Consider the following 287,599-nt stretch of genomic DNA (forward strand, 5'->3'; position numbering starts at 1 on the left):
AAAACAATTACCAACCTTATATGAAGAATTACAAGCCACGACAGTTTAAGTAGAATGAGAGTGAATTTATCACAGGGTGAAAAATGGATTTTTGGGGGTTTTTAGAATGGGGGTTTAGGAGGCAAGGTGGAGGAATCTGGGCGTGTCCAGCCTTTCTCCTTCTTCTTCTTGGCCTCCATCTCCTGCTGTGGTGGTGGCACTTTTGGATTGGTTTAGAGTAGAAGCTCACTGTCTAACACAGGTGATAGGGATTGGGAAGTAATGGTAAATATTGTACAGTAGTTTTTAGTATAAAAAGATAACACCACCCCAGGGCAGGCAGAGTGCCTCTGTCTGTCCTGCTGAGCAGACCTTGGCTGGACAGGAGAAAGAATTTTATAGATAAGAAACAATGAACAACCTTGAGAATGAGAACTGAAGAGCTCTGACTCCTTCTTCAAGTGCCAGGCTGGGAAAAGAGACTTTGTGACACATCTCGGGGTCACTGTGAGCAGCAGAGACCCCGAGGGTGGATGAAACTGGTGAGTTTTGTCCAGCTCACTGCTCCTTTAGCAGCAAACTCACTGGAGTGCAGAATCCAGAGCCCAGGAGGATCAGATCAGTCCCTTCCTGGGAGACTCTGCTCTTTCCTGCCTTTCCAGGGTGACTCATTCAGACAGCTGCAATGTGGAGGCTTAAAGCAAGTGATGTAAATTCTGCTTCATGAGGAAAGCTAAAAAAAGTTGGAATAAAAGAAAGATAGCAGAGCAAGACAAAAAAAGGAAGCAAGGAGGGTGTGACTTCACCCACAGCATGGACCATGAATTACAATCCCAGCAGGCAAAGGTGCTCTGTACAGGGCAGTAATTCCCAATATCCAGTGCTCATTTTAGAGGAAAGACTACTGGTAAGCCCTGCTCCTAGCTAGAAGCAGAAACCAAAAGAGAGAAATGAAGCATCACTCCAATTTTCCCTACTTTGTGCAGCTTGTAAGGAAACTTGCTGTGGGAGAAAGAACTCCTAGGAGGATCCTTCCATTGTGAGGGAGAGCAGGAGTAGCTTCAGGCAGCTGGGGTAGCCCCTGGGGAGATTTCCTGCAGCATGGAGATCCAAAAAGTTTTCAAAGTGAACATTTTCTAGTAATGTAGCATGTAAGGCATTGACACTGAATTTCTGTGACTGCAGGCCCAGTGTTCCCACAGGGAGGGAGGGATGCCTGGCACCCAAACCCCCAGGGAACTGCAGGGCCATTTCAGCTCAAGGAAGCAAAATAATTAGAAACTATCCTTTAAAAATGTACCTGGTGGTGGTCCAGCAGCTCTGCCCTGCTCTGTGCATTTCACCTTGGCAATATTCAGATTAAACAGGCTCTTCTGTAAGTGATCAGAGAACTGCTGGGCCAGGTTCAGCTCAGCAATTGCAATTCTCTGAGAGCTGTGGCCCAAGCTGCTCTATTCCAAAGGCAAACTACACAGTATCTGCTTCTTTATTTAGTTAAGTATTTAAATGTTATTATAATGCTTAGCTCTTTCTTTTCTGCCAGGCTTAGATGTTTCTGAGGTATTTTTATCCAGTGCTATGAAAATGAACAATGTCTTTATCTGTTGAGCTGCACAAGCAATGCATTTATCTACTCTAGCTGCCTGCTAAAATTTTAAAAAGTAATTTACTAAATTCCTGAGGCACTAAAGCTCCATTGTGAACTGTCTCAGTAAGGATGGGGGTGCTTGCTACAAGTCTCAAGAAAAAATTGGATCAGACCCAGGGGAAACATCCAAAATACCTTCCTCTAATGACAATGACAGATACTGAAGCAATTATTTTGAAAGCATGGAATCTAAATAAGATATTAAAGTGAAAGTAGCTCCATTGTTATAAAAAGGGAGATAATAATAGTAAAAACCTCTCACTAACATCCATGAGCAATAGCAAGCAGCTCAGACTCTGATGCTGAGATTTGATACAAATATAACACAAAGGTCAATAAGCAGTATGTTGTCCTTATTTCATCTGATCAAATGGGTTTTGTCCTCTCCCTTCTTTCATTTTCTTTTTCCAGTGTAGTTTTGGACAGGATTTGGATGAGCACAAATAGTTTATTTGCCTCACTGTTCAGTTTGTCCACAAAAACACCCAGTGAGACAATGTCAAATGCAAGGAAAAGAAGAAGGAGCAAAAGTTACAAAAAATCCATTCAAAATTTTGGGCCAAGGGAAAAAAGAAGACAGAAAAAAAAATAGCCAATAAGAAGTTTGGAAACACAAATTTTGAAAAATCTAACAAGATTTTTTGGACAATATGTCAAAAATTAATTTTTTCCAAATGTAGGAAATTATTTTGAGAATTTTTTTCCCCCCTCAGTGTTGTTTTTCCCATATGGTTTCTAATGTGTAATTACCTATAAATTCACAAAATATCAGGAATTATTTATTATGTCTGTACATCCTGTTTTTCTCCTGACTAGATACAAGACCAGTTCTTCTGGGTGAATCATGAACAGAAGCTCTTCCATTCCCAGGCTGATCCTTCTCTTTTTCTACTCCAATATTTTTTGCCACTGAGAAAAATCAAATGTATAATTTTGAAATGTGCATTAAAGACGTGAACATTCCATTTGCTTTGATTTTTTTTTTAATCTGTTTTATCTCCTTCCTCTGCTATGTGCCATAATCTCTAATCCATAACATCTTGCTGGCTGCTTGCCAGTTGTGCTTTTTTGGGATGTGTCAATGGGCCACTGGGAGCACTGGTGGTTTGCCTTCACGGGAGCTGCTTCCACAGGGAGGCAACTTCATTTCCAGCCCCTGGTACCCCATGATTTAACTCTTTATGAACCTCCACCCTCATCAATTTTCATCTCTCAGCTTGTTCCAGATTGCAAGGCAGGATGTGTTCTGTTCCCATCTGTGTGGCAGCTGTCTGGTGTCAAGTGGGCAATTCTCCTTCTCTCTCCGAGTGATCACACCCACTCCTCCCCCCAGGAGACCCCTGCTGATAACAGGCCATGGAATGTCCCTGCATGGCTGATAAGAACTGCAGCATCCCACTGGGAGATGGGAGCCCAGGGGGAGGAGCCAAGCATTCCTACCCGGATAGAATCTGGAGATCCTGGAACACCAGCACGGCTTCTGCACTGGATTTCCCAGAGGAGCAGCAGCTGCCTCTGCCCCTGGCCCTTCAGAGGCAGAGTGCACCTTTCTCCAGGATCCCTGCTCCAGCAGAACCAGCCCTGGCCCTGCAGGAGGGCTGAGCCACAATTCCAGTGGCACTGCTGCCAGCCCCCTGACCCACAGGGTGTCAGGCTGTGCTCTGCCTCTGCCAGGGTTGGTTCAGTTCACTGCACTGTTCATTTTATCCTTTTATTTGTTTCCTTCACTATTAAAGAACTGTTATTCCTGCTCCCATATTTCTTGCCTGAGAGCCCCTTAATTTAAAATTTATAGCAATTTGGAGGGAGGGGGTTTGCATTCTCCATTTCAGGGGAGGCTCCTGCCTTCCTCAGCAGGCACCTGGCTTTCCAAACTGAGACACAGCTGGATGGGGCTTTGCATAACCTGGTCTGTAGCTTCCAGACTTCCCATCTTTCATCAGGAGATTGGACTGGAGACTTCCAGGGATCTTTCCCAGTTCCTCTGTGATTTTTCTTTCGTTTCCATACAGTGAGAATATTTCAGTCTGACATTTGTGAGAGGACACCTCACTGCCCGTGTGCCTCGTGGCATTGCTGGCACCACCCTGCCCACTGCAGCTCTTCATGGAGAGTTTCATGGGCTGCTTCTTCTCACAGCTTTGGGTATTTGAACTCCTCCCAGCAAAATATGCTAGAAAATAATGGGAGTTGACAGGGGAAAGTGGTTTTTAAATAAAATCCAAGTGTGCTGTGCTCAGTGTTTTCCCTTGTTCTTCTCTTCACACACATTAACTTTATAACAGCCTGTAAGGCAAGGGAAGGATGGCAAAGAACAGCTACACATCTATAGTTTCTAATATAGAAATTTTATATATATATATATTTATATATTTATATATATATTTATATATATATATATATATATAAATTCTAATACAGAAATTCTAATATTTCAAGAATATAAATATTTCTTCAGTAGCCTTCCCATTAATGACCACCTGGAGCAGACAGACATTTCCTCCACAGAGGATTTGCCACAACATCAGAGCTGAATGTCAGCCTAAAATCCAGGGTTCTCAGTGGTTGCATGCAGGGATCACTGCCACAAGAAATAAATGTTGACTCAGTCTGTTTAGAGCCCTTTCCTTACCTCACCTGGGACTGGGGATTTCTTTATGAGACATGACAAAACACCCATGGAGATGTCACACAGGCCCTGGCATCTTCCATAACCCCATCAGTCAACTGAAGGTTGAAGGCACTTAGATCCCCCTTGTCAAAATGAACATGCCAGGTCCTTCAGCCTTCCCTCACCCAATTTCTGGTGGGTTTCTCCAGCCCTGGTGTCACTCTGTGCAGAGAAATGCTCCACTGGGAGAGCAGTGCTGACAGAGAATTCCTCTCTTCTGTGGAAGAAAATTGATGTGTGTGTGTAACAATATTGTTTTGTTTAATGTGTGAGTAAGACCTCATGGAGTTCAGTGAGCACACACAACTTCTTGGAGCTGACTGCCTTTCTCTGCCATCCTCTGCATAAATCAGAGGGTTAAAACAGGCTCGAGGAACTCTGGGGAAAGCAACTCTCAGGTACCGCCACAAGTTACCTCAGGAATCAAAACAGAGGTTCTATATTTTGATTATCTATCAATTTCTGAGCATTTTTCTACTTGGTAGAGAGAAAGGAAAGAGAGGAGCCTTAGAATAAGGAAGCATTGGCTGGGCTCTTGGTTCTGCTCCTTTGTAAGACTGAGAATAAAGCTCTAAAGCCAAAATACACCTTCTGCAGAGAAGCAGTGCCTGAAGAATTCTCCATATGTCAGCATCTAAGTGTGAGGTTTGGAATGTGACAAAAACGTGGAATTCAGAGGAAAATGACTCATGTAGGAAAAAAAGTACTGTGAGTTTCCTCCTTTTTTTGGAATGTCTGGGTCTTTAATTAAGTTTTCAATGATAAAGTAAGGTGACAACAAATATCAAAAAGCAAAGAGGATTCCTGAAGCAAAAAGAGGGACCTCACGTGATGCATCTGTCTTCCTCAGCCAAAGTAAATTTCTGTGACAAGGAGCCAGTACATTTTGTTGCCCCAAAACAGAGTTGGTGGGTAAATCATGAGGGTAAAGCTCAAGGAAGGTCCTGCTGGATGCAGGAGAAATAGATGTAAATTAGCAGTGGGCAAAATTAGACTGAAAACCAGGAGGGTCTTTTGTATTAGTGTCCTCACCACACTTTAATGGTGAGCAAAAGCAGTTTGGAAGTGTTTGCTGTAGTACTCAGGGTGACATCAGCCTCCTCTCCTTCTCTAGCCTGGGCTTGGCAAGATCTACAAAGAGAAAAAGCTTCTCTGTTCACATAAACCATGGATCTGACAGTGCTGCATCCCCAGGAAGCCTTGCTGCTGAGGAAGGAAGGATTTTTACATGAACAGCCATTTTATTGTCATTTTCTGAGTCTGAGGAGGAGCTGTCCAGGTGATGGTTTTCATGAGAATTCCCTGGAATTGCTCAGGGCACTGCCCCTCCCAAATGCTGGACAAGGAGACTGGGACACTTTCCAGCTCTTGGAAAAGCCACAACCAGGGCAGCAAAATTCTGTTCTCAGAGGTTCTGTCTCTACAGTGTAGCCCAGCAGTCTTTTACCAGCAGCAGGTTAATTTGTGCCTCTGCACAGTCCTGCAGAGGCTTTCCTGGCTGATTGTCACCCCTCCTGCCAGCTCAAACAAGTACAAACACTCCTCCAGCCTTTCTGGGAAAGTTAAACAGTTCATCACCATCCTGCTTCCCTGGGGAGTCCCAGCAGGGAAAGCAACATCCCCCCAATGTGTTTGGGGTTTGAATTAGAGCAGAGCAGGGGAGGGCTCACAGCACAGGTTGGGGGCTCACTCTGGGACAGTCTGGACAGCCACCACCCTCGAGAGGAAAAGCATCAGCTCTGTCTCTGATGGCCTTCCAGCCACACCAAGGGGGGAAACTGTCCCCACACTGTGAAAACATCCACTTTTCAGCCTTTCTTCTGCAGCCAGGGAATAAAACCTGAGCCCTGTGAAATCAGACACCACCTTAGAGCAATCAAGTCTGGTCGATATGGTGGGGCTTTCACTCAGGATTCTGAGACAGGTGGTTTGGATGAGCTTTAATTCTCCTTGGATGTGCCTGTAACCCTTAGTGCACCACTCCCCAGCCTGGGGACCAAGGCTCAGCTGCATCAGAACTGGCTCAGGCTGCTGGGGAAATGTTTAAGCTGTGAGAAATTCTGGGAGTCAAACATGATAGGAAACAAAATTAGAGGTAGGACTGCTTAGATGGGCTCAGTTTAAGTAGGAAAAAGGAAATCAGCCTTGTGAAAGTTTAATAAGTGGATCAAAGGAAGAAACTTACTGAAAGCTGGGTATGAAATCCTGATCTTCACCCAAGGCCCTGCCTCAGACAGCACCAAGTGGATGCAGATGTGCCTGAGCTCCAGTGATGTGGAGCACCAGCCTCTCCAATCCCTCACAGGGATCTACAGACTGAGCAGCACCAACAGACTGCTGTGATTCTGCCAGCCTTGCCAATGCAGCTGTGGGTTTGGCTTTTTTAGTGTCAGGCCAAAGAGTAGACTTGTTTCAGACTCCTTTGTCTGTAGATCTGTCTGTCTTACTGGTGCACGTTTGTACCACCTCTGGTCTGTGCACAAATTCTCTCTGTGCACCTGCTCCATCAAAAATGAAGATAATATATCTCAAAAAAGGAGTAGTTGCATTTTTTTTCTAAGCAGGACTTTCAACACAGGATATTAAATACAATAATGATCTTGACCTTGTAAAGCATGAGAGAAAAGTGCTCTTGCTCTTATTAGAGAGTATCTGGAGGATCAAAGTCAGAGGGAGAAGAATTTATTTTTTTAATATCTGAAGACCAGTCTGGACCCTGAAATTTTCTCTGATTTTCCCAGTCAGCCTAAGGAAAGCCACCAGACACTTCCTTTGTCTGCATGGAATTCCTGTTTGTGAAAAATAACTGACATCTGTGAAGTCCTGGCATGGGAGAACAACAACCTTACAGCACCTTTATTCCTTTTTTCCCCCTTCTAGGAGGAATCTATCCTCTGTCTGTGGCACACCAGCTCTCTTCTCCTGACAAGGGACTGCAGGGATCTTGGGGTGACCACAGCCCCCAGACCAGCCTGCACCCTGCTGCAGAGCTCTGCAAGATTCCATGGAGTGTCTCTAGCCCAAGGGCAGAATTTATTCCCCAGTTGGAGATATAAAAGAGCCAACCTCTTTCCTTTCACATTGTATCACATCAAACACATTCCCACCCACAGAACAACACCCACGTTGTTTGGGAGGAAAATAAATGGAGAAGCATCTTCAGACTTTCAGAGAAAACCTATTGTAGCTACTCTTTTCTCAGTGGGAAATTCTGGAGGCTCCAAAGATTCACCATGTGTCCTCTCCCAGCCTGGGAGTGAAGTGATGCTGCAAGGAATTATTATTTTTTGTGTAAGATTCACACCATGTGGCTGCTGTTTAAAAAGCTCGTATTTTCCTCTCAGTCCCAAGTGAGGCTTTAGCTTTTTGATTTATACCATACTCAGCCATCCCAGGTTCAAAACCCTTCTCCATTGCAGTGGAGAACAGGTAAAATGCTGCTGTTCTGGGAGCAGCCAGCTTTTTGAGATGTTGAAGCTGGGACAAAACCCTCCAAGATATTTGGAGGGACAGTGACTTCTTAGAGACCGAGTTGAGGCCAGCTACAGCAGACTTGGGCTCAGGGTTAAAAATCATTTACTGAGACACTGTGGTGGAGAGGGCAGAGCCTGACTATCCACAATATTAAGTGTGCAAAAATCATGAGATTATCTGTATTTTGAAAGTAATCCAATATGTAAATTAGCTGCCAGAGGAAAATGGAGACAGCTGGCAATGGCTAATTTAGAATCTATTTAAGGCCAAATGATGCTGCAAAGGGGCTGTGGCTTAAGCGTTTCTGTTTCAAGACCTTGGAATCTGAATTACTTTTATGTTAAAGTTTTGTTTAGTGTGAACATAGTTGCTGCTTCTTCGGAAAAAAAAAAAAAAAAGGAAAAATAACATTCATTTCTAGTTAGCAAGTAAAACTGGTAAAAATCCACTAACTGCATAGCTTAAAAATGCTGGAATTAGCACTGTCTCTGAGGTTTGGAAGCAGGAGGGCTGTGCTGAGAGGGTGTGCAAGCCCCAGGTCGGAGCTGAGCTGAAGCAGCAGTTGGGTCAAGCCCATCCGGAGGACTCCGAGCCGTTCTCTATCCTTGGCCTCCCCAGCCTCTCTGCTCATCGCCGCTCCCCTGAGTTATCGATCCTCGCATCCACCGGAACAGCACAAGGCTCCCCGAGCCCGCAGCACAGCCCCGCAGCACCGGGGCACGGCCGGGCTGGCCAGCGGGGTCCGGAGCAGGGAACCCCCGGGAGGGGCCGCAGCCGCCCCGCGCAGCCCCGGGCAGCGCTGGCCCCGCTGGGCCGGGGGGACCCTGGCTGGGCAGACCCTCGGGAGGGCAGAGCTCCGAACCCCCGGCTCCGGGCGAGCCCCCGGCTCCGGGCGAGCCGCAGCCGCGCTGGCAGCGGAGCCGAGGGGAGGGGAGCGGAGCAGCGCCGCGGAGCGGGACGCGCAGCGCGGGCGCGACGAGCCCGGCCGGGCCGCCGGTGTTTCGGGGGGACGCTGCCGGAGCCGGGCGAGAACGGGACTGCGGGGACAGCAGGGACGGCAGGGACAGCGGGTGAGTGCTGGGGGCCGGGGCGATGCCGGGGCGCTGCCGACGGGGCGGGCGCTCGGCCCCGGCTGAAGTTGGTGCCTGGGGACAGAGCGCGGGGGCTTCGCCACGGCGGCCCCGGAAAAAGCCCAGGCGGAGGAGGGCGAACGGGAGGAGGGGGTCGGGAGGCCGGGGCCTGCCGCGGCATCGCCCCGGGATCAGCCGGGATCTCCCCGGGATCGGCGGCATCGTCCCGGGATCAGCGGCATCGCCCCGGGATCAGCGGCATCGCCCCGGCTCTGCAGGCGCCGGTGGATGGGGCGGGCAGAGCTCCGGGGCGGCATCGCCCTGCGGAGCCGCGGAGAGCGGGGACCCCGCGGCGCCGGACACGGGCATCACGGAATTGCGGTGTGGTTTGGCTGGAAAGGGACCTTTAGAGGTCACCTAGTCCGTCCTCCCAGCCACCAGATGCATCTTCAATCAAGTCAGGTTGCTCAGAGCCACGTCCAACCTGACCTTGAATGTTTGGAGCCGCAGCCTCTCTGGGCAGCCTGCACTGACCCTGCGTGCCGTGTCTGGGAGGGAAGCTCACAGGTGATTTAGAGCTCTAAATGCTTCTTGCAGGTCTCTTCCTCCAGGTACAGGGTTATACTGGATAAATAAAGTACCACTTTAGAAGTGTAATTTTATGTAAATTGCCCTGGGGAAAGCTTTGGGTTGCTTTATGGGCTGGTCCATTATTATCCCACACCATCCTGGTTTGTATTCCACGAGTGACACAGCTGCAAGGTTTCTCCTTCAGTCCTGCTTTGGGTAGGATGGTGGCCACAGGTCACCTCTGGTTAGGTGCTAGAGCAAAGCCAGGAGCTGCCACTGTGACACTGAACCCTCAGAATCCTCACCTGTCTGTGTCTCTGTACCTGCTTGGATGCAAGCCAGGCTTTTCAGGACAAAATGCTGTTTTCTCACATGGAGCCAGCAGGCCACCTGTCACCTGTTGCATCAATGATGAATCCGAGCCACTTTTGGGATGGGCTTTGGTCCTGCAGCAAAGAGCAGGACCCAGCCAAGCACAAGGACTGCCAGAATTGCAGTCTGGTGCTTCCAGCGTACTGCGGGCAGCAGTGCATGAAACTGGAACATGGGCTTCAAGGAGAATCATGCTTCCCCAGAGAAACAGTCCCTTTCCCACTTGTAAACCCCAGGGAAAAAAAACCAAACTTCCTTTGCAAAATTAAGGGGACAGCTGACTTTAGAGAGGTGGGATTCTATTGCCAGTAATTGCAACTTCCTCCTTCTGTGTTAAACAGATTATTCCAGAAAGCAATGGCTGGGATCTGCGAGGTTTCTCAAGACAAATTTGCTTTTCCTTTTCATATTGTCTTTAAAGTTAAAGCAGCATCATAACAAAGGATTTATGATGTATATCTTACATGCCTCTCAAATATTAAAATTAGCAAATACCAAACAAACAGTCAATTTGTTGTTTTCCACGTCGCTTATAACATTTTCTGGTTTTCACATTTACCCCCAGATCTGGCTGATCTCGGAGTAGCATTCTCACCAATTATCAGTCATTCATTTTCTTCTGATGTATCACACTTCTGATGGGCTGGGAATCAAGCATGTGCAGAGAATAATGAAATTTTTTTAAAAATCAAACCCGTGGTGTGAACTCTGCTGGTTTGCAGCTTACTTAGAAATCTGGAAATGTATTTCTGGAGTTGAGACGTGTCAAAGTGCAGGAAGATGTGAGGGGCCTGGCTGCTTTCAGTGTCTAACCCAGAGTAAGAATGATGGCAGTGTATTGTGCTCACCTAAATGCAGAACTAAACTTAGTGACAAGTATCAGTCACTTCTGGCATGGACACAGCAGGGCAACACTTGTTGTTTGCCTGGATAAAACTGTCCTACATTGAGCTCTGAAGGAAACCATCCAGATATCAAAAGTCAGCACAAAAATTGACTGGATATTCCTCTGTCTTTTGAGTAAAAATTCCTTTTTGTCCCTTGGTGATGCACTCAGAGATACCTGTAAAGGAAGACATCCCTCAGTGTGCACACAAGCCATAATCCACCCTCTGTGATCCCCATGGGTGCAGTGCAGAACTCAGCCAAGATGTCCCAGCCTGCCCATTCCTGACCCTGGATGAGCACAGAGAATTGTGCAGAAGGAATTTGGATATTTTCCCATGTCTGAGCTCCATGAAATTGGGATGGCTAGGGAAGTCGATTCTAAACCACAGGGGGAAAAAACCAACCAAAAAACCAACCAAAAAACCAGCTTCATGGCCATAAAGACTGGGGTCAGAGCAACAACTGCTCAGCTTCTTTGCCAGGGCTGCTAGAGCTGAGGGGGAGAGCTGCTTCAAGTGTTCAGGGACCAAAGGAACAAGCATTGTATGTCAGGGAACCCTGTGTCTGCATCCTTGAAAGTGAAGCTGAAGCAGAGGAGTGCACCAAAGATCAGAGTGCAGCAAGAGAGGAGGACAGAGAACTGTTAGGGAGCAATGCTTAGAAAGCCAGAGGCACGTGGAAAATGCTCATGGGGCTGATGCCCCACTCTGTCAAGAGGATATTCTGTGCTCTTCCCAGAGTTTGCTCTGATATGAGCCTGGGGGCTCTGCTGCCCCAAGGACATCCAGGGACAGCTGTTACAGGCAGCTGTGTCATCCCTCACCAGACCCTTCTTGAAAGCAATGAAAATTCTCTGTGTTCCTCTGCCCATGTGGAACACCACAGCACCACAATGCTGAATCTTGAGCTAGTTCCAGACCTGAACTGTGATGTTCTGCAAAAACTTTCACTTTCTTCGTTTTTTTGTTCATTTTGAATTGGAGTTCAAAACTGGAGTTCATCAAGTTTAGGCTGAATTGTAGAAAAAAAATCCGGTTTTCACCATTTTACATGGGGTAAACTAATTCACTTTACTTTCCTGGTGCTTCACTGGTTATAGGAAATCACACTCCAAAAAGATTGTGTGACCTGTCCTTGTGACTTTCTGAGCTGGAGATGTCAGTGTCCCTAAGCAATACTTTGTTTCACTACTCTTACTATCTCCAAAGTTTTCCTGAGGGCTCAGTCTTCCTTGCTGTAGTTAAGTCTCTCTCCTTTCAGTGGTATTAGTCACAGCCACAGGGAACAGACTCTTCCTTCCTGTTCTGGAGGCTTTCATGCACAGAAAGACTGTTGAACATCTCAGCTGTGCTCTTTAAACCCCAGCATTCCTGTTTCCATGAAGTTTATTCCCATACATTTTCTTCTCTGATGATTCCTGCTGCTTTCTTCTGATTCCTTGCTGTGTGCTCTGGATCTTCTTGGGAACAGTGCCCAGAGCTGAATGCCAGGCTGCCATTTGGCCTTGTCCAAAGTGAGCAGAACAAGATCTATTCAAGTCCTCACTCCCAGGTACACACTTGCCATGGTGTTTGCTGTTTTGCCCTGGTACAATGTCACTGGCTTTGCTGACAGTGCACACTGAGCCCACACTGAGCTTTTGCTGAGCTGGTTACTCTCCATCACACAGCAGAGGAACTGCTCATTTCTACCTGAACTACCTGCCTTGCACTTGTCCTTAAACTCAACTTCATGGTTGAGAGCTTCCCAGCCCCTGCTCCCTCCAAAGAACTTTGTAACATATTGTAGAGGCTGGTTTTGCAATGTAGCATTTATCAGAATCACTGGTAAATGAAAAAAATCAGCCCAGTAAACCCCAGGCTTTCTCTTTGATAAGTAATATTTAGTTATCATGTGTAACAACAATTGCAACTTGGTAATTATCAGTGGGTTGGATAGCTAATACCTATTGGTAAATAAAGGTAAGAGAGGAAAAATACCAATAATTCTTACAGAAAATACCAATAATTTCTTACAAGCTGAGCAAAAATCAAAGGTGGGGAGGAGAGAGTGAAGGTGTTAAACATTGCTAATATTTGCTTGCCAATTACTACAGTTGCTTATTTAAAATGAGAAATGTTTTGCATGTAGTTTCTCATATAGAATGCTGTTCTCTGCATCAAGTGAACAAACTAGGGACCTGATTTACTTAGAAATGTCGCAATGATCCTGGCAGATTAGGGACCTGATTTACTTGGAAATGTCGCAATGATCCTGGCAGATTAGGGACCTGATTTACTTGGAAATAGTCTCAATGATCCTGGCAGATTAGGGACCTGATTTACTTGGAAATAGTCTCAATGATCCTGGCAGATTAGACATCCAGCCTTGCTGCATGAGCTGTGCTGGAGTGAACACTTGCAGAGTCAGGCACACTTTTCCAGAAACATGAACTCTTCTCTACCAGCTCCCCTCACTGGCAGTGAAGAGAGATGCTCAGCCCTGAAGGGCCCAGCTGCTGCTGAGCTTCACCAGAAATTCTGATGCAAACCTACTTGTGCCTTGGATTTTTCAGTGCAATACATTACAGCATTGTCTGGTTTTCTCCCAGGAGCTGCATCCAGGTTTGGTTATCATCTCTGGAAGGGCACATTCCCAGAGCCAATTCTAAATATATTTCATGTTGTTTGAACAGTGCTTTTGTCTTCAGGTTGGGTTCCATACCTACTCTATGATGCATGCTTGAGTCAATTGTCCCAAAATGCAAGAACTTACTCAAAACTTGCTCCCTTTTTAAAGAAAAGGGCCTTCAGAGGGGTTCCTCTTGGCCAGAGTGCCACCTCCTGTCCTGCCTTCTGGCCACCTGCTGTTGGCTCTCACTGGAAGCAGCCTCACTGCTGATCACACTTTCAGCATGACAGAATAGACCTACTCTCTTTAGTGGACTCTGCATTTAAATGAAAAGTGAAAATTAGCTACAAAATGAATTTTCAGTAGTTTGCTGAACTTCAGCTCTGTTTTCAGCCATCCCTTTGAAATTCTCCAGCTTCAAGAGAAGAAAATTAATTCCCTAATTCCTCTAATTTTAGTGTGAACTTAAAGGAAACATGCAACTTACTAAAGGACATTTTATCTAATTTTCCTTTTTTTTCTGTTCTATTTAGTGAAAGAGTAAATTCTGTAGTTTTATTTCAACATATCTATTTTGTATCTATTATTTATGCCAGCCCAGCACTGCAGAGGTGCATTGAAGCCTTCTTGCAGCCCAGCATCCTCAGCAAGTGTGTCAGCTGCACCATAAAATCACAGTCTGCAGGAATTGCCCCACTCTCCAGTAATGGCTGTGCTCCAGAAGGAACAGAAATGTGTTGGGACTTTGTTTACCCTTGGGACTGAGCACCTCTGGTTATCTGGGCAATCTCTGCAGCTCCATGCCCAGAGCTCACATGATGACACTTGGTCCTGAGGAGCTCCTGGTGGCACCCAGCCTTGGCACACCTGGTGCTCTGCTTTTCCTCAAAGAGACCCTTCCCTGCCACCCTGCCCTTGCTCTCTCACTGCAGAGAGTTAAACGGGCTTGCTGCAGCCTGGCACTGTATGTCAGCGTGCTGTCCTGTGCCAATCTCACTCTGGTTGGCTGGGACATCACCTTCCATTTATTTCAGGGCCTTTGAAGTGAAAAAAATTCCCACAGTCCATGGCCAAGAGTGTGATGGTGTTCACAGGGGTCCCAGGATGAGGGAAGAGATGAAAGTCTTGACTCCATGTTCAGAAGGCTGATTGATTATTTTATGATATTTATTATATTAAAACTACACTAAAAGAATAGAAGGAAGGATTTCAGCAGAAGGAAGCTGAGAATAGAAAAGGAATGAATAACAAAGGTTTGTCTGTGACCCAGACAGTCTGGACAGCTGGGCTGGGATTGGCCATTAATGAGAAACAACCACAGAGACCAATCCCAGATCCACCTGCTGCATCCCACAGCAGCAGAGAATCTTTGTTTGCACTTTGTTCCTGAGGCCTCTCAGCTCCTCAGGAGGGAAAATCCCAAGGAAAGGATTTTTCATAAAACATGTTGGTGACACAAGAGCACAGGTGAAGCCCAAGGACAGATGGACCAAGCACAGCGCTGATGCAGCCAAGGCACCAGAGAGGATTCCCATCCTCTGAAGTGTGACAAAGCTGGGGACAAGCCAGGGTGACAACCCTGCCATGCCCTGCCGGGTGGGGCTGTCGGGCCGGTGCTCTCAGCTGCCTGCAGGCTGCACTGCCACCCCAGGCACCGAGCCAGCCCGAGAGAGGCACACAGGGAGGCAACGATGCTATCTTAACTAGAGGTGATGTTATCTTATCTGGAGGTGATAGCAGCACCAGCAGCAGGGAAACTTCCCTGTCTGACCATCCAGGAGCCACTCTGGCAGACACCCCACACTCACACAGCACCCCTGGGTTCCTCACCAGGTTTCCAGAGGCAGTCCTTGTGTTTCCAACCCAAGGTTTCCTGTGGCAGTCTCAGATGTCTTTTAGGAGCTGCCATCTACAGGAGCATCCCGGGACCTCTCTCTGTCTGAGAGATCCCGGGAAAAATTCGCAAGTCTCTTTTCCCAGCCCGGTGCTTGAAGAAGGAGTCAGGGCTCTTCAGTCCTCGGTCTCAAGGTTGTTTATTGTTCTTTATCTATAAATTTTTTTCTCCTGTCCTGCTGAGGTGCATTCAGCAGGACAGACCAGGACACTCTGCCTGCCCCCAGGGCTGTGTTATCTCTTTATACTAAAAACTACATGTACAATGTTTACCATTACTTCCCAATCCCTATCACCTGTGTTAGACAGTGAGCTTCTACTCTAAACCAATCCAAAAGTGCCACCATCACAGCAGAAGATGGAGGCAGAGAAGAAGAAGAAGAAAGGCTGGACACGCCCAGATCCCTCTATCTTGCCCCCTAGTCCTCCATTCTAGAACCCCCAAAATCTACTTTTTCACCCTGTGATAAATTCACTATCATTCCACTTAAATTTTTGTGTCTTGCAGATCTTCATCTAAGGTTGGTAACTTGCTCCACCAGTCATAATCAAAACCACAGGCATTTTGGGCTCTGTGCCAGGGTCTCTGAGACCCCTGGGCAGGGGTCTTGGCTGCTCAGGACAGCCAGAGGGATGTCCTGGGTCTTGCCACAGGAGCTCAACCTGCAGCTGGCACTGCTGAGCACAGCTGGCACTAAATGTGTTCCTCAACATCCAGGTTCTGCCCAGGGCTCCTCATGCTCCAGAGGTGTGTGCATCCTGCCCAGGCAGCACATCCCTCTGCTCTCAGGAAACATGCTGGATGGCCACTTCCCACTCCTGGGCTCTGCTGTTTCAGGATTTGTAATATCTATGTATTTATTTTCTGCTTTCCTTAACAGGCAGTTATGTGTATGACTTTGTACCTGACATAATTTAATGACTGCTTGTCATTTAATATTATTTTCCTTCAGTATCTGTAGTTTACACAAACTTAATTTCTTTTTCTTTTTAACAGGAAAATAATTTACCTGTATTCATCATTCTTTTGTTGATTAAAAGGTAACTTCATTGAAAGACTAAATTATTTGGAATATGTTCATTTTGTCTAGATGGTAACTCTTCCTGAGTACATGATAAATAATCATGTCCTGACTTTGCTCAGTATCACAAAATGGCCATGAGGAAGGGATTTTCTCTTCCTAGTGAGAAAAAAAAATCAAGAAAGTAGTAGTCTAGTGTGAAATATGAGACTTTTCTATGTCTCCTTCTTAGAAAAGTACACCTCAAGAGAAAAAGCATGTCTGAAAATGTTTGACTGACAGAAGGTGGTTGCACATAAAAAAATCAAACACACCAAAATGAAAAGTGTTGCTCCTTATATTAGGATTTAGGAGTTTAAGAGAGGCTGTTTGAGTTCAAAATGCTGATGTTTCATGTAGAATATTGTGCTCCTCTTGCTCCACAGATTCCCAGCTGAGTGCCTGGATGGATGGCATGAATTGGTACCAGAGATGACTGAGAGAGGCTCTTCTCCTGCAGGGCTGGGAGCAGGCTGGCCTGGTGACTGTCTCCTTGCAGAAGCTGGGTGTTCTCCCTGTAGCCCTCACAGCACTCTTCAAAGCCCTTCCTGACCCACATTCAGGATCTCTTTCAAGAAGGGTTGGGCTGGCATAATACAAGTGACATTCTGGGACTCATGGTGAAGTGAGTGAAATCTGTCTCAGGATGTTTCCTTCAGGTTTGTGAAGACTTCAGGAGATCCAGTCCAGGTGAATGCAAGGAAAAGTATGGAAAGCCTGCAGATTGCAGACTGTGCTGTAATGTGCACCAGTGCATTGGGGTCTGACACCCAGCACCTGACTTCAGCATTTGAAGACTAATTGTGGAAGGGAAAACCTGAATAGTCTGGAGAAATAAATGAAAATGGAGATCTGTACTTGAAGAAGTCTTGATTTGCAAATCTGGGAGGAATTATATTTACAGAAGGAATTCAGAAGTATTGTTTTATATGTTAGGTACTCTACTAATAACGTGTCCCTTGTAAATACCAAAAACATGTCACTCAGCTATTAGAGAGAAAAGGAAAATAATCTTGAGGGGAGCTTTGTCTCCAGCCAACGGGCATCAACTGCATGCCCAGATGTTTCTTTTCCATCTCTTACCCTTCAGTGTTGATTTATGGAACTTTGTAGAAGTTTAGGTCAGAAAGGAGGTGTGAAAAAAAGTCAGCAAAGAATTATTTTGTTTTCTTCAAGATGAAAACCACTTGAATTCTCATTACTTATAGTACTGTTTTCATTGTTGTACACCAGACTTGTGTCTGGATGACATTTTGCTGTAACAATGATGTAATTGATGTGATGTGATGTGATGTGATGTGATGTGATGTAAAATCTTGCACAGGAGAGCACCTTATCTACTGTGTCAGCAGAAGTTTTCAACAAGTTAATAAGTCTTCAGTGTTTGACTAAAGTATGAAAAATTCTATTTTATCAACAAAAGTGAGCATCTTTCTTCATTGTCCCAGAAGGATTGCACTGGAGGGTGAAATCAGAGCAGAGGATGACTCAGTACAACCATTCAGCACAGTTCTCTCTCCAGAGCTCAGCAAATAAATCATTAAATGTCACTGAAACACCTCTGTCTTGGGACGAAAGGACACTCCTAGGGTTGAAGATTTCACTGTCAGTCCTCCTGGCTGTTATAACTTTGGCAACAATCCTGGCAAATGTTTTTGTTGTAATTACAATTCTCCTGACCAGAAAGCTCCACACACCTGCAAATTACCTCATTGGCTCCTTGGCAGTGACTGATCTTTTGGTGTCCGTGCTGGTGATGCCTGTCAGCATTGCTTACACTGTCACCCACACGTGGGCCTTTGGCCAGCTGCTGTGTGACATCTGGCTGTCATCAGACATCACGTGCTGCACAGCCTCCATCCTGCACCTGTGTGTCATTGCCCTGGACAGGTACTGGGCTATCACAGATGCTCTGGAATATTCCAAGCGGCGCACTGCTGGCCGAGCAGCCCTCATGATTGCCGTGGTCTGGATGATTTCTATCAGTATCTCTGTGCCACCTTTCTTCTGGAGGCAAGTGAAAGCTCATGAAGAAATTGCCAAGTGTGCTGTAAACACAGAGCAAATTTCCTACACGATTTATTCAACTTGTGGAGCTTTCTACATCCCAACTGTGCTCCTCCTGATATTGTATGGGAGAATTTATGTAGCAGCTCGATCCAGGATTCTGAAGCCACCCCCATTATATGGGAAACGTTTTACTACTGCACACCTGATCACTGGCTCTGCAGGCTCTTCCCTCTGCTCCATTAATGCTAGCCTCCATGAAGGGCACTCCCATTCAGGTGGATCCCCAATATTTCTGGGTCATGTTAAAATAAAACTTGCAGATAGTGTGCTGGAAAGGAAAAGAATTTCTGCTGCGAGAGAAAGGAAAGCTACCAAAACTTTAGGCATTATTCTGGGAGCTTTCATTTTCTGCTGGCTGCCTTTTTTTGTCATATCCCTAGTCCTACCAATCTGTCAAGATGCCTGTTGGTTTCATCCCATCCTACTGGACTTTTTCACCTGGTTGGGTTACCTAAACTCATTAATCAATCCAGTCATTTATACAGCTTTTAATGAAGAATTTAAACAGGCTTTCCAAAAACTAATACTTTTCAAAAAGTGCTCCTCTTGAGACTCTCCTCGTGTGTAACTGACCCTTGTGCAATCTCACAGCCTACCTGAAACCTTCCATGCTTTTATCCCTAAGGAACTGAGTGGTAATTGCCATCTCTGCTCTACCCTGTCCTGTGCATGTAAATTTCTGGGAATTTCTTGCCAATTTGATACTTTCTGTCTGGGATTGTACATGCCATAACAGAACTTGTCCATGGTCACTGCAGTGATCATGTGTGTATATAAGATCAATGACACATGAAATAAGCTTTGCAATGAGGCAAGGAGTGTGAACCAGGGAGTTTGTCTTGTGTGCTGAGGTGACACATTACCCTGAGGGGAGGAAATTGTGTGTGTATTTACAAGACCTTAGTATTTCTGCTATATGTTATTAACCATTTATGTCAGCTGAGAGAGTTTCTGGAGAGCAGAATCTGATAGTTATATTTTCTATGGCATGTATCTTACCCATGTGAAGCTGATGAAACCTGTAACTCTTTCAGAAGATGTGTGACACAGCCTGGCTATAGTCAGCAGCAGGGCAGAGCAGCATAGCACAGATGTAAGTTATGTGGATATTTCACAAATGCTGCAGTTGAAGTTATGCTTTTGGTGAAGTGTAGAAAGGAGACAATTTAGTTGAATTAATTATTACACATTTTATCATGAATAGGGCAGCCAGTGAAGAAATGTTACAAAATAAATAGCATGAAAATGATTGATCTTATATTTCTGTCATTTAACTTTTTTGCATGCATAAACTGAAACAGGAGAATATCGTTAGTGCCAGTGTGGAATGACTAGGGCCGCATAAAATAGCCAGAAGTTTCACTCCTTGGTGACAAGATATGGGAAGTTAGACAGGGGAGAAGAAAGTGACACACCAAGGAAAACTCTCTTGGTAATTAAGGTTGTTGGGGTGGATGTGGCATCCCTGTCTCTGGAATTCTTTCAGGACTGGTCAAACAAACTGTGGTCAGGAATCACTGTCAGGACCCTCTGCTGGAGTCACAGAGCTGGTCCCTTCTAAGCTGCCCTTCTCTGCCTCTGGGATTATTTCCCTGACTTGCAGGTAGGAAGCTGGCACATGGAGGTCTTGGATGAAGTCAGCACACCAAGTGGTGCAGCCCAAATTTCATGAGATGTTTTAGTCTCTGGGCAGTTTATATCAGAAGTGTTGTGTCTATACTGAATATGAGAGCCTCACATTGCTTTGGAAAAAAAAAAAAAATCACCTCATCATCTTTCTGAGCTCCCTCCCATCTCTCAGCCTGGCCCAGTTCATCTCCCCCATGCACTGCTGTGGCCATCCCAGCACACTCCACCACAGTGCATGTCCACCCCAGCTTTCAGCCCCTCCTTTGCATTTGTAGCACAGCTTTGCAGCTTCTCCCTGTTGCTGGTGCCTCTGCTGAGGATGGGCCATGAAGTGATGCCCCAGCACCACCCACATGCTGCAGAGCCAGACAGAGCAGCTGTGTGGTCACAGAAGGGCAGTGCTTCTCTCACTGAAGGCATTTAAGGCTGCTCTGTCTGGGACATGGCTCCTCCACCCTCCCAAAAGGGCACTGATCCAGTTCTGGCAAGAGATTTGGGGAGTGCCACGACATGGCCATGTCCACACAGTGTCCTCCCACAGCGTGTCCAGAGTGGCACTGCCACATCCTGAGCTCTGCTGCTGCATTGCCTGGGGACATGTGAGCTGCCACAGGCCACAGCCCTCAGGGGAAGGCTTGAACCATAAACCAGTGTGGAAAACTGAACTCCCACCCCTGAGGCCAGTCCATGGAACTGTTCAATTTGCTGTTGTAGCTGCAGTCAACTTTTCATCCTCCTCTGATGATGACAGTCTGAAATGTTCACCTTTGGGCCAGTTTGTGATGACTTCCAGGATCCTGGGTGATTCACTGGCTCAGTATGAAACATAAAATTACAGACCATGGTCCTGGAAGAGCCTTTGAGAGGCTGGTTGGTGCATTCCCTGCCTTATCAACTGTGCTTTTGTTCTCTTCCTGTATTTCCCACCCTTGAAGATTTCCAGCTATGAACAGAAAGGCAAGATATAGCAAAGGAAGATGATCCACCACTCTTCTTTGACACTGTTTAATTCAAGAGTAAGCAAAATAGGCCCTTTCTTTGGTTAGATTATAGGTTCATTTTAAAAGGCACATGGTCTAATATGACACCATTCTTATTGTTAGTGAATATTTGATAGCACGCCTCAGTAATTTATATTGGAAAAAACAATGATATGGAACTGGCAGATAAAAACACTTGCTAGAGATGATCATAAACTAAATAGCACCCACAGCCTCTGAGCTGAAAGGAGGAGGCTCTCATGTCACAGAGATCAATGTCCATATTTACCAGGTTTTACAATGCTCTGAGAATTGCAGTCCAGAGCACACAAATGTATTTCACAGAAGGTACATGAGGGCTGAGTGATATCTCAGTGCCTCTCCCCTGAAGCTCTTGCAATACTGAGCACAAAGATAAGTTAAAACTTGTTATATTTGTATAGAAGTGCATATTGATATGTCCAAGAAGACAGTTATTTCAATGATATTATGCTATCAATATTATCAATTATTTAAATAATATTATAATATCACTCAAGATCATATTTATTGAAAACAGAAGAACTAGCCAAATATATATCAAAGCATGTGTGTTCACAGCAGCACCCTGCATTTAAATTCCAGTGCAGGTTATTCCTACAACCAGGGAAGAGGATGAGTGTCAGCAATGAGGAGTCACCATGGCAGAAGACTGGCAGGACAATGGATGTGGAACATGATCACTCCTCCCAGGACAAACCTGAACTTTCCTACATGAAAGAAATATGGCCATTGAAAGCCTGTGGGGTGAAGCAATCCCACCATGCTCACCAACCTGAAAACAGCTCCTTGTCAGGGGAGTACAAAGGAACAAAATGCACATTAGGAACAAAATGCACAAAAGAACAAAAGAACAATATGTAAAACTACTTAAGTGTATGAAACCTATTGATGAACAGATCACATCTTCACAAACATGCCCAAAAGTCCTTTTCCTGTTTTTATATGTAATCAGTCTATGACATGATGGAAATGTTTTTGCAGAACACACTTTATAACACGCCAGAATGCTTTCATTGACAAGTATGATTTTTTACCACTCTGATATTCTAATGCAAAAGGTACTTTGGTACTGTGAAGATATGATGCTTTGTATTTTCCTGTCTATTCCACAGCACTTAATGATGGATAGACAATTTCAAATCTTGAACTACCATGGCAACTACTCAGTTCCCTGCTTTTCTTTTTTGAGTTCACAACTCCCTCTGCAGTAAACCTTGCCAGTCCTTGAACAAATGTTAAGAGAGACAGCTGTAGCTATGGTTCCAATCTTGAAATTATCTTGGCAAGCACCCTTGGCATCCTTAAATGCACCCCTTCTGGCTCCATGTGTAGACCTAATTTAGCTGACATTTTTAAGATGTCTGCTCCAGGAAGAGGTGAAACATCCCCTCAAACCAACTGACTTTGATGACATTATTTACATTACCTAGGTTGCAAGATTGAAATGGGACTTGTGTAGAAGAATCAGTAGTGAAGATGTCTGATGTATTCAGACCAACCCTACTCATAGTGTGTGTAAATCCTGTTTATTATTCCCAGCAATTGCCACTCCCCATCGTGGTGTTCTCCAGGTGTGTCAGGTTCTGGCTGCTTTTGCAGCTGGTGAAGATGGACATGAAAACCCTTGGTTTGAGGAGATGGTGTTCTCACTGAACTGAATATGCTTTCTGACTGAGAGGAAGATGGGAGCAGTACAAACTAACAAGACATCAACCTGTTTCTTATGTGCTGCAGGCTTCTCAGTGCCTCTGTTACCCCACCTTGACATGGCTGCAGGCTTCTGTGGGGGCTCATGGTGGCACTTAGCTGATTCTAGGAACAAGAAACAGTCATACACACAAAACCCCAAACCCAACAAAACTTACATTGCTATATAGACTGCTGACAATGATGTGAGACTAGCAAGCCATGCAGCACTTCTGTCTACACAAGCATGATTCTGTTTCTTTTTCCCTGCATCCTGTGAATTTAATACTGTTCCTAAGCTCTGTGTGGCTTCTAGCACAACCAAGGCTCCAGCTCAGTCAGGAGCTGTTAGAAATTAATTCAACAAATATCAGGATCTTATAATGACTCTGATCTCCTAAATGCTTTAAAACCAAACACCTGGAATCAGGAAATAACAGGAAAATCTCAATTTCTGGTGTGCAGAGAGAAGCAAGAACCACTGGCTTAGAAAACGTGGGCTAATACAACTCACTAGAGCCAGAGAAGTATTGACTCTGAGTTAGTTGTCTGCCAGTTTGATAAACAGAACAAATGCCAGAACTGGTGCAGAAGAAGCAGCACATACACAAGTAATTTTAGGAGGGACATACAACTGCATGTATTATCATCAGCAGCAAGATCAACTCAGACACCTCACTTAAACTCACCATACAAACAGAGGGAGTACAGAATACCTGAAGAGTCAGTTCAGGGACTTTATGAACTGGAAGTTGATTCAGATAGACATTTTAAATAACCCCAGAGAAATCTGCTCTCTGTAAGCTTGGCTAATCCCTTTTGAATCTCATGCCTCTGGTGTTCATGGCATTCTAGAGCAATCTACTTCTCACGTTATCAAGCTGTGCATAAGATGCACGAGTTCCTTGTATTTGTTTAAAGCTACTACACCCATATGGATCCTCTGTTGTCAGACACACTGACAGCTTCTGCTGCTTCCCCAGATCATTTGTGATTTTATTGTGTTTGTCATCTCTCCTTGCCCATCATCTCTGGTCACACCTGCCCACATTACTTACACCACACTCCCTTGGAACTATGCAGTTTTTCTATCAGTCATTGTGGGGACATCTGGGGGAAGAGTTTTCTACCAGTGGTGCTGGCACCCTACTTTGGGTTTTGGAAACCCAGCACCCACGCTTCCAATCCAAGACATAAGCATTGCAACCATGCTTTGGTGAGTCCTCATCGTGCAGCAGTGCAAACAAGAGCTCACTAAGGACTCAGCCTCCTGTGCCACCAGATGCCAGCAGCACTGGCAAGGTGAACGGAGCTGCAGCTGGAGGGAAAGCACAGGGTGTGAGGTAAAGTCCTGACCTACCCAGCATGAGTGATGGAGGGAGGTGACAGGAAACCAACTGAGCTGAGCTGATAAGGGAGGAGAAAGAAGCCCCTCACCAAGGTGGCAACTGAACCAGCTGCTGGGTGGGGTCTGCAGTGTGAGGAAGAGAGTGAATAGAAACCCAGGAAATGAGAAATGCCAAATCTGTGGATCCAAGTGAGAGACAAGCTGCCTGCTCTGTGTCATGCAGAAGCAGCATAGCTGCGGCTGGTGGTACAGTGCACGTGGCAACAAGGGCTGCCACTGCCCAGGCTGGTATTTTGAAGAAAAAAGCTTAGTGGTGTGAGTTTAGACACTCAGAAATTTCTGTCCAGTGAAAGGAAATGATGTAGAGGAAAACTAAGATACAGCAATTTTTTTCTTTAATATTTTTAATGATGGGGACTTAGTGCAGTCAGTGGAAGGTGCAGACAAAAGTACAGAAAGTGGAATGAGGGCTGTTACAAGGTGAGGAGGCAGCTCTCCTTTTTCCCCCACAGTGGCCAGTGGGCTCCCAGCCTGTCCCAGCCTGGCCGGGAGGCCGGAATTGCTCACCGGCAAGGGCAGCGCGATGCTTGCAGAGCACCGGGCAGCTCCCGGCGTCCTTCTCCGCGCCACCCGCACTCCCGGGGCTCTGCTCCCGCTCAGCGGCACCGGGAGCAACTTCTCCGGTCAATGATGGATGGGGGAGGTCTCTCGTCTCTGATCCCATCTCGGCATCCCCGGGCTGCTGATACCAGAGGTGGAACCAACCACAGCTGGACCGACCACCAAGTCCCACACTCTCCAAGAGATGGCACTAAAGGGGGGATGCGGCGGGAGAGAAGGACAAAACCTCGCTGTGCCACCTGGCACGGGGCTCTGCCCTGCTTTTAACGAGCGGGGACCGGCACCGCCTGCCCCGACACCAAAGCCCCGAGGCAGCGGCAGCCCGGGCCGGGTTAGAAGGGGCTATCCGGCAGGCTCTGCAGCACGAACCCACCGTGAAAGCAGCCACAGCAGCGCCTCCACTGCGCCCATCCGCCACACCAACCGCGCCCAGCTCCGCGCCGGGGCCTTGCGGAAACTTTCCCCTCCCCGCCCCGAGCGCCCTCGGCCCCCCCAAAATGGCGGCCGGGGCCTGCCCGCCCTCTCCAGGGCCGGGGGCGGGCGCCGCGAAGCCGCACGGCGGCCGGGCCGGGCCGCCAGCCCCCGCCCGCTCCCGTGACGTCAAGCACCGCCCGGTACCGCGTCCCTCCCCTCATTGTCAGCGCCCGCACCCGCCGCCCGAGCCCCGGAGCCCCTCGCGGGCTGCGGCTGCCCAAGCCCGGGCTGGGAGGGAGCGAAGCCTGGCCGCTCCTGCTGCCCAGGTAGGCAGAGGTGGGCGATGAAGGGGCGGAGGGCGGGGGGTGCCGCAGACCGGCGGGGCGGGGAGGAATTCGAGGCATCCGCTTTGTCTTTGACCGCCGCCGCCTTTCCCGTCCCTTTCCGTGCGGGCGAGCGGGTGCCTCAAGGCCGGGTCGCCCGCGGTGGCGGCGGCGGCGGGGACCCCCCGCGGGAGACCCGGCCCTGAGGCGCCCGCCGGGGCCTCGGCTCCCGCTCGGAAATGGAGCCGCCGTCGGGCTCCTTCCGACGGGACCGGAACAGCCGCTTTCCTGAGCGGAGATCGGCCCCGTCCCCGCCCGGGAAGGGCACGGTCCCACCGGTCCTCGCTGTAGAGAGCTGCCCGCAAGGAAGTTCCTAACTCCATTGGCTGCGGCTTGGTTGAGATTTCGGAGGTTTCCAGGCGCTTAACGCGTTTTCTGTGGATAACCATTTTTTTTTTCCTTACTGCAGCCACATACTCCCTTTCCTGTTGCTTATTTTTCCTGAATTCCCCCTTCTTTCCCAGCCCGCCCACGTTTATAATATAATTAATAACGTTCTTTTATATGTATGCTTTTCTGATGCTCTGACTTCGTTAATCACTTCAGTCTTCTTTGCTCCCCCGTCGTGAGGGAATTAATTGAGGGAGCACTGTGAAACTTTTTTTTTGCCTCTTTCGGGAATTTCTGAAACTTCCCTCATTTGGCTTTGTCAGGTGTCCCATGTGCTGGCATGTGAAGCCAGTGGCACAGCAAACCTTTGCTTGTTGTCCTTGGTGATTGCGCTTTCATTGCATGTCTGCATTTTTTTCCCCTTTGTAATGCTACATCTGAAGCCTTTAAACCAATTAAACGCGAGTTAAAGTTACCATCCCAACTAATCAGCACATTTGAGTTAGGTGCGGTGGGGTTAGGTTTTTACTGCTGCGTAAATTCTCTTTAAAATGTTCCACAAAAATCGGGGTGAGGAGTGCTCATCGCTGCCGCGTGTGTTGGGGTTGTTGCTTGTCGAGAGCCGCTGGGGAGGGTGAGCGCCTCTCACCGCGGTGATGACAGTGGGAAGGGGGATTTTTACAACCTGGAATCGTCTGTGGCATTCCGTGTTTAGAGGGAAAAAATGCAGTAACTTCCCACATGCCTACAGCCTCATGGCAGAGGTATGCATCTGCTGACCTGCGGGACACTGGGGGGAGGCGTCGTTCCCCAGTGTTACAGTCTGTGCGAGGACGGAACCGGCAGCTCTGCGCTCTGGTCACTTTGTGCAGCCAGTACCAGCTGGCACATTTCGGCAGGGACAGCGTGCTCTGTGGCTGCTTCGCATCTGCGGCACTTGCAGGAGAGTAATTCCTCCATTGGATCCATTGGATCGGCTCTGCAGCAGTAGGGACTGCACAAAGCTGTCAGCAGTGCCTGCCAGGCTGATACCCCAGGAGCCCCAGGGGACCCCTCCTGGGCATGGGACCCCCTCACCGGCATCGTGCCTGGACCCCTGGGGCTGCTCAGAACAGCCAGCCCTCTGTAGCACTGCGAGGAGGACATAGAGAGCTGATTGCTGCGTTTCTTCGGGATCTGTCTGAAAGTTCCTGGGGGAAGGAATGAGTTGGGGTAAAGGGAGTGTGAGAGGGCAGCACAATTCAAGAGTAGTCAGGTCCCCATTAAGTAATGTCTCCTGATATAGGTAGTTCTTCAACTTCAGCTTCCTCATAATACTATGAAATAATAGAGTTTCTGCACTCCAGTACAGGCCAATCTGACCAAGGCTGACTTCCTAAGAAGTAAAAATAAGTTACAAGAGTGCAGACTTTTTGCCTGCCTTCTGGCTGTCTCTGTGTTCGGAAGATTGCCCAACTGAGAGGAAGTTACTGATTTTCTTTATTTAATACGAGGCTAGGAATTGTAGGCAAAAATAACTCATGTTAAAAAAGAGAACTCTCAAATGTGGCTGTTACAAGAAATGATAATATTTAAAAGCCCAGTATTCCTTGCAGTCTAGGCCACATTATTTTGTGTGTTCGAATGGGTTGGTGATTACATCTTTGAGCATGACCTTACCAGAGTGTTGTGCCCAGGGACTCTGGGGCTGGGCATGTCCTCCATGAGACATTTCCTTCCCTCCGTGGGCTGCAGTTGGTGAGGAACCAGAGGCCTCTTTTCTCATGGGAGTTCTTCAGAAAGTATGGCTGGCGTTACTGAGCAAAATGACAAAGAAGGACAATTTTGATACAATTGTTACACTAAAATGAAGCATATAATCTCACTAGGAGGTCGTTTTTATTGGAAGATTCCCACAAGGGTGATGATTCGTAGCAGTAATATGTTTCACACTGAATAGTGAACTGCAGATCATGTGAGCCCTTAAAATCTGTTGAAATGGAGAACCTTTGTTGTGATGGTTATGGCATGGTGACATTCATCTTCACATGTCTAAGGCCTGCTGTACAGACTTTTTGCCTTGGGTAATGCTTGTATTTGCACACGTGAAGTAGAGAGCATGAATGTCTTGGTGGCAGCTGATGAGCAGGTGTTGCTTGCCAGCACTTCTTGCATTCCCAAAGCCCGTAGTTGGCTTCGTCCTTCCATACTGTTATTTTCTCTGCTTTCAATGGGCTGAATCTTTCTAGGGCTTTAGTCTTTTAACTTGATCTCCTCTTCCCTTGGTAGCCACCAAAGGTGTGATTAATCTCCCTGTGTGTTTGCCAGGGTAACAGGGGCTGGCAGCCTTCTCCTGGTGGTGACTGGAACCACTCACTGCACACACTGTGAGCAGTCACATCTCTCTGGATTTGAGGGTTTACAGCTGGTGGCTGAATCAGTTTGGTGGAAAACCCACAAACCATTTGCCCTTTACTGTCCAGATTTAGGAGCCTTCATAACCACCCTGGTTGAGAAGGCATGCCAGGCATGCCATTCCTGTGAAGTCGGTGGGCTTTGGGTTGATTCAGCAGCCTGAAAAACAGTGTTTTTGAAATGATCAAATATAAAGTGTGGCATTGGATGTCAGCCATCAGAATGTGGCAATTTAGGCCTTAATGCTTTTGTGTCTCTGGCGTGTCTTAGGTTTTGGCAGTGATGTTCCCCTGCTGAGGCCCTAATCTGGGCAGATAAGGGTTTGTAAGGATGCTTCAACCCCGTGTGCTTTAACCCTCACCAGGGTGGAGTAAGATATGCAGGTGCAACACATGGCTTTACCTAAGTGTGACAGCAGCATGCACAGAAGTGTGAATGCTGTGCACAGAAGTGTGAATGCTGTTTCCTTTTCTGTAAAAGAGAGCTGAGAATATTTTTGTTGTGCAGAGAATGTAACATTTGTGTTCCCAAACATTTGAATTTCTCATAGAAACACAGTCCAGAAAGGTCAGTGCACCCTGTGAGTGATGGGCTGAAAGGAGAAGGGGGTGTTTAGAAAAAAGAAGAGTTTTAATGTTGTACTTAACACTCAGCCTTGTCTCTTCTCCTAATAAAGCCCCTTAGGATCCACCCCAGTAAGCCCAGGAATGAAATGTATTGCTTCCTTGCTTAGGAACAAAGTTGCCAATACACAGGTATAAAGTACAAGAACACATAAGCTGGTAAGTTTATTTCTGTGTGACTGAGGGCAGATGAGAGTTGGCTGCTTGCTCTTGTCAAGTTGAAGGACAGATGGGTTTTCACATCCTCTCCAGTCATGGATCTGGGAAGAGCTACATCAGTGCAGGTGGGCACTGTGCCTGGAGGAGGTGGGTTTGCCTTTCCCCTTGTCCTAACTGCCTTCTTCTCCAGGTACCCTTTCCAGCCCTACCCCAGCTGACAAAATCTCCATGCAGCTGTGTTCAGAGACTTGATGTGGGTGAAAATTACCCATCAGCCTCCCCCCACTCCCTTTAGCCCTGCCAGATTCCCAGCCTGGCTGCAGGGCTGCTTTACTCTGGCCAAGGGAGGGGAGCATGAGGCTAGAAGGAGGCAGGCACAGTGCAGGGCCACCTGAAAATGACTATAAAACTTAAGTTTGAGGATCTGGTCCAAAGTTTGTGAGGTCACTTGTGCAGTAATAGCATCCCTTGAAACTTTAAGCATTGCTGTCTATGTTTGAGGTCTGTGTCACCACCATGCTTTCACAGTGAGTTTGGATGTGCTACCTTTGCAAAATTCCTGCTCACACAAAGTGCTGCCCAGGTCTGGACAGAGGAGTAGAGACATAATTTTAAGAGGACTTCAGTGGAGAATTTTCTACGTCTAAGTCCTAATCTTTTTGGCCCTGTTTGTCAGAGCTTCGTTGAATTGAGCAAAGCTAAATGTTGTCCTCACAAAGTAACTTCAGAGTCCTATCACCTGGGCTCTGAGCAGCTCTCTTGAACACAGGCCAGCAAAGTGCACCGGTCTCACGTGTGTAAATACTTTGTGTGAGCTGGAAACTTCTGTGTGTCTGCTCCTTGGCCTGCTGCAGTGTGATAGCTGTCATGCTGCCCTGCCCTGTGTGTCAGGGGAGCAGCTGTCCAACCCAGCCATGCTCACTGCCCTCCCTTGGCTGCAGGCACAGGCAGACTGCCTGGTTCCATGTCTGCTTCTGACAGGTGGGCTCCTGAGTGCTCCAGGATGGAGTAATGGGGGACATGCACTGTCAGGTGTGGGTACTTCCTCACCACTCCTCCTTGCTGTCTGCCCTGGTTTGTGGGGAATGTGGTGGTTTAGCTGCTTCAAGTCACAAAGGGGGAAGTGTAGGCTTTAACGATTTTTAATCAGTACTGGGTGGACAAGCCCCTGCATGTAAACATTTATAGTTCTGAATTTACTTAGCTAATTGGTTTTTAAGTCATAGTTTGACCTGCTGTACTGCCCAGGCCATAGTATCAAACCTTACTTAGTATTGAATTAACTCATTAACTCAGCCGGTTTTGAGGTTTGTGATTTCAACTTGCAAACTTGATGCCTGGAGGGGGGGAGGGGGCGTTGAGCTAAATAAGATTTTTTTGCCACAAAACCCCTGTGTTCCTTGCTTGGGTTTGTGATTGTTTGGCTCAGAAGTAGTAGGACTGATTTCATTCAGACCCTTTGCAAATAGTGTTGTGGCTATCCTTGATTGTGCACTGCATGCCTCTGAGAAAGCAGAGCAGCAGGAGATGAGAACCAAGGCTTTCTTAGCCCTGGTAGGATTCAGCTTTGGTGGTTAATATTACAAAACCACTGGAGCTTGGGGCTCATGTGTCAGGCTGTGCAGTAGGAAAGCATCTGTGGCTGTAGGCAGGTGATGTGAGAGGGCTGCCTGACCTGTGCCATGGCACAGCAGTCCTGTGGGGCAGCTGAGGAAGGTGCATTCTGGTGACACACATCACCTCTGCTCCAGAGCAGCTCTCCCACTCTGGGAGCCAGTGGGCAATATGTAGCAGGTCATCCCAGTGGCTGCTCCCATGTCCCCTGAGGGTCCTGGAGCAGGTGACAGCAAGTACCCTGCACTGGAAGTGCAAGTGCCAGGGTAGGTAAAGGTGGTGTGGGAGCAAAAGAGGGAGCATGTTGCTGTGTTCCTGCTTCTCGTGTGAGTGTTGCAGTGTTCTAATTGACCTCTAAAAATGGTAGCTTCATCCTAAGCTGAAAATGTCTTTCTGCATGACTGATCATGATGAACATAAGCTCAAGCAACTCTTTAATTAGCTCAAGAATGTTTCTCTTTACCTTGAATGCTTCCTTTTCACCTTTTCCTCTGTGGCTGCATGCAGAAAGGCAGCTCTGGGCTGTGCAGCAAGGGTGGTACTGACAGGGTGGTTCTGAGGGTTGCTGTCGTCAGCCCTGCCACCCGTGCTGCATGCAGCACAGCTCTGCACAGATGGGAGTGACAGCTTTTGCTGCAGTGCTGCACCCTCCGTACGTGTTGCAGCAAAATCTGTCAGACACTTTCATTCTCAGAATTGCATTAATTAAAATTGCTTCTATAAGCATTATCTAGCTCTTAAGGTTTAGCACTGGCTTGTGTCTTCCCCACTGGATTGATTTGAAAAGCACAGGATATGTTTCCGAGGCTGCAGAGGCTCCAAGGTTGTCTTGATCATCTGATTCCACTGCAGCACTTTCAGCTGCTTTTGCCTTTGAGGTGCCTGTGCCTCACGTGGGAGTGCAGTGGGTTACCTTAAAGGGAAAATCTGATGAAACTTCTTCAAGAACTTGTTGTTACATGTGATATCTTAGTGGAATTTACCGGAATAGAATGGAGATTCCTGACCTAGGATCTGGAACAGAGCTGCAAAAACAGTAATTTCTCAGGTAGTGTGAATCATTTGGAAATATGTCTGTTTTTACTGGAAAACAATAATTCCTGGATGATAATAAATAGCTAGTAGTACTGCTTTGTGGTGAGAACTTGAACTTGAAGCAATTGAGAATTCCTAATGAAGTCTCTCACTCTTCTGTCTGCATCCTCTTCTGTATAGCTGCTGTTCAGGATTGTTTTTAATGTTGTTGAGTATGACTAATGTCCTTGCATAAAGGCATCCTGTGTAACGTGGGTGTTGTTTCTGTATGAGTTTTGGCTGTTAGTATATTGTAAACTGCCTTCATATGCTCTAAAATTCTCTGGATGTTACCTTTTGTGCATTGGGCAGAGCATGGGAACAAGAAGCCCAGTTTGGAATAGATCTTTTCCTGTGTGTAACCACTGTCAGAGGGGCTGTGAAGGGAACAGTGAGTATCAGCAGTGCTTTGGGGAGGCTGTGAAATTGTGTGTGTTTGAAGGTGACTGCAGGAACAATGCTGCAGTGGAGCATTACTAGCTGTGGAAGTGGGGAACCCTTTTCCAGCACTGATGGGAAGATGGGGAGGCTCTTTGGAGTGTACTCCCTGCAGAGCATAGAGCACAAACAGGCTGCTGGTAGCTGTGTGTAAGAGCTGGGCTGAGAGGCTGGCTGGAGGTGTAGGCAGAGAGAAACAGCAACTGCTGAGTGCAGGGAAACAGCTATGCCCTGCTCACTGCCATGATTGCCAGGTGGCACTCCTTGGATCTGGGTCAACTGCCCCTCATTTCCCTCCTGGAGCAGCAGGAGTGGCAAGCCCCATTCTCTAGCTTGCTTTCTCTGGCTGCCTTACGACAGAACATGCTCCCAAGTCCTCACACACAGATCATCTCCATTCACTTTTCCTCAGCTGCCTACGCCTTGAGCTGATTTGGAAAGCAGGGTGGGTTTTTTTTTTCCCTTTTTTTAGTAATCTCTGCTTGTGTGCTTCTATTGACTGCTGCAACTCCTGGGACATGTGGCTGAGAGTTCAGCACAGTCCTTGCTTTGGAGCCCAGCTGTGTGTGAGCAGGTGGGGCACACAGAGCATCTCTCTGCAAAAGCAAGATTGGCAGCAGCAAGCTGGACAGGCTCAGCAAAGCAATGGCAGCATGGCAGTAGCTGCCTGAGGTGCAGATCAAGAGAAAGCTGTTCTTTTCTGCTCAGTACTGGTGAGATGCTGTCATGAGGTTCAGGTGGGTATTTCACTAGACCAGGTTGCCTAAAGCCCCATCCAGCTTGACCTTGGACACTTCCTGGGATGGGGCATCCACAGCTCCTTTGGGTGACTTGTGCCAGTGACTCACCACCTTCACAGGGAAATATTTCTTTCTAATATCCAATCTTAACCTACTCTCTTAGTTTGAAACCAGTGCTCACATCCCATCACCACAGTGCATGGTAAAAAGTCTGTGTCTTTCTTATAAACCCTCTTTATAAGACTATAAGGTCTCCCCAGTCTTCTCTTTTCCAGACTGAGCAATCCCAACTTTCAGCCCTTCTTCATAAAAGTATTAAAGCCTTTGGATCTTCCTTGTGGCCCCTTGTGAACCCACTGTAGTCTTTCTGAGGATGCCAGAACTCCAGATGTAGTGCTCCAGGTAGGGTCTCATGAGAGCAGAGTGGGAGAATCACTTCCCTTGACCTGCTGGCCATAATTTTTTTGATGCAGCCAAGGACCACTGTTGGCTTTCTAGGCTACAAGTACACATTTTGGGGTAATGTCCAATTTTTTGTCCACCAACACCCCCAAGTCTGTCTCTGCAGGGCTGCTCTCCATTCATTCATCCACCAGTCTAAGCTGATGCTGGGAATTGCCCCATCCCAGGTGCAGAAAGTGGCAGTGTGGTAAATTCTGACTGAACTAAAGGAAAATAATTTTCTCCCTGAGATTGTTGTGACAGGAAACAGGGCCTGAGGGGTTGGGGCATTTCTGACCCTGGAGATTTTTACAACTTAATGCAGTCCTGAGCAACCTGCTCCAGCTTTGGACACTAGCCCTGTTTGAAATCAGAGCTGGACTGAGATTAACTTCCTCCCCTTACTGCTAACTAAGATGAGAGAGAAAATGTGAATTTCCTACTCTTTCCCTCCTCTGTAGAAAGAAGCAGCATGGGGTGGGGGGAGCAGTGTGGTCCTGTCTCAGTACAGCCACACCAGTGCTTCCTTCCTATGAAACATCCTTCCTTCCTTCAGCACAAGGAGTACAAGGGGAAAAAACATGTAAATAACAATGCAAGTGAGCACAGTGTCCTGGAGTAGATCCTCTGCTCCCATTTTTGCTTCATGCTCTATTTCTCACTCTCCACTTCTTAAACATGTTGCAAGAAAAGCATATGCCCTCTTGGCTCTGATCTTCATTTAGGATAGGATTCAGATAAATTAATGCTTGGCATTAAGCCTGCAGATTTTGTCATTAGCATCTTGTGTAATGCTTGTACCTGTGCTGCAGGAGCAGGAGGATTTGTCTGTCTGCTGTCCAGTAGTCGACAACCTTGGATAACCAGTGGACTTAAAAGCCAGTGCAGGCTGCCCTGTAGAACTGCCTTGTTTAACACAAGGTAATTCAAGATTGTTGGTTTTCTAGCAGCATGAAATGGAGAATTTGGAACAAAGTTTTCCCATAATAGTCATGAGTGGAGTAACATCTTTAACCCTTTCATGTCCTATTGACAAAAAGCTGGTAGGAGATGGAAGAGCTTTGAAGTTGGCGATGTTATTCAGCCTTGGAAGAAGTATGGCTCAGGACCTTCCTGATGGAAATCCTGTCCCACTTCTGACTCCAAACAGCTTCTTAGCTGCCTACTGAAGGAGGCAGCTGGGTGCTGGGGATGGTCTCTCTGGGAAGTTACAGCTGTTGTGCTTTTTCAGTGTCCTCCCTTGTCAAAGGATGGACACTGGAATTCCCAGAGTAATTCCCCAAGCAAATGGGGAATTTCTCTGGCCCATTTTTGGAAAGAAGGAGCAGAGGCCAGGTATCTCTCTGCTATCTCTCTCCACATTAAGGAGAATCCCAACAGTGACTGCTGAATGCCCCAGCCAGCTACCAGACCTTGGACCTCTGGCTTATGGAGAATATCACGTGCTCTTGCAGCTCTTCCCAGAGCAGAGGGTGTGGTGCAGGGTATGTGGCTGGTCTCTGCCTGCTGGGGCAATGAGGTGCCCTCACCTTTATGTCCTGCTTGCCCAGGTCCTGGTACAATGCTGCATGTCTGTGTGTGAAATGCCTGTGGTCATTTTGAGAGGCTCAGCCTGCAAGTGAATGTATTCCATCCATAAATTCATCAAGGCTTTCAAGTGGGCAGTTTTCAGTGGCAGAGCTGCCCAGTGTCATAACACCATCTTGGCAGCTTGTCTTGGAGTCTCCCCATTGTCCATGGAGTGTTTATTTTAAGGTTTAAGTCCCCACAGCTACAAGCATGCTCTCACAAAGGCAGCATGTTCCTGTTTGTAAATGTTATTTTATTTACTTTTTTGTTACCTGAGGGTATTTTCAGCAATAAATTGAACACAAAGACTACTGTTGGGATCTTCCAATCCACCCAGCTGTCCTCATTGACAAATCATATTTAAGAGTGATTTATAAAACATTTTTAAGTTCCTGAATGCTTCCTTTCATTTGACTTCACACTTGCCATTGAACAAAAAAGCTGCAGGTTGGGACCTCTGAAAGGAAAGAAAAGCTGGTTATTTTAAGGGAGTCCAGGATCACAATTAGTATTTAGTACAGCAAATACTAACAGGAGACAGAGTTACCAACTGTTTGTATTGGGTGGCCTTGAAGGATGTAGAGATTACTCAGGGTGTGTTGGTTAGCCAGCCAGCCTTCACTTAGCTGTGCAAGTGGTTGTGAGACACTGCCTGTGGTCCACCCAGTTCACATGACTGGGGAGAAATCAGCCAGGCCTTGGCTGCCCTGCCTGTGAGTCAGTGCCTGTGTGGGTACCTGGCTGATGGAAGGTGTCCTGCTGCAGCATCATGCTCTGGCTTGCCTGCCTGCTCCTGTCCTGGGTGCTTGCTGGGTTCAGCTGCTGCTCCTGCAGGGTGACCAAGCAGCTCTGGAAGAGACCCTGAGCTGGTGATGGTACCTTGGTTTGGTAACAGCACCCAGTGTCTTGCTTCAGGGCGTGTGGATTTCATGAATTGGGGCCAAAAGGTTTGCCTCAAGCTGGAAGTGATGCTGCTGCTGTAACCCAAGCTGGCCAGCCTTTATGCCAGAGGCTGACAGGTTCCTCCTGGACTTTTCATGACAGCAATGTTTACCCTGAGGCTGCTGAACTGAGGTGTGCTGCTAGTCTCTCCCACATCTCTAACAAATGTTTGCCCAAAAGCTGCAGAGTGGCACAGCTGCAGTGAGCTCCAGCACGTGCTTGAGCTGCTGCAGTGCTGCCCCTGCCAGCGTGCCACATGCCAGGCACTGCAGCTCCCCTGACACACAGCACTCTCACTGGGAGTTTACAGCTCAAGTCTAAACCCTGGTTTGCTCCAAGAGCAGCAGCAGTGGCACCTGTAATCTGAATCAGGTTCCCTGGCTTCCTCAGGGGCCCTTCCATGAGTCTGAATTGCTACTAATTGCAGACTTTGTTCAGCCCTTTGCATTTTGGCTGCAAACACAGGGCAGGCAAGGCTGCTGAGCATGCCTGCAGAAGTGCTGCTGTCCATCTATCCCAGGGCAGGGTCCTGAAAACCTGCCAGCAATTTAATCTTCTGCATCTGCACTAAGCAGGGCAAGTTGTGGATTTGCATGGGGGAGGCTGTGTCGGGTGTTAGCCAGGCCAGGGCAAGCTTCTCACAGCCAAATCAAGGGGAGCAGCAGCGTGCCCTCAAGAGGGATCCCCTCAGCAAGAGCAGCTCTGCAGAGACTTGGGGTAAAACTTCTGATTTGGGAGATTTCTCATGCTCATGTTTCTTTCTATCTGTAGGGCTGTTCTGTTCAATGGGTGGATAGCAATGCTAATGATTTATAAAGTTCACCTACAAGATAGAAGTTAAAACTGGGCTTATGCTTGAATATTGAATTTTATCAGAGTAATTAGTCTTAGATGTCTGCTTAGAATTTTTGAGTTACAGGGCCATTAGTAAAGGTTAATGGAAAATTAAAATTTAGACACTTACTGAAATATGAATGATCATTTTTATTTCAGGTCACATTTTATTTCCTTGTGCTGCCATGCTATCAGTCTGAGGGTCTGTGCAGTGCCTGCTGGACCTGCTTAGAACAAAATTCTGGGTGCACAGAGCAGAAGGAGGTGCAGGGCAAGGTGTGCAGAGAGGACAGGGCACCTTTCTTGAAATGGAGTTCAAGCTCACAGTCTAAGCTGTTCCCAAAAGATCTTCCCTGCTAGTACCAAGGAGTGGGGACAATCCTGATCACATCAGTGCTGCCTTATGTTTGTAGAGTTCTTGGCATGGCTTGGCCTGGATCTTCCCAGACAAGGTCTGTCATGTTTGGAGGCAAAGCAGGTTTAAAAGGGTTGTTCCCTGCCAGTTGTTCCTTAGGTCTGTTCCAGAGGACAGACCTAAGCCAGGCTCAAGTACTGTTGCAGGTGAACCCTAATGCTCTTCTTGGTTACTGATAGTGCAGTCTCCAAGAGGCCATTCATCCACCTGGCCTTACAAACTGGGATCAGCTGGGTGATTATCTGACAGTGCTGCAGACTTTTTTTGTCTCTGGGGAATGCTTGAATATTTTTGTATTGAATGCACAGCTCTAGCAGACTACATTTTGGGTACACAGGTACCACACACAGGCTGGTTGCCTGCCTGTCCTTTAATTTTTGTCCAAGATAGAAAATGGATGGATTTGGAACTGCAGCAGTCCAGGACAGGCAGTAGCTATGGCAGCTCCCCAGGCTGTTCCTGTGGCAGCTGTAAGAGAGCTGAAAATTCCTTTTGGCTCTTACAAACTTAACTGAATGAATTCTTTCAGGGAGAAAGTTGCAGGAGTAGCCAGTTGTCTGTGCTACAGAGTTCATTGGCTGTTTTTTTTTGGGAGGAGACCTTTGGTTCATCCCAGTTTTCTGCAGGGTTTGTAGGGAAAGCTCTGAGTGCCTGATCCGATCTTTTAGCCAGAAAAACTCACAGCAATCAAAGGGGTGTTTCTGCAAAGCCGATTCAGATGTCCTTCTACTCTGTTAGGAGAATGGAATGTGCCCTGTATCAGACAGGGTGCAGAGAAACACACAAGACTCCAAAATTTTAATGCCAACAGGGACATGTTTGTAGCCATGTGGCTCTTGGGTATAGCATTAGGAAGAATGTGAAGGTTAGAGCTGCCTATGCCTAATCAGCAGAATGGTTCAAAGATGGTTATAAATACTTGAAGTTAATCTTATTAAGTGTATTGTACCAGGCAGGCCTTTCCCAGCTCTGTAGATGCTGCTGGATGAAAAATTGTGTGTGCTTTTGGGTGTGTAGCCAGTTTGCAGTGTGGCACTTGTCAGATGTGCAGTGTTAGTCCTGTTTCACTGGACAAGCATTTGTGACAGGATAATAAAGGAGCTCAAGAAGATAATAAGAGCTCTGGTGGATGAGAACAATGGCTGGAAATGGACACCTGGGGAGGAGGGAGAGTGACAGGAGAAATGTGCAACCATGCAGATCAAAGGATTCTTCCAGCCTGCAAGTTTTGTCTCAAGTGGTCTTGCTGAACTAGGAGTGGGTCCCTGTAGGAATGACCTTGAGGGATTTTTCTTCCACAAATGAATCTAATTGCTGCCTTATGAACCCATGAGGACTTCTAGATTCCATAACATCGTGCACCAAGAAGTTCCCTAGTGTACCATTACATGCAAGCAGAAGTAGGGCACTGAACAGAGTGAGCCCAACCAGAAACAAGCAGAAGGTACCAGGATGGGACAAGGGAGTGGAAACACCAGCAGGAGCTGGGATTGATGGTACTGACCCAGTTTTCAGCATAAGCATTCCAGAAGAGGGTGGAGGGGGTAGCATTGTGCTTGGAAGGTAAGATTTATAGTGGCCAGGTGAAGAGGGTAGAAGAGCAAGTTCAAGAGTCAAGTGACAATGTGGAAGAGAAGTCTGAGTGCAGCTTTTACTCTATGCTAAATATCTGGGAATAATGGAAGTTTGAGAAGCACAAAAGATGCAGTGATGCAGGAGAGAAGAAAAGGAACAGAGGAGAAGGCACTGTAGGTCCAGCTGAGGTGCCTGTCTCCTCAGCATCCTAGCTCTACCCATAGCCCAAACCAGATGTTGGGGAGGATCATGAAAATAATGAGTTTGTGTCCCTATTGTCTGCTTCCAGGGATGTCCTGAGTCACAGAACTTTGGGTTCTTCACATTCAATAGCCTTTGACATATAATTTCATTAATTTTTCTAACAATTTTCTTCATCCAGCCCATGGGTGGCTCAGGTACCTTCATGCTGGCACATATTTTGGGGCTGAAGTGATGGTGAGAGCCATGGTCCCTGAAGTCCTTTCAAAGCTGAGCTTGATGAAGGTGGGAGGGAGGGATGGAGGGTGAAGGAGATGGGAGACTTCTGTGTCCAGTAATTATTACAAAAGCACCACTGAGCTGGGGCTGCTTTTCCCATGCCATCTGCAGGATGCTGCCAAGTTTGTGACTCGCTGAAGAGATGCCTGCATAGTGTTTGTGAAATCAAATGTGACAGTAAAATCTGCTTCTGAGGACAGTACAAGTGACAGCATGGGAAGAAATAAAACCTCTTTCTCAGCTTTGATTCCAGTGCAGGATGGCACATAGGAGCAGCATGCTGAGGGGCTTTGGAAGTATCCACCCATTTCTGATCAAGGGCTCCAGAGCATGGGAAACATCTTCCTTGCCTTGGAGCTCCCAGGACAAGGATGCCACTAGCAGCCCTCTCTTTGGCACTTGTGCAGGTCAACACTGTTCTGTATTGCTGAAAGGAAGGTGCTGCACCTGGTCAGCAAATGCTCAGACCTGCTTTCAGTGAGCACTTCCAGTGTGAATCAAGCAGTGATTTCAGGGGGGAGCTGGAAGAGAGTGGCTTTGTAGAGGAAAGCAGAATCTCTGCTGTGCTGTGCACAGTAAGGCACAACTGCTCAAACCCCAGTGCTACTCAAAGCATCTGCTGTGAGCAGCCCTGGGTGGCTTTGTGCTCTGCTGCCTTTGCATTGGCCCTGCCAGCTCCATATAGGGAAATTTATTTTATATTGCAGGGAGAAGCTGAGGAGTTCACTGGGTGATTAGAGTGTTGACGTAGGGTCAGTGTGACTCAGTGATGTTCCAGATCTTCTCTGGCATCTGCAGAGCCTGCTGCAGTGTCTCACATTGCTGTGGGTGCTATTTTGGTGTCATAATTTGAGTTTCCTTGAAGATTGTGGTCACTGTGGTTATTTTTTGACTTCTGTCTCATCATTTCACATCTCTAGTCTCATATTGTATTAGTCAATAGTCAATCCACTTCCAGATTGCTGAGCTTTTTTCTGACTTTTAGAATTTCCTCTCCCACTAGATGCAGCCATTTCTGACACAATTCATCCCCCAAAAGTTACTTTGCCTTTGTGTCCAGTGGGGCCAGGGACCCTCTGTCCCCTTCCTCTGTAAGCATATACATCATCTGCCTCCTCAGCTGTCCCAGGAGGTTGTTAGATGCCTGCAGGTGACATGCAGGGTTAATGTCACATAGGGGACTTTGGCTCTTGTTCAGTCTGTCTTGTTTTGTACCCTTTTTATTTTCTTGAGTGGTTTTTTCTTGTTCTCATGACTGTGTGTCATTGTGTCAAGTCAAGAACCAGGTGTTGGAAGGAACTCTCAAAAGGCAAAATCCTATTAAGAAAAACTTTCCTTCCTTTTCTTTTTAACTGATTGAAGGCTCTGGCCACAGTATTGCCATTTGTGGCATATTGCAATTTGTGACACCTGTGTCCTTTTTCTGTGTAGATGGTAGAGAAATTTTACTTTACAAATGAAGAATGACATGCTGGACTCCTCCCAGCCCATTTCACCCTGGGGCAGGGAAGAGAAGTCCCAGTGATGCTCTCACCACGTTGAGCTGTGTTACAAGCATGATTCATCAGCAGCATTACTGTGTGTGAGCTTGGCATGTTCACACTCCCTTCCATACGTATGCAACACCAGAAACCTTTTAATTAAAACTGCAGGGGTATGTGCACATGGGGCAGAATCCAACCAACACATCTAACCTACACCTCAGGTGGAAAAGTATGCATGAGAACAGGAGGATTGTTTCATCAGCTTCTCCCTGACCTGCTTGGCCATTGGGGACTGCTCAGAGGAACTCCTCTGCTCCCCCAGGTTTTGCTGGTGTGCATCCACAGAGCTGTCCCCATGCCTGAAGTGACTCTCAGCCACCTAATGTAATTTGAACTCATAGTCTGGAGTCATTGCTTAAGGTTCCCTTTCCCCAGATGTGTCCAAACACTCCTAGCACTTTGTTCAATGCAAAAATACAGTTTGCAGGAATATTTTGCGTAATGGTTCAGCAGAAAGTAGAACAGGGAGGATCTAAGTTCACCCCAGCACTTGGGGAAGTGGAGGGAGCAGTACCAGGTATATGCTCCATCCATAAGAGCATGGACAATAGCCCTGCTCTGCTCCTCACCTTAATCTGGGCCACCTGTCAGCTAAGGAATGCAAACCTCAGCCTGAGTGATTTCACAGCACAGAGGATCCCAGGGACTCAAACTCCAGTGGGGCAAATTGCTGTTCTGTTCTGTTCTCTGATTATAGCTGTGCTTGCATCTATTGATTTTCTATTGCCTTTGATGTGTGCTGCTCTCCGGAGTCTATGGGAAACCCTGGCAACTTCAAGAGCAAACAAATAAATTAGAAAAAAGAGATTTCAGACGAAGCCATTAAGAATTCTCATTCATCTGTAGGACTGGGCAAAGCCACATGTGTCATATATGCTGTGATGGGTGCTGTGACACACCAGCAGTGCCATCCATCGCTGGCAGCTCAGGCTCACACAAGCACAGTGAGGGATCTTGCATTTATCAGTATAAAAGTGCAAGCAAAAAGATGAAAAAACCCAAAGATTCAATGCAAAATGTGCTTGTGAGAGATGTCAGTGTTTCCTAGTACTTGACAGATGTGTGGCAGCTGGCTGCATTTCTATCTTGACATAACAGAGGACACAGTAGGAGTCTGTTCCAGCAGTTATTTTCCCACATGAGTGTTTTGGGGACATCCTGAAATCAGGAGCAGTGGGTGCCTGTAGGACTCATCCCAAAACCAAATCAGAGCAAGGAACAGGATGTGTGGAGTAAGATGAATCTGTGCATCTGGAGAGGAGCAGCACTGTGGGCCTAAGGAACTCTGGCAGAGATGATATGAGTAGGTCTCAGGTAGCTCATTTAATTGCTGTTTCTGAAATAGATGATTCTTATCTCCCAATTCATAAAATGTTTGGCTAACACAAATGTTTCTAGCTGGAGGTTTCTTCCCCTCTGTTCACAGCTGTGAACTGACTGTATGTGTTTTGTGCAGGCAAGATAAAGTTATTCTGACAATTCTGCTAAAGAAACATTTTTATAAAATTGTAGATAATGAGCAAAAGTGAGAGTGCAGAAAAAAAATAAATTTAAGAACATGAAGGGTAATTGAGAGTTATGACTCTAGTAAATGTCTTGAACAGTGAATTCTCACAGCTGTTAACAGGATGGTATAGCCAAAACCATGCAGAGTCAGAAGAGCCTTCAAAGGCAGTCTGCCTTAAACTGTGGGAGCAGGCAATTGATAGTGATAAATATGAATTGGTTAGGAGATATGCACATTTGTTGAGGAAGATCAAAAAACCCAATCATAAATCTGTGGGGGAAAGTAGAATCAGAATGAATAATTTAAATAGTGAATCCTGGTGTATTCACTGTTTGGTATTATGTAACTGCTTTGAATTAGTTAAAATTTCCCTGTAGGTACTTACTGGCCCCATATTTTGCCTTGATATTTTATTTGACTAACAGGTAGTTGGAGACTCCCCAGGCTTCCTACCTGTCTCATTTGAGGCATGTTCTTTCAGAACTCAAATCCAAAGGGATGCTATTGTGCCTCTTGGCTTAATGCAGGACTGCCCTTGTTGCTGAGGCAAAATCAGGTCTTTCAGTTTTAAAGAGTCAAGAAGCACACCTGGCTGCTTTTCTGAGCTCTTCACAAACTATCCTAGCGTTCAGTTCATGTTCTTGGCCCTGGAGGAAGAGTGGCATCATTACTGGGGGAGACAGCTGCCATCTAGATACCTGGGCTGCCTTTGTTGTCACTGCGGGAAGAGTTCTCCTCCTGTGCAAAGTCCTGTTTCCCTGGCAAGGTCAGTTGAAGACAGCTGAGCATCTTTTCCTCTTTCAAGCTAGAAGACACTGCAGCTAAGCAAAGTGAGATGCATCAGCCTTGGGTGTGTCAATATACAGTCCAGTCCCACATACAAAATAATGGCATCCTATTGTTGTAGGAGTATTTCTGTTCAGTATTTCCTCTGGTGCAGCCAAAAGGAGCTGTCCTGAGCTGCTGCTGTGGCCACTTGGCCACTGGGCCTTTTCAGTGCCAGTCTTTAATCTGATTTTATTGCTGACTCAGATGGCTCTGTTAAACTGAACTCCCCCTACTACATTTGCCACTGCCACAGTTTACTTGCTGTTTATGAAAGTTATCATCCTCTTTTCTTCCTGTGGTTTTTTTTTGTTTTGGTTGGGGTTTTTGTTTGTTTAGTTTTGGGTGGGGTTTTTTGTTGTTATTGTGGTTTTTTGTGTGTGGGTTTTCAATGGTTTGGGGAGGGTTTTTTTGTTTGGTTGGTTGGTTTTGGGGCTTTGTTTTGGTTTTTTGTTGGTTTGGGTATTTGATGGGGTTTTTTCCCAAAAATTGTAAGATGGAGGTAGGCTGAGAACTGCTTACTTTTCCAAAAGAGAGAAAAATATTAAGTCCATACATGCATATCAGATTGTTCAGTACATTTACAAGCTTTATCAGATTTATTTAACAGCTCCTGTTTAAATATCTACCAACAATATTAATTAGCATTAGTAATAGTCCCAGTGTTTGAATCCTGTACCATTTGTTTTGATACTTTAATATCACTGAGAGACTGGAGAAGGGCAGTCACAAACAGCCAGAGTAGTTTAGGTTTAAAGTCCCCTTGAGTTCTCTGGTCCAAGCCCTAACTCAAATCATGACTTCAAAGCAGTCACTAGGTAAGATAATATTTTATATTGGCCAATTCCCCATAATCTTATAAATGTGCACTCTGTAATACTAATTTGGTCTTGTTCTGTCTCCAAGCACCGAGGTTACATCTGGCTATGCCAGGAAGTTAAAGGGAAGTCTCCAGCTAGGAGACTTCTTGTAGATCCTTTTGTGTGTAGATCTTATTGTTTGTAGGTGTTGCTTTACATCTCCTTCTCCTTATTAAACTAATTAGATTGAGCCTCTTCCTTCTCTGGCAGTAAATAATGTCTGCTGGAGAGCTTCTGGGATGTTCCAGAGCCATCTCTGGTACAGCTCTGAACACCTCTGAATGTCCCACAGCCTGTGTGGACCCTGTGGCAGTGTAGAGCAGTGCCACAGCCAGCAGCAGCCCCCAGCCCTGTGCAGGTCTGCCTGCACGGTGCTCTGGCTGTCTGGAGAGGAGGCTGCTCTCCCTTCCAGCCCAGCTGCTGCTGGGTTAACCATTAACTCCCAGCTCCTGGCCTGGCAGGGACAGGCTTTTGTTTTCAGCCTGCGAGTTTGCTGGCTGTGGCCTTTCCTGTGCTGGTCCAGTGCCATTTCTGGGGTTCTGCTGGGGGCTGAACAGCCTTTGCTGCCTGCAGGCAGCTGCAGTGGCCTCCATGGTGTGGGGACAGCATGAGGGAAGGTGGTCCAGGAGCAGGACGTGGCCATGGTGGCAAGGGAGGGGACAGGCACGTGGCCGAGACTGTGCTCAGGACACCAAGGTTCCTCTCCTGGTACTGTTTGCAGTGCTCCCTTCAGGGGCTGGAAGAGCCTGAGCCCAACCACGTGGGATGGTGATTCCCCCCCAGTCCCCCAGTGGTCCTTCAGGAGATGGGTCCCACAGGGTGCCCAGGGTGCACCAGGAGGGTCCCCGTGGTGGGTGCAGCCTGGGCCCCCTGCCTGCCTGGAGCTGGATCACCTCTAGCCCAAGGGTGTGTCAGGGTGCTGCTGCCTCCCTTACTGGCACTGCCTCCTCCCCACATCCTGCTCATCACTTTTTGACCATGCAGTAGGAAACTCCTGCGTGTTTCCTCTGCAGAGAGGGCCACAAAAATTCTGGAGGTCAAGTCCTGTTCCAAGACAGACTGCCTGAGCAAGGGTGCAGATCAGAGCTGCAGTCATCCTACCCCCACTCAGGTTTGCAGTAGGCTGTGCCTCAGGCCCAGGACAGGCCAGTGCTAATGCTGAGTGCCAGAGGGGGACTTCAAATCCACCCAGGGGCCCCTTCCTGCTCCTCCCTCAAAGCACAGAGGGGTTGTTTAGAAAACACCCTGCCAGCTCTGAGCTGAGCTGGGAAGAGTTCACATTGAGTGTGTCAATGTGCTGATGTGTTCTAATTGCTGCTCATGCTCACCAGCAGCAAGGAGGGGCATGAACAACTGCTCATCTCCTGGGTGGGTGAGTGGGTGGCAGCCGAGGGCAACAACAGCTTTGGAAATGGGAGGGAGAAACTTGAAACTCCACTGGTAGAGTGTCCTTGGGATGTGACTACAGCCCAGGTGAAGATTTCTGCTGAGCAGCCTGAGATGCTGGAGAAACACTGGCAGTGTCAAATGGCAGCAGGTCCCAGTCCCCTCCACCTGCCAGCTAGCATGGGGGGCTTGCCCATCCTCAGTGTTACCATGTGGCTGGGGTTTGCCTTTTTCTGATTCTCCTCATGGTTCCTGAATCCTCCTCACTAAGGTGTCTTCAGGAGGGAGGTGCAGTGCTGGAAGGAGAGGTGTCTGCTGCATGGGCATATCTGTACAGGGACCTGAATGCTGCATGAGTGTGACCCTCCACAGCCTGGGATCTCACACGTGAGCAGCTGCCTGGCCGTGGAGCCCTGGGTGAGGCCCCACTGGGGATGCACAACCCCCTGGGCACACCAGCAGAGGAGGGCAGCTATGGGGAACAGGCTGGTTTTGGAAACCCTCTATAACCAAAGTAAATGGACTGTGGCTCTTCTCTGCTATTTAATTTCACCTAATTTAGTACTCAGAAATGTGTTTAATTAAAAAGTTATTTGTATAAGCATCGATAGCCTAACTTAAACAGTGAATATATTTCTATTCTGAGCTCTTATATTGATTTTGAGCATTTTTTTCTTTCAGGGTGAGATTGCCTCCACTCAAAGGAACAATAACATACTGGAAATACACAAGGTGTATACCATTCACCCAGACTAAGGAAAGCTTTGTTCTAAAAGGAATAAAATAATCATGGCAGAATGTACAGGTTACAAGGAAACCTCAAATCGGCACCTACGTTTCAAATTGCAGAGCCTCAGTCGCCGCCTTGATGAACTGGAGGAAGCAACTAAAAATCTGCAGAAAGCAGAGGATGAACTGCTCGACCTCCAGGACAAAGTTATCCAGGCAGAAGGCAGCAACTCCAGCATGCTGGCTGACATTGAAGCCCTGAGGAAAAGAGTGCTGAAGATTGAAGGCAAGGATGAAGAAATTAGGAAGGCTGAAGAGCTTTGCAGATTAATGAAAGAAAAGCTTGAAGAGGAGGAGAGCCTTACTCGAGATCTGAAGTCAGAAATTGAACTCCTTCAGAGGAGAATGGCAGAGCTGGAGAAGCTGGAGGAGGCCTTCAGCAGGAGCAAGAATGACTGTACACAGCTGTGTCTTAGCCTCAATGAAGAAAAGAACTTGACCAAAAAGATATCTACAGAATTAGAAATACTTAGAGTGAAAGTGAAAGAACTGGAATCATCTGAGGACAGGCTGGATAAAACTGAGCAGACCTTAACAGCTGAGCTAGAAAAGCTGAAATCCTTAGCCCTGAGCTTTATCACGGAAAGAAAACATTTTAACGAAAGAGAAAAGCAAAATGAAAAAATAATCCAGGAGCTAACACAGAAACTAGAACAAAACAATAAACTAAATAGGGCAGATCAAACTAGAAATGCATCCAACTTGCTAGAAAGGTCATCCAACAATCTCCTGGACAGAAATGATATGAGAATTGAAGATGACTTGACTTCTGCACTGCCTTCTAAAGAGACCAGGAGGAAGGGAAGTGTGGATTACCTGAAACACGTAGAAAATGAAACCAGGAATAAATCAGAAAACCAAAAGAATAAAAACCAGGAAGACAACAAAGTGAAAGATCTCACCCAAGAAATTGAGAAACTTAAAATTCAGATAAAACACTTTGAATCTTTAGAAGAAGAACTTAAAAAAATGAGAGCCAAAAATAATGATCTGCAAGACAGTTACTTGAGTGAGCAGAATAAAAACAAACTCTTAACAGGTCAGCTAGAAGAAATAAAAATGCAAATAAAGAAACAGAAAGAGCTGGAGAATGGAGAAGTTGAAAATGAAGATACAGGCTTTTCTAGCAGGGGAAAGCATGATAGACCTAAATACAGAGGTGTCATGACTGATTTGGCAGCTGCTAAGCACAAGCCAAGGGAGCTCTCACCACAGCAGCGCCGGGAAAGAGCACGGAACAGAGACTTCTCTCTCAGCAATGACAGCTACAGCCACAGTGCTAAGAGGGTGCCCAGTCCAAGCTTAATGAACAGAAAAGCAGGGAAAGCTTCTGCTGCATCTGCCCTTTCAGACACTGCTGTCACAGATACAAGAAGAGTGGAAGAGAAATCTTTAGTTTCCACTGTTTCTTCTGGTCAGAAGGAAGGCTGCGTCATGCAGAACGAGGGGAAGAGGTCCAAAGAGCAGCCATCTGTCCTCAGCCGGTATCCTCCTGCTGCACAGGAGCAGAAGTCTTGGAAAGCACCTTCCAAACCTGTTGGTGATACAGGCCTGAGATCCAAGGTTGAAAAGTCATCTCAGGTGTTCCGTGGGAACTGCCAAAACGGTGCTGACACACGGGAGGAAAAGTCCAGCAAAGGAGAATCAACAGGTTCTTTGTCTGAGAAGCTGAAGACAAGTCAGGCTGAAGTCAGTGAGTGCTTGGGGGATACACAGCTCACAAGGGGGAACCACAGCTCTTCCAATGGCACAGTCTCAGCATACAGGTACCACATGTCCTCCAGCGTGTCAGCCTCAGACTCTGCTGGCTCTAAAGTGGAAGCAGTGAGCACTTTTGCTGCATCACACAGACAGCCCTCAGAGGGGAGGGCTAGAAGGGCATTAATCTCCCAGGAAAGAGAAGCTGCAGACCCATCACTTGAAAGTGTGAAGCTTTCGACCCTGACAAAGCGTTCCCATCACTCCAGGAGTCAGGAGGACATTCTGCAGATGCTCACTGGTCTTGATAAAGAAGGCACTGAGCAGTCTTCAAGTTCAGCAACAGATCATGTAAATATGGGTTTAAAAACTGACTCCAAAAGCATCCAGGGTAACCAGGAAAAACTTAATTCTGATGAAGAATCAGGGAGAGGCAAAAAACCGACCACTCAGGCAGATTTTGAGACAAGAAAGAAAGTCGGTTCCAAGCAGTTCTCCAATTCCAGGGGAGTTTTTAGAGCATCACTTTTTGAAAATGACAAAAAAACTGTGAATGATGAAGACTCTACCAAGTGCATAAAACCATTAGATGCTAGCACTGGAGAACTGAAATCCAGAAGATCCTTCAGCCCTAGAGAAGCTCTGAGATCAAAAGCCATCATTAAACCTGCAATTGTTGAGAAGGATATGAAGGCAATCATGGGAGGGACTGTTTCAGAGGCAGAGCCAGAAAAACAGAAGTCTGCTTTTAAAATGGTAACCAATAAAATGACAAGCAGCATCACAATCTTTCCTTCTGAGCCAACAGCTCCAAGGACCACTGCAGATACAGCAGCAAAGGAAAGACATGTTACCACCAGCAACATCAGAGTTGCTTCAAATGAGCCTTCACCATCCATAGCAAACAATGTCCCTTCACCCTTTGAGGTGTCAGTTAACAGAAGTGCTCTGAAGTCATCTGAGGCAGACAGAAGTGGAGAGGCAGTGCCAAGAAGTAAAGCTGAAACAGTGGTCTCGAGAAGCAGCATTATGCTAAAGACTTCTGAACTCACAGAGAGGAACAGTGAGACCCCTTTGGAGACAATCAGCTGGAAGAGCCACGGCTCGGCAGATGCAGGTTCGTCTGAAACAAAGCACGTCACTGTCAGAAGTTCCTGGAGAACAAGGCAAGGCCTGCCTTCCCTGGAGGACTCTCAAACCAAAGTGGAGAAAAGTGCAACTTTCAGTGCCACAAACTTGTGTAGATCCTCAGTGGACCTTTTAGAAGGGGAAGGGAGTAGTTCCCTGGAGCAGACTTCATCAAGGACAAGTGCCACAGCTAATTCTTGGAGTGCCCCTGAGCTGGGGTCCCGAAGGACCAAAAGTAACTTAAGTGCACCTGAGCTGCTGCCACGCAGGAGCTGTGCCACTGACCCTGCAGCAGCTGCTGCTTGGCAGCGCACCACGCCACCTGTGAGTATCCTGTCTTCAACTCTTCCACTTGATGAGCTTTTCCAAGTTTCCTGTTCGTTGTAGGCTGCATAATTTGAGATTTTACAGCTTATTTCCTAAGTGCTGCCTCTCCCAGCTCCTGCTGTCTTCTTTCAGTGAATTCGCCATTCACAGCGCCCACAGCTTTCTCATGTGTGAATTACCAGATTTAGCCTTCTTGAAATGAGATCCATCTGCTTGGGTCTTGTAATGCCACATGAATAACTGCATAGTAGCATCAGAGAAGACAGTCACAGCTTAAGTAGGACGTGGCATGCTTTTCAGAGTAACTTTATGTAGCATTTTAAATTTGGAGTAGCAATGAAAAAATGATGGAAATGAGCAGATTTGAGTGGGGTTGTGCCTGAGGCAGAGTTGTAGCTCTAATGGCAGATACAGAGATGGATAGAGCTCTTTATGGTAAGAGCTTCATGGTTTCCTCATGTGAAACCAGACTTTGGTCTGGAAAAGCTTCCCAGGCATCCCCTAAACAGGTGGATGGTGGTTGGTAACACAAGGCTGCTCCCTCCTTGCTCTGTGTCAATATTGCACCTGAAAAGGAGCAAGAGCCACAAGGACAGCTGTGCTCTGTCCCTGTTCCTTTGACTGGTACCAGTGAGGGGAGTCCCTGGAAGCAGTGACACCTGCAGACATCTGGTTGGTGGCATGTGCTTGCCCCTGGAGCTGCAGGCTCTGGCAGATTTCAGTTGAACTCACTGGCAGCTCTTGCCCTTCTGGCCACTAACCCCACACTGGTTGGTGCTGCAGCTCCTGCCTCTGCTATTCATTAGCACTACTCTGAGCAGCTCCTGCTGTTGCCAGTCTGCAGGAGGAAGCAAGCTGGATAATCTGACAGGGCTGGTGGCACAGGGGATGGGTTCAGAACTGAATGACTTTGGCATTGACAAAGATGAACTGGTGGAGGTAGGCAAGGAGTTTTACATTTTCAAATCTCTTTCCACTTCTCTGGCTATAAGAAGCACAGAAGAATTTGCACTTAGCTTTACAGAGAGTTTGTTGCCTGGTGTTAGAAAGTACAGGGTGGCCTTCCAGCTACATTTGGAAACTGAGAATACATTGTCTCCCTGGCCAGGGTGGGTCGCAGGCAATCTGTTCTGCTTATTCATGAATCCAAGCAGAGCTGATAGGAGTGAAGTTGTTCTTCTGCATAGCAGCTATTTGTGTGCTTGGGAAATGAGAGATCCATTCCTAGGGTGCCCTTTATCCCAGGAGTTTCAATTCACTGAGCTCATGTGTGGTTGGTTGCAGAGCCCTTAGCAGTGGCCACTCAGGGATTTCTTTTCATTTTCCTCCTGGCAGCCCACCCAGGGCTGAGTGTAGCTCTGCAGTGCTTTCTGCAGGTGCTCTCCAGGTTGCTGTCAGATAAATTTGGCAGCTGTGCAGTGTTCCTTCCCAGCAGCTGAGGTGTACCTGACAGAGCAACCTGGTCTCTGCCTGCTCAAGCCAAGTGTATCCAGGATTAGCTGGATTCAGCCTTTCTGTGTCAGGAGAGCAACCACATGGTTGGTTCACACAGAACTGAACTTGGGATCTCTCTCTGTGTCAGCATTTGCAATAAAATCACCCTTGGCACCACATAGTCACAAACCTCTTGGTCATAGATTGTGTGCTGTTAGTTTGTAAATGAGAAGGAAGTTAATCTGAAAGACTGCAGATACTCAGTTGGACTAGATATAGGAAATTGTATGCAACTTAAAATGTTGCATGTGCCCTTGGGAAAAAGCCCTTTGAGGGGAATCTTCAGGCTGGTAATATGCCTCTTACCACAGCAGCTTGTTTCTGCTGGGTGCGTGTTTCAGTTAAAGATGTGGCTTTTTCTCTGGCAGAAGGCTGAGCACTGAGCTGTCCTGTGAAGGTATCACTGTCACCTCTTTCCAGTTCCACTATCCACAGGCTGACATTGCCTTGAGAATCTTATGTGGGAAACATGAGATCTGTGACATTTTTGCCAAAATCTGTCTTCCTCTCTTCCATTGCAACCTTCCCTTTGTGTATTGCTGATTGGGGCAAATGTCTCTAATGCAGCTCCAGGGGATATTGACTCTTTGGAAGGCTGCATTGGGAGCCCCAGGGAGCAGGAGCTGCTGCTGGGTGAGTGGGTGTTGCAGCCTGGGGACCAGCTCCCTCTGGTGCTGGCAGCCACCCTTCTCCAGCTCCCCAAAGACCCGAGGCCATGCAAGACCTGGAGCAGTCATTGAGCTGGGGTTCATGTTTCACAGAGTGGAGTCTGTATTCCTCTGCTGTGATGTTTGATGAACATTAGTGCACGTGTGCTGGAGGCAGGGAGCAGATGAGCAGCAGCAATGTCAGATGAATGCATGGTTTTCTTATGCCTCTGACATTATTCACTGGAGCTGGGCTGTCTGCTGCATAAATTGGCAAAATTCTAAAGGTAGGCTTGTCTTCAGGGGAAGATCACTTCTCTGATGGTAGAAGTGCATCTGCTGGATAAGTCTCCCAGGCATTGTCCAGGGATGTGCTGCCTCTTGCCCTTTCTCTCCCCTGCTTTGGGGACTAATGCACAGGGCATCTGTAGTGGGTTGACTCTGGCTGGGTGCCAGGCTCTCACCAAAGCCTCTCTCTATCACTGGACAGGAGAGAGAAAATGAATCTTTCCTTGGACTCAGTAATTTTGTCAAAGGGATCTGTCTTGTTTTGTCACTGTGCACCCATAACTTGGGTTAAAATTACTGGATGGTTCTTGAGAAAAGATCTTTATTAAATAGCACATAAATGAGGCCATGGCTGAGCTGGCCTGGTGGTTTAAGTCCCTCCTTGCTAAAAGGACTCAAACCCACACCTTACACTGCAAACCTGGCACTAGGACCCCAGTGCTGTTTCAGATCCTTCATAGACCCTGGGTCCCAACCCTTTTTATTTTCCTTTGCACAGGATGAAAGCAAGGATTTTGTGTCCAGTTCCAGAAGGAAGCAGTATGGCTCTTCTGAGTACCTCCTCCAGGCTGACACTCTGGGCAAAAGGACAGCCACCAAGGTGGAGCTGCAGGACCCTGAATCCAGCTCCCCTGCACCACCAGGGCTCCAAGGAGAGGAGCAGGTATGTGAGGGAAGGGAGTTACAAGGCAAGAAGCCAATATCTGAACTGACCTCCCAGTAACCCAATGCAGAGTTGTCCAAAAAGTCTCCAATTTCTCTTGTAGGAGAAATCAAGTTGAAGTTAGCGCTTGCCAGGGGTGGAGTGGCTGCTGTATTTTCTGTTATAAACTTGTTTCAGCAAGCTTTATGGCTAAGAATATTCTCAGATAACTGAGTGGCACTGCATCTAGTCATCCTCTGGTACATGAATCAGTCAGGGATGGAAAAATCCATTTGGAGAAACAAAGGCAGAGTCCCTGCCTCAGCTGGCAGCTTTACTCCTGGAGTGTTTGCTGCTACACCCCTGCTGCTGTGCCACCTAAAGGACTGTGGTCCTGGTGGGATTTGGGATGGTTGCCAAGGGCAATAGCAATCTTGTCAGCAGAGCAGAAATGCTCCAGGGCAGCAGTGGGCAGTCTGTGACCTGGTTTGTCTCCTGCAGGGTGCTGCCCGGGCTGGCCGGACATCTCGGAGATGAGCTGCACCCCCTTCTCAGTGACCATGGTGAAGCAAGAGGCAGGATAGGACCAAGCTCACAGGCACCACCACCCATTTGTAACCTCTCCTGAGGCTTCAACTAGCCTGGAACCAGTTTTGTAATGCGATTTGAAAGGTACAAGAGCTTTACCAGTGAATTCTTTTTCTTCATTGCTGAAGAGGCAGCTGCAGAGACTTTGCTCAGGGGACTCCCACTTCTCATCTCTGTACCTGCAATCTTAATCTTCCCTGTAGGATGATAGGTCTGTCTCAATATGGAAAGTCTGACTACCTAGCCTCTCTGAACAATGGTACTCCTTGCACAAGAGAGAACTTTTTGTTCACTTCATTCACACAAGATCCCAGCAGTGTCCCTGTGATTGCATCCACCAGCCCATCAAGCTGTCCACCACGACTGAAGGTTTCAGTTCCTATGGAGAGTTTGCATTCTCCTAATACACCCTTGCTGGCTGGGGTGGTGGTCACCTCAGCACCTGTGTTTCCAGCACCCTTAGTCTCTAGGCAAGAGGAGACTCTTCCCCACTGGTTACTTTACAAATTGAGAGGGAAGGAGAGCAGAAAATGCTGTTTAGAAGGAGTTGGCTCCCCTATCACTGTCAGTCTCTGCAACAATCTTTGCATGATCTACTCATCACCAGTTGAGATCCTGCACCAAGAAATCATCCAGTGTGCCAGACCAACACAGCAGTGACACCTCCTCCTCCTGGGACCAGGGTGCCATTTTTCTGGAGCTTTGTGTGTTACACTCTGCAGGCAAAAACTCTGTGGCTTGTGCAAGGCAGTTGAGCCCTACGAGAAAAAGAAAAAAGTGCTTTTCCTTACAGACAAGCAGAATGCCCTCGTTCCTTCCCACACAGGTGGAGACAGCTGCATTGGACCCTAAGCTGATCTGTGGTAGCTTTGGCTGTGCCTCAACCCCTGTCTGCCATGCCTGGGCCCCAGGTATGGTCAGAGACTGCTCAAACACAGAGCTGTGTGTCCCCACCAGTGCAGCTGCTGGCACTGTGGGGCAGACACATCCCCACAGCTCCAGGAGGTGCTCAGGTCATCAGCAGCATTGTCCTGAGCAAGGTGAGTGCACCTGGCTCTCACAGCAGGGCTCTGACAGTCCTTCCATCCCATCCCATCCCAGCTGCTGGGCTGGCCCCTACACAAACACCCCCAGTGGTGCCTGTCCCTCTCTGCAGCAGGACAAGGAGAATGCTCCAGCCAGAGAAGGTCCTTGATCTGTTTCAGAGGTGCTGTGGGAAGAGCTGCACCCCAACAGCTCCCCTGTCTGAGCTGCACCCACTCTTGTGCCCATATCCCACCTCTGGAGGGGCAGGTACCAGATTGCCTGTGCTGCACCTCCCTGTGCTGCAGCTCCTCCCTGGCCTGGGAAAGGCACACCTCAATTCTGAGAAGAAAATTAATCAAAAAAAGAAAAAGGAAAAAAACAATAGAGCTGGTTGCAAAATGTCTATGAAAACATTCATATAAAAGGGAAGTGTTTTAGTGACATGATTTTTTTTTTATAAAGATTGTTTGGAGGAAGGGAAAAATTATTTTTGAAAAAAAATAGTTTCTTTTTGGAATTTTAAAGATGTTTTCCCAAGTGTATATTTTTAACCCTTCATTTTATTCTTTTACATATCATGACATATGTGTCAACTTGCATTACAAGACAAAAAGATGCTTTTAAATTAGTACTGAGTGGCAGCTCTAATAATCTTTAAATTATATTAAAATAAATTGTGTTAACTGCTCTCTCTTACCATTGATATGGTAGTGCTAGTAGAATGAGATCATGAGAAAAAAATTTAAACTAAAAATGAAAGTGAAATTCTGAAGCTAAATTCAGACTTCTTAGTGCCTCCCCCTGCCCCGTGTTTATCAGGAAGGATTGGAAATCCTTATGGATTGTGCAATCTGAAACCAGTGGCTGTGACAGTCCTGTGCAGTGGCTGTGTCCTTCCTGAGCCCCCTGCTCTGCTCAGCACTCACTGTGTGCCAGGCTCACTGCCCAGAACCAGCTGGATTGCCTGAGCAGCAGCAGCAGCTTCCCTTCTTCCCTTGCCTCTGGGTGCCCTGCTCCCTGCCCAGCAGTGCCCAGCTCTGCCCTGCCCTGCCCACCACAGGCTGCTGCCTCTGACTCTGCCCCTCCAAACGAAACCTGCTGCCTCAGCTGCCCAAATGCCTCACACTGTACCTGCCTGCTCACCCTGCGAGCAGCTGGAGGCATCTTGGCACATCCCTGCCCTTTCCTATGTCACAGGAATTCCCTCTCTGCTGCTGGGCAGCTCTCCAGCTGCCACCTGGACCAGCCACAGAGGCTGTGGGAGAGGCACTGCTGGGCACTGCTGCTGTGCCCCCAGAACCCTGGAGGGCGTGGGGCTCCCCCTGCCCTCGGTCAGTGCTGCCCAGCTCCTGCAGCCTGCACAAACTGCTGGACAGCAGGATGGACTGAGGAGGACAAGGATCACTCTGGGAAGTGACTGAAGGCCTTCCCTGACAGTCCCAGCCCCATCCTGCTGCAGGACACGGCTCCAGACTCCACAGGACGTCCCTGCACATCCAGCAGCTTCCTCCTCCTCACCTTGGCGTGGATGTGGCTCAGCACGGTGCTCCCAGAGCCTCCCAAGGGAAGTGGTTTCAGCTGTGGCAAGGAAATCTCTGCATCCCTGTGAGTCAACGTGTGGGGTGAGCACAGGCGGTTTCCCTGAGCCTTCCCACAGAACCCTGGCTCACCCATCAGCTTTTCAACCCCACTGCTCACCCCAAGAACTCAGCCCCGTGTCTGAAGAGCAAGGGAAGAACCACCAGCAGCAACAGCTGTTGGGTTTTCTCCTTCTGTCAGCCAGGACCAGGCTTTGCCCAGGCAATGGGAGGGCTTTACCCTGCTGCTCAGCTGGCTTAGCCCCAGCTATTGCCCCAGCAACACAGCGCTGCTGGCACTGTCTTCAGGTGCTCCTCACAGATGATGTCTCTCCTTTCTCCAGCTGCCTCAGTTATTTGTTCAATATTTTACAGCACATACCTTGAACTCCTGCTCTAGACTCAGTTTCACTGCTTGTAAATACTGGACACAGATGTCACTTGGTAACTGCACACTGGTTGTTTTTACCACAGCTGAGATTAAATCTGAGAAAGAAAACCCTACCTAGTATGGAAAGGGGCCATGCCCTCTAGTCAATGAGTGCAATAGGAGCTGATTGTATTATTAATCTTATAGCAATGACTTCAGGAAACACAATGTGTTTACTCGAATTGCACACTTTTTTTGAACAGCTGTAAAATAGAGTATATGTGTAAATATTGCCATCACTGAAGAAGTATTTGTAATTTTAGCATATAAATATAACCGGCTTTCCAGGAGGCTTGATGCTGCACAGGGGCATGCATCGAGCCCTCGGGTAATTCCAAAGTTGTAAATGTATTTGCTGTACAGAGGAAGTGTGTCAGTGCTTGCTGCTCCCAAGGAACCTCAGCTGCTGGTCCCTTTTGGAGAGCCAGTGCTTTCCCCAGAGGGGCTGGCTCCAGTCTGAGGGCCCAGCAGCTCACTGCTTCATGGAACGGCTTCCCTCACGTCTGGGAACACCTCTGCAGCTGCAGAGCTGCCTGTCCAGCTCCTTGGAGGGTCTGGTGACAGCTGGCCACTGCTGCTGTGAGTGCAGCCTCTGGGCAGGGCCCCAGCAAGGGAAAAGGGCAGAAAGCACAGGGCAGAGCCATGTGCCTTGCTGCTTCAAGAGACACTTGACACAAGCAATTTCCCAGCTCCAGGTTGAAGCAATAGTCACGCTGGTGTCACCTCTAAGGTAGCAGACCTCATCTCTGCCACCCTTGCACACGGCTGAAGCAATCAGGGCACTGCTCCAGGCCAGCCCCAGGCTGAGCTGTGACCAGAACATGAAGCCATTGTTAGCAGATGCCTCCCCTGGTCAGAACCCAGGGCCCAAAGGATCCCCCTGGGCTGCCCCACGTGCAGTGCCGGCTCCTGCTTTGGGGAAGCAGCACTCCAGGCTGCATGGAATGTATTTTTAAGAGAATAAATCTATTTTTTTGTATTTGTGAACATATATTTGGGTGGGGCAGCTTAGTTAGAAGACAAATAATGCAAGCAATCTTTTCATAAACACAGGTTCATCCAAGTTAAGCAGATTTTCCAGGGTTGCAGTATTGCCTTTTCCCCTAAAATAAACTTTGTGTCCAATAGAGCTATGAGCAGTGTTCCACCCTTAGAACTTGCCCTGTCTCAGCATGCTGAGTAGAGGAAAGCCAGTACTTTCCTCCCATGCTGCCCATGCAGTGGATCCAGATGGTGCTCACCTCCTTCAGCGACACAGTGCTCTTAGTCTGCATGCCAAATGTAAACACACTCTTATCTGCATGTCTCTTCTGACTCAAACACTGTCAGTGCTACAGTATATAACCAATAAACACTCTTCTCTTTTTACACGGTGTGATGTGGTGTTTACAGCAGTGCCCATTGCTTGGGGGTGCTGCTGCCCTTGGGAGAGGCACTGAGGTAGCAGAGTGTGTGTGTGTTGTGTGTCTGTCTCTGTGTCTGTCTGTGTGTGCTGCAGGGTGGCTCAGTGCTGGAGCCGAGCACCCTGCATTTCTTTTTGTGCCTTGGCTGAGGCAGATCTCACATGCCCATTCCAGGGTGCATTTGAGGCAGGAATGGTGCATAGACAGCACAGCAAGTTGTGCACAGCCATTCTCCCTGGGCTCCCTGAGCTGGATGTGGCACTGCTGAGAATGGCCTATGCTCTGTGAGGGGTTCCAGGAGCAGTGCATGTGTGCCACGAGCCTGGTGGCACAGACAGCAGGCGCACAACGAGCATCCCCACTTCTGCTGCAGGTGAAGGCAGGGGTCACAGCCAGACTGTCACTGCACCAGGAGTCAGCCCTGTGCCAGAGCTTTCCAGGCAGAAAGATACAACCACAACCAAGGCATTATAGCAATGTCCCTACAGACAGCAGCCCCAAAGCAGGGAGTTCCAGGCTGGGGATGTGCCATTGCTCCTCCCATCCCAGCTAGCATTGCCTGTGCTCCTGATCCCTGTTAAGGTTTAAGGACAAGCACTGGCATTCCAGTTACATGCTCTGGGATGATCATTTTCATCTCCTTTGGGATGTTTAACACACCAGGAGCCATTCAGTGGTTCCATGTACTGCAGCAGGAGGTCAGCAGTACAGCACCAGGCTGTACTACACCCAGGGTTCACCTCAGGACACTGGAACACAGTTCAGCACCTTTTGTTGGAAGTATTTAATAAATCAGTATGCTCAGCATACTCAGTGATACCAGGTTACTCTACAGCAGAATGCAGGTGGTGTAGCAGCCAATGGACTACTTTGGAGAGGTGTGATTTGCTACCAGTAGGCAAACAGTTGCCCCAAATTCTTGAATGCCAGACAGGAATAGAATTGGTCAAAAATATTACTCTTCAAAACAAAGCCATAAAAAAACCACAAAGAAATTTACATACATTCTACACTAAGCTAGTATTCATAGCAACCAGCTTCTAGAGGCCCTTGTGCAAGTACCAAATTGTAAATACACACATAGGTAGAAAAAACCCCCAAACACCCTAAAAATCCCTCCAGCTATTTTGACTCCTAAGAAGTATCTGCAGAGTCCAAGCCCCTGACCGGCTTTGCAGTACAGGATTCCATTTCCACTGACTCTTCAAACAGCTCTAAGATTTTGTAAAAGGCTGCCAAGCCAAAGCTCTGGCAAGCTCCTCTAAGGCCATTCTCACACAAGGCTCGTCCAGCGACTCCTCTCAGCAGACACCGCTACAAACGATCCAGTATCTCCAGCGCAGGGTCCATGCGAGCTCCTCCCTCCTCTTCACATGCTGGCAGCCTGCTGGGGGGGCACTCCTGGCGTGGGCTGCCGGGGCAGGGTGTACATGGCCCCCAGGAACTGGTCGGCGATGCGGCCGGCCTCGCGCAGCCCGCTCAGCAGCGCGCCGTGCACCGTGGCCGGGTAGTTGCGGATGGTGTGCTCGCCCGCGAAGAACAGCCGAGGGATGGGCTGAGGGCAGAGAACACAGCAGGGCTCGGTCAGCTCGCAGCAGATTCTGCAGCAAATGGTACTGAGAGGTGTTAAAGGTCCTCTAATCACAGCACAACCCCTGTTCATGTGAGGTGGTGCATACAGGATAGGCCATACTGAACCTGTTTTAAGTTATGTCCAAATTACCAAGAAAATAAAGCTCTATTAGATAAACAGTGCTTGTAACTGTAACTCTACAGCCAGAGGTGTTTAGGAAGAATACTTTCTAATCCTGGAACACAAACTCTAGTTCTTTCCTTTATTCCTAAGCTGAAGCCTGCTATTTCTGGTCACATCTCACAGCAGACACTAAGGACAATGTATTTTCATGGGGGCACTGGCATTGTGCAGTGTCAAACCATGACACACAGTAAGCAAACAAAAACTTCAACAACTCATTTAAATCACAGTTTCTCTTTAAACTTAGACTTTAAACAACTACCCACAGAATCATAAAAAGTGGGAGAAAAATAAATGTTCATATATTATATTCTGCAGGGAATCATTTTAGTCATAGTTGTGTGTATTAATGACTGGTATCATTAGAACAAGAACTCAAATAAAGCCAAAGGCACACAGCCTTTCCTGGCAGTGCTTTCAACAGTGCCTGCTGCTTTCAACCTAAATTCTCTCAATATGATCTGGAGATGACCCCTGCCTTCATTGTGTTGGCCCCCCATTTGGAAGAGATCTTTTGATACCTGTTCTTCTCTCTCTGGCCTTCACCCTCTTTCGAATCACTACAACTCACCTGAATATGGCAATGGCCAATAAAAATATGGAGTACAAAACACAGTATAATATTAAATACTCTGTTCAGACATAACCAAACTGGCTTTCTGAATAAAAATGCTCTTTTTTTAAAGCAAACAAATGACATTAAACCTGTGATGACAGAACTAATGAATGAAAAAATTAATTATTTTACAGGTTTGAATCATCCATCATAAGATGCAAGTTATCTAAACCTTTGTTTAGATATGCATGTAAATTTCTCAGAAAAATAATTCTGTTCTGAGGCTTTTTCTAAAAATAATTTCTCACCTGTGGAGCACCTGGAATGGCAGGTCCTGGAGTGATTGGCTGAGCCATCAAATCATAGTCATTTCCAGAGGATCCAGCAGCTACATAGGAGTAGGAGCCCCGGGCCCAGGGGTCAGCACGCCAGCGGGACACCACGGTCTCTTTAGGCTGAGACAAGACAGGAGCTTCAGTTGTTGGCAAAGTGCAAACTCTGCACTTTGTGACAAATACAAACAATGCAAATTGCTGCAATATAAGGGACCAAGTCCTTGGGCTGACATTGGTGATGAACCCCACATTTATATTCTATGCTAACACATACTAAGGCGAACCTCTGATGGCAATTCCTTAAGTCTTTCCAAAATATTACCAGACCCTGCTGCACGTAGATCCTGAGTTGGAACTCAGACATTTATAGCTGCACACACCTGCTGTGTGTGTGCTGTTCCCTCTGTTCCTTCCCACTGTCCCCATGGTGACAATGCACTCTTCCCTCTACTGACCTGGGGCACAGCACTGCTGCCAAAGATGCCTTTGAGGATGGCCAGGCACCGACCCACAATGACATCATCACTGATGTTCTCCATGATCCCTGCTGCTTCTCCTGCCACCAAGCCAACAAAATCGGGGCTGGAGGGGGGTAGGAGAAAAAAAAGAACAATTAAATTAATGAAATTGAATATTTTGACCAGAAAAGTTGGACTTGGATAGAAACGGATCTGCAGTTAAGGCACAAAGTTGGAGACTAAACAAATTCAACAAAATAGTCCTAAATTTTCCACCATACTTTAATATAACAAAAAGAAAATGTATTTTAATATGCCATGGTACTATTCAGAATTATCAAGAGAACTGATGTATTAATAAGGTAAATAAAAGCATCAGGAATGATGTTTCAATGTTTCACATCTAAGCACATTAACTCAAGTGCTAATTGTTGGTTTTGATTTCAGCCATCTGACTTGTGCTTCAACATGAGGTTTTACTGCATTTCTCTTTCACTTCTACCTGCTCTCCTATCTTCATGAGAAGGAAGGCTTAGAATTTAGCATGTGAATGTAATTTGTACATGACATGATCTTTCCATCTGATCCAAACCCACGACTCTACTTGTGAACAACATAATGGAGCCATCACAAAGCCACAAAAGCCACAGGAACAGCCTTGCTATCCAAGGCTCTTTACTTGTATTTCTCCAGTAAAATCTTACCAAACATTTTAATAGTTCAATAGCCTAGAAAGGTGCTTCCCTTGCGCAGCAGTTTTTTCCAGTTAACAGAGAAACCTGTCCTGCTTATGACAGAATGGAAGAAAACCCACTGGAACTCATTTAATAATGCTCCTTATACACACCTTTGCTTTCAGTCTGGTCAATGGCTGTAACAAAACCAGAACATTTAATACAGAGATCTCCTGACAATCTACTGTGGCAGCAGCAGCTACAGAGAAACCAAAACTACTGATGGCAAAGTCCTGCTGTGGCAGTGATGCAATTTAACAGGCACAGCCTGGGACTGTCTGCAATCAGTGCTGTTCTCTGCTTCCATTGTCCATCTCCTTATCATAGCCACATGAGAACACTAACAGCATTTTAAAAAGTGGTTTTTTCCTAGATCTGAAAGTACAGAAATAAGACACTGGCAAAAGCAGACATGGACCACAGCTACCTTTGTACAGGTTCCAAAAGAGGAAGAGTTCTCCTCTGCTGGCAGTAGTGCTCCCAACATGGCCAAACAAATTGACACTTGGATCCCAGAAGACACGATCAAAACACAACACAACCTGGGAAAAAAGAGAATTAACAGTTAGGAAGAGTGCAGGGAAGAAATAAAAATAAAGCCAATTATACTCATTGATGTTTATCACTGGACAGGTCGTGACAGGGAAATGTGGTGAATATAGAGGGCATACACACAATACACAGAGGTGTGTGCCTTCCCACAGGTCAGTGTGCTCTCCATTTTCTGGTTAAGTTCCGTCAGATCTACTCCTGCAAGCCCCTCAGACAGTTTTCATCACCAAACCCTAGCACAACAGCTGTGGAAAAGGCATTCTTCCTCTCCTCCCCCAGCAGCCACATTCCAGCCACATTCCAGATTCTCTCTCTGACACCCTCTGCTCTGCTGCAGCTCCCCAGGGACAATGTACCTTGTTCAGGTTGCCAAACCCCATCCTCTGCACTGCAGAAGTTTTCCACTCAGGAAGAGGTGGCACAAACTGCACTGCTGGGGGCTGCTGTTTCAGCACTCCCAGGGGCAGAGTGCACAGCACAGCATCACACTTATAAATGAAGGTCTGGCTGGTAGATCTGGTATTTACAGCTATCACTTCACAGCCTGGAAAGAGGAGATAAAACAGTTTGATAGGCCATGAGGCAAAAGCATTGGATTAGAAATGAAATAAATTACCACAACCACATCAGAAATTATTTTGTTTATGGAGACAGCTTTACACTAACAGCACTTACTTGTAGGCAAGTTGTTACTGGCCATTTAATTCTATTCCAGCAAACACAATTAAGGTAGAACTGAGAATGGCCTTGCTGGGATAAGCCTAAAGGTTCATCCAGGTCAGGAAATATTATTTAAATATATCCATAAATAAACAAGCAGAGAGTGTTCCTCTCATTACATTGCTCTCCCAGCTGACAGTTTCCCAAGCCCAATGTTTTGAAGAAAAACAAAGAAATACATTCCTTCCATTACATTCATTCATACTTGTTACTAATATGTTCTATGAAAAATCCTTTCCTTAGGATTTTTCCTCCTGAGAAGCTGAGAGGCCTCAGGAACAAAGTGCAAACAAAGATTCTCTGCTGCTGTGGGATGCAGCAGGTGGGGCTGGGATTGGTCTCTGTGGTTGTTTCTCATTAATGGCCAATCCCAGCCCAGCTGTCCAGACTGTCTGGGTCACAGACAAACCTTTGTTATTCATTCCTTTTCTATTCTCAGCTTCCTTCTGCTGAAATCCTTCTTCTATTCTTTTAGTATAGTTTTAATATAATATATATCATAAAATAATCAATCAGCCTTCTGAACATAAAGTCCACTTTCTTGTGTCTTCCCTCATCCTGGGACCCCTGTGAACATTGTCACACATACTTCTAATACCAGGTCCTGTGGCACCAAGCCTTAGGCAGTCCCAGACCTCTTACTCCAAATGCTTCAATCAATGAAGTAAATAAATAAGAGAATAAATGTGAACAATCAGTAAATACAACTGAAAAAGACTGTGTCAAATAAGTCAGAGAAAGAATCAAAAACCCATTGAAGATTACTAAACCTCTAGGAACTACACAGAGAATTCCAATAAGAAATGTGGCTGTTTATCTAACCCCAGACATATCATGGGAAGGGTTTTACAGTATCAGCTCTCACAGCTGCTTCCAGAAGCACTGGATTCTTTCTATGCCCCCCGTCCCCCAAGGCAGTTTCCTGGAGGTCTCGGGTACCTGAGGCCGTGTAGCGAACCTGTCGAACTGCTGTGTTTAATTTAATGTCCAAGCCTTCTGCCAAGGCTACAGGCACACAGGAATAGCCATTCCTCACAGTCAGGTGACTGCCTGTGAATTCAAAGTCATCATCCTACAATAAGAGGCACAAAAAGCATGCAGTCATAATGAGGTCCTCTAAGTCAATAGAAAATAATCAACAACTCTACACAATGGTAAAAAATATTTCAAAACCTTTTTAAAAGATCCAAACAAATGTGGAATTATTTCTGATTATTTATAAAGTAATAAGTATGAAAACTTTCAGCAGAGAGTACTGTTAGAGATTGTTTTGGCACTAACAAAAAGCTGTCTGGAATTTCATCATCAAATAACCACTGAAGAATTCAGTACCTGCACAAAAGCACGTTAGAAACTCTTAACACTGACAAATTTTCATGAGTATGAAACAAACATAGTTCAAGTTTTAGTGAACTGCTGAGTACTGGCTCCCTACCTGGTCCCAGTGCTTCAGTGACAGTGTGGAAAGGGGTGTAGCATTAGCAAATTCTAGGTTTGCAAAATGCCAGTCAAGTATTTGCCTGTCTCTTGATGACAAATAAACATCACTAGAAAAAACAAATATAACACAAAGACATTTAGTTTGTTAGAACAGGATACTGTAAATGCATTGCTTCTAAAGGTTTCTTCACAAGTCATTTCTGACTCTCTCCTTAGTCCAGAAATAAAAATATTAAAAAACAACACAGATTTTCTTTCAAACATCTCTCATGAAAGCTGAGTATCAAAACCCAGCAAATTCAGGTTTTTAAAGCAGAATTCATGTAAAATACTCAAAGGGAAGCTAAAAACTTCAGAAATAAAAAAGGTTACATAAATAATGGCTTAAGTAGCATGCATAAGGACAACAACAAAAAACCCAGTAAAATTGCACAGGATAATAACATTCTACCAATTTAAGTAGGATTGAATGCTACTGTATGCTATTACTGACAGGAATTTAAAATCTCAAATGCCTTTTGAGATCAGGCACTGATCACTGCCAGGATTTCTACAGAATCACCCTCTCAGAACCACCATTTCTGTTAGAGTCATCTCTAAACATGAGGAAATTGAGTTCTAAAGCTGAGGGAACTCAAACTCCAAGTTTGTGCTTTGTAACCTCTTGAGTTCCCATAATACCAAACCATTTTTGAAACTCATGGAAAAGGCAGTAAAAGAACTGCTTTCCTAAGTGTTTATCCTTTTAGTTTGTTTCTTTACCTTGGTGGATTGGCTTCAAGCTCTTGTAATTTCTCTTCCAGCTTTCCTTGTGTTTCTGCCAATTCATCATACTCCTATTAAGATCAAAAGCTAACATTAAAACCAGTTTACATTTAAAAGGGCTTGAAGACATCCTGTAGCATCAGACTGGACCCGGTCTCAAGAGAAATCACTAGAAAAATCACTTCATGGATTTAGTGGAAGCTAAATCAAGTTTGTTACTTTTTTCAACATTTAATCCAGCATATTTTGCTCTTCTGCTCTTTGGATACAGAGAGCTCTGTGTCACACTGCAGAAAACATTAGTTTGGTGATATTTCAGGAGTTTAAACACTCAGAACTGAAGAACATGAGGGTCCATTACACTCCTGATATTTTAAGGTTTCCCATGGTTCTAAGAGCTTCATATTCCACAAACTACTTCTTCTGTTCTTCTCTCTCTTAAAACTTTATAGCTAATATAGAACATGAAGATTTCCAAAGCAGAATCAATCATACTTAAAAACCAAAGACATGATCTAATTCAAGCTTTTATGGTTTCCTTTTTAAGGCAATCTCTACACCAAGATACTCCCAGAGAGGGGAAGTAACTCTGCCTGTCAAGACAGAGCTCTGTACATGATAATCTTTAGATAGAAAGAAGACTTTTAGTCAAGAAACCACCTTTATTTATCTCAGAGAAAAGTTATCTCTCTTCAAATGCAGATTTTATTTCTGGACTGTTGTGAAATCCAGCTGTATTAAAGACCAAGTCTGAGAAAAATTAATCTCCAAAACATGACATGCTGACATGAGCCAGCAGACTTACCTAAAACTGAGCTTTAGTATTCCCCAGCTAAAGTACTCAATGCAGAGCAGCGTTAGAACCCAGAATTACTGTCAATCACATTCCCTGAAAACACTGGATAGTGAGAGATGTGGAAACATTTACATTGGCTACTTTCATCTCCTGAAAAATGGGGCTAACTGGCTAATTTTGGGCTGCTGAAGTCCTGAGAAAACAGCCTGACACTGCATGTTTGTGATCCTTCACCTTGCAAAGTGCAGTCAGATCTCTGTGCTTGCTTTTCACAAGGAACTCTGCTGTGATATCCCGAGGTGGCTTCACTTCTGATGCCTCCTTATACTGCTGATGAAGTTCTTTAATCTTCTCTTTTAAATTCACCATCTTTGAAGACAGAGCAGGAAAAAGAAGAAAGAAAGAGGGGAAAAAATGACAAAAGGCAGATTTCAGCAAGTTACTGTGTAAAGTGGATATTCCCCTCTAACTATGCCATTATACCAAAGAGATTCCCTGGATTGGCAGGTATCACTTATGCATTCAGTTCTACCTCCAAGAAGCCAGAGTAAACACCACCAACCCTAAACAACATGGCTGAAACCCAACACCACTGATTTCTCACTATGCTGCAAGTAATTTGAGAGCAGTTCACAAGCACTTTTAATTTGAGAAACATAGAATAGAAACATAAAAACATCATTTACCATGAGCAAAAAGAATGGAAGTTGTCCTAAACCACTGTATCAGATGTGTACTGAAGACAGCAAACATTTTTAAATAGTCCCCAAAAGCCTCAGCCAGTATCAGAATCTCCAAAGGAAGCAATCAAACATCACTGTTTATTGTGTCTGTCCTCTTCCTTTCTTTTCCCACATTCTCTTTTATGGTTTTCTGCCTAATCAATTTTTCTCCTCCTCAAGCAGGTGACACCTTTGTCCTATCAGGGCTTCTATACAGGTCTTAAGCAAAGACATATTTTAAGAACAGCATTAATAGCAATTTTCTGATATTTTTCTTTGGACATTTTTGTATATTTCTCCACTTTTCAAGGAACACAATGCTTATCATCTTGTTCTAAATGTCATCATCAGACCTTGTTAAGAAGATCTTTCAATTCCTCCTGTGTTTTCACAATTTTTTTCCAGTGCTCAATCTGCTCATCCTTCACATGCTTCTCCTGTAATCTGGAAAAGGTGAGAAGCAATTGTCAGCTCAACATAAAATCCTTGTGTTAATGAGAAAACTTATTATCAAAATCTAATTAGTGGAATGCAATAAAGCCATGTCATGGGATATTTTAGTAAATACTTGTGTGGCAACTGGAAAATTAATGGAAGTTTCTGTAAATAAGGGATACATGACCAGCTAGAAGGTGAGTGAGAAGTTACCTTCTGCTATTAAAGGCCATTATAATTGCCATTAGCTTTCAAGTAGTGTTGGTGCACTGCATGGACACCAAGCACACTGAGCCACTCCAGCAATGATTTTCAGGAAAGTTTTAAGAAGAGAGGTTTGCTCCTTTAACCATCTGTGACATCAGGTGTTGAGAGGTAATGCTTACATCTAGGAGCACCACAATTGTTTGAGATATCTTGGAAATTCATCCCCAAAATAGGAAAATCTACCAAAAAGAGAAGTCACTTACTGTATGACAACCTCCAGAGCCTGACCTAGGGAGACAGGTTTGTTATTGAGAACATTAAAATCCAGCTGATGGCTGAGATAGGATGTGGCTTCCAGCAGACGATTAAATTCCTGCTCCACCATTTCATCCTTCTCTTTGGGAACCTAGGAGACAAAAGAACAGGCATTGTTCTTAACTCACTCATAAATAATGCAGCTGCTGAAAATAGCCCTTGGAAAAAAAATATTTAATACCCTCAACTGTCTCAAATGGTCAGACACCAAGGTCTGAACAACACAATGTCACACTCTGGCAGGATGGGCACAAGAAGAGCTGTCAAACCACAGTGACAACAGAACTTCTCTGGCAAGAGAAAACCAAACTGCCTTATGGGCTCATAAGATTTCCAAATTGCAAAGGAAGGTGTGCTCATCACAGCTACAGAAATTTGCCAAAAGACTCTGATGGTAGGATGGCTCTACACAATCACAGGACTTTAGAAGGCTTGGCATAGCTCAGTGAAGTAGACAGACAGTAATTTATCTTCTGGAATGGTCACTGTGAGTAAGAACTACAAATCCAGCTTTTCTAGGATGATGGTGGAAACACTGCAGGACACAGATGGAATGGTGGGATTGAACTCAGCTAAATAGTGAGTGCTGCCAGTGTGAAAATACCTGTTACATGATGAGAGCTCAAGTGCTGGAAAGAGCAAAGCTCACATCTGTTAAACCACTCACAGGTTAAACAAAGGTGAGAGAACTTGGCTTCCACAAACCTCTGAAATGCAAAGGTAAAAACTCATGTGGAAAGAGCAGGTTTTAGAAGAATTTGTGCAGGTATGCTACAATATTACTAAAATGCCTAAAAGGGGGGACACAATATTTCCTTCTTCCCTCTCTGGAAGCCATCTCATGCTGGACCAATAGCCTGGTAACAAACATACTTGAGATATTACTTCTTTCTTAAAAGGTTCATGGAAACAGTATCAGACTTACAGCTTGCCCATTTGCTTCATAAAGTGGACATTTTTGTTTGATCTTTGCCAATTCCATATTTACTTGTTTGCTGACCACAGCCATGGGATTTCCTCCTGGAAAAGATTTTATACAGTTAACAGAGACTCCTGTAAAATTTGTCTGCAATTAAACAAAAACTCCACAGTTAAAGCAATTTCAGAGACTGAACAGCAGCTCCAGTGTTTGCATTGCAGTGACCTAGTGTAACCCTGCCAAGGTCTGCATTCACAGGGATTCCTGAAATGAGGACATGGAAAAAACCTGCCCACCACATTTCAACTTCCAGGACCTGAAGGGGTCCTACAGGGCAGCCAGAGAGGGACTCCTTGGCAGCAGCAGCATTGATATGACAAGGGGTAATGGGTACAAACTGAATGAGGAAATATCAGCTGGATTATTAGGGTGGTGAGATACTGGAACAGGCTGCTCAAGGAGGGTGGATACCCCAACCCTGGCAGTGTTCAAGGCCAGGCTGAACAAGGCCTTGAGCAACCTGGTCTAGTGGAAGGTCTCCCTGTCCATGGCAAGGGCAAGTGGGAATAGATGATCTTTAAGGTCCCTCCCAACCTTTAAGAGTCCATGATTCTATGAGATAAACATAAAAATATTACAGCCTTTCAATAGGCAAACTGAAATCTGTTTTTCCACAGCTGTGCAAGTTCAGTTCTTTCTTTGGGACCAGTTTTTTCTGTTTGCAATTTAATAAGACTAATCATGAGACAGATACCAAATTTAGGCTGTCAGTAAAAACAGGGGTTTTATTATGGGTTTCACGGTATTTTATCCTTTCACTACATTGCTGAAGGATATTCCACACTAAACAGTTGCCTATCTTCTCAGCAGAGTAGCCATGTCAATAACTGATGCCATCCCATAAACAGTAATAAATAGGAAGAAATGTGGCTTGTTTGCCATTATTTTTACAACTATTTTTGAAATCACATGGAGAAAGTATTTTTGGGGTTTTAACCCTGAAGAAGGGCTTTCTCTTTAGAATGTTTCTCCATTTCTCCTCCTCCATTATTTTCCCATGTAAACTGAAAGAATACATTCTGTCTCTTTAGGGTCTCTCCCATTACACTCTTTGCTATTTATGAAAATACTAACTGCTAAAACGCTGAATGAGAACACACACTTTGAAAGAGTTAAAAACACCCAACTCTTTTGGCCATGAATTAAAGCAGCAATAAAATTTCAGATTTATAGCATCTTGGCCCCCAGTTTTCCTCCTCTTTTTGATTTTGAAAAACTCACCAAGTCCTGTCACCACCATTGCTCCCAGATCAGCAACATAATTCCCTTTGCGAAATGTAGCAACTCTTCCTCCTACTCGGTCCTTTGGAAAGCACAAGATATTAAACCTCCAGTTACATTCAGTAAGAAATCCACTGAACTATAATAACTGAAACATCTACAAAATATGGTGCAAGAATTCTCTTAACTGAGGGTTCCATAAACAGAATGTTCACTTTTCCAAAAACCTCTGCGAATGAACTCGATCACAATTAATTTGTCCAAGTTAAGGAATAAAATGCTTAAGTAGCATTTAAGAAAGGAGAAGAAAAGAAAAAAGGAAAGAAATAGAAAAAAAAGATGTCTAATCTGATTTGGGCATATTTCACTATTTCTACAGAAGGATCCACTGTGATTCCAAAGCCAATCTCTTCACTGTCCATGCACAAATTTAGTTATGTACTAGGTTTCTTCTCCCCCCCAGTGCCTAAAGATTTTCAGCTTTTTATATATTTTTCACATTTTTGTAACTTTGTAGACTATCAATACGCAGAGTACTTTTCCTGCCTTCTCCCACAGTTTAACAAACTCTTAATAGACTCTTGAAATTCTGTTTAGTCTTCCCTTTAGTCTGGCATTCTGGACTTGCATTGTGCTTTCTGATGAAAAACCAATTTCTAATCATGAAAGAAGGTTGTTCTAAGCACACAACATTAGCACCTGACCTCCAGCCCAGCTCTGAGAAAGCATCAGACAGCTCCCAGCAAGGACAGATCCACTCAGCTCCTTGTGAGACAGGCTCAATGCCTGGAACACCCCCCAGTGACCCAGCCCAGCACGCAGCAAGGACACAGCCCTGTTCTAGACTGAACAGGGTTACTGGTTAAGCTGTAATAGAAGTAAAACAGCACAGAAATTCATACTCTGGCTTCCAGAACTGTGACATCCATTCCAAAACTCTGCAACTGGCGAGCTGCTGCCAATCCAGAGACTCCAGAACCAATAATGATCACCTTTCCTGTCTTCTTGGCTATAGAAAGAGAAAAATCAGCTACAGTAGTCCTTTATATGTGCAGTATTAAACTGCAAACAGTCTTTTAAAAGTTGCATTGAAGAGATACCAAGAACAAAAAGCAGCTTTCTTCTCACGAGTAGTTCTGACAGAAGAAATTCTTTAACAAAAAGAAAGCTGAAGTAATTCTGAATGTAATGCTGAGACAGGGACGAGGAAAATACACTAGCAGTACATCTGGAACAAGGAAGAAACCAGGAGAAAAAATGCTTCCAGACAACTGTCTGAAGAAGAAAGCAATCCATATTAATTATGGGGGACAAAACATCATAGTTTGATTTATTTCTGCCCCAGAAGAATAAAACTTAAAAAGGGCAGAGAAGTTGACTTGCAAAATTCCAGACCCACATAAGCATGTAACAGATCTAAGTACAATATTGTGTTTCTGACTTTAGCTATTCAAATGAGGGACCAAGATAACTCATTAAAGAGTGACAGTCACCAAATTACTACTGAAGATTTGCCAAGAATTTTTCCTCTCAAAGTGATTTACATAAATACATGGCTTCTCTATGCCAAAATAAAACACATTAACATCAATAGCCAGATGGCCTTCCAGCCTTTTTTAAAATTTTCTTAGCACTGCAATTCTAAAAAAGAACACTCAAAAAACTGTCCTAAGAAATCATGGAACAATAAAACAAAACTTCAACTAGAAACAATGTTCAAGCCTCTTACTTGGAAGGGGTTTGACTCTTTTGTAGATGCCAAAGTTGATCAGCCCATGGCGTTCCAGGTAGCTGTGAACCCTGTGAACGAGCACTGTGTCACCTAAAAAATGTAGAAATTTTCAAAGTTATTCTGTATGTTCAGCAGGACATACACACTGAGCAACATTCCCAGCAACCTGGTCAAGTCCCACTAAACACATCCTGCCCTACAGCTCTGCTGCCCTGCTGACCCACTACTGCACTGCTGCACTGCAGTTCTGGATCCTGCCTGCAAAGCTGCACAGGACATTAGGTGCAAAGAACACTTTGTCTGAAACTGACTGCAAAATCCCAAGATCATGACACAGAACTGATGTGATTTGCCAGTATTATGACATGCTCACTGCAGCACTGAATTCTCATTTTTATTTTTAAAAGCACAATAGCTCACTATTTTGCAACCCTTGCCAGGATATTTACATTCATTTCAGCACGATTTTCCTCTTCAATTTTTTTTACGGTTACCCTCCACCTTTTTCCAGTTTATTAGGATTTTGTCTGAGAAGTGTGGAATGGTCTCCATTTGCAAGCATAACTCCTCACTCTTTTACTGCCTTCTTACATCACATCCAGTCTGTTTAAGCCTTAAAAACCCTCCCCAAACCCATATGATTAATAACATTTTACAGCTGAAAAACCACCAAGAAGCTGTGGCAAACCTGAAAAGCTGCACATGAATTAACCCTACTGTAACAATCCATCTTTTTAGCAGCTTTTATGAATCCTGCTAGTGATATTTCTTTACCAGACAATGAACTCTACTAAATCTGAACCAGTATCTCAGTCTGTACATGACCACTCATGGAGCTCCACTAACAAAGGACTGACGCATCTGAAGCAGCTTCTCCTCAAACAACAGTGAAATAAAACAGCAATGATACTTCCATTTTGGCAATTAAAAACTTGACTTACTATTATAAGGTGCTTCTAATTGTTGGATAGTTGCTTCAAATGTCAGCTGAATCTTTGGGTTATCCAACCAGAGCTGCAGCTGTATTTAAACAAACAATACAACAAATCATATTAAGCAATACAAAAGAGGTGTTTTCCAGGTGGTGTTTGCTACCAAATACTGTCAGGAGATGAAACCCCCTTATAAATGAGATGAAACCCCCTAAACTTTGGCAAGACTACCCAAGGCACATTGAACTTCACCTTCCAGTGTTCCTTAAGGTGCAATACAGTATGTTTGAAATTCTCACACCATTTCAAAGAAGTGGAAATGCACCAAAGTAGTACAAAAATGTGTGTGGCTGGCAACATCAGCCAGCATTGTCTTTTTGGCACCAGATCTCATGTTTTCATAAAAGCTACAGCAGTACTTATGTTATAAGGTTTAATTATCTCCAATATTTAGTAATCCAATCCATCTTCACCAATATAAGACACAACCACAGTGGCCACACATACACAAAAAAGCACATTTACTGTTTAAAAACTGAGCAGGAAGAATTGTCTGTGATATGTTAGTAGGTCAGTTCATACTAGAAAAGAACTGTTTCCCCAACAGAACTCCTACTTTGTGAGTAAATTAATAATTTTACTGTTCTATGCCTAGGTCTAGGTCATACACAACATTTCCACTCCATTTTGAATTTTATAATGAGTAATTTATTTAGGTGTTTCTCTAAAGTTGCATTATTGAGCTTCACAGTTCCTCACAGATACCAAATTAAAGTGGAAATCCTACAACTATAATGACGAGGAATGGTTAAAAAATATTTTCCTTAGGATTGGGAGGCTATTTGAGGCAAATGGCTGATTAAGGGGCTGCACACTGCAGTTTGCAGCTCTGCTGAGCACTGGGCTCAGATCAGCTGTTCCACAGTCTCTGCCTTTCTTGCTGGAAGAGTTCCTCTCACAAACCTTCCTCAAACAGGATTCCTGCTCAGGAATATTCCTCTGTAGTAAATAAGGCCCAGCAGTGCTGCTTTTCCCTGCAAATATCTCTCTCCAGTAATTTCTTAGTTTCAGTGGAAGGCTTTTCTGCTTCCACCATGTTTATAAAAGGATTACTCCCTGTTCATTTTGTGCAAATTGTTTTCCAAACTTTTTGGCATGCTCTGGCCTATTTTTACACATCTCATGACTTCCCAGAAGTTACAACTTGAGTGAGAGGAAAACATTACAGGAATAGCAGAAGTCATGCTCTTAGCATGAAGATGTCCACCACACATAAATTTTAAATAACTTCTTAAACTTATTAAGCACTGGGTGTTACCGTGGTCAATGCCTCATGATGTTTCTTGATTATCTTTAGTCTTTGAAAAAACTGAGTGGTGCATAAAGTGTTTTGTCTCTTAACTATGGGAACACAGCAATTCTCAAAATACTTCTTGCTTTCCCACTGTGATTTTTCTAACATTACTTCAGTTTTCCAAAATTCTCTTTTCAAAATACAGGAGAAAGCCTTGTTCCCTGTTTTGGATGTTGTAAATACACCACAGATTCTTTATGCTGCTCACAGCACAGATCAAGAACTGGATTGCACATTTCTTAACTTAAGAGCATGACAGGATGCCAGAAATGAAACCCCACTGTCTCAAAACAAAAAATTCAACTAGACATGCTAACTGCAAAAAACTCTTAGCAAGGTACACACATTTCCTGCCCTTTTTTCACCAATACTTTTACAACAAACTTACAGTGCGGTTCCTGATGTACAGAAACACCTTCTGGGTCTGCTGGGGCCCACTGATTATATCAGGGAAGCAGGCAGCTTCTTGAGATGTCATCCGGTCATGTGGAAGTCTGCTCTGGAAAGCTGCACCCTCCACACCTACAATAAAAAGACAAGTAGTCTACAGGCACTGCAGAGGAACATGCCCTCCCCAGCCAGTGCCTGCAGCCAGGAGATGACACAGTGGCCAATTTCAGGGGATGCTTTCATTTAGTTCTTTTATTTACTTCTGCAAGGTGTACAGGTTTCCAAGTCAATAGTTCCTTGAATTATAGGTATCTAGAGATAATGAAAAAGCTACACTGCAAGGGAGATAAAACAAACAAGCAAACAAACCCCCCCCCCCAAAAAGACTGAAAAATAAATGGGGTGGGGGCACATATCAATACATTATATATAACACACACACACACATATATAGATGTGTGTGTGAACAATAAAACATAACTATTTTAGGTGCTGTCCTTAATTTGTGTGGTTTCCAGCTTCTAACAGAACCAGAAAACTGTTTTAGAACCTGTTCAAAGCCAAAATATCTGTAAGACACAAGCAGAGCATGCATCATCCCCTCTCACCTGCTTCTCAAAGTTTAATTTGCACTGACCTTCTCCAGCTAGAGGAACCCACCCTAAACTCTCATTGATATCTGATATATTTACAAGCAGGCAGTGCAATGAAATACAATCACACCTATGCATTTCCTGTGCTCCCTCCTCAAGAATAACAGATTTCCTACTGTTCTTTTTTAATGCTCCACATGTCAAAGACTGATGCTGAACCCACACAGGAGAGCTTTTCTCTATGGAAAGCCTTCATTCATCCGGGAACCTGCACTTCTGCCAATTCACACACTGGCAGTGATGTAACTGCACTTCTGCACCCTGCTTTCCTCAGTCTCTGTTATGTTGCACTACAGAAAAAGTGACAAACTAAGACACAGCTGCACCAAGTGCTACAGCACAAGTGCAGAAAGCAAATCCTGAAGGCACAGCAAGCAAAACAAAGCACTGAGATGTGAAATACAGCAAGAAAAATATAAATCTCCCATGTCCTAGAAGTGACTTTGATCAGGACAGAGGACAGGGCATTCAATCTAGAAAGACAGAAGCCAATACATCCCAGGGGCAAAAAACCCCACAAGTAACACAGGATGATGAAGATCACTTGCTGAAACTGGAATTGCTGAAAAGATTACAATAAAGAGCAAAGAAAATAAAAGCTTGCAGTGTGTTACACTAACCAAGACTACTGTTTAAGAGTTTGAAGGTCATGTACAGCAGTACATGTCACAAATGCAGGGAGAGGAGTTCCCTGCATTTAATTCTGGTGCCACCACACACCCCTTCAACTTCCAAGCATTTTTACTTCCCAAAGTTGCTGAAAAACAATCGAGGAAGGAGATGGTTGTGAAACTAACAAAAAAAAAAAATCAAAACAAAAACCCCCAAAACAAACCAACCAAAAACAAGCACACAAAAAACCCAACCAAACAAATAAAACCCACAACCCCAAAAAAACCTACAACCAAAAAAAAACAAAACCAAAAATCCCAAACCAACCAAACAACAAAAACCCAACCAAATAGAAAACTAGCCAACCAAAAAAAACGCACAACCTAAAATTCATTCACAAGTAAAGATCAAAATATCTGAGTGATGACTCAAGGTAAAGAAAACTGTAATCATTTACACCAATTTTACAGCAAGAAGAAATTAGTAACAGAAGCTACAGAGCATAGTAAGGAAAATAAAATTAAGCATAGGAGAAGATGACACACCAGCAATGTTTCCTGCACTAATATTCAGCTGTGGAATAGAAACCCATAGCTCTACTATGACTTCAGTTTCTCCAGCAACAACCACTGCCCAGCCCTTCCGCTGTCCTTCCACCTAACACTGGCCCAAGTGTGCCAACACCTGAGCAGGAATGCACATGCTCAACTATGAATTCTGTAAAACTGGCCATGGAAATCAAACCAGTTACCAATTCTGATATTTTATTAATGCTAACAATCTTAATTAAGGCTCTAGATGCCCAAGTGCTACCAAAAAGCTCAGCAGCACAATTTTCACAGACCTAAAATGCTGAACCTGACTCCCTGACTCTTCAGGTTTGTGCTAAAAGAAGTGTGCTTCTCCAGGTACCTGCTAAAAGCCCTGTAGTCATCAAACACCAGCAAACTCTCAGATGTGTGCACTCAAGGCAACTTGGCAGTGTCTTGAAAAGCTTTGGGATTTATTTCTTCAAATTGAGCAGCCAGAGAACATGGTGCAGCTACAGTTTTGAAAAGAACTCCTGAGGTGGGCTGAGTTGGGGGGGCTTTTAAGGCCAAATACCTATCATGGCAATACCCAGACTTTAAAACTAGAATAACACAGTAGCTCCAGATGTGCAAGGTATTCAGGGGGAAAAAACCTAATAAAACAACCCAAAAGAGTGTTTCATACAAGAATTTAGAAAAAGCATAGCTGTTAATAGCAAAGATAGCATTTTTATTTGGCCAACCACTGGAAGATCTTCTGAGAACTAAATGTCCTTGAATTTACTTCTGCAACTACACAGCTCAAACCTAAATGGATTTCAGGCTGACTGAATCCCATTTCACACCCTCACTGCTTGTATTTCATGAAAGCTACACATTACAGGGATTACCAGTTCAAAACAACATGTTTCTCCTTGGAAAGGTTCTGCCTAGACTGGATTATCAGCTCCTCTTCACACACATTTGCACACTCACTCCTGCCAATTTCCTGACATTCAGCACTAGCAACTAATTGGGTGAAGTTTTGAGTATATCCTTGCCCACAGAAGAAATCCTGAGGGATGCTGTCCTTTTAAAGACTTACTAAAACATCTGCAGATGAACACAATGAATGAAAGGATTCTGGCTGTTGAATTGGACAGCTGTTAGAGCATATTCTCAGCATATAATACAAAATATGCAGAATTTCCAATCAGCCAATGCCTACCTAAAAATGAAATAGGCAAGGCATCCTTAAGCCCCACGAGCCATAATAGCCAGGAGCTCCATGCAAGAGGTAACATCCATAACAGTATTTGGCTCCCTTACTTACAGCAGCAAAGGATGCACTCTTGGATGAGTATCTTGAGTATCTATTTGCTTCAAAAAGAGCAACTTGGAGGTATGGAATAGGTTCTGGAGCCTTTGACTCTTGTCTAAAACCCTAATGCTGAAGTGAGAGCAAAAGCAGCGGAGTTGGAGGAAGATTTTAAGTAGCACTCCAAGTACTTAGGAGCAAAGACACCAATCCTGTGAACGAAGCAGAGAGTGAGTACTGCCAGCAGCAGTACCAAGGCCAAATGGCAAATGCAATGCACAATCCAGTCCAGTGAGCAGCAGACTATGAATCTGCCCAGCAGACAATCTCCTGGGCTAAGTGCTGGCACACAGCTCAAACACAAACCCTTTCAAAAGACAAAAAGAAAGGAGCAAAAAGGTACTCTGTGCTATGTTTCTTCAGCAGATTAGAAAAAAGGGTACACTGTTCTAAAGCTCTCTGTGTCAATCTAGGTGGTACAACCTGGCTAGGTAAGAACCAGCTTTCTGCATGTTTAGACTCCTCTGAACATGGAGAGGAGTGGAGGGATGAGAGATCGGCCTGAGGCATTGCAGCACAGGTTAGCTAGCGCCCTTCTCCACAGTTGTTACAGACCTCAACTGAAATCTGAATGCCCCACTCTTTTTAAACAGGTGGGAACACAACTCCTGCACCTCCTGCTAGATTGGGGACAACCACACCCATGCGCACTTGCAAGCATCGATCCCTAACTTGGCGGCTCTTGCTACTCAGTGGCAAGCATCAAACGCCACCCTCACCTGATGCTTGGCCGTCTCCATACCCTCCAGAACTGTCGTCTTGAAGTCCTCCTGCTTGCCCTGTGGAAGGAAAGAGGAGAACTCAGGGACCTTACTCCATAAATTAAACCATACTGGACATAAAGGCCCGGCAGTTGGCGTTTTAGGTATTAAATTTCACCAACTAACTAAACCCGTTTTCTGAGAATCCCATTTTCTGGAACCTAGGTTCAGGGCACCAAAAAATTATGTTCTAAAGTGTTATCCAGGTTACTGGAACGCTTTACATCAGATTTTATGGGAAATAAAGAAGTACACCATATGTAGCATTCCTGGTGGCTAAATACTTATGATCAGGCAGATGGATACCATCAGATTCTACGGATCTCAAACCCTAAGAATTTGATAATCTTGCCTTTGGTGCTCCCAAGTCTCCCCATATCCCAAGGAGATAGTTTAAAGCATTTTGAAAAGCCTCTTATGTTCAGGAGACCCTATTTTTTCCCCATAAACTCTTCCTTTAAGCTTGATGCTAAAACAATTCTTGAAAGGCTCAAGACCACTTATTTGGCTTCACCCTTGATACACCATCAGTGTTCTAACAAACTAAGATTGTCTTTGAAGCCAAATACACATCATGCCATTGATCAGTGATGTGATCTAAACCCAGCACTGAAAGACATCAGTCTTTCAACATTCCCAGCAGTGGAAACATGAGGAGAAGGCTAAGCACACACATCTGAAAGATCTAAAGAAGTCTCAGAATTACCTCAGCCTGCATCGAAGTCCTAAACAGGACTGCAACACAAGCAGGAACAGAGCATGTTGAGAAGAGAGATGAGTACAGCTGCAGTGTCTGCAGGAACAAAGCCATTACACCCCTCACACACTGCTCACTTCACAGGAGGCACTGGCTCTGAGGTGAGCTCATGAGCAACATTCTTCTAGCACCAGAGGAGTCCCATCACCTGCAGAGCTCAGGAAGCCACGGCACACTCCAGAGTGTCCCAGTGCTGTTCAGCTGGCTCCTGCTGTACCAAGGCTCCTCCAAACCACACACTTCAACAGGCATCAAGTCCAAACCAACATGCACTGAAACACACTGCAATGGTCACTGGAATGGAGCAGCTGCTTCCTAGAGCACAACTGCTCAGGTAACATCTCCAAACAGACAAGAGCAAGGTCTGACCTGAGGCTAAACACACAACTGTGAGTACTCTTTAGAGTCTGGGTGGACAATTTTGCCAGAATGTAATCTAAGGCTCTTAGGGGACACACTAACTGACAAGAATTTCATCTGAACTAGAGATTTAACCCCTAAAGCAAGATGCAGAAAGTTAACCAATGTTTCCATACTGTGCTTAACTGGATTAAACTAGAATGGCACAACGTTAAACATCTACAAATAAAACAAAGTAGGAATTGAAACAAGACAGACATTTTCCCTCAGTACAGCAGAGGAGCCATAGTTAGTACTTGTATAAAATGAGTCTGCCAGCAGGGAAACAAAACACCTCACAGAGAGACTGTGACAAATAATTGTATTTTGAAAGGCCTCACAATAGCCAAGTTATGATTCTGTGAATAAACAAACCTGCAACAGCAGGATGTAATTCTTTACTTGATCTAAATTGCAAGTACTTTTATTTTGCAGAGAGCATTTCAAGACTTGCTTCCATTCTGGGAGAGACTAACACAATTGAAACATGAATATTTACAGTCAAGCATAGGCCATTCATTTGCAATAAGAGTTTCACCGGTGCCTTCCATAAGAAATGAAACAGACTCTGACTTCAGTCTCTGGCACTCCTGATCCCTGAATTAACACTGATAATGAGCAGAGGGGTAAAAATTGCTCTCAGTTTACTTACAGAAAGAAATCAGAATCTTCCTCTTCTCATCACTATTACTGATTGCTTGGACACAATTTTAAATGCTACTCAGTCTGAGCAGAGAAGTGTGGAAACAAGGCCTGCCAGTGAAGATTGCCTCTCCTTCCCTGGAAGAAAGGTTCTAGTTGAGAAGGAACTAACAGCAAGCAAACCACTGATCCCTGCTAACACCAAACTCCTGCAGCTCAACAGAACATGTGCCAGAGCAGAATCTGCTCCAAGCCTCAAGGCAACAGAATAACAGACCATGAGCTGAAGAGCAATGAGGAAGAAGGTCCAGAAGGGAATCTACTTCATATAAATATCCACTGTCTCAAAATTAAGAATAGCTGCACATGAGTATCACAGAGTACTGAATTTATTTAGGAAAACAGACAAGTCAGATAAAACAAAGAGACAAAGCATCACTAAGTTTGACCATTCCCTTGATCTTAATTTTGATCATATTCAGTTCCTTGGAAAACAGCACCTAAAAATACCACAAAGTAAGAATACTGACAACACTAGAAGGCCAGGAGCTAGTAAATAAAATCTTCTGTAGTTTGAAAAATGAAAATCCAATTTGGTGAGGAAAAACAAAAACAAAAAACAAAAAAAAAAACAAAAAAAAAAAAAACCACCCAAAAAAAAAAAAACAAAAAAAAAAAAAAAAAAAAAAAAAAAAAAAAAAGAAAAACCAAAAGAAGTGAGCTCCTTGATTCTAAAAGGGATACTGGCAAACAAGGACACAAATGTCATCAGTCAGCACTGAAAGGGAGTTTGGAAACTTTTTGCTATTAGATGATATTCCTCAAGTAAAAAAGGAGAGATACTCTAAGAAAATTCTCTTAACCATGAAATGCTGTCACACCTTTTAAAACTGCTCTGCAATTGCATGCAGTATAGCTTGCAAATCCACCCTGTAATAGCCAGAACACCTGGAATTCCCCACAGCTGAACACATGAATGGAACCCTGTAGTGTGACACCTAACAATCCCCTTCACTGCAAGCTGTCTGTGGGGACAGGCTAATCAAATACCAGGCACTAGCACCAGGACATTTTTTAGTTGCACAATCAGGCTTTTCAGCTCAAAAGCTGTAATGTGACAACTTGATGCTTCTACTGCATTACCTGCATTTTTACAGGCTTTAAACACATAAATTAATGTTTTAAGGTCTGCAATGAGAATAAATTAACAGTAATACTCAGGCTAACTAAAATTTTCCTAGATTTTCAGTATGCAATCCTCCACTAGTATTACAGTCCAATTCAGTATTTCTTATTGAACACTTCAATTTTTCCTTCAAAGTGACAGGGAGAGAGAAAACCTCAGTTATAAACACTGCTTTTATATACAGCAGACTTCATGCTGCCTCCTCCTTCTAAAGGGTGGCTGAATTAGAAGTTTCAAGGCACTTTTAACAGCCAGCATGAGATGACCCGATGTTCCTGACACCTACATTAATAAAGACAAAAATAGAGAGATCCAGAAACATATATAGTCTCAGAAACCTTTAAAATTACAATAAGACTAGCTGTGGAATGACAGCTTGAAATCTGTCTTCTGTCTACTTTATTGCTTCATGCAGATTGACTGAATTTCTGGGAATAGAAAAATGATATGATGACCTGAAATCTACTCATTTCTAGGCAGCTAGATACAGCCTGTTTGAAAATTGATTGTACTTAGATGGCTAAATAGAGTGCTTGCAAAATAACTGTCCAGCAGGCTGCTGTGTGTATAGAACAGCATGACTCATCACTGCCCATCTTCCATGCTTCTTCCTTCATAGGACAAAACCTGTTCCACTGTACCTCACTGATTATGCCTCTAATTGATTTTAATAATCATTCTTAGAGGCACAAAATGGAATCTGAGAGAAATAAAAAAGCATATTAATATTAGGTCTCAAGGATTAAACACAATATCTAAGCTAAATTAAATAGAAAGCTTAAAATATTTGCTTAATTACGCCTATTAAAATTCCATTTTTGCTACATCAGCTACAACTGGGGTGGCAGGATTTTTATCACTGCAAGTACTTCAGTCAAGCATATCAGCTACAGTACTCCTGTACCAAGGCAGGAGCCAACAGCTGCAACAAGGAGAGGTTAGAATGGCAAATCATAAGAGATAAAACACACCCACAGCTTTTAATATTTTTCCTGTGACTGAAGGTAGGTATCCCCAAGCTAACATCAGTCCTTTGTTCTCAAACTTGCCAGCCAGAAAGAAAATTCAGGTAATTGAAAACTAAGAGTGACTCACATCAGTGATGAACCTGCAAAGATTCAACTGCTAGATTTCAGCTCTTGTCTAACACCAACTACTACACACGTTATCTCATGAAATCTCTTGACTCTGAACTTTGCAAAAGCATCACCTTCTAGCAGCTGAGTGACACCAACAGACCTCACTCATGGTGGCAGCTGTGAACACAATGGAGGTAAAGAATAGGGTGCTCCTACTACTACAAACTTCCAAAGCTGCCTCCTGAACAAGACTGACCAAAAAACATCTCAATGTAAAGTGAAGCTCTCTCTAAGCTAATAAGGAAAGCACTGAATACTGAAATTTAATACTGAAATTTAAGCAAACAGTATCCAACCAGAGTTTAAGATCAGTCATAGTTTAAAGCCACAGGAATCACAGTAGTTTACATCTGTTCTTCTGCATCACAAGCCGCCCCCCCCCCCCCCCCCATAAACCCAAGGTCTTTTCTCTCTGAGGAATTAATGAAAATTCATACCCAAGCAGGTGTGGCAGCAGAGAGCCAGAGAGGCTATTCTGGTCAATAAGATTCCAAAGACAAGGCTATAAGGATCATGACAATCTAGCACAAGAGGTTTGGCTTCATTTGGAATGACATTCATGCATATTCCTATCTTTATCAGGCTGTTCTGCATTTCTCCCCTCCTTCCATACATGGGGCCAGCAAATAAAACACAGTAGAACAATTATTCAAAACCAGATTGAAACCAGACATGGGATTCATGATGCCACACCCAGCCCTACCTAATTTCTGTTAACAAATCAGGTAAATAGTTTCAGAGGAGAAGATGTCGCTCTACTCACCAGACGGCTCCTCTGGCTCACTTTCATTCTCTTCTTCTGCAGGAGCTGGTGGAGGTGGTGGGGGCAGTTTCTTCTCTTTCTCAGCTTTAGCATTTCTCTCTTCTTCAGAGTAATACTCATCTTCTGACAGGTTTGCAAGACTCTCATCCATCTCTCTATACTCAACCTGTGAAAAGCACAACAGAGCATAAACACACTGAAGATGCCTGTAAGCCAGGCTACTAACATTAATGCTGCGAGTAACAAAATTGCTTACAGTTTATAGAAAAGGCTTGAGTTACCTTCAGCAGACTCTTATTGCAGATACCATGTTCTAAAATGCAACAAAACTTAAAAAGTTCCAAATGTTTTTGCCTCCACCTACAAAAAAAAAATCTTCAGCACACTGTAGTAAGAGCTCTCATCAAGCCCAGTTAATGTGTGCTATATTATCATTTAACCTCTCTGGTTTTCTACCCTTCCTTCACATCCCTGCCAAGGGATAAAAAGCAGCCTCTGTGTCCACTGCACGTGTTCAAACTTGAATTTCATCTGCTAAGCACAGATGACCAGAAGCACACACAAGATTCCTGCAGAAATCCCACTGTGCCCTGTATGGTCTCCTGCTTGCTGGGAATCTTGTCCTGGTACAGGGGCTCACAGCTGCTTCCTCTCCAGAATGGTCACACTAGTGGCTCAACACAAGAAACACTCCTTCCCCTCATCCCCCCAATCTTTACTGCCATACGTATTGTTCTGTTACTGTTTTCCAGTAAAAATAAATAAAATTACCAGCAAAATAGACTCACTTGAACTTGAAGGAACCCCAAGAACTAGCCTGGGAGGGCTGCATCTCATACTGCTTAGTCAACCCAGCTTAATCCAAAGTAAGAGAGATCTGTATACTGCTAGTGAATTTCCCTGCTGACTGCAAAGGAAAAAAACCACTTCTCAATATGCAGCCATGGGAAAAATAAAAAGAAAGCAGCTGGTGATCCTCCTACATCCAACAGGTCAGATTCCACCAGGAAATGACAAAAATCAATTCTGGATTTCTCACCAAAAGAAAAAATCTTTCATAGTCCAAGTTCAGCTACTAAAAAAGAGCAATAATGGGCACAATTCAAAGTAGCTTTGGGAAGCCTGTGTACAGGGAACCCTGGATTATTTAAAATACTAATTTAATCCATTATCTACTATCTTTTAAATATTTACATTCCACAATGTCCAGCATATTCAGTTTTTCACACTGTTGCACCTCCTGTGAGCTCCCATTCTGAAGCAATTAACAGCGACCCCTCAGCACATCTGTACACCACCAGGGGTATCTGAAGCCACACACAGCTACTTCTGTCCACAGGCCCTGTGAAGTCTCCCATTCCCTTTGAGCTTCCACAACTTTTGAAGAACAATCAAGTTCAATAAAAAACCTTAAGCTCTTCTCTAGATTTATTTTTAACCTAGATACCCTCCCCAACTACAAACTCATGGGAAGGTGACCTCATGCTGGCCAAGTGCTCAAGGGGACAGATGGTGCCACAAGAGACAAACCGCCTTTGCAGATGGGCACTGTCAGTGCAAAGAACACCACCAACACACAGCCCACACAGAGCACTAATTCCTGCTAGTTACCAGAGCACTACAAACAAGGAATGCTGCCTCTGAAGATCACAGAATGGTTTGGACTGGAAGGGACATTCAAACCCATCTCATTCCACCCACCTACGGGCAGGGACACCTTTCACTAGACCAGGGTGCTCCAAGCCCTGTCCAACATTTCCATGAACACTTCCAGGGATGAGGCAGCCACAGCTCCTCTGAGCAACCTCTGTGTCAGGGCCTCAACACCCTCACTGTAAAACTGCCTTCCTTATGTCCAGTCTACACCCATCTTATTTTGATTAAAAAATGCACCAGACTGACCAACCGAACAGCTGCTAAGTGTGAAGGACCAGTTCAGTCCCCACAACACACAATGGCTCCTAAGAGTCACAGGACAAAGCAGTTCCAAAAAGTAATTTCAGCTTCCATGTCAAACACCCTGACACCCGGCATATTCAAGATCTTCATTACCTTCTGAAACAAGGTTTCCAAGAAAAGGCTTCACAAAAAAAAAGGTAATGTTCTTTTATATCCAGAACAACAGATGAGAATTACAAACTACAGACCCAAACTACTGGAGACCTTTCACAGCTGTTGGATTTCATTGCTAAATTTCACCCTTACACAGCCTGGACTCAGGTCTCCGACACCAGGAGAGAAGGTGAGGAACAATGGATTGAGCATGGTCATCACCTTCACAACCCAGCAAAACCAGCATCAACCACCACATGAGCCTGGAGAAAAAGCATGCATATACCACAGCAACAGAAGAATTTGCTGATAAAATGTAAGCTCCGGAGCGCCCCAATGCACTGCCGTGGATTTGGGGTGTTTTTACTGCTCGGTATCCGGTCAGAAACCGCAGAAAGTTCCTAAAAAGCTGCAGGAAGCTCTCCTTTATGACAGGGCACGAGCCATGCCCAGAGCCCACGAAAATGAGCTACAACAGGGGATCCTAATCTTAAACCAGTGTGGCTTCCTGCGCGCTTATCATTCGCACTCACGACACCGGAGCCCTCGGTCCCGGGCATGCCACCCGCCCCCTTCGGCAGCGCCGGGTCCTGCGCTGAGCCCCCCGGCAGGGCCGGGTCCCGGGACGCCCTGAGGAGGGACCGGCCGGGCGGGGCCGGGGCCGGGTCCCGGGACGCCCCGGGGAAGGGCCGGCCGAGCGGGGCCGGGACGCCCCTGCCAGCCCAAGCGCGTCGCGCACAAGGCGCCGGCGGGGCCCTCAACCGGGCCGCCCCACACCTACTTTGGCTCGCTTTCGGCGGCTGGTCCTGCGGCCCTCGGGGGTCTCGGCGATGCCGGTGGTTTCGGCGCCGGGCGCAGGAGCGGCCCCCACGGCCGAGGGCTCAGACACACCGCCCGGCGGCGAGGCCCGCGGCGGCTCCTTCTTGCGGGGCGTGCGCTCCGAAGCCCCGCCGCTATCCGAAGAGGAGCCCAGGGCCCCGGCGGCGGCGGGCGGGGGCACCGGCGCCTCCGGCCCGGCCTCGCCGCCCGCCGCCGCCTCCGCGCCCTTCTTGCCGCCCGCCAGCATCGCCCCCGCCGCACAAAGGAGCCGCGCGGGGCTGCGGCCCCAGCCTCACGTCACATCCGGGCCGCCGCGCGCGCGCGCCGAGGCCGCCCCGCCGGCAGCAGGAGGCGCTGCTGCCCCGCGGGAGGGTCCTGCGCCACAGCGCCCCCTGCAGCTCGCGGGACGGCCTGGCAGCCGCGCCCGGCCCGCGGAGTCTGAGCGGGCACAGCGCTGGCACTGAACGGGCACAGCGCTGGCACTGAACGGGCACAGGGCTGGCACTGAACGGGCACAGAGCTGGCACATCGCTCCGCGGAGCCTGAGCGGGCACAGTGCTGGCACTGAACGGGCACAGAGCTGGCACATCGCTCCGCGGAGCCTGAGCGGGCACAGGGCTGGCACTGAACGGGCAAAGGGCTTGCACATCGCTCTGCGGAGCCTGAGCGGGCACAGGGCTGGCACTGAACGGGCACAGGGCGGCCACTGAACAGGAACAGGGATGGCATATCGCTCCACGAAGCCTGAGCGGGCACAGGGCTGGCACGTTGCTCCCGGGGAGCCTGAGCCGGCACAGGGCTGGCACATCGCTCCCGGGGAGCCTGAGCCGGCACAGGGCTGGCACATCGCTCCCGGGGAGCCTGAGCGGGCACAGGGCTGGCACATCGCTCCCGGGGAGCCTGAGCGGGCACAGGGCTGGCACATCGCTCCCGGGGAGCCTGAACGGGCACAGGGCTGCCACTGAACGGGCGCACGGGTGCCGCCGCTCCCAAGCCTGCACACCTTACCCGCCTTCACAGCAGCGGGAGCTGCTGGTGACCCAGAGCAGGAAGGAGCCCAGTGGCCATAATAGTCCTGTGTGAACAAATGGAGGCCCTAGAAACGCTTTCAAAGACAGAGGTTTGTGCCTATTTCATCACAGAACGGTTTGGATTGGAAGGAACCTTAAAGATCATCTTAAAGCATGGGAAAGGACACCTTCCACTAGACCAGGCTGCTCCAAGCCCTGCCCACCCTGGACACTTTCAGGGATGGCCAGCCTGTGCCAGTTGTCCCTCAGTAAAGAATTTCTTCATAATATCTGATCGAAATCTCCCTTCCTTCAGCTTAAAGCCATCCCTCCCTGTCCCGTCACTCTAAGCTCCTGTCTGAAGCCCTCTCAGCTCCCCTGCGGCCCCTTTATGTCCTGGAAGGGGCTCTAAGGTCTCCCTGGAGCCTTCTCCAGGTGAACATGCCCAGCTCTCCCAGCCCACCTCCAGAGCAGAGGGGCTCCAACATCTGTTTTTCCACACAATTTTTACCTAATGGAAGAGACAAATGATTTTCTCAGAGCACACTTGACACATTTTCCATAGCTTTAACCAGCCAACAGCTCATTCAAAACTTGACACAGTTATTTATTCTTCTGAACTGACAGATTCAAGTTAATGATTTATTTTTGAGGGCCTTTTATTAAATACAGTTCACATGACAAATAGGCTCTCCAGATTTGTAAAACTGTCTCCTAAATCCATATCTATAGCTTAGCTCCATGTTTGCTGGGGTATGAACACAATTAGAATAAGGCATACAAAGGGCTTTCAGCAACATCTTGTTTCACCCAAGACATCATTGTGCCCATCATCTTATAAGGCATTTTCCCCTATGATCAGAAAAACAAATGTCAGCTAACAATAAAATATATGAGAATATTTTGACATGTGAAACAATGACAATTTGCTTTGATGACTCCTCTCTTTGTACAGAGCTGAGCAGACCTTTTTAATTTACTACAGATAGAAAATCTGATTTTTATATGGAGTTTTTATATAATCACACTGGTTAAAACATTTGTATGCACATGCAAACTTATATCTTACTTTTATTTTTACTGCAACAAAAGTAAATATAATCCTATTTTTCATCAGAAAAGTCCGAGATAATCAATGCCATTTCCAGGTTTACCCACTTTCTTCTTCAGTAACTGATGTGGGCAAACTGTTTCCTGGGCTTTTCATATGTAGGAATTTTTATATATAAGAACAATGATGAAGAATAAGTTCAGCTACTATTTCAGCTGGATTCATATTAATGAAAAACTCTCAATGGAATGGAGGATAAGCCCTCTCAGAATCAAAGTGTGGCTTTAATACATTGGCTGAGCAACTACATAAGAAATCTAGGCAAAGTGCAACAGAAAAGGAGGGACTGAGATGTGGAAAAAGGGAGTACAAGAAAGAACTGGCAATTTTCTCAAACGTGTGGGTCCTGTTCTGATTCTCTGTAAATTCTCTCCTCCCTTCCATACCCCCAGCAGCCCTGGGGCAACAGGAGCAGCCTAATCCCACTATAATGCTACTAAATAATAATGCTCATTTTCAAGGAAGACATGGTACATATCCTCAGCTATAATTCATCCTTCTTCCCACACTTCAGAGAAAGGTTTTATTAAGTAGCATTTTTCATTCTGACAGACATTAATGCAGGAGAAAAGCCTGCAGCTGCATTCAGCTTTTTCAAACACACTGGCAAGCACAAGTATCATTATACAGGAAATCAAGTCACCCAAAGCCTCTTCACTGTGAAGAGGGTGAGACTGGGAAGGTTCACAGAATGCTGAGAATAGAAAAAGGATCAAAAGCAATGTTCAAGGCATACACAAACTGAAGAAAAAGGTGCTTTGAAGGCTACACTTGTTTTCCTCCCTTTAAAAGTCTTTACTATGATATGGAAATAAAAGTCAGTGTGGTGGGTGGGGGGAAAGGTCTTCACCCAGCACTTTTTCTAAATTAAGTTCCACAGTTTTGTTTTTGTTAAAAATAACTCATTTATAACTTAATACCTGTTTCAGGATACTCAGATGTGTGGTGCTGTTAACAGCGTGCTTAATTCGCATTATCCATTAAAAAAAAATTAAAAAGCAGCTCTGAACTTTGCTTCTGAGATGGAAGCACTGTCTCTGAACCAGCAATCACTGCTGTCACTCTTGCTTTGCATCTTTCAAGGCCTGAAGTCTTTCTAAAAGGGGTGGGTGGGAGTAATGCCACATTGAAAAGATCCAGTCAGAAACAGGGAATCCTAAATTATCTTTGTTTAGCTTGATCAAAGCAGAATATAAGTCCTTGGCCTTCCCAAGCTCCTTGGCAAACGCATCTGCTTGAAACTCAAATCGTCGGCTTAATACTGTCAAACAAAATGAGAGAACCTGTAGAGAGAAATGCATTAAAATTATTTTAAAACCCAGCTATCTGCACATTCCTTCAGTGCCAGTAAATACCACCAAATCTAGCTTCCCACATCCCACACAGTGCTGTGGCTGCAGACTGATCTCACTAAGCTTCATCCAAGCCACACCTGAAACTGGGAGTGCTGCCCAACATGCAGCACTAAGCCTGATTATCAAAATGAGACACCCAACACAGCCCTTAGAAATTCAAACGTCCCCTAAAAAACCAGAATCATTATTTAAATAGGATGATACTTCAGAGTCTATGTCTTGAAAACAATTTACCTCATTGTAAGGTGAAAAAATGAACTGGAAAATAATCATCAAGCCTATCAGGGTAGGCTGGGTGTCATAGAAACCAAATGCAGCAAAGAGTTCTTTCTGACCAATTAGCACAGCAAACAGGAAGAAGCAAAGAAAGGAATTCATCTGGAGAAAAGAAAAAACATTCTTGATTATGATAAGTCATTGCATGACAGCACATTATAGATTTGCACTTGGATGCCACTGTAAAAAAACCAAGTAGATTATTTTTGAACTAATACACAGAGAGAAACAAACAGTTGGTCTTTACCTGCCTTCTGAAAATGCAACAGTAGAAGCACTGTTTTCTGCCAGTCAGCAAAAAACAAATAATGAAGAGAGATGAAAATGCAAGAAGAGAAGAAAGGAGGGAGTACAGGATAGAACCATCTCTTTGGAATGAAGTACAGGTTCTGAAAAGTTTAAAGCCAAACAAAATGTGTCTGTGCTGTGTTGTACTTCTGCTCCTGGAAACAATCTGTGCTTCCATCCGAGCTGTGCAGTGTCCTGTACAAACACTGTGCTTGCCTGGCTCTTCAGAGCCAAGAGGCAGGACCATGCCTTACCAAGTTTTCTAGAGGGGGTGATTAGCTATCCAAGTGGTTTTTTGGTCTTTTTAGAGTAAAATAGGAAGTGCCAGAATATTGTTTGTTATTGAAACACACAGAAAAGAAAAGAAGGATGGCTGTGATCCAGACAACTTCCAGTCACACAGTGTATCAGGTGAATGTACACTAACAAATCTGGAAGAGGGCATTTGGAAACAGCTGTAATTACAGATGCTCCAGGAAAAAAGAAAACCAGTTTAAAATAACTTACCTGGCTGATGATTATATTTTTGACAGTATGACCTAGTTTCCAGTGACCCAATTCATGACCAAGTACAGCCAGAACTTCTTCATTTTTACATCCTTGTTTCTTATTCTGAGGGAAAAACAAAGCAGTAAAAGGAACACAAATGACACACTAAGAATTAAAAGTATTTCCTTCAAAGGGAAGCTTTGGTATGGTAGTCCCAAGAGAAGATGAGCTAAAACCCTGAACAGGTCCATTATTCAGATCTTGTTTTTACATGCAGGGAACTAATGTTTTGCTAAAGTCCCTGTGGATTTTTACAGTCTCTGCTGCTATCTGCACAACTCACACAGCCCCAGAAATTCCCATTAGCAAACCAGGCATATTTTGGTGTTGAAATCATTAGGGTTTGGGTTTTAGCAACTTACTCAAGAGCTTTAAAATACATTAAAAAAAAAAAGAGAGTATCTCACCAAGAAGTTAATATGAACAACACAATGAAAGGCAAACTCACTTTGGTTTTAGACTTTGTTTCTTCATTCTCACCATCTTCTCCTTCTGCAGGTTCTTTGTTCAAAGCAGAATAGTCTTCCAGGAGTGTGTCAAAGAGTACTATCCGCTTGTTCTTGAAGAACCCATAGAAATAAGCATTGCTGTGGGAAGAACGCTTAGAACCTGATGGGGAAAATTGAAACACCATGATCTGAATAATCCCATGCACTGAAGCCTGCATGAGTATGACAGATCAGATTTTTCCAGAGGCATTCTCAAAATCCCCAAATGAACTGTAGACAAACTCAAGCAGGTCTGTTTGGAAGCTGAAGCATATTCTAAAATCTAAGCAATGATGACTCCAACAGAGAAATGTAGCATGTAATCACTAAAAGCATTAAAACCATAAGAGCAGTCGTGAACATCTAATGTCCAAGGAGAAAAGCTAATCCTATTTCAATTTCAGATTTAGCATGGAAAGAGCATTCTGAATTGACAGTGCTCCAGGCAAAGAATCTGTGCCAAATTATGTAGATTATTTTCAAATGTGCCAGCAAAAGTGAATGGAAACAGCTATTCCCTTTGTTTCACTGTTCTAAAATTATAATCTTGACTACTTTTGTGCTTCCACTGATGACCAAGCTGTGTATTTCCATTCCACAGACTCAGGAAAATGCTTCCAACCAGAAGATGAGTTCAGGTTGTGCACTGAGCTTCAAGAAAATGCTACAGACATTGGCAAGTATTGCAGTATCTGAGCAATACAACCAACTGCCCCACTACAGCATCCACAGTCAATGCTAAAACCCCACAAATTTAAAATTACAAGGCCTTTTTATTTAAAAAAACAACAAAACCTCACCTTCAACAACATACACCTTAGTCAGTGGGAAGTCAATGCTCTTTGCCATTGTTTCAATTTGCTGCTTGAGTTCTCCCTCCGGAAGTGGAATGAATTTATCAAACAAAGGTGCAATATAGTCTGCATAGATTGTAACAAGCACCTGCAACACATGCAGATATTAAGAACAGGGCATGCAAACCTGTTTAGTACTAAAGGTGGAGCAAAAAGTTCAAAAGGAAGGCACAATTTCAGAAAAAACACTTGATAAAGCAGAGTCCTGTATGAAGTGGGATCTATAGGCAGACTCTCTGTCTGGTGGCCAGTCCCCAGCTCAGCAAACTGTGCACAAACCACCTACACACCTGAGCAGAACTGGTGTGAACAGTGCAGAAGACAAAGCCTCTGGGAGCAGGAGGCTCATCAGTAAAAGGCTGTCACTTCCACCAATCCTAGAAAGCTCTGAAGTGTTCATACTCAGCTGAAGAGACGAAGGAACCAAGAGATAGAAAAAGTGGGACTAACTCCTGCTAACTTGCAAAACAATTGTTTAAAAAGTGGCAAGAAATTTTATGTCCCCTGTTTTCTTTCTGTCTCCCAGCTGTCTGCAGGGCCAGGGCAGTTGTCTGCCTGATGCCTCAGGCTCCACAATGACTAATAGCCTTGACCTAAAAACATCACTAGAGTGCACCTGCTTCTCTTCAAACTGGCATCAGCTGCAGCCCAGCTGAGAAAGCCAGAACAAGAATAATGTGATGGAAAGGAAAGCTGAACTCTCTTTCACCTCCCTTCCTCACACCCTCGATCACCACAAAAGCATTTTTATTTATTTGTTTTATAAGTTAAATTGTGGTTAGTGAAAAAGGAACAGGACATGAGAAGTAAATTAAACATTAAATTCAAAATTATCTTGGTATGTTTTATTTCACTGAAAACAAGTACCTGGACTTTTGACAGTGTGTGCACTGCTAAAAAGTCCAATGAAATCGAAAATCAGAAAAACTGACTTTTGCAAAGTCACACCAAGTGAGGGCATCAATATGAAACACCACTAAAATAAGTTTTGTTACTGTAATTTTTAGGGGCTTAAACCTCTGCAGATATTTTGCAGAAGGTTTTGGAGAGTATTTCATAGAGTAGAAATTGGCTTTTCAGTCTAGACTACTCTTTCAGACTTTGCAGTATGTGGGGCCTAATTTTCAGGTTTTATCTCAGATCTTCGTGTCATGCCTTGGTATCAGCAGGCATAACAGACTAGTAGGAGGATGCAACTCTAACTGTGATTACAGAGTTATGGAACTGGAATTTTTCCCAAAACCAGACTCCAAAGGGTAAATCTAATACCTCTTGGGATGATTTTGCATGTCAAAGGTTGTTCAAACACATCAAGGCCTGAAACCCTATGAAGTTGCAGTGAGGTGGCAACACACCAATTGTATGCATGCACTTAACCCTCAGGGGTGGAGGGGGCTCAGAAGAGAAGAGTGAGCCAGGAATGTGTTTTTTCAATACAGAAATTTGAAGCTCTGCCAAGATGTTGTATTTTCTAGCTTTTGCAGTATAAAATACAGACCAACCCCTGTTATATCAGGTTCTAAAGAATCTGTAGATCTTCAGAACAAAATCTACGTGGACAGCTCAATGGAAAGGTACAGGCAGAGCAAAAATAAAATACCACTTTGTGATAGGAAAGTGAGAGAGAGGAATGTGGCTTCAGGTGCATATGTTCTGGTTCTCACCTCTACATTCAGGGAAAGGAAAACAGATCACCACTGTTGTGGTGCTGTATTTCCTGTACCTATTCTAAAGCTTTATAAGTGCTTCTCTTTCAGTTGATGAAGACACTCCAGTATTAAATAGATTAGATAGATATGACATTAATGTGGACAACTAATATGAGCTATTACTCCTGAACAAGTACATAGAGAGCAAGACACTCTGGTAAAGTTTGTAGACATTAAAATTCACAGGAGATTTAGATTTTTCTTCATTTCCTTTCAGCTGCATTCAGCATGCTGAGCCATGCCAGTAAGCTGGAGTCTGGAAGAAACCCAAACATCCTCTCATACTCACCAAGGAAACAACCAATGTGAAGAGCCAGGCATAGATAAAAAAGTAGTCTCCCCCTATTTTAATAATGTAAAGCAGAAGGGATGTCACTGGCAACAGAATACACTGAGTCACAACAAACTTCTTGATAGCATCCTTAAAAAAGAATCCCAGTGTCTGCAAAGAAAGGATAAATTGGATCAGTGACATCAATGTAAATATTAATATGCCACTCTGGTTAGTGAACTGATCCCTTCAGTTAAGACAAATGGTAAAACAGCAATGCCAGTGTCATAAAAAAAATCTGAGTCAGCAAAACGGAGCTCTCCCAGTAGCTCCTTGCATTTACATGGGCTCAAGCCCATGCACATGAACTCTTCCTCAGTAAGGCCTGACCCAAACCATTATTTTGTGTTGCACATTCACTAAAGGACCAGTCTCTGTAACCAGTCTGAACCAATCTGGTCAGCACAAGTGCTCTCTGCAATACCTGTTGATTGAAGCCATGTTTCTCTTCTATGACAAATGTATTATATAAACTCCATGGGAGACCAGTCACTGCACTGAAGAGTGTTGCAAGCAGCAGGAACACCAATGACTGAACAATCTAAAAAACAAAACAAAACCACCTGATATTTACTGACCCATACTAACAAACATTCTGGGTGTTAAAAATGGTTTTTAGGTCGGTGGTTTAACTGAAACCAGTTAGAAGATGATGCTAGATAAATTCACAGAATTAACTTGTTCATGGTGACTAATTATTGCTCACTGTAATGGCTTACTAAGGATTTGGAGCACAAATTTGGATATATGCCTCATCCACAGCACAAAGGTAACATAAGCAGTAGACTCAAACTTCTTACCCTTTTAGTGTGCAGGTAGGTCAATTCTAGGATTAGTAAAAGAGAAAACACCCAAATAAAGAGCTCCCTAAAACCCAGCCCACCACCTCAGTTGACTCAAGCAGATACCAGACTTTGCTTTTAACACATAAGGCTGTTTTAATTAGTAAGCTAACTGAAAAGCAAGCTAATTTACTGTTACCAGTTCTCAGAATCACAGAGTCATTGTGTGCACCAGAAAATATCTGTTATTGTTACTCTATTACAGGTTAGCTAAATCTCACTCTTGTCTAAAAACCAATTTAAAAATAATTATTGCAGTAGAGACCAAATACTTTCACAGGAATTTAAAGCCTACTTACCTCATATTCTGGTCCAAACCCAGCACGACCCGAGATCTGACCAGACAGTCTCCATAGAAAAGGAATTCCTCCACAGAGGAGAATCATCTTAAAAACAAAACCACATACCACAGAGGCAGTATGAAACACACTGTCATCTTAGTCTACTAACATTTCAGCATGATAAAAACCTTTTAAGAGAGAATAAGACAGGTTTTATAATTAGCTTTTTGCCACCCCTCTGATCTTAACAGTGATAAAACAAGCCTGGAATATCTGGCATTAATTAATTTTTACTTTACAGAAGTAGAGAGCAGGTAATTAATTTTTTCCTGTGAAATACTAGCATATTTCCAAGTCTATTTTCTGGCTACTTTGCCACTGTACTGGCTTAGACATAAGGTCTATCTTCAGAAGACCTTAAAGCCCTGTGGCTGTATAACCACACACATATATTCATATTGCAGCCTCTCCTCTTGAAGAGGAGCTGCTCTCCTCTCCTAGAGATTCACCTGAGTTCCCTGCCCAGAGAAAAGCCCCAGTTTCACTTTCAGTACTGGAGTTGCTACAGCCATGTTGAAGAAGGCTTCATGGTCTCCTCCTTGTGCCTGCTCCCAAGGTCTCCTGATCTACAGCTGCCAAGGAACAGGGAGTGAACATCTGGGGTACACCCCATCAAAGAAATGCCCAAGCTACAGCTATGTGCTCACTGCAGCTCACAGCCAGGCCTGGCAGCATTTCTCCAACAGCTCAACTTGTAAATATTTCATGTTTGCTTTCTTAGCAAGTGATGCATCACTATATATAAAATCAGTTTTCAAGCAAGCAGCCTTCCAATACTGATGACACCAGGGGTTTATCTATTTCTTTATTTTGAAAAGGCTTACTCTTACAACCTAACACTCAGGGTGCATTTTCAGTGTCAGAAGGAAAGGATGAAAGCAGGTGTGGTGGTTTTAAAAGCTTAATGGAGAAATGAAAGCCACTTCAACTGCACCTTTTCTTTTTTCTCTTTTTACTTTCTACTTTAATTAAAAACGAAAGTAGTTGCTTTCCTCTATACACAGGGAAAGGTCTGTATTTTAACAATTTAAAATAACTCTCATGCTGCTTAATTATTTTGCAATGGAAACTACTATAGAACATAATTAAAATGTAAGCTAACACAGTAGTTGTGCAGTATGACTCAGCACTGCAGAAAGAAATTACATGCTTTCTGAACAATTACTTCTTTTTGTGTAGCAAATACAGCCACAATCAAAACCAGAATATAAATGTCAGTGTTTGCTGTATGACACCAGAATGCCAGTGGTGCAGCTGCATGGGTTCACTAAGAACCAAAGTACTTAATAGTTTGAGTACATAAAAAATATCATGTGAAAGGTACTTACAGTGCCCTCAACCTCTGAATAGAGGCCTGACCAAAAGCTGAAAGTACTTTTGTCCAACTGATAGAGGCGAGATTTTTCAAACGTTTCTGAGTCCATGATCTGTCCCAGCTCCTGTGGTACATGTGTCGTTGTTCTATACACCCGCCTCTGAAACATTGAACACAAAATTTAAAGTCTACACCTAATATTTTAAAGGAGATAAATAAGATTTAAAAATAACATATAAAATGATCCCATGGGCCACCACAGAAAATTTAAAAGAAAAAAACAACACACAAAGGAACAATTATTCCTAAATTCCAGTTTCTTATGAGGTTCTAAATATAAAACTGAAGCATAATTATTATGTTGCAACCAGGAACTGAACTGCTGGCTTAATAACTTATCTATGTGTGATCAAATACAGATCACACAAACTGATTTTTCCACAGGATGCTACTTACCACACCACAGTTAACAACTAAGCTAATTTTGAAACCAAACACCAGATCCTCCTGTGCAAACTGACTGTTCCGGTTCTCACTTCACCGGAACACAGAGCTACGGCATGGCTGCACAAACGAGGTGCTATTTCCTTTTCAGTAAAGAACTTGCTACTTGAATTTTTTTTAAGACTAAAAGTCTTTTCCCTCAGCTTGTCTTGTCTTGTTCCAGTATACCTACCCATTCTCTAAGGAAAAGCTCCTACCCTTCGTCATTCAAAACACATTCTCCCCTGTCCGGGGCATCAGGCTGCATGTCCCCGACCCCAGGGCTCAAACACCCCGGTGTGCGGCTGCTGCTAAACCTGCCAGGTGGGCAGGCTGGGGATGGACATGTGGCTGGCAGGCGACAGGGACCCGACCAAAGGGACGCTCCGTCCTCTATGTCGTGTTCTGCAACAAGAAGCGGGGCTGGGATGTGCCTTCCAGGGCGGCCATCGCTCGGAAGCTACCAGGCATCACCTGCTCGGGGACGTGCTGCACGACGGCCTGTGCAGCGCTTCCTTCCTCTTTCCTTCATTTTCCTTTCCTTAATTTTCCGGTTAAACTGTCGCTATTTCAACTCCTGCGTTTCCTCATTTTTGCTCATACTGCTCTCAGCTGTCCCAGGAAGGAGCTGCTGGGGGTGCCGAGCCGCCGTGACCCTACCGCACTCACTCCACTCGCTGCTGGGAGTGTTCCCAGCATCCGCTGCAGCGCGCTGAGGCCGAGCCCCGGGACAGGGCCGAGCCTTCCACAGGCAGGTGACAGTCCCCGCGTTCCCCGGCTCCGGCCCCGGCCCTGGACATCCTCCACGTGAGGCCGGGCCGGGCCCGGCACAGCCCCAACCCCGCCAACGACCGTTCCCGCCAGAGCCCCACCGACCTGCCGGTGCGCCAGGAAAGCCTCCCAGAGGTAGACGGCCCACGAGAAGAGCAGGACGGAGCAGAAGATGCGGCGCTCAGCCGGCAGCTCTGCCCACAGGTCGCCGGCCAGCGCCATGGCCGCTCCACCCGCCGCACGCTGCGGCGCCGCCTGGCGGCCGGAGGAACCGGGGGCGGGGCGGCCGCGAGGGGCGGCCGCGGCGGGCTCCGGTCTGGGCTCCGTGAGGGGTTCCATGGTAGGCTGTGGGCTGGGCTCCGTGAGGGGCTCCATGGCGAGGTCCGGGCTGGGCTCCGTGAGGTGCAGCCGCGGCGAGCTCCGGGCTGTGTTCCGTGAGGGGCTCTATGGTGGGCTCCGTGCTGGGCTCCGTGAGGGGCTTCATGGTGGGCTGCGGACTGGGTTCCGTGAGGGGCTCCATGGTGGGCTCCGGGCTGGGCTCCGTGAGGGGCTCCATGGTGGGCTGCGGGCTGGGTTCCGTGAGGGGCTCTATGGGGGGCTCCGGGCTGGGTTCCGTGAGGGGCTCCATGGTGGGCTCCGGGCTGGGCTCCGTGAGGGGCGGCCGCGGCGGGCTCCGGGCTGGGCTCCGTGAGGGGCTCCATGGTGGGCTCCGGGCTGTTTTCCGTGAGGGGCTCCATGGTGGGCTGCGGGCTGTTTTCCGTGAGGGGGTCCATGGTGGGCTCCGGGCTGTTTTCCGTGAGGGGGTCCATGATGGGCTGCGGGCTGTTTTCCGTGAGGGGGTCCATGATGGGCTGCGGGCTGGGCTCCGTGAGGGCACCGTGGCCGGTGCGGTGGGCTCGGGCTCAGCTCTGCCCGGCACGGCTCGGTCACCCCAGGGAAGCGCGTGTGCCGAGGATCTCGGCAGGTGTTTAAATTACTATTTCTTCAGCATAAGTTACTTAGACCGTGCACAATAACGCATATAAAGCCTCGTTAGTATTTGTCCAAAACCATTTAGAGATTTGGAGTATTTTAGAGTATATACAGGTTTTTACAACCCATGGGAACACGGCAGGGCAGCCCACAACATGTCCTATAAAATCCACCACACAAGACAACAATTTTAAAAATGGAAGCATCATTCCCTATGAACTGTGTTTTCTGAAGTGCCTACTCTTCACATTAAGAATTTTTTTTGAAAGTCAATGCAATGGTGTTCCTTTACTGCAAAACAAAATGTTTCTCCTCTATGCTTGAAAGCAAGAAGCTGGAAATGTTACCTCATCGGTAAGACAAATTCTGGTAGCACTTGGGAGGGAAAATGATGGCCTACTTCATGGCACGAAAACAGAAATGAGACAGTAAAAACTCTTCCAACCTTTACCCTTTTGTGGCTTCCTTCTCTGATACCCACGTGTGCTAGGCAATTAGATAAAAAAGCCCAAGAAGAAATTGGGATAAAGATGTAGGTTCAAGCTGTACATTTTTGGTGGTGTGACACCTATTACCTCATGGAGACAGTAGTGCATTTTGTAGATGGAGTTCAAAGACTGAAACACACTGACAGTCTCTGAAATGGGCAAGATGTAATTTTTGTAATGGGGAAGAAGCTGACCAGTGCTGTACTGGTATCTTTCAGCTGAAGTATGAACACCCTATGAGCCCACATTACTAAAAGTCCAGGCAGTGCATGGAGCAAAATGCCTTCAAACTGCTTTTGTGCTGCCCAAAGCAACTCAACCATTTTCTTAATGCAGCTTTTGGACTAAGGAATGTTGCAGGACTTGTCTCCATACCTGGCAGACAGAAATGATGTCTCTGTCTTGTCCTGTGGTATATCCCAGCCTATGGAAAGCACAGCAACTGAACAGAAGGTCCCTACTCAACAGGCTCTGTGACACCAGAGGTGCAGTGAGTGCCAGTGAGTACAGTGTGCACTGTGCAGTCTGCACTGTGTGTGCTTTGCAGGCACACAGGAACTCATCTGGCAAAAGGAGAATTGCATCTGAGGAAGTGAGTTTCACATGCAACTTGTTTTGTGGAAATACAGCTGCTTGACTTGAAACTGAAGTCTCCAAATCTCAACAAATTTACTGTTGATGCTGACCACAAAGGGACAGGTTCTTCTCTGGGATACTCAAACCATGAGAGGGTAATGGGGTCATTCTGGCCCAATACCTGAAGCAGCCATCCCAAGTCTATTAAGTTTGCTGTTCAACTCTTCTCCTGTTTTGAGATCTTGAAGATTCAAGTATGTTAAAACATGACTCAAACTTTAAATTAAAAGGTACTTCATTATTACTTTGGTACATATTGAAGGCTGTCTGATGATGTTGCAGTATCTAACCTTCTGACACAGCTTACTTCCATTTTTAGAACTTTGTGAGAAGATTGATGCACCATATTTCTTTCATTAAAAGAAGGTTAGAGCTTAGAGAGGAAATTACATGAAAGGCTAGGCAGTAAGCTACACTTCTCTTGATTGGTGTATGATTTTTAACTTAACTTTTAAGGATGCCCAAATAACTTTATTTTCCTAAATGCAGTACGAAGATGCCATTTCTGCCTCATTTTGGTCATACCACAGTTTACTAGACAGTTTGATAGCTGCCATCATTCTTACACCCAAACAATACTCATGCTCTGCTTTAAACATTTCCTGAAGTATTTTCCATTTCCTTTCCACTGCTGCTTTTCAGATCACAGTATAAAACCCCAGAAGCCCCAACACCACCCAAGGCCTCAGTCAGAAGCTGTGATTGCTGCTTGCTCATTAGAATCCCCATGGATGGGGAAATACCCCCTGTAGGGGACAGTGATTCTGGGCCTTGTGATGTAGCCATGTGTGGTGAGAAAAGTGATACAGAACAAGAAACAGAGCTTAAAATATTAGCTGACTCTTCTGGTGAATCTTCCAGCCAGGTTTCATTCATTGTCCAAAAAGCTAACCAGGGAACTCTAGATGTACACTAGTACTTTCATGTGACACAACCTGCTTGGAAGTCTGGCAACAACACTCATCACACACTCAGGTGGTGCCAGACAGTCTCAGAAAACACCTTCTGCCTTCAAAGGAACAAGGACTTTCTCATGCAGAAGTGTAATTAGTAAGCCTGTACTAATTATAGTTCTTTCGAGTCTGAAAAAAGCACAGAGAATGTTGTAAAATAAAATGTAATACTTTACTTTTCTGTATCTATTTGATCAGTCTGATAAATTATCTACAAATGCATAAAACTTAAGCAACACTGTCCAATGCACTCAGAATGGTCCCAAACTCAATTACAAGTAAAGCACATTAAAGATTTACTGTACAGTAAACAAATGGGTGAAAAACTGTAATTTATTGAAACTCATAACTCAAAAAATATAAGATGCTGTAGTGTACAATATGTTACACAAAGCACCCTGAGGTGCACATTCAAGTCAAGTAATAACTCCATCGCCCCCCAAACCCTGGTACCCCAGTACTTTTTCCATATACAATCATGCACATTTACTCTTCAAGAGGAAGCCCCCAGTATTCTGATGTGTTAAATAGCACCAAAATCAGCATTGTTCATTGAAAAAAATGGGGAGCTAAATTAACTTGGCCATTACTTTTGACAGATATCATACATTCATGGAATTAAACAGTCAAAACTAACCTAAAAAGTGTGTACTGTAACAATTACTGTTCTAATTTGAAGTTCTCCCCGTACAGCAGTAGTGGAGGCTATCTGCTCTAAGCAAAGCTACTTATGTACTTCCTACACACAGCTCATCTGCCTTTTTTGTTGGAAATAAATCTATGAGAGGTGTGGAAAACTTGGATCTTTCAAGAACCACTACTGGTCGTAAGTAATGCAGCTGTTTTAAGGCAAGGTCTCCACAGTCCGTTAGGGCCTTGTCCAAGATTGCCCTCAGATTTTCTAAAGAAGGGGCAGATGAGGACTCTGACAGCAAGGGCTGGATCTCTGTTAGCTGCCCAGGATTATTTGGGGTTATGATTACATTTTCATCACTTACAAAGTTGTTTACTGGTGTATCCCCTTGACTGTCTCCCTCTTTTTGCAACATTTCATCTACTGGCAACTGCTCAGGAGACTCCCATTCTACGACCTCATCACAATCATCATCATCATCATCATCATCTTTTCCCTCACTCTCCTGAATAAATTTTAAAAATGAAGACTCAAATCCCATTGGTTTATATGTCTTTAAATCAAATGGTTTGGACACAGGAGGCTTTTGAAATTTGTCCTTTGTAGCACAAAGTACATTTCTTTTTGCATTCTGATTAACAGCATTATGTTGACATCCTTCTGGGTCTTTCTCTCTTGGCAACTCTAATTGTAAACTGGACAAAGCAGAGCTATTCTCTCTTTCACTGCTTTCAGAAAGATCCTCAGTTTTACACACAGTTGTCTCCCTGGTGTTAGGCTCTTCAAAACAGGTGTTCTTTGAACTGTGGTTATATTTTAAAGTGCCTGAATACACAAAGGCACTGGCATCACAATTCACACTACTTGGTGAACATTGTTTTTGGTCTTCATTACTCTCATCTGGAGGATCACAGGCAGGGTTTGGAACAAGGGCTTTGTCACTTTCCTGCACAGGCTCAGAATTAGCTGATTTATCCTCGTTAACTTCTCCCGCTTTTTTATCCAAGTCTGAAGCTGTGTCAGAGCAAGACTGCTTTTCAATCATGATGCCACATTTGACACAAAGAACGAGTTTCTGCAGGCGCTGCTCGATGTACATGTTGGTCATCTGGTGTGTGCGCTTGTAGTGCCTCACTATGCTGCTCTCCAGTTTGACAACAGACAGACACCCCTGCACCATGCAGGGGTACTGGGTCTGGTTAGACTTCTCTTTGCACATTTCTAGGGCTTCCTCTTTTGTTTTGAAATTTAGCAAATGTTTTTCCCTGCTTCTGCTAATTCTTTTAGCTTTTTCTTTTAATTGCTTCCCATTCTGCTTGCTTGTGCCAAAGCTGTCTTTCAAACAATTTTGCTCATTTTTATCTTTATCTTCATCATCTTCCTCCTCTTTGTGATTTCCAAAGAGACTATCATAATATTCGCTGTGTCTGAAATATACATGTTGAGAATAGTGACTATAATTTGTGAAAATTCGATTGCAGCCATTAAGGTCACAATGGATTTCAAAATCTTTGTTTAGTTTTTCTTCATTGGCATGTTCTTCTATTAGGTGCTGTTTAAGCTTATTAAAGGTATAAAATACAGCATGGCAGTGCGCTTGGTTACAAGCAAATCTGGCAGACTCAGCTTCAGAGAGCAGTTTTTGATCCTCTAAGATTTCATTGTGGAAGTCACTACAATGTTTAGCAAGAGCTTTAGAACACAGAAAACGCTTACCACACTCTTTATGTTTGCATGCAAATATTTTTTTACATTTGACAAGTTCCCTTTTTGTTCTTGCTTTGTCTTTTTCTAAGCAGAGCTGTTCCTTATTATACTGGTGAACAGTTCTGTAATGGCGAATCAAACCTTTCTGGTTTGTGAATGCTGAGTTGCAGCTTTTATGTATACAATGAAATGGTTTGTGGTACTTATGCAATATGTAACATAAGTTTCCTTTAGCAACTGTTCTTTTGCTTCCTCTTCCCTGTCGTGCTTCCAGTTCTTCCTTATGACTGTCCAGAGAAGTTATGTTAGATGCTTTTCTTGTTACATCATTGTCTGTCTCTTCATTGGACTCCAAATCAGTCTCAGAACAGCAGTCTTCCTTTTTTGGGTGACACAGCTGTTCAGAGTCCGAATGTCCAGAGAACCCAACGCTGTTTGCACAGGCGGGCACTGGAGCAGTGCTATTCTTATGCATGTCCTCTGTACATAAACCTACATGATCAAATTTTTCACTAGGACACACCTTGTGAGCCACCCTCTGACAGCCAATTTGATGTTTGTTTCTATAGTGAATTCGAAGATGTGTTTTTCTTGTAAAAGATCTTTGGCAAATATGACACTTGAATGGTGAATACCGATGCTGGAACATATTTAGCTGAAGAACCATTTCCTTTGAATAGTTATGCTTTTTAACATAATGCATTAAGAGAGCTTCTCTGGTCACAAACTCACATGTACATCCATGACATTCACAAAAAAATGGTTTAGCTGCCAGCTGAGTAAGGTACTGGCTGGGTAAATTATCTTCTTGCTCTTGAAGGTGAAATTTTGAGGTAGCTTCATCAACTGACTCAGGGCACTTGGCATCCCTAGATGAATAGCCCAGAAAAGATTTCTGTCTTGAAGAATTCTGAATGTTATTTTTTAAGCTTAGATGTTTCAAGCCTAACATTAGTTCCAACATGTTATCTTCAATATCTAGCTCTTTAGAGCTGTCATAAAAAGATGTTTCTGGGGAAGAAGGACAAGTTTCTTCCCTCAAGCTACTGCTTCCTTTAGCATCTACAGCACAACACACACTTTCTGGAGAGTCAGCATTTGTATCAGAATTATGGCCTAACTCTGGACTCATATCTGTAGGGGATTTACTGTCCTGAGCATCATTCAACAGATCGAGAAAGTATTTAGTTTTCATTTCCATATTTCTTTTACCTTTAAAGTTGTATGGATGGACCCTTCGAAGGTGTTTTTGCATACTTCTGGAATTTTTGTGGGTGGAACAGCAGCCTTCAAAACCACAGGAAAGATTTTTTTCATCAAAGCAAACTGCCACATTGGAACATTGTTGTTTCATATTTGCTGGATGGAAGACTCCTTCCTGGGACACGACAAAACCTGGAACTGACTGGTTGTGAGCCACTGTTCCAAGCAGCTGTGGAGATGTCTGACCTTGGCTTGCTGCAGCATCTGCTCTGTGCTTCCCACAATGCAGGCTGCAATTACTTTCACTGTCAGAGAGAGATTCTTCCTTCACCTGTGGAATTTCCTGAGAGCCTGAGGGATCCAAGCTATCGTTCAGATTGGAATTTTCAGATTGTTCAAGCAGCTGAGACTCTGGAAGATAACTGGATTTTTCTTCTGAAACTAACCCTTCAAGGTTCAGCGTTTGTTTCCCTTCCCCATTTGACACTTTAATATCATGTGCTGCAAGGTGATTTTGAAATTCAGTCTTTGAATAATAAAACTTCTTGCAACCAAAGTAGTTGCAAGTGTACGACGCATCCCTGAAGTGCTGCGCCTCGTGATGGTAGAGCTGCCCTAAGTCACTGAAAACAATATTACAGCCATTGAGCTCACATTTATAGCGAAGATCATCGTGGGTTTGTTTGTGGTTGAGCAGCTCATTGACCGAGCCAAACCTGGCGTAGCAGTCCATGGACACACACATGTAGGGCTGGGGCCCGCAGTGCACGCGCTCGTGCTCCCGCAGGTGGAAGGAGGTCATGAAGTGGCGGCGGCAGAACGCGCACTTCTCCCTCCTGTTCTTCATGTCCAAGTAGTGTTTTGCGTTCTCGTCGTTGTTTTGATGTTCAGCTTTCAGATGTACACTTAAATACTTAAACTGCTTAAATACTCTAGAACAATCTGTCCCAGGACAGGGGTAGATGTCTCTGTCTTGCAGCTGGCAATTTTCCAGTTGGCTGAATGTGACATATTCCTCTGTGTCATCATCAAAGCTTTCAGGGAGCTGTGTCTGGTGTGACCTTTCTGGAAACACTGGGGGTGGGCTGCTGGAAGCTGTTGCCTTCGGTGGTGATCTCTCTTTTTTCAGAATGATTTTCTTTTTAGGTCTGTGTGTTCTACTAGGTGGCATTTTAACATGTTCCATTACATGTGGTACAAAAAATTCCTTTCTCTTGAATTTTTTTGTGCAAACAGGACATGTATAAATACCATCTTCCATGTGCATCTTAGAATGGTGCAGAATTCTGGCCTCTATACACTCCCTTTTGCAGAGCACACAAAAAAACTTATATTGAAGCCATCTCTGATATCTTTCTGAAGAACCAATTGGTTTTTTTACTCTTGCTTTTTCCTTAGGATGGCTCATTGTGTCTTTCCCATCATAATATTTGTGTTCTTTTGTCTCATCATAGTCACTAAAGAAAGTTTCTAACATGTCAGTTTCATTGAGTGACATATGACAACCTGCATCATCCTCGGAATCAGAAGCTACCTTCCCTAATAGTTTAAGACAATGCCTCTTCAAAGTCTTCCAGTCCCAAAATTCAGGATCAAATGGCCAATATGCTTTCAAAGCTAACAGCAGTTCACAGCGGAGTGAATTTGGAACCAGTGCGTTTTCTTCATCAAATTTTTGGTCTGGCTGCATATAGAGCTCTTCCAAGGCATTAAATCCACTCAAAGTTGGCTCAAGTAAGAATTCTGTGAGCTGACAGGCTCTCCTAACTTCAAGGTCTTCTGGTAAAAGGCAAGCAATTGTTTTGCACACTGATGTCTTCATTTCATCACTTCCATTGGACCTGATCTGAAGGGCTCTCACACACAACAACACAGACACAGCAAGTCCTGCTTCCTCTGCCTGTTTAAAGAAAACAGAAGGTTTTTATTAGTATGTTCTTAGACATAATCAGAAAGTATGAATAATGAAATAAGCTCTATTTTTTTTTCAGTTCAACAGAATTATTAAGAAAACAATAAATTCATATAGACAGCTCTAGCGGTGTCCAAAGACTCAGGACTGTTACTTACTTCAGACTGTATGACTCTTATCAAGAAAAACAGATGCTGTAGTGTCTTGGCAATGATGCCAAACTGACGACATCTCTCCAAAAAGGAATCTAAGGAAGGATCTATTCTTCTCTGCAGTTTGCTCCAGAAAAGTGTCAGTTCCCTGTGAAGAGTTGAAAGCAGAATGTAAGAACATTGCAAATACACACAATCTGTGCAGTCACAGTGTGTCAGTTCAGAGCCGATGCCAAGAAAAATGTAAGTGTTATTGAAGGACAGCACACACTTCAATTAGGTCCTGATCTCCAAGTGACCCTGCAGAGAACTGTTCCTGTCCCCACTCCAGCTTCAGATCAAACCTCAGTGTAACTCCTGATCCTTACAGGGGAAAGACACTGGCACTGGGATTCATCTCAATGCACACATCTACAGCTGCAGACTTCCTTTCTAGACAAAAAAAACCCCCTGTCCCACACTTCCAGAGCCTTTACCTCTCACACAGAAATTTAAAATGGGTAAGATGAATCATAACACAAAGTTGCCACTTCTCTTCCAATAAGCAAGCAGCTGTACAAGGACTGCTAGGTACACTACTAGAACTTCAATTTATACATCTCTACAATGTCAGCATCACCATTAGACAGAAGACTTCATTCTCCTATCTCATCTCCAGGGAAGGTAGCTGGAACTTGAAAATTCTTGGAGTTACAGAAATTATAAAAATATAAAAAGGCTCTTGGAGGGGAAGGGGAGAGAAGTGTTGGCTCTTGGAAGAGAAGTGGAGAGAAGCAACAGAGTGTTGCTTGTGCTCATTCCTAATACTGACATATCTCTGTGGAACAGGTCAAAAAAAATGCACCAGACTTTCATGGGGCCAAGAATTCCCAAGGGAAGTACAGACTGACAACATACTTTGTGGAAGCACAAAGCCAGGGGTTTAACAGCAACCCTGAGAGCACTGACCCACCACCACTCACAGATCAATCAGCCCACAGAAGTACTGCTGTTCATGCCAATAGTGTGAGTGCTGTTTCAGTTTTAAATTGTTTAAACATTACTTTTGCCTAACTGCTCTATTAGCATAACAACTTGTGATAAAATAACTAATCATCTAGGAAGAGCTTCAGTCTGATGCCCTTCTCAAGTAAAAGATAAATCCACCTTCTCTAGATATTTTTGTACTATATTCACTCAGTTCTAGCTAGAGAGGAACAGTTAGCAGAAGCAGCTTATACTTACCAAGAGCAATACACATTTGCTGTTTGAAGCTGATGGGTAAGATATGTTGTACAAAGAATAAATGCAGTATTTTCTTGTCCCTCAGATTCCAGATTACATATGATGTCTAGTACCTCTTTGCAATCCACCTTTGCAATCTTAAAGAAAAAGAAAATTAAAAAGAAAAGGCACTTTATTCTTAGTATGTTTACAAAAGAAATGCATATTTACTATATCAAAGTCTCACAAACAAACATTACATCTCCTATATCCAGAGATCATGCCACACATTTCAGCTACAAAATGGTGTGAGAAGTTCACCTGTTAGTTCTGAGCCCTTCTCAATATCAGTTTTATTTGGGACAACCTTCCACTTTGGGCAGCTTAGCTAAATACTTGCATGCAGGCAACCATCTATCTAAAACTTCCCATTCTGTGTCTCTGCACTCACAGGGATTCTTGTGCTACTTTTGAAAATTAGAACACAGCTCCAAAAAGATCAAGAGTTGTGAAAAAGCCAGGCTCTTGCTCTCCTCATCCCTAGGTGCTGATTCTGAACAGCCACATTTCAAAGCATGATGACAGAAACAGAAGTGTTTAGAGTACTGTGCTGATTTTGGCTGGGGTAGAGAGAATTTTCTTCCTGGCTGGTATGGGGCTGTGTTTGGGATTTCTGATAACACAGAGATGTTTCTGTTATTGCTGAGCAGTGCTCACACGGAGCAAAGGAGGCTGGAAGGAGACACAGCCAGGACAGGTGACCCCAGCTGACCAAAGGATATTCCAGACCATGACACCATGCTCATTCCATACAGTGAGGGGAAGGAGGAGGAAGGGGAGTGGGTTGAGAGATGGAATTTGTCCTTTCAAATCTCCACTATGCACAATTGTGCCTTGCTCTCCTGGAGGTGCCTGCCCATGGCTAGCAGTGAATTAATTCCTGGTTTTGCTTTGCTTTTCTGCATGGCTTTTTCTTCACCTATTCGATTGTCTTTACCTCTACCCACAAGTTCTCTCTTTTTACCCTTCCACTTCTGTCCCTGGTACTGCTGGTAGGGGAGTTGAGCAAGCAGCTGTGAGGGACCTGGGTCCAGCTAGGGTCTGTTCCCTTAAACAGCAAAGCAGTGTCACCTAAATCATTTTCTGAGGTTTCTCTCTTGCCAGGGGTGAATTAGTGACAACTCCCTCCTTCCATCCCCCTCCAAAATCTGCTGTATTTTACTTTATCAAATACAAAACTGACACATCTGCAAGGCCTTGCAGCTTGTGAATTGTTCTGGAAATGTCTGCTGCAAGAGGTCAGTTCTGGGTCTCAAGCTGAACACCACAGTCAGTGGACCCTAGAAAATGCTGGCATAGCTGAATGAACTCCAGTGTCAAGCCTGAGTGGGAAACTGGGTTAATATCTCTGCTTCTACTCTTCCTGATGAATGAGATGTCTGCAAAAATCAGCTAAACTTCCTGTTGTTTGTTCTCTGTCATTGTTATTCATGATGAGCAAGAAGTTTGAAATGTTTATAATATCAACAGCTGTTTAAAGTACATATTGCTAGAACACAGTCTGTTCTGTGATGCAGAATAGATCCAGTGAAAAAATCTATTAAAACCTAATGTTGTCTTAGTAGTAAATGCTCTTCCCAATTACTGTTTGTGGCTTATATCCAAGCTGATACCCTGGTTTGATCCACAGATATGTACTACCTTAAGTGGATATTCCAGAACTTCCTTGGGATTTGTCTCCTTGTCATGGTTTAACCCTAGCTGGACCCAGGTCCCTCACAGCTGCTTGCTCAACTCCCCTACCAGCAGTACCAGGGACAGAAGTGGAAGGGTAAAAAGAGAGAACTTGTGGGTAGAGGTAAAGACAATCGAATAGGTGAAGCAAAAGCCATGCAGAAAAGCAAAGCAAAACCAGGAATTAATTCACTGCTAGCCATGGGCAGGCACCTCCAGGAGAGCAAGGCACAATTGTGCATAGTGGAGATTTGAAAGGACAAATTCCATCTCTCAACCCACTCCCCTTCCTCCTCCTTCCCCTCACTGTATGGAATGAGCATGGTGTCATGGTCTGGAATATCCTTTGGTCAGCTGGGGTCACCTGTCCTGGCTGTGTCTCCTTCCAGCCTCCTTTGCTCCGTGTGAGCACTGCTCAGCAATAACAGAAACATCTCTGTGTTATCAACCCTGTGTATCAAACCAGGGTGTCAGCTTGGATGCAAGACACAAACAGTAATTATGAAAAGCACAAGAGTTAGACATTCACATAATATATATGTATTTACATACCTCTATAGAAGTATGCACATACAGATGCATATATACACTTTTGTGTATGTATGTATATATATATATATATATATATATATATATGCTATCACTTATAGATAGAAGTAGTTTAATTTGTAGGAGCTCAGCAATTTAACTTCCACACCTGACTTAGCCAGCCCAATCACATCCAATTCCTGGAAAGGGATGACCACACATTGTCTAATCCTTCAAAATCATCTTTCAAAATTTCCTCCTATGGAACTCTGCTCCAACAGTTTCACTCTTCAGCTTCAGTTCTTAGTACTACATCAATAAATTCTAAAATGCTTCATAAATACATATTAAAAAGGAACTGTAGGTTACTAACCTCCTTAATGGAGTCTTCATTAGGCAGCATTGAACACACACATGTGATGTAGGCTTGGCGAAAAGATGAAACATTTGCAATTTCTGGAGAATCTGCACACAATTTTGACAAGAAAGTGGCTTGGGGGATGCAGTTTGACTTCATCAAATGTTTGATTCGCATCTGCAGAAAGGAAGGCCCTTCTCGTGTAATCAATTTATTAGCTAGGAAAAGAAAAAATCCTTTGAGAACAGACCAATTTACAGATGACACTTCCATGAAATTGTCTCACTGCATTCACAATTCCTCACAAATTTGTGCAGTGACTGTGTTTTTAGGAAACTCTGGGCATGGTGACAAGTGACAGCAATGCACTCTCTTCTCCCAAGCTCTGCAGGAAGAGAATGCTGAGCTACAGAAAACAGACCCCCCACAACCAGCCACCCCCCAAAAGACAGCACCACTAGAGATGTAAATCCTTTAGCAATGGCTAAAGGACACTGACCATACCAGACAGACACCAGCAGTTTAAATGAGGCTCAGATTTATCACCTTTAAACTGTAGTTTTATATTCCAAAAATCAAAAAATTTAAGTTATTCATTACATGCTTTTCAACTGCAGAGTTTTCCACCCAAGCTGTTAAAACCCCATGTAATGCCAAAATATATAAAATGAAGTTGAGGGTGAAAATATTATCTTTGTGGGACTTTTGAAGAATTGTGTTAAAAACATTCTAGGTTTATGATGTTAAACAAGCAGGACTACGAGTCATTATGAGACTTGGTGAACTAATTCAAGGTAAAAATTCAGATTATTTTCATAAATAGCAAGCAAAATTTACTTAATTAGATTAAATATCTCACAGATTTAGTTTCATTCTCTTCCCAGGTGTTTATCACAGAAACAGAATTCAGTTGGAAGGGACCCACAAGTCCTGCTCCTCAAAGGACTACCTCAAATTAAACTGTATGACTAAGAGCACTGGCCAAATGCTCCCTGAACTCTGGCAGGTTTGGTGCTGTGACCACTTTTCTGGGGAGCTTGTTCCAGTACCCAACCACCCTCAGGGTAAAGAACATTTTCCTCACGTCTAACCTGTGCTTACCCTGACACAGCTTCATTCCATGTCCTCCTGCCCTGCTGCTGCTCACCAGCCACAGGAGACAGCCTCTCCCTCACAGCCTTCTCGAGGAAGGTGCAGGCAGGGATGGGGTCACCCTTGGGCATTCTCTTCTCCAGGCTCAACAAGCCAAGAGACCTCAGCTGCTCCTCATAAGGAGGAGCCCCGAGGCCTCCCCCCACCTTGGTCACAATCCTGATGTCCTTTCTGCATTGAAGCACCCAAAACTGCTCAGCCCAAAGCAGGACTCAAGGTGAAGCCACCTCAGCACAGAAAAGAGCTGGACAGTCACCTCCCCCTTGCCTGGCTGTGCCTGATGCACCCCAGGACACATAACTCATATTCAAGTTGCCATCAACCCAAACCCTCCAGATCTCTTTCCACAGGACTGCTCTCCATCTCCTAGTTTGTCCATGGAACCAGGATTACTGTGTCCCAGGTGGAGAATTCATGACTTACTCTTGGTAAAGTTCATATGGTTGGTGACTGTCCAGCTCTCTGGATCTCTCTGTAAGGCCTCTGCTCTCAAAGGAGATCACAGATCCTAACACAGCATCATCAGCAAATTTATTTCATGTACATTCAACTTCCACACCAACATAACTTATGAAGACATTAAGGAAACCCCACCACAGACTGCTCATCAGCCTGACAATCTCATTTACTATAACTCTGCATCTGACTCCTGTCACCTCACTTCTCACCCAACCTACTATGGACTCATCAAGCTGTGTCCTGGACATTTAATCCAGGGATGCTGTGAGAGACAGCATCAAAAGCTTTGATAAAGTAAATGCAGGTGATAAAGCCTTCGTTTGACACTGGCCAAATGCCAGGCACCCACAAAAGTCACTCACTCTCACTCCCTGGCTACAGCTGGGCAGAAGAGAGAAAAATTTAATGAAGGCTTACATGAGTTAAGAACCAGGAGAAAATACTCCATGGGCAAAACAAGCCCAACGTAGCAGTACAAAGTGAGTTTATTACTAACAAAATCAGAGGAGCATAATGAGAAGTAAAAGAAGCCCTTAAAACCATCTGTTCTCCCTCCAACCCCTCCCTCCTTCCCACTGACAGTGCAGGGAGACAGGGTGTGGGGGTTTTGGTCAGTTCATCAGGGATGAAAGGATTTTCTTCTGCTGCTCAGGGAGAGGAGTCCTTCCCCTGTGAGACTGTGGGGTCCCTCCCACAGGAGACAGTTCTCCATTAACTTCTCCAGCGTGGGTCCAATTGTTGCAGTGAGTTTTTCTAATATTCAAATAAGAATAGCGAAATTATGTATTAGACATAATTATGCTACGGATTGTAACCCAAGCAGGCCCTTGGCACAATGTATGTGAACTAAGAACCAGTGTTGCAAGAAATCAGTAGAGCATGATTATCTAAAGAATGTGCAGTAGAAGAAGAAATTGTCATCTACATGATGTATGTCCCTAAGGAATGTTCTGTTAGAGATACAATGTAACCGTTAATCAAGGAGTAGCTTAGAGATGTCACCTAGAACAAATGAAGCAAAGAGATCAAAGGATGAAGTAATCGTATAAACAAAAAGCATATAAATCCTGTGATTTTGTCTAGAGCTGGGACTCTGACTTTGGGACGATAGTCCTCAGAGACCCCAGGGCCCTCAATAAAGCACCGCATAAAACAACTTTGTTGTTTTGTGTTTTACTCTCTTTGGATACGGGCAGCACAATCTCATGACCAGCAGTCCTGCCAAAGCTGCTGCAATGTGAGTCCCTCCCACAACTGCTGCAGTGTGGGTCACTCTGCCTCGAGCTGCAGTCCTGCAAGGACAGGCTGCTCCAGTCTGCAAGCAGGGCCCCCTCTCTCCATGGGGGCTCCCACTGGATCACAGCCTCCTCCAGGCATCCACCTGCTCCGGCATGGGCACCTCCCCCAGGGGCTGGGGGTAGATCTCTGCATCCCCTGTGCATCCATGGGCTGTGCCCTGGATCTCTGCAACCCCTGTGCATCCATGGGCTGTGGGTGGATCACTGCAACCCCTGTGCATTCATGGGCTGTGCCTGGATCTCTGCATCCCCTCTGCATTCATGGGCTGGGGGTGGATCTCTGCATCCCCTGTGGATCCCCACGGGCTGAGCGTGGATCTCTGCATCCCCTGTGGATCACTGCATTCCTCATGGATCCCCAGGGGCTGTGGGTGGATCTCTGCATCCTCTGTGGATCTCTGCATCCCCTGTGGGTCCCCAGGGGCTGAGGGTGGATCTCTGCATCCCCCATGGCTTTCATGGATTACAGGGACACAGTTGCTTCACCATGGTCTCACCAGAGCCTGCAGAAGAATCTCAGCTCCAGCACCTGGAGCACCTCCTCCCTCTCCTTCTCCACTGCCCTTGGTGTTTTCATGTTGTTTCCCTCACATGTTCTCACCTCCTCCTCTTCTCTAGCTGGAATTCAAATTGCCCCCACATTGTTTTGATTTTCTTCTTAAATCTGTTATCACAGAGTTCTTACCATCATTTCTAATTGGCCCAGCCTTGGCCAGCAGCACATCCACCTTCAGAGCCATCAGGGACTGGCTCTGCTGGACAGGGTGGAAGCTTCCAGCAGCTTCTAACAGAAGCCACCTCCATGCCCCCACCCCCACTACCAAAAATCAGGCTGTGCAAAATCAACATGATGAAATCATATGCTTCAAAATATCTGTGGTGCTATTTCCAGCTTAACATAAATATCTTCACAAAGCCTTGATACGAGTCTCCAGATCTGCACATCATTCAAAAAGCTCTTGTGAATTAAGAGAGATGGTTCAACACATGCTTACACTACATGCAGTAATGCATATGGACCAAGGGACAAACTGGCTGATGAACTGAACGAGAAATCATGGAAATGCAGGAGACATTCTGATAAAACACAAACTAGAATGGTGTTCTGCAGCAACTGTAGTCAACTTGTTACCTCTGGTGTTTGCAAGAGACTCTGGCTTAGTCCAAAAAGAATGCTGGCTTTAGACTAATAACTTGAGAAAATATTTCTACTCAATGGCTCTTCCACTATGTTAGCATCTTATCATTACTGTGCAAGATGAGAAATTAAGAAACCAATGGTATGTACATTTCTAAAAGAGAGGATGGCACAGAACAAGAAAGTTTTCATGCTTTCTGCACTTAAAATATTGCCCAACAAGCAAAATGTGTTCTAACAGACACTACACTAGTTGGCAGAAAACTCACAGCCTGTGCACCTGAACAGAAAACTCATTTCAGGTGCCAGGTGCATACCACACCTGTAGTTCACCTGTAGTGAACCCTACTTGTATTCTGCAGGAGTCAGCTTAGTGGTCCATTAGAAAATCATTTTAAGATTTAAATCTATGGTAATGGTTTCTGTTATTCACAGGAAAAACCTCTGAGCATTAAACTCTTGATCCAGCTGACACTTCACATGAAAGGAACTTCAATGGATAAAGCAAAAAGAACTGCCTGACCAAGAGGCAGCCTGCAGTAAGATCTCCAGTTGCTAGGAAACAAACCTCCTCTCTTCCTTCAAAATTGCATCTGTATGACACTGCTTGAATACTCATCGAGGAAAGCTAACAGTGCTTCAGTATGGATATTTGATGTTATTTGATGCTACCACAACAGATGGCCAGGAGATCACTGTTGACGGAAAACTCCCACAAAGCTGGCTCACCCACCATCAGATCAGCCCCCTCTTCAAGTGGAGCTGCTGTTCATGGGCCTAGCAGGAATGGGCTTTAGTGCCCACAAGCAATTCAAAGCAATTCTCTGAGTCCCTGTTTCTACACCTCTTGGCTCACAGAATACTTTTTTTTTTCAGATCCATAAGAGGAATAAAGGACATACTAGAAAAAAAAGTACTCTTTTTACCTCCTCTAAGAATTCTTTAGATTCCTTTTGTTTACACAGCTAGACATGCACTTGGCAGCTGCTTAAATGAAGTTTTACTAAAGTGTCAGAGCCAGCTAGTCAAGACATGGGAAATATTTTAAGACTACTTGCAGTCAGTGAAATGAAACTCTTTCAGTTTAACAGTTACACTTTTATCTTGCAGCACAAATGAGAGAAGCTTTGATGGAGGTGGATGCTCTGCCAGAATGCACAAGAGGGTCTCGATTCGCTGCAGTCTTTGAGAGCAGTCAGTAAGCACATGCTCCCCCCACAAAGGGTGGCAGGTCTGTACCCTCAGGCCAATTCTTTCACACCCAAACGAGTGTGTGGTGAACTTTGCAAAGGAGACAAATGACAAACTGAGCTCCTCTGTCATGCAGATGTAAGTGATGATGGTAGGAGCAAAATGCAGAAATGAGTCACTAGTCAGACATCTGTCCTAGCACTTAGCTTTACTCTAAAGTGGAAAGTTTCCTCTTTTCCTGAAAAAGGAACAAAAACTGAGGAATAGACAGCAAAATGAGAAAAGTTGTTTTCCTTCAGAGAACCTAATTTTGTACTCAGTCCTAAATCTGTTACATTTCCATACATGTCCATGAACAGACTTCCTTGTTCCTTCTCTCCCAGCTCTCCTGCTGTTATGTGTTCTGTCACAGTGTTCTATCAAACTTCTCAAGACTAAAACAGCTTGCTATAAAAATCAGCACAGACACCCTGCAACCCTTCCCTCTCCAAACCCTTCAGCCAAAAGGGCAGTGCAGTTCCCAACTCTACACACATCTTAAGAGCTCTCTTAAGCCAGGACCAAAAAGGAACAATAAGAGATTCCTCTCTCACCCAAAACACTTGCAGTGAAAGATAATTTAAGTTACACCACCATATTATGAATACAATCTTTATAAAGGATGGATGGCACTAGAGCATGAAAAGGCTCTGTGGTCACTATGATGAACATGTCAGGGAAACAGCATTTTGGGTGAGCATTTCTGCTGAAAGTCCCAGTGGAACAGGACAAAAGGACAGGTGCTGATGTGCAGTAAGATGTGTTAAGTATGCACAGCTGGGGTCTGTGTATTATACAGGAGCAGTTGTTGCATGGTTATCCCAGCTGTCCTACAAACCAGCTCTCACCAAGACAGACATTCCAAATTGTTGGCATTCATCTGCTGCACTCAGCAACAAGCTGACCCCAAGCTCTTTGGTTCAGGGTTTGTTAAGACAAAAGTGGGGGGAAGTTTTGGAATCAGTACTAAAGCTAACTGCCTGAGGCACACAACCACAGGGGATGTCACAACTGTTGAACAGCATCAGCTATGGTCCCATCAGGATGCTGGTATTGTTTAGTCACCTAAAAGGCTTAAGCTGAAATTATTTTTTTAAAGCCCTTTCCTCAAGCAAATATTAATGCCCCAACAAACCATCCTCAGCCAGCTGACAGCAAAAATTAGGAACCATCAGCCTAGCACATGGCAGTGCAATTTATTAACAGCCACAGAAGCAGCAGAACCCACTGCAATGCTGCTATGAAACTTTGCTGGAAAAAATTTGGCAAACCACATTTATATTTTATGTCAGTTCCTTTTCCAGGCCAGTGCATTAAAAACCAGAATTAAAATGAAGAACTCTAACAAGAAAGGCAGGAACCTGACACACCTTCAGGACTGTTCACTCAAGTAGGCACCTGATGACCATTAACATGAACTACCAGCTCACAAAACACAGCTTCAGCTAGGCACACTGAGCTACTCTCACATCTGGCTCACAGCAGCAAAAACTAGGCATGTTTTTCAGGTACTCATCACAAAACCCCCAAAAGCATAAAATCCAAACTATTCAAAGAAATTAAGCTTCAGATGACTGAAAAAGACACTTTGTGAAGCTGCTGCTGTCCTGAAGGTTAAAATGGCAGTTGGACTAAGGCAACTGAAAATCCATTGCACTGGAGCTCCTTCTGCAGCCCCTACTCCCAAGCCTAAAAGCAGAACTGCCATCCCTTGTGGGACCTGCAGGAAATTCATTTTGATTCCTCCTATTTCTATCAAATGGAGCCTGCTAGCACAGAACATCATACAGATCAAAGTGACACAAGTGAAAGAACAAAGACAAACCTTGGAACTCATCAGTGACATGTAATCTATTACAGAAACTAGCATTTACTTGATATGATTCTGAAAGTAACAAATGATTAAGTTAATTTAGTGGACATCTAGAGATAGTTGCTTAATACCAACTCCAACCATGTCCTACACAAGGCCAAGAGACTAATTCCAGCTGCTCAGACAGAGCAAGGAGAAAAACAAACCAAGGTTTCCAAGATTGCCACAAATGCCAGACACATGGTAGAAGCAATATTTTAGGCAGATATTCAACTTCTCAGAAGTACCCTTTACTTAAAATGTCTAACACTTTACTTGAGAAATGTGCTTTTGCCAGATTTGTCCAATACAGGATTCCCCCGTCACGTTCAGACCGTTTAGCTGTGCCTGTGGAGTATTCCAGACTACCTAGAAATGCACCTGTGCAAAAGAGCTCCAATGAATGTCACAAACCCACAGAATTAACTATATTGGAAAAGACATTTGAGAGCATCAAATCCAACCTATGACCTAACATCTCCTCATCAACTAAACCATGGCACTGAGTGCCACATCCAGTCTGGTTTTAAACACCTCCAGGACTGTGACTCCAATCCCTCCTGTGCAGACCATCCCAGTGCCCAATCACTCTTTCAGTGAAGAATTTTTTCCAAATGTCCAGCCTACAATTCCCCTGATGCAGCTTAAAACTGTGGCCTCTTGGCCTGTCACTGCTTGCCTGGGAGGAGAGGCCAACCCCTCCCTGACTGCACCCCCTTTCAGGAAGCTGTGGAGAGTGAAAAGGTCCCCCCAGAGCCCCCTTTTCTCCAGGTTACACAACCCCAGCTCCATCAGGCACTCCTCCTTCACCAGCCTTGTTGCCCTTCTCTGGACACGTCTGAAGATCACAATGAGGGCCCAGAACTGGACACAGCAGTCCAGGTGCAGCCCAGCCACTGCTGAGGACAGGGGCAGGAGCAATTCCCTGCTCCTGCCGGCCAGGCCAGTGCCAGTGGCCTCCTTGGCCACATGGACCCACTCTGGCTCGTGTCCAGCTGCTGTCCTGCAGCACCCCCAGGTCACTCTCTGCCCAGCCACTGTCCCCAGCCTGTAGTGCTGCAGGGGGTTGCTGTGGCCAAAGTGTAGAGTTTCTCAGAGTGTTTTTGAATATAATCACTTCTTTTATCAACTGTTGTTATTGGTATTGTTGCTGTCACTGTTCATTTTCTTATCTCACTGCTGTTTACAAATAAATTGTTCTTCTCTCAACTCAGCCCTCTCTTCCTCTCACCAGAGGGGGTGGGGGAAAAGGGAGCAGCTAAGTTTAAACCACAACTCAGCTTCCAGCTGAGTTTAAACCACAACAGTTCAAATGTTTCTGCCATGCTATTAATACCTGACATGAAGGCTAGTGAAGACTGCAGTCCAAACAGGCTGCTCTTTTTTTAGCACAAGGAGCAACATATTGTCTCAATAACTGTAACATGTTTCTATTTATTTATTAACATACTGACATACTTCAACTCAGAGAGGCTACCCAAAGCCAGAACAAAGGATTCTGCTACAGAAGAAAACTTAAAATACCTTTTTTTCCTCCTTAATTTTTAAGATTTTATTTTAAACTTTTCCTCCCTTCTGTATTATTTTTAACTTTAGACTACCAGAGGTAAACTGCAGTCTAGTGCGCTGTTAATGAAACAGATAAAATACCTACAAGTACTTAATGGTACCACTAATGGGAAAAAATCCAGAGTAAAGGAAGAATTTACTAGAAGACATTAGAAAGACTGTATTACATAAAGTGACACTAGCACCTCCTGTTCCTCACCTCTCAGCAGTTTCTGAATCAAGATCTTTTTTCCATTGTCTAAACACAAAGTGCCTCCCAACCTAGAGTTAGTAACACTCCACACTGCCCCTCCACATGAATCTTTTATGCCTCTGAAGGGTATGGACATACTCAATTCCTCCCCATGAAGAGTTCAGGAAAACATTTAAAAGCACAGAGTTATGAGAAACAAAGCATCTCAGGAAGAAAAATTTCTGTATTTTTATGAGCGAAAAAGAAATAATTCTTTTTAAAAATGGAATTTCAAAATATTCAAACTGATGGATAGTACAGTCCAAGCAGAGATGCACTGGCTGTACAATTGGAAACATTATTCAAAATGCCAGTGAGACAGTTTCATAATAAATATTATTTAGCAACATATGAACACTACCCCACAAGACAATTTAAAATGCAACTCTTCTGTCTTCAAGTCACTGCTTACCCACCAAAACTGCCCCAAGTAATTTCTGAACAACCACACATCATCTCTAAAAACACACTCTTACCTTCCTCAGTTTCTACTGGTTGCTGGGATAGAATTTTAAGAAGAACTGGATTTTTCCATACCCCTTCCCTTGTGATATCCACCAATATTTGGAGGTTGTTATTCCCAAATTCCAGTAAAGCATCATGTGAATCCTATAAAATGTAAAAAAAAGTCATTAAGAGTCTTAGCTAAAAATTAAGCCAATGTAATTTTACAGTATCTATCCTAATATTTCACCACATGCTAATACTTTCACACTATCCCTCTCATTACTGCTTTGACAAGTTTGCACTGGGATTTTAGTAGTCCAATGTCCTTTCACTTCTCTAATCCTACTGCTAAACGTTCCAATTTCAGACTACTGAGCTGACTGAAATGGCTTTATTCAAAAAACCTATTCTGCAGTTGTAACTCTTCTGCAATTTTCATGATTCTCCATGTACATGTGTATATACATAAAAAAACCAGGAATTGTATAAAAGACAAAGGATGATTTTGTATCAAAGCATATAATGCTATTGTAAAAAAAAAATTTTCAAAATGAGTAACACAATGGTAAGAATCTAAAATTGGCTATTTAGTGTTTACACTAAAGATGAGCCAGGCAATTCACTTTGAGAGTCATGAGAGCCAGCAGTGACTAGCTGAAGAATGCCATGGGATATTTTCATCATTAAGATGAAAACTTTCTTCTACTGGAAATGAAGATGCAAATTTCTTAGAAACTAATCTATGTCCAGTGCATTTACTTTAAGACCAGGGATATCTGATCCCAGCAGATTTGATGCTGTGAAGCCTGACCCAGAGACTCTCCAGGACCAGCTGAGGTTCACCCACAAAACCTCTAAACACAGCTCATTGCCCAGAGTGATCAGGGCCCTGCTGCTTTGAATTCTGGAAATCTGAAGAGTAAAGGAGGAATTAAAAAAAGACATCACACATGGGAAGAATCTAGTCTAACAGAGAAAGAAAGCAGCTTGAAACAAATTCCAGGCATTTCATGTCCCTATTAGAGAAACAGATGTAGGGTGACTTGAACTGAAAGGATGAAATACCATCTTTCAGAATTTCCTAATGCTGATAAACAAAGCCAACTAACCAAGCAATCTGTGGCTACACCTTCAGTAGAAATGCTTCTCACAGCAGACCTTAAGTTCAATATGTGGCTTCTGCTGAGCTGTGTGTCAAGTTGCTCGTATTTTTAACACAGTCTTTAACCTCAGGCTTGCTTTTGATAGCCTCTGTTGTACTCTTAACTGGAGAAAGGTTTCTAGTGACTTGAAGAAATCACCAAGAGTAAGAAACCCTGGGGAACTACAGGCCAGTCAGCATAGCCTGACCCCAAAAAGAACATGGGACAAACTCTCCTGGGAACTACATCCAGTAATCTGACTACTGTGATAAGCTACAGATGACATTAGTCATACTTGGCAAGGCTTCTGACAATCTCCCACAGAATCTTGAAAACAAAATTCTTAAAATAAGGAAAAGTGGACAAAATACAGGTAAAAAAACCAGCTCAATAGCCAGACTTAGAAGGCTTGTGACAAACTGTACAAACCCAACTGGCAGCTGTCTCCCAGTATCACTTCTCAGGGTCAACAGTGAGCTGGTATTTTTAACCCATTTATTGTCTGAATAATGGACAGAGCACATTCATTATCTGCCAGCCCACAGATCCTACAGACCGAGGAGTGCAGCTGACCCTGCTGGGCAGGCAGCCATTGGGCATCCAACAGAACATCCCTGACAGGGACTCACTGAGGCTCAATGCAGGCAAATGGAAGGGCTGCACATGGTACAGCCCCAACTACCAGAACAGGTTGGTCACTGTCACAAAGTGACAACCAGAACAGGTTGGTCACTGTCACAAAGTGACAACAAATGTTGGCCACAAAGGCCCAACCCTTGGCCAATAGCCAAGCTGGCTAGGTTCCAGTTTGGCACCACAGGTCTCTAGGGTCTGTAATTTAAGTGCAGGTCAGCAGTGAGACCTTACTGCAAACAATTCTAGCTATGCTGAACAGTCTCACACAGAGCATAACAAAGAGATTCCTGAAGTGTTTATTCCTGTTTGGCACTTCTGAAATTCCACTGCAGTACAACACCTGGCTTGCAACTGTCCTGTACAATTCATTTGCCACAGTAATCCACATCCAGCAAAGACCACCAAGTGCAGAAGAGAGGATGAAAAGGAAAATCTTAGAGCTGTCTTAATCTTCATTATATTGCCAGAAGGTAGCTGGAGCTGTTTAGGGAGGGAGTCACAGGAAAGGAAATTCTCTAAGTGTGTGTGCAGGAAGTGTTTCCATATGTGAACACTCATTTTGAAAGGACTAATGAAAGTTTGTGCATTTTCCATTGCTTAAAGACAACATGTGGTGGGGCAGGACCCTAAGCAACCTGACTGCAGAAAGCCCCTTACTCTGAGTGAAGAGGTGGATCAGGTAACTGAGCTTTCTTCCAGCACACTCATGCCTCTGCCACAACAGAAACCTTCAGAGAGCTGCAGATTGAACACACTGAAATTTCAAACTATGTCTGAAGGCACACTTTGTGGAAGTCAGTGTTTCTGCCCTATATCAGTATTTTTCCAACTGCAAGGAAAAAACCAAACCAACACCAGTGAGCAAAACAACCACACATCAGGAGTTCTTTCCAAATGCAGAACTATAGTGCAGACTTCCACCTTCTAAGGACCATAAAATTAGAAGTCTCATAGGTGAATGCAACAATCAAGCAGTTTTGGTAACTTTTCCTTAGCAGTACCAAAGATTTTCTGTAGATATTGCCCTAAAGTTAATTTCAGTTTTAGATAACTGTTGTAACTGTGTTCCAACTGTTAGCTCATAGCAACCAGCTAACTGAAATCATTAAAGACCACACTACTTCTAAAAGTGATTATAAAGGAAGTAAAACAGTGAGTGAGTTATTGGTTAAGACCACCTCAAAAATCAGGTGTTGGTGTTGGTGTGCAGATAGAGGAGTTGGTGTTAATGGGCAGATGCACAGCTAGCCAAGCAGGATGCTTGCAAAGACTGATTTCTGGTCTTGAGCCTGAAATGCTACTCACAAGGCCAAAAGTAATTTTGGAGAGTCACACCTGGACCTAAAGACACAAGGGACTTGACTTGCTCTTGACCAGAGCTCAGACTGCTCTTAGCAATCAGCACTGAGAGACTGACACACAAAGGTTTCAGGCTTTGAATTTGAAGTGAATTTTCCTTTGAATTGAAGGATTTCAGAATATCACTTAAGCAATCCTTAAGCTGTTCTTCCTCTCAAGTCTTTACTTCCACTGCATGCTGGAACAGTGCACAAAACTCACCACAAAGACCCTCAGGGAAGAAGTGGGATTTTTTGTTTTGCTTTTTAAATCTAAAACATGATCAATTCCCCTCTTTACACGGAGCTAAATGAGGTGCCAATAGAACCAGCCAGGTGAATGACACACAATGCTAAACACAATGCTACTGCCAAAAGATGCTCAAGTTGAAGCCTCAGGACAGCTTTAAAAACAGCAAACTGATCAAAAATTGCATCCATGAAACACCTAACCACAGCCCACTTTCTGTAACTGTAGTTACTGCCTATGGGAAGTTCATGTATATTATCTTCAGTCTTGAGGATGATTAAGAAAAGAGCTACAGGTGTGCAGATAAACAAGATACTGGATCTTACCTAAAAAATCAATAGAAGCCCATTTCAACAACCTCTACTTCAGGCCCTTCCCAGCTACATGCCACACAGCATTAAGTCTTTTCACCACAACAGGTTGCAGAGCATCCATGGTAAATTCTCTTCCCTCACACTAAAGTTACAGCATTAATCTCCCTCAGTCTCAACTAGAGATCAGGTCAAAGACTAATTCCAAAAAACCATCAGAATTTAAGATCCTATACTTCACCTGGAAGACTGAACTCGATGAACTTTAATCAGCTTTATTCAGCACCAGTGTTATGCCCTAGAAAGGTGTGGAACTACCAATAAAAGCACTGAGGAGCTCAGAAGAGCAGAGCAGCCCATTCATCTGCCATCACTACTGCAATCACATGGCTGACAGAAAAAATTTAAAAATCATACAACCTGGACACAGGTTAGGTACTGAAAATGCCACTGTCCCTCAGATTATGACATTCAATGATCCAGATATCCAGCATAAACAATGTCCTCCCAAGAGCAACTGTTCCCTAACTGAGGGCTTCAGGATGCACCACAGTGCCAGCAGAGCCCAGCCCAGCTATGGGGATCCATCACATTTCAGCACCTCTGTATTGAGGGCTGAAAGGACCTGACAAGGTGAGAAAGAAAAGGCTTTTGATACAAGCAAGCTGATTTGCTGAGTCACAGTGTTTGAGATTCAGGGTATCAATATCAAAACACCAAACATAAAATTCACCAACATATGCAGCATAAATATTTAACTACTGTCAGTACACTCCCCTTCCACTACAGTGCTGAGCTGAACCATATAAATCTAATATTAATGGGAATATATGCAAAAATCTATTATGAATACATCAAAAGTCCTTGAAGAAACTTAATGCAACATTTACATATGCAGCTCTCTTTAAGTTATGACAACACCATAAACAGGTTCTAAAAAGCAGGACATAAAACATTTCATTCTAGATGAAGTCAGGAAAGAATAATACAGTAAGAGCCTTTGGACAAAGTTCAAAAGAAAAGACAAGCCTTGAAACAGTTTACTGAAGACATCAGGATTTTTCAGTCCTGGCAGTTTAGAGTAATCAGCATCTACTACAGCCTCACAGAAGATTTTGGCTAATGCTCTCCCTCAACTCACAGTTTTTCTAAATAAAGCATTAATGGTCTTTGTAAGGCTTGAAGGGAACCCTGTTCCACAATCCATATTTAATACTCAGAACAACACATCTCTGCTCCCACTGAAAATGGTTTTGAATGCATGGCTTTACCTTCTTCACCCGACTAGATTATATCAATCCACACAGTACTTCTGCACTGAGCTCCTCCCCCAGAGTAATAGAGTTTACTTGAATCAAGTCCTGTTGTAATTCTGCCCAAATCCTTTCACTTATCTTTTACAGCATTCCCCCACTCATCCCTGCATCTTCTTGCTTGCTGCCACTAAATAAATCCATGCTGAGACTCCTGCCATACAATCTCACATCTTGTTTTCATTTTGCCCAAGCTGCCTCTGATCTTGCTTAGGGCTGAGGAAAACTGGACTCATGGGTGACTGCAGAACATAACAGCAGTTTATTCAGGACACCAGAACAAACAGGTTCAGACACCAAATAAAGATTTTGACAGCATTTTGTGTGTCCACTATAAGCTGGACATCTGTGACACTCCACTTTCAGGTCTAGGACAGTCCTCACACCTTGATGCTTTGAAATGCAAGCCCTCACTCATCTTTCACATTCGTGGGATGAAAATTTATTTGAAGTTTCACTGACTCCCATTACCTGTGCAGATTGTTATAGAGCAACAATTACTGCAGGCAGATCCAAAAAGTACCTCCCATATTAGGAGTTCCAGTCCTCTGAAGCCATGCTTGTGTGTTTTCTTAGGAAAGCAATAAGCACATTTACATCCATGAGTCTTGGGCATGTGTTAACACACCACTCTGCATGTTTTCATACTGGATTTGCCTGGAGATCTGCACATCACAGTCACACACAGGCTTTAAACCTACAAGACAGCCTACAAGTGATTCCTGTCCCTACTGCCCTTCATATGACTCACATACTCCTTCTGTGGTGACAACTGGGCTCCTACTGTACCCTGAGGCAGGGTACAAGTGTTGTCATTCTCACACTCGGCCAGAGAGCTACTTCCACATCTTATTAGAAACACCTGTTTGTAAAACTCCACAAACTTCTTCAGCAAGTTTTCAGAACATTACCATGTTTAATCAGTTCACGATCTGAGCTATGGGGAGCATTAGGTGAGTGCTAAACTTGGAAGCCATAGCTTCAAAAAGTCACTAAAAAAAGCCAAGTATATATTACTATTCCTGGCAGCAGCATATCTTGAATTTTTCCTTTAGTTCTAAAAGCTGACAAGAGAGATCTGAGCTTGTGCCACCCTTTGTAGAACCCCAGAAGGTAAGGGCTCACATGTGTGTCTCAAACACCAAGAGTGAGATGCTGAGGACCCAACCAAGGATTGCTGGTAATAACACACAAAGATTGATGCTAATAACACATTGTGAAAAAGAATAAAATGTGGCTGGAGAAGTTACCTTAACCCTTTATCCAACCCCCCTGCTGTGTACCTACACAGTAGGTAAAGCACTAATACACCAATTTCCATGCCAAGCATGTAATTTACGAATAAAATTTTGGTTTTGTGCATCCTCTGACTTCTGCAGATTCTTAAGGTCACAAGGGTTTACAAATCTTGGATGCTCTGTCCCTCTTTGGAGCAGGACATCACACCCTTCTACCACTGGAATTTAACAGCTCTCTTCTAAAATATTCAGCCTAAATAGAGCCATCTCATCAGACTAAAAATCTGCTCTCTACTGACAGACATATCAAAGTCCAATTGCTCATTTCAAAATCCTAGAAATGCACAGATCTGTTACACCATAGAAATCACTAAACTTGGTAACAAGAATTCTCCTTGCAGATCCCTCCAGTTAAAAGCTAGCAACTTCTAGAGCTACACTGTAACTCTGCTATAATGAAAAAAAGTCAGTCTATGCCCTCCTGTATTCCAAACATCTTGTTTCAGGTCTAGGCCATCTCAGTCACAAACATATTTGCCTTTTAGTGTAAGATAAGAACACAAGGTTTAGGGGAGACCTTATCACCATCTTCCAGTATTTAGCGGGTAGCCACAAAAATCCATGGATATTCCCTTTTTACAAGAACTCACGTGGAAAAGACATGGGGTAATGGGTACAAGTTATTCCTAGGGAAATTCTGATTGGGCAAACAAGGAAATTTTTTCATAATAAGATTCAGCCACTGGAATAATCTCCCCAGGGAAGAGGTGTACTCTCCAACTTTTGAGAATTTAAAGATTTAGCGGGACAGGGTGATGGGCTATCTTGTATAGACCCTGCCTTTGTCCAAGAAAGGTTGGACCAGATGATCCTTGAGGTACTTTCAACCTGGTCCTCTGTGATTCTGATTCACTCCTCTTTACCCTAAATGACTGTGTAAGTAAATTAAAGAAGAATTATTTTGGAAACACTAAGTTTCAATGTCTTGCATCAGCCCTATCATAAAAGATGAAACTGTGGCTGACCACCCTTATCTGTGGCATCCCCACAAAAGGGTTGGGAGCACAGGCCCAGCCTTTGGCCAACAGCCAAACAGACACTGGCAAAATGAGCTGCTACACCCTCAACCCTGGCTCTGGAGTGCTGCAGTGCCCATTGTGCTCTGTTACAGTCACTAAGGGAGTCACAGGAGCTATGCACTCAAAAGAAATGACAGATCCTTGTCACCACTAAGGCAATAGGATTTAAACTATTCAAACTGCATTTCTTTCTATTACCAAATACATGCCAACACAACTGTTTCTAGGTTCCCATGATAATAAATATTCCATGATATTTAAGGAAAAGGAGGTTTCTCCACACCTTGGCTCACTCAAGCACAGACCATCTCTGTCCCTTCTGCTACTAGCAGGACTACAAAGCTCTGTTAGACTGCTTCTCTCAGTTTAAAGTGACAGGTTTATTCATCTTCAGTCTACTGAAAAGTTTTCACACCTCTCGTTTCCTTGACTGCAGGGAAAACAAAAATAGAAGCTCAGTACTAGCATCTTCAGAGCTAATGCAGCAGTAGCCAAGCCTCAGGGACTGAGAAAATCCCCAGTCAAAGGGGTATAAGGTCATGCAGTAAAGACAGCTGCAAGGTCTAAGTCACTTCCAATTATCTCCTGCCAGAATCCTCACTTCAGTAACTTATAACTGAGATTAGCTTCCAACTTCAGCAGAAGAGGCAACAGCAGAAACAGAGCAGTCCCTGGTCCTGAAGGCCCATCAATATGGATACAGCAATGCCACTCCTGTCTTTCAGCTCCATGAGGAGGAACACAGTTCCTGCAGACAGCTAGCTACTACCTCCAGACTCAAACCCAGAACACATCTCTTCTTCCTACACAGTCCACATCAGCCATCTTGATTCGAGTGCAGGAGTGCTGTAGTATGAGCTTATTTCAGCACCACCCATAAAGAAACACTTCTAAAAACCAGCTGGACTAAAGACCTGCCCTACCATTTCCATCTCTCTCAAATCAGGTACAGACACTAACCTGCCACTCAGGCCTCCACAAAAGCTCTTTTATCATCAAAGCAATGCTTCAGAGCTGTAAAATCACTTCATTTAACTCAGTCTGTCTCTCATACAAATCATTCAATCAAGACTTCCTAAGGTTCTCTTGCTCAAGCTGCCATCACTGTGTGGTTATAAATATGCTCTCGGGCATTAAGACTCCCAATATGGTTGCTGCAGTCAGACTTTTGCTGCTCAGAAATTCTTGCTGCCTAGGTAACAGCAAAGCAGGACAAGTGGAACTCAGGGGAAGGGTAGAAGAGAAGGAATACAACTGCAGCCTTTCTTTTTTTTTTTTTTTAATATTTAAATTGCAAAAAAGAAATTCAGAACACTTACCTGAATGGATTGATGGAATCCTAACCACACCTCATGTGGCAATTCACTTTCAGGAATTGAAAGCAGTAGCTCAAAACAACTCCTGGAAAAGCAAAAGGCAAGTAAACAAGCTACCTGAACAAATTCTCTTGTTACATTAAATAACATTTCTGGCACATACTACTTGGTATTCAGCTAAGCAATGACAGTAACACTGAAACATGTTAGATTGTGCAAATCAGTTAAAGGCCTGAAACAGCCTGTAAATCAGGCATGATTCATCATATGGAAACAGTGCTCCTTTTACTACATGCAAACTCTCTAATTTAAGATTGCAGCTACTCTCATCATAAAGATAGTCCATTAAATATAGCTTAGGAACATTGCATCACAGAATTCTATTCTTTCTTCTCAAAGGAAACCTAATAATCATTCTAAATAAAGCTCACTGGAGTCCAGCATGGCCTCTGCTAGAGAGAGAATGAAAGCCAGCTTCACCTAACTCAACATTTCAGCACTGACATAGATAAGAAAAAAATCCCTAAGAAACAGCTTGACAGAAGACACATGCATCAGCACCAAAATGGAACTGGACAAGATATGTCAAGAGAGCATCAGCACCTAGAAACACCTTCTGAGACATTGGTACCAACAGGGGGAGCATTCTAATACCTACAGCACAAACTGCAACCTGCCAGGGCAGGACTGCTGCCTGTCTTGTTCTCAAACAGGAGCTATCCAGCCTTGTACAGGACACCTGGATTGCCTAAAACCCCACTGAACCATTAGACCTAGTCAAACTGAAAGTGTTCACCATGACACTCTGCCTAGAGATCCACAAGACTTACACACAGCAGAAGCATTTTCATAAATTGTGACAATATAAGGAAAGAAAACTAATCTAGGATATCACCTATAAAAAAGCACTATAAGCTTTTTTATAAGCTAGATCTACACTGTTAGATAGTGTCAACTCTTGCTACTTTTTCTTCAAAACATCCTCTCTCAAATATTAAATAGAAGAATGATAGGGCAACACATTCAGTCTTATGACAGATACACAGAAGAACTGAGCCTGGGGAAGTGGAAAAGATGACCATGGAGCAAACATGAGTTCCAGACTTGCTTAGTACTCAAGAAGAATGTCCACCTTCCTCCTGACTCCTGATAAATGCATTCAACAGTCACCTACGATATGCCTACTCAGATTCAGCAGCCATACACATCAACAAGACCAAATAGATGAATATTGAATAAGTATCTGACCATTCTTTTCACATTTTATACATTTCAGTTCACTCCCAATCCTGGTTCCTTGAAATAGAGGTTGCTGCAAAAAGCTCTAAGCACTTTTATTAGATTGGCAGAAAATACAACAGCCTCCACCACTGTCATTCCATCATTATTCACACCATCAGGCACAACACTTTAGTGATGATGAAAAAGCTGGCAACAGGACCACCAGATATTCCCACTGTCACAGGTCTCAATAAAATAACCAGGACTTTGTTGTGCCTTCTAGTCCAACTTGGCAGAACAAGTTAATTCACCAGCCCAAATGTTTAGACCCAAGTGGCTGCTAACAGACTATCAAAACCAACCTTATGAAACACCAGAACTCTATTTTAACATAAAACCCACTAAAACTTAAAAAACCCAACAAAACAACAACAAGAAAACCAACAAAAACCTCCAAACAAAAAACCAACAACAAACCAACCAGCCAAGAAAATCCCTGTGTGTGTGCTCTGTTTTCATCCACCTCACACAGACTCTACAGCCAGTAACACATCTGCAAACTTCATGGTCAATGTGCTTTTGTAAAGTCTTTTGATGCACACCTCACTTTCAGACTTAATCAATCCTGCCTATGTTCACTTTCAACTCCTAGAATTACATTTTCTAGAACATTTCTTTTCATATGTAGGATAGTGGTTATGTAATATAACAGACTTGAACAAAATGTCAAAGTGAGCTTTTAAACATCATTTTTCTAAACTTAATGCTTAAGTTGCTACTTGGACAGTGAAAAAATCTGCAATTACATTTTGAAAGCATTGTGTACACAGAGTGAGACAGTCTAGGAAGACAAGAGGATTTAATTTATGCCTCCAGAGTTACTGTCTGTACAGGACTGATCAGAACCAAAAGGAAAAAGTTCTTTTGCTGCAAGTCTTCAAGTTCTCAGGATCCCACCACAGAGAACTCTGGTCTGGAAGTCACTCTGTAAGAAATCTGGAGCTCCAGATTATAAACTACTACGTAAAACAACTTACAGCACAATTGTAAAAGCAATATCCAGGATATTCCAATCACAACTTCCTTGGCAGAAGAATAATTAGAATTCTATGACCATTAATTAAGTTTTTTGTAAGAACTGATTGAAACACACAGGTGCATAAAAACTTCCCACTGCCAAGGGGAACAACACACTATTTAGCTTAATTCTTTCTTTTAGTCCTTATTACACAATACTTTAAAACACACCTCTGCCCCTGGAATCCCACTGCCCTCTTTATTGCAATGCAGCTATAAATGGAGTTTACATGTCATGGCTAGGCCACAGATCAAAATTCCAGGATCGTGCCATGAGGTCAAGCCTTTCTAACCCTACTCCACCAGTACCACCACAATGCCTGCCTATACAAAACTCAGTTCTACACTTCAATAACAGTTTTTGCAAATAAACTGTAGTGGGTGCTTGAACATTTACATTATTAGAAAAAAAATATTATCCATCTGAAATACTTAAAATATCTTTAAGAAAAGGTGTCTTAAATATAAATTAATTTAACTTCAAAATATCTTTTAAGAAAAGGTGTCTTAGATATAAATTTCTTTATTTTGGAACAAATAACTCTATGCAAAACTCAACATATTATTTGCATATAATTTTTCAGTAATTCCTCATTTCAGTTATATCTCATTCACAGAAACTTTTTAATTAAATTTTAAAACCCTTCAGAACTGTGTTCATCTTTAGATTGTATTAGAACACTTTTCTATGCTAATCTTCTCAGAGACAAAAAGTTGACTCATTATACACTGGATTATCAGCCTGCATTGTGCACTTGCTGCCAGGAATTATCCTGTGCTTATTAAGAGTTGAATTAGCTCCTAATGATAGACAGCAGAGTGGTAAATGCAAGCTAGTGAATCAACGTGCAGCAGTGGATTAGGCTGATTATGACACAAACAGCTCACTGTCACCTGAGCTTCTCACTGAGTGCTGAGGGAAGCAAGCACACTCTTCCTGAAACAACAATCTGCCAGATATTATTATTATTATTATTATTATTATTATTATTATTATTATTATTATTATTATTATTATTATTATTATTATTATTATTATTATTATTATATAGATGAGCTAGAGCTCCAAGCTTGAGGCAGACTGGTCAGATTGGTTCAATACAGTTTTGTTTCTGAAATCTGATGTCATTCAAATCTCCTTTCACTTTTTATGGTTGGAAAAAACCATACTAACACCTTCTCAAAGCTGTAGAAGTGGTAAATTCCCTTTCAGTTCAGTGCTGTCACAGCACACAGGAGAAAGTGGAAAGCAGTTAAAATTTAGTTACTGGCAAATACCATGTGACTTATGACCAAATATTTCTTCTTTTTTAATCTATTCATCTTATAATCAAATAAACCATTTTCAGACAGAAGTAAAATTTTCATACTGATGGTAACATGACACCTTCCCCCTCACAGCAGCCTCAGAAATAAAGCACTCACAGAAGCTTGAGAGAATAACCAGCTTCAAGGGTCTCCTGAGATTCACAAGGACAGCCAGCTAAGTGTCAGTGAAAGACATCTCTGATATGGCTCTTTATTAATTCCTCTAGAGAGAATTACCTTTGAAATAGTAATGCTGGGGGAGAGGGGAATGTAAGGTAAAACACTTTATGGCCATGGCCAAAAAGAACATTCCTTTTTCCCACCCCACATCCCCCCAATTGTTTGTCACACCTGCAATCTACAAGAGCACCACCCCAAGCTTTCCTTTTGTTTCCCGAGGTTGGAAACAGTGGACCAACAACAGCTCACCTTGCATGAGCATCACATTTCTCATGGGGGGCACAGTCCCCACACCATGGCAGCTGCACTGTGAGCACAAACAGGAGCCCAGCAGGGGAAACCACAGCACAGAGTTTTGCTGTTACTGGCTCACCCTGCTGAGAAGGAAGTTCTTTTCCTCTTCTCCAGGAGGAATGATGGAAGGGAAGGAGGATTTCAATAGGAAGTAGAGCACTTCTGCTTTCAAGTTTGCTCATTTCACTTCCAGTCTGAAGACCCAGTGTGTATCACAGCTGTGGGTAACCCAACTGGCTCCTCAAAAATCACAATTACATGGGAACAGAACATTTCCATGTCCCTAACTAGGTAACAGTCTTCCTTCCTCATGGAACCTCAACTTTTATCTTTAATTCCCTGCTCTAACTTCTCTCACACTCCCTTGGAAACTTATGAAAAACTGTGGGAGAGTGAATTCGGGTATGCCATTATCCTCCTTATCTTCCACCTCACTCTTTGTCTTCCTCATTCTTTAGATTCCTTTCAAATATAATCGTTATTAGAAAGAGAAGATTTCAGCAAGTCAGCTTTTCTACTGTCCTTTAACAAAAAGTTTTCTGAATATACAGGCTACAACAAAATCCTCCCCCTGAAAGCTAGAAAACAAGATACTAGCAAAAGCAGAATATTCTGATATTTCCCAACAAGAGAAAAGCAATTTCGATACAGAACTGGGATTTACACCCCAAGATATCTAACAGTGGCAAAATATACAGAAAATAGTCCAAGTAGAGATGCCCTGCAAGCAAACCCTAAATGACAAACTTTTAAAATTACTTAAGTAGGAAACAAACAAATGCACAGGCTAATTCGTGATAGTATGATGAAGACAATAATTCTCTATCCTTAAGGGGACAGTCTGAAAAAGCAATGTAATTGTTTTGCCAGGTTTCCATTGTAAGAACCTAAGACACACTTCTCCAGATTTTACACATTTTCAAAAAACCCAAACCACTCCTAGTTCACATATTTCTCAAAATTAAAAAGAAGATAATTCAAGGCATCATTTGGAGATAATCTGGTTCTAAGCTGTTCATTTTTCTTTCAAGTCAGTCCAATACAAAATAAAGCATTTGCCCAAGGAGTTCACTGCTAAAGTCCATCTTAAAGAGAGTACCTGAGTTCAGACCACAAAACAAGTAGGAGACTGATAACAAAAAACACCCAAAACCTGTCACAGAATCACTTTTATTCTATGATGATCTTCATATTGAAGGTTCTAGATCTTCACCCTCCCTCTTCAGATGAAACCTCACCAGGCAAGGAACAAGCAGCACATCACCACATCACTCTCAGGTTATACTGATTATACCCCAGTGCACATAAAAGCTTCACTCTACACTCTTCAATTACAAAAACTGCTTTGCACTTAGGACAGACTTTGAGGAACTACAACTTATCCCAATTCAGCTGATGGACTGTAAAATGTTCTCTATTCTGTTCCAGGAATTGCTGTGCTTTAAGTCATGTCTAGTCTGCTTTGCAGTCTTACAGCACAACTCGCACTGCCATCAACACAAATCAGCTTGTCCTTTTTAACAAGGGACACATTCAGAATGTCCCAGCACTACAGGGGACAGGACACACAGAGCTGCAACTGCAGAGCAAGGGACAAGGTTTATTAACCCATGTGTGAAATCTCATATTGAAGCTTCTGTTTAATGAGAACTACACTAAGCCCCTTCTACAGAAAATAATACTTGCAGAATGTTTTAAGAAAGAACAGAACCCTCCTAATACCTACATGATTATCCAAATACAGAAGAATAAAGAACTTGTCCATGTTAATTAATTAAATGATCAAATACATTTTTGTGGTGTAATTAAAAATGTACTAAATGTACTAGATAAATTGCAAACACAGTTGTCAAATTAAGCAATAAACAATTTCAACAGCTTGCCCTTTAATTTATAAAGTTCAGTTCTTTTAAAAAAATAAAATAATATACCAACTCAAAACTTACAGCACTAGCCTGCCAAGTACCAAAAGAACATCTTCACATTCTGTAGTCAAGTAAGGTCTTGCATTAGCAAAGCTTTGGATGGAGATTCGATACACTTCCAAAAAAGGTAAAATATGTTCCGATGCACCCCGACTGCCAGCATACTGGAGCAGTGTCTGAAACAAAAGGAGTTAGCATTAGCAGTTCTTGTAACACACTTTTGCTCAAAACCAAATACCAATACACCATATCACACACATGCAGTGGAATCATTCTGGAAGTGAGACATTTTTACCCTGAAGAAGAATTTAAAGTAGCAGCTTTTAACTGGAACAGAAATTCTCATTTTTATTGAAAGATATTTTTATTTAGCTTGAAATATATTTTTATTTAGCTTATTATCTTGAAAAGGTTATCAGAATTTCTACTGGGGAGAAAGCTAGATGCAATTGGCAGAAATGTGAGCTATTAAATAGAAAATTCAAGAAGTCCTTCACTTAGTTCCTTTTGTACAACTACCATAGAGACAGACCATGTATGTAACACACTTTTGCTTAAAAACAAATATCAATACACCATATCACACACATACAGTGGAATCATTCTGGACATGAGACATTTTTACCCTGAAGAAGAATTTAAAGTAGTAGCTTTTCACCTCAACAGAAATTCTCCTTTTTATTGAAATATATTTTTGTAGCTTATTATTTTGATAAAGTTATCAGAATTTCTGCTGGGGAGAAAGCTAGATGCAATTGGCAGAAATGTGAGCTATTAAGTAGAAAATTCAGGGAGAAGTCCTACACTTGGCTCCTTTTGTACAACTACCATGGAGACAGAACCATGTATGTAACACTGGTATCTTTATTATTAGCGAGAATGCACAAAAATTAGGCAGAAACTCAAGATTAAGAACATTACTACAGGTGTAGTGTTTTAAACATCCATGCATTACCCACCCAGCAAACATGAAGCCACCAGAAATGGATCCAAAACCCAGATCAGATCACTGTGTAGGCATTTTCAAACACAAAATTACCCCAGCTTTTACTCCTTGGCCACAGCAATCCCACATTACCTGGGCACAGTACTAAAGCAGCAATGTGAAATGCAGCCAGTTTTAACAGAAATCACATCAACACAGGGACAACACCGGTACATCCCAAAGTACAAAAGGTCCCTACACTACCATGCCATGCTAGGAAGTACAATTTGAGAGCAAGTGAGGCACTGAGCTGAGGACACCTTAGCTCTGCTGACTGCTTGCCCTTCCCTGAACACCCTCGTACACCTGCAGAGCAGTGATGCTTGTGCACTCCCAGCTCCCTCTACTCCCCCTAGACTAAACAAGGGAACAATCTCGGTTAAAGCCAGCTGCAAAGAAAACAAAACCAATGAAATAGGCTGTGCTTTTTGGAATCCTTAGGGCCAAGACTTGGCCTGCCCAGGGAGGTGATGGAGTCACCATCCCTGGATGTGGTATTGTTATAGGACACCAAACAACACGAGCACACACTGCTGCTCTCAAGGTGAAGAAAAGGGAAGTTTATTTTCTGACTCCAACATTTAAAGTTTTCTAAAAGTGACAGTGGATTGGAGGGTGAAAGTGCCACCTCTCCAATGACACTGGACAAACCAACAGTCCATCAAATTTCTATTCCTCTATAAAAGAATGTAAAGCAATAAGTTATTTACAGAAAGTGTGTGAGAAAGTTTGCTACAAGAATGTAAACATCAGAAGGCTTAGAAAACCTTAAAAAATCAGGGTGACAATGTGGCACTCGATGCCATGGTTTAGTTGAGGTGTTAGGGCATGGGCTGGACTCAATGATCTTTAAAGGTCTCTTCCAACCCAGTGATTTTGTGAGTTCTGTGAAGACTGCATGGGGGAAAAAAAAGTTCAGAGTGCTTCACCCTACCATTCAAACCGAGTCAAATTGTCCTTACAAGGATGGTGAGGCCATATCAGTTTTCAAATCACTTACAGCTGTCATTCTGACACAACAAACTTATTTTAACACCTTAAAAAAAGGCCACATGATCTTATCAGATGGTGAATGGAAACAGCACACTATGGAACAACCCCTTCTACAACCTGCTAAAACCACAGGCAGTCATAATAATGACCAAAACCTACCCTCCATCACAGCAGGAAATAAGGGGCCAGTACCCAATGTTACATCAGTGTTATAGCTGTACTATATTAGTCCTAACCTAAAACCAATGCAGACTAGCAGAATCATGTGTCTCACTTAGGAAATCTATTAAAAAATACCAGCTAAGAATCAGTAATCTGCTCTTTAGTGGATTGTTCTCCAACAATTAATGAATAGAACTTCTGGGTGAATGGAAGTTACAAACTTTCCCAAAAACCCCACATAATATTAATAGTTATAAAGACTTAAGCTGGGGGTAGGGAATTGGAAGTTTGCAGAAATCATCCTTAAGCACAGCACAAATATCATGAGCTGCAGCAGGTAATGGAAATACCAGTCTTCAAGTTTATTTAACAGATTAATGGATTTGATGACATAACTCAAATCATACATTGCTTTGTAGCATTAAATCACATTCAAGGACTGTCAAGCTGCAATCCCCAGAGAGTCAAGTGATGACTATCATAAATCAGCTGTTTAGTAAAGCAGCAGTAACACTACCATCACAGTGACTGGAGAAACAGATCAAACACACCAATTCCTGCACTTTTCTAAAAATATATCCATTAAACCAATCTGTCTTAACAGCCAAATTTAGTACTCAATTATTTTGACAGACACTTTGATCATAAACTACCTGGTCTATGTAAACCATAAAACACAGCAGAATACTTTCTAAGATTAAATAAATTTTCTAGTAAACACTGTAGCCTTGCTCAAGTGCAATCTGAGCACTGGGATCCAAGTCTTAAAGCTAGCATTAGGAATTCACTGAGTAGCTCTTTCTGAGAAACTTCTTGTCAAATACATAAACAATGGTTTCAGTGTAAAAAACAGATTCAAGGTGACAGATTTATTAACAGCTCAGACTTCAAGGATCTAGTTTGGAACATTATGATGCTGTTAGTATTAGCACACTGACAAATAAGCCAAATGTGGTGACTGCATTAGAGAAGTTCTTCAAAGCCCTTGTGCTGTTTCACAAGCAATAGTTCTTTAGTTGTCCACTATGGATTTCTCCTGACAGTCTTTACAAAAACTGTTATGGAAAAATGATTAATTTGACAGAATGAGATAACCTGCATATTTAAAGGATTCTCAAGTAACAATTTAGAAGCAATGACTACCTTACAGTATAATTACCTGAGAGAGTATCCACGCCATTTAAAGTCTTGCTAACACACACCCATTTACACTTCATCCCACCCTCCTCTTCCATTCCAGTAACATCTCTGACGGGTGAATGGGGTGAGAAGTGCAGAGCCCACATCCCCCTGATGTGTAGCACACGGGCCAGCCCAGGCTCTCCACACTGCTCAGGTTTTCACTCTGCAATGCCAGAACACCAGCTTAGCTGCACTTTTGAGGGAGTGTAATGCTTTTGCTCAGACCCAATTTAAAGATGAAGATCTCAAAGTCTCCTGACCTGTTGGTACAGCTTTGAGACTTTTTAAGAAAAAGACTTTCTCATCTTCTTAACCATATCTGATTGCACTCAACATGTCACCTTCAAAAATTTCAGAAAGCCAACAGCTGCTGGGCACTGGCAGACGGGATGCTTTGACATCCTACAACCTCCACCTTCACTGGAAACTGTTATTCCTATTTATGACAGCACAGCCTCAAACACTCCCCTTAGTTGTTCTATCTGGCTGTTTGGGTACATACTGCTTCTCCACAAAAAAAAAAAAAAAAAAAAAAAATTCCCAAGGTGAATGTGCAAAGCATTAATGCCTATACAATATAAAGCTGCAGAGTCAACCCATTATTTAGGCTTCAGCAGTTTCTTTGTTATCCTGGACAACAGTACCCTGCTTGAAAACAGGGATCTTCAAGGAAATTGTGACATCCAGCATCACTCCCTGTATGAGCTACTGGAAAGCTGCACACAGCAGCAGAAGTTTATCAGTAGTAAAACAGCATTCAGACAGCTCAAAGCAAAGGAAATTCCCTAATTTGGTTCAGTTTGCCTGACAGCAATGGTAATTTTCACAGCAAAACAGAGCAACTTCCAGGCCCCTGCCTCAGCTGTACTCACAGGATGGCAAACATAAAACATTTCAGCTCTCCTAATGTCAGCTACTTCCCAAAACCAAACCTAAGTCCAGATAAATTCAGCTTCTTTCTAGGCACATTTTGCTGTAGCTTAATAACTTTGTGACAAAGTTTCAGTGGTACCTTCCAAGTAAATAATACAAAATTGAGCTCCCTAAACTTCATTTATGGGCAGACCTTAAGTTATTTAAGTTATCACAAATACCCCCTGCCAGGAGAAACCCAGACATAAAATTCCACCCCACCCACAGTGGTGTGACTGCACAAAGACATCACAAGTTTATCCTCTATGAAGGATGGAGCTGCCTCAGGATGGACCAGCAGCTCCATGTCCCCCATGGCATCCCCTGGAGTCCAGGCATGACAATCCAGAAAGTCCCAGACTGGTGGCAAGTCAAAACCAACCTTTTCCATTCTTATCTGTGCTATCACAACATTTTAAACCCAGGCTACAATAATAGCACAAGGACCCAGAGGGCTACATTATTTGTGGGGCATGGTTTGGGGTCTTATTTTGTTGTTGTTGGTTACTTTTGGTTTATTTTAGGTAGCAGAACTGTCTTTCACAACACTGCACTGATCAAGCATCTTTAAAGCTTCTTCTGTACCCAACTAATCTGGGAAACCGGACATGTTCTCACACAGTCATCCTGACAACCACTGTTAAGGGTCAGCTGAATATTTGTCTCAATGTTCTGACACAATGTACACCACTGGAAACAATTTCAGCAGATCCTGAACTTGGGCAGGGTGACGCTTTGTAGCAGGCTCCATGTCAGTGCAAGGTCACATATACTGAATTTGAGGCAAACACAGCAGGATGCAGCTGCACCCTGCAGTTTGAAAGAGCTCTGAAACCTAGAAAATACACTTATTCTCTTGTTTCAGTAAGTGATGAGCTAAACATCCTCCCAGAATGGTATGGCAAAGCTCACAACCTGTGGATGCAAAATGGAAGACTGTGAAGGGTAACACCACTTATACATAATTTGTGACAACCCAACAAGCTTTTTTCTCTGATTTTACCATTCATCAAACACTACAGCTTTATCAGCTGAGGCGTTGTAAACTAGCTTAAAAAAGAGGTTTTTTCTTTCTTACTTTAAAACCCACAGTCTCTCTAGACCCAACAGGGACAACTCTCCAACCAATATTGTAACAACAATTTTTCAACCTCAGAGCTCACAGTAAATGATGTTGTGAAGGTGGCAAAAACTAACAACTGGAAGAGGTTACTATAGAACTAGGTATCTCCAGCACTGTGGCTTTAACCAAGTTCAGCTCTTCTTCTGGAACTCAGGGCCTCGATTCAGAAATTGGTGATCTCCCTCTGGGTTGCAATATGCAAGTATTCGAGACAAGATATCCAAACCACAGCTCATTCAGAGACTGAAGAGCCCTGTAGGCCCTTACAGGCCAGCAAGCACTCCTTGCACCCCACGGCTCATCTCAAACAAGGCGAATACGCAGATTTGATCCCGAGACAAGTGAAACAGACAACCGGAGATCTCGGAACCGAGCCAGGACTGCTCGTGCCCCGGAGACCCAGCCGAGCCCCGCTCCGCAGCGATGCCAAAGCCCAAAGCCGAGCAGTCCCCCCTGCTCCGGGCTGGCGGCGCAGAGCCCGCGGGGCGCCCTCGGCAGGGCGAGCACAGCCCCGCTGGGCAGCCGGGCACGGAGCGCCGAGCCCTGCGCGCCGCCAGCCCCGGCAGAGCGAGGGCAGCGCGGTGCCTGCCCGGCCGCATCCCCCTGCGCGCAGCCGGCCTGCCGCCCGCGCCGCGGCCCGCCCCGCCCGCCTCCTACCTGGCAGAAGCCTCGGCAGTAGGCTCGGGACGAGGCCTCCGACACCTCCTGCTCGCGCAGCTCCGTCTGCAGCTGCCAGAGGCGGGCGCGGAGCGCCGGCACCACCCGCGGCACCTCCGGCCGCGCCGCCGCCTCGGCCTCCGCGTCCGCCATCTGCACCCGGCCCCACTGCGCGTAGGCACCGGTCACGTGAGCCGCCGCTGACCTCATCGGCCAGGGACGGCGTCACGTGACGCGCGCACGTGACGCGGCGGCGCGCCCGCGCGGGGCGGGGCGGGGCTGGGCTGGGCCGGGAGCGGGCGCGCGCCCGCGCGGGGCACCCCACGTGATGAGGGGGCGGTGCGCGCGGCCCTCAGCGCCGAGGGGCGGGGCTGCAGCTCCCGCCGGCCCCGCCCCCTCGGCCGTGAGGGCTCTGGCGGGCTCCGGGAGAGGGGCAGCGGCACAGCCCGGGAGTGACAGCCCCTCTGCCATAAAGGTGACTGACTGCAGGGCTAAGGGACATGAAATATGATAATGCACACCAGCCAGAGCCAGTTTTTTAACCCAGATTGCTGTTACTCTAATCTCCCGTTAACAGCCCGGGGTCGGTAGCAGAACTGGAGAGTCTGTTGCCCAGACACGGGAACGGGGAAGTTGGTAAATAGCTTTTACCAAGAATTTGTAGTGTGTCTGATGATATGAGGTGCTGTACCCATGGATTGGAGCAGACCTCTCTCTGTCCTTATCTCAATTAATGAAATACTCATTTTCTCCCCACTTCACATTCATGAGGGGACTGACAGGCTTTGGTGGAGCCTGGCATCCAGCCAGGGTCATTCCACTACGGGAATGGGAAGACAAGGCCAGAGAGGGGTAAATAAAGTCAAGACAGTTCAAGGGAGGGGTAGGCAAGGTATGGCAAGGAAGCGTTTGGCAAGGCAGGGAAAGGAAGGTGTAGGCGTGGCTTGAAAAGTCAATGAAGTTCTAGGCAAGGCAACAGTTCTTCTGTACTGCAATAGTTCTACTTGTTCTTCCTCAGTTTAGATGGTGTTGGGGGTGTTATTCGATGAAGGCTCAGGGTCTTCCTCACATCTGAACTTCTCAACTTTGTCTTCAGAGCATGCACTGTTATGGTGTTCCTTGGTCTTGCTGGATGCAACCCGTTTAAATTCTCCATTTTGCTGCTATTTGGCTTTACATTTGCCAATTTCTCATTAGCGCATCCTGCTGGTTCCTAGTATAGTTATACTTGTCTATTTTTGAGATTATTCACTTGGCGAGTTTCTATTTATTTAATCATTAAGCAACCAGTGAACCATAATACTAGACAGAAAGTTATGATTCAGGTTATGTTGATAGAACCCAAGCTGGATGAGCATCTTGTAAAGATGTTACAGAGGTTACAGAGGTATCAGCTGTCCCCATGTGCCGTGGCTGGCATTGCCGCGTTTCCCGCCGCGGGTTCCGTTCGAGCTCCGTGACCGGACGGTCCCGCCCTGGGGGGGCCCTTGGGCGGGCACGCAGCGCCCCCTGCTGGAACTCCTGAGCGGCGGCGGGGGCAGGGGCCACGAGGTGGCGCTGTGCGCTCAGAGAGAGGGCACCGTCCCCTTTCGGGGGCTCTGGGTGAGGTGAGAGAGTGCTAAAGGGGAGCTGTAGCTGGCTAAAATGGCTTCGGGTGATGTTGAGAGGGTTTGAAGGCGGATTGGGAGATCTGGGATGGTCTGGCTGTGAGGGGATTCAGTGAGGGGTTTGATGGTTCTGAGGGATGTGCTCTCAGCAGTTCCTCTAGAGTACCCCTAGGCCCGGGGAGGTGGACACCTCAGCATTTGGGGGCGCTCTGGGAGTCACCCCAAGTGGTTCATGGTTATCACCCTCCTTTCCCTTGCATTTCTCACCCCTTCTCCCTTAACATAAGGATGTTTCCTGCTCTTTTCCCCTCATGCTTCCCACCATTTACCCCCTTAATTTAAGGCCTTTAAATAGTATCAAAGGAGGGTTTTTCGATGACTTAATCCTTAAAGGAAGAGAAAAGGAGGTTTTCTCAATTTGAAGCCCTTTGTTGCAGAATCGCCTCCTTTTCCTGTGGTCACTGGGATGCACTGGGAGGGACTGAGGAGAGACTGAGGGCACTGGGAAAAAACAGACTCAGATTTTAAGAAAGTTTTTATTTAATTCCAGAATTCTCTGGTTTTGGGTTTCCCCTCCAATTTGGTATGCTCCATCCAAATCCCCCAATTTAGAGGAGACGCCCCTCATTAGCAGCCCCCATTAATGAGGCTGGGGGGGAAGGCAGGGGGGAGCTGGACCCCTTCCGTGCTCCTCCCCCCACCAAACCAATGTGGTTCAGACTCATTTCACAGAAATTTGGGGGGCAATTTCATTGAAATCAGGAAAAGTTAACATGGGGAAATCCCCCAATATGGGGGTGTGTCCCCATCTGATCCCGGGGAGACCCCGCCCCTCTGACGTCACTCGGCGGTGTGTGGGGGGCGATGGGACCCCCGGCGGCTCCTCAGGAGGAGGCGGAGCTGTGGGAGAGGGAAGGTTCAGGGGAGTCCCCAAAACACGGGGTTCTACCCCAGACTATGGGGATGTCACCCAAAGGTCCTGGGACAGGACCCCACGGTTTGGGGGGGGGTTGTGAAAATGAGGGGATAAATCAACAGGGTTTGGGGGTAAAGCAGCAGAACTTTTGGACATAGCAGAAGGGATCTGAGGCAAAGCAGTAGGAGTTTGGGGTTCCAGAAGCAATTCCAGGCATTTCCCCGCATCAGCAGGAAGTTTTAGGGCGCAATGGGGTGCAGGGGATAGTGCTGGGTGTGAGGGTGATCTGGGGTCTCACCTGGTCTCCGAGGGCCCCCGGGGGCAGCAGGCTCTGGGGCAGGTCGTGCTCCAGGTTGCGGGCGCTGGGGTCGGCACCCCAGGCCAGGAGCAGCCTCACAAGGGGCTCCTGGCTGGGGGTCCCAGGTAGTGCTGCTGCCATGTGCAGGGGGGTGTTCCCATGGGCCTGAGGGATGTGAGGGGGCTCAGGGTACCCACAAGTCACCCTCCAGCCCCCTCAGAGACCATTGAGATCTGATTCTGATACCTCCAGCCTCCCCAGACACCCCAAACCCCCCAGTGCCCTTTGGATCCCTCTGAGCCTACCAAAAACCCTTCATGCCATGCAAGCCACTAGGGGAACACTTCAGACCTCCACAGACCCCTCCAATCAGCCCCAAGAGCCCCACAGAGGTTCCCCAGCCCCAAGTGGCCCTTGCAAGCCATAGGGGGAACCCAGAGCCCCTCAGAGCTCCCCCCAGCCCCCCAAGTCCCTCAAACCTTCATGTTGACAAGGCGGGGGGCCATGCCAGGCTGGCGCAGCAATAGGTGGGCCAGGGCGAAGTTGCCTCCCCGCACGGCCAGGTGCAGTGCTGTCAGGCTGCTTTTGGTGTCCTGGGGGCAACACAGGGGTCAGGGGGGGCCCACAGGAGGTCCCACCCCCCTTACAACCTCTTCAACCTCCCCAAAGAGACCCCAAGAAATCCCAGTGCCTGGGAGCACAGATCTGTCCAGCCCATGGGGACCCTGAAGGGAGACACAGGGGTCTTTGGGGGACACACAGGTGTTGTGGGGGTCTCACACCCCTCCCCAGCCCTCCCAAGGTACTCCAACGAACCCCAAAGGCCAGGAGCTCAGATCTGCCCAGCACACAGGGACCTTGAGGTGGGACACAGTCATCTTTGAGGGGCACAGGGCTCTGTGCGGGGAGCCCAGGGGACCTGAGGGACACCTGGAGAGTTGTGGGGTACCTGGGGATCTTTGGGGGTCTGTACCTGGCTGCTGCTGTCTGCCCCCATCTGCAGGAGCAGCTCAACACAGCGGAATCGGTCCTGGGGAGTGGGGGACCCCCCTCCAGAGCCCCCCACGGGGCTGTGCCCTCCATGCAGTGAGGCATTGTGGGCCAGGACAGCACAGTGCAGAGGGGTCTGGCCTGGGGGAGAACCAAGAGGGGTCAGGAAGGGCCCCTCTCCCAAACAGGCCCCCCCTGGAATTGGGAATCCTCCTAGGGAACCCCCTTAAAGTACAGACACACCCCCTGGGACCCTCCCACCATCACCCAGGACACCTAGACTGGACATCCCCCATCCCCCCAAAACAGTGATGCATCCCACCAAGAGCTACGAAAAAATGGGGATCCCCAGCATCCCCTTCTGTATTGAGTACCCCTCAAGTGGGACTCTGCCAAGACACCCTGAAATAGGGGACTTGTGAGATACCCCAAATCAGGGACCCCTGAGTCCCCCCCCTCCCACTGGGGACCCACCAACAGAACTCTCCCCAGTCCCACCCAAACAAGGACTCCCCAAGAATCACTCCCATCCCAAAACCAGGCGCCCACCCCAAACCCCTCCACCACCCTTGCCCCCCCTCAAATTTGCTGACCCTCAAAATTTCTGGCCTCCACGTTGACAGGAACCCCCGAGGACATCATGGCCTGGGAAGGCAAGGGCAAAGATTTGGGGTCCCCCACTAGGGATTTGGGGAACCCTACTAGGCCGGTTCCCTAGTCTCCCCAGACAACTGTGTCCCTTCTGGAGCCACTTTGGGGTCCCCTTTGGGAGGGTTTTGTGGTCCCCATGGGGTTGGGGTCTCACCTGGAGGATTTCAGGGTGCCCATAGGCTGCGGCCAGGTGCAGGGCCGTGCGGCCCCTGTGGTCAGCGGCATCAGGATTGGCCCCCAGGACAAGCAGGTCCCGCACAATCTCTGGGGCTGCAGCTGCTGCTGCCACCAGCAGTGGAGTCTGGGGGCATCAAATGGGGGGGTCAGGGGTGCTTCAGTCACTCCTGGGGGGAGTTAGATGTCTAGGGTGTAAAGGGGGCCTGGGGGCTCTTGCAGGGAAAAAAGGAATGTCAGTGGGATCTGGGGGAGTCAGGAGTGGTTGGGGGGCATCAAGCACCCCTGAACCCTCAAATTATAACCCTGGTATTCTGCTACTGCTCTGCCCCCCCTTATCATTCCTTTAACATCCCCTCATTAATTATTTGTTATTTATTACCCCTTCATAGCCCTTTATTACACCATCACTAATCACCCGTTATTACCCCCCAGTATTAATTGCTCCTTTATTCTTCAGCACTCCCTCTATTATTAGGCTGCAACAGAACCCTGTGATTAATTGTCCCAGAATTAACTACCCCACTCCCATTATTAATTACCCCATCACCCCCTGATCCTTTATTGTCTTTTTACCTCCATCACCCCCTTCTTGCCCCAATAAGACCCACTAATTACCCCTTCTTTACTTATTACCCTTTCTTTACCCCCAATATCCTCAACTTTCCCAGGCTGAGGAAACTTACACTTCTTGCACTTGTAGTTTCCCCACCCCCCTGCCCCCGCCCCAACTTGCCTAAGTGCTCCTACATCTTTCTCTCCTCCAGATGCCCCCTCAGGCCCCCCAGGTGTGTCCCCCCCTCACCTTGCCCAGGTGCTCCCGCACCTCAAGTCCCCCCAGGTCCCGCAGAGCCTCGGCTGCAGCCCGGGCGAGCGCCCACTGCCCCCCGGCACAGAGCACGTGCAGCAGCCTGGGGGTGGAGCGGGGTTAGAGGGGACCCCCTTGCCCCTCTACCCGCCCCCCAAGTTCCACCCAGAACACAGACCCCACAAAAGGACTTGTCACCTCATAGCTCCTCCCAGTGCCTCACAACTGCCCCTGGGGGCTTCCCAGCACTGCCTTGTCCCACTGACTCGCCCAGTGCCTCCCCGCTGACCTCCACATTGACTGACCCGTTTACCCCACACTGATCTCACCCACAGACCCCACTTCGTCCCATTGCCTCCCACTGAGCACCACACTGACCCCACTCACCCCATTGCCCTCCCACTGCACTGCTACTGACTGTCCTTCACACCAGTGACCCCCTAAACTGCCCCCCATTGACGCCCCCCATTTGCTGCAATTAAGCCCACTGACCCATCATGAACCCCTTAGGACCCCTGTACCCCCTTAGAACCCTTGTACCCCATTATAACCCCTGTACCCCCCAGTGCCCTCCCATGGCCCCCCCTGCTCACGTGTCCCCCTCCTCGTCCTGCCGCAGCAGCTCCCGGGGGTCTCGGCCCCCCAGTGCAGCGCGGGCGGCTGCCAGCTCCTGGGGTTCGGGATACGGGTCTTGGATCTCCCTTCCCAGCAGGGAGGCCCCACATTCTCCCCACGGCACTGTGGAATGGGGCCAGGCAGGGCCAGGGATGGCAGCAGCCTTGGTGGGGGCAGCAGTCAAGGTGGAGGAGGGTTTGGTACCAGTTACCCCTGCCCCAATGACCCCCCTCCTTTTCCTCCCCTTGCCACCCCATTGCCCCCATCTACATCATCTCCCCCCACTGCTGCCACCATTGCCCCTCCACTGCCCCCAATTGCTTCCTTCATTCCTTCTCACTGCCTCCCTTAACCATCCCATTACCCCCATGTCACTCTGCATTGCCCCACCATTCCCCTCCCAGTTGTCTGCCCCCTTCTCCCCCCCATTTCCCTTCCTTTGCCTCCCATTCCCCCCCATTGTCCCCCCTCTGCCCTCTCATTTTCCCCCATTGACCTCCATTTACCACACTGTCCCCTCTTTAACCTCCCAGTTCATGCCCCATTTCTCCACTGTCCCCTCCAACCAGCTCACCTGAAACCCCCTGGGAGCGGAGGCCCTTCCCCCATGGGCCCCCCCCGGGCTGCCATGGGACACATGTGGGACCGCACAGAGACCGGGAGTCACTGCGGGGACAACGGGCCAGGGAGCACCTGAGGGGAGAACAGGTAATGGGGGGGACATGGGGAGGGAGTGGGAAGGTTTGGGGGAAGGGACGTGGAGGGGAACGGGGGAACGTAGGGATGGGGGGGAGGGCATGGAGAATATTTACGGGGCACAGGGGGTGTGGGGGGGATCTGGGAGGAACTAGGGCATCGGAGGTCACTCACCATCCGAGGGGCGCGGGGAGGGCAGAGCCAAAACCTGAGGGGAGAGCGGGGGGTTCAGGGAGGAGAGTGGGGGTGTCCCCAGGGAAGGTGTCACCTGGGAGAGGGGGTCACCCACCGGGGATCTCGCCCCTTCCCTGCTCTTCTGCTGCCGTAGCTCCTTCAGCAGCTGCTTCACCGTCTGGGGCGGAGCGGCGCGGGGGGGACCTGGGGGTGTGCAAGGGAGGGTTCGGGGGTCCCCAGGATGCCGGGGAACCCTGAAAACTCCTAAAACCCCGCCAAATGCCTAGGCGTCCCCCAGATCCCCGTGTCTCATCCAGACCCTGTTCGGGGGTCCCCCCTGAACTCCTAAGACCCATCAAACCGCCGTGTCATAACCGGGCCCCCCGGGACCCCCAAACCCCTGGGCACTTCCCCAGCGAGGCAGGAATCCCCCTGTCGTGACGTCACGGGGATTCCCATGCGTCACCGCCCTCCCCCGCCGTCACCGCCCTCCTCCCCGGGGAACCCCCTCCTCCCCCGCGGGGAGAATCCAGCGGGGAGGCCCCGGGAATCCCCCCGCTCCTTGAAGGCCAGTGTCCCCCCTTCTGCCCCAGGTCTCCTAAAGGGTCAGCAGACCCTTCTTGGCTCTCTTAAAGGGCCAGTGTCCCCTAAAAAGCAAGACTTAAAGGGCCAGTGTCTCCTGCAAGCAGCTCTTAAAGGGCCAGTATCTCCTAAAAGCAGCTGTTAAAGAGCCAGTGTCCCCTAAAAGAGCGTCTTGAAAGGCCAGCTCCCTCTCCCAGGTGTTTTAAAGGGCCAGTACCTTGTCCCAGAACGCTTAAAAGGCCAGTGTCCCCTCAAAGGGCCCGCGACACCACCCCCCCAAACCGCCCCCATCCCCCTTTTCCCCCCATACCTCTCTGGGGCCGCATCCCCGCGGGATCCGGGGGCAAATGGGGCCGGGACGGGCGCGGAGACCGTTTTGGGGGGACTTGGGCGAGGAAACCCCGCCCCGGAGGGAAATGCCACCAAAACGCCAACGCTGTCACTGTTGCGACGGGTGACAAGGCAGGGGGGCGGAGCTTCGGAGGGGCCCAGGGGACCCAGAGGATGAGTGGAGGTGGCGGGGTCACTCGGGGGCCGGGGTTCTTTGAGGGGGTGTCGGGAAGGGTCATAAGTCCTGAGTTGTTCCCTTGTGACGTCATCAGCAGCGATTTGGGGTGACAATCGAGGGTCCCTCTCACTCCCCATCATTTTGTGTGGGTCTTTGCCCCATTTGGGGTCTCTCTTCCCCATTCTAGGAGGGGGCTCTGTCTCTCCAACCCCAGAAGATCACGACACCCACGAAGACCATGAAGACTGTGGAAGGCACCAGGGCTGGTGTCTTTATTGGGGGAGGGACCGGGCTGTCCCCCACCCACAATTTGCAAGGTGTCACTGCTCCCCTCCATACCCCCCACTTGGGGGGTGTGGGGTCTGTCTTACCCATTTGGGGGCATCTCTGCCCCGTTTGAGGGAGGTTTCTCATCCACTTGGGGGTGGCATTTAGGATGGAGGGGCTCAGCCCGATTTTGGTGGGAGTCTCTGACAAATGGGAAGGAAATCATGAGACCCACTGAGACCATGAAGACTCCTGAGGCCACCAAGGCTGGTTGATTTATTTTGGGGGATGTCACGCAGCAGGGGGGTCCCTCCAGGATCCTGACTGGGGGTTTGGGTGTCACGAGTGTACTTTCTACTACATAGGCTGCTGAACCTTCACTGGTCCTGAAGCCTTGCTCAGACAGGCAGCTCCATTCTCTGAATGCCAGGACACACCTGCCCAAAGAGCTGAAACAGCCTAGGAGCTGAAGCAGCTGGAGGAACAGCAAAACACCCTGACCAGAGGCTGTGGTTTATATACCCCAGCCTCAGTGGCTGCACATTTGCTGCCCCAGCCCATCCCTTCCTGCAGCCTATCTTAATCCATGGCTCAGCCACTTTCACACCTCCTGAGTACAACCTAGATGCTGCAGCTCCCAGGTAATCCCATCTCCCTTCCCCTGGCCCCAACCACAGACACTGACCCTGAGCCCAGCAGATGGATACAGAACAGACAGGAAAGAAGAAAAAAAAATAGAGAGGGAGCCTGATGAAGTAGACATGGAAACTTGAAAATGCAAAGAGGAGCAAGGTCAGGAGAGAACTAAAAGCACACACAGAAAGCTACAGTGCCAGTGTATATGCATAAATAAAATTTTACAGCTAAGGGATTAAGAGAGGAAAACAGACAGCAAGCTATATAAAAGTATACAGAACATACAAATTTTTAAAGCTAAGGAACTAAGAGAGAAGTTAATTTAAAACTATCAACAGTGAACTAAAATAAAGACAGATACTGTAAAACAAACCCCTTAAGCTTTCTGATATAGGCCTGGGCATCTTCAGAAATTTTGCTTGTGAAAGTGAAAATATAAATGTGCACCTACTGATTTGCATGTGTATCTTAGCAATAAGGAGTGAATCTATAAGGTACTTACTGATTTGCATGTGTATCTTAGCAATAAGGAGTGAATCTATAAGGCAGCACAGAAAAGACAGTAATTTGGAGAGTATGTGCTTCAGTCTTCATATGGCAATCTCTGGTCTGCCTTCAAACACAGTACTGCTGAATTTGGTGATCCTAAAGACAACACTGAGTAGTAGAGTTGTCCAAATTTCTCATGGTTGCAGTTTATAATTTGTGTTTCCCCTTCACTTCTGAAAGAAAACTATGGGAGTGAGCTCATGTTAGCCTGAAAACATGCAGGACACATCACTGATGTTTGGGCCTCTGCTTATCTAGCTGTCCATTGTGGGTCAGACAGATAACAGCAGAAAATAAAAATCAATTGTACACATAAAGTGCACCTTATTGATGTATAGAAATGAAAAGGCCTCGATCTTCAGAGACTATTTCATGATTGGAGGATTACTGTGACGCTTGACCCTAAGCTAAGAAAAATCAATATAGTCATAAAAATGTAGAGAATGTTTTGCAGTGGATAAAAAGCCAGTGAGGTAGCTTCTAGACCTGGTAGAAAAATTAATAGCCTCTCCATACAACACTAAATTATTAAATTCTGAATGTTGATATAAACAGTTTATGTAAATAGTCAGAGTTGCAAGCTGTCTAAACTAAGGTAAAAAGCAGCATCAACACTATAAAATTATTGTTGGCACTTGAATTTATTTTCCCTCGTGAGCTGTCAAGTTGTCGTTTAACTGTAGTACCATTTTAAAAGAGATAATGCATCCTGGAACACTGTGGATTGTTACATGGTTTGGGTTTTTTTTAATATTTAGGTTTTACTGAGCAAGTAAATCTCCAACCATGGCAGCTCAGTCTCACCAAACACTTCAGGTTTTCAAACAAATCTTCAGCATCTCTGCACAAGCTGGCAGGGAGTGTGTGTGTGTCTGTGGATCCCTTCAGCAGACTTAGAGGGTTTTATTAATAACAGAAAACTATTTAGAGACCTACTTTAAGTACTCAGTAGAAGACACAGGTTTAGAATCCTGCTTTAAGTACTTCACAGAGATGGCTGGCTGGAGACTGCTAGCTTGCCAAAATGATTGAGTACTTTCAGGCAAGCTGTCAAGTGTGAAATTGGACATGACCTATTGACTGATCTTCAGCACCAAAATTAAAAGATAATGATTAGCTTTTTAGAGTTCTCAGCAGAGGAAGTTTATTCATCCTTTATAGGACATTTGAACCAGAACTACACTTTTGCAGAGTGCTGATGAGGATCACCTAAAAGAACATTTAGTGCTAGATATTCTTCTTCACTCATATTGGTCCTAGCAGTGGACTTGCACATGAATACCAGGCATGGCTTATGAGGGTGTGCCCTTGGCCACTGCACTGCTTATGCTGGCTCCAGAAAGCATTTTTGTACACAAAATAGACAGATTTATTTCTTTTTTCCTTTTGTTAAAATAAGGTATTTTCCCCTGCCCAACATTTCTTAGTATTTAGAGTTTTTGAAAGGGTTTCCCCAGCTTACCATCAGTACTCAAAATGTTCTTTGAGACCAGACAGTTTGTGCACTCTTTTATGACAGAAAATATTTCAGCCTGTTCTCCCTATTTTTCCTGTTGAGGTAATGCAGATGGGTTGCTTAAGGTTTGGATTAAAAATGGAACTTGTGTCACCTAGTCAGTTTTTATAGGCTAGACATAAGTCTCACTCTCAAGACGAGTGACATCTTTAGTATGTCTGACATTTAAGACAGGAATTATAATTATCTGCTCCCAAAAAGAAATACTGAATTATATGGATGGGGAAAATAGAGTAAAACCATTGTCAAGTTCAGGAGTCTTTTTAAGATGTCAGTATGACAGGTAATGTGGTCTCAGGAGAATGAAAGAGAAGTGCAGAATCACAGAATAGAAGAGATGCTGTCTGTGAGCAGGGAGTGAGTTTGGAATGGCCAAAAGTACATCCACTGATGTTTTTACGTCAGGAGTGTGGTGCTAAGCTGTTGCAGGAGAACAGACTGTCTGCAGGAATTTACAAAGAGAGTGTTTGGGAAGATTTACCTTCTTCTGCACAGACAAGCTGAATGTCTGCTGCTAGTCAGGTATGTAAACTAAAACATAGTCTGAAAGTTCTGTTTTATTCTATGTTTTATTTATTTCTGAGGCTGAGATTGTTCCTAGAACTTAAAAGGGACTATTGAGGCAAAAGAGAAGATAATCTCAAAGAACTTAAAGCAGCAGATTTTTTATTTCTAGCTTTTTAAAATGAGAGTCTTTTACTGTTCATAGTTAAATTATGCTTGGAGCAGTAGTAGATTGAACAATAGATCGATTTTCTCCTCCCTTCAGCCCCAGCAAATATAAATTCCATGTGCAAAGCTCACACTCTATTTGCTACTGTAGCAAAATAAACTGCTTATAATGTGTCAATTTACTCACACAGCTGGAAGATGGCAGGGGTTGTAATTTTTTATTGGACGTCGCAGATGTTTAGTTTTACATATTTTTGTAAAGAAAGGTATGTTTTATTTTTAATTTACCATTTATTTTTCATTTGTGTCTCTTTACAAAATGTCTAACTTGCCAATTTGTATACTGATTTGCAAAAGTATTTTTATATTTAGAAGGCTTAACATAAAGACATCAATATTGCAACCATAAGATTCCAGTTTCTGTTGACTTGTTAGCACTCCTGTTCTATAGGGTGAAGATTAATCCCATTTGAAGAGAAAATGCTATGCTAAAGCACCTTTATCCTAAAAAATACAAAAGTATGATACTATTCTGTTGAATTGTGCTGTACATACAATGAAAAGGTGTTTAGCTACAAGTGTTTTGCTTGTCCCCACACATAAGAAAAATGGTGTTACAATTGGATATGTATACAATAAGATAAATATTGAAAAGGAATTTAAAATTTTGACCACAATGTAGTATCCTGTTAATGGAGAAACAAACATATGATAGAAAGGCGAGATGTACAATTACACACATATGTTACCAGTTTATCTGTATTCATATGGCAGCCATTTAGGAAAGTGCTTGTAAAGAATTCTTGTGTAAATAATTTATTTTTCAAAGAGTTGTGGCCAAAAATAGTAATGCTTGACACTTTGGCACTCTATTCACTATTTCAAATGCAGGTATCATTGATCAGAGGAAGCCAACCAATTACAGCAATTCTATTTATTTATTGTTGACATCCATAAACAAAAAGCAAAAAGCAATTGTCTGCACAAAATGATATGATTAAACATGTCTTTTTAATTAATATTGACATTTCCATGAGATGATTTATTCCCTCTGGAGCTTCTTTATATAACCAATTTTCTCTGTGAAACAGTAATTGGACTGCCATAATTACAGCTGTGACACGGGGCTTGGAACATCCAAAAATGAGGACAAGCAAATATTCCTGTACCTGGATAAGTGACCTAAATATAAATGTACTGCTCTCACATTGTTGCTGGATGATGTTCAGATGGATCACATAATGCTCTTGAAATCCTGCTACAAGTCAGGCACTCCAGTTTCTACTGATCTGATGCAGACTGAGGGTGTTTAATATCTTGTAGTGATGTGCTTATCAGGATGTTAATAATAAAGCAGGCACAGGCAGATGATGCAGTTCTCCATCTCATAGGTGAAAGAAAATAATACCTAATTATCAATGAGCAACTGGTCATGTTCCCATGGATACAATGGTTTTCATAATACATTAAGGAAGGAATGCACCTTTTACAGTGTTTGATACTTGTTTCTCTCATACATTTCAGTGTTAATATGGCAGAATAACCATGGGAGACTGGAATTTCCTTGGAGGCATTTTAGAGGAGGTCCACATTCATTCCACTATCATTGGAAAGATTTGGCTAACGATCCTCTTCATATTTCGAATGCTTGTCCTTGGAGTGGCAACCGAGGATGTTTGGAATGATGAACAATCAGAATTTATATGCAATACTGAGCAGCCTGGTTGCAGAAATGTGTGCTATGACGAGGCCTTTCCCATCTCTCTCATAAGATACTGGGTCTTGCAAGTTATATTTGTGTCTTCCCCTTCCTTGGTGTATATGGGTCATGCCTTATACCGACTAAGAGCCTTGGAAAAAGAAAGGCAAAAAAAGAAAGCTCAGGTAAGGGTGGAACTTGAAAGCACTGAATTAGAAATGACTGAAAATCGTAAAAGACTGGAGAGAGAGCTCCGACAACTGGATCAAAGAAAGCTGAACAAAGCACCCCTGAGAGGCTCTCTGCTCTGCACTTATGTGATACATATTTTCACAAGATCTGCAGTGGAAGTTGGCTTTATGATTGGGCAGTATCTTCTTTATGGTTTTCATTTAGATCCCCTTTATAAATGTCAGAGAGACCCATGTCCAAACACAGTTGACTGCTTTGTATCTAGACCAACAGAAAAGACAGTGTTTATATTATTTATGCAATCAATAGCAACTGTATCATTGCTTTTAAATATTCTAGAAATTATCCACTTAGGATTCCGAAAAATTAAAATGGGACTCTGTGAGCAGAATAAAACCAAAGATGACTTCGAGAATTTCTACATAAACAAATCTAAGAAATACTCTGTGATACCCCACTCTTCTTTGGGAATATCCACCACCCCTCAGAAAACACTTCCTTGTGCTCTTAGCAGCTATACCTTTTTGATGGAAAAGCAAGCTGACACTATGCTCTACCCAGTTTTAAATTCTCCTTCTGTGTTTCAGTCTGTGCAAAATAACCGTACAGAAAGCAGCAGCAATTTCACCCATTGCAATCAGGAAAAGAAATCTCCAAAGAAGAGGCCAACTACAAATGCTTTGGACAGTCAGACTCAAAATGCTTGCACAAATAATAGTGAAGGCTTTCTTGGTGAGCTTTGGACTGAGATGCATGATGCTCAAGAAGAGGCTGAAAAGAAACATTTTCTTATTGATACTCAGAATGCAGATAATGCTGCAAACATGTACTTGAGAAGCTTTGCTGAGATGCCATCTCAAACTTCATTGCAACCTGGTACAACTTTTCCTAGTACCAGTTCTAGACAACAGGCAATGGTTGAGAGCACAGGAGCACCAACAACTTCTCTTCCAAAGAACGGTGACAGAAGACAAAGCAGTTTCAGTGCAAACAAAGCCCAAATTCCTTACAATGCTGATGGAAAAAATTCCAGCCGACCAGACACTTCTGATTCTATGGGGGTGGTGAGCTCAGAATCTACACAAAGCAGAAACTGGAACAGTCCTAAGCTTTTCTCTCTGTCTAGGCAACAGTCACTGTCAAGTAATGCCAGCAGCAGGCGTGCCCCCACCGATCTTCAGATATAACGAGTTAACTCATTAGCTGCACTAACCAATGCTGGGATAATTCCTGAACAGAGACATAACCCAGACCCGTGTTAAATAATTCAACTTTAACCAGCTCTTTACTTAAGTAGAAAAGTTGTGTAACGCTTTGAATAGTAGCTAAGTAATTTTAAAGTTTCTTTACTTCCTTTGTAATGCAAATGTGGCATAGACCTCCACACTCCAGCTAAAAAGGAAAACATACATCCCTCAACCACATATTAGGAAAAAGCCAGGCATAAAATCACAGCTGATACTATTTAAAGTGAATAAAAGTAGAAAACAAAATTAACAGTCTAACAATATTTTTTACAAAGTCCAGTAAATGAAATTAGGCTAAGATGCTCTCAGAAGCATATATTGGTAAACATGTCTCTGCCTAATCAGTCTGAGATTTCAAACAGACATGGGGTAGCTGACCAAAAGCAGAATGTCAAACTTATTCCACTGTTCAGACTGTTGTAAATACAAAGAGAAAAGCATTTACAAAACAGATAATTAATTCTTTGGCTCCATGGTACAGGTTTTTTTCAGTGTATCGCCACTGACTTCCTCTGCAGAAAAATCAAAGTGAATTCCTTATAGTATACTATCAGAATTCAATACACCACTAATTTTTTTAAACATCATGAATTACAGATGTGAGCTTTACTTTTGACATTTTTCATAACTAATAAGATAGCAAAATCAGAAACCAAGTTACTGAAATTTACTAATCAGACATTTTGAATTTCACAAACCAGAAGGCTTACTATGGAAAACAGAAAAAAACAAAACCAAAACCAGAGAACAAAAAGCAAATATGGTAATACCTTCCTGATTTCAGTTACAATGTCAAAAGACATATAAAAGGTTTATCAAACACTAAAACTATTCCTTTTCTGTTTGTCTCTCCCCTGAATTCTGATAAACTTCTAAATCAAGCAAAGCTTCTACCTGTTTAGGAGGAGCATTTGTGTTTATGCTTATTATGGGGATAACAAAACATTAGGACATTTATCCACTTGCTGTTCAGGTCCATATGGTGTACAGGAAGTTCCATGAAACATCTTTTAATAATAAAGGAGGCAAAGATGAACAAAATACTATGGTATATTTGTAATCAAGCTTTCTATGTGTGAAATACATTTATTTGAGTTGCACAGCACTGAAACAGTAGATGCTTGGTGAGGTGGTCCCAGCTGTAATGCATTAATATTTTTGTGTGTATTTTTTACTAGCAGATTTGACACACTGTTCATGTACTGAAAAAATAATTTGTGAGATATAGGATAATGATGTTACAGCACAATTAAATTCTTAAGGTGCACTGTCATTATGCTTACCAGACAGCCATGACTGACTGAAAACTATACAATACTGGCAAAGGAGCCAGAAAACCTAAAAGGCTCTTTTGCTTGTAGCAGCAACATTAACCTGGTCCTGTCAATGTAAGAAATACACACTAGAACTATTAAAACTATTCGCTGTAGATTTCTCTCCACAAGTATCCTTTTCACTTCTATGTGTATAAATAAATACAGCCCTACATAATCGTGTTTACCCTGAAAAATTGAAGGTTGTGTAATATACTGGAATGTGCATTACTGTATAATGTGACTTAGGCAAGTTAATGCTGCAGCTGTGGCTTTTATTCTTGCATTTCTTGATGCATAAAATTCTGTGGGCAATAACTGCTAATGCTTGTTTTGCATTTAATCTCTCCATAATAAAAAGCCTCATATTTAATGCACTCTGTTCCTGCTATCTAGTAATAAAAGGTTAGCATTTAGATGTTCACATATGGGATATGACATTTGTATTTTTGTTGTTCAAGACAAGTTAAAAATAATTTATCTGCTGCTGTGAAATTTTATAAACTTTTTTATGTCTGGAAATGAGTTAAGCATTCTGTTTCATCACAGCACCTTGCCAAATGAAGAGTAACTACTGAAAAATAAAAACATTGCGGAAGAGCATGGAGAAAAAGCATGAAAACTCCCTAAGATCATATGTGCAAGATCATTTGGTTGGTCTTTTTTTATTGTTTTTTTTTTATTTCTACAATAAAAAGATTGACCGCGTTTCAGAAAAATAAACAGGTATAACTGCTTCCTTTTTTTTTTTTTTTTTTTTAAACAGGCTAAGGCAAAAGACTTTCCTGTAGATGCGAAGATTTCACCACGTATCACTCTTCAGAGCCTCTTGGGTAGGCACCTCTGTAGCTGCGGCTTACTGCAACTTTCTCCTGTGATTTCAGTCAGCTGCAGCTACAGAAATTTATTAATCAGACACTTTGAATTTCACAAACCAGAGGGCTTACTATGGAAAACAGAAAGAACTCCAGCGACTCGCAGGACAGCTCGCCGCTCGGTCCCTGCTCACAGCCGGCCGCGCTCCGGACGATTGCCGCTGTCACAGCTCGCCTTCTCCGCGGGAAGCGCCGGGACCGCGTGTGGCAGCGTCCGGCCAGCGGGCAGCACAGCCCCCGAAGGCTGAGCAGAGCCCCGGGACCGTGCCCGGCGGGGAGAGCAGGGCAGAGCCGCGCAAGGAAGGGGGCACAGCGCCGGCCTCGCTTCCTCGTGCGCGGCGAGCGAGCCGCCAGGCCACCCCGAGGGGAGCGAGGCCGCCCCCAGGGGAGCGAGGGCGGCGCGCGGGGCCCGGCGAGCGGGGCGCGGCCCCGGCCGTTGCCGCGGCGCCGTCGCCGTGGTAACCGCGGGGAAGCGCTCGCGCCGTTAAAGCGCAGGGCGCAGGCGCGCGGCTGGGGCAGGCGCCGTGCGGGTCAGATGGCGCACCACAAGGTAGGGGGGAGCGCGCCGGCGTGGGCGCGGTGCCGCTCTCTGTGCCGGCTGCGCGGAGCGGCGGGCCGCCGACCGACACCGGTTCGGCCCTTCGTGCCGCCTCCGCGGCGGAGAGCGGGACCGGCCCGTGCCAAAGGGCCGCCTCCGCAGTCGAGGCGGGGCGCGCCGCCGATCTGACCGTGTGGGCGTCCTCCCTCAGGCCGCGGACTCTAAGCGGGAGCAGTTCCGCCAGTACTTGGAGAAGTCGGGAGTGCTGGACATGCTCACCAAGGGTAAGTCTCCGCCTCGCGTCGTGCCGCCCGAGGGGCCGGCGGGCGCTCTTCGGGGGCGTTGCGGGCGGGTGCCGTTCCTCTCAGGGTGTCCCGCTCCCACGGAGCAGCTGCCGCCCCGCACGGCGGTGCCGCGGTCGTCCCTCGGGCTGCCTTGCCGCTCTCCATTGGCTTCCCGCCTCGCCTCGCCGATCGCTTTTTCTCCTCAGTCCGGCGAGGCGGCCGGCAGAAGAACTCGCCTGGAAAACTTGGTGCGGCGTGGCCTGGAAATGGAGCCCGAGGTGCGCGGCTCGGCGGTGCACGCCGGGAGAGGGCAGCGGGCCGCTGGAAAGGCGCCCCGGGAGCTGCAGAGCGCTCCCGCCCCGCACGCTCACCGTGTGGGGGGCGAGTGCCGGAGGTGCGTGCAGAACGGCAAGGCGGGTGCCTTCCCCGAGCGGGCTGTGTCTGAGACATCTCTTCATCTCTTCTTCGGCCAACGTGCTGCTTTCAATGCTTCGTTTATTTTCTTTCAATGGGTGCTTTTCGTGAAGTTCTTCTGCAGGGGGAAGTCAGTGCTTGAGATGAAATAACAGCAAATGTTATCTTTAGAAAACTTTGTTTCATACGCTTAATTGGATGGAACTTAGTTTCATTCATTCTAGAAAAAAACACTAAGTTCTGGATTAATGACTCTCCCTATCAGACTGGGGGAAATTATTATGCTAAACTTGACACATGTGGCTTGGTATCTTTGAAATCCTTCTAAAATCTTTTTGAGAACCTTCCAACAGTATATGGCAAAAATGTATTAATACTGAAAAAAATTAATATTCTGCTAATATTGAAAATATGCTGTTTAAAGAGGGAGCAGCAGATCTAGGATGTCAAGCGAATAGCTGCTGCACTAAGACTCTTGGCCTGGTGTGTGAGTACCATTTGATTTTTCAATCGCAGTACCATCCTACGGGATGGCAGAACAAGTCTCCCAATTTTGCAGCCTAATTTTGCTTTTAACTTAGGAAGTACTTAGCTGAAATCCAGTTTGGCTGTGTAGTACAGACATCTGAAAACTGGCACGTGGCCCCTTGTGGGGAGCAGGGAGTGGTTATGTTTGGGAACTTCCTGGGTATTCATGTGACAGTCTCCTATCATGGTGCTGTGTATCTGGATATTTTTATTTAAATTGTCGGGGTATTGCTGCTTTTGTCTGGCGGTTTTAGCCATTAGAGCCCCCATCCCTAAAGATTATCAATGTCAGCCATTTAGCAGCTATTTAGTTTTGTAGCCTTAGATGCTCAGGAGAGGTTTGCTGTTCTGCTGTGGTTGAAAGATGTAGCTTAAGTAGCAGTTCTGTGTTAGAATAGCCAGAGACTGTGTGGGGTTAGGGATCAAGAAAATTCTCTTCAGCTGTTACTAGGTGGATGTCCCCTCTCATACAGCAGACCTGTTGCTTACATCAAAGTGTACAGGAGAAAATCTTGTTAAATGGAAAAATGCAACATGTATGCTTTCTGACTGCTGGTATGCGTTTGAAAAACTTAGAGTTGCGTGAACTTCTTGCAATTGTTGAATATTTTCTATTTGCAGTGTTGGTAGCCTTATATGAAGAGCCAGAGAAACCAGATAGTGCACTGGAGTATCCTTTTTCTTTGCTCTGACTTATTTATTGAGACTTCATGCACAGAACTGCTTCTGACTCATGGCTGAACTGGATAGGCTCATTTCGAAGCTTTGCACTGAGAACGTGACTTTTAGCAATGTATTTTACCTGGTGATTGCATTTTCACAAGCTGGCAGAGTCTGACAGATGCAGGAGAGCTGGGTATTTCAGTATGCCAGCAGTTATGGTGCTAAGTTAGAGGCCATTTCAGTGTTGTGACCTGCAGCATTAGGTTTGAGTACCTGCAGTGGCAGTGGGTTCTGAAGTTTGCTTCTTCACACTTCCTTTTTCTGTTGTTTTTTGTTTGTTTGTTGTTAAATACATAAAGAAGGGGGGAACTAGCATATTTTGTTTCTTGCTGTTTTTAAGCAGCTTCCATTTTTGGGTATTGCTTCTTTTTTTGTTATTTATTTTAATTCTTCAAAACATCTGCCATTGAGAAAAGAAGGGGGTAGTAGCACATAAGGATTTGTACTGATAACTTGGTTTTGTTTGTTTATTTTTAAGGAATATAGCTATGAATTTGAAAAGCTCTCTTATTTTGGTAACTTCTTTTCCTGTAGTAATCTCAATGGTTTACTGCAATTTTGACCACGTGTACTGCAGTGTTAACTTCAACACGGGTGTTAAAACTAAAATTTAGTTATACAAGTGAACAAATACTTAACATCTAAATATCAGTTTTCTGAAGCATCATCTGGGAGCTTCAGCTCCTGAGAATCCGGAAATAGAGGCACTTCGCTTGGAAGTGGCAGAGATGAAAGAAAAATATGAAGCTGTGCTGGAAGAAAATAAAAAACTGAAAACCAAGGTAAAAGTCTACTTGGTTTTACTCTACAGTTCCATATTATGCAAAAAAAATATTTTAATTACTTAGAATAGAGAACATTCTTCCATTAGAGTAACTGATAGATGTTGTTGCATTGTTTAGTCTCACAAATGAGAAATGCTGATAGAACTTATTGTAGTAAAGATTATTATTTTTTATGGAACACTTCTTCTGGAATGTAACATAAAATATTGCTAAACAAGGGATTTTATTTATTTAGGGAAAGTGTATTATCATGTCCAGTACGTTGTATTGAGTCTTGTCTGGATGTGTTTGAGTTGTCTGATATTATGTAGATCATTCTTTCAGGGCAGTTTTGAAAAACAAGTAAGGTACTGTATCCAGTATAAAGACTTTCAAAAGGCAGATTGAAGGAGGAATATTATGTATTACTTTGTGTCACTTGGCACAGACTTTCACATGGCAGGATCTTACACAGGCACTTAGATCCATGTGGAACAATAATTTGTGCTTTTTACTTAAAGTGACCTTGGTATTTATCTGAAACAACAATGAATCTGAAGTGCTAGCTGGGGTAGAGCTGTTCTTTAATGGGTCTGCAGGCTGGCTGAGAGAGCTCTGAGATGTGAACAGCTTTCTGACAACACTGAAGAAGGAAACCTGTGAGATCCTTAATGTGCTAGTAGCTTATGTGCCACTACAGGTTTCCATGCATTTGTTAAAAGAGGACGGTGGCTGTTATTTGTGAATACCCCCTGGGAGACAACCACCTCACTTTAGTTCTGTGAGAAAGGATTCTTGGGCATTACCCTTTGTATTTCTTATCCAGAGTGCCATCTTGCTGTCCTAGTAATTCTCCTTCTTCCCTGTTACCCATTATGAGTCCTCAGCTACATTTGTTATTTCTGACTAGGAAATATGGCAAAGAACAGAGTTTTAGGCAGAGTAGCAATAGACCAGCCACTTGTTTTAGCAGACTTAAAAATGCAGCTGATAATAAATAGATAAGAGTAGAGTAATCTGGGTCATTGTTTAAAGCAGTCTTTTCAAGAAGTCAAAACTTGTTGCAGGAAAGTAAGCCTTTTGGAATCATGGGTTCATTGGTGCTTTCCTATAACTCCTTTACATATTTCCCAGTATTAGTGTGTTTTGTTTTTTCCTGTTTTTTCCTCTACAATGCCATGCCCATCATTCTGACAGACTGTAGAAGCTCACACAGCATGCAGGTCATTCTCTTGTAGCAGTCCTCTAACATAAAATACATGTCTTTAACTGTGCTTTTATTGGTAATTACTGTTGCATTCATCACACGAATGCCAGATATTCATGTGTGTTGGAAAACCAACAGTTAGGTCCTTGGTAGAAAAGAAAACTGACTTTGGGTTCTTTACTAGTCATCTGTTGTAGTAAAATCTACAACAATAAAAAAATAAAAATTTAGTGGTTCTTGTTAGCAGCAGAGTGCTGCAATTTACTGTTGCTGGTAGGAAGGAACACATGTCTATATTTTTGTTTATTATTTTAAATTTTTATTTATGGTTTAAAATTTTATTTATATGTACTTTGGTTATTTTTAACCCACTCTGCAGTTTGCAGAGGGAAGGACTCTTAATTGAGTAAACTGAAGCAGCATATTTCAGAGAGATGGCCATAATAATTGAACTGTTTTTGAAGCTTGAACTAATCCTTAATGCCACTGAGGTCATGTGAACAACTTTGTATCTTTCTTTGGCAGTAACTTTCCCAGTAAAGGTCATATTTAAGTGTGTAGTTGCCCAGGCTATACTCTCCAGAAAGCATCATGGAAGTTAGAATGATTACAAGAAATGTTAGGTTGGATACTATTGCAATGAGAATCACTGAAACATGATTAAATGAACCAGTCAAAGCTGATAGGACCCCAGTCACTATCCACTGCTCTTTAAGATGAAAGTACTGAAAGACTGCTAGAGTTGGAAACAGGGAAAAGTTAAGGGCAAGACCTCTGTGCTTCAAAGTGCATTTAAAAATCTCCTTGTTATGGCTGCATGGTTATACAGTGTGAGAAATGGATGTTTTGGGAGAAGGGTTATTTTATTGCCTGACTTTAAAATGGACTTGCATAAGGATGAGTGAGTTAAAATGCACAAAAATTGAACAAGTCCAGACCATACATTTTCTTTCACTTCTTTAATATAGAGTGTTACATGAAATATTGCTACTAACTAAATTCCTTTCTTTAAATCCACAGCTGGCTCAGTATGAACCACCTCAAGATGAGAAGCATGGTGAATAACAGTAGTTTTTTCTTTATTGCCTTGACTTAATAAAGGGCTTCCTGAGAAATGCTGTCTTGTGTGTGAACTCTGCATTGTCTACTTTGTTACTTCATCATCTTAAAGAAAGAATTCATTACCATGAGCACGCAGATGCCTTGGCAACTGCTGAGTTAAGCATGCTGGCCAATGTTCTTGCTTTCTGTGTCTAAGAAAAGATGATAATTATGGTTTAACTTTTAGATAACTGTGCTTGCCAGCTTCATGTAATTTTCACATCAGTGGTCCTGTTGAACTATGGATCTGTCTTTGTTTTCAGTTAACTGAAAGGAGTGACATGGCACTGATGGACCAACTGTAAATTAAAGCAGGACCTTCAAACGACTTTGTGTTTGTACTCAGCACTGGGGTGAGACTTCTGCTGAAGCTGCTGGGGAACACTCTACTCAGAAGGGCATAAAATGAGCAAGTGCAGTTAAGTGATGGATCTAGCACAGTGTTGAAATGCAGTTCCTACTGAACTTACACTTTAATCTGCATGAGGTTATAACTCTTTCCATGCAGTTCGTGTCTCTGCCCCCATCTCAGAAACTGGGCTTTGGAGAGTTGATTCAGATACTGCCTGTGCAGTTCTGAACATAGCACAAAATCCTTACTTGTGATGGAAGTTCTGTGTAATTAGAGTGGCACATGTAAGACTACAGTGTGGAGAGTTCTTCTTTCTGATTCATCTAACAGGGAAAACAAAATCCCAGTGGGGTGGGATGAGAGTGTGACTTTTGATTATTAATTTTGCCTATTTTCCCTCTCCCCTTCCCTGAATTGGTTTTATGACTCTTCTAAAATGCTAAGTAGTAATTTATAAAAAAACCCTAAAAATTAGTGATGATATTGTAAAGAGCTGTATTAGTTTCCTGCCCTAAAATTAAGTACTTACAGGCAGCTGATGATAGCAAAAATAAAGGGGGAAATGAAATGCAGTAGTTGTCTTATACATAAGATTTATTGGCTGCAAAACCCATCCTAGAAATAAGGAAGTTAAGCTATCTTGAAAATGCGATAGGATGGATCAGAACTTCTGTTAGTCATTGTAATCAAGGGCTAGTGAATGTAATAATGGCTTACCTTACTGTTGTATCTATTGACCTAAATAAACCAGAAGAGGTAAAATGAAGGGAAAATACTGTTTTATGTCTGTAAAGCATTTATTAGGAAAAAACCTGCCCTGAACCAACAAACCAAAGCCAAACAAGGAAAAAAAAAAAATTCCCCACCCTCTGGAACAAAGGACAGAAGTTCCCTTGAATGTAAGCTAGAACATGCAGCATTAAGTTGCACCATGTGGAAGTAGGGAGAGGCTAATGCTGTGGGAAAGGTGTTGTACAGCTGAGGGTGTTTCTGAGTAATGTGAGTGGAATGTCTTGCTAAAGAAGCAGCAAGGCAGGTAAAGGTGTCAGCCAAGCCATACCAGGGCATGGACAGCTGGCTTGAGCTGCCGGTGCCTGGGAAGTAACACAAACTTACAGTTTTCATAACTGTATTTGCTTCCCTCTGAAAGCACTTGGATGTCACAAACCTTAAATGAGGATTGTGATGAAATAACAAAGACTTGTTAAAACCAGCTCAGTGCCGGCTTGCACCACGGCTGCTAGAAGAAAATTAAGGACTGTTTAATGAAGACGATTGCTTCGCAAGGTAACATTTTCTTACGCGGCCGCTTCCGCGAAAGCTCCCCTGCCACGGCTGGGGAAGCGGGAGGGGCGGCACGGGCGGCGTCTCTGCGGAGCAGGGCCGGGGCACGGGCGCGCCGCGTTCCGGCCGCACCGAGCGCTGCGCGCCCCCGCTGCCCGGTGCCTCCGCTCCGCCCGGCCCCACCGAGCTCTGCGCACCTCTGGTGCCTCCGCTCCGCCCGGCCCCACCGAGCTCTGCGCGCCCCCGCTGCCCGGTGCCTCCGCTCCGCCCGGCCGCACCGAGCGCTGCGCGCCCCCGCTGCCCGGTGCCTCCGCTCCGCCCGGCCCCACCGAGCTCTGCGCGCCCCCGCTGCCCGGTGCCTCCGCTCCGCCCGGCCCCACCGAGCTCTGCGCGCCCCCGCTGCCCGGTGCCTCCGCTCCGCCCGGCCCCACCGAGCTCTGCGCGCCCCCGGTACCGCCGCTCCGCCCGGCCCCACCGAGCTCTGCGCGCCCCCGCTGCCCGGTACCGCCGCTCCGCCCGGCCCCACCGAGCTCTGCGCGCCCCCGCTGCCCGGTACCGCCGCTCCGCCCGGCCGCGCGCCCCGCCCCGCCCCGCCGCTCACGTGCGGCAGCGCCGTCAGGTGACTCGGGTCGTCTGACCGGAGCCTTCCCAGCTCGCTCCCGCCCGAGCCAATCGGCGGCGCGCAGCCTGACAGCGGCCAATCGGGGCCGGGCTGGGCCGTGCCGGGCTGGGCCGGGCCAGCAGAAGGAGGCCCCGGGACGGGCGCTGGCGGCTGCGGGGCGGCGGGCTCGGGCGGACATGGCGCTGCAGTTCGGCGGGGCGGGCGCGCCAGGCACAGCCGAGGAGCCGGCGTTGGTGGGGGGGAGCTTCGGGGCTGCGGACTCGTTTCCCAAGGACTTCGGCTACGGGGAGGAGGAGGAGGAGGCGGAGCTGGAGGGAGGCCCGGGGCCCGGTGGGCCCGGGGGCGGCGCGGGCGGGCCTGGCGGCGGCGCGGGCGGGGCGGACTCCAAGCCGCGGATTCTGCTCATGGGGCTGCGGCGCAGCGGGAAGTCTTCCATCCAGAAGGTGAGGGGCAGCCGGCGGCTCCCCGCCTCTGCCTGCCGCGCTGCCTCTCCGGCGCCGAGCTGGTTCTCCCTGCCGTGCTGCTGTTCGGGCCATTGCTACTTTTTGTTGTGGGCCCGTGCGGCGAAGTTGGAGCGACGGGAGCCTCCTCCTTACAGACGTTTACTTTCCAGAATGGACTCTGATCATCTGCCCTAGAGAGGAAGGTTGTGTAGCATAGGTTGTAGCCTTTGTATTTCTTCACTTTTAAGGCGTAAAAAGTGAAGGCGCTGGTGTGAAATTTATCCTGAGGTGTTTTCTTACATGGTATAGGTGTGTGGTGTTTAGCTAGTGCTTCCACTTGGAAGACTTGAGCCGTTGTTTTGCCCTTTGATGCTTTGAGAGAGACTTCTGCTTTTGTGTGAGCAGAAAGAGCCTCTGGTTTCCTCTAGACCGAGTAAACGAGAGTCTCTTGTCAAGGAGGAAATACAGCAGTTCCGGTGCCTTAGGTTTGTTGGTAGCTTTGTGAAGTCACTAGTGTTTCTTAATAAAAATAAGACAAAACTGACTTTTCATTTGCCAGGTAGCTCGCTAGAATTGTAGCACTCAGAACAATCCTTGTCCCTCAGTGCAAATTTTGTTTGCAGTCCCTCCTGTGAACTTTTCAGGTGATATTTTTATGGGAAGATGTTACTAGTGAAATGCCTAAGTCTCAGCTCTAGACTTAAGGGTCTCAAATTTATTTCAGATGCAAGTGTGAAAACCTGCAGAGATTTCTATAAAGTTTTTGTGCAGAGAAGCCTTTTTGGCCATTGCAGTACAGAAGGTATGCATCTGCTTCTTTTAGCAATCTTATGCAGACTGCTTGGTGATCCAAGACTGCAGCAAACCAATGAGTTCTAAGCTGACTTCAGCCTCTGTTAGTGAGAAATCTTTTCCATGGTGCTATGCTGAAATCCAGTGGCAGGCTGGACTGTTGTTGCTTTTTACCCTTATCAGTTACTCCCCATTATTTAGGTTAAATGCTCCCACTGTATGTGCAAATGTACTGCTTTCACTGAAAGCCTTTTTCTAACTCTTTTAGTCATGTGAATGGTATTGGTTGTAGACTCTTATTAGAGCTCTGATTGTGTTATCCACTTTTGGAAAAACTGAGCCCTAAAAGCTAGAGGAAGACAGGAACTCCAGATTCCAGACAGATTTCAAGACATTACAAGTCTCTTTATAGATGTAGCTTTTGGACTTTTTTATGGTGGTCTTCAATTCTTTGAGAGCCTATTCCAGTAGTGATATAGGAAAGGATTAGTGTCATATTGAATATGCAGTAAGAGGACATAGAATTTATCTTTTGCCAGTTACCAATCTTACTTAGGAATTAGAAGCTGTGATTCTGGTACCTAGGAGCTCATTGTGATGCTGCCTGAGCAAACTCTAATATCAAGAAATTTCTTATTAACAGTGTACCTGCTCTTAAATCTGTCTAGTTCAACAATGGGCATAACCAGACCCAGCCCTTCTGTCTGGTCACTAGCTGTTGATCCCCTTGCCAGAAAACAGGGATATATGCAAGATAAACACTTGGGGAAGCATTGGCTTTGTGATTATCTAGAAGCATTCCCCAAGTATTGGGGGAAGCATTGGCTTTGTATTATCTAAAAATTTCTGTGAAAAATATGATTATTAAATCATTTCATGCTTCTGCTGAAGCAGTATTGACAGGAGATCTCTCACAAAAGAAAAAAAAAACACTGTCCTGGGGAGGGACTCTTTTCTTCTCCTTTGGTTAATTGGGTTTTCCATACTGGTCTAACCTATTAATATTCAGTAGCAAGTTGTAGGTAGATTTTGGGAATGCAGTGACTGCTTCAGTTCATAAGCAAATTCCTGTGCAGACTTGCATAACTGGACTTACTGTACTGTACTGATGTAATAGGAAACTGGAAAGAGTTCAGGTGGAGAACATCAGTCTGATGAAATGTGCTATTTTGAGAAAAAAAGGAGGTGACAGTATTGCTTCCCAGAGACTTATCAGCTTTAAACTGAATTTACTAATTCTGTCCTGCTCTTGTGGGAGATGCTGAGTTCCAAAAGAAATGTTGATTTCAGAGTCCTTTAAAACTATGCTGCAAACCTTGAAGAATGCAGTACAGCTGCTGTTTTTCTAGAAGTGTTCTTACTTCTCCCTACAAATGTCCTGCAGTTTAAAACCTTGTTTAGACCCTGGCCTCCTAAGATGTTTGTCCCAAGGAAATAAATTCTTTCCCTTGCCTTAAAAATCTAGGCTGAAGTGTTACTTTGAACCTCAGTGAACTGTACTGGGTGTGGAGGTGTTTGACTTGCAGGTTTTTTGACAGTTTGTTGCATCAGGTTTCTAAAGGATGACTCCTGTAGCTGTATGAAACATCTAAAGAAACTAAAATTATCAAGTTTGCAGTCCCTATTGTGAAGGTTTTAGATTTACCACGTGCTGTATATGAAACTGCTTTAATTTTTGCAGTCCTGGTGTATGACTGCATCGTTTGGAGTAACTTTCATGTTGTCTGCTTGAGTTGCATTAGCACGGAGTTCTCTGTTGACACTGGCTGGTTTTGCTACAGACTGCTTTTGCTGCTTCTCTACAAGGAAGGGCTAAAATCCCAGTGGGGTTTTTGAGTTCTGGCAATGAGTGTGTTTATCATCCTGCAGCTAAACTGTTTTTGCCAACCAGTGTGAAATCCTTCCTCCTTTCTTTAGTGAGCTTTCACAGGAAGTTCCACCTACATATGAGGAATTACTTCTTTGCTGTGTGGATGCCTGAGCCCTGGAACAGGCTCCCCAGAGAGGCTGTGGAGTCTCCCTCTCTGGAGCTGCTCAGGAGCTGTCTGGATGCAATCCTGTGTCATGTGCTCTGGAATGGCCCTGCCTGAGCAGGGAGCTTGGATCAGAGAACCCCACTGTGCTGCCTTCCAACCTCACCCATTCTGTGATTCTCTACTCAGAATGAATTAATAGATGGCAAACTACCTAACTCTTTGGATCTCTAAAACTGAGCTGTTATTTTTGTAGTCTTCTGTTGTAGCTTAGGAACCATCTGATTATGTTGTGTTTTAACACTTGACACCAGACTAAAAACAAAGTTTCCTTTAGGAATTTCTAAGACTGGAAAGGAGAATACTTAAAAGCTTGCAGTTATTTAATTAACTGGCTTTATGCCAGATCTGAATAGAAGAGAATTTGAAAACACTGTGCTAGCCTTGCAGGGAAAAGAGTATCTTGGATGTCTGTGTCTTCAGCCAGCAGGGTTATTTGTGAAAATGTTTCACTGGGTTCAGTTGCTTGGTTCTTCCAAGGGGTAGGCAATTTCCTTAGCTGATACAGGAAGCTGTCTATTTACCTAAAGCTCTACATTTTAGAATGCTGTAGATTTAGAAGCTATACATTTTAGAATGGGTAAACCTGTTTGTAGAATTCGAGTCACAAATCTTTCACTGATTTCTTCTAATAAGGTAAAATCTAGACTATGATTTGTGTTCTTTTCACAGGTGGTGTTTCACAAAATGTCACCCAATGAGACTCTGTTCTTGGAAAGTACCAACAAAATCTACAAGGATGATATTTCCAACAGCTCATTTGTGAACTTCCAAATATGGGATTTTCCTGGACAGATGGACTTTTTTGATCCAACATTTGATTATGAGATGATCTTCAGAGGAACAGGTGCTCTAATATATGTTATTGATGCCCAGGTAAATACAAATCTCAAGGAAGTTTTATTTTTACTTTTTGTGTGAAAGAAATGATTGAGAGGCAAGTAATTTATATTTTGAGATAAGTTCATAAGGCTTCTGCTGTGTATGAAGAGATGCATTGGCAGTCTGAGTTCTGGTGGGTGGTTTTGTTTTGGTGAAGTGACTGGGTATATGCTGCTGGTGGAGAGAGTGGAAAAGGGCTCCTACTCTGAACTTACCTGTTCTGTAATAATAGGGAGAACCTGCTTGGTTAGGTGGTCTGAATTGTCCTTTTTTTCTGCTCTGGAGTTCAATTAATAACACACAGTTCAATTAATAACAGCACACTTCTGACCTCAGTTTCTGGTACTGGTATCCTGGGTATCTGGTAGCTTCTAAGAACCCTAGGACTTGCACCCTGGGAGGTTTCCTGGTTGTTAGGGGCATCTTGGGGATCTCTGCTGCCTTGTGCTGAAGTGTAACCCACCTTTTGCTCTGGAGTCTGGTTTTGTGTAGTTGAGCCTTGTATAGCTAATGAAACTTAATTGACATAAAGAATCTAAGCTGCTTGGATTTGTGGCACATCAAGGTGTTCTCTTGTCCCATCCTTCTATTTAGTTACAGAAGTGAAGTTCTTGCACTGAAATATTTTGTCTTTGTGCAGAATGGAATAGTTATCAGGCAGAAACTTTGTCATTCATTCCTGCCAAAACTGATTTACAGGATGACTACATGGAAGCTTTAACAAGACTCCACATTACAGTTTCAAAAGCCTACAAGGTCAACCCAGAAATGAACTTTGAAGTTTTTATTCATAAAGTTGATGGTCTATCAGATGACCATAAAATAGAAACTCAGAGGGATATTCATCAGAGGGCTAATGATGATCTTACAGATGCTGGGCTTGAAAAACTTCACCTTAGGTGAGTTAAAGATTCTGGCATATGTGATTCATGCTGTTGCTGATTTGCATACAGATTAAAGGCTTTTAGATGTAATACTGGAGCAAGGTCTGGGTAGTTTCTTATTGAACCAACTTGTATAAATAAGATACACTGCTGAATTTATGCATAGGCCTCAGCTGTTAGGCTGACTAAAAAAGAGGCAGGCTAGTGTATCAGATTCCAATCAAAAGATTTATCCCTGCTCAGTGATAATTGAAAGTTTCTCTTTCAGTGTAACAGATTTGTAACAGATTTGTTCATGTGGGCTGGAGGGGCAGGGAAAGAGAGGGGAACCTCTCTGCCTTCTAGTCCTGGCTTGCACTGACTTTTCCCTGTGATTAGTGTGACTGGTTCTAAAAGCTCAGTCTGTTGTTTGAGATTTGGCTCACTTTTAAGGTGTCTTCTACAGAGATCTTTAAAACAAGTTATCTTTTCTGTGGTTTTGTTGTTCTTTTGATTCTTGTGGAGCCAGTATCTCTCAGTGTTAATGTGAAAAAAGTGGAAGGCCAGGATTGGGACTGGAAGAAATCTGATTAAACATTTTTACACCTCTGTGCTAAGCATTGTGTGGGCAAAGTGTGTTCTAACGATGTTCCAATTTTTATCTTTGGTCTCCCATCTCTCAAGGATGGGGAAAATCTGTTTCACATGTATTCCAGCTGCTCAGAACTTTGGTTCTTTGTGCAATGTCCAGACATATTTGTGATGAAAGCATCCCAGGCAAAAGTAGCAGGCCTGAATGTTAGAAAATGTAACTTCAACATTTCTATTACAATTCTGAAACACTCCTGAATCTTCTTTTTTCTTTCTTTGTCCTCCCTCCTCATCTCAGCTTTTATTTGACCAGTATCTATGACCATTCAATATTTGAAGCCTTCAGTAAAGTGGTACAGAAGCTCATTCCACAGCTGCCAACCCTGGAAAATCTACTTAATATCTTCATATCAGTAAGTGTTCATCAAACAGAACTTTGAATGAAATACCCAGAATTGTAAAGCAAGTCCTTCTGCTAAAGATTGCTGGCTAGATCTGCCCTTGAGAGACTGGGGTGGCACTCATGCAGATGTACTCTGGTAACCTGGTTTTCTATATTAAGAGCTCTTTACCACAGCTGAATTGTACTGGTGTGTGCTTTGTGGCCTTTCTCTAAATATTGACAAAGAGTATTTTGCCTGGTTTTAACAGCTGAGGGAGGTTTCCTGCCAGCAGGGTGTACTGATTACTTTGTTCAGGCAATTAGTAATCTAATGTAGCTGTACTGGCCAGATAATATGAACTTGGCCTCACACTTAGCTGTCTATTTCATATGACCTGTGAGACTTTCCCCCTTATTCTTTTAGTGTTTGTGTTTCTTATGGAATTAGAAATTTGCTGCTCTGTACTTTCAGTCAAATAAAATATCACCCTAGAGATATTTCATTTAGGTTGTCTGTGAGGCAGTTGCAGGCATTTGGACAACAAAGAAAAGAACATTTCTATCCAGGAGGAGCTGGACACCCCTTGCTACCACATAATTGTTTGGTAGAGGACTGTTTGTAAGACCCTGGCCCAGTGGATAAAGGGTGTGTTGACCTTGCCCAGTGCCATGAGGATGTGGAGTGTAACCTTGATGGCAGAAAGATTGTCTGGATGTCCTCAGCACACTGTCCTGGCTATTCAGACTAGCTAGGACGAGATAAGGAGTGCATTTGGTGCATAAATAGAAAAGAAGCTTTGCCAGTAGAGTATGTATGGTAAATTGAACCATGGAAGGCTTCTGAACTTTGTATGAGCACATGCACTTTACCAGAGTGCTCAGTTACAGATGGCTTTGTGCTTTTCCATTGTCATAATGGGGTACTTTTCATGGATTTTCAACTTCAGAACTTCAGCTGACTTAGTTGCTCTGCATGTTAAACTGCATGGCAAATGCTTCATGCAGAAACTGAACTGCCAAGATACTACAAGCATAAAATTTAAGAGTCAGCATACTGCTATGAAATATCTCATCTCTGGGCCCAGTCCCTTAGGAGGATGTGAATGATGGCTCTTCTGGAGTTAATAGAAACACAGAAAAGGTAAATTGCTGAATATGGGTTCTGGAAGCATAGTGAAATGTAACCTTAATAGTGATTAGTTAAATAATCAACTAAAAAGAATTGTAACAGCTTATTTTTATCAGCTATGTGATGTTGATATGTACTATGGCAACAAGGGTATTGTATTTATAAAGTAAATGCTCTAAATCTTGAATCTGTCTTAAGCCTCTAAATTGCTTATATTTAAACCATCTGCTGCTACTAAGAATGTGAAAATGTATTAATTCTAGCTGAGATTTTAAAAATGCAATTATTTTAAAAATTCACCCAAATTCTTTCTCTTTCTGAAGAATTCAGGCATTGAAAAAGCTTTTCTCTTCGATGTAGTCAGCAAAATCTACATTGCAACAGACAGTTCTCCTGTGGACATGCAGTCATATGAGCTGTGCTGTGACATGATTGATGTAGTGATAGATGTCTCCTGTATATATGGGTAAGTGATGAATACTCTTAAGAAAAAAAGTCCTCAGAAGGTGTAGAAACCTGTAGAAATAGGTTGCAAATTGTGCAATTGCTGCTGGCTTTGTCATGCAGCAAAGTGCTATCAGTTGGTCTTTAGAGCACATTGGTTCTGTGAGTAACTAAAATAAATCCAAATTATTTGGCAGCATTTATACTTGGTTTGTTTCCCTCCATTCATGGCTCTAGACAGATGTCTGACATTTGTGGAAATCGTGTTTCATGTAAAATCTGAACAGTGCTGTGTCTTGTTTGGCATGGTGGAGCAAGTACATAAATACCTGCAAATAACTGGGGTCAGTGGCATGCCCTAAATGTAACTTGCAGTGACATTGCTTTGAGACTTGCTGCACTCTGAACAGAGTAACATTTGCCAGATCAACTCATCTCTGCTAACTTTCTATGAGGGATGCATACAGTGCTGATATCTCACAATTTACAGCAGAATTATACTTCCCACTGGGCTTGAGAAATGGTTCTGAAGAAGTGGTAATTTACCTTAGAGCTGTGGTTGTAGCCTGGAAAATACCACAGCATTCCATGGTGTGTCTCCTGATGGGTTGATCCAGGGCTGTGTAACTGTTTGATTTGGGTTTTTTTTCGGGAGTTCTTAGAAGTAACTTGCAATCCATCATTTGCTTCTATAGTAATTTAACTAACACTAATAACCTGAAGATAGAAAACAGCATGCTCGTCTCTTCTTGTAAATGTATGCTGGTTTAGCTTAAGACCAAAAGTGTCCTGCTCCATGTTGCATCCTCTGCCCCAGCCTCACAAAGGAAGCCTTTGTATTCAATTACCAAAAGTCATTTCACTGAGATGTCACTCCAAACATCAAAAGAATGCATGCTGGTAGCTTGCTCTGAACTGCTCATCTGTGATAGACAATATCAAATGAAGGCCTCTGCCCTGTTCAGATCTGGCTCTCCTGAGAAACTGGAGGTGTGATAATGCTCTTAGTCCCTGGTAGTATTGAGACCTGCATTGCAGGTTCTCCATTTGCTTAGTTCAGTATGAGTAATATTCTTGTAACTGCATTTAACAGCTGTTTGTCTTGGAAGTTACATGTGCATGCCTATTAGATTATGCCTTGGGTTAACTTGTTCTTTTTTAGGTTAAAAGAAGATGGTACTGGAAGTGCTTATGATAAAGAGTCAATGGCAATTATCAAGCTCAATAACACAACAGTCCTGTACTTAAAGGAAGTAACAAAGTTTTTGGCATTAGTTTGCATTCTTAGAGAAGAGAGTTTTGAGCGCAAAGGTAAGAACTTCCCTGCCATTGAACAACCTTTATCTAATATTTTTTATCAGCTGGAAAATATCAATATGACTTTGCAAGTCACCTTGATTTTTGTGTGAGTAAATTAATGTAGTTTTTTATGGGGGGAAATTTTTATTTTTTGGAGATAGATATAATGAGGTTGTATTTTTAAATTTGGGAATAATCACTTTAATCACTGTCCTCCTGCCAGAATGACTTGTGTAGCTAACACAGGAGCTCTGTCTCTACCATCTGTTCTAGTGGGATCAGTAGTCTGGAGCAATGGGCCCCTTACCTACTGTTTGATCAGGAATATACACCTTGCATTCCAAATGAGCACCTTTCTTTTCAAAAAACTGAGTCCAAACAAATACTAACATCAGTAAAACTTTGCTAAATCTTCTGAGTCCGCATTTATACTAAAGAAGCAGCAAAACACCTATTGGTTAGATTTCTATTGATTTTGAAGCTCTGTTTACAGAAATATGCCAGTCTGAGCATGGTTTTTCCTCTCCTTGACAGGTTTGATAGACTACAATTTCCATTGCTTCCGCAAAGCCATTCATGAAGTTTTTGAAGTAGGTGTTGCCTCCCACAGGATCTGCAACCATCAATCAAGCACCTCAAATATGAAAGCAGTGACTCACAATGGCACACCTAGGAATGCGGTCTAGAGGAAAGCTAAAGACCTTGGATGGACTTGTCAGCTCTTCACTCCAAAGTTTTGTGGAACAAGAGAAGAGTAGTCTGAAAGCCTGAAGTATGTTTCAGAGAAGAGTGGTCCTAACTGTGGAACAGCAGATTGTAACTCATGCTGGGCAACTGAAACTACTGTGAAAAAACTTGAGGCCAGTGGAGTTAGAAATGCCAGTTTGAAATCAGCTGTATTGCAAATGCAGTAGGTTTTCAGTTTGGAGTCCTCTTTTAACAGTCTGTGTCTGACTGATTGCCTGGTCAAAACTTACAAATAATTGAGTTGGGTTTTGTGTGAAACACTGAACAGTCACTTGCTTAACTTTTTAAATTTTTTTTTAAAGTAATCTGTAGAATATCCTCTTTTGCTTCAGTTTACCTCCTGTCATGCAAAAACAAAATTAAGGCTTGTGAAACTCAAGCTTTTTGCTTGCTGAGGCTGGTCTCAAATCATTCCATTAAGTAGTTCTTGTTCTTGCTGGTGTGCTCATAGTTCTCATGAATTCTGTGCTTGTTAAGTGGATGCAAGATAGAGAGCTCTGATCTAGTGATCATGTGTTTGTTTAGAGAACTGACCTGGAGCTTCATTCTAAGAGATAGTGATAATTTGCTTTCAGACCACACTTCTTGGTATGTCCCCTTTGATGGAAGGGAAGGATTAAAATCAGAAATAAACTACCTGCTCTCTTTTGCAAAAACATGGATGTCATAAATCTGTGTGATTAATCCTATTCATGAAACAACTGCATGGCTAACTAAACTGAAATGTCTGCCATCTGTTGGAATAAAGCAGCCACTTTCAGCTGTTCCCAAGCAAAGAAATTACAAAGTTACTGGCTTTTGATGGTGGATCTTTCTCCACTCTCTGACTGATAATCAAGACAATTCCTAGCAAAATGTCTGAGGGTGTTACCTGTGCATGGCAATTAAGTTCACTGTGCCATAATTTACTAATAGTACTGGACTTTGGAAGTACATTGATTCTGTACTATGACAAACACCTGCTTGTTTGTCTCTGTGCAATCTGACTAAAATAGTGGTTTTTCTGATTTTGTGAATTCTGCTGACTTTCATACTATGGGCAGTATATGTGAATCCTTTAATTTATTGGTATTAGTGCTGCAGATGTCATTCTGTACACCAGCCTTGCTGTGCAGGAGGCTCAGCCACTGGCCCACAAAGACCTTGCCTCCTGTTACCTGTCCTATGTGTGTATAGGTGTTGCAAAGCCATTGGACCAACTATACAAGCCCCACTGTAAAAGTTTCTGCAAGAAGAACTGATTGAAGTGATTTCTGCAGCTGGTGTATTTATGTGGTCAGAAATAACCATGGGACTGCTTCTGTGCTTAAAGAATGAACTTCCATTGATATATGTAAAAATGAATATACATGCATTAACATTGGGGTGTATGCACATACTGTGTAAATGTTTTTTTTTACAGCAGGAAACTGGAATTCAAGTGCTCTAGGTCTGTTCTCTTAAATCTAGGCTGAGCCCCTTTTTGCTAATGGAACTGCAGAGCTGTTTTTGAGGGAGTGCAGCAGGCTCTTAAGATTGGGTTTTGTAGTTTGCAAGCACTGTCAGTTCAGATTCTGAAGGTAAGAGGAGAAGTAATTGGCAAAATAACAGGAAGAAAGAACCCCCATTTGTGCAGTGAGTTTTCCATGTTCTAAGTACACACATATGTTCTCTTTCTTTTCACCCACTACAGGATTTTGTGCTAATAAAATGAAAAAAAAAAAAAAATTCAAACTGTAACACTTGTTTCTGCTTGTCCTTATGGACAGAAGTCTATAAAGGCCTGTGTGGTTAAGCAAAGCTTTAAAAGCCATGTTGTCTTTATGGTATACTTTAAAAAGTTAAATACTACATTCCCATTTAGTCAGCCTTAGCTTTCATTTTAATTAAAAACTGTCTCAGAACTAAGCTCTGAAAGTTGAATTTGTCTCTAGTGAGGAGTACAGTATTTCTTTAGTTTACTGAACTAAGATGCTGTTGTACAAGGAGAGTGTCAATAACCTGTTGCTGCTTTAGTGAGACAGGTTTTTGGCTTCTGAAATTTTTATGGTGCCTGGGAGGAGGAAGGATAGGAATTAGGCTTTATTTTCTTCCTGGGGCAGGAGCTTGTCTCTCCTTCCTGTGCTGACCTGCTGCAGGAGAGATGCTATTAGAGAAAAGGGAAGGCAGTATCATAATATCTCAAATAAAAGCACTGAACTTGCAGAAGAAACCATCAATCAAAGCTTCACTTTTCTGCCTTTTTTCCCCACTTTTTCCTCCTCTGAGCCTGTAGTGGTGTGGATGTTCTGCAGTCTTTATTTGCAAATAACTGAGGCTCTGTGCTTTTAAGGAGGAGAATGGTGCTGACAGGGGAGGGCATGGGCAAAATGGTAACCCATCTGCTGAGAGAAGGAATCAAATTTCTTTCTGTTGAAGAATAAAGCAATCCCTTGCAAGGTACCTTTCAAAGCTTTGCATTGTTGGGCACTGGGGTGTTGCTGATGGCTGGCTGAGTTTCCAGTTGGCAATGATGCCAGCTGTGGCACAGGAGAGGGATGGAGGGAAAGGCCAAGCCCAGGAAGAGGGGCAGAGCAATCAAAGGTGGTATCACTGCTGTTCTGAAGGTGTAATACTCCTACCTTTGGCTGGAACACAGACCCAAAAGCCCTCCTCACTGCATCTCTTGCTCTGTATGTCACGGATAGCTGCTGCCCTGGTGGGGAAGATGAAACAGGAAAGCCTTATAAATATTGCCTGGCAAAAGGTTTTGAGAATATGGAAACTATGAGTGAGATTGAAATGAAAGCAGCTCTGGAATCCCTCAGTTACTGAACAGCTGGAAAACAATGGCATGGCCAGCTGAAGGGAATCCCCTTGGGATCAAACAACACCCTCTGCTTGCAGGCAGCTCCAAGGGGCAGAGCAGACCCTGCTGGCCTGGCAGGAGGGCCCAGAGAGGAGTTTTTGGGGTTTAAAATGGAACACAGCGTGGTAATGTAATGATTCTTATGGGCTGTATGTAAATGCTGTGGGATTTGTATCTTGGACTGGATTGGTCAGTGGGAATGGGAATATTCAGCACAGAAGATTAATGGTATTGGAACGGGAACTTCCATCTCTTCGGGGCAGCTCTTTGGGGCTGCTCTGAGCTGTGTCTGGCAGCTCCCAGCAGGGCCCTGCCCCAGGCCCTTTGCAATAACCCCAAGTTCCAAGCCCTGGCTCCAGAGATCTCCGGTCTCTGTCCATTCCCACCATCCTACCCCCGTCACTCCTACGCTGTCCTGCGCGGGCAATGGGGTCAGCCCCGCTCGGCTGGGAGCGCTCCGGGCAGCTCAGCCCGGCCTGTGCCGCTCTGAGCCGCTCGGGGCGGGCTCGGGGAGGGCTCAGCCCCGGCCACCCTCCCTCGCCGGCGGTGGAACACCCACGGCAGCTGCGGGCAGCCCTGGGAGCTGCCGGACGGACAGACGCCTGTGCCTGCGCGGGTTTTATCATTTAGGAAATATTCTGAGTTCCCTTTCGTGCCGAACAGCGAGACGCCTGTGCGTGCGTGGTCTTTCTCATTTAGGAAATATTTTGAGTTCCCTTCCGCGCCGAATAACGGGACGCCTGTGGATGCGTGTTTTTTCTCATTTAGGGAAGATTTTGTGTTCCCTTCCGTGCCGAATCGCGGGTCTGAGTTTTGGGCTGGAGCGGCCGCTCGCTGTAGACGGCGCTCTGGTAACGCGTCTGCAAGAAGGCTTTAAAAAATGCGGTTCCACTGACCCCTGCTGCTGTGCCTGTGGCATCTTCTCCCTTCCTTTCCTTTTCTTGCTATTCCCTGCCCTCCCAGCACAGTTTTTTACCCTGAAAGGTAAAACCGTAGGAGGAGAGACACAGCCTTTAAAAACGGAGTTCTAGAGGTGCCTTTTTTATGCTGGCTTTTTTTTTTTTTTTTTTTTTTTTTTTTTTAGGTTTCCATTTGGTAAAAATCTCTTGTGCTGTCTGTATAAACAAGCTGGAAGCTGGACTTGAAGAGACACTAATTAAGCTTGCTTATGATACTAAATTTGGAGGAGATGTCAATTCCCTCGAAGGCAGAGGCCCTGCAGCAAGCCCGTGTTTAATACCAGGGTGGGGCAGTCACCGACTGTGTGAAACGCACAAAGTGTTGGATTTTGCAGCTGGGAATGGTAACCCCGGACCTCCGGACAGACTGGGGAACAGGAGCCTGAAGGGTGTAATGGAAAGTGAAAGCTGCTTTCACTTTCCATGACACTTTCCATTTTATGGTTAAATCTGTAATTACCTAACAAAATGTTTTAAAAACTTTTTGCCCCATGACATAACAAAGATTAAGGGAATTATGTTAATTCCCTGCTTTTATTTCACTTGGGAGCAAATAAAAGAGAAGCTATTGCAGCCTGTCCACATTTTGCTTGACTTTGATTTTTACAACAAAGTTTCCATTGTGATGTTGTGCCCATCCCTCTCTCCCACCATCAATCTCTCCACCCTTTGGGGCTGCTAACTGATTATTCTTTATCTAAAATTTGTAAGAGAAAGTCAAAGAAGAAATATGTTGAAATACCAAGGAATATTAAACCGCCTGGTGGATAAAAGTAGTGTGGATCCATTTCATTCTGTTTGGCTTGCAGGGAGTGAACTGGTTATTCAGTGCTCCCCTGTGATCTAAAGACAGTTTATTTTTCATGCCCTCTAGATGGCTGTCTTGTTCTCTTTGAAAGAATATTACACACTCTGATAGAGCTGTAAGGCAGAATGTTTATCTAATTCGTCTCAGTTTTTACACGTTTGTGGATTTGCAATGTACTTTAACGTTTATGAACAAAAGTTATGATATGTGACTTGAAAATCTTCTGTGAACCACTGTCAGCTGATATGTCCTCTGTTTCTGGGCAGGAGGTGGATAAGTACTAACTTATCTCAGAGAATTGAAAGTATTTCCTAATAAAACTTTCATTATATCAAAAAGCTGCTAATTTATTGCACAATAAAACTTATGTAAATGATAATATAATTGCCAAACAACAGCTTAATAAAGCCACATCTTCAATCATCCATCAGCAGTGTGGAGTGAAAATTTTCTGAGTTTTCCAGTTCTTCCTTGTTAAAAAAAACCCTGAAATTTTTGGTTCTTGAAGTCCTTCATTTATATTGTTAAATTTAAATTTTGTCTTCAGATGGTGAGTGCTGATAGTTGGCACCTCTGTACAGGTGTCCTCATCCTGTGTTCATTGGATGTTATTCCATCCAAGTAGGCATTTTAATGCAAACATAACTACTATGTTTAAACTTAATTAACAACAGAAATAAAAACAATATCTTTACAACAAAGTTATGTCACCGACATGGTTCTATGAAAAATCCTTTCCTTGGGATTTTTTCCCTCCTGAGAAGCTGAGAGGCCTCAGGAACAAAGTGCAAACAAAGATTCTCTGCTGCTGTGGGATGCAGCAGGTGGGGCTGGGATTGGTCTCTGTGGTTGTTTCTCATTAATGGCCAATCCCAGCCCAGCTGTCCAGACTGTCTGGGTCACAGACAAACCTTTGATATTCATTCCTTTTCTATTCTTAGCCAGCCTTCTGCTGAAATCCTTTCTTCTGTTCTTTTAGTATAGTTTTAATATAATATATTTAATAAAATAATAAATCAGCCTTCTGAAACATGGAGTCAAGATTCTCATCTCTTCCCTCATCCTGGGACCCCTGCGAACACCATCACAAAGTTACTTTAACACCACACATACAAAATCCATTTTAATATTCGCGAAAAACCAATATTATGTATCTATATTCTAACATCCATATCATATCTATATTATAACATGTATCTATCACAGAAATGATGCTCTCTTGGAGGGGTGGAGCGCGCGTAAGGGGTTCCCCTGAGCCCCGAGCAGACCGTGAGGGTCCCTCCCGGTGGGATCGGTGTTAACGAGCCCCCAGCTCTCGGCTGCTCCGAGCGCAGCCTCAGCCGGGGCAGGGAGGGAGCGGCCACGGACCGAGCTCGGCGGCGGCGGCGGCGAATCCTCGGCTCGGCAGCCCCGGCGCTGCCTCCTCCTGCCCCGGCTGCGAGGGGAGAGAAACGGGGAGCAGAGCCCCGCTGGGCCAGCCTGGGTCCCCCGGGATCCCTGCCCTTCCTAAAATCCCCCGGGATCTCTGCACTTCCCAAAAGCCCTCAGGATCTCTGCCCTTCCTGAAATCCCTCCGGATCTCTGCCCTTCCCGAAATCTTCTCAGGATCTCTGCTCTTCCCTAAATCGCTCGGAATCCCTGTACATCCTATCCAAAATCCCTCGGGATCTCTGCACTTCCCAGCCAGAATCACTTGAGATCTCTGCCCTTCATAAAATCCCCCGGATCTCTGCCCTTCCCTGAATCCCTCAGGATCTCCGCTTTCTAAAATTCCTCAAGGTCTCTGCCCTACCCAGCCTAAATCCCTCCGGATCTCTGCCCTTTCTATCCAAAATCCCTCGGGCTCTCTGCCCTTCCCATCCTAAACCCCTCAGGATTTCTGCCCTTCCCTGAACCCCTCAGGATTTCTGCACTTCCCTGAGTCCCTCAGGATTTCTGCCCTTCCCATCCTAAACCCCTCAGGATGTCTGCCCTTCCCTAAACCCCTCAGGATTTCTGCCCTTCCCTGAGTCCCTCAGGATTTCTGCCCTTCCCTGAACCCCTCAGGATTTCTGCACTTCCCTGAGTCCCTCAGGATTTCTGCCCTTCCCATCCTAAACCCCTCAGGATTTCTGCCCTTCCCTGAGTCCCTCAGGATTTCTGCCCTTCCCTAAACCCCTCAGGATTTCTGCCCTTCCCTAAACCCCTCAGGATTTCTGCCCTCCCCTAAACCCCTCAGGATCTCTGCCCTTCCCTAAACCCCTCAGGATTTCTGCCCTTCCCTAAACCCCTCAGGATTTCTGCCCTCCCCTAAACCCCTCAGGATCTCTGCCCTTCCCTGAATCCCTCAGGATCTCTGCCCTCCCCTAAACCCCTCAGGATCTCTGCCATTCCCTGAGCCCCTCAGGATGTCTGCCCTTCCCTAAACCCCTCAGGATTTCTGCCCTTCCCTAAACCCCTCAGGATGTCTGCCCTTCCCTAAACCCCTCAGGATCTCTGCCCTTCCCTGAGTCCCTCAGGATTTCTGCCCTTCCCTGAGTCCCTCAGGATTTCTGCCCTCCCCTAAACCCCTCAGGATTTCTGCCCTTCCCTGAGTCCCTCAGGATTTCTGCCCTTCCCTAAACCCCTCAGGATTTCTGCCCTTCCCTAAACCCCTCAGGATTTCTGCCCTTCCCTGAGTCCCTCAGGATTTCTGCCCTTCCCATCCTAAACCCCTCAGGATCTCTGCCCTTCCCTAAACCCCTCAGGATTTCTGCCCTTCCCTAAACCCCTCAGGATGTCTGCCCTTCCCTAAACCCCTCAGGATCTCTGCCCTTCCCTGAGTCCCTCAGGATTTCTGCCCTTCCCAAACGCCCCCAGGCTGAGATGCCTCCAGCTGCACCTTCCCCTCACCTCGGCCACTTCTCTCAAGTATCCTCATTTCCATCTCTTAGGTACCAAATGGGAGAAAATTCCCATTGAGAGAAAAAAAGGAAAAAAAAAAAAAGAAAATATCCAAACCTCTAACAGCGATGAAGAAATTTACTTAATTTACTTTCCACTGTGTTCTTTTGTTTCTAAATGTCATTACATATATATTTTTTCCTGCTTCTGAGCTACGTAAAGTGGAATTTTCTCGCTGAACAGGAAGTGCCCTCCTCTTGGCAGCATCGATCTTAGGGCGTCCAGAAACTACTTCTAGTTAATTGCTGTTAAAGACAATTGATAAGGGATGATAACTCACCTGATTGAGCATTGATTAAAATAATTGCTTTCTGGAAAAAAACTCCCTTATAAGCTAATGCTTCTGAAGGGGAGATCATGAGATTATTAAACATCCTTTTGCTGTCACAAAGAATGATGTCAGTTTTCATAAGTGACAATTAGCACAGTGAGAGCAGCTTTAGGTTAGGGAGTGACTGCTTTAATCTGCTTCTCCTGCATACAGAATCACAGAATGGACTAAGTAGGAAAACACAGCTGGTTGGTCAGTTCAGTTAAAAAAAATCAGAAGTCAACTGAGGTTAAGAAAAAAAAAAAATCACAATGATTACATTTGATTTTATTAAATTATTTGTTTTTATAAAATTTTCAAGTCTACCTAATTTAAATATATTTCCAATGGAGTAGATGGCTTGGTAATATTATTTAAAAAGTTTCAAAACCTGCATTGACTTTCAGAAATGCTTGATAATCTGAGCAGTTTATCATAAAAGAAAATAAATCAGAAAACTCAAGGAGCAGGAGAAAGTTCAAGGTTTATTTAAGGTTTATTCTTGGAGCAGTTGTGTTTGTGTGAGAATGATGTGTCACCAGGTGTGGTGGCAGTTAAAGCAGCAGTGTTTGAAGAGAGGGTGATCCCTGAAATGTGTCAAAAGTAAATGAATGTAAGAGTTGTTGGGGGAGGCCTTGTCTTTGGAAAAGATGCTTTCAGCACACACACACGCACAAAAAAAAAATATTTTTTTCTTTTACTTCTGTGTCTGCAGCACAGTCCTTCAGTCAAAAGTTGGGGAATCATTTTCCTCTGTGTTACATTCTTTCTGTTTTTTCTGATAGTGCCTTTTGCAGAATATACTTATTTAAAATGTCAAGACCATATCATTTCCTCAAAACTTAATTGAAAATAGCATAAGGACAGTGTAAATTTAAATGAAGCTCTGAATTTCGTGGTCCAGCTCTGCACCTTTCAGACCAACATTCTCTCACAGCTTTGGGAAGACATACCAAGCTGATCACATCTTTTCCAGCTCTTGCATCATTCCTTCCTTTCAATCCTGTATAGGAACTGCTACGTGTAACTCTTGATAAAATAGGAAAAGTTTGCTGCAGTTTTATTGAAGTTCCCACCTTTTACTCTCTCTGAATTTCCTTTTAAATATCTGATAGTGGAATGATGTGTGAATAGATGGATAGATAGACAGATAGATTAAAATTATATATATATATAATTATGTAGCTCTCTAGAAGATTTATAAACTTTCTGTTTAGCTTTAAACATGTAGATGGCATATCTGTAAGGTAACTTTAGGATTCCTCATGTGATAGTCTGGTCATGTTATCCATTTGCTATCTGCTCTAAAATCACTTCTTATTTCCTGGTTTTGCTTGGGCATTCAGTCAATCAGAACTAAATGTGCATATTCTAAATATTTAATTTTTTAATTGTCAAGCTTCCTCTCTAGAGAAGTAATTATGAAATGTGCTAGCACTCAAGTAAATCTAGATCTTATGTAAAGAACATTAAAATAACAAGAGGTTTCTAATTACATGAAGAATGAATAAAGAGAAAATGGTGTCATCACCACATGACTCTGCATGAAATCCAGAAATGTCCTGAAATAGTGGGGCATTTTATCAAAGTGGCATAGCAGCATGAAATATTTAAAGTCTGGTGTCAATTTTGTCCATGATGTTTGTTGAGTTGGTGCTGCCAAATGATTAATAAATGGAAAGTTGGTAGCACTCTGTGTGTGTGAGATGTAACTGATACAAACATTCACCACATTCCAGAGGAATTGCTGTTCCAGCAGTGCATAAGAAATAGGTGGAGGGGATAAAAATATCTGGTTTTTATTCCAGCTGCTAAAGTGCAACTAAATAAGTGAGACACTTTGCTTGTTTTATTTTGAATCCTGCATAATTCCATTAACAAAAAAGAAATGTGTAAAGTAACAGAGGCTGGAAGGAGGATGTCTACATCTAATTCTTAGGATGTATCTTAACTTATTCTGCCACACAATACTCTGCCTAGAGTTGTGTGACGAGAGGAATTGCTGATCCAGCAGGGCATAAGAAATAGGTAGGGGCATAAAAAGATCTGGTTTTTCAACCTAAATAATCTAAATAAGTGAATCACCTACCCTTCCTTGTTTTATATTGAATCCTGCATAATTCCATTAACAAAAGAGAAGTGTGTAAAGCAACAGAGGCTGGAAGGAGGATCTCTACATTTATATCTTGGGGGGTGCTAGAAGACTGTATCTTAACTTATTCTGTCACACTCTGCCTAGAGTTGTGTGACGAGAGGAATTGCTGTTCCAGCAGGGCATAAGAAAAAGGTAGGGGCATAAAAAGATCTGGTTTTTCATCCTAAATAATCTAAATAAGTGAATCACCTACCCTTCCTTGTTTTATATTGAATCCTGCATAATTCCAATAACAAAAGAGAGATGTGTAGAGTAACAGAGGCTGGAAGGAGGATGTCTACATCTGTTTCTTAGGATGTGCTAGAGACTGTACCTTAACTTATTCTTCCACACAATACTCTGCCTAGAGTTGTGTGACGAGAGGAATTGCTGATCCAGCAGTGCATAAGAAATAGGTAGGGGCATAAAAAGATCTGGGTTTGATCCTAGCTGCTAAGGTGCAGCTAAATCAGTGAGTCACTTTCCTTTGCTTGTTTTATTTTGAATCCTGCATAATTCCATTTTAAAAAAAGAAAGGTGTAAAGTAACAGAGGCTGTAACCTCTGTTGGTTGGAAGGAGGATCTCTACATCTATTTCTTAGGATGTGCTAGAGACTGTATCTTGACTTATTCTGCCTAAAGTTGTGTGAGTGCCTCACAGCAGAAGGTTATTAACCACGAGCATATGGCTTCTGTCCTGGTGGCAGCACTTAGCACTCTCACTGCAATGCAGCAAGCATTGGGAGGCAGGAGCAGGAATACAAAAGAATAAATAAAAATAAATAAAAATAATAATAATAATAAAAAAAGCACTGTAAAATGATAATGAGGGAGTCTGCAGTCCCTCTCAGCAAGCAGCTCAGCAGAGCAGAAGTGTGGCCTCAGTCACGGCGCTGTGAGTCATTATTAGAATCCTTTGCCTCAAGGCTTGGAGCAGTGATGCAGGAGAACTTCACGCTGGGAAGCTGATAGCTCCTTGGAGTGACTGTGAAACTAATCAGGCTGCTGAAGGCTCGCGTTTGTTTCCTGACAGACACATTCAGACTCAAACATTAGGACTATCCCTGCATTTCTGTGAGAGCACAAAGCATCCCTGCTTATTCGCTAGGAAATGTTGTTGTTGTTGTTGTTGCAATAATAAAAATTATTATCATTTTTACCAGCTTCAGTTCTCTGAGGAATAAGAAAATGTCCCCCTGGGACTGCTGCAAATGTGACATTTTATTTTGTAAATTGTTTCTCTGATTTGGACAGGGCAGGATGTTCATTTTCAACATTAGAATAATATTTTTCTATTAGCCTAGGAAAGGCATTACTTGAATGAATATTCTTCTGGTGCTGCTCTCCATCATTATAGTGACAGCACAGGAATTATAATATTTGCCTAATTCTAAAGAATTTCTACCTTGTGCTCATTTCCTATTCCTGATTGTTTCAGCATCTTTACATAATGTGACTGGCACACAACTCTTCTGCAATGATGAAGGTATTCATCCTTGGTACTTAATAATGCTTCAGATTCTTTATTGTAACATCTAAAATCCTCTTGAAGTTTGAAGAGAGTTCCAGTTCCTTTTTGGTCTTTACCATGTTGTACCTTCTTAGCTAGCTATCTGTATTTGTAACTGTTGGTAAAGAGAACAAAATTTGATATTAAATGGAAGCATGGGAGGCCTTCAGGGAAGGGAAGACTGAAGCCTGAGGAAGCCACAAAAGGCAGGTTCACAGCAGGCTGCTATTTCAGCGTTGTAGCTCTCACATCTCATGTTTTGTGGCACAACAAATATCCTGTCCTTTCTGCAGTGATGACTCTGGGAAGCCTTTGCATCTCCCTACACTGACATGGGGAGTGCAATCTCAAATATTTCGAGTTTATTGTGCCATACAAAAAATGCCCAGTGACCAGAACTGTCTCCACAAGGGCCTGTTCACCCCCTTGCTTTAAACAGCACAGAGAAAATACCAGAGCAAACGTTGGGCTTAAGATGCTACTTTGGTAAGGATTTGGATGGCTGACTACATCGAGCAACTGAGGCAGGCCAGTCTTTTTGGGTTTTTGTTTGTTTGTGCAGAATAGAGCAGGGAGAAGGTTCAGGCAGGAGTTCTGGAGCACTGGGAACTCAGCCAGTGGAAATTTGGATACACAGGGAACTCAGAGCTGACTGAGTGGAGCATTTGGGAATTAGGTCCCACTTATAAATTTATTACTAATGGTTCTTCTATGAGTTCTGTGTTTTCCTTTTTCTGAAGATTTGAGAGAGGAACATTTAGTTCTTGCTGCCTGTGTGTGTGACCAAACCAATCAAATGATTGATGCTAGGAACAGCAGTTATAGGTTCCTGCCATTTTTAATTGTCTCAAAACATGAACTGTCAAGGCTGAGTTTAGTGTTTTCTAAACCAAGTGGTCAAGACACATGCTTTTCCTCTCTCATTTTCTCTATGGATTGAATTTGAAAGATGCTGAATCCAGGAATGGTTTGAAGAGCAGCACTGGAAGTTGAAATGTGATTAAACCAGAGACTCTATAAAGGAGAGAGTGCTGGAGACTTTGATTTGCCTCAGCTGGCTGAAATAAATTTGAAATGTAGGATAAACTTTCACCTCATGTTCCTGTGACAGCCTACTTGACATAAACAGCAGTTAGAGAGAGCTATGAATTCAACCTGCTTGTGGCTGGGTTTAAAATCTGAGCAGATTTTAAACCATAAATATAAAGTTTTATGGTTTATAAAAAACATAAACAGCAGTTCTACAGAACTATGAATTTAACCTCCTTGTGGTTGGGTTTAAAATGAGCAAAACAAAGAACTAGATTTGGATGCATTTTTGTGATTTTGCATCGTTGCTTTATAACTCTGTGAAAGCACACGGACTGCAAATGCTGATTCAGATGCATGCAATTTTGAACTTTAAGTATTTAAAATACTATTGGGTAACCCTTTAAATGTTTAGAGCTTGGAAATCATTATTTCTGCATGTGTGTACTTGGTTTCCTCTGAAAATTTTATTGTGCTTTAGAATGGTAACTTACCAGAACACTGCACTTTTCTAGAAAGCATTTCTGTATCTGGATTTACTGAGGGCTCAACAGCAATTTGCAGCTGTATGGCCAGAACACTTGCTAGTGATTTGCGGATTTCAATACACAGACTGAAGAAATTTAGAGAAAACTTTAAATTTGAGAATTTTGGCTTAAAAGGCTTTAAGAAATTGTCTCTGTTTTGGATGCAGTGAAGCTGCTGGTTCAAAAGACATTGATAGCAGCAGATACTGGAGTATTTTGTTCTTCAGTGAATACTTTCAAATAGTGCCTAAGTAATTTAATTAAGGAACATAAATTCAGTTTGAAAATCAGGCTTAATTTTCAAACTTTAAACTTTAAAGGAACTGCAATTCAGTATAACTTAGGAACACAGTATCAAGGGTGGTGTTTCCTAGATGATGCGAGGCTCTTGTCAAATCTTGCATTTCAGTGGCAGCCATCTGATCTAATTTCTGTCTCTTGATAATGTTTTGGTGACTTGGAGGAGTCTGATCACTGCTGACCACAGCAGATAGCACAAGTGACAAATTTTTCCCTTCTTATCTGCACTTTCTTCTTGGGCACATCTTGACTGATTTCTGTTTGTATTGCTCTTAATTCTCTAAACACCAGGACAACAGTATAGGCAATGTAATTATTGTCTGTGCTGCTGATCTTTCATTTTTGGGTTTTTCCATGAAGAATTCCACTGCAGGATTTGTTTGTTCCTTTTGGTTCTGTTTTGTTGCTGGCTCCTCACAGCAGCAGATCATGGTAAATTCTTTATTTCCCACCATCTCTTCACTGTATTCCCTCCCTGAAATTTCTGCTCAGCCTTTCTGAAGAGTTTCTAGTTTCATCTCTTAAAAATAGGTTTATGTAAGATGGTTTAAATGTGTTCACAGTGCATGTCTTAAACATCTAAGTGGCCAAAGCATTAGTTAGGGCTTTTAGACTTTCCTTCTGCTCTACTTACTGCCTTGGGCAAATAATTTGAGGGAAAATATAGATACTTTAGTGAAGGGCAATAAATTGAAAGAACTTTATAAATATATACTGAATCTGGGTAGAATGTGAGGCTTGTTTAACATAATATTCCAGTTTAGTTATTGTATAACAGAGTAGGAAATCCCAAAGGAATTTTTTTAGCAAGGTAAAATAGAATTGCATACACTCCTTATTATTGCAAAAGTTTCCTTAATCACATTGTTTAAAGTCTGCAATACACTGTAATGCTTATTAGTGATTTTTCATTTTCAGCTGTCAAATAATTCCTTTTGCTAACTCTGGATAAAGAGCATTCTCAATACTTTTGGTTTTAGTTATAGATGATGTATATATGACCAGACAGCTGATAAAATAAGGAACTATTGTGTTTTCCACTGTGTTGCATTTAGAGGTTCAGATGCAATTTATTTGATTTGCAATATTTTATAAAAGTTTCTTCAACTCAAATTCTGTTAGGGATTCTTGTTGTCAAAGGTAATGAAAGGAAATTAAATGTTCTTTGACCTGTGATGACAACAGATGGTCTGGGTCCAGAGAGAAATAATCTCATGGTCTCTTTTTGTTCCTATTTCCCAAAGAAAACTCTACATTATCAAAGGTCCCTATAATCAGAGGCACTGAAATGTTTGTTCTCTTCAATGGGCTTGTGTGAGGAAATAAAATTGGAATATAAACCTCCATAAGAATATAATCATATAATATATGGTTTGTTGTGCCATTTCCAATAATGGTTCCCCTTTTCAGATTTTCCTTGCTATTATTCTCTTTGCCAATTTGAAATTTGCTTTGGTTTTCAGTTGGAAGTATTCTGAGAAAAATGGAGAAGGATCTTCAAGAGACCCATCAAGACAGCAATGTGTGTTTAAAAGTAAATAGGTAAATAAGTCTATTTTTTGTTTTTTGCTTGCTGGATTTTGTTGTTGTTTTGGGTTTTGGTTTTGGAGTTTTTTGTATATTTTTTTCTTTTTGTGGGTTTTTTTAATTAGGGTTTTTTTCTTGTTTTTTTTTTGGGGGGGGAGAGAGAGAAGCACTAAACCTGGGGCTGTTTAGGAACTGTATCCTTTAGTATGGAAAAGTCTTTAAAATGTAAACTTTCTTGGTACTTTTTTTAATTAGAAGCAAAGTAAATAAACTGGCATAGCTAATTATTAAGGTATAGTCAGGCTAAGTGATATTGGGTAAAAGAGTTAATAGAATTTAAGATAAAAACAAAATCTTAGCAATTCTGAACTACTTGAATTTTTAAAACCTTTAAGTTTAACATTTTAGGAGACTTCAGGACAGACAACATTGGAAATGGGATACACTAATTCTGTATTCCAACCATTAATGAATTAACCATTCTTGAACCCATTTGTTGTGGTGTGAGCAATATCCTGTCCCTCAGGTGTGCCAACTTCTTCTCCTCCTTTCCCAAGTGATGTCCATCAAGTTCCACATTCCAGCAAGGGCATCGTGTGATTGGCAGAAGTTCCAAAGGTGCTTCTCAGACCTGGGGTCATTGGCCTGTCCAGGTGTCATTGTCCCCTGAGACCCTCCCCTCCCACCTGCTTGGTGGCTCACCTGTCCTCTCCCTCCCCCTCCCTGTGGGTTTAAAGGACACTGAGACCATGTGGTCAGGGTTTGTTGGAGCTGTTACCAAGATTCAGAGCTCTGTCACCCTGGAATGAACTCTGGATTTAACCCTCTGGCAGAATCCTCTCCCTTTCCTCTTCACCATCACCTGAACCCTTTCCACCAGAGGTAAACTGAGTTTCTACCATGCCTGGACTCATTCCCAGTGCCCAACTGCAACCTCCAGCCAGCCCAAGGTGTCTCTGGGGTGAAACACCACAGCTGCCACCTTTGGTCCAGCACCATGGCCAAAAGAGCCCAGGCACATTCCACCCTGCAATATTGGGATTTTATTCCAACACCCATTAACTTTTTAAATGTGCCCTGTACTCAGCTAAATGGGGTTGTCTGGAAACGTTCAAAAGCACCAAGAGACTGTGGACAGTGCTCTGCTGAAAATGGATCCCCTCTACCATTGAAAAGTGCTGGTGCATTTGTGCATTTGTGTTTTTCACCCTGTGTCTAGTTCATACACATGCAGCCCTGTCTCCTTTCTTTTCAGACCAGCATTCCTGCAGGATTTTTGTCATTTTCTTTTCCTTCCATGATGATCCTTGCACATGATGATGAAATTAATTCTCTGAGTCTTTTCATCCTGTGACAATCTGACCTGCTTGGCTTCTAGTTAGATGATTTTTCTTCCCCTTTCTTAAACTGAGGTATTTTTATGCTTCACTAAAGGAATGTGTCCTCTGTCGACAGAGTGACAAAATTCTCCTTTGTCCCCTTAAAAAGGAAAAAAGCCCAGAAGTTTCTCCCCTCGATGAGGTGAAAAGACATCTCATAGGACCTGGGGGACTTCACCTCACACCTAAGGATGGCCAACTGGACAGGAGCCAAAAAGATTCACTTAAGCAATTCACTAGAAAAAGAAGAGAACAAAGAAACTAATTGTTTTTGTGAGGTGTTTTACCAGGGCCAGGAGGGCCTCTTACAACTGGCTCGGTTTTTCTCTGTAAAGAGTAAAATATTACATAATATTATATAGTATTATTTTGTTATTTTGCCTTTTATTAAAACCTTTTTGTTTCCAACACTGCCACAGAAGCCATCCTGCTGATTTTATCCCTTCTAAGGTAGCTGAGCTATCTTAGGTGTGAAATAGATCTCCAAGAGCTGATGGGACCTGGCTTGAGGAGACCCATATTTCACTTGCCCAGCTTCAAAATGTTTCCAGAAGAGGAGTGTGATATATGTTATAAATAATTTGTGCTAAAGGAAATGAAAAACCACAGCATTGTGTGTATTAAAGCCAAGCAGTAACAGGCTGAGTGATAAGGATGGAGATTCAAACACCAGCAGGACATTGTCTCCAGGGATGGAAATTTCAAGGGGATTTTTTTGTCTGACATGACCCCAGCAGGAGGCATTTGATAGGCAGTGTGAAAAACACCAATCACTTGTTTTTAAAATTTTAAAAGTTTAATTGTAATAAAATGGTGATAAAAATAGTAATATAATTAGAATAATAATAATTTGGACAATTTGGATTAGGACAATATGAGACAATAGAAACAAATAGTTATGGATGTCTGGGTACCTCTTTTTGGGTAAAATAAGCCTGAAAAAGGCCCGACGTTAACAGAGGATTAACCCTTAAAAGCAACAGCCTGTTGCATATTCACACACCTCATCCATGGTGCATAAATTCCATTCAAACACAGGATTCTGTCTGGGCAGTGCCAGCTTCTTCCTCTGAATCCTGACGGCGTCTTCAGGGCTGAGCAAGGCAGGAAGAAGTTCGTTTCTACTGATAATGGGACAATAAATTCTCTTTCTTTGAAAGATTCAGGTGTCCTGTGGCTGCTATCTCAGTGCAAGTCCTTTCTTTAGAAAAAAAGTATCTTACATAGAATAGTTTCTATTTTAACATTTTTTATAACCTCAAACTATATTTAACACACTAGTTAAAAGAATTAATACAGCACTACTTTCTAACACAACACATATTCATTTTATATTTGTGAAAGGCCAATCATAAAATACACATTTTTCGCAGGCATCATCAATTAGATATTTTGATGCCAGAAGTTTATCCCAGATTTTCACCTGAAAATATTTTGGCAGTTATTCACCAGTTACAAAAAACACAGCAGCAAGAAAGAAAAAAACTACAATAATGTGCTAAAGAAGGGCCCCTTCCAGAGCCCAAAAGACAAAAATGAGAGGAATGGTGGATTTGTCTTTCCAACCCAGCTGTGGGTCTGCTGGTAGATAAAACCAGCTCTGGAAGGTAAAAGAAACAATGAGAAGGATTGCACTGATTGATGAATGGAAAAAGAGATTTGCTTTTACACATAAACTTTAGGTTTGCTGAGAAATGAAATTAGACAGTGAGAGATGAAAGAAACAATGGGGAAGTAAAACCCCCCATTCTGTAAGAATTCAAAATGAGAAGGGAGGGTTGTACATTAGAGGGGAATCTCTGGGATCAGGTGTTCTGGGAAGTCTGAACCTCTCAGGTACCTCAGAAATGGGGAAAGAGAGAAGGGAAATGCAGCTGGGAAACTGGGATAAAAAGGAGGCTGCGTCCTCCAAAAATTGTAGAGACCCCAGGAGATGTCCCATGGCCTCTGCTTTGATTGGAATAAACTTCCAGGACTCCTCTGTCTCCTTTTGGGACACAAACCTCTGGGGTTTGTGGGTGAATTTTCCTGACAAAAAGAAGATAAAAGAAATCCCTTAGAAATGACATTTGGAGACCCACGAGGACTTTGGTGTAACAGAAGCCAAACCCTGGATTTCCCCAACTCTGATCGCCTGGCTCAGAGTCGAATTGCTCGTGGCTTTTCCCAAATTTATGCTTTGATTGCTTAATAAATTTCCTTAATTATTATTAAACTGGAGTGCTCATTTATAGCAGGAGTGACCAGTGCATTTGAAGGCTGAGCGTGTCCTTGGCCCCAGCTCCTCTCTGCCACGCCGTGAGGCTGCAGCAGAGCTCTGGAGGAGCAGGGAGCCAGGAGGGCTGACCCAGCAGAGCTCAGTGTGTGACACACAATGAAAGGTTGAACTGCCTGTCTCTGAGGTGGCGCAGCAGATCAAATCACAGAGGATCAGGCAGAGATGTGTTGCCTTGCTCTGAGTGACAGAAGTTAATAATTAGTGACAATGATTGACAGATCCACTCCATCTGCAGCCCTGACGCCTAGGAGCAGTTCTTCCCCAGCTGTCTGCAGGCACAATGAACTCCTCTGGGGGAGCAGGGTGGGCTCTGATTGACAGCTGCCTCCAAGAGAGACAGGCCACTGACAGCAAAGTCACTGTCAGCAGAAGTGTTGAAGTCTCCCCCTGTTCCCTGCAAGTTTCACTGGCTGTATACATTTATTCTCTTTCATTTATCATGTCAGGTGGGGTTTTAAATATATTATTAGCCAGGCATTTCTTAACTGCAGGGGTTTTTCTTTTCCAGTGGTAGTGGAAGATCCATGCACAGTGAGATGATTTCACCTATCTGTAGCTGAGTGAAAGTGTAGACCAGCAACTGACATATCTCTAATTAATCTATCTTTCTGTCTGTTGGGAAAGAAGAAATATTGCATTACCTTCTCTCTGTATTGAAATTTTGAATGTTCATGTAACAATGCACTTCTTGTATTTCCAAATGTTGCACTTTTTGTGAAAGAGTGAAAGAGTGTAGACCAGCACACTGACATATCTCTAATTAATCTATCTTTTTGTTGGGAAAGAAGAAATATTGCATTACCTTCTCTCTGCATTGAAAGTTTGAATGTTCATGTAACAATGAACTTTTTGTGTTTCCAAATGTTGCACTTTTGGTATTTCCAAATGCAGAAAAAATATTTGGAGATGTTTTGGGATTTAAGTCTGTTGTATCATCCTTTCTGATTTGCAGTATTATAACAGAAATGTAGGTTGGTTTTGACAGAGATAATAATCTGTGGGAGTTTTTTAACACCATGGACAAAACTAGGATTTGTGATGTAAAATTGTACTAAAAACAACAAAGACAAGGCAGCCAGGTCCTGCATTCTGTAAGGTGGATAGATATAAGGAAATTTATTGCAGCATGCTTAACACATTCATTTCATCACTTTACCTAATTATAGATTATTTGTTCTATGAAAGTAGGTGCAAATAGCATTAATTTAACTTTAGGTCTTATTTCATAATACTAAGAGCCTTCAATGTCTGGGAAGATTTAAGAGTATAATTCTTTTTAGGGTTTTTTTGTTTTATTTTCTTCTAAATGACATTAGTATAAGCAGAATACTTTTATCCAAACCCCATATAAAATTGCAGTTGTGAAACATCAGATGCCAAGGCATTTCCACTGAACAGGAAGCAGGATTTACCCTCCCCTGAATATAAAAAGAAATCCTCTGATCCATTCATAATTGCCTACTTTCTTCCCTCTAGCACATGAGACCACAGAAAAGAATAGAATTGCTGCTCCAAGAAATTCCCACAGATGCTGCAGGAGTTCTTTGAGGATGTTAATTTTGCACTGTTTTGTGAAGCTCTGAGGTGAGGCCTTTCATTAATCAAATATTGTACACTTAGTAGAGGAGATCTGTGTTGAATTTTATTCCTGTTTCATTTTTAATTCGGAGCCCCTCTCCACATTTCTCTAGCTGTACATTTCAGATTGCCTGGCCACACAGAAAGCTATCAAATGCACAGAATGAACAAAACACTGAAAGAAGCTTCATCTTTGATGTCTTCATTACAACCCTCCCTGTTTATGGTGATAAACACAATGCTTTAAATTTGAGTTTGCTGCTTCTTAAAAAATTCAGTCAATTTATGTGGGTTTTTTTAAAGTGATCAGATAATCTTCATGCACAGGTTGTTCATTGTGATAGACAAAGGGGAAATCAGAACAGATTCAGTCATAATAGAGAGTTTGTCTGCAGGAAGTCTTGGTCAGCTTCCACTGTATTTGTGGGGTTCCCCAGATGGAGGAAGGAATGATGAATCTGACTCCATGTTCTCAGAAGGCTGATTTATTATTTTATGATACTGTATTATATTAAAGAATGCTGTACTAAACTGTACTAAAGAATACAGAAAGGATACAGACAGGAGGCTAAAAAGATAATGATGAAAACTCCTGACTCTTTCCAGAGTCTGACACAGCCTGGCCCTGACTGGCCAAAGAGTGAAACAACTCCCAGCAGAATGCAATGGAACAATCACCTGGGGGTGAACAATCTCCAAACACATCCCAAAAGAACACAACGCAGGAGAAGCAAGTCAGATAATTATTGCTTTCCTTTTCTCTGAGGCTCCTCAACTTCCCAGGAGAGGAATCCTGGGCAAAGGGATTTTTCTAGAAAACGTGACACTGACAATCTTCCATCTTTCTCTTACAGTTCTCTTGTTATTTTATGGTGCTAAAATCTCTGCTGCTGCTGCTGCTGCTGCTGCTGTCAGGCCAGGAAGGAAATCCAACCCTACAAGGCTGAGTGGAGCTGTTCCATGTGGAAGAACCCCACCATTGCAATGTTCAAAGTAAAGGCTCCCAGAATCCCTGATTTCCCATTGGGGGGCATTCATTCACTCTGGATTGAAGCATCTTCAAACTGTATTTTGGAATTGCTTCTACACTAAAGCTTCAGGCTTCATGCAGAGTAACATCATCCCACTTCAGCTTCAAGCATCTGCCCTTCCTGTTCTTCAGCTGCTCTCCTGAAGCCTCCTGCTGAGGTCTGGTGTTACTCTGGACAAATGCTTGAAGCCTCCTGAAATTGTGTGGTGTTTCACTTTTTGGGCAAATGCTTGAAGCCTTCTGAAATTGGCTATTACTGGTTTTGGGTGGATGCTTGAAGCCCTCTGATGAGGGCTGGTGTTATTGTGTATGGGTTGAAGCTTTTTGAGTATTCTTTAGTTTTGAGAAGGTCTTGTCAGTCATCAGGCTACAAATATTTTATGTAATGCAAATATCAGTGCACAATCACTGTCATCCTCTTCTGGGAAATAGTCCTGGATTGTCTCCCTGCTTGCCTTCCAAGTAATTATTTAGGTAAATTAACTAGAAAATTCTGGGTTACTGTAGTGAAATGAAGTTCAGCATACAAAGTTATTTCAGCTATTGCAGAGTCTCTCAGAAAAAGCTCTTATGCAAAATAATGGTAAAATATTTCAAAACTAAAGCCAATTTGTTGTTTTATTTTAAGGGGAAAATCAGATTACGCTTCTGTTAAACTATGTTGACTTTCCAGAATGTTTTATTTTGGGCTGCCAATAGTCCACTTGTGTCCTTTTTCCCATTCCCAGCCTTTCCCTGACTCACAATTTGATGACAAGACCCAGAAAGAACAAGGCCAACAGAGAGACCAAGCTGAGGGGGTAGAGACGGCAGCTTGGAGACTGAAGCTTTGGGCTTTTTGGACACATTCTCTCAGTCTGAGGCTTCATTTGCAAAGTTCACTGTCCATGCCTGTTAGCAGTGAAAGTCAAGTCTTGTTGAGTGTCTGTTTGCCAGCACAGCAGGAGGTTCATCATCTGTCTGGGAGCAGGGCTGCTGTCGTTTCAGCTGACATGTACAAGAGGCAGCATGCCTTGCAGAAATGAGTGTGTGATCACTATACAGTGAACAAAATATTCTTAAGGCATCAGGAAACTAAACATATCTCACCGTGTTATACTTCATCTTCACGATTCAAAATGACACGTTTTTAGAAGTTCAACAGTTCTAATGGAGTACATGTGTCTGGCCCTGTGAACCCTTTAAAACCCCTGAAGTTTTGAGCACTGCTTTGCAACACAGACCTCTAGAGAGACAGTTTTTAAAGAGAAGGGGGGGGAAATCCTTCATCTGCTAGAAGTGTGGTTAGAAAGAATCTCCCCCCACTGCTATCCTTGACTCACAGCACTTAAAATACTTAGTGGAATGAGTAAGTATCAGCTGAGACCATTTTTTCCCCCCATTTTCATAATTTTTCTCTCCTTCTCTTTGTGTTTTGTTTACACATCCGTTCCAGTGTGTGCTGCCTCATCATTATTATTACTTCTGAGCAGATGACCTTAGCAGAAAGATGTATCTAACTGTAATCTTTGTCTGATCATTAACAGCCTGCTGTGAATCTGTTCTCCAGCTAATGGCCATTGATCCAGTAATGCACATTTCCTCAGTGATACTTTCCCCTCAGACTGTTACTTTTTCTCCCTCTCCATGTACAGTAATTAACCCTTTTGGCCAGCATGGTGAGATCACCTCAAATGCTACACATAAGCCCTGAAGGGATAGGAGGAAACAGATGCTGCCAGCACTTTATTGTTTAATTACGATTACAGATGTTTTTGCACTCAGGAGACTTGTCTGTCTTGGCAGTACATTTCCCATCCAGTCAGTCAACAGAATGTGAAATAGGTTTCTGGGTTGTTTTTGCAATAAAATATTGAATTACCTCCCAGTAGGAAGAAGCAGACCAGGTACTTTTTTCCCACAGAAGAGTGTTAAATTACCTAGACTTGATTTCAAACCTAAATTATTATTATTATTATTATTGTTAGTGTAGTAGTAGTAGTAGTAGTAGTAGTAAGTAGTAGTAGTAGTAGTACTATTTTAAAGTCACAAGTTACATGTGAATGACTGCATAGAAATATAGCTCTACCATTTATATGTTTTGGGCAACATGGGATGTGCTGAGCAACAGTTTGGTTCTTTCCTGGCAAGGCTTTTTTCTCCTCTGATTTTGTCCCTTTAAAGCACATTTTAATGCTATTCTTTATATTGGTCTGTGCCTTTGGTCTGTTTTCTCAAATTAAGTGGAGTGAGTTATTTCATGCGGAGAGTGGAAATGAGCCTGTGGTAAGGAGAATCACAGGAATAGCGAACAGATGAAATGTCAGATTCAGCTGAGAGGCAGCTAAACAAGTGGGCAAATGCCACCATGGTTTGCCCTCCTAAAACATGTATGTGATCAAGCTGTTTGTAACCTTATTTCTTCAAGAACATGTATGTGATTAAGCTGTTTGTAATCTTGTTTCTTCCAGATGCTAAGTGCCAATTTGAAAGCCATGAAAGTATTTAAGTGGAATTTCATTCCTTGCTACCTTGAGGTACCAAATAATACTGTATTTCTATTTGACTGGGGAAGGTGGGGTTTGAGGAAATGGGAGCTCTGCCTGTGAGGTTGCAGCTCTGCAGCCAGACCTTCCCCTGGCAGAAATCAGCTCCCATTTTTCCTCTGCTTCCACGGTGTGTGCTCACAGGGTAATGTTTACACTTGTTGTTTCACCAGTGAGAATGAATTAAGAGCATAAAAGTGATTACATCAACTCTAAATAGTCCAACAAGTACAGTGGCATGTTCTTAAATGCATTAGTCCAAATATTTACTAGTTTATTGCTTTTGCTTATGTATGTTTAATGAAGAATCTTTTTATGAAGATACTTTCAGATCCTAAAGATAACTTAGTGGCACACTGCTTTCACAAAATCTTTGATTTTGATGGGCACTGTGTTAGATCTTCATTGAAGAGAAGGGTTTTCCATTTTGTTTAAAGTTTGGTTCCATTCCTTGAAGAATATTTGGAAGTAAAGCAGATAGTTCAGAGAGTGTCATTAAGTTTTGCTTAAGGTAACTGAGGAATTCAGAAGTGTCCTAGCACTAAAAGGTTTTGTTCTTGCTGGAGAATGGATCAAAGGGTTTTACAGACTGAGGCTGCAGCCTGCAAATAGTCTAATCTCTTTAAAAAAATATTTTGAGAGGATTTTATGGTAACCCTTCACATCACAATGAAAATTTTTCTGATCTGAGGCATATTTTCTTCAAATGCTTTGCAAAAAGTACAGGGCTGGAGAACAGAATCTGTTGTGAAGTCTGCAGTTTCTCAGCTGTTTCAGGAAGGGAAACGAGCAAAGCTCTCTTTCAGACTAAGGTTTTCTAGTGATCAGCACAAGTGTAAAAGAAAAACTATTTATTTACCAGTCAGATGAATTGGGAATGTCCACTAAAATCCCCTTTTTTCAGGTCCTAACATGTCAGATTTTTTCTGTGAGATGAAAGGGAGAGGGTCTGCAACAAAGCTGCTCCAACTGAAAATAAAGATGCAGAGGAATCCCATCAGACACTTCTCCTGTTGTTGGCTTCTCCCACAAAGGAGACTGTCCCATTAAAACCAGGAAAAGCAGAGTTTGCCTGAGAGGAGTGTGATTTCTGGCTTCCAAGGGCTCCCATGTTTACACCTCCTTGAGTTCTCCTGCCACAGAAAAAAATTCAGCTGTCATGTGCACCCCTCTCAAGGTGTGCTCCTTGCTAAAGAATTATTGTTCAGTTTCCTTCCCTAATTATGTGGCTATAGACAGATCATGAACCAACAATTCTGGCTGCAAAATTAGCTTTGTGGTTGGGTTAAGCTGAGCATTAGAAACATTTAGAAGCATTGTCATACAATATACCCCTTCATTCAATCCTTGCTCCTGTGGGACTTCCACACTTCTGATCACTGAGCCAATGTTTGCCTAAGTGCCAGGCATATTTTTAAACAAACTGTGTGACAAGAATTATGTTATGAATGGAATTATGGTGGTAATTATTACAAGTTTTTGGAAAGGGCAAAATATTTATACATGAGAAATATTCTTATATTTTTCATCTGGATTTCTGTTTTCCAGAAACAGAAACAGAAATCCAGATGACATCTGGTGTTGGTTCTCTCTGGTTGGTTTGTTTGGTGCCTTAAACTGCCTTGGGTACAGCTGGTAAAGGGATGTGCACAGATCTGATGGTCTTCATCATTATGTCAGTGCAGGCTCAGAATCTGGAAGTAGAGAAAAAACAGTGGTGTCTCTGATGTCATGTGGACTTATCAGTGCTTAATGAGCTCACAAAGCTTCTTGAGGAAAAATGCATCACTATGTTGGTTTTTATAGCAAACAAATGCATCACCATGTTGGTTTTTATAGCAAACAAATGCATCACCATTTTGGTTTTTATAACAGACAAATGCATCACCATGTTGTTTTTTATAGCAAACAAATGCATCACCATTTTGGTTTTTTAAACAAACAAATGCATCACCATTTTGGTTTTTATAAAAGACAAATGCATGACCGTGTTGGTTTTTATAACAGACAAGCCTTGTGTTATTCAGCAGAGAAGACTTCTGGCATATTTGTTAAACCCCTGCAATACTGGGGTGTTCAGCTGCTCTTTTAAGAAGTAATGTGTTGTAGGGTCCTTCCATCTTTCTCCCTTTACTGTAAAGACATTTTTTTCTGGTTTAGTGACTTAAAAACCATGGAAGTAGTCTTTACTAATTTGAAAAATTATTCTTTTCAGCAGCTCTTTTAACCAAAAAGAGAGCCTGGTTAGGGTCTCTGTTTCATTTGCAAGGTGCTGGCCCTGCTCCATTCAGTATAAACTGCAGTGCAAAGGTCCTGGAAATGAAATAACATATTTAAAAATGATGATGATGCAGGTAGGATAGTGGGATTATGTCAGAGTTTTGCAATCTAAAATTTTTGCCTAATGTAATGAATCAAGAATTGTGTTGGTTAGAAGATAGAGGTCTTTGACCTTTATTTGACTTGATTAACTGAGAGTTAGATGGTAATTTCACAAGTGATGGGACTGGTATCTAATTTCTTCCAATGTTTTGCTTATAATTAAACATTAACAATTTTAATAACTATTTGAATCAGCCCAATCTAACAATCTCTTATTGTACTTCTTCAACAATCATTTCAAATATTGGTTCTTGTGGTGCCAGAAATTATGTTTTACTTTTTCCCTTGTGGACCTAATTGTTTTGTTGCTGCATAAATGAAGGCCAAAATGAAGAAGGAAAGTAGGTGAGCAATGAAGATTCTAAGCTTTAATTAAAAGGGTTTAGTATTAAGCAGAATATTCAGAGGTGGCATCCATGAGAGCAGTGCCCACAGCACTGGCTGCTTTCTAATTTTAAAAAAACCTCTTGGAGCATGGGAGATTGATGTGTTAGGGATCAGGATGCATCAAGAGCATGCAAGATGCGTTTTTATGGCTCCTTTATTCAAAACAAAACATCTGGGCATGAATGGTTGGCTTCAGTTACTTGACTGCCAGACCCTGACAGAGATTCAGGTGCTCCAGCAGCTTCTCCAGAAGAATGTGAACCACAGAATCACAGAACCAGCTGGGTTGGAAAAGATCTTTGAGATGATTGAGTCCAGTCTGGGACCTAACAGTGCCTCTACAAGTCAGCCTTGGCACTGAGCACCACACCCAGCCTGGCTTCAGACACCTCAGGGACAGTGACCCCACCACCGCCTGGGCAGCCTGTTCCCATGCCCAAACACCCTTCCTGTGAAGAACTCCCTAAGGCCCAACTTAAACCTCCCCTGGGGTTTAGAACACAGAATCATAGATGGGCTCTCCTCCATCCTGTATTACCTGTGGTTACAGAGGGACCCTAAAAAGTTCAGGGCTTAGACCATTTACTATCAGGAGTTAGTCACTTTTTCATGGTGACTATCTTATTTTTATGCTGTTACCTGCTAAAACTGATAAACATTAATGATGTTTCCTGGGTAATGTTTTAATTCCCCTGAAATTGTCTGGATAAAATTAACAGTTGCAGCTCCACAGAGAGGTAAACACTTTCCTCTTACCTGCCAGGGGGGATTGTGAAGGAGCAGTGTGCCAGGTCTGAGCTGGGTGGTTCAGAGTGCTCACATCAACTTGCCTGGTGCTCCTGTGCAAGAGCCTGAATGAGAGATGTGGGACTCCAGGCAGCTCCTCAAAATGCAGTTTGTTACATCCAAGGTGTCACAGCAATCCAGGGTTGTGGGTGACAGAGCTGTGCCCACAGCTGTCAGCTCCAGCTGCAGGCAGGCCTGGATACCCTTTGGTGTTGGTTACAATGCATTCTATACTTTTATTTTGCTTACAGTACATTCTATACTTTTCTTTTGGGTATAGTGCATTCTATACTTTTGGTTACACTGCATTATTTACTTTTCTTTTGGTTACAAATGCATTCTATACTTTTCTTTTGGTTACAAATGCATTCTATACTTTTCTTTTGGTTATAGTGCATTCTATACTTTTGGTTACACTGCATTATTTACTTTTCTTTTGGTTACAATGCATTCTATACTTTTCTTTTGGTTACAATGCATTCCGTGCTTTTCTTTAGGTTACAGTGCATTTTATACTTTTTTTTTTTAGGTTACAGTGCATTCTATACTTTTGGTTACCGTGCATTCTATACTTTTCTTTAGGTTACTGTGCATTCTATACTTTTCTTTGGGTTACACTGCATTATTGACTTTTCTTTAGGTTACATTGCATTCTATACTTTTCTTTGCTGAGCATCTTCATACAGTAGACCCAATCTACACCTTAACTGGGCTGGGTTGGACTCGATGATCATGAAGGTCTCTTCCAACCCAGTGATTCTGGGAATTCTGGGAATTCTGGGAATTCTGGGAATTCTGTGAAACCATGGAGTCCCCGTCCCTTTATCAATTGCCCTCATGCATCAAGGCAGGTTTGTTTTGCTGCAGGCCCTCCTCACCCCCCTCATAAGAATGCACCAAGCATTTGCCATCTGCTCACCTCTGCTCTGCCTTCCCTCACCCCTCCCAGGCTGGGAGGAAAGCTGTTCAAAAGAACACTTCTCCCTCTGCTGCTACAATCCACTCAGTGACACGAGAAATGTCACTCGTGGTGATTAACATTTTAAAGTGGTGAGTCTTGAAGGTCAGTCTGAAACAGAGGACAGGGAATGCTCGTGGCTTTCCTTCCCTGCCTGCCTCCCAGGAGGAAATGTGTTGCATGAAAGTAGTGTTGGCAGGGTAATAGCCACACCTTGCTTTTCCATTTTTTTTCCATCAATAAAAAGACAGAAATAATTTTGGACGCATTTCAAGTGAATATAAAATAAATAAACAATTGTGTTTATCACAGAGAAAATGCACTGCCTTGACATAGTCTCATGTTCTCAGGGAAGAAGTGCTGCAAAAACCAATGCACCTTCTTCTAACAGTGTCAGATTTCTCTGCAGAACTCATTAATTAGAGTATTTAAATGATATTGTAAACACAAAACTCAGTAAGATAATAACAGGTGATTTTTTTTTAATAACAAGATGCCCCTGGTCTAGGTCTAGAACCACCACCTTACAGAACTGCTCCTCAGAGCACACATCTCACTGCCCCCTGAGCTTCTTGCCAAGTGCATTCTGATGCCACATTGAAACATGAAATAGGTAAAATCCAGCAGCCACCAATGGCCATTTATATGCTAATATAAATCCTCTAAGCTGAAGCAGGCACCTAAATCCTACTAATGATGGCTATGTTTAAACCTTCATGGGAAAAAAGAAAAGTATTTTTCCTTAAGAAAACAACTCAGTTTCTATGAGATGAAAAGTAATTATCTGTTATCAGATGTCCTTTAAAAATGGAAGGCATATTTAAGCTGCTAAAAATATTGAAGCCCTAATTCCACCATAATAGCATTTTAATTTCAGCAAATCACATCTCTATTGTTACCGGGTGTTTTACTGTAGGAATGGTGTTAGAGGTCCGTCTTAGCTTTTCTAAGAAACATTTTCCTTTCTTTTAGACATTCAATTAAATCTTTGCAATCATCTAACCTTTTGTGGCAGAAGATTTTGCTTACTAAGTGAGAAAACAATGGCCATTAGCATCTTAAAGACTTTGTTTTAGAAAGTAGTTGAAGTTCAATTCTGATGTATTCTCATCAGAAAATGGTTTGGCTGTTGGATTTCCCATTTGTCTTAGAAAGCTGGAGTTTAATTCACTACTGCTCTCCAAAACACTTATTTTAAATGCTGGACAAAGTCGGTGTGAAATCCTTCTGTGGCTGGGGCTGTGATTGGATTCTGACACTCATTTACAGGGTGATGCCAAAGGCAGGGGAATGCACGGGGCACTGTTTTCTGTTACCAACAAGCAAATTTACTTTTCTCTTTAAAACTGCTTGCCTATCCCCCCTTTCATTGTTATAGCTCACACACATCACCAATTTTAACATCCTCATTGATACTGATGATTTTGTACTGCCATGAGAGCAGGTGCTTTATGCAAACCTATTTTGCCAACAGGTACCTTGGATTTCTTTTTAAAATGCTGAGCTTTGCTTCACCTTTTCTATTGCTTGCTACTCTTGCTTACAGCTAGAATTTTTGTTCTAAAGGATCAGATGAAAAACTTTTGTGTGCTGGCTTAATTTGATGACCAGTGTGATTATAAAATATATTTTTATCTGTCCCTCTGTAGCACAGGGACTTCTGGTACTGTGAAACAACTTCAGCAGCCCTGGAGCTGAACCTCATTGGCACCTGCATTTGAATGCCAAAATCTGAAAAAATATACATTTCACATCAGAAAAAGCAATACATAATTCTATTTCCCCATCTGTTTTTCCTGTCTGAACTTTATCTTGGAGTAAGATCTTTAATTTCAGGTACTTTGTACAGCTTTAGCACTGAATTCTAAATTTAACATGTAATTTTCCCTGGGTTTTCACTTTTGGGCTTTTCACTTTTAAACAAAACAAACTGGGAAATATTGTTGGGTTATGCCAGTAATGCATAATGAAATAGTATCCTCCTGAAAATGTGTTCTTGTAGTTGTACAATCAAACAAAATTCAGCTGTGTGAGATTTGCCCTCAATAGTGTGAGAAGTGCATTAATGAAACTCTCAGTCTCAAAACTGTGCAGGTCATGTATGGTACAAATGGTTCTGAATGTTGCAAAGTAACGATTCTGATACTCAGAAAGGAGCATCTATAAGAAATTCTTGAATTTGAGAAAAGTTCTTGGGGTGGAAAAGCAGCACTGAGAATTTAAATCTGTGACCATTGATAAAATATTTCTGCTTTAAGTTTTTTAAAATAATTTTAGGAATAGTTTGAAGAAAGGAATAGGTTGAGGAATAGGTTGCAGCACTTTGTTTAAAAGGAGAATTCATTTTTTTTAAACTTTTTTTATTCTTGCCTTCCATTCCTTTTTCACTGAAAATATGAAGTCGTGCTTTCACTTGCTCAACAGATTATCTCCAATTTCAACTTGTGCTTTAAAACCAGTTACACACATTGATTGTATCCAGACTATTTACAGGCTCAAATATCTGTTACTTTGATATGAACTGAAGCAGAATGTCCTTATAGCTGCTCTAAATATCTGCAATTCTGTGCCAGCAGGGAAGGGAAGGCCAAAGTCCCAGAGAGGAGTTCAGCCTGCTCCTGTCAGGTGTTTGCCCAAACCCTTGAGCTGTCTGGGCACTATTGTGCACTTGTGCATAAATAAGGCACCAAAAGATGAAATATGTGGGTGGGAGAAGCCTTTTGATACACGGGAAAGTGGCTGGGACAGCCTGCAGGTTGTCTTCTCTGATATTGTCACTAGAGAGTGATGGTTGCCTTTTAAACAAGAACCTTTGTTAAACCTGACACCAAAAAAGGTCAAATCTCTGAACAGAATGAAGAATAAAGAGATTCTAGCTGTCCAGCATGTGGAATTAGTAGAGCCTTGTTTTGCAAGATAAAATAAATAGGGTGCAGTGAGGTACATGCATGGAACAGTCATCACTCAGTTAAAATTCAGTTATTGCAGCACTAACAAGAGTAGGAGGGACAGGCATGGAGTTCAGCTGTGTGAAACAACCTATTTGAGCAAATCACCTCTTACTTAAATGACTGTAATAAGCATCCTCTGAGCAGCTCTGGGGGTGCCATTTATCACAGTGTAACAGAAAATTGTAATGAATAATAACACCTGGCTGTTCTGCAGCTTGCATGTATTAGGAAAATGCAAAGAATGCACCCAAGATGGGCATTGTGGTGTTCTGGCTTTTGTTTGGGGTTTTTTCCCTTGGTTTGTTTGGTTTGGGTTGGGGTTTCTTTCTTCATCCTTTACCTCTCCCCAACCTTTCGAAAACAATGCAGACATGTTTCTAATGTCTGCAGAGTGAATTCTCCTTGCCTAGAAGATTTTGTTTCAGAGGTAAAAACTCTAAAACTCTGATCTATATCTCTTTTCTCTGCACTGAACTATCCAATGCCTGTACAGGTGATAATTAATCCTCCCTGGTCAAGCAGGCTCATCCTAGAGCAGATTTCTTACCATCCTGCTCCTGTTCTTTGAATTCTCCCTAAAGCAGTGTAACCCCCACTAAAACAGTGACCCCCATTTCTGATCAAAACGAAAAAGTAGAAAAAATAATAAAAAGGTAGATTCACATTGATTCCATTTCAAAAACTTGACCTACAAAATAGCCTAATTAGCCATTTGGAATTATATTCTTATTTTTACCTTTTTTACAACACAGAAAGACTCACTGTAACTGCTCAAAGCAGCACTTACTAGAGAGTATATAACCTTAAACACTTAATTTAAAAGTTCTATTTCCATTTACAGAAGGTATTAGTGCAGTCAGTAACTTTTAAAGGGCTTGTTAATGGTTCCCTCTTTTCATTCATCATCAAAATAAAGTCATCCTTGAAGATGTGCTTTATTAATTGAAGTGAAGAAATGCACTTATTCAGCTGTAACAGCCCACTTGCAAGTGATATTTGCTTCTTAGAGTAAATTTCTGATATTCCACGGTTATAATGGTGTTACTAATGGAATAATAACTAGGTGAGTGTCACCAGCACACCTTGGGTGACAGGATGCCTGTCACTGTCACATATTCTGGAAAAATCCCTCAGCCAGGATTTCTTCTCCTGGGAAGCTGAGAAGCCTCAGAGAGAAATGAAAACAATAATTTCTGATTGCTTCTCCTGTGTTTTGATGCTTTGGAATGTGGTCTGGAGATTGTTTGCCAACTGGTCATTGATTGGTTTCATGTGAATTGTTTTGACTTAATGACCAATCAGGGCCAGGCTGTGTCAGGACCCTGGAGAGAGTCACAAGATTCATTATTATCTTTTAGCCTTGTCTCTGTATCCTTTCTCTATTCTTTAATATAGTTTAGTATAGCATTCTTTATAATAATATAATGTCATAAAATAATAAATTAACCTTTTAAGGAGTCAGATTCATCATTCCTCCCCCAGAAAACCCCACAGGTGCTCATCTCTCAAGGTTTAGGAATTGTTCCCTTGGATGAGCCTCCTTGAGCAGGGGGGTTGGACCAGAGGGACCCTCATGGGTCCCTTCCAGCCCCACTGATTCTGTGATTCTGTGAATTATTTTCATGCCTTGCTTGGAGGACCTGCACTTTGAAGGAAGTTTTGAGGATAGGATGAAAACATTGCTCTTGCAACAAATGTTTTGATACAAATGACTCTCCCTGCTGTTGGACAGCTCTTTATTGTTGAGATTCAATTGCTATGAAATGGCCTTCTTAATAAACTGATTTAAGGTTATGCATGCAAAATTCCAACATCAAATGATGTATTTCTAAAGGGTTTTAAGGTAGAGGGAGAGCCCCTCTAAGATATTGTGATCTTTTACAACAAACAACAAATCCCAGACTATCAACTCTTAAACCTGCTCAGTAGGGGCTGGTGCAGGATGTTTGTGGTTTGTTAATTAATTTATTTATTTTTAAAGTTGTACCTTGGTGTTTATTTTCCAGACATTTACTTCACACACAGATCTCTCTGAACAATGTTTGTTTCGATATTGAAATTAAAAACTTGGGAATGTTGTTTCAGTTTGCCTCAACTGCACCCCTAAAATAAAATATGGGGAGACAGTTTTAAAAGCTTAGAATAACAAATAATAATAACAATTTAAAAAATTGAATAAACTTCCCCCATTAAACTCTACTGAACTTGGTGGTGTGTAAGCAAAAGGGAAAGAAATGAAGGCAGGCAAAATAAATATTTATATGTAAATGAGTTAAATATGTTGTACAGCAAGGGATTGGAGGAAGCACGACTTGGATTACAAGTGCCAAAATGATAGGTCATTATCACAGCATGGTGATAATGACAATTTAAAGTCATATTTTTGTAATGATGGCCATTTGTTCTCAGAATTCTGAAAAGAAATGGCCCTGTTAAATACTGTTGCTAATAATAAATAAGTGGTTATACTGAGACTCATTTTCCTATAAGGCATTGATTTAAAGCTGCAGTCCAAAATTTGGACAAAACATATGTGTTGGTCTGTGAAATTATCCATATTTCTGTTCTTGGTAAGCTGTTTTCAAATGGTATAAATACATTTAAGGAAAAATAATAAGAGAACATTATTCAAGAGATGAGTAAATGTCAGCCTTTTTTCCTAAGTCCCTCTCAAAGCAGGTATGATGCTACTTTTTCATAGAGGTTTGCCATCTTACTAATGATAAGATAGACTGGGTTTTTTTTTCCAAATTTTTCTTCTTTGGTTAGAGAGTAGTGTGAAATGTGGCCAAAAAAAGTGAAAGTACAAGAAACTGCAGCAGAAATTGTGCAAACCTTAAACTGTCGTGCTGGTTGATCGCTATCTGCTGAGCATAAATAACCAAGGCAAGATGGAATTGTTTCACACTGTTCAGTGTTGGCTAGCACCCTTCTTGGTGTTAGTGGAACTTTAAGATTTATTTTCAGAATTATGAGTCTAACAGACTTCAGTCCCATAACATTGCTTCTGAACAATAAAATACAATTTTGATAAATTATTGTCTACACTGCAATGCCCCTTCAAACTCCAGCCTTTTCCTTTCCCTCTCCCTACCAGATGAGCAAGCTCTTGGGTCCATATATTATTCATTACAATCAAATAAGACACAGTGGTGGCTCAGTAAACTTGCTTTTCATATAAGAATTGATTTTATTGAGTAATGCACACTGCAGACCCCATCTTCCAGCAGGCAGGGCTGAAATGAGCAATTCTCTCATTGTAATAATGTGCCTCTGTCATCTCCTTATTATCAGCATGATAAAAGATGAAATATTCACAGATGCTGCCCTCCTAACCTGATCACAGTTTGATATTTGAGCTTTGGAAATGAGTTTTATGGGCTTTAATATACTCCTTGGCGGAGTGACCCCTGAAATTAAACATTATTACAGAGCGGATATTTAAAAAGCTGGGGCCACAAATTACATCAAAATGAAAATATTGAGGAGTATTGTGACTATACCTAGTGGGAACTCACCACTGCTGAAGTGGTGAATGCCATAAAGCTCAGCACATTGGTGTCAAAAACATCAGAAAAAAAATAATAACAGCTCAGGCACCTTGGCTTCTGTTATTTCATATGTAGGGCTAAACTAAATTACTGGAATGGGGTTTTATCCTATAGGCTGCTTTTCCAGGAAGAAAAAGCATATTGTTCTCAACTTGGTCTGCAGCACCCTTCACAGTTCTGTTAAAATGCACATTGCAAACACCAATAAAATATACTTAAGTGTGGTGAAACCACAGACTACACTTGGGGAAAGAATAACCCAACATAACTGGGTGAAATGTTTTGATTCCATTTCCACTGCTGTTGCTGTTCCTATGGACAGGTTCCTGCCAAAGTCTGGGATATGAAGAGCTAAGGAAGCTTCCCAGACAGGAAAATAGAGGAATGTACAACACATTGAAGGTCTTTCAATCCAAATACCATGTTGTTAAAGTTAGGAAACTGCAATTTTTAAATCTCTGTAAAGGTGAAAGAAGAACAAATAATTTATTAATTTACATAAAACATCAGTTCAAGGATATTAAAAAAAGATGAATTAAAAGGAAGGGGATGAAACATTTGTGTATATTTGCTTGAGCCTGTTTAGATGTGCATAATCTAAAGAGAAACAATCTTACAGAACATTCTGTATTTATAACCATCAGCTTTCTCTGGTTGCAGTGATCTTTAGACAACCCTTGCAGGAAGAAAGGAGACTGGAATTCAAATCCCCTGCAAGTCATTCATTGGGATAGTCCTCAGTGGTTATGGGAGAAATGTTTCTTTCTGTGACAGAAAGGAGAGGTTTTCTGTTGTAGTTTGGTGGAATTTTTGGTTTTTTGTTTTAAAATGAGGCATTTCATGGCCACCTGAAGTTCTTGCTGGCTTCGGCATGCCTGCCTAAGTGCATGAACTGCATCCCTTTTTCTTAAACTCATAACTAATGATGCCATTGTTTAATTTCCATTTGCATCTTAGCTTTCTAATCTGTCTGTGCACTATTTTTAGCTTTCAGTCTATTTATAGCTTTGAGTTATGAATTTGTTGTAGTTTGGACATCACCAAGTCAGTGTGATTGTAATACCCTCTGCATTGATCTTGCTAAAGCTCTTGCTAAATTGAGCTCAGCAGGAGCATGTCCTGTGACCTCATAAATAGTGGAAATGATTGCAAATCAGAATTCATATATGTTCCTGTCTCAGTGGGTAACTCTGTCCCCCACAAAGGAATCAATCATCTCTTTCAAATTTCTGTTTGCCCTTTCACTCAGATATGTTTGAAGATAATCTGGAGAGGAAGATCTTGCAGAGTCTGACAAAACCGTTACTGGAAATCTAAAATAAATGCCCTGTGTCTAACTGTTCTACTTAGAGTTGGATGTTTCAAACATTACCCCTACTGCAAAGAGCTTGGGGGATTGTGTGTTACAGTTCCTCAGCTGGGATTGCCACTTCTGAGCATTTTTTGTCCTAAATTTTACTCATTTTTATTTTATTATAAATAAGATTTCCTTTGCTATTCCTTACTATTTTGTGAAGAATTTGTGTTAATGGCATTAAACAACTTCTGAGAGAAGAAATATTTCAGTTTATTGTGTGTTGCAGGGTATAATTTCTATAGAGACAGAGCAAAAAGCACAGACTGGCTGGAAACTCTTCTTGAAGCTTTCTGTCCTGGGGGATACAGGTAGTGAGGAGGGTAAGGATGTAAAAATCCCAGTCAGATCAGCTGCTAATGTAAGTAGGAGAAGGGAATATAGGGTGAGGCCTTCTGGGAGTGGAAGAAGTAGATATTTAACCTTGTCAATACCTTGAGAAAGGAGTTTTCTGTTCATCCTTGCTGTGCTGTTCTAGAAGAACTGTCTGAATGAAGCCTGAACTCTCTGCCAGGACAGGAGTGGTTCCTGTTGAAGTTTGCTGAGTGTAAAATCCACTTGCTATGCTCAAATCTCTTCCAGAGTGCTCAAACTTTAGCTCTTGACAGCTGTACTGGCACAGGCTCTCCAGTATGCTGAGATTCCAGTGCTGGAACAGGATCAAAAAACCCCTGGGAACACAGATTCTGTCATTAAAAGAGCACCAAAAGCACCATTTTTCTTAACAGTCAGGAGCTGTGGCTGTTTTGGTTATTTATATTTCTGTATTAGAATAGCACTTGCTTTCTAGCTGGAAGTGAGCTCTAGATGTCAAATCCCTCCTGAAAAGTAGAAATGGTGTAATTGAACATAATCTGTATTTATTCCATTAAACACTCAAGCTGACCACAGGTGTTTTACTCAGTGCAAGATCTGTTAATGACTGAAATATCAAACAAGAGCTCTGCTATCTGAGAATGTGCAATTTGAAAAAACTGATTGAAGCCTTTCTATTCCAGAATCAGATTCCTGGCAATTTGCACTAGAGGGAGCCAGTCTTTAGGACAGGTTTTAATTAAATACAGCTCCCAGCTGGGTACAGTGGAGTGGAAACTGAACCATGTATGTGCAGAGCTGCAGAAATGGAAACGTTCAGGTGCTCATTTCATTCTGGTTCACAGCTTTTCTCTTAGGCCAGGTGGGCAAGCAGCTGTTTGAGCAGTTCAGAGTGCCCTGATGTTGTCTTAGCTAGCACAAGTTCTGAGAACATTATAGTGCAAGGATTTCATATCACCAGAGCTCCATATCTCCTTGATGTTTCTCACAGGCAGCTCCTCTGAGCACTGCCTGTTCCTGGTCTTTGCAGCACTCCCCTGACTCCAGATCCCACCACCCCACTCTTTTATACCACTTGTTCTTATTGCCTACAGGTGTGGCCTGTTAAGATCAGGCCTGCTTCCAATCTTTAGTGATTGGTCCAGCTGCAACTCCTTGGGGGATAAGATTGCCTTCTATGCCCCCTTTGCACTGTGTCCCCTACACCCTGAGAGCAGGATGACTCCCACTGTGCCTGTAAGCATCCATCAGTGTGGGGAACCAGCTCCTCTTCTCCTCTGCAGGGCTGTGCAGTTGCACTGCTGCCCATCTTTGTAGGTGAAGCTTGGCATTATTCATTGTGAGGGTGTTCACAGGGGTCCAGGATGAGGGAAGAGATGAGAATCTTGACTCCATGTTCAGAAGGCTGATTGATTATTTTATGATATATATTATATTAAAACTATACTAAAAGAATAGAAGGAAGGATTTCAGCAGAAGGAAGCAAAGAATAGAAAAGGAATGAATAACAAAGGTTTGTCTGTGACCCAGACAGTCTGGGCAGCTGGGCTGGGATTGGCCATTAATGAGAAACAACCACAGAGACCAATCCCAGCCCCACCTGCTGCATCCCACAGCAGCAGAGAATCTTTGTTTGCAGTTTGTTCCTGAGGCCTCTCAGCTTCTCAGGAGGGAAAATCCCAAGGAAAGGATTTTTCATAAAACATGTCTGTGACAGTTCATGATGCTTCCAAAACATACTGGCACAGCTACAAGTGACAGTAGAGCATAATACTATAACTGAGCAAAACTGTAGTAGCTTTTAGCTGTGTTACCTCTTTATACTGACAGATCTGAGGGTTTTTAAAATCACATTATTCCTCACTGCACTGAAACATCAAATACTTTTCTTTCATTCATCCTAGGTGGTTGGAGCACAACCAACCAACATTGAATCATTTTAAAGTGATTACAGGTTCAACTGAAACATGTTGAGCTAGGGAAGTGTTAGGAACAGTAACAACTGTCAAAATAAATATGTTGATTCTTGGAACTGCTGCTTGTTTGGTTTTTTAAATAAGCAACTCTGTTATTAGTGTAAAACCATCATGTAGTGCTGCAGAAATGTATAGTGCTGAGCTGGTTTTGGCAGCTTGTTAGCAGTGCTGATCTCTGGTAAACCCCAACTCAGTGCCCGAGAGTTTTCAGTAGAGGAGAAACATGAGTCACCATAGAAAGGAAAACATTGAAATTGTATTTCTGTGTTCCATCAAAAAGAGTAGTAAAAAAGGCTTTACCAAAGAATTTTCCAATCCTGACTTAAGCAACTGAGACCACTCAGAAATCCACTTCATATTACAGGGTTTTGTGAGTGCTAGGGTGAAAGGCTTTGCTTTTCTGAAACATGCCCATTCTTGTGTCCATGCTTTTGTCATTTTCTCTCTGCTCATTTACTGGCATTCACAGGAGAGAAAGTTTGTGTAAGGAGCAGCCACAGTAGTGACCATTAGTGTGGAAATCCCCACAATTTCTTCCATTTCCTGCACCTGTATTTGTGGACAATTTGCCCTGAGAGTTCAATTGCTTTTTGAACTTTACTGTATCTACATTTAGCTTTTTTAAAAAAAGTTTTTAAAAAGATTTTTTAAACAAGACTTTTGCAAAGTGGTTGTATGTTCTCATGGCCTTTTTATCTGATTTCTTTTCTGCTTTTTAAGTCAAACTAGCAAGATGCTTTTCCAGGTTTTTAGTTTATTTGATTCAGAATACAGTTTTCTTCCTAAAAATGCTCTCAGAGATTGTTGGACAATTCCGTTCAGAAGAATTCAACCTGTCTCAATTCCAGCTGCAAAGATTATTTAAAAATAAAATAAATGCTTAAGAAGAAATTACAGCCCAAATGATTTTATGTATTAAACAAATGCTGGGAATAGGTAAGGTACAGCAGTTTAAAATGTGCAGTAATGAATAATATGTATGGAAACAGTTCTGATTTTAAAGCAAGTAGGTTAAATCCTAAATACAGGTTTTTAGATTGTAGTTATAAACATAGAAGGATGAGTTAAGTTGTTTGTTTGTTATCCTCTCAGTACAGGACAAGTAGTGCTGCAAGAAAAGTCCAATTGAAGCTGACAGCTCAGAGGAGGTGATGGGAAATGGTTTAGAGGAGGTTCCTTTGGCCACACATTCTGTAGGAATATGTGCAGACCTGGGGAGTTAACTGCAAAATATTTTGCCTCAAAAACATGTCTAATTTCATTTTTAAAACCCTTCCAGTGGAGGTGAAACTGTCTTGTATCTGTGCATGATTTAACCCCAGGAGGGTTCCATAATGGACATGAAAATAGATGAGTTGTGACAGACACTTCCTGAAGTGTGGCAGGGGCTGCTCACACCCGGGGACCCAGTGACCCTCCCCACTGCAGAGAGCCTCGTGCATTTCTCCTCTCATGGCTGGGTAGGATCCTTTTGGTGCCAGGGATAACACTGGATCATCACATCTCCTTTTAATTTAGCAGTTCAAATGTGGACTGTTATCACATGAGCTAGGTTTGGGAGATTTAACAGGGGAAAGAAAGTTTTTAAATATTGCCCTGTGTTCACTGGGCAGGTTAGATAAGCTGTGAGTATATGTGGGAACTCAGGACATCCCTCTGGGAGTCTGGAGTTGCTGGGACCCTGCCAGGGGGCTCAGAGACCCTGGCACAGAGCCCACAACACCAGTGGGTTCCATTATGACCTATGGAGTAAATTGCCACCTTTACATGAAGAGATAAAAGCCACAGCAGTTTAAATAGTGTAATAATAAAGTTATCACAGGGTGTAAATGTAGATTTGGGGATTTTTGGTATAAGGGTTTTGGGGACAAGATGGAGGGATTTGGGCATGTCCAGCCTTTCTTCTTCTCCTCTACCTCCATCTGCACTGGTGATGGTGGCACTTCTGGATTGGTTTAGAGTAGAAGCTCACTGTCTAACACAGGTGATAGGGATTGGGAAATAATTGTAAACATGTCACACGTAGTTTGTAATATAAAAAGGTAACACAGCCCTGGGGGCAGGCAGAGTGCCTCTGTCTGTCCTGCTGAGCAGACCTTGGCTGGACAGGAGAAAGAATTTTATAGATAAGAAACAATGAACAACCTTGAGACTGAGAACTGAAGAGCTCTGACTCCTTCTTTGAGCACTGGGCTGGGAAAAGAGACTTTGTGACACATCTGGGGGTCACTGTGAGCAGCTAGAGACCCCAACAAGTATATATTGTATTTTCGTAGTTGACATCTTCAGACTGATTTTATGCTGGAATTTTTCCAAATTAGGGGTAATTTCAGGAGTTTTTTTCTCAATTCTCTGAGTCTGCTTGCTCCTTTCCTTCAGGTATTTATTGTATTTCTCCTCACCATTTTATAAATGTTATACACATATTGGTATTCCTCTGCTATGATTTGGCATCCAGAACAGAATTTGCTGAATAGGAAGAGATCCATCAGGATCATCAAGTTCAACTCCTGGCCCTTCACAGATCACCCCAAATATCACATCATGTGCCTGCTGATGAGACCACTTCCCTGGGTAGCCTGTTCCAGTGCCCAATGACTTCTGGCTGCAAATCTCCTCCTGATATCCAGCCTAAACTTCTCCTAAATCACCTTCATGCTGTTTTCCAGTCACTGGTCACATTTAGGTTGGTCTTTTTTCATGTTGGGTTTTTTTTTTCCTCATCATGTTTTATTTAATAATGTGAAGTTTTTTTCCAGAATATTTACTAATTCTGGAATTTAGGTAAAATCTTCTCCTGATATCCAGCTTAAACTTCTAAATCACCTTCATGCTGGTCACATATAGGTTGGTCCTTTTTCATGTTGCTTTTTTCATTACATTTTATTAAATAATTTGAAGGGTTTTTTTCCCAGAATGTTGACTAATTCTGGAATTTAGGATTTTAGATCAGCTGGTACTGGTGGGTGCTTTACTTCCTTCTCCATTTTTCATTTTTACATGAATTTCCTTTCTTCACTGATGAGTTCAATTAGTCCTTCAATGATCAGTTCAACAAGAAACAGCAGCTTTGTCATTTCCACACAGTTGTCATTCCTTTTTCCAAGGAATTTCAGCTCACTGAAGGTGCTTAATGAACAATGTGACAATTTGCTTCTGTGTTTTGCCACTTGTAGAGAGACATCTGTCAGAGTGAGAAGTCCTCATATTGAGTTTCTGCTTTCCAGATCATTTATCTTCCTGTAAATGTTCATGGTGACTGGGTGACATGGGTGGTGTTGTTTTAAGGAAAACTGGGCATCAGAATCCTGAAGTGTTTGGGGGTATATTTCTAAGCTTTTCTTAATATCTGGTTAAATATTCTCTACTATTTCTTCTCCAAAAAGGACTCAAAAAACTGGAGAAATGTTATTTGTTAGAACACTAGACTTGAAATTAAACCAGAATTTTGGTTTTGCAGTTCTTCTAGAGAACATCTTGAGTTGTTTTTCAGCAAATCTGTTTGATTATTTTCATGGAAAATGATTTCTCAGCATCTTCTTTTTCTGCTTTTTTGCTTGCTTATGCATTCACTTGGACTCCTTTAAAATGCCAGGGTACATCTAGAAGGAAAAGGTTTATGATTTCTTCTAGAAAACTCTCCCCATCACATAGATATCTTTCTCATAAAAGAGATTTTCTTTCACTGCCTGATTAGGTTTGGAGTGTTCAGCATTTCTGTGGGGATTGCTTGGGAAAAGACAAAACTCCATCAATTGTCGTTAAAATTGCAATTTTTTCTTTGACTGTCATAACAACATTTGGGCTAATTGATTCTCAGGAGAATAATGACATGGAGCATGGAGTAAGAAATATTCATGAAGCAATCTGTAAAAACCTAGATCTGCCTTACTCCCCCAGTAAACCAGGAAAATTGATCTACTTAAAAAGAATGAGAAAGAAGATATCATTAGAGATTCTTTGCAGTGTGATTTGAGGTCAGCTGGAATTCCTTTAAGTGTCAATGAATTTAGATCTGGCAGAACTCCAATACCAACAGGGTTTTTTTCTGCATATGCCCTGGGAGAAGGCCAGAGAAAATTAAAGCATAGAGAGGAAGGAGGAAATTCCAGTGCTAGGGGAGAGTAGCAAGAAGAAAACCACAGGGATCTCAGAGAGAATGTAGTGGCTGTGAAGCTGTTCACCAAGAAAAGGGGATGATTGAGACAGGTGATGGGATAAGTTCCAAAAAGTGGACCCTGCTAAGTGTTGTGTGAAGATTTTAGGATGTTCCACAGACCTAGCAGATGGAGTGTGGTCTGGAAGTGCCTTACAAGTTGGGATCTTTGTGATTTTCAGTGCTGAGTCTGCAAAGAACTTTCCCCTGGTTGGAGGGGTATTGGCTGCAGGGATGTGGTACTGGAGGGATGTGGGGCCTGTATTGAGCAAACCTTGGAAGAAATCATCCACCACATGAATCCAAAATAAAAAAAGGACTTTCTGAAAGGAGGTTTTGGGTTGCAGAACAGAACCCAAAGCATCAGGGCGTTCCAGGTGAGCTACAGAAGCATGAATCTCTTTCTTCCTATGTGGTCCTATGTGGCACTGACATCCTCTGAAAAAATCCCTTCAGCCAGGATTTTCCTCCTGGGAGGTTGAGAAGCCTCAGAGAAAAGGAAAACAATTCTGATCTCATTTGCTTCTCCTGTGCTGTGCTCATGTGGAATGTGTTTGGGGATTGTTCACCCACAGGTGATTGTTCCATTGCATTCTGCTGGGAGTTGTTTTCACTCTTTGGCCAATCAGGGCCAGGCTGGGTCAGACTCTGGAAAGAGTCAGGAGTTTTCATTAATATCATTTTACCCTTCTGTAAGTATTCTTTCTGTATTCTTTAGTATAGTATAGTATAGTAGTCTTTAATATATTACAGTTTTCTAAAGTAATAAATTAGCTTTTGAGAAGATGGAGTCAGATGCATCATTCCTGCCTTCATTGGGGCATTCCCCAAATACAACAGCCCTGTGAAGCAGCAAAGTGATTTGCAAAGGATGTGATCTGGACCATCCAAATCTTCCCCTTAGCCACCATACAGCTCTTTTTCCTTTCTTGAATTTGCTGACAGACCAGGCTGGAAGCAGAGCAGGGGAGAGACTGGAAAAAGTGGGAGCACTAAATAGAGGCTGAAGATAATGATGTTAATTAGCTTTTGTCTGATGGACTATTTATTTGCTCTGAAATTTGTGTAGATTGCAAGATCTTGTTTGCTTTCTTCTTGCAAATGGAGCCATATTTCAGAATCCCCAAAATTTCTCCTGTTCTGTGAGCTCAAGGACTCTACACTAATCTTCTTGATAATCTAGCTGGGGATAAACTTTGGTCTTTTTGTTTTGTTTTTTTTTTTTTTTCTGAAGAACACAAGTATTTTGGGTTCCTGTATTAGGAATGCTCCTCAATTATGAGAACTTGAGCATTTCTGCCTATAGTAAAAATATCAAACATCTTCACAGGATCCTGCTGGGTTTTTTGGTTTTTTTTTGTGCACAAAACATTGTGCTAGCCAGAATTGTGCTTACTGCCTTCTGTGCTGCCACTGTTCTGTGGCTGTTGCTAACAACGTGGTGCTGTCTCATTGTGCTGACTGTGTGCTAGACATCTGCTGACTGTGATTTGGATGTTTCACCCACTGAGCTGAAGAGTTTTGGGATCACTGGGGCATGAGCAGGAGCACTTGACAGCCACACGGTCCCAGCAGGGGGACTGTGGAATGTAGGCCAGGGCTGCCATAAGGCCTGTCATGTTGGGACAGTTTAATTTGCTCATGCCTACACCAAGGCAGTTGCCTGAACTCCAGGCTTTATTATTTTTATTCTTCTTTAGAGAAACTTTAGGTTGTTAGAATGGCAACTGGCAGCAGGCCCGTTATGTACAGTAGAGAGGAAAGAGGCTGAGTATGGGGAATCAGCTAATTTCAGGTTTCACTGTGACCTCTTCACTGATAAGAACTTGAAACAGAAAGGTTTTATGAGGTTTTACTCCTTTTGAGGAAACTATTTAACTAACAGATAAGTAATCCCTACTTTGCTTGCTTGCAAGATTCAATAGTGCTCTGGATTTCACTGTTTGGCAAGATGTCTAAAAGTTATTTGTGGTCATAGCCCACTCTTTCCATGTTTCTGTCTCATTGTCTCCCAAGGAATGTTAGCCTGCTCAGATATGGAATAAATCCCCACATGTGCAGGTGTGAACATAGGCTGTGGTAATACATAAAAATGCTGAGCTCCATCCCAGATTGTCACCTGATTTCCCTGCTAAACCATCCTCAAAATTTGTGTTTCAAAACAAGGCTTGAAATGAAGCAACACTGTCCTGATTTCCTCCTTCCCGACAGCCATTGACTTTTCACAGCTATTTGAATTTTTCTGAACTGTCCCAGCTGAATTTATTGAAGCTGGAGATATCTAAGTGTTGGACACTTTGAATGTGAATCAGATTAATACATTGGCTGCAAGTACTGCTGGAATGCTGCCTACTATTGATGCTTTAGGATTTAACTTTTCTATTTTTCATGTATTTGCAATCCTGCAATTCTTTAGTGTAGAACTCTAAACTCCAGACACAGTTCTAGCTAATGTCTTCACATTTTGGGCAGACACAACAACTCCTCTCCAGGCTGGGAATCGAGGACAACTCACTGCCTCAGGCCCTGAGAGATGTAAATGAGAAAAGTGAGTTGGGGGGAGCAAATCTGGGGTAAATTACTGCATTAGCTGAAGCTGCAATTGGAAGATGAATCCCCAACATGCAAATGGACCAAGTTTATAAAAGTGTGAAAACCTGTGACCCACTGTCCATTTTGAGTGTAGCCCTTGGGGGCTCCATCTGCCCTAAATGTACCTGAAGGCCTTTCGAGAAGTATACTAATACTAATAAAAAAAGACAAAATACAGAAATAAAAATACAAAAATAACATACAAAACTGAGGTAGTGGAGACACTTCACAGCACCCTCATTCACAGGGAGTGTTAGTGCAGAGGCAGTGGTGCCACGTGGCAATTGTTGGTACCCTGTGCATGCCATGAAAGCGTGTTTGAGGAGGCACAGGTGGTTCATGAGACTGGTTTGTTGCTGTCAAGACTCATTCATCACCTCTCCCCACAACTGTTGTACATGCAGGTGCTTGCTGGTCATTGGGGGAGAGCCCATAAATATGCAGCCAGTCTTCAGAGGAGAAGAAAACAGGGCTGTAATTCTTGCTGGTGGCAGGAATCTCCATAGCTGGCTGTATTTAACTCCACTCAGTTCCACATCCTGTCTCCAGCAGCAACCACTCCTGGAAGCCTTGGGAAAAGCATGAGGATAGATGAAAGGAATTTTGTTTTACATGAGTTTGTCCAGGTGCTCAGTGCCTGTGTCAAACCCACAGGGCAGAATCTCCTGCTAGTGAGTCCCACCCTCTGCCTCCTACTGAGGATGTGCAAAGCTTTTATCAGATTTGCCTCCTGCTATTCAAACATTCCCTGCTGGGTGGCTGTTGTGTTAGAAAGCTCAGTGAGTAACTGTTCTCTGGCCATCATCTGCAGGTTTACAGACCATTTTAGAAGCCATTCAATTATTTCTTTCTGATTTTCCATTAGCTGTTTTTGTCTTTCCCAGTTCTACTAAGTCCATTTTCTGATACACTAGTAAGAACTCTGAAAAAGTGTCAGAGATGTTTTTCTTCTGGTTCTTGGTCCTTTTCAAAACATCTCCTAACTTTCTACTTGCCTTTTAGATTGCTTTTAAGCAAGATTTTCTTTATAAAACTACCTGCAGCTCCCAGATTTTTTCCTTGAGTGCTAATAAGCACTTTGGGCCTTGTCAATATTTATAAAGCATAAGTAAACTTTAGTAGCTTTTGTATTATGCCACACTTTTCCCTGCATGCTGTTAGCCTTTTTATCACTCATTTATCCTGCAATTCTTTGGTTAGCTTTTGGTTTTATGTGTTTTTATAGGTGTCATTAGACAACTGGATAGACCTAAGGGTTCCCAAGCTCAGTGTCCTGCCTCTGATGTCAGTGTTCAGAAAGAGTTTGGAAATAGAGCAAGTGCACCAGGAAATTTCCCTGGTGGCCTCCTTCCAGATTCCAGAACAGGAGACGTTCTAAGACAGAAATATCACCTTTATTTACTCTTAATAAATTGTTCTTTCATGAATAATGCCCTTGAGTCCATTCACATTCCTACTTTCCTTAATGTGATTCTAAGTGGTCGCCGTGATCACCCAAATAAAATGAGTGCAGCCTTTTCCATCTTCCATTTTGTCTTGGTTTGGAAAGCCAGGTGCCTGCTGAGGAAGGCAGGAGCCTCCCCTGAAATGGAGAATAAAAACCCTCCCCACCCCTCCCAATTGCTATGGATTTTAAATTAAGGAGCTCTCAGGCAAAAATATGGGAGCAGGAAATAACAGTTCTACACTAGGAAAGGGAAAAAAATAAAAGGATAAAATGAACAGTGCAGTGAACTGAACCAACCCTGGCAGAGGCAGAGCACAGCCTGACACCCTGTGGGTCAGGGGGCTGGCAGCAGTGCCACTGGAATTGTGGCTCAGCCCTCCTGCAGGGCCAGGGCTGGTTCTGCTGGAGCAGGGATCCTGGAGAAAGGTGCACTCTGCCTCTGAAGGGCCAGGGGCAGAGGCAGCTGCTGCTCCTCTGGGAAATCCAGTGCAGAAGCCGTGCTGGTGTTCCAGGATCTCCAGATTCTATCCGGGTAGGAATGCTTGGCTCCTCCCCCTGGGCTCCCATCTCCCAGTGGGATGCTGCAGTTCTTATCAGCCATGCAGGGACATTCCATGGCCTGTTATCAGCAGGGGTCTCCTGGGGGGAGGAGTGGGTGTGATCACTCAGAGAGAGATAAGGAGAATTGCCCACTTGACACCAGACAGCTGCCACACAGACGGGAACAGAACACATCCTGCCTTGCAATCTGGAACACATTTCTTAGAAAGTTTGAAATTACAACAGGTAATGGTGCATCTGTCCCATAATTCCATTTCTTTTGGGCAGTAACCTCTGGTTCTGGAGACTTGCACCAAGAGTTGCTTTTATTATTGTTCACATCTGGACTGGGTTTGATCATAAACTGGTGAAACTCTGGAAAAATACTATTTTGAAAGTAGGGATTGGTAGTTTATTTTGTAATATTCATGGCAGGGGGAAGCAGATGTATAAAAATGGATATTGGAAAAAAAGCTAATTACAGGTGAACAGCTCCTGAATTACTGTTTTTAATATGTAATATAAATTCTGCAGTTGACCTGAGGTAGATTCTTGCCTGAGTGCACCTGTAGCATGATGATTTTAAAAACTGCAGCTTCCCTGCATTCCAAAAGTGCTATTTTACTTCAGCAGATATTTTAAGTTGCTAAAAAATATTGAAGAAGAAAATAAACCCACCTTGAAAATAAAACAACAGCCTGATGTATGATGTGAGGTCTAGACAGGTTTTCAGTGGAATATTTTCTGTTTTAACCATGCAGCAATCTGGGCACTGAAAAGCTGTCACTGTGATTCAAGGTTGAAGAAGAATTTATGTCTTTTATTAAAATTCTTGATCTTGTGCAAGGGAACTTTACTGCAAATGCAGTGCATGTGTCTGTAGAGATTTATGATTTTATTTAATCCTCAAAGAGAAAAGAGGGAGGGAGAATTCATAATGGGCTTCTTACAGATCAGAAATCCTTGTAGTCCAGGCAAAAGAATGCTCTACTCCTTCATTTTACTTTCCTCTCAGAATCTCAAACACAGCCACGATTAAACTTGATGCACATTCTTGGCTTGTGTGGGCCAGATAATTGTGAAATCCTTGTGCTTGAGAAGGCCACGACAATCATCAGAGCACCTAAACAGGAATTTCCTTCCTGCCTCAGCCTTTGAATGAAGCATTAGCAGGCAGAGCATTTTCCTGCCAGGCTGAGCCCCTTCCTGAGCTCTCCCAGGAACAGCAAAGGGCATTTTTAACTGATGGACAAACTCATTCTGCCTTTCCCCTTTAAGCAGAAGAGTTTTCTGGATGCTCACAGGAAGTTGCAGTGGGAACTTGTCACTGGGTGTCACTGTTACACCACGGGAACCCGGGGGAAAGGGGATTTCTCTGGCCTGGGAAGATCTTGGAGACCTTAAGTGGCAGAGGCACACAGGGTGGGAATGGAGGGGGAACCTCTTTTATAGAAAAATACACTGCAAGGGAGTGAAGGTGGAACCACTTTTATAGAAAAATACACTGCAAGGGAGAGAAAGTGGAATCACTTTCATATAAAAAATACACTGCAAGGGAGTGAAGGTGGAACCTCTTTTATAGAAAAATACACTGCAAAGGAGTGAAGGTGGAACCTCTTTTATAGAAAAATACACTGCAAAGGAGTGAAGGTGGAATCACTTTTATATAAAAATACACTGCAAGGGAGTAAAGGTGGAATCACTTTTATAGAAAAATACACTGCAGGGAATGAAGGTGGACCCATTTTTATATAAAATACACTGCAAGGGAATTTTCTTACTCTGCTTATCAACTCCTTGGTGGTTCCTATGTGCCCATATTTCAGCTCTGGGTGGTTCCCTCTGAGTAATTTTTTTTTTCCTTTTTGGGGCTGTTGGAGAGCTTTTTGTGAGCATCACTGCTAAAAAAAAAAAACCAAAAAAAACCCCCCAAAACCATTCCAACCATATAACAGAAAACTGAAAGGATTGCTGGAGGACATCAGACCCATTCCCCCACCCCCAGCAGGCCAATTATGCCTTAATCTATCCATGATAAATTCATTTTTAAAAGCAGCACTGATGGTCAGTTTTCTTGGCCATCTTTTCCAGTCATTCCTCACTCTTCTCACAGAATTTTCTGATTAGCAAAGTTGATGTCCCTTTCTGGAATTTAGTTGTCCAGTCTTCTTCCACCTAGCAGGAGCTGAGAATTAAACCATCCTTCCTGCTCTGCTTCAGACTCTTGAGGGATTGTTTGGGGGATTTGGAGTATGTTTTAAACTTATTTTTCAGCTAATAAATAAGTATTTACATCAGGAGGGAATGAGGATTTTGGCACCTTCACAAACAGAATAATATACCACATTTCTTACAAAGTAAGAACCATGTCCTGTATTAAAATGTTCATTTTGTCTGTATTTCAGTAAAGGAGGGGGGTGAATCAAAGTAAATCAGAAGTTTTTATTTTAAAAAATATTTTAAAAGTATTTTTATAAAATAGTGAAAGTATTTAAGAATATCATTATTAAAAATATTTTTAAAAGTATTTTTATAAAATAGTTAAAGTATTTTAAAATATCATTATTTAAAAAAAATACTATAAAATATTTAAAGCATTAAAGAAAGTATCTAAAGTATTATAAAAGTATTTAAAAACTCTTGCTGGTGATTCAAACTTTACCAAACTCTTTCATTGTTTTCATTCAAGCAGGGAAAATCCCCTATAGTTCCAAATATCTGGCTCTGATTTTTCCTCTTTTATTTCAAATTGGGGAATTTTCTGTGTCTTGGAATGTAGAATATTACATTTTGGAAGGGGGAGGGAGGAAGATTTCAACCACTTTGCAGTACTAGAGCATCTAGTAATGTGAACAGCATCAGGAGCAGCATTTTGGGGAGGCTTTTAACCTTTTGAGGGGTTTTAACCACTAGAAAAGGAAACTGCACACATTTAACCATTCAGCAGTTTCGAGGTATTGATTTCTGTGCTGAGTGATCAAACCTGCTCAGCTGAATTGCTGATGTCACAACACATTCACTTGCATCCCAGATTTTTCTTCAGGTTAGAAATTTGCAGGTCATTTGGTGGAGCTGCTCTTCTTGGGCTGGATTGATGGGGCTGTGCTGAGATGGTCAAATAATTGTCCATAACACTTGCTGAAAACCTTCTGCTTAATTAAATCCCATGTTTATTGTCACTAGAAATGGACACAGGCTTTTATTGCTTCCTTTTTAGTCATCCCACATTTAGCAGCTCTGGTTGACTGCATGTTCTTAAGATTTTCTGCTCCACTGGAATGAATTATTTTGAAAAAATTTGAATTATTTTCTCAGGAAAGGGGATTAGCACCAGAATTATTGTCAGCTGCACTGAAAAAGAGCTGATGGTTTTTTTCCCAAGCATATTAAATCGACCTGATTAGTTTTTGCATTCAACTCCCTCAAACACAGAAGATTGTATTCCAGGAGAAGCCAATCATATTAATTACATCTGGAGAGTCTGCATATTCAAAAGCCACTGCTTGTTTTATGGACAGCAAAAATAAACAGCACATCTTTTTAATAATTTTAAGTGGGTCACTTTCAGGACTGTATCTGTTTTGAATAAATTATCATATTGTTAAGGGCCACGGGCAAAAGCTTTTTATTAGTAATGTGACAATTTGGGGTTTGTTTTGTTTCATAAGCACCACAATATTTGTTTTTGAAATCACTACCAGCCAAACACTTGAAAGGTGTGATAGTAGATCTCATCTGGTGTCTGGGAATTCTACAAACTGGGAGTAGGTAAAAAGCCATTTTTGCACGAAAATGCTGTAATTAGCAATTTGAGATTCCCAAACTCCTCAGAAAGCAAATCACAACAAGGGACATAACTGAATAACAAGGGATATAACTGGACTGTTTATTTTTCTCTAAATTGCCTCAGGGAAGAGTTTTTCCTCCTAGAAACAAACAGCCACACAGATATCCACAGAGCCACTTTAAAAAAAGAAATGTATACTCCTTAAATGACACATATTTTCCATGGACACAAAATAATTTTTACTACCAAAACGTTCTTGTCAAAATAGTTTGGTATTTTTGGCCTCCTCTTTCTCCTGGAAAATGCATTTGATCTTTGAGGTCTCCAACTCTGTCTACATTTCACAGCAAGTTGCAAGTGAGGAGGAGAAAAAAAATTCAAATTTTCTTTATATTTTAGTAAAAGGTGGGGTTGAAATTTGGATTAGACTCGAGGCATCCTGCACTCTGTTTTTATCACCAGTCCTGCTGTGGTCCAGGCTACATTTCTTTTATTGGATGAGTTTTAAATTTGGCTTTTTGAGAATTTGGCACAGCTGTGCTCTATTTTTCTGCATGGTCCTGCAGGTGCTGCTGCCAATTGTCATTTGTCCCCTTCTTGAGATTGTACAAAGCTCCTTCCAGGATTATCTGGGCAGTGAAATTCTTCACTGAGATTTCTGAGGGTTTTCAGTTTAATATTAAAAAAAAAAAAAAAGAAAAAAATCAAAAAAAGCACCCAAAAAAGGGATTTCCCTGCATGGCATTGCTGTTTTATTTGTCATTGAGAGGCAGGAGCTTTGTAACTGTACTGCAAAGGATTCTGAAATATTTATGTTTTGGAATCTAAAGGGCTGATAGCACAAGTGGGGCCTAATGTCTTTTGAGACAAGCAGAAATCAGGGGGTGAGAGCAGTTTTGTGTTCAGCACCTTGTAGGACAACAGATAAACTTGGAAAATATTTGTGTATGAGAGGTGCCTGTGCTCACATCACTTCAGTGTTTACTCAGCTCAAGAGGTGTGACAAGAAGTATTTATCTGCAGATAAATTTAATTTTATCTGTAATAGAAAATATTAAGGACTTTGTAAGGCTGGAAACAATAAGAAAAGCACATCTAGGTAGAGGCTGTTGTAAATTGTGGGGGAGATTGGGGTTGTTCTTTGCCTCCTGGCTTGTTTAACTTTTCTCAATGTTTGACTCCATGAAATCTCAAAAAAATACTGCAGTATTGCTCCTATTAATTTCTTCTGTTCCACATAATGGCATAAACATTTTGCTTTATGTAAATCAATATTGAATTGTAGCAGAGGATTATGTAGAGAACTGAAGGCAGCTGTCATAAAGAATCAGGTAATTTTACTCTGAGCAATACTTGCCATATAAAAGCAAAATTATTCAGTGATGATTTATTAGTATAGAACAGATTATTTTATATATTATTTTATTATTTTTTTATATAGAAAAGGATATGATGGGCAGATGAGGAAAAACATTGGCAGTTAGATCCTTTCCATGCAGTTAAATCCTTTTCTCTGAAATTTAGTTGCAATCCCTCATTGACACTGTCAATTTGTGTTATTTTGTGTAACAGTCAGACCTGTGTCTGGGGTCCACAAAGGATTAAAATTAAATAGATGCTAAAACAAACAAACAAATAAACAAGATAGAAACCTAAAGCAAGCAACAGCAAAAAAATCCTGTGAATAGAAAGAGGCAAGAAGTGGCAGATGAGGGCAGAGCTAAATCTGCTCAGGCTTTGTGTTCAGCTCTTACTCCATTTCCGGAGACCCTCTCCATGGAGCAGCTTGTTTGCTGATCTTTGTGTTCCCCTGGCTGCTCTCAGCCCTGCCCTGGGTGTTTGCCAGCCCTGCCCAGACCATCTGACCCACTGCTGCTCAGAGAGGGGAATGGGAGCACAACTAAAGCAGACTCTGACTCCACACTTTCATCTGGTGGGGTTTTCTCCTTGCTCTGGGAGTGTTTACATAACTGCTCAAAAGAAGGTTTTCTATGTTCCTGTTTACATGTTTTGCTTCCAGAATTCTGGGAGCCCTTGGAGAGTGCTTGCCTGGCACTTGTGAGCCCTCGATGGAGAAAAGCCCTGTTGGTGAATCATGGGGAAAACATCCCATAATGAACTGGTCTCTTAATGAGGGTCCCCACTGCCTCTGCAGGGCCTGGAAGGAAAGGGGTGGAGGAGAGAGATCCTGTGGTGTTGCAAAACTGTTTGGGAGCCACAATGGAGGGGGAGCAGCTCAGACACCAGCCTTTGTGTGCAAATTTCCCACCAGAACCAAGCAACTTCTTTTATTTCTTTTTCCTTTTTTTTTTTTTTTTTTTTCCCCAAATGTAATTAAGTGGGTTTGGAGTCCAGCACTGGCCTAACAAGCACTTCTTCATGAATGAGAGGTTTGTCTCTGGCAGTGAGGCAAGGCTCTGAACAATGTCAACAGCAATTACTGCCAGCTCTGGCCACTCCAGCAGCCCCTGAGAGCAGGAGGGGCTGAGCAGGCAGGGCAGTGCTGCCAGGAGAGGGCTGGGGGTACTCCTGGCCCACCTCTCAGCAAACTTCTCACCCCTGCAGGGTTTTCACCCAAATTATTCAAATAGAATAATCATTAATTATTCCAAATATTATAATATTCCATAATTATTCCAAATTATTCTAATGATACCTGGAGCTTGACAATGGGAATGGCTACATTGCTATGCAGAAAGATAAAGGAAATACCTTCCAAGCAGAGTGACTGAATATTGAGGCTGTGCACACATACTACAGAGGACTCTAACACATATTTTCTCTCTCAGCCCACCCCACACTGATGAGGAAACAGAAAGAGAAGGGGAGAAGATCAATAGAACCAACAACCCTGTCTACAGCACATTAGTCAGCAGCTCTGCAATGGGACATGAGCAGTGATAATTTAAAGATGTTTGAAGTACCCAGAGATTTGAACCAAAGCTAAGCCTCCCTTGGGAAGGATCTGTCTGGAGATGCTGCTGCAGTCAGGGAGGTTCCAGCAGATGTGACACTCACTGCTGTGGGGGACCTTACAGGAACCTGTGTGACATCAAGAGCTGAGGTTTGTGTGGGTGCCAACATCCCCAGAAGGGATGAAGCTAATTCACTTAAATTTAAAAGGAAGCATCCCTGAAAGTTATAGAAACCCCTTTTAGGAATCCCTGATCTTTCTTAATTTGTAGGCCCATTCATACTGAACTTAATGGGGACCTAATGATATTTTTCTCTATATTTTTCCTTTAGGGACATTTCTCATCACAGAAAGAAAACTGAACTCTATAGCACTGAGGTGAATTTCTCACTTGATAAACAGTTCAAATCAAACATAGGTTTCTCTGTCAGGGGAAAGCATGCAGCAGCAGCAATCTTGCAGCTCCTGTGCAGCCTGCTGCTGTGAGAGCACCTGTGCTGCAGGTTTGGCAGACCATGTTCTAAGTGAAAGTTGTTATTCAGTCGATTTTCTGTAGGAAAAGAATGTGCTCTGTGGTATCATCAGCATGAAATTGTGATGAGAATTGAAGTTGGTGACAGGAGTGCTCAGTAGCCAGCACAGGCTCCTCCTGCCTGCACAGTTCAGTGTACAGAATCTCTGATCCTTTATTTAAACCACGCTAAAAGTTTGCTTTTGTAACAGAACCACCAGGTTTCCTGCTCATATCCAGCCCCATTTCATTCTGTAAATGCTCTGAGAGTTCTTGCCAGGATAAAGAACAATTCTGTGATGCAGCTCTGCACTGTCACTCCCCTCTCAGAGAAGCCAGATGCTGCCTGAAATTGCTTCTTTTGCAGACATTTATGAATGCAGCCTCTGACTTGGGTTGGTTCCTGTCAGTTTAAAGCCCTGTAAGCAGCATTTAAAACCTGACAAGTTGTACAATGAACAGCCTGAGCATCAGCTTGGTGTTGGCATTGAGAAGTTTCTTTTCACAAGAAGTTTCTTGTGTTTCACAAGCTGATCAATGGGAGAAATGCAACTCTCTAAATTAATGTGGTGCTTTATCTGTATAAGGCTTTGAAATTTCTCCAGTTAATAAAACCCTCACAGTGTCAGTCAGGGGGTTTTCACCCATTTTATTGGTTTATTTTAGTTCAGTTTTTGTAACAGATTTTTGTCAGAATAGTTCTCCTGGTTAGATTATCATGTAATAAGGCAAAAGTTTAGGTTTTTATTTAAAAATGGGAGAAAATGTAGCAGGGATTACCAGTGTGTTCCCAGAGAAGCAGCAGATCTATTTGTTGATATATGTTTTGGAATTATGAAAATATTTATTCAGGTTTCCAGATATACTTTTTCCTCTCAACTCTTCACTTAGGGATGAATATATTTTACTTCGGGATGAATATATTTTACTTAGGGATGAATATATTTTGAGAAGCCCAGCTGCAGCCCAATTACCACTCTCAGAAAAGCATCACTGGGTGCAGTGCTGACTCTTTCTTTTTTAAAAAGCACTCTGCAGGTATGCCTTAGGATCATGCCAAACATTTCTGAAGCTTGTCTTTTCTATTGAGTAGAGTGTTAACTCTGCACAAAGCTAATTTTTGACACATGAAGTCAATACTCATGGCAGGCAGATACCTATGTCTGATAGCTCCTCTCATAGTCACAGTGCAGTGTTAATATTTTGTCCCCACTTTCTTGCACTAATACCTCACTTAATCAAAATATTGGCAAGTTTTGCACCCATTGCAGCTCTTTCTTTTCCATCTTGATGTGCCCAGTGTTGCACTGGGCTGAACTCAGCTGCTCACTGCTGTGGCTGAGAAGCAAGGAACTTTATTTTCACAGTGATGACACACTGTCCACTTTGTCACAACTTGCAGATGGTTTAGGAGGCTTTGTTGCATGAAAGCTCTGTTTTTTTCTGTTTGTTTTTCTGTGTTCTGTTGTTATTTTTGCTGTGGAATACCCTGAAGGGGAGCAGGGAGCACAGGGTGCCTTCAGCTGCTCTCTGTGGGGTCTGGGGGCTGAAGTCTCCTTGTTCCCCGGGTCACCCTCAGGGGATTTAAATGGCAGAGGAATGTGAGATAACAATTAGCTTCTGTTCCTCCTCAAATGCCTAATCTCATCATGGAAAGGAAGCTCTAGGAGGAGAAGAAAAACTTTTTTACTTGTTTTGAATGGGCAGAGGAGGAGCAAGTTTTCAGTACAGGAAAAGTTTAAGGTGCAAGGACTGAAAAGAATTCCCAAAAATAGGAAAACCTCTGGAGGCAGAATCATAAATTTGAGTCATTTAATCAGTGGGTGCATAAGATAAGGAGAGAACTGGTGTAATCTTTTATGAAGTTTAGCTGCAAGACTGTTTTTCATAGGAACAGAAAAAGATTGGCAGCATTTTGCTCAGTTGTGAGAGCCTAGGATTGTTGTCTCTCTACCTTCTTGCATTGTGGAAGGACTTTTGTCTTGAACATTAACACAATATTTCTGTGACAATTTTATAATAATTTGTAAATTAGTGGCAAAATAAAACAAGGGTAAAATTTTGACTTAGAGTCATCGGCCAATGCAGTGACTGTGGCCTGAACAAAACATGTGCCTTGACAAACCCAGCAAAAAGGGTTTTATTTCTTGAGATCATGGGAAGGATATGCTGAAAAGCTCAGAAATCACCAGTCCAAGTTATTGGTTTCACTGCCTGCCAGTGGTCATAATTAGAGTGAACAGTTGAGAGCAAATAATTTGACAAATTTCTTTTTTACCTCATGAAAAATCCATGAGTAGCTTGCATGTTTTTGCATTTGTTTGATGTTAATACTGATTTATTTGTTCTTGTGTGACTTTCTTTGGCTGTATAAATCACATGGTAATTTTTTGTTGTTCTTTTTGGTTTTGGTGGGTTTTTTTTTATTTTTCTCTTTGGACACAGGAAAAAGTAGGTGTTTATAGAACTCTTTCTTAACTTGAATTGCTTCAGGACCTAAAGAATAAGTCTAAAGAAGGCTGTACCTTTTCAAGGAAAAAAAATTGTCTTCTCTTTAGTACAGGCTTCAAATGACTGTACTTGCTTTAACAAGGCTTTATTCTAACAAATATACTCAGGAATGATCTAGTCTGAAATGTTGTTCTTCATTCATCACAAGCACTTTTCACTTTTGCTGTAATTGCTCCTTCTCATCATTAGAAGGACATAATAACCATTACAGAATGCATCTGTGTGCACAGAGCTGAAGAGACTTTCTCTTTTATCAAACAGGAAGAGTTTAATTTTCAGGAGCCCTGACTGGTGCTAATCTTTTTTATTTTGGTTTTGCAGTTGGTGCAGAACCAACAGAGGGCTGCTCTGAGTGTCCTACAGGTGCTCCAAATTCTTTTTGACAGCACTTGCAGGAAGACAGGTCTAGCCTAGGTTGTAATTAATGCTGGTGATTCCACTCTGATCTTTTCACTCCTTTAATGTGCAGCTCTGACTGAGAAGGAGATAATAGACAATCATGTAAGGAAGTCCTTGATTATGGCTTGATTGAGCTTGTGTGAGCTCTGCAGAGCTGGTGTTGTCATGGTTTCCAAGCCATTTAACATATGACATTTTTGCATAGACAAGATGTTAGATAGCCATCCAAAAAATTGTAATTTGGATTATGTCTAATCCCTCTTTGAATGTCAGATCAGATTTATTTTCATAGACAATCAGTGACCAGGTCTCATGTTAGGAGCTGTAAAAAACAGACTGTCTTCCACAAAACCTGCAAAACAGAGGACTTGTCTGGAAAGAAAAAAAATCTGTCATTCAACACAAGAAGCAGATTTGCAGCAATGCATATTGGTTAAAATTCCAAATCCTCTTGGCTTTTAGTCACCACATCTACAATGCATTGCAATTTAAAAAAACCAAAAAACCAATCCCATTACTCTGGGTCCCAAAAATTCACAACCTCAGTATCTCAACCCAGGCTGAACTTTCAACAAAATTTAGAATCCAAGTTTAATATAGGTGGGAAGGGACAGCTGAAGGTTGCTGCTGTCTGAAAGGGTCTGAAATGCTCCAAAGTAGATCAGGCTGCTGTCCTTGAATTTCCCTGGATGGAGGAGCTGAGGTGATAGTAAAACTATAAATTATTATTATTTATTATGGAATATTAGCATTATTATAGATTTAGATAGAATAACTATATGTGTATCTATATAATATAGAATATAGAATATAGAATATATATAACATATAATAGAGAATAGAGAATATATAATGTAAAATATATATATAATATATAGTATATATTTTGTAAAATATATAATATAGAATATAGAATAGAGAATATATATAACATATATTAGAGAATAGAGAATATATAATGTAGAAAATATATATAATTCATAGTATATATTTTGTAAAATATATAATATATAATATAGAATAGAGAATAGAGAATATAGAACATATATAATAGAGAATATATAATGTATTATTTATTGTTTATAGTACGTAATATATTAATAAAAAAATATATTATTAGCTATTATTATGATAAATTAAAACAAATTAAATTATAAAACCTGCCTAATACTGGATTGCTTCCCAGACAAAATGCACATGATGCTCATGGCTCCATGGTTTGGGTGTTTTTGAGGGTTCCTGTGTTGCAGTTCACCTGGAGAGGTGTGGTTTGAAGTCTCTCAGGGATGCTTTGGGACACTTGGGGATGCTATAGATGATCCCCAAAATACGTCCCAGCTCTGCATGAAGGCTCTGGTGCCTTTCTATACACCTAAGTGAAAGTGAAAGAAAGGGGAGGGCACAACCAAACTGGCACTTTTACTAAAGGGGAAACACCTGACATCCCCACAAAGAAGCACTTAGGTTTTATATTCCTATGTCTGATTTCTCTAAATAGATTTAAAAGTTTTCATTATATTTACCAGCAGAGAAGCACCTTTTTAAGGAAGGCAAGTTTGCTCATTCTCATGATCCTAACATGACATTTTACACTGAGATGAGTCTTTGGTCAGATGTGATTTATTTGGTGGCAGCATGGTGTATGCCTAAACATGCCAGGACTGTCAGTATGGAGAGAAGGAACTGCTGCTACTTTTTTCACCTAAAGTTCTGTCATTCTGGTGTGTTTTGTTTTATTTTTACAGACCTGCACATATTTTCAGAGGCTAGAAATACTGGGTAAAGGGTAAAATGTAGGTGTGGAACGTTAGAGAGAATATTTTATATTTTACCTGCAACACAGTGATTTTAACTGCATTGCTGGCAGTGCCACTGTCTCCTTTTTCATAATGCTGCCTTCCCACTTGATGTTTAAAGGGATCCCACATCAGACAAATACTTGATTTTTCCTTCTCTTAACCCCTTCTGGAGTCTTTATCCATACAACTCCACCCATGCAGAGATCACAAATGCCAGAGGAGTCTCTCCTGCACGCTGGCTCATTTTAATTCTTTGCCCTCTGTGAAACAACTTTCTGCTGCTGTGCAAGTGAGAGTTGTTTCCCCAATTGTTTGCAGTTTTCCTGAGCTTTAGGTAGCACCTTGCTCTTGGTATTGTGATTTTTCTTTGGAAAACCACAGAGGTCTCTTTCTCTGAATTTTAGGAACTTTAAACCAAAATACTGGGGCATTTTCAATGTGCAGCTTTGGTGTGTTGGTAAGCACAGGTATCAAGGAAGGTCTGGAAATAGATTTTTCCCACCAGTGATTTTTTCAGAGCCAGCAGAGGGAGCACAATAAAAAAAGTCATTGTACACATGTGGCTACTTGTCTGCAGGAAGTATTTAAAAGATTTCTTCAGGTATGTCAGTGTTGCAAGACCATTTTACTGGCAAGTGAAGTGTGTGCTGAGGTGAGGGAGCACAAAGCCAGGAAGCAGAAAGACAAGGACAAGGCTAGTTTTCAAAACAAGAGAGAATGTTCCTTATTTTCTGTATGAATAAATGAATAAATGACAATATTTTGTGCTGGAACACTATATCACCTAATACAGCGGCTCAAGTAATTTAGTAGCCTGTAGAATCCTTGTTAAAGCATGACAGAAATGTAGTTTTTACTGATCAAAAAGTCTTAATAATTTAATCAATTGATCATTAAAGCTGATTGAATGAATAGTTCCAGGAAAATCAGGGAGATAATTTGTACATCCTTTGTTAGGAGGAGATGTTTTGGTTATTCATGCACAGAGATCACAGTGAACACCTTGGGCCTGACTGTGCTTAATGATTATAATAATAATGTTATAATTGTATATAATTATATTATATATATATAATATATATGATTGTAGCCATTTTCTACTGGATCTGTTCCTTTGGTTTCAAAGTTCTCAAAGCAGCAGTCACTTCCCAACCTTTTGTTTTGCACTTGGGTGATTCATTAACTGGGTACTACTGTAATGCACAGGGAAAACAGGAATGAGGAAATAATCCATAAAGCAGTGGAACTCTCCTCATCCATTTCAGTGTTTTAATCCCTTATCCTGTAAGTTTATTTTATTTTATTTTCTGTGTTCTGGTGCAGTCCCCAGCAATGAGGTTGTTGACATGGCTGATGGGACTCCACAGTTTTCACATGTTTTGTGCCATTCAGCAGTGGAGCACACACATTTCTGACTGACAAGCACCCTCAATCCTGCAGAGAACCAAAACAGTTTGCAAGTGCTTACACCTCCTGCTGCTCTTCAGACTTTGTGAGATTGGTTATATCCATTGGAGGCAGCACCCCAAAGTATCCTGAGAAGAGCTGGACATGGTGGGACTCTGGTTATGGGTACAGCATTTGGACTTGGTTTGATTATTTAGGTTTCCCCAAAGTCAGTGGTGAGGAACGGGCAGCCCATTAGTGTGGTATTGGCTGGGTCCCCAGAACAAAGGAGGAATTGATGGATCTGACTCCATCTTCTTAGAAGGCTGATAATTATATTATATTATATTATATTATATTATATTATATTATATTACATTACATTACATTACATTACATTACATTACATTACATTACATTACATTACATTACATTACATTACATTATATCACATTATATTATATTATATCATATCATATTATATTACAGTACATTACATTACATTATATTATATTATGTCATACCATATCGTATCGTATTATATCATACCATATAATATTATATCATATTATATCATATATAATATCATATTACATCATATCATATTATATCATATTACATCATATTACATTACATTATATCATATCATATTATTTATATCATTTCATATTACATTACATTATATCATATTATGTTATACTAAAACTCTACTAAAGAATGGAGAGAGGATACAGACAGAAAGTTACAAAGAATGATAATGAAAACTCCTGATTCTTTCCAGAGTCCGACACAGCCTGACTGTGATTGGTCATTAAGTCAAAACAATTCTCATGAAACCAATCAAACAATCACCTGTTGGATAAACAATCTCCAGACCACATTCCAAAGCAGCAAAACACAGGAGAAGCAATCAGAAATTATTGTTTTCATTCTTCTCTGAGGCTTCTCAGCTTCCCAGAAGAAGAAATCCTGGCTGAGGGATTTTTCCAGCAAATATGACAGCGACACATTCGATTTCTCTCTTTTCATCTAAATCCAAAATTTACTTGAGCTAACTGAAGATCTGCTGCTGCAATGGTTGTGTTGCAAATCCCATTGGTGGGGTGGCTCAGCAGTTTGAAATTCAGCATCCCTGCTCCTTGAGAGCAGCCCCAGTGCCATGCCCTGAGCTCCCTGCAGAGCCTTCCATGGTGATTAATGCTCAATGTGTTGATTGCTTTAATCCAGCATGTCACTTATGTGCCTCTGTAGCACCTTCTTTCCACTGTCAAGCTTGTTGGGATCTGTGTGCCTGAGATGCAGCCCGAGGCATTTGGCTTTTTAGCTGTGAAGACAGGATTTGCAAATTAAATGGGAGAATGCTAATCGCTTCATGTCCTTGTTTGTTCCTTTTTAAACTTTGTAGACTAGACAGTTAATCAATTATTTGAAATGATGATTCCTGCAATGCTCACATATGAACACCAGCAGGCTAAAAAAAAGTCGGTGGGCAATCTTGTAATAAGATTTTGAAGTGGGCAATTATTTCATTTCATACACAGTCTTGGCAGCTATAACACACTGGCAGTCTGTGCTGATGGTTATTCCAATTTACTCAAGAGTCATCAGTAACGTATTTGTGGTTTTGTCTAACTGTGAGAAGTACTGCTTATTCTGGGGCACACCTGAAATTTTGGTGCATATTTGAAATTGCTGGGAATTATCTTAGTAGTTGTCTCATACAGTTTATTCTGGGGCACACTTGAAATTTTGGTGCACACTTGAAATTGCTGGGAATTATCTTAGTAGTTGTCTCATTTTTCTAAGGTGCATTCTACTCATGAATGACACAGGTTCTGGTAAAAGCAATCAGAACACTCCAAACAAATGAGTCCTGTGTGAACTTCTGAAAATTATCCACTTCTTCTGGGTTAAAGCAGGGCTGGTGATGGAATTTTTCAGTCACTGTCTCTACAAAGAGGCAGTGAAGCAAATCTTGTAGTCCAGAGAGAAGAGTGTCTTGAGGCCTTTCCTTCCCCAGCTGCTCATGGTGGGGTTTTTTCCACTCCTTCCAGCTCAGGAGCTGTAGGGAACCACCATGTACCCATGCAAGGTTAGTGAATACCCACCCTTCCACCTCCAGTGTGATTTTGGACTGAAAATTGTTGTGTGAAGGCATTAGAGACACCAGAAAGAGAATGCAGTGCTGGGTACTCCTTGCACACCCAGCCAGCCCACATTTCACCCATTTTGTACTAGACAAAGACACCAAATTCAGATTACTTGTCCCTTGCTGAAAGAATTACCCAGAAAGAAAGCAACACCACCAGTGTCCCAGTGAAATGCACATTCCCTTATCAGGTGTCCTGCTAAGAAAACCATCAGTGATTACACACAAGCTGGGTGCAGCAGGGATTGAGGGGGACAGAGTGGCAGATGTGGGCTGCTCTGAGTCCTGTCAGGAAGGAATGATTAATGAACACCAGCTTCAGCTGAGGCTAACCTTTGGAGAGCTGAGCAGGACATCTGCAGAACTGTCAGAGCTTGACAAGGACAGAGCTGAACAACCAATTATTCCACCATCACTAAGGTGGGCTGTCAGTTTAATCCCAGACATTCACTTAGGCAAGGACAGGGAAATTTCTCCTTTACATAGCAGCACTCTGTTGTGACCTTAACTATTTCTGCACTGCTGAGGGGAGCCATGGGGCAGCACCACAGACACAGGAACTCCTGGGATGGGGAAGGGTGTAGAGCAGTCAGAAACCTTGTGCAAAGCACCCCTGTGCAAAGAGTGTAGTGGTTCTTTACTCAGCTGTAATGGCATCTGGGAATTTTTGGTGATTTTTGAAAATTATGGGCACAAAATTGAATATTCTGCAGACACCGCAGTGCTAGTCACCGATGTTGTCAAAGTTCTGTTTGTGACAAGGAAAACTGGTAATTGCCAACACATTCTTGGCCATGCTGAGCTGGGTTTGTCTTCCACAAGAAGGCTGAGGGTGGTTTTCCACACCTGTGGTGGTTATGAAGGCTGTGAGCTGGGTTTGTCCTCCACAAGAAGAGGATGGTTTTCCACACCTGTGGTGGTTATGGAGGCTGTGAGGAGCCTTTCAGCTGAGTGGGAGCCAGAGCCAGCCCAGCCTGGGACACCTGGTGCAGGTTTAGCTGCACCTGCACCTGCACAGGTCCTCCAGTTCTTGTTTTACTCTAAAAAGAATCTGATTTTGTCACACAGTTCAGGAAACTGTCACAGATACCTCCAGTGCTACCAGAAAAAACCCAGGTGGGTTGGAGAAAATGCAGCTTGGGTACATCTCTGGAGGAAGCTGCAGGATAGTTTTGTGTTGCTGGTATTTTTCTTAAGCTCTTTATGTGCTCAATGAACACAGAAAATGTAATTGTCACTGCACCTCTCTCTCTCTAGATTCTCCCTGTAAAGCATGATTTTTGCCATGTTTAATTGGGATATTTGTAATTGCTTTTATCAGTTTGTAATTGCTTTTATCTGGGAAAAACTGTTGTCACAAAATGAGGACGTGAAAAGTCCTGAAAATTTCAAAGTAGGATTTTGCAGTAAAATAGAATAAATCTTATTCTCTTATGGTTCATTTTCTGAGTATGTTGGAGAAGTTTTTATTGAAAAAACAGAGGTGATAAATCTCCTCTCTTTTACACCTGTCTAAATATATTTTCAAATATGTTTCTGTTGTGCAGAAATTTGGCTAATGAACTCCCAGTCGAGGTTTAGGAATTATAGCAATGTTCTGGATAGCAGAGAGCTTATCTGAATGAAGATAAAATACCTTTTCATGGAATTATATTTGCAGATTGCCTCCAGTACATGCCAGCTATAAAAAGATGACATACCTATCCTCCAGAAATCTATTTTAAAACAGCAGAAAATGTTTGGATTCCTCATTGGGGTAGCTCTGCTCCACCAAAAGTGGATAAAAACCTTCTCAAAAATTCTGCTAAAACTATAATTCAGAGACTATTACTACTTTAACCATGCAAATGTTTCTTGACAGGGTGACTTCTACCAGCATCTGAATTTTTGTGTGTGTGCAGCATTTGCAGCACTGCATTTGGGAAACACAGGAAGTAGAGACAGCAGCTGAAAGAAAGGAAACTGGTGTGCATGTGCCAAGAACTTGCAAAAATTCATAACATATCATCTGTGTTGCATAAAAAAAATGTTCAGTGAGACATGGAGATATGCAAAGTTTGTTCTTCAATTTCAAATGGTGTCAGCGCTCTTGTAGAAGGTGGAATTCAGTCTGGAGTGTCAGGGAGGCTGCAAGGGGAGCAGGCTTGAATATTGATTATTTGATGCTGAATTGCAACCCAGAAATGTTGAAACAGCATGTATGCAGAGCAGTGTTTTCAAAGCTGAGGTTACGGCCAAAGTGATTGCTCTTCCTGCTTAGGGATGGATTAAACCTGAAATTCCAACATTAACTTCTTCTGCCCTGCAAGACTCATCCTGGAGAGTGAATCTATTGGTTATCTTTGATGTTAGTTGAGGGGTTTAAGGGTTTTGTTTGTTTGGATTCTCTTCATTTATCTTCCTCTCCATCTGGATTTGCAGGACACACAGTGTTTATCATGGGCCAGACCGAGTCTTTATTGCAATAGAAAACAATAGCAATGATTACCAGATAAAATTTTTGCCCTAATTACATTTACTAAAATCAGTTGTACATTGATAGCAATTGTGAAATATTAATTTTAACCCAAGTTAGCTGTTTCAGCACATGAGGGATGGACACATTGTGCTTTGGTCTGGCCTCCCTGTCCTACAGGCTCTCTTTTTGTGATCTTTGCATTAAAGATCAGTGGACAAGCTCCTTATTAATTACTACTGGGGAAAGTTGACTTAGAAATTCTTAAATTAATTAAGAAAAGCAAATCTATTGACTGCTCCACAGTTGGAGTGGGTTGCTTGCTGGCCTTCATTTTTTTGACAGAAGATGATTAATATAGAGGCTAATTCCTGCAGTCTTGTTAATAAATATTCACAGAGATCCTACAGAGAGATCAGGTAGCTCTGAAATGTGAGCCTGAACCATGGGGAAAGTCAAAACCAGCCAGCAGAATATAATCAAGTTAAACTAACAAAAGTAATTAAATTAGTTCCTTAACATCTAAATCTTTTATAGAGATAATGGGTATTTTCCTTCACCACAGGTTTGAAAAGCAGGTGGCAGAGGAGATTGCCTTGAAAAATCCCAAACTCTGAATATCTAAATCAAGGCAATATAAAATTGTGTGCCATAATCAGGCAGATATGAATGAAGTGAGCTGCTTCAGGTAGGTCCCCAGTGCAGAACAGATCATCCCCTTGCTCTCTCTGCATAGCATGGTTCTTCCAGAAAAGGCAATGCTGCAGTTCAGACACCTTCAATCACAACTTTCAGATAGAATTTTTCATGGTTAATAATTTTTGTGGAACTCTTGGGGTGATTTTTTGGTACAAAATGCCAAGGAAATGTGCCCTCTAATCAAGGCCATACTCACAATTGTTCTCTGCCAGCAAAACCAACTCTTGCTAGACAGTTTTTGTCTTCTCAGTCAGAAGCTGCTTCTGAACACAGGTTTAACTCTGCCCATTGAGTGGAAATCAAAGTTTTCTGGAATTGTGCTTTCCCCTGTTGGTCATTTGTATTGATTACATGATCACTACAGGGCTTGCACACTTGCTGTTTATTAAGTTGCATTATTGTTGAACAACATATAGATGAAGTGTCCATAAATGAAGCAAAATAATTAATTACTGAATGCAATGGCACCTATTAGGCCTGAATTTTCACAACTAGAAGGTTTAACTAAGGATGTAATGCATCATTGAATGATTTAACAGAACATCATAACTCTTCTTTTAGCCATAAATTGTAACCTGGGATTGTTTTTGTAATGGTAATTGCCTTATCTTAATAAATTCCACAGTCATACAGAATTTAACTGGTATTGTAACAGGAGTTCCCAAGAGGAAAAAAAGAAAACAACAAAAAAAACCCAGGTGCTGTCAATGGTAATTTAAATAAGAAAAGGCATGTTAAGTGGTTCTTCTTGCACTAGTAATAGAAATTAATTAGCTTTGAGCTGCTCTGGAGGTTTTACATTTTTTGCTGTGGTCTGTTATGTGTTGTAATTGTATGGAAATGGTTTGGATTGGATCAAATTGTCTGGTGTGAGGGTTCTGCAGGAAGGCAGAGGCACCTGAGTCAAGTGCCAGCCTGGCTGGGTGTGCAGGCTGCAGAGGATCCAGGGTGCAAGTGAAGATCCTCCAAAAGAGTCTCAAGCGTTGTGCTGCAAGTCTGGAATGTGCTGCTAAATATGGGCCCCCTTGAAGCTAGGAACTATTAAACTAAATAAATGTAAAATATTTAAAATATTTTAAATAAATACAAAGTTTAAACTAAAGTGGAATATATTTTAGTTAATACTTTATACTAAAGTTGCTTTAGAGTATTCCCCGTAAGGAAATTTTCCTCAAAGGCCCTGTGCAGACACACTGGTGGAAATTAATCCATATTGCACCTAAGCTTCATTGAAAAGAAGGGTCTAATGAAAATGAAGAAAAAATATCAGTAGAAAGCATTTTCAGGATTGATATCTTCCTGTTCTTGTGTGATTTTGGCATTTGTTCTGCTTTAGTACTCAGTGTCAGAGGTGGTTTCCCTTTGAGGATCAGAGCCATGCCTGCCACAAGGAGTTGGTCACCCCAAAGTCATAAACTGGGGGTCCAACACAATTCAGGAGGGGCCTTTTCAGCCTCATTCAGGGTGAATGAAAAAAATTAAATCTGGCAGAAAATATCAAGATCCTTTGGTCTTTTCTTAGTAATTTATTAACACATAATGGAATACTTGCTTGTAACTAGAATAAATGCACTTGGGAACCAGAATGTTGTTTGGACTCTAGTTTTTCCAAGCACAGATCCTAGAATTAATCATTGGGATAGAGAGATTTACTTTCTTTCTGTAGGTTGAGACAAAGAAGAGACAAAGGGACATATTTGTTGGTTGACCTTTGGACTTCATACAAAATATAGGGAGAATAGTGATGGATCTCCAAAGCCTGCTGGCACAGGGAAGTGCTTGGTATTCTATGAAAAAACCATCCTGTATTCCCTAAATAGTTCATTTTGTTTTCTAAAGTTCTGAAAAACTCACTCCATTGAAATGCATGTTGTTGCATCGATTTTTCTAAAATACACCTTGTTATCTTTTCTTTGGTAATTGGTGACTGGTAATGACTTTGGCAATTTAACTTGTTCTTGCAGACACTTTTCCCATTCCCCTAGATAACTGAAGTCAAGAGAGAGGGCCTGTCTGTCAATCTCTGATGCCTGTCAACTTGCTTGATTGACAGCTTTTTGTCCCACAATAGACACCATTTCTGCAGCCCCCATTCTGTTATTTTCTTCTTTCTTAATACTTGTGGGGGATGGTGTTTGCCTTATAATCTGTGTTTAAAATCCAACTTGGAATGAGGCCAGCTCCTAAGAAATTATCACAAAGTCTTCTTAGCTTTGCATCAGGAAAATTCTCTGGAGAGTTTCATAAGCTGTGATTCCACCTTTCAAAATTACCTTTGCTCAAAAACTAAGCTTCCTTGTTCCTCCAAAATCCCCTTCAAAATCCAACAAAGAGGCTGTGAGGTCTGCCTAATGTGTTTTGATAGAAGAAAAGTAATTTGTTTGTGCTTTACTTTATTTGGGAAGTTCTTCCTCGTGGAATAACTGTCATAGAAATTTCTGTGTGTAAGAAATGCAGATAAAATATGTGAGCCTGGGAGCAGAGAAGGGGAGGGATATTTGCTTTATGAGGAATAACTGAAACAGAAAATAAAGACAACTTCTAAAAGGAAAGGAATGTCACTGTTCACCCCCCCAAATCATTCATTCTTACAAGCATTCTCATCACCTTGGCATTAATTCACTTAATTGTGAATTTGCTTTGTGCATTAGGATTGAATTGTACTTAAAATTTAAGACTTCTTTTAGATGAAATAATAAAGTGTGAGAACTGATTTGCCTACTAAAAATTGTGTCAGATTTTGTGAGGGAAAAAAAGCATTTTATTCAAAAGCAGAAATTATTTAAATTTGAAAAATGAAAAACAATTCAATATGAGCATAAAATCAGTTGTTGCTGCCATGATTTGTGTAAATCAGTAAAGCTTCTGTGTCAGTTATCTGGCTCTAGAATCAACAATTCTGATGTCATTCCACTTCATGTAATGTAAAGGGGACAAAAGGAAGCTGGGGTTGAAGAATTGCCATCTTGAAATCTGAAGTACCTCAAAGGAAATCCACTTACAAAGAAAGAACCCCATAACACCAATGTTATTCTAATTAATCCCAATATGAAATGCACCTGTTGACTTGCAGATATTCCCCTGGTGCTGGTGCTCACTCAGCCTGGGTCTGAGCAGTGTGCTGAGCAAACACCAGTGTGTGTTTTGGGATTGCCCACTTCATTCACATTCACTGCTTAGGAGTTGAGGGCTCTGTTATAAAAGAGGTGGACACAAGGCTTGAATGCTTTTTGTGGGGAAAGGGCTGTTTGGTTTGCTGGTGGTTCTTTTTTCCCACTCCAAGGGTGTGTTCAGTAAAGCTGGGATGCTTCTGGTAACGCTGTGTTCATAACAATTGAATTCACAACAACTGAGTTTGGACATAAAGAGCAAACAATAGCTAAACTGGAGGTTATTGCTTCCTCTGATAACAAGTAGAATAAAGTAATCATCTTCCAGATAGAGTCCAATAAGCTGGGAAATTGAAATAGATTGAAATAGATCCAGCATGTGGGTGTGTGTATGAATATCCAGTGTTGCCCAGTATGGACCTTGCCATCTTGAATCCCATCCTTCCTGCATAAATAGCTGGGCAGCCTCAGTCCTGTGGGGTCCCAGTTGCTGGGGTCCCAGCTGTGGGTTTCTCTGGCTCTGGACTGAAAGCACTGAGGCAGCAGTTGATGTTCACACTCAGGTGTTTGTTATTTCTTATCACTAAAACAGTCTCACTGCTGGGAGTTCAGCAGCTTTTCATTAGAAGGCACAAAATGCCCAACAATCTCTTGGTACAAGGGCATTTAAGACTAAACTGTCCCATTAAGAGCTGACACCTGGGTTATTTCCCTTTTAACCCAATAACTGATCCCACAGAGCCCCCAGTGAGGACTTTTCCACCCAATTACAAAATGCCACCCAAACCCATGGAGAAGGAGGAAGAAGAAGCCCAGGATGACACCCTGTGCCTCCATCTTGCTGCCATCCACAACACACTAAAAACCCCAAACCCTCAATTTCTCACCCAGTGACACACCCACACTGCTCTCTACAATCTATTTCACACTTTTGTGGATTCCAGTCTGTCTTGAAGTCTGGAAAACTTTCTCCATGAGTGAGGGTCAAAGTCAGAGCTCCCCTGGGGGTCAGGGCACCCCAGAGCAGACAGAGAAATATTCCCTGTGCCCTGGGTTTGCACACAATCCTTTAAAAATGCTGAGCACTCAGTATTTCAAGAGAAATAATCCTGTGTATTCTCAGTGAAATTTCTCAGCTGATGCCTCTGCTGCAGCATGTACTGAGCTGCCACTTTTTGGCCATGAGAGTTGATGATGGCAAGGGGCTCCCAGTGTTGGAGGAAAGAGAAAGGACAGCTGCAGCTGATGTGCCAGGAGATATTTACTCAGGGAGGAAGGGAAGAGGGAAGCAAATGGGAAAATGTACAAGTCTTGAACTTTCTCTGAGGTCTTTAGTGCATGAATGGCTACATGATATATTCTCCATGCATTGAGAAGAGAAAAACACCTCAGTATGATGGACAGTGTTTGAGGGATGTACTCTGCACCTTGGGTCTGTCTAGCTGGCTGTGTTTGGGTGTTGCTGACCTTTTTTTCCAAAGAGTTCCAAAGACCAGCTCAGGGTAAAAATGAACTCATTCCCCAGAGCACTTTCTGCATAAAGTGGCCACATCCTCTACACCAGGAAGCACAGAGAGCATGTAGGAATGACAGTTTTTAGGGAACTAAGAAGAACCACATCTCCACTGCCATTTCCTCTTCAGGGGGATTCTCTCCTGTCCCTGCTGAACCATTCATTCCACCTGCCAAATGTATGGTTAAGGGAGTGCTGCAATTTTCTAAGCTCCAGAATAGGGGGCAGTAAGGTCACAGTATTGCTTGAACAGTTTTTTTCTCCCAGTGCTGGAGCTCACAGTGTTAAAGTGGTTTGGAATGACTGCATGTTTGCTTTTGATTCAGGATTTACCTCTCCTCCTGTGATAAGCTGGTGCTGCTAGAACCCCTGCTGGTGCAAGAGACTCAGTGGTGGACAAGGTGTAGAAATTGTGATCATCCAGCTAAAGAAAACCATTCTGAAACGTGGGTGGTGTTTTTAAATTGTCTTCTAAACCACAGTGTGCATTTTGAATAGATCCCACTGTACAAAGAATGGCAAAAACCCAATTTGTGCTTTCTCATTTGAACACAGAGGAGAAACTTCTAGACAGACACAGAAGCACCCATCATGTGGATCTCTTGCAGTCATGGGAAGCAGGAGGCAAAGTCTCATTTGTGCTGTCAGTGGTACCAGCCTGAGGTACCAGGCCTGTGAAGATCACAGTCCTGATCCTCACAGACTGTGCTTTCTACACCTGTGGAACTGCCAAACCCTTTCCTAAACTGATAAGGTAGAATCTACTGAGGTTTTTTTTACACAACCAGAAGCCTCCATCAAACTCCACAAACTGGCAGCCCTCAGTTCTGAAAGAACTGTAAGTTACAGCAGTTTAACTTAGATCAATATGTGGTATAAAATTTAGCACTGGGTAAACAACTGTGACAGTTCAAGCCAACCTGAACTTCATGTGAACCTCCTGTGAGGCAGAACTGAAATCTCTGATGCCTTGGTTCTTTCACCATGCATCATCCTCCACTCCAGCTAGATGCTCTTCCATTTATTTCTTGCAGGAGGAGCATTTAACTGATTGTCACTGTGTGAATGTGGTGATGGAAGCCCTGATTTTGCACACCATGCAGATATTGATAGATTTATCTCATTTGCTGTACTTGTCTGTCATGTCTAAGGACACTAATGAGTTGGTTTTGGGGATTAATGACAACTGTAATGGCTAATGGGTATTTACAGCACTGCTGCATTTTACCACCTAATAATGTGAACACCAACTTCAGTTCTTTCAAGTCTTTAATTGTCACCATGGGAATCTTTAGTTACATTTCATCAGACAATAAAAATCTCAGAAAAATCAACAAGATGTTGGTGATTCTGCTGGAGTTGCTCTGATAGACAATTTCTCAGAAATAATAAATTCTTGTAAAAGTTTTTGAGAACTAACTTTAAAACAGATCCAGCTCAAACTCAGATTTATTTTATTTGCTCCTCCACTTGCAATAATTCAGCTTTGAAAAGAAAAAGATACACTGACAAGCTTTTAATTTTTTAGTTATTAAAAATATCTGATCACTGAATAATCACTACTATCAGAAAAAAAAAGGAGGCTAAACCAACAAAGCCTGGTTGGTTAAACCAACAAAGGAAAGTCTTGCCTTTTTGATTACTTTCTCAATAGTCATAGCAGCAACTCACCCTTTTTGAGGCTGCATGTTCCCTTACATGTGCATTTGAAAGATATTTGCAAACCCTTGGCTCAGATTCACTGCAGAATTTGTGTGTGCTTCTTACTCTAGGATGGGATTGTCAAGGCAAGAGGTTAAACTAATGATTACTTGTCACTGACATGTTTTATGAAAAATCCTTTCCTTGGGATTTTTCCTCCTGAGAAGCTGAGAGGCCTCAGGAACAAAGTGCAAACAAAGATTCTCTGCTGCTGTGGGATGCAGCAGGTGGGGCTGGGATTGGTCTCTGTGGTTGTTTCTCATTAATGGCCAATCCCAGCCCAGCTGTCCAGACTGTCTGGGTCACAGACAAACCTTTGTTATTCATTCCTTTTCTATTCTTAGCTTCCTTCTGCTGAAACCCTTTCTTCTGTTCTTGTAGTATAGTTTTAATATAATATATTTCATAAAATAATAAATCAGCCTTCTGAACATGGAGTCAAGGTTCTCATCTCTTCCCTCATCCTGGGACCCCTGTGAACATTGCCACAATTACTTTCTGTTGTTTTCCCACTATTAGAGCCATCTTTCCTTTGAATACCAGTGTTGGACTATTCAGTCTTGCACTCTTTTTTCATTCTGTGCTCTTGGGCTTTTCCCACTCTTTTACTTGCCCAACAGAAAGTTGTTCATCATACACACCTGTATTTTCTCCTACAATGAGCAAAATGGCATAAAAACTTCTTGTACTCTCTCTCTTGTGCTTTGTGAATCCTTACTGTGTTCTGGGAGATGCTCCAGCTGCACTGGTGCTGCACAGATTTTCATTTTTATTTGTATAACCTGCTGTGCATGCCTCTGCCAGTATCTTCAACACTGATCTGGAGCCAGAGTTCTGCCTTCTCATTTGTGTTGGATAATGAATGCAGTTGGTGAACAGCAACAGCTTTTTGCTGTGGATAGAAAAAAACCTACAATTTCCATACTTCACATCGTGCTCCTTTCATTGCTCTCTCCTTCCTCCAATGTTTTTGAGTGTGCAGATGTTTCCTGGTTAGTTATTATTTAAGTGGGTAGCTTCTTGCTAAGGTGTTAATTAAAACTTGCTGTCCAGAATCTCTGGGTACAATTTGCAGTGTAATCTGTAGCCTCTAGTGCATCATTGTATCTCTATTAAAAGGAATTCTGTGTAATGATGCTGGGATTTAATTAGTTTCTTTGCTGGTGTTGTAAAACATAGTGATAAATGAGCTAACAGGTCCATGGATCATTATTCTACTAGAGATGAGCTTATTAGCTGATTATGAATCATTAACAAAGTCTACATGGGATTTGCTTATCTAATTCAACACAATTTTGAACATTCAATACTCTACATTCATTTCTTTCAACTAACAATATTGTATTTAGATTGTAATCTTTGCATGTTTTATTCTGGGGATTTTTTTTTCTTCAGTGTTGAATTCTAATTATATTCTAAGTGCTGGGAGAAGACCTGGTGTCCATCTAGGAAATACAAACTGCACTGTAAGGTTTTACACAATTTCTTAGTTTTGGTACTGAATATGTGTTTATTAATCATCTAGAATTGCAGGAAGGACAGAAACCCAGGCTCTGAGCAGCTTGCATTTCTTAAATAATACACTAACTAGAGCAAAATTAAATTCTATGAGCTAGCAAGAGCTGACCACATAGAAGGGGGCACAGTCACAGCACTGGGTTTTCACTTTGGAGGCAGGGGTGAGGCATGTTGTATTTGCCAGAAATAATGGCAGTTAATAACAATAAAGGTGTACTTTATGGAGAATAATCACCTGAGAGACGCTTTTAAATAAAATATTCATAAATTTGGCGCTGAGAGTTTATCTGCAAATAAATCAGAATTGCAGAAGAACTTTCCACTTCTCATTGAGTATCTGCAGTTGTTTACAGTGCATTCTTCCCTTGACCTTCCTGATGCTCCCACCTTAGATGGACTTCAGCCTGAGCTGTGAAGCTGTAAACAGAAACCACTTTGGTGTAATTTACTTTGTCCTCTCCTCACTAGAAAATACAGGTGTGTATTTTATATTTAAGTGTGTGGAATGTGCATCCACCAGGCACGTGTCTGATTCTCACACATCCTGATTTATCTGCTAAGTCTTGCCCATGCTGTATTTTTATCCTGCCTTTGACCCACTGCTGGAGAGAAAGGAATATTGTGAAATGGGCATTTAGTCTTCTGTCTTGTCTTGAGTGCTTCAGAAAAACCCCTGTGTGTTCTCTTTGGAGGGTGGGCTCATTCCAGTGCTGGATTTTATTTTACTCTACCCTCCCAAATGTAGCTGTCATTGAAAATGACCTCTGCATCATCTGCCTTATTTGTTTCTGTGCAGGAAACTGTTGAAAATTCTTCAGGAGAAATCCTGGCTACAGTGTAAAAAAGATGATGATGGCAGAGGGGCTGCTATCATACACATTCTATAAATACAGAGTTGAAAAATCAGGGTGTTTCATAAAAATTGGCAGCAGAAAATGGATACAATTTTCTTGTGATTCTACCAGGATCCCTCTCTTCTGAATTTCTTATTTACAGAGCCATTAATTCTAACATTTTCTGATCTTTTATCATGTCAGAGTAAATATTACTTGGTTTGTCCCAGTGGGAGCAAAATGCATACTATTTTTGTTTCTAAGTTATTTTCTTTCTCTGAGACAACCTATTTATTTCTCCCGTTAAAAAGGATTTGTAAAATGACAGATGAATTTCCAGCACTAGTAATATTTCTTAATGGTTAGGGAAACAAGTTTGCATTGCAGAGATGCAGCCACGAAGAAAAATAGGAGAATTAAAAAGGGATGGTTTAAAATACAAGAGGATAATAACACAAAGTGGAATGCTAGAAAGGTTCAATATCCTTCATGGTACCACTGGAAAATTTGAATTTGTAAACATATATTCTTTACCTTAGTTTCTGTTTACAGATGCAGGGAACCTTTTCAGTTTGCAGAGTACCAGTGACCATGATTTACAATATATTAGCTGTACTCAAATCTTACATAATACACATTTGATATTGGGCAATATTTATTAATTTTAAACTAATTATTTTATATATATAATATACATATTCTATAGTTTATTAAAATATAAATATATTATAAATAATATAAGTATTTAATAAGATATAAATATATATTTAAGATATATTTTATTACTATATTTATATATACTTATATTTCTATATCCTTATATATCAATATAGTATATCTCTTTACTATATCTATTTAATATCTAAAAACCCATTTAGCTTTTATATATCTCATACTACACTATATCAATCTATTTATCTTAAATCATCTACTTATTCTCTATTTTCTTCCCCTCTCCACTGTCTTCTCCCTACTCTCCGTCTTTCCTACCATCTCCTCTCATCTTTTCGCTCTCTTTTCTTCCTCTCTTTTTCTCTCTTCTCTATCTTTCTCTCTCCTCTCTCTTCCCTCTCGTCTCTCTCTTTCCTCTCTCTCTTTCCTCTCTCTCCCCCCCTTTCGCTTTTCTGTGTCTCTCCTATCTCCATCTCCCCTCTCTTTTCTCATCCCCTCTGCTCCCTCGCTCTCTTTTTATATTATATATATCTTTATATATATATTTATAGGCGATTTCTCTAGAACATACAGTGGATCTAATGTCAATATGAAAATATCAAACTCTATTATATTCTAATTAGGATAAAATACTTGCCCTCAACATTTCTTTTAAATGGCAATGCTAATTTTGGTTGCAAGCAAAATACTTGAATCCCAAGATTCATAATGAGTAACATTTTTTATATTGTCTCTGTGCAACTCTGGAAGCAGAGTGACTTTATTTTGTAGGACACATTCCAATTTCATAAACAGGAGCATGTGGACATTTAAATGAATTGAAACAAAGCAGGTTAATTATGCAGGGACCTCAGGCTAAAGTTAACTCCCAACTAATGCACTCTGTGCTCTCATTATAAACTGGATCTGCCCCTGGATTACTGTGAGAACAGCCACTCACACTTACCCAGCATTATCTGCCTTGTTTCCCTTTTCAGTACCTGTTTGGTTCATTTCAAAGCCAGGATCCTTTTTTGTTTTGATACATTAGTACCTTGATAGGGATAAATAAATCTGTGTTTCTGCTCTGATAAATCAGAGTTCTGATTTCTGGGTTTTGTAAAGGATGCACAAAAGGTGATTAGGCAGCATCTTTGAAGATCATTATTTCTACCTCAATAAATAAATATATAGTAGGCAGGAGCAGAGAATACTAACTTCTAGAGCAACATTTACAAACCTTTATCTTCTCAAGGTGATGCCCTTTAATAGAGGACAGTGCCTGGCTCTTAGTTCAGCAGTTCTGTCAAGTCTGAGGCAATCATTTGATTTCACTTTTATACATATGCTTAGGTGTTCAGAAAATTGCTGTATGTAAAAGAGAAGTTCTGAATACTATAAACCTAGGTCAGCCACAAGGAGGTAGATTCCCAAAGTCTTATTAGTGATATTTTCTGGGAACTGACTTTATTCTGACTTTGACTTACCTGAGGCAGCAACATGCACAAATATCAGTGCTATTGTACTTGATGCTACTTTTGATTTCCATTTTAAAGGATCTTGAACTTGCCTGAAGTTGTTCATGTGCTGCAGATCAAACAGCAGTGCTAAATGTTTGCATTTCTGTCTCTTGCAAGAGGAAAAGATCAGGATTTTCTGTGGTTGCTTGGGGTTTTTTATTTCATTAACATCTTTGAGTGGCTTGAGGAGGAGAAAAACCCAAGTATCATTTATTTTGCCTAATGTTTTGGAAGCTTTCTGTAAAATCCAATTTTTTAATCCAATCTGATGATGTAGAAGATGCTTCTACCTTATCAGGAGCCAGCAAAATAGGTAACAGTGAATGAGAGAACAAATTTAGGCCCAAATTCCAAATAATCTTATTAGGATAACATACAAAAGAATGTGATGGACTCTTCATTTGTTCCTCTACACAAAAGTTTATCATGGTTTTCAAAGATCTGTTGCAACACAAGAGCCATTATTGACTTGGGGCATGAATTTCACACACATTTATTTTTTCAAAGGAAAAAAACAAAGGTTTGCCACTGAGTCCAGCTGAAAATCTTGGAGCATTTCATGGTTTTTTCATTCATATTTTTATTCCATGTCTTTGCATAATCACAAAGGGTTAGAACCTGAAACATGGGGTTGTCCTCACCTGAAACTAGAGCAGCTCATTGGAACAGAAGTAAGCAAGCAACTCTGTTCCAGGCAGTTCATTGTTTAACTGCAATGTGGTTTCCCCAGGAATCATGGAATCATGGGTTTTAATTAACTCTAACAGGTATTTAATGGAGATTTAACAAGACAGTTATTGTATGTTAATTAAATGTCAACTGATTGCTAAGAGGTTTTTGCAATTATTGAAGTTTACTAATTATCCAATAGATAAATCAATTTTTCATGTAAAAAACCTCACATCTATGTAAGCAATAAATATGCTGGTAGATGATGTATATTGCCATAATGAAATGAGAGATGTGCTGTGTGGAATGTGCTCCTTGCATCTTCTCTGTACAGGCAAGAAGAAAACAGTTCACTCCTCCTGACAGTGGTTTTGGTTTTTGAAGGCAACTCAGTTGCTGCTGCAGAATGTGTGGGTGACAGTGATGCCTTTTTGGGGCTACCTAAAAACAGAGGTCAGGCAAAATCAAGGCAATAAAAAGCAGTTCTATTTATTGAAGGCCTTCAGGGACATTTAGGGCAGACAAAGCCCCCCAGGGGCTGCACCCAAAATGGACAATGGGTCACAGGTTTTCACACTTTTATAAGTTTGGGTCATTTGCATATTGGGGTTCATCTTCCAATTCCAGTTTCAGCTAATGAAGTCATTGACCCCCAGTTTGCTCCCCCAACTCCCTTTTGTTTCCATCTCTGGGGCCTGAGGCAGTGAGGTGTCCTTGACTGCCAGCCTGGAGAGGAATTGTTGTGTCTGCCCAAAATGGGGAAGCAGCAGCTCACACTGAGTGTGGGGTTTGGAGTTACACACTAAAGAACTGCAGGGTTACAAACACAGGAGAAATAGAAAAGCTGAAATTGTAAGGCATCAACAAGACCTGGAACTGCAGCAGTAAGGGGTGTGGAGTTTTGTTTGCAGCATCTGTATGGAATGAGACAGGCCCACAGGAGCAGCTCCCATCTCTGCACCCTCCCAGCAGGGTTCAAAATGAAGATATGGCCAGTAAGACCTGAGGAAACTCTCAGGACTTTCTCTTCCTTCCAGAACAAAGGCTGCATTGTGATGTAGGTGGGCTGTCCTCTGTGTGTTGAGCAGGAGCATTGTGGAAGAGGAGTTTTGTTTTTAGAAACACGTCTGGCATCAAGCTGCATTCAGTCCCTGGCAGAGGCATCGGCACTTTCTGTGTATTGCCGATCATTAATCAGTACTCAGCCTATTAATGAGGAAAGCAACTGTAATCAGCTCTGATTTATGCAAATTAAATGCAACCCTCAGACTCTTGGTCAGTTGCCAGGGCCATCTGCAGGTGGTGAAAGCAAGGATAACCTTTTTTTTTTGTTTTAAGAAACTGAAAAAAAAGCCAAGCTATTTTCCTGGGGAAGAGGTTCTTATTGCTAATAAAAGTATTTCTGTCTTTGATGAGGGCCCCAAAGATGATCAGAGGGCTGGAGCATCTCTGCTATGAAGACAGACTGAGAGAGCCAGGGATCTGGAGAAGAGAAGGCACAGCCTGCCAGCACTTGAGTGGGGCTGGTGAAAGGGAGGGAGAGCAACTTTTTACATGGGCAGGGAGTGACAGAACACTAGAGAATGGCTTTAAAACAAAAAAAGGGAGAGATTGAAATTAGATGTAATGAAGATTTATATTAGATGTCATGTTTGATCAGGTGGAAGCTGTGGCTGCCCCATCCCTGGAAGTGTCCAAGGCCAGGCTGGACAGGATTTGGGGCTACCTGGGGCAGTGCCCATGGCAGGAGGGGTTGGAACTAAATGATCTTTGGGGGTCCTTTCCCACCCCAAGTCATTCCATGTTTCTGTGAATCTACACCATCTGACAGCCTCATTAAATAGAATTAAATAGAATACACCTGCTATGAACCTTTACAGGTGGGGAATGACTCAGGCCACCTGACAGATGCAGACAATTGCCTTAGAATATAAAGTTTCCAAGTGGAATACTTATTATTAGTGTGTGACTAAGCCTGTGTGGGACTAGAGCACAGAAATGAGACTGAGCAGTGCCCATCAGAAAAGGGGATTTCTGCATTAATTATATCAAACCTGGCAGAGTATTTGAAGATTTTGTTGGACTTAGAACAGCAGCTACAGCAGGTTCTTACCTCAGTTGCTTAGCACACCTTTAGGTAAGGGGCATGCTTTGCCCAGCCTTAAGAATGGATCAGTTTGACATAATTGACTTATTATTAAAATGCAAAGTAGCAAAATTACTTCAGAATGCAACAAAAAGCTGAAAGCAGACTGCTTCATTTCCACTAAATCCTGTATTCCTCAAAATGAGAGAGAAATTGAGAGTAAATCCTTCTCAGAAAACAGCAGACTCATCCTGCAGTAGGAAATGACCGTGATGAAAAGAAGCACAGCTCCCAGACAGCACCAGATGAAATTCCAGCCGTGACCTCTGATGTCAAAGGGAAAGGTGCTTCTGTTCTTGTGCAGAAATCTCTCCTGGGGCTTGGGTGGCAGCATGATCCACGCCACTCCATCCAGGATTAGAGGATTATCTCTGCCTCTCTCCATTTAGGAACTGAACACGGCTGCCCTGGGCCCTTTGTTAGGGAGACTTTTTATGTCTTTATGTTCTCCAGTCCTGCTTCTCCCCAAAGCATTATGCTGCTCACTTGGAGGAGATGTGGCTTCAAGAAGCACATTGAGCAAGCAAATGTTCAATAATTTGGTGCCCTTGGGTGACACAGTGCTGCCAATGGTCCATAAATGCTTCCTGCTGACTCCCAGGCACCCTGCATGACCAGTAAATAAATCTGATCCTTCTGAAGATACCTTGGTCCCACACCTACATCATTTATCTCTAGTTTATGTCTTGACTAGAGGGAGATGTTAAACTTAGTCAAGTGTTTTGGCCAATTCTATCCTTCTGTGATGCATTTAGTGAATGCCCACGGCTGCAGTGTGCTGTAAATGACAACATCAGTGTAAAACAGGGATCTCTTTTCCCTTTTAAACTGTGGAATAGGCTGTAAGATCCTTCCATCCCACATCATCCTGCCTCATGCATGGCAAGAGGAATAATGTCTGTAAATCTCTCCAGCTCTCTTCCCAATAGGACAGGACTAGTCAGTGTTCACATTAGAGACAGGGAAATCAGGCGTGCATGTTAGGTTTTTCCAGGAACTGTGTCAGTTTACACACCTGCAGCTTTCTCCCTGGGAAAATCCCTCATTGCATGAATCTGCCACAGAAAAGCTTTGGACAGGTTTTTCTGGAGGCCTTGACAGAAATTCTCCAGAGGCTACAGATGTCTACCCTGCAGCCACAGAAATGATTACAGCACAATCGAGATGTACCTGATGTAATTTCAGGCTGTCTAGCTCAGGTACCAATCATGGCTTAGTTCCTGTGGTATAAAGCTGAATATGGATTGAGTTTTCTTGATGGGATTTCAGTGGAGGTTAAATGGCTTAATTCAAGCCAGGCAATGGATACCTTCATGTACATGAGCCTGATTGTCACACATTAAAGGAATCATTTTGGAGGAGGGGAAGGAGAAGTCCCTGTAACGTGAGCTGCTGAAAGGCCTAAATTAAGTATCTGAGCCTCAGTGAGACCAGAGTGGTCTTTTAAATCACTGTTGCACCATAAGTGGACAGTTCTACAGTGTCTTCCCCTAATAAATGGAGTGCTTTTCAACAGCAGCTCTTTCCTGTGTTTAATTTGTCTTACATTACTTTCCTCCTCAATTGGAAATGGTTTTTTAGTGTCATGTAGTAGCAATTCCCCCTTGTCCAGAAGCAGAGCACTGCCCATGGGGAGTTAAGGATGTGCCATTATGGTGGTCTCACATGTTTGGGGTATTAGTAGAATTCTTTTCATCATTTCAAGTGTTCAGTGACATGCTGCTGGATTTAAAAGATATTTCAGACCTTGGATGATGAAAATATTTGTAGCCCTGTTTAGGAGGAAAGTAAATCTTTTGGTTTGGACTAATAATCACTGAAGTTCTGTAAAATAATCACAGAGTAATGTGAGTTAAAAGGGACCCACAAGTATAATTGAGTCCAGCTCTTAAGAGAATGGCCCACATGGGGACCAAACCCACAACCTTGACATTATTACATCAACTGAGCTAACAATGTCTGTGAATATTTAGAGAACATTTCATTCAGTATCTTACGTGTTGTTTTCCCTGAGTCATTTGCAGCTTCTGTGCATCTGTTGGAATTCCAGATTTCCTTATAAATATTTCTCAGGATTGTAGTGTAGACACCAGTGAAACTTGAGGACCTTGATCTCACAGACCTCTGTTCTTGCCAGTTTCAATAGTGAATTTCTTTATTTTCTTGTCTGTCTTTTCTTTTTCCCCGGACTGCTGAGTGAAAGAAAACCAATCACAATCCTTTCATTTTTTCAAAAATTATGAACTTAGTGCTTTAAGTCCCATAGAAATATTACCTCTTGCTCTTTTATAATATTTTTGAGTCTATGCTTGTCCCTTTTATAATATTTTTGAGTCTATGCTTGTCCTTTTTTATGGAAGCATTTATACACACAGGGGTGCATGCATATATAGATGTTATTCAGAAATTATCTCTTCTGTATTTGCAGCTTCTGTGTGGAGAACTTCCATCCTGATAATGTGTAATTCACAACTGTAAGGAATGAAGCAGGAAAAACAACAGCATTAGTCTAAGATGCCTGCAAATACAACAGTAATTTTGCTAATAAATACAAAACAGCACATTGCTCCTCAGTTTTCCTGTCAGCACTGCCTTCTCCTCTGCTCCTGTTTGCTCTGCTGTCACCTTTATTGTTCATCACTCAGGCTTTCAGCATGCTGAGCACAGAACAGCTACATCAGGAGCTCTGGGCTAAAGTGAGGGGATGAATTCCAACCTCTCTGCACGAGCCAGCCCCCAGCGATTGGTGAACCCACTCTTTGCTCCTTCTACACCAGAGCTTTCTTTTCTCCTGACTAGGCCATTGTCACACTGCTGTTGACCTCTAAACCCACTCTCCCCACCCCCAGCCTGAACTCTGGATTAGGCTTCCCAGGGAATAAACTGTGGGCAAAGTTCTGCCAGCTAGGAAGAGGGGAAATGGTTGGTGCTGCCATAGTAACGTGACCTCAGCCCCTGTTCCTGGAACAAAGATGGTTTTCTTGTCATTTTTTCTGCCCCCATGAGTGTTTAAGCCCCCCTGCTGTTTCTGCACTTGGGAGGGGAGTGAAGGCTGTGCACCACAGTGAAAAGAAGAGGTTCCTCTTCTCGCTTAAAGTAGGGCAGTCATCTAGGAAACTGGGGAATCAGGTGACCAGAAGGAAAAAAATCCCCAAAAATATAAAAGACAAAAACAGGAGTGAAAAACTTTTGGTCAGTAATATGAGTTTGGAGTCTGAGTTTCATCCAATCACCTCAAATGCTAGGTATTGCAATTTTTAACTGAATTAAATTTAATTTTTGAAGTGATGCATTTAAGAAAGGAAATCCTAACTCCATATTGTGCTCTGAGCTGTTTGCTATTGCCAAAGACTGAGATGATGAAGTTATCTTAGCATCTGTGAAATGTCAAATCAGTAATTGAGAGTTGCCAAAAAAAGGGAAATGAATGCTTGAAACGGTTGGGAAAGAAACATCAAAGTGGAAAAGAGTTGGTATAACAGAGTGTAAGTCTATGGCCTCCAGCACAGTAAATATTACATGGTTCTAAAGCCTGTCTACAAAGCTCATGGTAGAACTGGGAATGAACCATTGCTAGAGAGGGGCCTCACACTGTTTTTGTGTGAGTGAGCCCAGAAGAGGCAGCAGCAGAGACAGGAGCTGAAAAGGACTGGCTGTGTGCTGTTCTGTCCATGAGCAATCTGCAGGGCAGTGCACCAGGGGCAATGTACCTGGACAACATCAAGAGAGTTGGAGAACTTCTTCACACATGGCCCTGGGTTCAAGAAACCCTCCAGTGTAGCAGACATGGGGCTAGCTACAGCCCTGTGGAGGATGGAGGCTTAGAGATAAGGAAGTGCCAAGTCATAGGAACTAAACCAGAAGTCTCCACTCAGGTCCTCCAGGCCTTCTTATCTTTCTGTGACCCCACAGGCTATTTCCCCATACCCTTACAACTGGTCAGTTCCCAAGCCCCCCTAACCCTATAAAAGGGGCTGCCTTGGCCCATTCTGTCAGAAGAGCTGTCATTGGAACCCCTTCATGGACCCCTCAATAAACCATTGTGGAACCACCAGGGCTGCCTTCTCCTCTCTCCTCTATTCTGAAAGCCAGGATCAGCCAGAGCCCCTCAGCAAGCTAAGAGCTGAAACTGTGAAAGAGCTGATATCACTAAGAGCTGACAATCACTGAGTTGCTAAGGTAGCCATGGCTGCACAGCAGTTCGGGCTGGGACACCCAGCCTCTGGAAGGCTGAGCTATCCTGCCCAAGACGGCCCACCTGGGGCACCCTGACCCTGCAGGGATCCTGCTATCTGGCTAGAAGCAGCCCCCATGGCTTTTTTACACTCCTGCTACTAAGTATTAGAAGGTGGGGACAAATTTAGGCAAAGAAACACCAGATAGTGATCCTGTTCTGACACCTCCTTAGGAATAGACCAGTGCTCACTGCCAGGCACAGGCTATTAGGCCAGCTGGGCTTCATCTAAAAGACTTTTTCCACAGAGCTCCAAGCACTGCAGATTTCAAACTTTAACAACTGCAGTCTAGTAAGCACAATACAGGTTCCCCAGAGCTCTGATGCTTTTCATAATTTTTGCAATGTAATGTCAAGTCATCACTGTCTCTGCAAGCAGTTGCCTTGATTTAGATGCAGGTAGAAACCAGTAATGCCTGCTTCAGCAAATGGCAACATCTCAAATTGATTGTTATTCACTTAATTTGCAGATGTCTTTACATGAGGGGAAGGGTCAAGGGAGGAGGGCTGAGCTACGCATTCCATATCGATGATTATTAAATGCTACTCTGTCACCAAATCAAGGCTTCTTCAGTAACCCAGGAAGCATTTACAAGTGGTCTTCAGCAGCTTTCCTTTTAAATTACTGAGGATAGGTCTTAAAGAAAACAATCAATCAAAAAAAACCAGCAAAGTGAAAAATATGCTGGGCAGGGAATGCTGATTTTGTACGTTTTGGGATGAATTAGCTTTGGTTGAAGAGTTTTCTATTTTTACTTTTTTTTTTTGTAAAAGAGGAGTTGGGTTCTTCTTCTGCCTTTGAGCACGACTCTTGTCCATCACTTCTTGGGCTCCTCCCTGACCTCAGCTGCTTTTGCAGTATTTTCTGTGTCCCTACACCCAAGCAGGGACAGCAATGTCCAGTGTGCCCTTAGTGGTCAGCTGGGTGGAAAAGAGTGAGGAGATAGAGAATTTGCACCAAGACCTTTGGGGTAGTAAAGGAAGAAAACCCTCTCAGGGTCTCTCCAATGTCCAAGCCCATTTTCTGTCTCTGTCTCAGCTTTTGCTCCATCACACTGTCACTTCCCATTCTTCTTTGAAGAGTGTGATAAGGAGTGCTGCATCCTTCTCCATCCTGCAGCAGTGGAAAGTCTCCTCTGGGGTTCTCAGAAGAGGAGCTTCAAATTATCCTCTCATTAGTGATGATCCATCCCTCCTGCACACTGTGCCATTCCATTGCACTGCCTGAGCAGTGAACATTAGGAGATAACTGCCTTCACAACATATGTCATTACTCATTAAGGGACCCCTCTTAGATTATGGCTGAGGTTTAATGCCTTGTTAAAGATGTTTAACACTTAGAGTTTTGTTTTTAATTTAGGAAGCAGCATGATCAAAATGCACCCTGAGAATTTCTCTCAGATTTTGTGAAATTTGCAGGTTAGCCTGCTCAGAGGAGGTGATCCTTAAATTGAATTGCAGCCCTCCAAGGCGTGTTTGAATGTCAAGCACTGCCATGATCTGACATGTTAATGGCTTTGAGAAAACAATGTGTTTCAGAGGTAATTGCTGAAGCAGTGAGTTCCCAGCAATATTTTACTTAAAAGAAATGTGCTGTTTCTCCACTGTGGAGCCTGGAACAATGACACTGAACAACTGAGTGATACAAATCTCTGCTTGCCTTTTAATGGTCATTACATTCTTCTGATAGACTGGAGCAGGACCTCTATCCCATGCATTGTTAGGAGCCAAAGATAACACCAGAATCAGATATTACATTATTATTGCAACTGGGCCACATAATTTATTTTATTAAAGAAAGGAATATTTAAAAAGTCGTAGATAAACCTGAAATGAGCTTCCTAAATTAAAAACCATTTAGCTCTTCCACCAAGGGTCATCTTCAGTTTTACCAGATACACTCAACCAGGGCAATTATTCAAAGTAATCCTGCTGCTACATGTTCAATGCTTGTCTTTTAATTAACATGCAAAAGAGAGATGGGCAGCAGCTGTCTTGTTTTTCAGGCAGCCAAGTGTGATGGTGAGGCTGGAAAAGAGGTTAGGTATAAAAGTCTAGTGAAGATGAGCACATGATGGTAAAAGGATGAATCCTCTAGGCTTGATGATGTAAATCACTATAAATATGGATTTTTAAAGTCCTGAACCAGTCTTTGGAAAGTATTTTTTTTTAAAAAAAGAACAAAATGATTGTTGATTACAGAGCTGAAAGTCAGGTTCTTGTATCTGAAGGTACATGAAGTTCCTGAAGGAAGCCTACAAGAAAGAGAGAGAGATTATTTACAAAAGCAGGTAGTGAGAGGACAAGGAGGAATGGCTTCAACTGACAGGAGTTTCAGACATTAGGAAGAAATTCTTCCCTGGGAGGGTGGGCAGGCCCTGGCACAGGGTGCCCAGAGCAGCTGGGGCTGCCCCTGCATCCCTGGCAGCGCCCAAGGCCAGGCTGGACAGGGCTGGGAGCACCTGGGACAGTGGGAGGTGTCCCTGCCATGGCAGGGGTGGTACTGGATGGGATTTAAGGTCTCTCCCAGCCCTTCTGTGACTCTCTGATTCATGCGAGTGCATCTTTGCAGGGACCTACTTCAGCTGCAAGATGCAGTCCTTCATTTTATTTCACTTTATTTTCTTCAAACCAAGCAGAAGCATGATGCCTGACCAAAGCTGTCACTCTCTTTCCTACAGCTTTGTGGGGCAGACAAATTATTTTTTTTGTGTGTGTCTATTTAGGTTCATTCCAAACTCTCATCATTCTGCAATCCAGATGTAAAGTGAGGGTGGTAGAGCTAATGGTTCATTTATCAAGACTTCATTTTGATAATGCATGTATGTATGTAAGCATGTGTGTATAGTAAAAAATTGGAGATTTTTGCTCCCTCTACCTTGATTTAATGCCATTAAATGTATCATTTTAGTTAAATGATTTCACAGCAGAGGGACAGCTGCCAGACCATGTTGCTAAAATCAGAATTGCAGTATTTGTGAATGTGATTTGCACTGTGCTGCACAGAGTCTGACCTCTGAAAAAAGGAAACAGAAACAAACTCCTACGGTGTCCTTGAGGAATAATTTCAAGGTCAATCATTAAAAATTAGGATAGATTGTTCTAAAAATAGAGGGGGAAAAAAGCAAATATCATTGCTGGTCTGTTAATGGTATATGCAGTAAGATTTCAGTCTAATTTCAGTGTGGCTCTTGGAAATTCATGTATCTCACAGAAAGAATTCTTAGAGGAGTAATCAGAGCATGTGTGGCATCAGAAAAGAGGCTCACTGGGCTGAACATAAACCTTAGATTTTGCAGCCTAGGGGAAATATAACTGGGAATTTGGGAGTCAGTTGGTAAGAGTGGGATAATACCAGCATGGGAAGGAGAGATCCAAGGAGGGATGGATTTTTCTCCTGGAAATGCTCTGAACCCTGGGCTGGGCTCTGATACCATCATAATGTGACCTCTATAAACCAAGCAAAACACCTGGTTTAATAAAAAACCGCCTTTTTATTAGATTCTGAACAATTTATCCTCCTCCAGTGTGGATCCATGGTCTGCTTGTTTCTTCTTCCTTACTCTGAAAGTCCCTGAATTTGAGCATTGCCTCTTCTCCACCCTTGCTTTAGAGTGATGTGGAGCCTCCAGATGATGATTTTCTGAGGAAAACAACAGTAAGAAGAACTAAAGTGAAGTCAGAGCTTCCCCTGAGTAATTTTCCAGTGCTGTTAACCTTTAGTAAGGCAGTGGTTTTTAACAGGCACAGCTAGGGATAGCTTTTGTATCTGTTTTGTAGCCACTACTACTAGTGTAGAGCATTGCCAGGGTAGTTGCAGTGGTAATTTCTTGGGACCAAAATTGGCTTTAATGTTACACAATAGATAACAAAACTGTAAGATTTCTTGGGAACACGTGTATTTTTAAAAATACAGTAACTTTAGATATCTTGTTTGCTTTCTGGTTTTTTTTTAACTGCCCGTATTTACACCCATTGCTTTATGTTGTTTTCAAGTGTACATGATAGAATAATTTTATTTTAAGGAATATTACTCTCTTTAATAATCTGGTTCCTGGTATTTATGATTAAACACAGCACAAAATAGCACAAATTGTGTGATAAAATTAGGTAGAACTACTGCTGAAATTTACTTGTATTTGAAATCACCCTTGAACTCCCATTCTGCTGCTGGCATTTTACTTTGTTTTATAATTTGCATTGACATCCACCAATTTCAAATTTGATTTCAAAGCTGGACTTTGCATCTCCTGACTGAAACAGAAGTTTTGGGTTATTTCTTCTCATCAGCTTTGTCTCAGACATTCTGTACTCTCAGCAGCTCTGCACACAATACTTTAAAAGCATCTACTTTCTGTGGGGGTCTTGGGGTGGTTACCTGAAACAGAGGCTAGGCAGGATGAAGAGAACCAAAGTGGATGTTTATTAAAGGCACATCTTTAATATAAATCTTTAATAGATGCACCTTGGGCAGTCAGAAGCCTCTGAGAGGGGCTGCACCCAAGGTGGACATGGCCACGAGTTTTTCAGACAATTATAAGTTTGGTCCATTTACATCTCAGGGGTTAATCCTCCAATTACAGCTTCAGATAATGAAGTCATTCACTCCAAATTTTCCCTCCCCATTCACAATTGTTTACATCTCTCAGGGCCTGAGACAGTGAGGAGTCCTTGTGTTTCAGGCCCAAAAGGAATTATTTTGTCTCATCAAAATGTGAAGACAGTAACTAACACTCTATGTGGAGTTTTAGAGTTATAACTCTAAAATCTTCTACAGCAGTACAGGATCTGCACAACACAAAATCTGAAATCCTGGGGCGTCACTGTGTGACTCAGACACCTGCAAAGCTGTGCTGCTGCTGGAGTTTGGCTGCTCTTGCAGAGCTCCTGCTGCATTTCCATCCTGACCTGCAGTCTGACAAGCACACAGTGATTCAGGACAGCAAACCCATCCCTGCCTTCTCTTGGAGTCATTTTCTTAATTATCTCTTTTTTAAAAATCTGAATAAGTATAAGGAAAAAATAGTGAAAAGATCTCAGAGTAAAAATATGCAAACCTGTGAGCTAAAACACATGTAGTGCCAAAGACCAGAAGAGCTTCTGATTGGTTTTAAGGCTTGATGTGACTAATAGTCCATTTGCCAAAATCTTCAATCTGTCTGGAAAGACTCTTGTTGCAAAAAGAAAGTATTCCTGACAGACACAGACTGATAATAGCAGCTGTGATGGGATATGAAATAAGGACTGATTTATAAAGGTGTTTGCTTTTTAGAAATAGGGTAATGTGATTCAAATGCATCAAAATCAGTTTAAAACTAAGTTGAGTTTTTGTTTTGGGGTTTTTGTTTGTTTGTGGGGTTTTTATGTTTGTTTGTTTGAGGTTTTTTTAGTATGTTTTCACCATTTTACCTGTGAGAAATGATATATGCAGTAAGATAAGTGAAAGGTGATAGATCACCTGTGTTTGAATCTGTGACTGAATTTTATGGAGAATGTTGTGTATGTGCTGATGCTTTTTTGGGGTAGATAAACTTTATAAAATTTCTTTCATTCTCTACATGCTCTGAGTTCACTTTAAAAATCCGTCCTCATTACTCTGGCTTTAAGAAATTGAAAGTCTAATACTTTTCCTGAGAATCCCAAGCATCTGAAAAGATTTTTTATCTTTTTCTCCTTTCATGTTTGGGATGAACACTTGAAAAAATGGTTAAACAGCAGCCAGAACAACCCATTGCAAAATCTTCAGAGCAAATCATATTTTTTAATTATATCAAATTAACGTTATTAAAAGTTAAGTCCTGAACTGAGAGCATTTCCCAGTGAAAGGTGCTGCAACACCATTATTTCTCCCCAAAAGGCATTTACTGTACATTTCTCAAAGCCATCAGCCTTGATTGAAAGGTAATGAAAAAGCTGTCCTGCGTCAGTTTATTCCTTGTATCCATTAAGAATAATTACAGCTGAACAATTTTTGATGCCTGTAACCTTCACAAGTGTTGCTAATGGCATTATAAATTGCTCCTTGTCCAATGACTACAGGCTGATGCTTAATTCAAAAGCGCTCTGTCAACAGGGCTGATTTGTGTGCTTAATGAGTGTGTTTAAAACAACAGCCTGGGCTCATGCATCCTAATGTTGATAAAAGGATGTGGTTCAATAAAGAGGCTTGTCCCTAATAATTAGTGGCAACAAATGCTCTGGATTAGACCGATCACAGCATTAATGACTCGGCTTTCAGCCTGCTGCAGGGAAAAAAAGTTTGCAGCTCTAACATCTCTGGCCTTGCATTTAACTTTTTAGGAGTTGTCCTCTGTGAGGCAGGCTAAGGAAATATAGATCTTTAATACGTGCTGTGCTGGGAGGGGCTAAACCTTCTACTTGTATTTAATGTGGAAAAGGAAAATTGTGAGTTAATAAGAGATGAGATAAAAAGGCCTGTTATCAACTCCTAGTGATGACTTCTGCCCTAGAAGAGGTTTCTTGGACAAGAAAGTGGACACATCCAGAAAAGTGTTAGCAGCTGGAACTCTGAGAGAGATTTGCTGACAATCAGTGTGAGCAAAACAGGACAAATCAAAATAAGACAAATCAAAATGAGACAAATCAAAATGAGACAAATCGATGACCTTCAATGAGCAGTACCTGAAACTGTGCCCCTGTAAAGAAAGGGATTCACTTAAACTGAATACAAAACTTCTGTGAAAAATCAGTCCAGGTGAATAATCAGCTGGGAATACCACTGGGAATGGTCCAATGTTAGCAGAAATGAAAATAATCATTCCTTGCTACATGCTCTTAGTTCGGGTGTTTCCTTCTCTGCAATGTTGTGCAGAAAACTTTGAAACGTTTAGATCCAGTCTCAGCTGTGGCAGTTTTCTCTAGAATTTACAAATTTCTAATAAACTCTGAAGTGCTATGAGTATTTTGGAATAGAAATTCTGTGATGAAAAAAGCATAGACACCCAGTCAGGTGAGAGCACTCTGACATCCCAGCTGCTCCTTTCCCTCTGGAACATTCTGTTCACTGCAAAGACACTCTTACCCTTTTCTCAGAGGTCATGCGCTTTCCAAGAACAATTAATTGCTTCCTTTAAAATCAAGTTATTAAGAGCAGCCTCCACACTTTAATTTGGTTTGAGTGGGTGTTTGCTGTGATTTTCATGATACTTTTAGCTGGGAACAGTCACCAGATATTTTTCTTGTTGCTGTTTTAATTTGACATTGTCCATGGTCAGGCAAGCTCCCCTAGGCCCTTTGAAGGCCTCTCCTTGAGCCCCATGAGGAGCATCAGGTAGGAGAAAAGTGCTTGAATTTGAAAAGAAGGATTTTTTTTCCCATTATTCATGTCAGGCAGGTGGGCTCCTTTGAATATTGTAAGAAAAAAGAGCCACATTCTTCTAAAACCACGACTGAAGGTGCTGCAGGGGGTGAGTGGCTGGAATATCCTGCTGCAGAAAAGGGTCAGGAAAATCTGGGCAGGGTGCTGTAGAACACAAAGTGCTTCACCAAGGGGTCCTGGCAGCTGGCCAGGGGAGCAGGCAGGTGAAGGTGGGTGACTTTTGGCAGTCTCTGCCAAGCTCTCTGCTGAGCTGGCACACAGCACTGTGCAATCAATAATGATCAGAGCACCTTTCTTGGCAAAAAAAAAAAAAAAAAAGTCAGCTAACTAAAGAAAAGTGTTAAAATTATATTTTTGTGCCCATAAAGTCAGTTTGACATGGTTAACTGGGCATCACAGGCAGTAACCTATTCATTCAGCCCTCTCTTCTCAAAGTTAGCACTTTGGAGTGGCATGCTGTGGCTAACACCATACAAATTGCTGGAATGGGCAGTTAAACGTCCAGGGCAGAGGTTAAATGAACATGGTTGTTTATGAGGACACAGCCCGAATCCATTTGCATTTTAATATTCTTTCTGTGAGACAAAAAACCATTTTGAGGACAGCTTCTTTGGAAATCCCATTAACAGGTTATTTATGGGACTCATGACTGCATGACCCTTAGCCTTGTTTTGTTAAACATGAACTAGACATGAATCAGATGGGCTGCTGGGCTGCTGCTATTGTTTTCCATAGCATTAAATGTCATTGGATTCAATTATTCTGAATCTGACACTTTCTAAGTTATTACCCTCATAATGCCTAATTTTCCTTTTTTCTTTGTCAACCTTGTTATTTCTATCTGCTTTAAAAAGCAGAGACACTCCAAAAAGGCCATTTCCTCTCTTATCACTGATCTAGGTGAGAATGGAGAGCTTATCTACACAGCTGTTAAATAAATAATTGGGAAGAGAGTTTAAAGAAAGGAGAAGATTCCAGCTGCCATCATGGTGCATTTTAAGGAATACAGAAATCTAAAAATTTGTCAGGGTAGCTGTGAAAAGGTCAGGTAGTAAATGTTTGGAAAGGGATGGCTTTTAACCCTTTTTGGCAGGAGTGTAAAGTGATGAGTGATAAATCAGACTACAGTGATGATGTTGCTATCAATCAAAATGTGAAAAATTTTCCATAATTCCCGAGAACAAGTTTTACAAAACAAGTTCAAGTTTTTATGTGTTTCAACACAAACCTTTAATTGAAAGGAGACACTGGAGAAGTGACAGACTGTAGCAGAAACTAATGAAAAACCATTGATGTTTCTCATGTGAGAGCTGTGCAGTTGGGAGCAGCCTCAGCAGTGCTAAAGGACATGGCAAGTCCCAGGAATCAATACTTCCTACCTCACATATTCTTCTCTGCCATTTCATCTCTTACTGATCCAACACTTATTTCTGTCTCTTACAGAAAGAATTAACATTTATGTGTGCTGCGTTTGGCTGAGGTAAAGTTAATTTTCTTCTCAGTAGCTACTATGTGACTATATTTTGGATTTGTGCTGAAAACAGTGTTGATAATTCTCTTCCTCCTACTTTCCTTTCCTCTTTTCCCTGCCTTCCTTTTCCACGTTTAAAATAGATTTCCGGTACGAATTGTACATCAGTGGAATTCTTCTTTAGTGGCTAATTTATTCTTAATAGAAATTGGTGGGTTGGGGGTGGTGTGCTGTTGGTTTTTCTTTTGTGGTGGGGGGGGAGTTTTATTTCTGAAGAAAAAGGAACAATACATCCTTAGAACAAGTTTGTAAGTGTCGTGATTTTTCTACTAATTTATACCATATACCCCCCTTTTAAAATGTTAAATTACCTCATTGTATTTCTGAATATCATGTATATTTGGACTGAAATTAAGCTTGCTGTATAGTTGTCAAAATGACCACAATTTGCCCTGTGAAATGTTCTGATTGCATGTGTAATTCAAAGCAATCCTGATCTCTGTGTAAAGCAGTACAGCCTGTTCAGGAGCAAGGTTTATGTATGCTGATTGGGCCTTCAGTTCAGCTGGCAGCAAATAACCTGAATATTGGAAAAGATGCATTTCCAAACTCCTAAATTCTAAAGAGAAAGAAAGAAGAGAAGAAATGCTGTTCCTCTAGTCTAAAGGTTCCAAGAAAAGCTCAGTTTTGTTATGCATGTTTGTTCCAAGTTCTGTTGGAAAACTGCCTCAGTATCACCCCTGAAGTGAATATATCCATGTATTGTATTGCAAATACAAATCCTGCTTATAACTCTTGGTTTGTGCCATTTCTTACTGAAATGGATGATTTCAACAAGAAAGATGAATAATATTAGGGAAGTTGCACCACCTGAAGCATTTCTAAGAAATCTCTTCCCTTAAGGTACTTTATTGGAATAAAATCCCAATATTGCAGGGTGGAATGTGCCTGGGCTCTTTTGGCCATGGTGCTGGACCAAAGGTGGCAGCTGTGGTGTTTCACCTCAGAGACACCTTGGGCTGGCTGGAGGTTGCAGTTGGGCACTGGGAATGAGTCCAGGCATGGTAGAAACTCAGTTTACCTCTGGTGGAAAGGGTTCAGGTGATGGTGAAGAGGAAAGGGAGAGGATTCTGCCAGAGGGTTAAATCCAGAGTTCATTCCAGGGTGACAGAGCTCTGAATCTTGGTAACAGCTCCAACAAACCCTGACCACATGGTTCCAGTGCCTTTTAAACCCACAGGGAGGGGCAGGGAGAGGACAGGTGAGCCACCAAGCAGGTGGGAGGGGAGGGTCTCAGGGGACAATGACCCCAGGTCTGAGAAGCACCTTTGGAACTTCTGCCAATCCCACAATGCCCTTGCTGGAATGTGGAACTTGGCAGACAGCAGTTAGGAAAGGGGCAAGGGGGAGGGGAAGGGAGAGTTTGGCACACCTGAGAAGGAGCTGGGACAGGACATTGCTTCCCACTGCAAGAGTACTTCAGGTATTTAGTCAGGAATCAGGCAGCTCCTTGTGAATGTTTCTGTAGGTCTTCTGAAACACTGCATCAGTCTGTAACTCCTCTCTCTACATGCCATTTATTAGTAAATCTGCTATGTTTATATAGCATTTAACTATTTCATATGCTTTATGGAATAATTAAGGCAGCTATAGTGCAGCACTGGTGACTTGTGTGCTGTAAATGAAATTATTTTCAATCGGGAATGTTGTTTAGAAAGACAAATTCAAGCATGCACCACAATGGAACAGTTTATGCAAATGTGTAAGATTCTATAACGTGGGGCCCTGCATGTTTTCTTGCAAGGAACATGTGAATTAGGGAAAGTTCCTGCAAAACTGCATTTCATGGTTGGTTAGATATTGTTTTAATGACCTGAATTCTGCCATTGCAGGCAAAAATAACAGTTTTCTATGTACTATCAATCATGGTTACTTTGAAAATGAAAAAATACCTCACAGTGAGTGATTTAAGAATTTAATCTTTATTTCTGCCTGGGTCACACCTATGAGCAGATGATGATTTGCTCAAAATCATACCTGGGTAACACTTTTCCTTGGAAATATTTTTCTAATGTTTTCTGCTGGCCTTTCTAATGCCTTGAGAACAAACCATCAAGTTTGACTTGTAAAGTTTATCTGTGACTGAAATGACTGTCTGACATAAAATTAATGTTGTGTTTTACTAGGTGTGCACAAAATAGCCCCCAGGAAGGGTTTCTTGCTCATGGAACTCTTATGTTTGTTTCTACAAATGTCTCTGTGGATTGCAATTTGTCTTTCAATAATAAGTCATCCACATAAAGTTCCTTATTTCCAATATCCATGGAAAATTATCATTAGTAAGGAGGAAAAGTAGAGTTTTATCAAATCACAAAGGGAAAAACATCCTTGTGGAAACTTTTTGTATGATTGTGGTTGTTGGGTCTTCATCATTCAGCGACTGGCTTGCAGCTGGGGCTGAACTGTTCATAAATCCTGTTGCTCCAGAAGAGCATGAGTCCAGAAGCAATTCTGCACATGGATCAGCCTCTGCACAGTGTGGGGTAAGTCCAAATGTTCTCTCCAGGTTTTGTTGTTATTGAACAGCAGGATTTGCAGTTTTCACAGCAATTACACTGAAGATTTTTTCACTTAGAACTTCCAAAGATAAGGCTGTCATGGTTTCCAGATTTCCAACCTGATTAAGTTACATGAAATGAAAGGGGACAAGAGCAAAGGCTGACTGGGCACTGCCCAGAGCAGCCTGCTCTAGGTCACCCTCTGACTGTCTTGGCTGCCTGTGAATCTCCTCAAGGACCCTCCTCAAGGATCTCAAGACCCTGGGCACCCAGTCAAGATGGACAAAGTTTTTCCTAAACATTTGTGCCACTGCAAGTAACTCTCCCTGTGCATGGGTGCCTGAATTTTGTCACCCCATCCATGCAGAAGGTTCCCTTAGAGACTGCAGCTGCCAAAAAAGGTGTGTCATTCATGGCAGCAGAACTGGAATAGCTGGTGCAGATTGAGCTCACACACCCCTCACAGACCCCAGAGTCTCCCTGGGAGGACCTGTGCTTTCACATCCTCATCTCCTGCAGCTGCACTTCCCTTCCAGGGAGAGATTTTTCTTCACCTGTTGCTCAAAGAACGACCAAAGAATCAAATCAATGACCTAAGAAATCATTTTAAAGGGGATTGGGAGCTTTGCTGCTCATTTCCATCTTTGCAATGTTCTGGATTTTACACCTTTTAGGCATTGCATGAAAACCAAGCCAAAGAGAACCAGGGAGAAATACAGTGAAGCTTAAAAGCCTCTGAGTTCCCATGCAGCCTGTGAGATCATTCTGATTTTTAATAGAACATATCTCTGAAGCATTAATGTGAATGCTTTTCCTAATGTTCAGAGATCAAAAATGACCAATAATGCATGCATTGACTCCAAATCATAATGATCAAAATCATAATTATGATAATAATAATAATAATTTCCTCAGCATTGAAAACGGGTTTGATGTGTTGGTATGAAAGAAGTGCTTTGTTTTACTTCATTAAGCCTGCTTAATATGTTTTTATTAGCTTTTGAATTGGGTTCATTTGACATAACAAATTAAGAGTTTGGTCAACCAAACAGAACCATTTTTTTTTCTCCAGAGTGAGTTTTTTGTTACTTTTTGAAAATTTTGCGCTTCTCCCTCAAGCTTCTGAAAGTTCACAGAAAATTATTCCCAGTTTGCTCAGCTTCAGTCAATTGGTGGGAGCTTCTGTTCAATAGATGTGCTTAATAACAGTAAATAAATTCTGACATTTTATTTTTACTCCTGAATAAAAAATGTTCATTATATTGGTGAAAATAAGCAATCACATTCTATTTAACAGTGATAAAAAAATTGTACATATCCCTGCAGGAGCTGAGGAATCTATTTTCATTATAACAAACATTGATTTTGCACTAAAAACTCTCATTGTTTGAGATAATGACTGTTGGGTTTCTTAGTTATTCTTCTGGTTCCTAAATCATTAAAACCATAACAGTAAAAGAGCAAATAGGAATGAAAAAGACACCAAACTGTATTGAAATCTATCATTATTTTGTCTTTTCTTAAAATTGCAATCATCTTTAGGGCAGATACATACTACCAGAAAATTATCTTAATTATTTTGGGCTCATTGGAATAACATCTGCATTTTTTCCTGTGGAAATATGAGTGAACCCAAATGTTTTGATTTTTGAATTAACATTGGCAGGATGAATATGTGGACTTTTGGAACTCATTCATCAGTGTGTTCCTCCTGGTTCTCAGCAGGGCTGGGTCAGGGGAGCTCAGCCTGTGTCTCACAGCTGGAGCATGTCAGACAAATCTCTGCCTCATGTCCACGTGCAAAGGTTTGTATTTCACATGCTCCCCCTCCCAGATAATCCTGATTGTGGAATTGGTGTGCAGGGAGAGGGTTTGGTTTGCTTTCTCTGGGCAGAGTGCTACTCTGAATCATTCCAAGGTGGTTTTTTTCCTAATGGGCCTGGAGGGAAGTGGGTCCCCCTGTGCTCCCTCCTTCCCTGCCCCTCCTGCAGCTGAATTAATGTATTCTGTGCAATGTCAGGGGCTCACTGAATGCACCTTCCCACCAGCAGCAGGATGAATTATTGACAGCAGGGATATTCCCTGGTGGATGCTTTTCCAAGGTTATACTCTCTGATATGAGATATTTATTCGGCATAAGTTAGGGATAAGAACCTCATTGCCACATTATGTCTGACACAATCAAGTTTTGGGGAATTTCAACAACATTAGAAGATTTGTATAATATATTCTTTTAGAGGCAGAGGCACAGCTTTAAACAAAGCATAATCCCTGCTGCATATCATTTCCAGCCTCATGCAAAAAGAGGAAGCGAGACCATCGTGCTGTCTGCATCATTTCCCCTTTGTGTTCAGCTGCAAGGACTGCTCTCCTAATATTCAAAACCCATGTATTCATTAACCAGAAGAGAATGATGAAAAAGGTATAAAAAAAAAAAAAAGTAAAAAAATAATGAAACAGGTTTCCACGAAAGTGGCAGAAAATTGAGTGATTGTTTCTAGATATTTGAGGATGTATTGGGAAATAATTAAATGCTTGACACCCACCACCCTTTCCAGCATTCAGACACTGCAGTTTCACTGGTTTTGCTGCTCACATAATTCCTCATTTCTTAGAATCAAAGGTTGTTTGTGTTTCTGCTGTCTGTAACAAAAGGATCTGGAGAACACTTCCCTCCCTGTCACCCAGGCTCTCCTTGGCAGCCCCTTTGTCAGCCAAAGCCTGCAGGGTTTGTGTCCTGGCCACTGGACCTTTTGTGCTCCTCACGCTCCAGTCTGAGACAATGGGGACAAAAATAAATCTTCTGTGACAAGTTTACTTAAAGGGATACTATCACATTAAATCAGAATAGAAGTAAACCCACAAGTGAAGTCATCCCTTTGGAAATTTTGGAAAAAAGATTTTTTTTCTTTGTACCAATATTTAACATCCTCATCTCTTTGCAATGTAATTTTGAAAGTCACACAATTTTTCACACTTCAGGCTGTTCTTTACACAGCATTTCCCAAAAACGAGGGGAAAATTCAGCTCTTTTCCAATTTCTTCTTAGTCAACACTCAGGATCTGAGTATTGTGTCCTGCCCCAGTGGGAGACTGGGATGAAAATATTTCCAGGGAATGTTTGAGCTTTAAAAACCTGGTTCTGGTTCTAGTGAATTGTTTGTGGAAATAGGACCCAAAACAGCATATTTGCTAATGATGGGTGTCATGAGAGAATGTAAGCAAAATTAAACATTTTTAGCCTTTTGCAGGAGAAATTGTCTTCAGATATGAGGGCCTGAAATCTCTCTGTTTCTTCATCAGCTTTTTATTTTATGCAACTTTATAAATTCACTTAATGTAATTGTGTTTGGCAAATAATTTAGTAAATTTTAGCAGGATCACAGAACTAGAGTGGTTTACAGTCATCTTTTCATCTTTTTAAAACAGGTTGTTTATAATTCTTGTAATTTGTTTACGAAATTCTTTAATAAGGTAGAGACCAAGATTTCATAAAGAGCAAAGAAAACAGCAAAGAATATATTGAGAAAGCACAATGATTGATAGAGAAAACACTGCTTAATTTGTTAAATGGCTATTTAAACTCTATTTGTAAATGAGGCTTTGGTAATATTTCGTAGCTGCACACAGATGCACAGTTCCCTGTTGGCACAAATACATGCTTTAATTTCAGGGACACTTTTCAATCAGCACAGGGAAATCTTCTGGAGTAGAAAGAAGCTGGGAGAGTGGATGTGCCAGACCTTGGATTGCAGAATAAATCTGTGTATTGGTCCCCATCCCCATCGCCAAGGGCTGGCAGCAGCTTTAGTGAGGCTCAGCAGCTTTTAGGGGGATTTCTCTGCTGCTCTGGCTGGGCTTTCAGCTTTTCTGGGAATCTGTTTCTATATTAATGAATTGCTCTGAGGGTTTTGTTTGGGGTTAGGGCTCTTGGTGGGTTTGTTTTGCAATACTGTTTTGTTTGGTTGTAAAGCCACCCCCAGCACTAGGGAAAGGGCTCAGGAGCTAATTGGATGTTAATGAATGGAGGAGAATAAATACCTTACTAGGGGAAAAAAATGTTCTCTGCTTGAAGACCACTTTCTCTAGTGATTCCTGGTTTTTTTCTGTAGGCTTTGCCTGGGGTATATTCCATGATACCATGGAGCTGTTAAATAATATTTATGTTAACACACAGCCTGCTTGCAATTTGGGCTCCACTGTGCTGGACATTTTACCAAAGTATGAGTGTCTGACTCCTGTCCTCTGAGGAATTTACAGCTGAAAAGGACCTGGAAAACCAATTTGTAGCACCAAGAAGATGGTGAGGCTGAGGCCTGCAGGTAGTTCTGCAGTTGCTCTTTTTTATTATCTTATTTTATATTGTTATTTCTCTTGCTCCTTTGTACAGGTGGTGTCAAGGCTTTAAACGTTGCTGAGGATTTCTGAAGACATTTCTTGACTCTGAGGATTTTCTATGACATGAAAAGATTTTTGATTTGGTATCAAAGAGATTTTTTAGAAAGGAGTGGAGATGATTCCTGTCTAAGCATTGGGAACCCCCCTTACCCCCTCTGTCATTCCTGAAAGACATGAATCATTTACATTCTGTTTTCCATCCTCAGAACTCATCCTGAATAGAGTCAACAGGCAATCAAGAGCTGCATTCAGACACAATTTCTTTTTTTTTCTAATTTACTGATTTTTTTTTACTCATCTGATGTCTGAGAAAATCCCTGTTTGTCAACTTCACCTTCATCACTCTGCACTTTTTCAGCACAAAACCTAATAATTGTTTCCAGTATAACTTACAAATGCTATTAAAAAATCCCACTAAAAATTCTTTATTAAATATTTTTTCCTCCCACTCTTCAGACATTTCCCTTGTTTTGGAAGTATTATATTAAGTTCAAGATATGCCACCAGCCAGACAAACATTTTACTCTTGTTCTCCTTGCACTAATAATAAATCTTATGATTTTAGCAAAGGTCCTGTGAGCTCTGAAAGAAGCTGAAGGACTGTGCCACTGCCTTAAGTCTCATCCTCACAAAATTCAAACCAAACTAATTCAAATTTTGCCTTTGGGAGAAGTTCTTACTTCTAAAACTCAAACATCTACATGATGTTTGAGGGATAACCAGTGTTAACTAGTGCATAACTAGTTAAAACATGATGTTTAGCAGGAGTAACTAGTTTTAAAAGCCTTGCAGAACAGCAGTAACACTGTTCATAGAGTGCTTGGCTTTTTCATTTCAAAGAGATGATGAAATTCATAATATTAATGAAGCCTTTCTGAGAGGACCCTGAATTCTGCACCACAGTGGAGAGTTCTAGGCCCTGGACTGAATGCACTGGGCTGATAATTACTAATGAGGATATTCCAACATTTTCACCTTGAGATCTCTAAACACTTTCCACGCCAGGAAAATCTTCACTTCCAAGGAAAAAAAAAAAAATAGAAAAAAAAATTTAAAATGGCCCCAAGAATTACCAGAATATTTCTGTTCCTTGCAGTTCTACAAACCCAGGTGAAAATGAAACAGAAGCTTGAGGCTCCAGGAAACACCTGGCAAAGCCAGTGGCTGCTGCTGAGAGCACTCCTGCTCCACAGCTGAGAGAAAGGGGGAAATTCACAGCCAATTTTCAGCTCTCTGGATTCTGCTGCTGTTTTGTGGGACCTGGGGAGGAGGTGTTTTTGTGGAAGAGAAAACAGGGGGCACAAGAAGGGATGGCTTTCCTGGGCCCCTTGTCTGTGGGGCTCCTGCCAAACCTGCTTCCCCCTGCTCACCTGGTGTCACCTCCTCCTCCTTCTTGCCTCTCCTTTGTGCCTGGAAATATTTCCTCACAGCAGCAATTTGGCTCACAGAGTGACCAGAAAAAATAATCCAGATTTTGGATTTCCATGAAGCCTTTTTTGTCTTTGAGGGTGCAGTGCAATAGAGAGGAAACTGCATCAAATAATTTGGGTGTGTTGTGGAGGTTTTTGGGTGTTTTTGCAATTTGTAACTGATCTCTTGTTTCTGGAGAGCGTGATGTAGTTTGGAGGAATTAGGCTGAGCTCTAATTTACACTTGTTTAACTACAGCTGCATCCCCACTGCTATTTGTTTATCTCACATTTATTACACTCCTCGAAATTCAAGTTAAGCACTCTGGGGCTTTTTCTGGTAACACTAATGGAGGAGAATAGATGCATTATATGTGAATAATGTATTATGATGATACAATTTGGGTCTCTTAGCTCTAACCGAGACCAGTCCTGCTTTACATTATTTATAATTTACACACACCTTCCTGAACATTTTTATGTAAATATTTAATATAGGAAGTGAGTTAACTCTTTCGTTTGGGAGGTTCCCAGTAAAAAAAAACAGGAGAGAATGCAAGAGGGCTTCCAAACATCTCTACACAAAGTAGGCAAGTGGCCAGTCGTGCTTATTTTCAGAAATTTAGAGAGAAATGTGAGAAATTACAGAGGAAAAAATGTATCCTGACTTAGCACCAAGTCCTTTTGGCCTTTCTCCTCCCCAGCTACTCTTATTAAATGGGATGAATGTTGACTGCAGCCAGGGTGTTTGGGGGTGCTTGGCTGCCAGCATTTGCAGCACTGTGGTTTTGTTCTTTGCTGCTTTCTGACACGTTTTGTCTTTTGGTGTTTTGCTCACTTTGTACCAATATATCCATTTTGAGAGGGGCAGCAGGGATGCTCTCCAGACAAATCAGCAGACTCCCCCTCCTGCAGCCTCCTGAATGTCTGAACTGGACCTCAGACCAACAAAAACAATTCACCTTTTCTCAGAAATCTTGCTTGTTTCTTATCTCTGACCCCAGGAATAAACAGAATGACAATAACACACCACCCCCACATGGCAAGATTTATAACTTTCAGTCTCTTAAATAACTTTAGGTGGACTGGTATTTTCCCTGTCTTCATCAGCTGGACTTGCCCTCCTCACTGGAAGAGGAGTTGAAAGCTTTCCATGTGGAATCACCCCAGCAGACCGTCTGCCCAAAGATGCTGACTGCCCAATCTCCTTTGTCTTGCCCTTGTTGTGGTGAACTATTTTCATATATTTAAAATATAAATTGTTGCTACTTTCCAGCTTGGAGTTCAAAGTAGAAACCAAATTAGAAGCACAGTTTTGCAGGAGAACTTCATCATCACTGGTTACCCAAATTTTCCCTTGGTGCAGTTCCATGTGGGCTCCTTTCCCCTTCCTAAAATTTTCTAAACTAAAATTTTCTAAAAAATTCTGAACTCCAGGCGGGCAAGGTTACAGCAAGAATATGAGCAAGCCCTGGCACTCCTCAATATTCTTCTCTGGGGAAAAAAAATTTTAAGGGACAACCTCTTCTAGCAGATTTAAGGCAGGTAATTAATTTGTGTGGATCTGATCACTTTGGTTTGAGCATTAGGAGTATTTTTCAGGTGTGTGCAAACACAGGTGAGAACAGGTATTTTCAAGCTGCAGATCTGCACTGTCTCTTTCCTAGTGCACTCTGTTTAAGCAGAGTGAGATGTTGACTCTCCCTAATTGCTGCTTTTATGGTGTGGGGAAGGAAAAAGGAAAAAAAAAAGACATTTTAAGAAAAAATAAAAAAAAAGAAGAAGATTAGAAGATTAGCTTCAGGTCTTCTGAAAAATATCATCCTATAATTTGAGTCCATGTACCTACAAATTCCCAGCAGGCTCTGAGCCAAAGAAATACACAGATGAAATAAACATACAAAAAGACAGCTGCTTTTTGAACTCCAAGAATTGAGTTATAGACCTTTTTGACAGCTTCCTGAATCCCAGCCCATATCCAAGATGAGTAAATAGGTATCTGGCCCTTTAACTAGGTTCCATTACATATAATTAAAGACTCCCAGAATTAAATGGCCTACATGGAAAGTGGCTTTCAGTGGGCTAAATGCCTGAAGCAATCTCCTTGCCTGAGCACAGAAGTGACACTGGCTTGTGGATCAATATCATCTCTGTTATTAATATCAAAAGCACATTACTTTGTTTTTGCCTGGCTGGGCTCCAAGCCTTGAGCCCAGCTCACATCCAGCCATTTGCCCCGACCATAATTTACTTTTGTGAGTTTTTAAGGTATTGTTTTGTCAGGGCCAATCACCATGAAGTTATAAATGATTCTGAGGACTTGCACTCTCTGTTAGTGGCATACGCGGTGAAATTAATTTTTAAAAGTTTCATGTCAATTACTTCTGTCCTTGAGTTATGCAAGGGGACAAAAGAGCAGAGATTTAAAGACATGAAGGATATCAAACAGATGAGGTAACGACAAACAGAAACAGCAGCTTGGGACCAAATAGACATTACACTATCTTTAATTGATACATTGAATTAAACAATGCTAAAGTTAAATAAATATTGACCACTTAGCAAAGGAACCATTGATTTTTATGATGTACAGCATTTACATCATGTACTGCTCTAGCCTACAGATTTAGACTGCAAGGCTGTCAGCTCTGGCACAGATATTCTGCAGGACAGCTTGTGCTGCTGCTCAGTCCCTTTCTGGAATTAATGAGGTAAATGTTACCCATTTCCCCTGGTTTTCTGTGTCCAAGGATTGTTCATTTTTGAAGAGTTAAATTCTGCCAAGTCAGAATGTCAGGCAGGCATGGGACCATGCCCAGGCAGAGCTTTGCAGTGAAATATTTGGGTGTGGACTGATGGCAGGGCTGGGGGCACTGGCCATTTCTGTTCCTCAAACATCTGCCTTCTCCCTTTTATTTTTGGGGGGTTTTTTGGTGGGGAATGAAGGACAGGCAGATGCTGAGTTTCTGTCAAGTGACAAAAGTGTTTTCTGCATTGCAGGGGACTCTGCAATGGCAACTGCATCCCTTCCAGAACAATCCCCCTGTGCTGTAAGCTGGAAACCACTGACACTGTTGGGCATCCTCAGAGGGGTGGGTGACCCTTGCAAACCCTCCCTGCAGCTGCTTTTTTGAAGCTGACGTGTTAATGCTCACTCTATTAACATTTATTTAATTACTTAAACGTGTTGTATCTTAATGGTGTGATATCTACCTACCCTGGAAACAAACTAAGACAACAGAATCATTTGCTGACAGAGCAAGACTTCACATCTCTGTGTCTGTTACAGCTGCACAGCAAAGCTGTATTTTTTAAAAAAGAGCTATTTTGTAGTTCTTTCACATGGGATGTGCCCCTGGTTGTGAAACCTGTACAAAATGCTAATCCCTGGCATATGTTTTCTCACAGAAAGGGAAAGTGTGAGGTCTCTTTCTGGCAAAGCAGAGATTTCATTAAAGCAAAATCTTCATGCTCAGAAATGCCAGCTTTGGTTACATACAGCTTCCTGTGTCTGCAAGAATTGCCAAAACACCAGTTAATAGGTTATTATTTCAATTAGCCCATGATTACTGCTGCTAATCTCTAACTCCTCATTGTTGTGGCTCCCTTTGACTTCAGTTATTAAGAAGCATTTGGATTTTATTGCAATTGACAGGAACTCCAGTCTTCTCCATAGATAGAACATGGCCTGTTGCAAAAGAAATTCAGAAGTAATGAAACAGCCTTTTATGTTCTGGGTTGGGGTTTTTAGGGATTTTTAAAATTACATCATAAACATAATATAGAATTAAATTAAGCTGGAAAATTATAAGGTTCAAGGAGGAGATGCTGGATTTCTTAGAGAAAAATCAAAATGTCTTTAATTAGTGTTTAGTCATAAACAAGTCTAGCTTAGTAAAATTAAAAAAAGTAACAGGAATTCTTGATGACAGCAGGATTGGCAGATGAGTAAAGCCCCTCTGTACTCAGTTGCACAGCTCTCAGCATGGAGATTTGCACCCTGCAATGGTGTGACCTTGGAAATGGCAGAGTTTGGCTCTGGTGAGCCCAGGGCAGAGCTGGTGCTTGTCAGAACCCAAATTGTTCACCAGCTGCAGCCTGTGTGGAGAGCAGCTGCAGGCACGGCGATGGTGATCAAGATATTTTATGTCCAATCTCATGGCTCAATTTGCAGATAGGAATAAACCTTCTAAAGCAATAAATAATAAGAAAAACACTTTGCACACAGGTATTTACCCATTTTCCATGCCCAGTGTTTACACTGACTCAGTTACAATTGTTGTTGTCTGTCTTTAGCAGAGTGTTGGTAGCTTTAATTGCTGTTTAATTGAGACTCTCCAGGTTTGTGGAAGGGTGAATTTCCTCCAAGAGAGGAAGGAACTGACCTGCACCTGGAGGCTGGAAGAGCTGAGCTTTGATGTTCATCTCTAAATGTGGAAGGGTGCTCTTGCTGCCTGATGTTCTGCAGGGTTGCCAGTTCCCACCAGGCAGTAGCTGCAAGGAAACCCTGAGAATTTTGTCAATCTTTCATCTGACAACATCACACAGACTTTAACCTGCAGATGTGTGTGGGGGGCACCTCATTACCATAATAAATTAACATCTGAGGGGAGCATGTGAAGATGAGAGTGCAAGGGTCTTCTTGTGATGCCTGATGCCAGGACAAGAGAGAGGGGTGCTCTGTTTTTAGAGCTCACTCTGTGGCTCACAGCCTTGTTAGAAGGAACATGAAGTGCTTGACATTTCATCAGCAGGGCAGTGAACAGCAAGAAGGGTTTGTTTCCCTCCACCCTTCCCAGCATGCAGATGCCCCCAGTTGCAAACGTGGCAATTTAAAAACATGTAAAATTCATAAATGAGGCAGCAGCTGTGTACAGCTTCAGCAAAATGTTAAATTGCTGCATCACTGTAGACTCTAAATGGCAATAAACCTTCCACCTCTCATAAATTAAGCAGGCTTTTTAAAAAATGGGATCTACAACTGCAACTTTTTATGGATGTTTGGTCACTCTAATGGTTTTGCAAAATGCAATTCCTGCTCAAAAATTTCCTCCCAGGCACATATTTATGGAGAGCTAGAGCTGTGCAGTGAGCTGATAGGTAAGTTTTAATATGACAGTGCCAAAAACTCTCTTAGATTTACCCTGAGGCAGTGGCTGCCCAGTAATTACAAGAGGGCAGATTTAACAGTGGGTTTGAGTAGTAGGAAAGTGACTTAAAGGGTGTGTCAGAGGTTCAGAGGATGAACTTGGAAATACTCTGTACCTCAGTCTAAAAAGTGATCCTTGAACCCACCTATGTTTTAAAAATTAGTTGAGTGAAAGTCGAGCCTGTCAGGATAGCTGTGACCTTCCCACAGAAACCCTGGGAGGAGCAAACACCTTATAACCATTTAAGAGAAGTAACAGGATCCTCCTTTCTTGTTTTTATGACCAAAAATGACATTACTGTATCAATATGGCTGCTTTTGTACCTGCAGAGCTGCACTTTTTTATCCCCTTGGCCTTGGTCATTCTGGGATCTCAAAACACTTCAAAAATTCCTCTTTGCCACTTGCTAAGTTAAAGATTCCTCTTACATGGTGGGGTGTTTAAAACAGGCAGTACTTTGCCCAACAGTGGAGCAAAATCAGGAATGAAATCTGGATGTTCTGTCTCTCTGTGCAAACCTTAGCTAATTCAGAGGGAAGATGTACACATTTCCTACAAATAGTGGGAAACAGAACAAAGATTAAGTAAAAAACCTGATATTTTGTGTGCTGTTCCTTTATTAAGTTGTTCTTTAACAGTGAACTGTCACCAACATGTTTTATGAAAAATCCTTTCCTTGGGATTTTCCCTCCTGAGAAGCTGAGAGGCCTCAGGAACAAAGTGCAAACAAAGATTCTCTGCTGCTGTGGGATGCAGCAGGTGGGGCTGGGATTGGTCTCTGTGGTTGTTTCTCATTAATGGCCAATCCCAGCCCAGCTGTCCAGACTGTCTGGGTCACAGACAAACCTTTGTCATTCATTCCTTTTCTATTCTTAGCTTCCTTCTGCTGAAATCCTTCCTTCTATTCTTTTAGTATAGTTTTAATATAATAAATATCATAAAATAATCAATCAGCCTTCTGAACATGGAGTCAAGATTCTCATCTCTTCCCTCATCCTGGGACCCCTGTGAACACCATCACAATAAACAGTGTCAAATCCCATTTTACCTATTTTTGGACACCAGTCAGCCATACCTACATTATGGAAGATGTTTAAATGTCTAATTAAAGCACATAGGCTGTACTCTGAAGAGGTGAATAAAGTCCCTCCTGAAATGAGGCAGAATTTCAGAGCTTTTAGTTCAGCCCCAAGTCCTCATGTGCAGGACTAAGGAATAAACCCAGAGTCAAGAACTGGAGCAGAGCTCTGAGCTGCACTGGACCCCTCTTTTGACCACTGATTTATTTCCTTTTTGGAAACCTGACTACACTTATTACTCCTCCTCCTCTACAACTGTATCATGAAGAAATTCTATTTTTCAGTGCATTAAATGGTTTCTTTGAGCTTGGTGTTCTGTTTCTTTGCTTTTAATTATAAAAGTCCAGAATCCAATGGTTTCACAGGCTGGCCTGGCTAGCTATGGCTCCTTGTTCTAACTGCGGAATCTGTCTGGAGTACTTTAGTAAATAAATTTAATATGAATTGAAAGGCAGCAGACCATTCATTTAACAAGATAAAGCTTGACTAGTCAATATTACAGATGAGAAATTCAAATGAACTGCTAATGCTGTTGGAACACTGGCTTTCCATACCTATACAATTTGACTTTCTGCATTTCACTTTTTTTTAAAATAAGTATTATCTGACTGTGGATTTTTCAAAGATGTAAGATTGTTTTTATATTTAATTTTCATAGTGGGGGTTAATAGCAACACTGAATCCAGTTCATTTTTGTCAGTATTCCATCTGCACCCAGGGAGGGGAGCCTCCTACTAAAGCCACCAATAAAGGTGCACAGATCTTGTTGCAGCATCACTTCTATATTTAACTCTGAGGTTTTTGTTCAGAGTTATCACTGTGGGGATGGATCACATTAATATCAACTTACATGTGCATATGGGGAGGACAGCATATGCTCCAAAGTGGCTTTGAGTTCAGCTCCAGAGGCAAAGCTCATCTCTGAGCACTTACAGAGGAGGAAACCACAGCTCCCAAAGTCACCTGGGGGAGTCTGTGCCTGCACTTACACACAGCATCATTGGCTCAGGAGCAATTCTAACTCCATGTGACAATTTGAGGTGACATTTCCAATGCTGTGGAAGAAAAACCACTTTCCTGGACAAAAAAAAAAAAAAAAAAAAAAAAGAATAGGAAAAAATATATAAATGCATATCAGCACGAGCAAATGAAATGGATGATTCCAGTATTTTTTAAAGTGTGCTGCTATGAATAAACCATTTCTGAAATTGCAGTTTATCAAGTAAAAATATTGTTATATGTTAACAAACTGTCTGGTGGCCATTCTCATGTGTTATTACTTCATGCACTGGGGTAGAGGTTTTAGGTTCAAGTTAACCTTGGTGAAATATATCATGGTTCAGTCATGTTTCTTCAACTGTCTGATAAAAGGCCTTGTCCCCCAACAACATATGAATATTTAAATTACTGTTAATTATTTATAGTATGTTTTTATTAACACTGACTTAGCATGGTCAAGCAGCAGCTAAAGTTCATTATGTTCCAAGGTTTAACATGCATCCCAAACAACAGGACTGCTGCTGAAAGGAGAGAATGTCCATGGTTTTATCCTGGGTTGGTATCTGCAGGGCTGCATCCAGAAGATCACTGAAAGGGGGCACTTGTTGACTCAAGCATTTTAGAGAAAGGTTCTAAAATCTGGGTGCAAGTGGAGTGAAAAGTTCCTGTTTCTAATAGAAACATTTGAAATGTAACACCCTAGCACAGAGCTGGGGACACTTAAAAAAAAAAAAAATCAAAATCTGTCTGGCACCGTCGAAGGCTCAAGTGCAATGACTCTTTCTCATTAAAGCATCAGGTTTAATGGAAAACTTCACCTAATTGATCCTGTTTCCATTTTATCCTTTTTATGCTTGCTGTGATGAAGCATTTCTCCCTCCTTGACCATAAGATATGTTCCATATTTCCCACTTTTTGGGTGAGCTCTTTAAACCCTTCCTGACCAAGCTATTCACCATTTTCCATTGCTTAGAGGTTTTTTGCTGTTGTCTTTTCAGCTCCTTGTTGTTTTACTGCTGAATTCCCTTTGGGCTGCTATTTCTGCAGTGAATATCCATGATCCCCATCTCTCCAGGTATTGATGTGGACTTGACACTGCCAAGGCAGCATACCCACATAACCCAGCACAGGATTCTCTGTGAGCTAATAGGAAATCCCTACAAAACCAGATTTAAATCTCTCTGCTTGCTAACACGAGGTGGTGCCTCTGCATATGATGACAAGATTTCATTAGCTTTTTTTGCAGCTGAATCTTAATGCAAAACCATCTCTAATCTGCAGTTTGCTGTCTCTGCTAGATGTCTTTCAGCACTGCAGCTTCTTTGGATCTCCTCTCCCTCACTGAGTCTCTCTACTGTGGATTATTTTCCCTGGAGGTATAAGTGTATATTTTTCCATATATGAAGATAATAAATGGCAGGAGTAGAGATGAAAAGAAAAAACCATTACCTGAGAGCAGAAATAGAAAGAGATGCAAAGAAAAGACTGACAGGGAGATAACCAAAGAAAAATCAAGGAAGAAGAATATGGAAAAATGAAAAAGGAGTTAAATAATCAGAATAAATTAATTAATCAAAGTGCAGATCATGTGGACTAGAATAGCAAAGCAGCAATGCAGGGAGCTAAAAGGAGACAAGCATAAGAATAATGAAGGACAAGTTGAAATGTAATATATATTTTCAAAATAATGCATTGGCTTGCTAAGTCTGACTTCTAGCATACTCTGGGAACCATAAAGCTGGTGGCAAGGGCTTCTGAGAAACATCAGATTTTTCCCCTAAAAAAAAGCAGTGATTCTCCCTGTGATCATGGTTTTGGTTGCAACTCTCTGATTTTCACAGTGACTCATGATTTTTATGCCACATCACAGATATGAAAATGTGATTTAGAAAGGGTCAAGTGTATAGAAATAATTGCAAAGAAATGCACATTTTTAGTTCTCAGGCTGAATCCACTGTCCCTAAGTTTCTGCAATGCTGTGGTTAGAAAGAAGGAATTCTTGTCAATTCTCACATCTTGTCTCCATATTATCCATGCTCTTATATCACAGGGGTTAAATATGATTTGCTGACCTCTTTTTTCACCATCTTGTCTCAAACACATGGTCATTTAACCCCCAGGTGATCGAGTGAAGGTATTTGCCTCAATCCCAGGTAGAAGTGTTTGCTGTGCTTCTCCTCTCCTGGTGTGACCTTCTGAGCTCTCAGGGAGCACCCTGCAGAGATGGGGGCTCAGGGACCACCATTTGGGAGGTGAGGGGTGGAGAAGGCTGGAGCAAGCCCTTGCTGGCTCCTAGGAAATGCTGTCAGGGAGGGGAATGATGCTGTCAGCAAAGGAAAGCAGGGGGGTGCAGGGGAGGACTCAGCTCAGGAGCTGAGCTGCTCTCAAAGAGCTGATGTACCAGATCTTGCTGCTCATGGCATTCACAGTATTGCCAGGGGCTTAATAGGATTTGCATAGTGCATATGGGAATTCCTTGGGGAGAATGGCAGAGATCATTAAATGAAAACAAATAATAAATAAGCTCCTTACAACCCCCACAGGTACATAAATGTGACTGCTGGTGGGGCAGGCAGGCGGAGATGGATGGCTCTGTGTGTGTAGGGGAGGAATCCAGAAGGCAGAAAGGCTTCATGCTCCTCTCCCTGCCTGAGGACAGTGCATTCCCCCACTGCCAAGGAGGGTCAAGTGACTGTCACTGGCTGTGCAGGGAGGAGATGTCAGCTGTGTCACAGTTGCCAGCCATTCTGGCTTGAAAAGGTCAGCTGCCCTGCCACAAGTGGCACTGTCACAGCTCACCTGCATGAAGGCATCCCAGGCACAGTGGGGACAGAAACCCAGCTGCATCCCAAAAACCTTGCCCTGCTGTCCCTTCTGATAGGACAGAAACCCAGCAGCATCCCACCCTGCCCTGCCCTGCTGTCCCTTCTGATGGGGCAGGGGGAGGTGACTGAAAACAGGCTGCCATGAGCAGCAAGATCTGGTACATCAGCTCTTTGAGAGCAGCTCAGCTCCTGAGCTGAGTCCTCCCCTGCACCCCCCTGCTTTCCTTTCCTGACAGCATTATTCCCCTCCCTGACAGCCTTTCCTAGGAGCCAGCAAGGGCTTGCTCCAGCCTTCTCCACCCCTCACCTCCCAAATGGTGGTCCCTGAGCCCCCATCTCTGCAGGGTGCTCCCTGAGAGCTCAGAAGGTCACACCAGGAGGGGAGAAGCACAGCAAACACTTCTACCTGGGATTGAGGCAAATACCTTCACTCAATCACCTGGCTGTTAAGTGACCATGCATTTGGGAGGCAGACTTGTCTGATGAGGAGATTTCTAATGAAATCTTCATTAGGAGATTTTTAGGGACCCTGTCAGAAGCATTATTTCACAGAGGAAGAGCTGGGATGCTGAGAGATTTCATGGCTGTAGGTGTTGTGACTCTGTTACTTATTCCACATGATGGGCTGCTGTGGTTGAAATTAGACTAAAGCTTAGGAAATTCTTTAACTGTGACCTTTCCCGTGACTCAGATCACAAAGATTTTCTGTCAGTTTGCTCTGGGCTAGATTTGAAATTATGTCTTAGAAGTGAAAGACACAGTGAGTGAATCAGGCAGATTAAACTAAATTATTGGCTCCAGACTTGTAGTGCTGTGTTTTTCACAAGAGATCAAAAATAAATGTAAACCACTGATCTGACAGACCCCTTGAAATGGTTAAGTATTTCTTTCATTATAAACATTATAGAAGAGCACCTATTTCCAGGCTTTTATATCACATGGCAGGTCATTTTGCACCTCACAGGAATTCAAGCCAATGCCAAATCATCTCTGTATCCAAACAGTGTAAGTTCTGTCATCTTTATTGTTTGCTTACAGAAATATCTAAAACCGTGTTCAAAGAGCAGGAGGATGCTTTTGTTGCTTTCCAAAGAGAAAGGATAAAACTATTCTTATTTTCTTTTAAAAAATGCTGACAAATTATGTGATCAAGAGAGAAATCTGCAATGTCAGAAAAAGTTTAAAATATTTTAAGCTTATTAGTTGCAAAATTTAATTGTGATCTCAGTATGAATGGAGATTAGCATGCAACTTTTCAGAGTGCAGCATTATGACATGATACCTCTTGGGGATCTACTTCTATTATCTCAAGCTGTCTATTCCTAATAAATGTAAATAAGTCATTCATATAATACTTTAAAAAGTATGATATGTATATATAATATATATACAAGTATATATAAAATGATTTTATATGCTTGTATATTGAATATATTAACGTATATAAAAGTATATATAATACTTTAAAAAGTACCTTCACAATGTCTTCTGCATCCTTTAGTAGGTAATAGTTTTTTTAGCCATATAATTTAACCTGCAAAAAAGATTGCAATGCAATGAGGAAAAGTCACACAAACCCTTTAGTGCAGGGCTGGAGGCAAGTTCTGCTGTGGCATGCTCTGGTGCTTAGCACCTGGGGTATCTCAGCTGGAACTGGGGGTGTTCAGGGCTCTGAGAGTTTGTCAGAACTGTTTTCTCTTAGGACTTCTCAGATGTCATGGCAGGATCAGGCTTGATGGTCACCTCTGATGATATTCAAAAATAACAGCTAAAAATGTCAGTAACTTCTCTAGCTAGATTAGTTTTTTTCACTCATACTTCTAATTTCAGCCTGAAAAGTGTGGGGTTTGGTTTTGGGGACTAGAAGTGATTTCTGACTCTGCTTTCTCATTTGAAATTTTGTTTGGGGAATGCACCCATCACCTGACCAGCTGGGCACTACCTTTGCAGGCAGCATCAGAATTGTCAAATAAAACCAGCCTGAAAACCATTTAACAATAGGTGAGAATGTTTCCATCCCTCAAAACATTCAAGACTGGCTTGGATGGGTTGGATGAGATCAGGTTGAGGCTCTAAATGACCTCATTGAGTTGGAGAGGTCCCCACTCATCTCTGAGGGGTTGGAATAGCTGAACCTGAAATGCCCCTTCCAACCCACTCTATTCTATGATTGTATGGATCAGAACATTCAGACAAAAGGAAATATTTTCAGCACATTGGGAATCTGGAAGGATCTTCTGGAAATGTGATGGTTAACCTGGTCACCTTAGAACCTCTAGTGGTTCTCACTCAGCTAGTATTAATGTGCAAGTTAAATTACATTGGTAGAAGAATGCCAAGTTTTTAGGAAGTATTAGATCCCTTCCAAAAGAGCTTGAAATAAAGCTAGAATATGCTAAATGACAGATGAAAGACATGACATCAGCCAGGATGTGGTGACAGACATTGGAAGGGGCTGCCCAAGGAGAAGGTGCAGTCCCCACCCCTGGAAGTGTTCAAGAAATGACAGATGTGGCACTTTGTGCTGGGATTTAGTTGACATGATGGTGTTCAGCTAGAGGTTGTACTTGATGGTCTTGGTCATCTTTTCCATCCTTAATGCTCTGTTGGTTTCTTTCATATTTCTGATTCTTTATCCTGAAGGCTTGAAGAGTTGAGGCCATTCAAAGAGTTGAGGCAATGGAAGTTCATTTGGGCAGAGGACACCCTGCAAAAGTGAAACAAGTGTTAAGTACAGATGTCTGCAGTGCTTAATTGCCCCTGCAGTTTTGGTTTTTTTCCCTGTCTATTCATTTTTCCTAGGTTGGCATTTTTGTGCATGAATACCACTGAGAGTTAAGGACTTGCTGTGACTCTCACTCTTACTTAGAGGAGTTTTGCCTGCAGCAGTCACATAGTTGAAAAATATAGATCCATGTGACTGCTAAGAGACCAC

At 42.9% G+C, this 287,599-nt stretch overlaps 9 protein-coding genes and 1 long non-coding RNA gene across 16 annotated transcripts; 5 read left to right on the plus strand and 5 right to left on the minus strand.

Annotated features, from left to right (window-relative positions):
* Positions 1-17,719: 17,719 nt before the first annotated feature.
* Positions 17,720-18,856, plus strand: HTR1D (5-hydroxytryptamine receptor 1D). The gene has a single exon (XM_050983403.1). The coding sequence runs from the start codon at positions 17,720-17,722 to the stop codon at positions 18,854-18,856; it is 1,137 nt and encodes a 378-aa protein (XP_050839360.1).
* Positions 18,857-25,251: 6,395 nt separating this feature from the next.
* On the plus strand, positions 25,252-57,162 carry LUZP1 (leucine zipper protein 1). Its single transcript, XM_018922521.3, has 4 exons — positions 25,252-25,352; positions 45,841-49,098; positions 52,030-52,194; positions 52,675-57,162. Exons 2-4 carry the CDS (start codon positions 45,949-45,951, stop codon positions 52,708-52,710), a joined length of 3,351 nt encoding a protein of 1,116 aa, XP_018778066.3. The 5' UTR covers positions 25,252-25,352; positions 45,841-45,948; the 3' UTR covers positions 52,711-57,162.
* Positions 57,163-57,961: 799 nt separating this feature from the next.
* On the minus strand, positions 57,962-85,550 carry KDM1A (lysine demethylase 1A). Its single transcript, XM_030231111.2, is given in 21 exon segments — positions 57,962-58,752; positions 59,818-59,964; positions 60,300-60,412; positions 60,415-60,426; positions 61,464-61,578; positions 61,945-62,132; positions 63,248-63,380; positions 63,744-63,855; positions 64,511-64,584; positions 65,544-65,678; positions 66,385-66,475; positions 66,937-67,079; positions 67,914-68,008; positions 69,189-69,270; positions 70,091-70,197; positions 70,918-71,010; positions 71,862-71,940; positions 73,595-73,728; positions 77,468-77,527; positions 82,396-82,561; positions 85,229-85,550. Coding segments are annotated over 21 exon segments (2,550 nt in total). The 5' UTR covers positions 85,514-85,550; the 3' UTR covers positions 57,962-58,566.
* Positions 85,551-86,859: 1,309 nt separating this feature from the next.
* Positions 86,860-97,379, minus strand: ZMPSTE24 (zinc metallopeptidase STE24). Its single transcript, XM_030233041.2, has 10 exons — positions 97,095-97,379; positions 95,749-95,895; positions 94,379-94,465; positions 93,662-93,778; positions 93,196-93,348; positions 91,144-91,285; positions 90,304-90,464; positions 89,814-89,918; positions 88,977-89,120; positions 86,860-88,670 (listed from the first exon to the last, which is right to left on the minus strand). Exons 1-10 carry the CDS (start codon positions 97,362-97,364, stop codon positions 88,446-88,448), a joined length of 1,551 nt encoding a protein of 516 aa, XP_030088901.2. The 5' UTR covers positions 97,365-97,379; the 3' UTR covers positions 86,860-88,445.
* Positions 97,380-97,509: 130 nt separating this feature from the next.
* RLF (RLF zinc finger) lies at positions 97,510-139,680 on the minus strand. Of its 4 annotated transcripts, XM_050983400.1 has the most exons (9): positions 139,488-139,680; positions 133,495-133,649; positions 127,472-127,553; positions 118,876-119,008; positions 109,485-109,687; positions 106,871-107,007; positions 105,653-105,794; positions 103,592-105,482; positions 97,510-97,986 (listed from the first exon to the last, which is right to left on the minus strand). In XM_050983400.1, the coding sequence occupies exons 1-9, from the start codon at positions 139,638-139,640 to the stop codon at positions 97,958-97,960; spliced, it is 2,925 nt and encodes a 974-aa protein (XP_050839357.1). In that variant the 5' UTR covers positions 139,641-139,680; the 3' UTR covers positions 97,510-97,957. The 4 variants fall into 4 exon arrangements, with proteins under 4 accessions (XP_050839357.1, XP_050839354.1, XP_050839355.1 ...); XM_050983397.1 differs by lacking the exon at positions 97,510-97,986 and having other exon boundaries at positions 100,354-105,482; XM_050983398.1 differs by lacking the exons at positions 97,510-97,986; positions 127,472-127,553; positions 139,488-139,680 and having other exon boundaries at positions 100,354-105,482; positions 133,495-133,639.
* Positions 139,681-141,611: 1,931 nt separating this feature from the next.
* LOC108963166 (NF-kappa-B inhibitor delta-like) lies at positions 141,612-147,392 on the minus strand. Of its 4 annotated transcripts, XM_050983277.1 has the most exons (12): positions 147,309-147,392; positions 146,532-146,620; positions 146,417-146,450; positions 146,121-146,239; positions 145,525-145,709; positions 144,929-145,034; positions 144,104-144,250; positions 143,892-143,943; positions 143,282-143,439; positions 142,788-142,901; positions 142,309-142,473; positions 141,612-141,994 (listed from the first exon to the last, which is right to left on the minus strand). In XM_050983277.1, exons 1-12 carry the CDS (start codon positions 147,322-147,324, stop codon positions 141,935-141,937), a joined length of 1,245 nt encoding a protein of 414 aa, XP_050839234.1. In that variant the 5' UTR covers positions 147,325-147,392; the 3' UTR covers positions 141,612-141,934. The 4 variants fall into 4 exon arrangements, with proteins under 4 accessions (XP_050839234.1, XP_050839233.1, XP_050839232.1 ...); XM_050983276.1 differs by having other exon boundaries at positions 141,612-142,473; XM_050983275.1 differs by having other exon boundaries at positions 146,417-146,620.
* A 3,702-nt stretch (positions 147,393-151,094) lies between these two features.
* On the plus strand, positions 151,095-156,531 carry GJA9 (gap junction protein alpha 9). Its single transcript, XM_018922523.3, has one exon. It carries the CDS (start codon positions 152,692-152,694, stop codon positions 154,222-154,224), a length of 1,533 nt encoding a protein of 510 aa, XP_018778068.3. The 5' UTR covers positions 151,095-152,691; the 3' UTR covers positions 154,225-156,531.
* A 336-nt stretch (positions 156,532-156,867) lies between these two features.
* Positions 156,868-162,048, plus strand: MYCBP (MYC binding protein). The gene is made up of 5 exons (XM_050983204.1): positions 156,868-157,022; positions 157,222-157,294; positions 158,858-158,906; positions 159,612-159,741; positions 161,951-162,048. The coding sequence occupies exons 1-5, from the start codon at positions 157,008-157,010 to the stop codon at positions 161,993-161,995; spliced, it is 312 nt and encodes a 103-aa protein (XP_050839161.1). The 5' UTR covers positions 156,868-157,007; the 3' UTR covers positions 161,996-162,048.
* A 217-nt stretch (positions 162,049-162,265) lies between these two features.
* Positions 162,266-164,233, minus strand: LOC127060394 (uncharacterized). Its single transcript, XR_007779380.1, has 2 exons — positions 164,122-164,233; positions 162,266-164,026 (listed from the first exon to the last, which is right to left on the minus strand). It is a non-coding gene; the product is annotated as an uncharacterized LOC127060394 (long non-coding RNA).
* A 200-nt stretch (positions 164,234-164,433) lies between these two features.
* On the plus strand, positions 164,434-175,296 carry RRAGC (Ras related GTP binding C). Its single transcript, XM_009097619.4, has 7 exons — positions 164,434-164,732; positions 168,230-168,433; positions 169,139-169,338; positions 170,192-170,306; positions 171,728-171,870; positions 173,011-173,159; positions 173,682-175,296. The coding sequence occupies exons 1-7, from the start codon at positions 164,466-164,468 to the stop codon at positions 173,831-173,833; spliced, it is 1,230 nt and encodes a 409-aa protein (XP_009095867.4). The 5' UTR covers positions 164,434-164,465; the 3' UTR covers positions 173,834-175,296.
* Positions 175,297-287,599: the final 112,303 nt, after the last annotated feature.

The sequence above is a fragment of the Serinus canaria genome, chromosome 23, assembly GCF_022539315.1.
Source record: "Serinus canaria isolate serCan28SL12 chromosome 23, serCan2020, whole genome shotgun sequence".
Classification (NCBI taxonomy): domain Eukaryota; kingdom Metazoa; phylum Chordata; class Aves; order Passeriformes; family Fringillidae; genus Serinus; species Serinus canaria.

Excerpts from the sequence above, each read along its gene's own strand:
- MYCBP (XM_050983204.1), top strand. Across the intron at positions 157,295-158,857 it reads GCTGGACATGCTCACCAAGG|TGTTGGTAGCCTTATATGAA; the intron begins GTAAGTCTCCGC and ends TTCTATTTGCAG. Across the intron at positions 158,907-159,611 it reads AAACCAGATAGTGCACTGGA|TTTTCTGAAGCATCATCTGG; the intron begins GTATCCTTTTTC and ends TCTAAATATCAG.
- RLF (XM_050983397.1), bottom strand. The coding sequence starts at position 139,640 with ATGGCGGACGCGGAGGCCGAGGCGGCGGCGCGGCCGGAGGTGCCGCGG. Across the intron at positions 127,554-133,494 it reads GTACTTGGCAGGCTAGTGCT|GAGTTGTTTTGAGCTACTGC; the intron begins GTAAGTTTTGAG and ends TTGCTTTTCCAG. Across the intron at positions 105,483-105,652 it reads TAAGAGTCATACAGTCTGAA|GCAGAGGAAGCAGGACTTGC; the intron begins GTAAGTAACAGT and ends TTCTTTAAACAG.
- RRAGC (XM_009097619.4), top strand. The coding sequence starts at position 164,466 with ATGGCGCTGCAGTTCGGCGGGGCGGGCGCGCCAGGCACAGCCGAGGAG. Across the intron at positions 168,434-169,138 it reads TATATGTTATTGATGCCCAG|GATGACTACATGGAAGCTTT; the intron begins GTAAATACAAAT and ends ACTGATTTACAG. Across the intron at positions 169,339-170,191 it reads CTTGAAAAACTTCACCTTAG|CTTTTATTTGACCAGTATCT; the intron begins GTGAGTTAAAGA and ends TCCTCATCTCAG.
- GJA9 (XM_018922523.3), top strand. The coding sequence starts at position 152,692 with ATGGGAGACTGGAATTTCCTTGGAGGCATTTTAGAGGAGGTCCACATT.
- LOC108963166 (XM_050983274.1), bottom strand. Across the intron at positions 145,710-146,120 it reads CCGCTCCCAGGGGGTTTCAG|GCTGCTGCCATCCCTGGCCC; the intron begins GTGAGCTGGTTG and ends GCCCCCACCAAG. Across the intron at positions 143,440-143,891 it reads GGAGGCCAGAAATTTTGAGG|GCCAGACCCCTCTGCACTGT; the intron begins GTCAGCAAATTT and ends GTTCTCCCCCAG.
- HTR1D (XM_050983403.1), top strand. The coding sequence starts at position 17,720 with ATGACTCAGTACAACCATTCAGCACAGTTCTCTCTCCAGAGCTCAGCA.
- ZMPSTE24 (XM_030233041.2), bottom strand. The coding sequence starts at position 97,364 with ATGGAGCCCCTCACGGAGCCCAGCCCACAGCCTACCATGGAACCCCTC. Across the intron at positions 94,466-95,748 it reads ATTCAGAGGTTGAGGGCACT|ATGATTCTCCTCTGTGGAGG; the intron begins GTAAGTACCTTT and ends TTTGTTTTTAAG. Across the intron at positions 91,286-93,195 it reads TCACATTGGTTGTTTCCTTG|GTGCTTGTTACAATCTATGC; the intron begins GTGAGTATGAGA and ends CATGTGTTGCAG.
- LUZP1 (XM_018922521.3), top strand. The coding sequence starts at position 45,949 with ATGGCAGAATGTACAGGTTACAAGGAAACCTCAAATCGGCACCTACGT. Across the intron at positions 49,099-52,029 it reads GGCAGCGCACCACGCCACCT|GATGAAAGCAAGGATTTTGT; the intron begins GTGAGTATCCTG and ends TCCTTTGCACAG. Across the intron at positions 52,195-52,674 it reads GGCTCCAAGGAGAGGAGCAG|GGTGCTGCCCGGGCTGGCCG; the intron begins GTATGTGAGGGA and ends TGTCTCCTGCAG.